Genomic DNA, 288,358 nt, shown 5'->3' on the forward strand with positions numbered 1-288,358 from the left:
AAGGTCCAGGGAAAGGCGAGGCTGAAAATCTTGCTCCTTGAGTTAGGTTTTTATGTATGCATTGAGGAAATATCCAAACCTTATAAATAAATATCTATTATGTTGATTTGAATAATGCTGCGTTTTAATGGGATGGGGTTATTTTATATAGAGCCAAAATTAACTAATATTTAATGGATTTTAGCTTTGATTCATGTGCTCTATTTCTGTTTTTGTTCACCGCCCTGAGTCCTTCGGGGGAGGGTGGTATAGAAATACAACAAATAAATAAATAAAATAGATTAAATAGTGTAAAAATTCTAATTTATTAAAAGTTCACAGAACTCGTCATAATTTATCCTGTTATTAAAAGGAGTTGCTGATTATGTGTGTATAAGAAAAAATATGTATATAATATATGGGGCTGTTATTTTGTACTTTTGCCACCCTCTTAAAAAAAAAAGGAGATATAGCCATGGTTGGACCGTAACCTCCATATTCAACGGCTGCCCATGTTAGAATGCCACTTGCTTGGGGTCCATAGTGTGGGCAGCAGGGCCCCTTAAGTGATGTTTGTGGGTTTCTGAAAACCCCCTGGTTACCATAGTAGAAAATTAGGTGGATGACAGGCTCAAAGTTTTCCTAGGGTGCCAAAAAGCTTTGGGCTAGCTCTGGAAGGGTCACCATATAAGGTAAATTTGAACCTGTGGGTCACCAAACTTTTCGAGTACCGAAAAAGTACTGGGTCTCCTAAATAGTCATCTGATCCTCATAACCATTATAGCACATTGGCTCACACAGGTGCATGAAGTTCGTGTGGAGGTGCATGAAGTTTCCAGCGTGGGGGTGGCTTAGAACCAGGCCTAGAGAGTGTGAAGATCTTCTCTGAGCGAAAGCATGTGGCTGGAGCAGCCAGAGAGGGATGGAAAGGAATGCCTGTCAGATGCATGAACTTTGTACACTGTTATCATTTGACAGTCAGGACTACGTTGCTGTTTGCAGAGTCCAAAGGAGAGGAACACTTGATAGAAATTGGGCCAAATCCGAGGCAACTGGAGTGGAAAGAAGATTAGAAGCACAGCCACAAATGGTACTGATCAGAGTTTCAAGATGGCTCTACAGGACCTTATGCTGAGAGGGGTCTTTGGGAAACGGTCGTGTTTCAGGCAGTCGTGTCTTACCTGGCTGCTTGTGCTAAACCAGGTGACCAGAAAGGGCTCTTCTGTTAAGTAGAATAGAACTGATTCTTTTTTTCTGTTGTTTTGGCAAAAATGATACAGGGCGGAGTCACAAACTTTATCAAGCTGAAGGCCCCCTGTTTTGATTTTAAAAATTGGCTCAGATTCTCCAAAGCCACCCCTCCCCTTCCCTCCTTTGTATCTTCAAAACAGTACTCAATGCCACATTTAAAAGAGAATTACATTTGAGACAAATGTTTGTACTGTTGACACACAGCTTACAAGGTTAGATCTCAAGAGGGTCATTGGCTCTGTGGAGCCACCACCCAGAAGGCCCTGAGTCAAGTTCTAATCAATCTAACTCCTTTGGAAGGAACTTTGCACTAGAGGTAGCAAGATAATTCCTTTTTGGTTAATAAATTCTAGTCCAAGCCTGGCCTGAACAGGGTGGAGAGGGGTCTTGAAATGCTCTTCAAAGCGTTGCTCAAATCATTCATCCATCCAGCTTGCTCCTGCCCATCTGACAGCCAGTCCCTTTCCAGGTCTCAGGTGTGTTTTCCCCATTCTGTGATTCAGGAATAAAATTTGAGACCTCTTCTGTGTGCATGTCAGATAACTGTTATCCATCTCCCTTATCTTGGGACACAGGGAATCTTGGAGGGACTATGAGGGAAAGGAAATGGCATCTCTCACTGCCCTGACACTGATGAAATTCACAACCAAGTGTTTTAACTGAAGAGCCAGTTTCTAAAGAGGAGCACAAAACATACTGCAAACATTCTGAAACGTTTTGAGATTCTGTGGCAGCTCTAGTGAAGTGTGTTCTGTGACTTTTGTCTTTCCTGCTAAAGGACATATCTCTGCTGATTTTGATGCTCTGAGATGGCTAATCCCTTCCTAGACTTCTGTTCCTTATCTGGTACTTCATATGTGTCAAGCAAGCAAGCCTTTATTGGCATAGACAACAGTACAACAATAATAAAAACGGATTAAAAAGCATATACAAACAGGAGATAAATGTTAGGTCGAAGGAAATCTACTGGCGTTTGGTAATTTCCAGGAGAAAGTCTGCCACTATCATACAGAGAGAAGGATCAGGGTTGTCCAACAACCTGTAATCTTATTAAATCGGGGAGATGGGGTAAATGTAAAGGAGTAAGATTCACATATTTGGATCTGATTTCCTTGAATCTGAGACAGTGTAGTAATTGGTGGGCCAGAGATTCAACTGAGCCGTTGTTACATGGGCACAATCTTCTAGCCTTTTCTTGCTTATTAAATCTGCCATGACACAAGGCAGAAGGCATAACATTAAACCTGGCGAGCATTATGGCTCTCCTTTGAACGGGGTTTATTAAGCAATACAGGTAGTGTGCCAAGTGGCCCCGTTCAAATGGGAAAAGAAAAAAATACAGGGGGGAACACGTTTTCTTGGCTGCGGTGATTAGGGTAGAGAACTCTCTATCCAATAGTTGACCTTTTAATTTCCTATAAGCTTCTGAATAGGACAAGGGGTTCATATGTGTCCGTCTTTTGATGTTTCTGAACTGGTTCCCTGACTAATCATGCATGTCAGATATAAAGGTTGACATGGGTGGGTTAAAGATGCCATCTTTTGTGAATGTGGAATTTCCTGATTTCAGGTTTTCAGTGGCTTTGGGGGCATTAGGCTCTGTTGAGGCATAGCTTTTGGAAATTCCAAATCCTTACCGATCTGTTGATTTCTGGAGGGGTCGGTTGTCAGGCATTGCCCGTTTTCTTTTCCTTCCCTGGAAGTGTGAAATTGCTGACTTGTGCTTTACTGTGTCAGCCTGTGATCATGGGGCCAACCAGACAAGATGTCCTTGCTTCGCATGCTTGCTTAATGATTGTACATTATAGTCTAACTTTTGGCCAAACATTAATTATACTGGCTGTTTTTCAACTTGTCCAGGTCACAGGCAAATTACACTGTTTTCCCCGTGCATTAAATGTTGCCTGATTCGGCAGTCCTTTTTCCACCCACTGTGGCCGTCTGCCAGATGGAAGCATAGTCTTTACATCGTTTGCCCCCTACAACTGAGAAATTGTCCATGTTTGTTTTCGCTCTGCAAAGAGGATATCCCCCCCTTCCTCCAGCTTTTGGGATTTCTTACTAGCTGAATTTCATTAAGTATTTACCACATTTTTATTTATTTTACATAATAGTCATGTTTGAAGATAATTTTTATGACAAAATACGAAACACCGGTACTGGGACACATAGTGGGACTAGAAGTGTGTCTCTGCTTCCTCTTAGCAGCATGCTGAAACAGGCAACAAATCTAGTCCCGACTTGCTTTCTCTTTGTGGCTCATTGAAAGAGGGGGCGCATCAGGGCAAGATTTCTTGTCCCAACAGGTTTCCTCTTGCCCTGTGTGTGTTTCTTGCTTTCCTTAGGAAAATGAGAGCACTCACCCTCAACAAAAAAAATTATAAATTAATAATGATTACAGTGTTGCAAGTACAAAATTTAAAGCTTGATATAACAATTACTTAACTAACGTTCAGTCTTGACTATTTACTTACCTGTCTTTCCATAATCCTACCGTGTTTCCCCGAAAATAAGACAGTGTCTTATATTAATTTTTGCTCCCAAAGATGCGCTATGTCTTATTTTCAGGGGATGTCTTATTTTTCTGTGTTCTGTTCGTCGGGCATGCTTCCAAACAAAAACTTTTTTACGTCTTACTTTCGGGGGATGCCTTATATTTCACACTTCAGCAAAACCTCTACTACGTCTTATTTTCCGGGGATGTCCTATATTCAGGGAAACAGGGTATTTAGTGTAAAACAAAAAAAGATGTTCAGCTTTTTTATGTGACTGAACAGGTTCTGGGACAATTTTGATAGTTTTGCAGTACCCAGTGCTTTTTGGTTCTAAGATATGACAGTGAGATGTTTACTCGTTTTAAGGAAGGTGGGATTTTCTACTTGCTATTTAGCTGCTGCAATCATATCAAGAATTGTACTAACTTTGGGACTCTGTACCCTCATCAAGGATCTGCAACCTTTTTGAGACTGCAGGCACATTTGGGATTCTGGCTCAGCACGGTGGGCACGGCTACAAAATGCCACAGAAGGCAAAGCTCACCACCAAATCAGAAGCCTGGCTGGACAAAAGCTCTACATGGCATCACTCACATCCTGAAAATACTTATTGGCCACCAGAAAGGGTGAGTGAGTGCCGTGGCGCCCACGGGCACTATTTTGAGGATCCAGTGATTCTAGTCCCCCCCCCCCCTTTGTTGTCTGTGAACCGTTTTGATCACAATGAAAAAGCAGGATGCGGTTTTCCTGGCCTGGCCCCCATATCCTCCTCCTGCCGCCCCCATCGTTAGTGCCCAGGTATATCTGCCCCAATTCGCTCACTAGAGCTCCAAACTTGAAAGTAGCTCAGATATCCATTGAACTCAACCAGCAATATTGCCCCTCCTTGTGGGGAGAAAAATGTGGGGTATTAATGAAATAGATGAATTTATTTGTCCACACTGTGTGTTTACTTTGAAGGAGGAGCCGCATTTTGCAAAAGCATTGTATATGCGGCCTGTTAAGCACTGTAGTTCAAAAAAGGTACTTAATTGTTGCTTTTTTGAAAAACAACTAGAGCTGTCACATTTCTGAACATTCTGAAACTTAGGGTGCAAACATTTTGAGAAACAAGCCCTCAAAACAGTACCCAGGAAACCTGCAACTTGGTTCCGATTTGTGGATGACACTTTTACAATCTGGAGCTATGGTGAGGAGGAACTGCTGAATTTTCTAAACCACCTTAACAGCATCCACCCAAACATACAATTTACCATGGAAACTGAAAAAGAAGGGAAACTGCAACTCCAATCATCATCCACAACAGAAAAGGGGCATAATCAAAACTCTGACAGATCGTGCAAAACGAATTTGTGAACCTCATCTCCTCCCTGATGAAATCAACCATCTAGACTGGACTCTGCAGGCTAATGGCTACTCCACTACAGAAATCGGAAGAGCTTTGAGACCAAGAAAAACCCAGAGGACTGAGGAGAAACAGCCCACCACCGAAGAAGAAATATTTCTACCAAAATATTTCATCCAGGGAATCTCACCAGACTCAAATAGGGAAACTGATGAAAAAGCATTACCTACAGACCATCTTCAACCCCACCAGGAAAATACAGCAAATGCTACACTCAGCAAAGGACAAAAGAGACCCCCTCACTTCTGCAGGAATATATCGCATACCCCGTAGCTGTGGAAAGGTCTACATAGGAACCTCAAAACGCAGCATTCAGACCCGTATTAAGGAACAGCTTGAAAGAACACTTGTCGTAGCCTAACCATCTCTGGAAAAAATCTGCAGTTTACCCAGAACATGTGTTAAACAAAACTTCGGACATAATAATATTTTGTTTGAGAACACTTTGAAATTCTGTGACAATTCAGAAGCTTACTATGTCAGACTGCACACAGGGGAGGCCATTGGAAATTCAGCTGAAACACCAGGACAACAACTTTAATAAGAAAGAAGATGCGTTAAAAATTAGCAAAGCCTGGCTCCCAGTACTTAAAAAATGGACTGATAACCCCACCCGCAATACAATCCACTCAGCCACACCTTTGCATAGCAAGTTCCACCCAAACACTTAATGATTGGTTCCCCACCCTGGGACATGGACAATATACCCCACTAAACTTTCCCTTCTCACTTAGACACAGTGTGAAACAGACTTTTCTCTGTGATACACCTCTGAAGATGCCAGTCACAGTTGCAGGCAAAACGTTAGGAACAAAATCCACCAGACCACGGCCACACAGCCTGGAAAACCCACCAGAACATTAATTTTGTGTTTGCAGCTCAGCAGTGCAGAATCAGAAGAAGGGAGTGCAGGAAGGGAGATTCGTGTTAAGCCCAATTGAGAAACCTTGTGTTTTGAATGTGGAACGCCATCCTTTTGATTCTTGCAGGATTGGGAAATTCATTCATTTCCCAATCCTGTTTGCTCAAAACCAGGTCATGTTGATTTCATTGACGCTTGCTTCTAGGAAAGACCGCTTCCCCTAATAAGAGCACCCTATGCTTCGCCAGCTGCACTGGTTACTAGTTGAATTCTGGATCATGTTCAAGGTTTGGGTGTTAACCTTTCAGTGGTCTGGGACTGTCATATCTATGGGACTGTATCTCCCCATATCACCCTCAGAGGGCATAACATTCCAACAGAAGTGACCTCTGGGTGGTTCCAGGTCCCAGGAACATCCAGCTAGCCTTGACCAGGGACAGAGGGTTGAGACCAGGGCCCTGCAGGACCTAGTTCAGTTCCGCAGGGCCTCTAAGATAGAGATGTTCCACATGGTACTACACTCTGTACCATATGCTGTACTATGCTTAGAAACTGGTCAGAACCTACTTGAAACAAGAGCATGGCTGAATACATTCAAGTATTGGATCAAACTGTGTTTTAACTCTGATGAGCGCAGTTTAACATATATTGTGCGCCCAGACCTATTTGCCTCCGAATGGTATCAACTTCTTAAATCAAAAATCCACTCTCTAGGTTTAATACTTGGAAGATCTCTGTATGCTGTCACCCAGAGAGATTCTGCAAACCTAATAAAAGCAGACTTCTAGAACAGTGAATACTCATATCTTGTTGGGCCAAGCTAAATAAAGCATGCTCACCCCTTTCTTGGTCGGAATAGTACCAGAACAGGGCACATGTGCCAAAATATCTTGAACTATTAACTGAACCTTCCAACAGAGATGGATTATTGAGCAAGGGCCAGATGCAATACTTTCTTCCCAATCGGCCATTAAGCTTAAAGGGTCGCTTCACCTTCCATCTATCCCTCTCCAGGATCGGGTCTGTCCAATACATTGTAATTAAATCCAAGTGGGGAGACTCTTGCTCACATTATACTTGACTGTCCGAGATATGTGGGTATTAGGAATTTCTCTCCTGGGCGGGTCTTAGACAAATCTGAAAAAGACTCTGACAACTCTGTTGTGTAGCTTTTGTTAAATAAGTAGCAACATTTCTTTTACAAGTGACTGAATTTTCTAAGTAATGTCCAATGCTAGATACAGTTTATCTGTCTGTGTTTTGAATGTACTTTTGATTTGTACTTCAGAAATGTCTGTAATGCTCTGGAGCCTATTTTAATATGCCTAATAAAGGTTGTGGTATTGAGATGTTCCACCAGGCCTCTGGTTGAGGCAGCTCTAGCCAGCCTCCTAAATCCACCCATCCCTCACTCTCCCTTCCTCCTGATATACTTTAAAAATGAATTTGGGATGGGATGCCTTGACGGATAATGGATGTAATTTTAGTCTTCCTGAACTGGCCATATTAGTTTAATTTAGCAAATATTTGGCGCCACACGAATTGTATATGGATTTTTGTTTTCTATTGAATTGTATTCTCATTTGTATTGTAAACTATGTTATTTGAATGTTCTTGGCCGCCTTGAGCCAAGAGGGGTGGGATATTAAGTTGAAAAATAAATAAAAATAAAACGTAAATAATGTTACCCACTTGCACTGTCTTGGGATTCAGTCACTTTGAAAGTGACCCCTCTGTACCAGCATAGGTAGTTCTGGTTGTTCATCTTCAGTCGGTGCAGTGTGATTCCGAACATTTGTATTTAAAGCCTCACACGATTCAGTGGGCCTTATTTCAGTAAGTATTCTCAGGATTGCAGCCAAAGTAGTGTATTTGGTAAAACTTATCTTCAGAGCAGACATGTTTAATTTGTTAGAGCTCCTTCATGTGGCAACTGGGTATTTTGCAATCCCACCAAGACTTACTAAGGCCCCTTCCGCACACGCAAAATAATGCATTTTCAAACCACTTTCACAACTGTTTGCAAGTGGATTTTGCTATTCCGCACAGCTTCAAAGAGCACTGAAAGCAGTTTGAAAGTGCATTATTCTGCATGTGCGGAATGAGCTTAAGCAAACCCATGCAGGGTCCACAAACCCCTTGGCAGAAATATTTCTGTTGCATCAGTTTCACGACTCTGATGCCAGCACCTTAACACAACCATTTGGATACCAAATGCTGACATCGAGCCTAGGATTACCGCTTTAGCATGGGGGGAGAAATGGATTCCCCTCTGAAGGATTCATACCTTCATGAAAACAAGAGGTATTTATAATTATCCTGTGGTAGTTTGCTTCAGTGCTGTAGCCTCCATTTGACCATATTAGGGGATTAAAATTGCCCCCCCCCCCAATAATTCAGTTGCAGAAAACAGCTGTGGGAGGAGGTGGGTTAATTCTTCAGATCAAACAGGTCCCCTTCTGGGGTACTTTTATTCTCAGTAGGGAAAAAGCAGAGGTTCCCGTGTGATGCCTGCCTTCTTTCCCTACCTAGGAGTTAAAGGAGTTTGATAATAGGAGAAGAGCTAAGCCCTAATCCAGGGGTCTGCAACCTGTGGCTCTCCAGATGTTCATGGACTACAATTCCCATCAGCCTGTAGTCCAGGGGTGGGCAATTATTTTTTCCATGGGGCCGCATAAGAAACAGAAAATATTGTGGAGGGCTGGGCCGTGGGGTTGGCGCGAAGTCTTTACAGAAGCCGGCATGCAACCGGCTTTGCAGGGCTTTCTTAAAGACGCTTCAGCCCCTAAAGCGCAGGGCGAGGCGCTTTGAGTTCCCACAGTAGCCGCAGCCAAGGCAACCGGCTTCTGCAGGGCTTTCAAAGACGCCTCGCTCCCCAGCGCGGCAGGGGGGCCAGTCAGGGTCATCCGGCTGGCCGAATGTGGCCCGCGGGCCATATAATGCCCAGGTCTGCTGTAGTCCATGAACATCTGGAGTGCCATAGGTTCGCCACCATGGCCCTTGTCTATACACCTTGCTTGCAGCTGTGTTTCATGACTAAATAAAACATTTGGGATAAGTGATTGCAGATCCCTCACATCATATATTGACAAACTCTCATTCTAGAGATAGCTGCTGTTTTCCTACATCAGATCAGTGTCAAAATCGGCCGCAGAGGAAGCACACAATTCGCCCTCTTTTAGCTGGGACTGAATAGCCCGCTGAGACATTCCAAACGGCTGTTGGGAGTGACCGTCCTCTCCTGGGGTGGTAAAACCGGATGTGGTTTGGGAAGCACGCTCTGCCCCAGGATCATTTGCAATGTCACAGAGCATCGTGGAAGATGTCCTTGAATCCAGTTCCTCTTGGATCAGGCTGTGCGTGTGAGCCAGCTGTGACTTTAGGATCTTTTGGAAGTTGCTTCGTGGAAGGAAGCGGGCGCTGCCAATTGTTACCTGTACATTTCTGCTAGTTGTGGAAACTGCAAAGTTAACAGCGTATCAAACCGCAAACGCTGTTCTTTTTGAATGTCTTTTCCCCCCTTGTTGGCTGTGTCTCTGCCAGGGCTTTCCGTCACCCTCCTGTTGGAATGCAGTCGCTAAACTGAAGCCAGATTCTTTCCTTCAGTTCACTTCCCATGGTGATGAGGAGTAAATATCATCTGATGGCAGCGGCAGCAGCGTAGGCTGCATGTCTGCCAGATCCTCATACTGCATGAGGCAGACCAGGATATGAGGTTGCTTTTTTTTTTGTCTTCACGCGGCACTGGCAGGAGTGCAGAGAATAAGAAACGTGGCAAACCTACAGCGTGTCCCCTTCTGTTCCTTGGACTCTAATGGAATAGAGAAGGGCAACGAGGATGATCGAAGGATTGGAGCAACTTCCTTATCTGGAGCCCTTTGGGGATTGGGCGGTATAGAAATCCAATAAATAAATAAATAAATAAATAAATAAATAAATAAATAAGGAGAGGCTGCAGCGTTTGCAGGACTCTTCAGCTTTGGAGAGGAGACGCCTTTGAGGGGATATGATTGAAGTCTATAAAATTATGCATGGGGTAGAAAATGTTGACAGAGAGAAATTTTTCTCTCTTTCTCACAATACTAAAACTAGGGGGCATCCATTGAAAATGCTGGTGGGAAGAATTAGGACTAATAAAAGGAAACACTTCTTCACGCAACGTGTGATTGGTGTTTGGAATATGCTGCCACAGGAGGTAGTGATGGCCAATAACCTGGATAGCTTTAAAAGGGGCTTCTGGACAGATTTGATGGAGGAGAAAGTCGATCTATGGCGAGCTGCCAATCTTGATCCTCCTTGGATCCTCAGATTGCAAAATGCCTTTAGCAGCATCCTCAGGGTTAACTCGTAGGGGAGCAACAACCGCGCCCGAGAAAGGCCATTGCTTTCACATCCTGCACGTGAGCTCCCAAAGGCACCTGGTGGGCCACTGCGAGTAGCAGAGAGCTGGACTAGATGGACTCTGGTCTGATCCAGCAGGCTAGTTCTTATGTTCTTATGTTAAGCAACATTTCTGGAGGAAAAAAAAGAGGCAGTGGCCGTCCCCTTAGCAAGCGTGGGTCATTACTGACCCATGGGGTGAGGTCACATCATGATGTTTGCTAGGCAGGCTAGGTTCATGGGGTGGTTTGCCATGGTCTTCCCTGGTCGTCTACATTTTACCCCCAGCAAGCTGGGTGCTCATTTTATTGACCGTGGAAGGATGAAAGGCTGAGCCAACCTTCAGCCAAGGTTACCTGAAACCAGGGGTGGAGTGAGGGGAAACTGCACCAAGGGGGGCGCTCTGTGCCCCTGCTGCAGCAGCACCCGCCCTGGAATGCCCCCACCCTCCACGCCCAGGCCACGCCTCCGCACCGGGCACGACTGGGGCGTCAACCCCCCCACGTGGGCGTTGTGCCACTGCATGAAACCGACTTCCTTCGGGATCAAACTCAGGTTTTTGACAGCAGTACTGCAGCTTACCACTCTGCACTGCGGAGCCCCTAGCACAGTGGTGGCGAACCTATGGCACGGGTGCCAGAGGTGGCACTCAGAGCCCTCTCTGTGGGCACACGCAAACAGAGTCCCCCCCCCCCACTATCACCTTTAGAGGGCTGGCTTTGGGCCGCACTGGGCTTGGATTTCATTAGCATTATTATTAAGCATTAGCTAATTGATTTATTAGCATTATACCTAAAGGCGACGAAGTTTTGGGGAAGCAGTGTAGGTAACAACCCTGTTGAAAGCTGTTAAACCCCACTGATTTTTTCATGTGGCGAAAAAAAACTAAATCGCGATCCTTTACCTGGGAGTAGGCTCAGTTGCTGGGCAATGAGAAGTCTGCTTGTTTCTGGAAGTAAACCCTCCTAGAATTGTCGTGATTCACCATGAGATTTAAGCTTCCAAAGCAAAGCCACCGACTACCACCAAGCTTACTCCCGAGTAACGCGCGCCTCGGAGCCAACCGTTTTTTCTAAACTAAAACCTCAGTATTCAGGTTAAATTGTCGTGTTGGCACTTTGTGATAAATAAGTGGGTTTTGGGTTGCAATTCGGGCACTCGGCCTCGAAAAGGTTCGCCATCGCTGCCCTAGCATTTCTGACACACTGGTAATATTAGCATTTCAACCAGAGGTATAAACTCTATGTAAGGCAGCCTTTCTGGAGAGGCGATGCCCAAACTGAGCAGAGTAAAATTCCTGGGCACGAGGAGATGCTATACCCAGGTGCGTTTTATCCCAGCAGCTGATGTTCAGTGCTGAAGTCACGCAAATTACTCTGCTTAACTGTGTGTGTGGTGTTGTTTTTTTAAGTCTGGGAACGTAAGGGAGTATTTGCCGCCCGTGCCAGCCCCAGCCCATTCCTCCCTCATTTTATGGCAGGCTGGATTTAACAGAGAGTTTTGCAGAGCAAATCTCTGCAGAATTAGTTCAGTCTTAACCCGCCGCAGTGAACTGGTGTGGGGGTGGAAAGTGCTGTCATGTCACAGCTGATTTGTGGTGACCCCAGAGCAGTGGTGGCGAACCTATGGCACGGGTGCCGGAGGTGGCACTCAGAGCCCTCTCTGTGGGCACGTGTAAACAGAGTTGCCCCTCCACACACACACATCTAGGCTGGCCTGGGCCTCTGGACTCAATTATTAGCATTAAACCTAAGACCTAGTTTTGGGGAAGCAGTGTAGGTGACCCTGATAAGCCCTGTTAAACCCCACTGATTTTCATGCGAAGAACTAAAGCGCGATCCTTTACCTGGGAGCAAGCTCGGTTGCTGGCAATGGGGCTTGCTTCTGAGTAAACCCTCCTAGGGTCGTGATTCACCCGTTGGAAGAGTTGCACGGTTGCTTCAAAGCAGAGCCACCGACTTCCACGAAGCTTACTCCCGAGTAACGCACGCCTCGGACCCAACTCTTTTTTTTTTTTCCTAAGCTAAAAGGCACTCAGTGATTCCAAGGTTAAATTCGCTAACGTCCAGCCGGCACTTTGCGATAAATAAGTGGGTTTTGGGTTGTAATTTGGGCATTCGGTCTCAAAAAGGTTCACCATCACTGCCCCAGAGGATTTTGAAGGCAAGAGACATTCCGCACCATGACCCGGGACTTCCTTGATAGACTCCCATCCAAGTATTCATCAGGGCTCCAGTTGCCAGCTCCAGCTTGGGAATGCCCTGGAGATTTTGGGGAAAGGAGCCTGAGGAGGGTGGAGTCTGGGGAAGGGAGGGACTTCCACAGAGGTCACTTTCCAAAGCAGACATTTTCTCCAGGCGAACTAATGTCTGTTTCAGTAGACAAGATGAGCCAGAAACAGTATGGATAATGCAAAAAGAATACCTCTGTCTGGCTCAAGGAACAGCGTTAAAACTATACCTTTAATAGAAATAATTTAAAAGTCTGTATCAAATAACCCAAATACCAACAAGAAAGAAAAATACAAACAAGTTGGGGCTTGAATCAGGATTTCGATCTGAGGTGTTGTTTGTGATGCATTTCACTTTGTACTTCTGTCCCTTTAACTCTCAGATCTTGTTAGGTCTCCTTAAGTTCTGCCTATCTTGGATTGTAACAACTGCAAACAATGTGAGATAGCAGGCCTGGCTATTTCTTGCTTTCTCTGCTCATTATTGGCAATGCTTCATCCATTATGCTTAGATGTGGGTGGTCTGTTACTCTTTTTGAAGTCATATTTTTGGGCTAGATGCCTTGTCACTTTCTGTATAGATAAGTAAGAATTATGTGCATGTGTTTGATTATTTAAGTTGCCTTATGCATTGTGATTTTTTATTGTCGTAATAATGTGGACTCTGCAGAATTGTGGTGGCTGAAGAAGACCAAGGTTGAAAGTGTTGAACTCACCCGGGTCCACTAACAAATGTTTGCATGTGGCCTATCTCCTGAAGCGGAATCCAGCCGAATGACTGGCAGTTGAGATGAACTGATGTCTGTTGCCAGGAGATCGGTTGTAATTCCAGAAGATCTCCAGGCTCTACCTGGAGGTAGGCAGCCATAACCAAGGCCGATCCTGTTTAGTGCCCGAGATCTGACTACCCCGGGTCATCCATGTGGCAGCGGTTTAGATTGGAGCAAGTTTGCATGAAGGAGGCCCTATTTTAAGGCAAGGATTGGGTTTGTGTCCCAGTCTGTAAATTCTTATACCCACAGCTCTATGCTGCTCTCGGGCAAGGACTACCCAAAAAAATAAACTGAGTTGTGGACTTGGAAGGTGGAGAAAGTTTAGAAGGGTTAAAGTTAAAGAGTTAAAGAACTCTGAGAAAGATTGCTTTAAATGTCATCTGGCGTTGCGCATGCAATCCTGACTTTATCCATTATGGTTTGTTCAGTTTCTATTTGTCAGAGATAACGTTATGGTTACAACACAGTTTGTTTCCGGGCCCTGGATACATTTGTGCTAAAAGCAGTGGTTCAAAAACCTTTCATCTTGCACCAAGTTTCAGTGTAACAAAACCACTGACTCTTTTTGTAATGCAGCCACTACAGGCAACTTGGCAGTGATCCACTCTTTTGGCACCCTGTTGCATAACTGCTCCCAAACCTCTGTCCTGTGGATGCCTGCTTAAAAGCAGCCCTGCTGCATTCATTGTTTCATTCTTCTGAGTAACAGAAGAAGAAGAGGAGGAGTTTGGATTTATATCCCCCCTTTCCCTCCTGTAAGGAGACTCAGAGGAGGCTACAATCTCCTTTCCTTTTCTCATCCCTCACAACAAACACCTCGTGAGGTGGGTGGGGCTGAGATAGCTCCGAAGAACTGTGACTACTAGCTTAAGGTCACCCAGTTGGTGTGTGTTGGAGTGCACAGGCTAATCTGGTTCCCCAGATAAGCCTCCACAGCTCAAGTGGTAGAGCGGGGAATCATAGCTGGTTCTCCAGATTAGAGTGCACCTGCTCTTAACCACTACACCACGCTGGAGGAGAAATTCAGTGGCACCTTCAAGACAAACCAAACCTATTCCCACACCAGCTTTTGGGACTCAGAGCTGACTTCCTCAGTTCCCTGTGCTAATCCTAGAATCCGTTCTGGTGGTATATGGTCAAAGGCTTTCATGGCCAGAATCAACTGGCTGCTATGGATTATTTGGGCTGTGTGGCCATGGTCTGGTAGTCTTCACTCTTAATGTTTCACCTGCATCTATGGCTGGTATCTTCAAATGCCTGTCACAGTGATATGTATTTTGTCACAGATTTAGGTGAAATTTAAGGAGCTAAAGTCCTGCAAATACTTTTGGGTGGGTGTTAACACCAACCCAAATAACACCATATGCAAGTGACTGTTGCGGGTTTCCCAGGCCACGTAGTCATGGTCTGGTAGCTTTTGCTCCTAATATTTTTTTCCCTAACATTTTGCAATCTGTGGATAGCATCTTCAGAGGCACATCACGGTAAGGTGTGTTTCTCTCTGTGGCACACACATTTCACTGTGACATGCCTCTGAAGATGCCAGCCATAGATACAGGTGAAATGTGAGGAGCAAAAACTGCCAGACCACGGCCACACAGCCCGGAAAACCGAGAACATCCCATTTTAGTGGTTTTTAAAATGTCACTGGACTCTTATTTTATTTTGTTGCTACTGTCTAACCAGCAGGTCTCTCTGAGAATTTGCTCTGGTCTTTGAACATAAGAACATAAGAAGAAGCCAGCTGGATCAGACCAGAGTCCATCTAGTCCAGCTCTCTGCTACTCGCAGTGGCCCACCAGGTGCCTTTGGGAGCTCACCTGCAGGAGGTGAAAGCAATGGCCTTCTGCTGCTGCTGCTGCTCCCGAGCACCTGGTCTGCTAAGGCATTTGCAATCTCAGATCAAGGAGGATCAAGATTGGTAGCCATAGATCGACTTCTCCTCCATCAATCTGTCCAAGCCCCTTTTAAAGCTATCCAGGTGAGTGGCCATCACCACCTCCTGTGACAGCATTTTCCAAACACCAATCACATGTTGCGTGAAGAAGTGTTTCCTTTGATTAGTCCTAATTCTTCCCCCCAGCATTTTCAATGGATGCCCCCTGGTTCTAGTATTGTGAGAAAGAGAGACTTGAAGAGAGATCGAGCATCCTACAATTAGTGCTATGGGGCTGTGTGTGTGGTTTTGGTTTATCGAAGGTGGCTTTTAATGCATTTGAGCCAGCATGGTGTAGAGCACAGGTGTCAAACTCGCGGCCCTCCAGATGTTATGGACTACAGTTCCCATCATCCCCTGCCAGCATGATGCTGGCAGGGGATGATGGAAACTCTAGTCCATAACATCTGGAGGGCCGCGAGTTTGACACCTGTGGTGTAGAGGCTAGGAGCAGGCAGACTTTAGTCTGGAGAACCGGTTTTTTGTCCCCGCTCCTGCACATGAAGCCTGCTTGGGCCAGTCGCGGTTCTCTCAGAACTCTCTCGGCCCCACCAACCTCACAAGGCGCCTTGCGGGCGGCTTAGAACAGCAGGCTATAAAAACCAACTCCTCCGCTTCTTCTTGAACGTGGCTTTTAATATATTTGATCTGGGTGACACGTTGACTTCTTGGACGTGGCTTTTCTCGCTCTCGAGCTGGGCGCAGCTGGAGCTTGTCGGACGCGGCGGCTTTTGATGCATCTGCCCGGTGCTGCTCTCGCCATGCCGTTCCCAACCGGGCGGGAGAAAGGCGGCCGCCGAGCGCGGTGAAGAAGCCGCCGCCGCCGCCGCCGCCGCCGCCGCGTTTCTCCCGGAGGCTTCCTGGGCTCCGAGCTGGGCCGTCGCGCTGCCGCTCCGCGGGTGGTCAGCCGCCCTCCGACCCCGGAGGCCGAGAGGGAAGCCGGCCGCGGCCCGGTCAGCCATCTTGCCCGCGGGCGCTGACAGGACCCGCCAGGCGGCGACGAGGAGGCCTCCCGGCGTGGGCGAGAGGGAGCGAGGCCGGCGCTGGCCTCACGGTGGCGGGAGACCGGGCCACGCCAGGCCGCGGCTTCGCGTTCGGACTGCCCGCCCGGCGGAGACCCGCAGGCCGCGCCCTCTTCTCCGGCGTCCGCCCTCGGCTCCCCGGCCGGGGCCAATGGCGGCGGCGGTGGGCGGGGGCTGGCATGGCGGCGGCGCGGCGCTTCACCTCAGGCGGCGGAGTTGGCGCGCGGGGGCCGGAGAGCCAGGCGCTGCTCGCCCCGATCGCCTCGCCCGCCCGCCCGCCTCCGAGGGCCGCCGCCGCCGCCGCCGCCGCCATGCCCGCGCTGAGGTAAAAGCAGGGGGGCTGCTGAGCTGAGATCCTCTCGTCGGGTGGGGCGGGGGCCGTGGGGGCGGGGGGCGCGCGCTTCCCCCTCCGCTCTCCACGCTGCTGCCCTGCAGGGAAAGAGCGCTGTTCACAGTGTGGGTCTCCCCACCGCTCTCCTTCTCCCCCTCTTCGCCTCAGGGGGAATCTGGCGCCCCTCTGACAGGAGGGCCGGGCTGGGATTCGAACGCGGCTCCCAGCTGTCAGTCCAGCTGCTCTCTATTTAATTGATTTCTGGGCTGCTTTGCTTTTCAACTCGCTAGTTGAGCCTTTCCCCCCCCCCCCCTTTCCGTATTCCAGAATACGGTTTGACTCCAATCTGAACGCTTTGGTTTCAAGTAGGGTTAGGCTGCAGGCTTAGATTTAAGGTGAGGGTAGCAATTTTAAGGCTCATTCCGCACATGCAGAATAAGGCGCTTTCCAACTGCGTCCCGTGCTCTTTGGAGCGGTGCCGGAATGGCAAAATCCACTTGGCAAACAGTTGTGGAAGTGGTTTGAAAACGCATTATTTTGCGTGTGCGGAAGGGGCCTGAAAGACTTTCTGCCCCAGACCCTGGGGATAAGTCCCCTTAAGCTACAATGGGTGCATTGCTCCCATGTGAGGGTTTCGGCATTGCTTTCCCAACCTTCGCAGCATTGGTTAATTTGCAACCACACACACACAACAGTCGATTCATTTGGCGTCCCTAGTACTAGTAAACCGGGGGGGGGGGGGGGTTTGGCGTCCCTAGCACCAGTAAACCTGGGGGGGGGGGGGAAATCAGAATATATGGCAGGCTGCCAGGATGTCTTAAAAGGCTTCTCTAGGCAGTAACATGTGCAAACTTGTGTGTTGTGGAGAACCAGTTCCTAGAAAAATTTGTGTGTTGTGGAGAACCAGTCCCTAGAAAAATTTGGCGTCCCTAGCACCAGTAAACCTGGGGGGGTGGGGGGATCAGAATATATGGCAGGCTGCCAGGATGTCTTAAAAGGCTTCTCTAGGCAGTAACATGTGCAAATTTGTGTGTTGTGGAGAACCAGTTCGGTGTAACTCTAAAGATGGCATCGGCTGCGCAGCCAGATGCTGTTGAGCTCTGCCTTGGGAGCTCCTCGTGCCAGAAAAAGTGAGTGCGTGCTCTTGATACGAAGTTGGGTGTCTGCTGAGTACGCTGAAGATCAATTTTATATGAGGCAGAAAGAAGCCAAAACTAAGATTTAAAATAAGACAAGATTTTAAAAGAGGAGGTTTAGCAGTACCTTGCTAAAGAAGAATGCAGTTTGTTGACCGTGGAAATTCTTGCTACAGAAATTAGACAAGACGTAAGGATCTCTGGAGTAAAAAAATACAGAAGAGTATAACGTGAGAAGTTATGCAAATGATTTGTATCAGTAATGAAACCACATATACAATGGAATGAATTAATAGATTTGTAACTTGTTCTGGATATAAGCTAAATAAAACGAAGACAAAAATAATGATATTGATGGCAACTAAAGAAGAAGAAGAAGAGGTAGGAAAAGATAACACAGTGTGCTGTTATGAAAGCCTAATAGGATATTTAGGAATTTATGTAACAGTTCAAAATGACAGTCTTAAAAAGACAGTTATCAAAACATTTGGACAAATATCAAGGAAGATCTTCAAAGATGGGAAAAGTTAAAAGCTGCTCATCTAGGAAGAATTTCTGAATTTAAAATGAATTTTTTACCAAAGTTACTTTTTAAAAATTCCAAACGTTGCCAATTTGTTTATCTGAAAAGACTTTAAAAATGGCAGAGAACAGTAAACAATTTTATATGGGGCAGAAAGAAGCCAAGAGTAAGATTTAAAATATGATAAGATTAAACAAAAAAGGAAGTTTAGCAGGACCAAACAATAATGATGCAATCCAAAGCAGATGGTGGGTACAGGCGCATTTGGAAGTTATGGAAGGGTTGCATCAGCATTTGGGCTATCTGTGCTGGCAAATAGGCATGGATGCAAGCACCAAAACACTTACCTTGGTGGTCGGCTGCTGGAGCTCCCAAACCCAGAGGCTGGGCCCTGCAGCAGCTGAACACTACCACGAATGCCCACACTAGTGTTCCGGGAGGCCCAAAAGACTTTCGGCCTGGGAATTACCCCCCCCCCTTCAATGGTGCAGACTTACACCACCCAAAAAGGTGGCATAAGTCATTTCTGACTATGAGCTTTATCTTTATTAACCTTTAATAGGCATAAATAGATCAAGATTTACACAGACACATTCTTCAGTCTCAAGTATAGTTTAGCAGCAAGGGAACAGACCACATAACCTGACGGTTGACCCCAAGGGGCTCAAATCACTTCAGATTCCTTTTTTTAAAAAAGAAACAGCCAGAGCAAACGACAACAAATACCCCTACACATCAATGCAAAAATACAATCCAATATAAAATTGCAATAAAAATAGATCTGTTTAGCAAATTAAAAGCAAAATGATACAGCAATAGGTATCCTACCATGCAGATTAGACAGATTGGAGACGATACCTATCTTTTCATGCAGGAAGTTCTCACGCTTATTGTTTTATGTATCATATTTTATATTTAAAAATTTGATTCTGTGCCAAATAATAAAAAACCAATTTGGTTTAGTGTACGGGTATAGTATATATATATATATTTAAAAAATACAGTTAAAAGTAATAAAATGGGAATAAATTAGCACTTTAAAATGGTTGTCAGGTATAGAGCTACCATACGTGTTGTATGAGCATTGTAATCTCCAAGAAGAAAACGTATGGCAACAGTAGGGTTAGAAATTTTCCTCGCCACTAGTAAAGGGTGAATTAATCTGAGACGCGCCCCTGCTGCTGATTGCTGTCCCCACTCTGCCACTCTGCTGCCCCCCCCCCCCCCCATCTAGCTGCCACAATAGTCTGGGTGTCAGACTGGATAATTCAAATCAAAGAAATATAAAACTAGATAAAATTGTCTCTGAAAAAAGAACACATAACTATCTATGATTAAGAAGTAATAAAGAACAGTTGAAACTCAAGATGGAAGGCATGTTTTGAAAGATGGCTTGTTAAGAATATGGTTCAATGCAGAAGTAGAATAAGCCTACTTAAGAAACTTCACCACTGACATCTCCAGTTGGCGTTTATTGTGATAACAACCCACAGAAGAAAATTGATTATATCACTTATGAGAATATGATGGACGATCTAGGAAAAATAAAACATCTCTTATATATAATAGATCCATTTCAGAATTTCAAGAAAAATCAATTGTCTTTTTCATTACATGGTTGAAAATTAACCATAAAGTTAAATCTACTTAAACCGAAACAGAAGAAGAAAGCTTTCTACAATATGTATTTTTGTAGAATAATACATATTCCACAATAAATACTTTATTAAATTGGAAGACATAGTGAAAAGATCGAGTAATGTAATTTTACAAAAGTGAATTTAGATAGTAAGCATCATACAAATTGTAAGAATATGAATGTCTATGTTTTGTGTCTCGGTTTGTTTTGCATATTCAAATAAAAACTTTTAAAAAAAGAATGCTGTGTGTACCTGTGAAGGGCAGGAGTGCCAGCAGACAGCATCTATGGGGAAGGTTGCGCTTGGTGAGATGTGCTTGGAGCATGCCGATCCCTGGTGGCACTGGCAGCCTCTTACGGATTCGCCCCAGATTTGCACATTCCCCCACAGAGTCTTGGTTACTTGGAAGATGTTCTGGTAGAGAACCCTGGGTACCGAGCAGAAGAATCGGGTAAGCCAGTGTCGGCCTACAGACGGGTTGCCATCCCTTCCTGAAGAGAAAAGAGACCTCTTAACTAGCTATCAACTGTCCCCTTGCATATATCTTCTTCAGCAATGACTTTCTGAGGAGTCCACTAGAATCTGGTGTATGGTAGGGGAATTCTGGGATGGACATGCAGTGTACATTGATCGCATGTGCCTAAGATTCTCTCTAGAAGTTTCCCTCAGACTTCCCAACACAGTGCAGTTATGGCAGTCGTGGGCCAAAATTCTTTAAAATACCGTAACGTTCTTCAGGGCAAGCCAACAAAATGTAGTGACATCTCTCAGACACGATACCATATTTTAGTTTCTCATCACCAGCCGTTCGAAAGTGAAGTTCTGTAGAACACAGTTCGTAAACCACTGCGGCCCCATTCACAGGTTCCAGTGAGTGTATGTTTATCCTGTATGTGCATATATTGGTTTGTATGACACAACCGGCGCACATTCACTTTGCAAATGAAACTGGGTTTAAATCCTACCTTCCTCTGTTCTTGCTTTGAACGTTAATCGTGACGATTACCCAAGACATGCATAAAGTGCGTGCTTGTACAGGTGTTTGCTGTAAATAGTGAGCAGGGTTTACATTAACACAGAATGACCTCACTGGTCAGTTCAAGTTCTACTCAGTCACCTCTCAAATGTCTTAAGAGGAGTCGCTGATTATCCAGGATCCATCCATTTCCTCATGAAGCTGCTTTATACAGTTCTAGTTTTTTGAAGTATTGTCTTCACAGACCAGTAGAGGCTCTCTAAGGCATTTATGGCGAACCTTTTCGAGACCGAGTGCCCAAATTGCAACCCCCAACCCACTTATTTATCGCAAAGTGTCAACATGGCAATTTAACCTGAATACTGAGGTTTTAGTTTAGAAAAAAAGGTATGCTCCGAGGCATGCGTTACTCGGGAGTAAGCTTGGTGAAAGCTTCAAATGGGTGAATCACGACCCTAGGAGGGTTTACTCAGAAGCAAGGCCAGCCTAGATATGGGTGTGGGGGTGTGTGTGATGTTCCACTTCCCCCTACATGACGAACTCTGTGCGTGCGTGCCCATAGACAGGGCTCTGAGTGCCACCTCTGGCACCCGTGCCATAGGTTTGCCACCACTGCTCTAAGGTCTTGGGCAGAGACCTTTCCCGTCCCCTGTGACCTGATGTTTGAGTGACTGAGGATTGAAGCTGGGGCCTTCTGCATGCCCCTCAGCCCCTGCACCTCATCCAGCATCCTGTTTCTGATGCTGCCAACCAGATAATCTCTAAGAAGCCTGCAAGTAGGACGCAAAGACTTTATCTTGCACCCAATCCCACCCACCCACCCCGCCCCAAGCATCAAGTATTCAGAAATAGACTGCCTCCAAACTCAGAGGTTCTCTTTAAGTATCTGATAGCCATTGATAAGACTTATCCCCTTTGTCTGGGTCTGATTCATACTCGTAAGGGACTTTGTTGGTAAAGGCTCAGCATCGTAGAACAGGCCGCGCCACATAAGCCTGTAGGTGAAAGATCCCATTTTGGAATGCTTCCCAATCTTAAAACTCTGGTGGCTGTTGTGGGTTTTCTGGGCTGCGTGGCCATGTTCTGGTAGATTTTGAATATGCGGGCAAAACGTTAGGAGCAAATGCTGCCAGACCACAGCTACCAACACCCACAATGGCCAGTTGATTCTAGCTGTGGTAGCTGACAGTACAATACATTTCTTTGCTTATTTTAAAAAAAACCAGTATAAGGAGCAAACAGGGATTAAAAATCCCTTTCTGCCAGGCTAGTTTTCCATTTGTATGGATTTTTGGTAGGAATTTACAGCTAGAATCTGCCACCCGTAGTTGGAAGGTGATTGGTGCATATTCTGCCACCTCCGGGCTTTTCTGTTTCATCCCGTTCTCCTGCCAGGGCCAATTCTCTTGTAAATATATCCAAGTTGGGGACCGTCATTTGCAACTTTTAGGTGCTGCAGCTTGTGATGCTTACTGTGCAGGTTTGTGGTACTAAATCTAATGACTTTGCTGAGAATGGCCTGTGGGGGGTGGGGGGAATTGCTGTTGAAATGGTTTGGCTGCTGTGTTCTACTTGAGCTTGTGTCAACTGAGGTTATGGGAGCAGAGGCAGAGAGGCTGCTGCATCTGGAGAGACATGATAAGCATTTTAGGTAACGCAGCTCGACACTCTTTTCATAAGGCTGCTTACCTTTTCCCATTTTACCGTGAATGTACAGCTTTTTAAAATGAATTTCTTCGCCTTTCAAATGGTATTTTGCGCTTTCGTTACAGTTGTGACAGGTAACTTTGATCCTCTCTGCAAAATATACTCCATAAAGCAGTACTTAGGGACTCCCAGTGATTGGTGGTAGATGTAACCATCTAAAAGTTAGGGGTTCTCCATAGATAAATCATGCTGTGGCTAAACTTCCTCAAAATACGACTACTTTTTTTATTCAGTTGTGACGAATATTCTAATAGGTGGTGGGATCCTTCTGTATATATTCTGACTTTATACTGTACTTCCTGAAGAGCTATCTAAAGTTACCAGCGTCTTGGTATCAATATCTCCTAAGGATGGCTCTCTGATCTTTTCCCTTCCACCCCCAGGATATACCGTATCAGGTATCCTCATGACCTGAGTGAAACAGCGTAAACTTCATGCATCTCCCATTCCATTTGATTACCAGATTATCCCAAGTCACTGGGGGCTGCCTTGAGATGTCTCTAGGAATAGAACTGCTTTCATTCTGATTGACTTAATGGCTGCAGCCCTTGCTTTAAAGCAGGGGTCCCCAAACTTTTTAAACAGGGGGCCAGTTCACTGTCCCTCAGACTGTTGGAGGGCCGGACTAAAAAAAACTATGAACAAATTCCTATGGACAAATGATTGTAAAATGTTTGATTTCACCTTTCAGCCTTTCTGTCATGGTCTCTTTTTAGAACAGTGACCAAAGTATGTCAAGTACAGGGTGGGCTCCAAATATTGTTGGGGAGGCTGTGGAATACCTTCCCCTGTAAAAAAAAAGCCAGAACTTTCCCCAATGAAGCATTCCACTCCTAACTCCAGTGATCAGGTATATTCCCTGGGTTCTTTCCTCCCTGATAGCAGCCAGCGAAGCTACTTCACCAGCCTGGCTTTCGATGGCCAATGGGAGTGAGGCGGAACAGAAAAGCCTGGAGAGCAACACATGGAGTAGTTTCCGAGGGAAGGAGCGGAGCAGGAGTTGCCACGCTGCAAGGTTTCCAACTCTGGGTCAGAAAATTCATGGAGAGTTGGGGGTGCCATCATGTAACTGCAATCAACAGCCGTTGGGGCCGGTTCCTCCTCTCCCTCGAGCCCCCACTGCACATGAATGGAGCCATCGCCGCCATGCCTGGCGGGCCGGATAAATGCCTTCAGGGGGCCACATTTGGCCCCCGGGCCGTAGTTTGGGGACCCCTGCTTTAAAGAAACAGGCAGCCGAGGAACTGTCCTTGGCTCTTTTTCACAAGATTGAACTCTGCAAGTCAAATGCAAACGCTGTCCTGTGAGGTGAAACTCTTGTTTTGCAAACGCAGCTCCCCGTTGAATGCACACAGCTGTGCTCTTGGGCAGAAATTTGCAAGGGAGCCATTTGAATCAGCCCTCTGTTGCCTGGGGAAATGTGATAGCAATTTTTCTATGTGTAAAATGGGGATAATAAATCTTCTGTCGTGTAGGGTCATAGTGAAAGCAGTAGCTGGCAGGGGATGATGGGAATTGTAGTCCATGAACATCTGGAGCACCATAGATTGGCCACCCCTACCTTAAGGGATTTGGTTGGGAAATCAGATGTTTTGGTAGGCAAATTCTAGTCAAACAACTCTCTCCTTGTCTGCTGTTTTAAATGTCATAACTTTTATTTTAAACTTCATGGACATGCCGTAGTGGTTGACTTTGGTCAGTCTTTTGACCCAAACAAAACATGGCGCTTCTGACCATACATTTTGCCTGAATTCTGTTTGGATTGATTAGTGAATTGCAATTTGAGAGAAACAACCTCTCCTTTGTGCATTAATAACTAATTTAAAGCTTTTTTGGTGAAAAGTGTGCGTAATAAGCTTCCGCGAGCGGACTTTAGGGGAACCCTCTTAGGGCGCAGTGGTGGCTTAACCTTTGGCACTTGAGGTTCATGGACTGGCTGACCTACCTTCGTATTCCACTCAGCCCCTGCCAGCATGGCCAATTGACCATGTTGGCAGGGGCTGATGGGAACTGTAGTGCATAACATCTGGAGTGCCAAAGGTTCGCCACCACGGCCATAGGGTTTTTAAGGCAAGAGATATTCCAGAGTGCTTTGCCGCTGCCTACCTTTCCATAACAGCCCTGGACTTCTTTGGTGGTCTCCCATCCAAACACTTGTCTGTCTGACTATCTTGCTGGCTCAGGGGTCTGCAACCTGCAGCTCTCCAGATGTTCATGGACTACAATTCCCATCAGCCCCTGCCAGCATGGCCAATGGGATTTGTAGTCCATGAATATCTGCAGACCCCTGGTTTGGCTGGCTGGCTGGCTGGTTGGTTGGTTGGTTGATTTATGCCGCACCCCTCTCAACTTAGGGCTGATCCAGCTTAGCTTCTGAGAACTGACCAGATCTGGCTCGCCAGAATTTGTGAAAAACAGCCTTTGGAGCTAAAGTGCACATAGCAGGAGAAAGCCACCTGGCTTCCTGCACCACAAGATGAAAGCAACATTGTTCCCATGGGACAAGAGGGCGAGGGGAATCCTAGTTATCTATGAGCGTGTGAAGCCATAGTGTGAAGCCATAAAGCAAAGATCAAGGAAAGAATGCACAGATGGCAGAGGTTACATATAGCAGGCTGTTTACGTATATCTTAATAGCATCAGCAACGTGTTATTTTAAGCAGGTACATGGTTCCGGGAATGCCTCTCAATCAACTAGATAGCATCCTCCTGATATTAGGGCAAGTATAGGTGAGTATGAGTGTTTCAAAGAGAGAGAGAGCCATAAATCTTGAACAGAGGAAAGTGACTGTCCTTCTCTGTTTTCATGTAAATTGTTAGCCCTTACCAAGAAGACATCTTTAAGAATGCCTGCTGCTTGTTAGCATTCTGTGTCCAGCACGTCACTTTCAGTTAGCTGCAAGGCTGTCCAGCATTCAATGGAAGGGAATGGAAATTTTATTTATATACCGCCCTCCCCCGAAAGGAGGAATAATCAGAATAATAGCAACAACATATCAATAATCATAACATAATCATAACATAGCAGCATAATATCATAACATAACATAATAACAATATAGCAGCATCATAGCATAACACATTATAACATCATAATAAACATAATAATATAACATCAAACAACAAAAATAACAGTCAATAGTGATCTAGGGTTAACAATTCAGCAATTCAATAGCAGCAAAACAATAGCAGCAGCAGCAACTTACGCTAACCTAGCTAATAACATTACAATCCAATACTCAGTTAACTAAGCTAGCGCTAACTACAACTAACCTAATAAATACAATGGTTAATACTAGCTAGTGTCTACCTAAAAACTGCTAGTCACAGTTTATAATTGAAACATTTTATCCAAGCATCTATGAATGGATCATAATTAAAATTGGCCACATACACATGACCCAACTTGCACAATTTAATTTTTTCTTTACTACCTTCTTTCCATTAACACTCTAGTCATCATAGGAAGAAATTTTTCCAGGCGAATAAACCCGATTGATTCTTCTTCATCCACCTAGAAAATAAAGAATGCATTCTGTTGGCAGCAACTTCCATCAGATATTTCATGTACCTCTACCGGTAGTCTAGCAAAGCCGGTGCGGGAACAATCGATAAAACATTGATGAACTCTTTTTCCAGCACTGGCAGCATTACTCCCCTACTGCTCAGTGATTTGAAAAATACAGCGTGGTTTAAAAACACAGCTCCTACACCTAAGGAAGTATTTACGGAGAGGCAAGGCACCATGAGGTGAGCCCTGTAGAGGCAGATGGGCAAAGATGATGTAAGGGGAAAGAGGGAGAAAAGCACTTCATTCCTGAGTAGGAGGATGTTTGGAAAGAGCCAGGGAGAATGGGGAAAAAAGGGGATCTGTGGAGTCCCTGGTTAGATTACGAGAATCTCTGGAAATGTGGAAGCTTGCTGTGTGTGTGTGGGAGGGGGAAATGGAAAGTATTCTTGTTTTTCTGGAAAAATTGGAAGTGTCATATGAGAATGGAAATGTATTCTGTTGTCTGAACTTGCTTTAAGATAAGATGATCAAACGTGTCATGCTTCACAGTGCTATCCTAAAGAGAATGACGCCTTCTAAGACCATTCAGTGGAAAGAGAGGCATAACTCTGTTTAGGGTGGCCGTTTCTGTGATTCTTGCATTTCTGAGTGCTTTAGTTTCATTCAGTCAATAATTAAACATCTGGGTAGCAAAATGTTGTATATCTGTTTACCAGAGGAGACAGAATGATGGGTGTGTCACAAGCAGTTCTCCATTTCTGCTTCCAGCTCTCTGGAAAGCAACAAATTATTCCAGCCTAAGGGATCAAAATATTAAAGACTATCAGAAAATCTAAATATTGTGTTAAAGGTAATATCAAACTGTTCAGTAACGTGTTGTCACATTACTGTGTAAATGCCATAGTAATTGGGGACAAAATTAGCCATCTAGAAAACCATGTGACTTATAGATGATTTTTTCAAAAATACTGCTGTCTTAAAGGTGTTTTTTTAATGGAATCTCTCAAAGGTGAATAGGTTTTCTGAACTTCCATTTTTATTTCCATGGGTTCCTGACAAGTGAAGGTTTGCATGGAATAAAACAAGCTTCTTTACTCTTTCACTTATTAGCTTGTCTCTTGAGGTTGAGGTGTACATATCCCAAAATAAGCCAGCCATTTTCACAAGCTGGACGATCCTGAAATAGGTGAGAAGGTTTGAGAGTGGCGTTGCCTCATGTGACTGCTGAATGCAGGATATGAAAACTTTGAAAATATTTCAGTGTTCCAAAAGGGGATATGTTTCACAAACATTTTAGTTCCCTGCCCTATTTTCAGTTTTTCATTTAGAAAAGGGGGGGCGGGGGGGTTGGGGTAGGGATGAAGTGGAACATAAGAGGCATTTATTTACCCCTAATATTTCAAGTCTTTTCCCCTCGGGGGCCTTCAGATCTTTATTCTCTGATTGTGGTGCTCCAGCAGTGCATGTTTTCTTGCGTAAGATCACTATATTCTCCTGCTTTCCCTCCCAACTGTATGTGGAATGTGTTTCTTCCTCAATCATGGTCTTAAGTTTATCCACTTGGAATTGATTGCTGCTTGCCCGTTAGTGTGTTTGCTGCTCTTCCGGACCCCGAATAATTTGGACAATTTTTGTTTTCCAGTGAAAATATGCTTTTTGGAATGGGAAATCCTCTCCTTGATATTTGTGCAGTTGTGGACAAGGACTTCCTTGACAAGTAAGTGCTATTTTTTTCTCATGTTAAATTTATTTACAAAGTCTCCGGCTGGGCTATCTGAGCCCTGTGTGTTAAAACCTGCATCGATCTTACTGTGGATAACACCATTTTCAAAGGGGCATTGAATGTGTATTAGAGATATATATATATGTGTATTATATATGTGTATTAGAGAGAGATATATATATTGTTCTAGTATTTTGTTTTCTTAAAAGCTCCTGTTCTGGTTTTCTCATTATTTTATTGCTTTGGGTTGTTACAAGCTATGATTTGTGCTTCTGTGTTGTTAGTTTATTTTAATTCTGTTTTACTGATAACCAGTTGTTTTTATTTGAATGCCGTGGGAAATGGCCTCAGAAATCTCTTTGCAGGTCACAAAGGTTTCCCATCTTTTTGTTCAAACTGCACTACTGATATACCAGTGTTTGTGTGAGAATCTTACATAAGAACTGTGAGATAGTGTGATGTTTTGCTAGTGTAATCCAATGAGCTATCTGGTGAAAGGGAGAAATGGTCCAAATTCGCAACCGGCCCCTTACTTATGAATTTTCACCACAGGATCTTGGGAGTGGGACTTCTGTACAGGTAGAATGGTGGCCAGAAAAGAGCAGCAACAGAAGGTATCTCTAGAACAGGGATCATTTTTGATGGTTGGGTGGTGGGTGCAACCACAAATGGCTGTTTCAGGAGGTGGAGCCAATCATAAAATGTCAGTTAGTGAGGTGTTGCATAACTCTAATTGTAACTCTTCGACATTTCAGGAAGAAGCTCTGCTTGACAAGGTGCCTTTTAAAATAAAAGTATCGTTTAAAATATTTCTCAGCTTGCTTTTAGTCATTCAGTGTTGTGGTGGCAGCTGTTGCCAAAACAATGTTGTTAAAACCAATGTATTGTTGAAGGCTTTCACAGCTGGATTGTTGTGGGTTCTCCAGGTTGTATGGCTTACCACGTCATTCCTCTAAAGATGCCAGCTACAGGTGCAGGCAAAACCTTAGGAGCAAATGCTTCCAGACCATGGCCACACAACCTGGAAAACCCACAACTAATTAGGAACAATCTTCAAAAGCAATCAGATGTCCAATGGCCAATCAGGAGCCCTGCTGGGCAGAAGCCCCATCAGGTATACTGACTTTCTAAAAACACCTGGCAGGTGTTTGGAAGAGTGGTGGGCATCATAGGCACCATGCTGAGGACCCCTGATCTAGATCAATTTAGAAAAGATTAAAAGTTTTATATCAGTTTCCTTGGAAGTTTAACACTGAACAAGAACAATAGAAAACTGATAACTGGATGACATGAGCAACGGCTACTAGCAAACGACATAGGAAACCACATATCTGAATGGGCCGTCAAAACATGAAACAATAGGAAAGCATATTAATTCTGGTTGCAACGAAGAGTTTAGCTCATGGCTTTTAGGACCTTTTGCAAGTTGGCCCCAAAAAGTGAATTACAAATACAATCATGAAACGCTTTAGGAAAATGGCTCTGAATAGGGCTACAATGGAAATAATCCTACCTGCTTTCTGCATCAGTTCTAGGTGATGTTGGTAATGCCAGCCCGTGTGAGGAGCAGCCGCCTGCCAGTCTCTCTTGCCCTCCCATCTGTTTTGGAGCCATGTTCCTGCAGGTGCATGGAATAGCTTGCCTTCTGGATGCTATCATCACTAATATTTGTGGGAGTAGAGGGGCAGGGCCCAGGTGGGTCTGTGGCAGTGATGGTGAACCTATGGCACGGGTGCCAGAGGTGGCACTCGGAGCCCTTTCTGTGGGCACGCACACACAGAGTTCGTCATGTGGGGGCGGAAAATCCCCCCACACACACACATCTAGGTTGGCCTTGGCCACTGAGCACGACGTGCATGCACCGTGGTGAGCAGGGAGGACTCACCTGGCGGGCCTGGTGCCTGTGCTCTGGGTGTCTGGTTGCCCGTTAGGGGCGCAGAGGAGGCAGAGATGCTAGAGAGGCACAGAACAGTGCGCGCAGGACTTGCTGGAGGCTAGAGCAGGCTGGCCCCTGCTCAAACGGGTGGGGCGGAGGAAGAGGGAGCCAACCAATTTTTTTCTAAACTAAAACTTCAGCATTCAGGTTAAATTGCCGGATTGGCACTTTGCGATAAATAAGTGGGGTTTGGGTTGCAGTTTGGGCACTCGGTCTCAAAAAGTTTTGCCATCACTGGTCTGTGGTATCAGATAAGGAGCTTTGAGTGTGACTTTTGGACGGGGAAGTGGTGCGGGGGAGGAGATCAACTTCTGTTTTTCTCTACCCTTTTCTGTTTCTGAGATGGGTTTGCTAGCCTTTCTTGTTACCACATTCTCTTCTCTTTTTAATACTAGACAAAGCTTTTTTTTTTTTTTGGAGGGAGGATTAAGAGCTAGAACAGCCCGCAGGAACCAAGGATGGTCCACACACAGGTCTTAACAGGTTCAGACATTTAATGTGCACAGAGCAAGGAATCCTGTCAAGACTAGTAACCTGCGATCTTAACCACAAGGTTGTTGCCACAAGCTAGCTCAGCTGCAGCCTCTCTTTTATTGCCAGCCTCCCATTCCCTTGTGCAGTAACCTCTTGCAGCTGGGTTACTCTAGTCTGGCCTCTGAAAAGACTCTGCATCTACTCTAGCTCGCCCCATAGCTGCAAACCTGCTGCTGCATTTCCTCTGCTGTAAGGTACGCTTAGTCTCCTCTTGCGTTGCTCCTGGAGCTCTGGAGACCGGGGTGGGTGGGTGAGGGAGCTGCCAGGGTCCCCTCTGGCTCTGTGTCAAGGGGCTGAAGAGTCCCAGAGCTAAGCTCTTACTGGGGAATCTCAGAGCTTGGACCTGGCTGTGGATCCCAGCCTGAATGCTCTGTCTGAGCCTGTGGACTTGGTCCTGCAGGAACTTCTGGCTGCTCAGTCTCTGCATCTACAGGTAGTGCCTGAGAATCTGGAATCCACACTGTCCCCTCTACTCCATCTGAGTCTTCCTCCCAGGGGTTCCCATTCAGACCAGACTGAGCCCTAACATAAATGCCATAACTAATTTTGCTAAATCTGAAGTGTCACACATTCAAAAATACATTTTAAACGGGCACATTTTTGTTGCCACTAACAGCTTATTCCTTCAGAGTTCAGGCAGTGGGTCTTTGTGTGAGAGTCAGTTGACACCAGTTGGCTTTGCAATGTGAAAGGGAGCTTTATTGTTCACTGCTGACTGAGGAGCTCGGAGTTGGGAGTCAGGAGGTTGGGTGGCATCGATGTGAATTGTCCTTCTGTATCCTTCCAACAATCCTGTGAAGCCTGATATAAATGTGATGTTGACAGGCATTGAATGCGTCCTTGCGTCTCTTTTAGAGTGAATCATCAGCCTGGGATTTCCCCTGCCCCCCTGCAGTAGGTAAAGTTTTTTTTTCCAATGAAAAAGGAACTGAGAGCATGACAATCTAAAGTCCGTAGGTGTAAACTGCCCACACACAGTCAGTGGATGGTGGGTTCATTATGGTGCCCGGGCAATACCCGAAATTCTCCTTCATGAATGGAAGAAGCTCAACCTTAATATCATGTCACTGCTAGCAAGTTTCCCTGACACATCGCTCTGCCACACAACAGAACCAGGGAAAATAGAACAGAACAGCTGCACTTCCCTGTGAATGTCCAGCAGGGAACAGCTTCCCTCTGCCATTGTACCAGTCTGTAGTGATTTTTCTCAGTCCTTTTCCATGTATTCGTCTGTCTGATGTATTTTTGTGTTCCTTGCCACTGCTGTTCATTTCCCCCTGGCCACACAGCCTGGCAAACAGTAGAAAACAGCTTCTTTGTGTAAAGGTGCATTTGGTTGAACTGGCAGTTTATTTTCTTGTCTGGAAAGCAGGCTATCCTGTCTCGTAGGAGAAACTGAGTAGATAACCACAAACTCTAGTAAACAGGGAGGGTGGGACTGTAGAGAAACTATTGACTAATTTCACAGTTCTTCCTGTTCATTTTGGGAATTCAGAAGAAAAATATTGTGTGGGTTTTCTATTAGCATTGGCTTTCACAGCCGGAATCACTGGGGTGTTGTGAGTTTTCCAGGCTGCAGGCTGTGTTCCAGTAGCATTTTCTTCTGATGTTTTACCTGCATCTGTGGCTGGCATCTTCAGAGGATCATTTCTATTAGCAGTTATAAAACTCTGATTTATGAATATTTAGCCCCATTATATGATATAAGAACAGTCTAAAGGTCTGGATCCAAACATTTCTACAACAGCTCATGACACAAAACAACTGAAGAGCTGCATGGCAGTCAGAATGGAAGTGAATCACTCCTTTTCTGTATGTGTATTACAGTGTAGTTCTTCATTGTGGAATGGATGCAATAACTAGAATGTCCAGCTGTACATGATGTACAACAGTGATTGGAATAACCCACGCAAGGCAGTGTGCTGCTCCTCTGTCCAGGTCCTTCCCTTCAGTTTAAATTTTCAGCAATCATTTGAACCAACAAGTGGATTTGACTTGTCTCTGTAGTCATTTTCTGCAGATGGGGAGCAGTTGCTTGTCTTTGTGTCTCTGTCTCACCTGAACCGGTTGGGAGCTCATCCCTGGAGGCATCTGGATCGCCACGTTTAAATGTGGTGGCTTGTCCTTCTGGCGCCTGCTGGCGAAGGCTATGTTTGGGGGTGAGCAGAGCTGGTGGCAAGAAAAGAAAAGGGAAGGGACGGGAGGTATTTGAAGACCATTTTGTCCCATGTAAACCTACCTGTTCACACTGGTCATCTTCAGATGTCCTGCTTTGGTTCCCCTTGCCCTCTGAGGCTGCACTGGTGGCCACCCAAAAAACAGGCCTTCTTGGTGAAGGTACCAAAACTTTGGAACTCTCTCCTCAGGGAAATTTGTTTGTCTTCCGCTGTCATTATCTTCTGCCAGCTGGTGAAGACTTTCACCCTACTCTCAACAACTATTATTGGACCTGTGTGCTATACGGGTTGTGTGTTTATATGTTTTTATTGAATTGTTTATTTGAAATACTCTCTCCTCCTTGGAAGAACTCTATAATTCCTGAAGCCTAAAGAAAGCCCAAAATGTTCTGAGAGTCCCGTCTCATCCAGCACACTCTCTTTTTGAACTGTTACCATCCGGCAGACGAGACAGGTCTATCAAAACTAGGACAAAGAGGCTTAGAGACAGCTTCTACTCTAGAGCTGTGGCTATGCTGAACTCCTCGGCTTCGTGTTGATGTGTTTGGGGCTGTGTAGGGATGGGTGGAGGAAGGGGAAAGTGAGGATGGGGTATGAGTCTGAAATTGTGTGCATCAAGGAAGGCTGCTGTAAATTTCGTTGTGCATGCACAATGACAATAAAATGCTTGTGCTTAGTTTTGATATTAGGTGCCTTAAGGACCCTGTTTGGATGGAAAGCTAGTGTAGAAGTGTTTTAAATAGAATAAAATGCATGGGACGTTGCCCCTGTGGCTCTTCTTCCAGCCAGGGTGATTCTGGTAACCGTGTCAACATCCCAGTGGGCTAGAATACTTTGCCTAGGTCTGTTACAGGCAAAACAGGACTTAATTCTGAAGGACTGACCTGTCATTTAAGTGAGGGGGAGAAATTATCCTTTCTTATTTGTTTGGATCCATTCCAGTCCAGTTTCAGGCCTGGTCACAGGACTAAAACCACCTAAGAAGAAGAAGAAGAAGAGTTTGGATTTATATCCCCCCTTTCTCTCCTGTAGGAGACTCAAAGGGGCTGACAATCTCCTTGCCCTTCCCCCCTCACAACAAACACCCTGTGAGGTAGGTGGGGCTGAGAGAGCTCCGAGAAGCTGTGACTAGCCCAAGGTCACCCAGGTGGTGACAGAGCTGGGAATCAAACCTGGTTCCTCCAGATTAGATACACAAGCTCTTAACCTCCTACGCCACTGCTGCTCCCACGCTAGGAGATGGATGGGGGAGTGTGACCCTGTTAATTCCTCTGGACCTCTCAGCCACTTTTGACACCCATCAGCCTGGCTATCCTTCCAGACCACCTTTTGGGTTGGGACCAGGCGACCCTTTTCTGCAGTGGTTCAGTCCAACCTTGAGGATAAGTTTCAGGATGTGCTGCTGGGGGATTGCTGCTTTGGCCTTTGGCCTGCAGCATCCCTCAGTGTTTGTTCCGATGCTTATCAACATCTACCTGAAGCTGCTGGAAGAGGTCATATGGACATTTGGGCTGAGTTACCACCAATATGCGGATTACACTAAGCTCTGTCTAATGCTTCAGCAGATCCCCAGGATCTGCTGCTGAGGAAATGCCTATGTTGCTGGAATAATTTAAAAGCTGAACCCCAGTAGAGGAGCAGCAGTGGCGTAGGAGGTTAAGAGCTTGTGTATCTAATCGGGAGGAACCGGGTCACTGGTTTATCAATATTTATCTGTAGTAAAGGTCACTGAATTTGATATAGTTCTTAAATGGTTCTGTTAGAAAAATATCTCTATGCCTATTAAAGGTTAATAATTTTTTTAAAAAAATTGATAAATATCAATGTAACAAGGAGAGAGTATTGCCTGTGGTGTTCATTTCTCTTAGTGTCATGGCCTGGAACAAATATTGGGCTGTTTTCCCTAAGATTACAGGATCATTCCCATTCAGTAATTTGACAATGCAGACTTTGGGAGGGACTTTGCTCATAATCGGTGTTAATAGGGCTTTCCTCAGTATTTTATATTTAGGACAGTGGCATATGATATGTTCCAACATTTCTACCAGAGGAGGGCAATATGGGCATACTCTATCTGATAGAGGGGGCTTCTGGAAGCGGCCATGTATAAGGGCAGTAGTAGTAGTAAAGGAGGAGGAGGAGGAGGAAGACGAGGAGGAGGAGGAGGAAGACGAGAAGGAGGGGTTTTGGATTTATATCCTCCCTTTCTCTCCTGTAGGAGACTCAAAGAGGCTTACAATCTCCTTTCCCTTCCCCCTCACAACAAACACCCTGTGAGGTGGGTGGGACTGAGAGAGCGCCAAAGAACTGTGACTAGCCCAAGGTCACCCAGCTGGCATGTGTTGGGAGTTCATAGGCTAATCTAGTTTCCCAGATAAGCCTCCACAGAGCAGGGGATCAAACCTGGTTCTCCAGATTAGAGTGCACATGCTCTTAACCTCTATGCCACTGCTGCTCTCAGCAGATCCTCTAATATACCAGAACTGAATGGTCTCCAAATTGTTACAAGTCCATTTCCATTCTGTCTTCTTGGCAACAGTGTCTTTAAGAGATGACTTTGTGGAAATCCGGGTCTCTTCTCTCCACCCCCCAGATTCCCTTGTGGTAACTGTGGTAGCAATTCTGGGCTTAGTCTAGGGTTGGTGTTTGCAGACCACTCCCCCAGAGGTTGCATTTGAGTGTTTCTTTTAACTTAAAAAACAAACAAAACAAAACAAAACACCTCTTTGCTTAAATTAGGTGGTAAGGCAAGAAGTTGGTCCTTCCTGATATGTAATTCTTTCCTGCTTTTTGGTCCTTATGTGCTTGGTTATGTTGTTTTTCATTTGAGATGAATGGACATCTTTTGTTGGTCAATCTACTGTTAGTTCTTCTGATGTGCTTACTCGTGTCAGAGCTAAGTGAACGTACAAACGGAGTCAGCGTGGCATAGTGGCTAAGAGGTGCAGACTCCAATCTGGAGAACTAAGTTGGATTTTCCACTCGTCCACGTGAGCAGTGGACTCTAATCTGGAGAGCCGTGTCCACTGTTGTGGGGAGGGGAGAGGAAAGTGATAGCAAACTGCCTTGAAACTCCTTGTGGTAGAGAAAAGCAGGATATAAAAAACAACTCTTGGCACTTGGGCACCAAAGCTCTCTTTTCCATGGACTGTGGATTTGCACTGTTGTAATTTCCCCCTCTGTGAACAAGGTGTTGACATCTTCCCCGGTTTTCCTTCTTGGTTACCTGCATGCAATTCTGATCCAGGCAGCGGCTACAGATATGACCCAGAGATGTTTTTCATGCTGGCCTGAAATGAATGAGCAGAACATCAGAGGAGGATTGGTGTGGTATGATGGCTAATGCATGTTTTGTACCGGAGCACAGTACTTTAATTTGGGGGGTACCTTCCACATACTCCCAAAGCCTTTTTTTTCCCCAGAAAAAGGAGTGATACCGACTCTTAAGCCCGGAGAAAAAAGATCAGTCCCAGAGTGAAGATGCTTTCTTGTGCCTTGTCACGAATTTCCAACTTTCTGGTTCTGTTTGCGAATATTTTTAGACAAAGCTTCACTTTCTTTTGCTCCCTGGCTCAGAGTCATGCTAGTCTGTATTTAAAATATGCACCATAGTTCACCATAGTGCAGTAATTAACAAGCTTTGGGATTTTCCTGCTTTCTCAACCCATTTTTAATCGTTTAAACCTATTATATTGATGTTAAGTTCAAAAGCCCTTTAAATCTCTCAGTGTTAAATGCAGCTTAATATCTTGCTGTCCAAGGGCACCATTCAGGGTGAGTCTGTTAAATGGCACAGACTGTGTCAGAAGTCCAACTATACATGTATTTGGAAAGAAAAAACAATCAGAAATATGTTATGTTGGAAGAAGAAGAAGAAGAAGAAGAAGAAGAAGAGGAGGAGGAGGAGGAGGAGGAGGAGGAGTTTGGATTTATATCCCCCCTTTCTCTCCTGCAGGAGACTCAAAGGGGCTTACAACTTCCTTGCCCTTCCCCCCTCACAACAAACACCCTGTGAGGTAGGTGGGGCTGAGAGAGCTCCGAGGAGCTGTGACTAGCCCAAGGTCACCCAGCTGGCGTGTGTGGGAGTGTACAGGCTAATCTGAATTCCCCAGAGAAGCCTCCACAGCTCAGGCGGCAGAGCGGGGAATCAAACCCGGTTCCTCCAGATTAGATACATGAGCTCTTAACCTCCTACGCCACTGCTGCTCCTGGAAGTATTATAAGATATTTACAGATGATGGTATGAAAAATATATGTACTTTGAATGAATTATAATGTTGACTGATAGGAAAGCGCACATGTGGAAGCCCACCACTACATGTTTTTGTCACATGTTGTTTTGTATATGATTTTTGTTTGTCAGTAAAGCATGAAACTCTTTTAAAAAAGGAGTCCAACTATAGGTGGAGGGTGGTGGGTCAGAATGTGGGACTGTGAATCAGTACCGGTGTCTTAGGCCCACTGGACAAAAAATGCAAGGACAGGAGTTGTCAGGACTACAATTCCCAGCAATCACCAGCTCCTGCCTTTTTGCGTTAGAGCGGGAAACCAAGCTGGGGAGCTACGGCAAAACGAAACTATGTCGCTCCATCAGAACCAATGAGAGACCAGGAACTGGGGGGAGGAGAAAAGCTGATTGGTTGCTGTCTGTTTTTGTAAATAGAATAAATACTGAACTGAGGACAAGAATCCCCAGTTCCAGCACCCTGTAGCTAGGGCGACATAGTTCAATAAAGTTCTTTTTATGTTGACTTTGTCTGAGTGGTGTTCAGCCTTACAGGAGTTTCCCGTTCTGTCTTGATATAAGGAGATTCTTATATATACTCTATTTAGTATAAAGATCTAAGGAGATGTGTGAATTAAAACCTCCACAGCATCCTGGAATTTCTTTATGTTGAATGCTCTGCTGTCCCCCAACCTCTTCTGATTATCTTTTAATGTCAGAGAATCGTGTTTAAGTGCCATTTTTGTCAAAAACACAGTGAAATGTTGAACTTGAATAAAAGAGCATCTATATTGCCCTGGACAGCTATTGGCAAGACTTGCCTTTTTGTGAAGTTGCACCCGCCATTTTCTTTCCTGTGGCAGGTACAGGAAAGAAAATGTTGGGCGCAACATCACTAAAAGGTAAGTCTTGCTAATAGCTGTCCAGGGCCGTATGGATGGTCTTTTATTCAAATTCAATGTTTCACAGTGCTGGGCATAATGTTTTTTACAAAAGTGGTGCTTAAACACGATTCTCTGACCCTAAAAGAACACGATTCTCTGACCCTCCCCAAACAAATTCATGGTCCTTCAAACTCAGTATCGTCTACTCAGATTCCTCATTGTGCTATTGCTTGGTACTGTTTACAATAGACAATTACTCTGGTTCTGGTGGGTTTTCCGGGCTGCGTGGCCGTGGTCTGCTGGATCTTGTTCCTAACATTTCACCTGCCTCTGTGGCTGGCATCTTCAGAGGTGTATCACAGAGGGAAGTTTGTTACACTTCTGTGATACATTTCTGTGATACACCTCTGAAGATGTCAGCCACAGAGGCAGGTGAAATGTTAGGAATAAGATCCACCAGACCACGGCCACACAGCCTGGAAAACCCACCAGAACCAGTTGAATCCGGCCGTGAAAGCCTTCGACAATAGACAGTTACTTGTTCGAGCACATTTGTGACAAATTAATGTTGATGCCTTTCTCCTCTTTTGCTCGCTGGGGGAATTGGTGGTTTCTTCCAGGCGCAAATTACTTGTGCTTTGTGCCAGCTGAAGTTTGGAAAAGCTTTCCAGGAAAGTCTAGTCCATGAATCAAATCTGACTTCACCATTGCCCCTAATGGTACTTCGCAGTCTAAGCCATTTTCTCCATTAAAAGCCTTATCTTTGAATGCTAACTTCAGTCAAGGTTCATTAGTTTCCAAAGTGTCTCTTAAGTGCCTGGAAATGAAAACTGAAGAGCCTTAATTTTCCATTTGAGCAGATACTAGCTAAGTAGCCGTGGCAACTGTCCAGCTTGGAATCTGGATCATTTATTTTATTTTATTTTATTTTATTTATTGTTCCACTTATATACCACCCTCCCCTGGAGGGCTCAGGGCGGTTTATAACAATAGCGAGACAAGTGGAAAACAAAATACATAAAAGTTAAAAATTAAAATGCAGCGCTCAATTATCATAAACCAATTAAAATGTAGATGGCACCCGGCTATTAAAAGCTCCTCTTAAGAGGGGAACAGTGGGCCTTAGATCATGCATGATGTGAGACGAGGAAACACACACGAGAGGGGCGTCAATCTGTGGGCTGAGTGGGAGCACCTGGTATAGCCATGGGGAGGTAGATGTGGGCCCCAAAGGGGCATCGCATCACTGGAAAAATGGTTTATGTCAAGTGGCTACGGGGGGAGCAGGTCTAGAGTTTTAACATGTCAGTCAGGTTGGCTTGGAGTCCCGTTATGCCACCAATACATTCCGAAAGGCCTCAATAGTTTTCAGAGAGTTCAATAAGAAACTAAAATGATATTTCATAAAATGGTCGTAGAGGATGACTTGGATAAGTGGCGACATTAGCAGCCGCCATCATAAAGTTCCTTAGAGCCCCGTCCACAGTCTGAGATGCCATGATGTGGTGCTGCTACCGCACTTCCCCGCCGCCTCCAGTGGGCTTTCAGGCAGCGTTGGGAGGCAGGAGAAACAAAAAAACCCTCCCTGGCCAGCCAAAAGCCCTCCATGCCACGTTGAATGGACTTACGCCATCCTTTTGGTGGCTTAGATCTGGGGCACGAAAACTCAGCCCCCCCCCCTCCCCCGGCAATGGCATCTGATTGGTTACCAACACAGCCTGGAATGGCCAGTCTCTCTTCTGAGTTGGGCGCCACGCTGAGGTCAGCAGTGCCTGCCTGCCTCCCAGTTTGCCCATTCTACTGGCACATTTGCCAAATGCCCTGGTGGGATGGGGAAACGCACTGGGGCGAGCTCACGCCAGTTCCATTGAACCATTCGTCCCCCCTCCTCTGCCCCATTTGGATGGGCCTGTAAGTCAGCCAAGAGGATTTATCCACCTCTTGTTTTCAGGTTCTCATAAAGCAGCTTTGCTTTTCAGTAATTAAGAAGCACTCTCACGCGTGTGTCTGGGGAGAGAGAGAATTATGTTGGGGCCTAAGAGCTTGTCTGACCCGGGCACGGGACCTGCAGCCCGTCTGTTTTTATCCTTGCAAGTTCTTCACACGTTGACCATTTGTTCTTCCCCCTTGGATGGTACGCTGATGCCACAGCGTTCCAGGTCAAATACAGCAGATGCTTAATAGCAGAAAATGGGTCATTTACTTTAACATACTTTCTACTGCATTCGCGTGTGTTTTTAAAATTTTGTGTTTATAAAAAGATTTTTTAAAGCTGTTTGCTATATTTTGATAAGAAAAAGGCTTGGTTTAAAAAAAAACAATTCTCAAATATTCAAACTGTTCCGCTCTCAAAGGCTTGAATGGTACAAAATATCCTGTAATTTGTCTTAACAAAATGTCAAGGTTTTATTTGCCAAAAGGCAATTCTGTTCGCATTGTAATGTTTTGTCTTCAGTTTTCAGCATGGGCTCTTAGCTGTTGGTTCAAGGCAGACCTGGGCATTATACGGCCCGCGGGCCACATCCGGCCCGCCGGATGACCCTGACTGGCCCCCTCACAGAAGTTGGGAGCGAGGCGTCTTTGAAAGCCCCGCAGAAGCTGGTTGCCTTGGCTGCCAGCTTCATGGGCTTTCAAAAGCGCCTACCCCCCCTGCCGTGCTGGGGAGCTGGTGGCGCCTTTGAAAGCTCCCGCAAAAGCCGACACCTTGGCTGCCAGCTTCTGCGGGGCTTTCAAAAGCGCCTCGTCCCCCTGCCGTGCTGGGGAGCGAGGCGCCTTTGAAAGCCCCGCAAAAGCCGATTGCCTTGGCTGCCAGCTTCTGCGGGGCTTTCAAAAGCGCCTCGTCCCCCTGCCGTGCTGGGGAGCGAGGCGCCTTTGAAAGCCCCGCAAAAGCCGATTGCCTTGGCTGCCGGCTTCTGCGGGACTTTCAAAAGCACCTCGTCCCCCTCCCTTTTGGCCCGGCCCTCCACAATATTTTCTGTTTCTTATGCGGCCCCATGGAAAAAATAATTGCCCACCCCTGGTTCAAGGTATGGAATTTAGGGCATTGGCTAACACTTGGTAGGTCTGGGGTCATGGGAGCATTGTCAGAAGGGTGCCCTTTGAATACTAACAGCAGGGCTAAATCTGGGTCCTGCTTGGGCTGGATTGGGTCCCCTTGGGAGCTGCTGTAGTAATTTAAATGTTCACCTTCCCTAAAGGAGTTTATACAGGTGAAAATGCCAGTTGGTGCTGCTGCCTCTGAAGTGAGTGATTTGCAGGCCAATTTTGTTGTTGTTCGCCACCCTGAGCCCTGTTGGGGAGGGCGGGGTATAAATTGAAATAAATAAAATAAATTCACAGTTCGGAGGGCTTTTCAACGGTGGGGGAGGCTGAAAAATACAACCTCCCTGCCACTGGAAAGCCCTCCTCAGAGCTAAATGGACTTATACTACCTGAAAGGGTGGCACAAGTCCAAGCCCCAGGCTGCGGTGTATCTTCCTGCAAAATTGGGCTGCAGTACATTTTTTTGGAAAGCCGGACCACTAGGTATCTTCCTGCAAAGCTGACCAATGTCAGCTCCCTCCCCGGGAAAGTGTTGCCCTCCCCCACCCAGGTGTACAATTGGACACCAGTGCAACTCCCTGGCAACCCTGATTTCCATGGTTTGCTGTTGCATAACTGAGGAGTAGCTGGCTGCTACCATCTTTACCCCCTCTGCTCCTTGGGTGCAAGGGGTGCTCCTTCCAGCGGTAGAGGGGCAAACATGTTGGGGTGGTCCTGCACCAGCTCCAGGGGCCTATGGGGACATGGGGTAACCTATGTCCCCGGGTGCACATAGACCTAGGCGCCAGCTCCAGCTCCAGGTGGTAGACTTGGACGCTGGTGGCGGCTCCAAGCGGTAGACTTGGACTCCAGCACGAGCTCCAGGCAGTAGACCTGGACACTGGCGGAAGCTCCATGCAGTAGACCTGGGACCTGGGCACTCTGGGCGTCTGCGGGGGAAGGGGCTCCATTTTTCCTAGAAATGCCTCTGACCAGCTCTGCAGCACGATGCCACTACACCCCCCCACCCCCGGTAGGATTGGGCTGTTAATGAGGCATTGTGGTATGGTTGAGAGTATCTCATGCTGCAACTAGTATGTTAAGGGTAGGGGTTGCTCATATAATCTCATCCTCAGGCTCTAAACGGGGTTGTGTGAATTCTTCATGTTAACTGATTTCCCCCTTCTTTATTTTTAGATATGGCCTGAAGCCGAATGACCAAATCTTGGCAGAAGAGAAACATAAAGAGTTGTAAGTTTGTAAATACGCTGTGATCTGTAATTTGCAAGAATGTGGTTTTGACTTGTCTGGGTGTGGATCATTTTAAACTTCTGTTGTAAACAGATTTTGCTGTGAAGGGCCGCTTTGCTGCACATTTTTATGGGTGCTGCAGATTTGAACTTGTCTGTCTGGTAGCATTTTTTCTTGCTGGTTTTTTTTAAGGGGGGAAATTTTAAATTGTTTTTAGAAAAAAAAATCAACAGCTGAAATGTCCTTACAGAAAAGTGGTACAGTACTTAAACAATGGCCCCTTCCGCACACGCAAAATAATGCATTTTCAAACCACTTTCACAACTGTTTGCAAGTGGATTTTGCTATTCTGCACAGCTTCAAAGAGCACTGAAAGCAGTTTGAAAGTGCATTATTCTGCATGTGCGGAATGAGCCAATGTTTTATATCCACAAGTTGATGACTTCTGTGGAAGAGTTCTTCGCAGAGGCAGCTGTTTTAGTTATTCTAGCATGGGGTGGCGAACCTATGGCACTCCAGATGTTCATGGACTACAATTCTCATCAACCCCTGCCAGCATGGGCTGATGGGAATTGTAGTCCATGAACATCTGGAGCACCATAGGTTGGCCACCCTTGTAAAATAAACACATTTGGGGCCATCTTTGGAATAGTGTTTTGGGATACTACTGCTAACATATTCTGTCAGTAAATGTTGCTCCTTGTATACAGTGTAATTTCCTGAGTAGTGAGTATATTTTAAAGCAGGGATTTCAAACATGCGGCCTGGGGCTGAGTGCAGCCTCTTGAGCGGGTTTTGTGAGGGAGGGGGAGAGGTTTCCTAAGCTCTCAAGATCCCCACCAACTGCAGGCTCAGTAGTCCAAGTGGTGTTCTGGGGCCAGCGGAGGCAGCCACCCCACAGGGCCTAGTCACATTTATGTCATATCTGACCCTGATAACATATGGGTTTGGCACCCCTGTTTTAAAGCATACATTGCTGCTTTTCCCTTTAATTCCCTAACTCTTGCAAAACTCTCAGCTGGTCTTGTGAATATAAATTGAAGTAGAACATCAAACATTTATAAATATTTAAAACATCAAATTTTTATAAGCGAAACTGGGTCATGTTTAATCTTTTTTGTGAAGTTTGTTCATAATTATAGCATAGAGACTTTGTTCCCATATTTGCCAGGATAACTGCCGAATTGAAACCCTGCATGTTTGAAAAACTACTGTAGTTCGCAGTGAACAGAATTCTGAACTATGGTTTGGTGCTGGATCAATGAACACAAGTTTGCTTGTAAGTCTCTTTTTGTCAGTTGGCCTGTTGGCCAGCATGTAATTGGGAAACAGAAAAAGGAGATGAGATTGCAAACATGAAGCATCTATTTTGTGTACTTTTTAAGGAAAGATAAAAGGACACTTAATGGCCCGCTTACATGACTTGCACTCTTTTGAGCCCAGCAGGGGTTGCTCTTTGAGGAGAATGCTGGTCAGATCCTTGATAAAATGGGAGAAAAACCCCAATAGAGAACAACTGTAGTCTTATTCTGTAGAACGCGTGTAAATAAAAAAAGTTCTCACTTTGGAGGGCCTGTGTGGTCCACAGGATAGAGAACAGGATTGGCTCTTGGAGACCTGGATTTGTCTACCTTGGATTTATGTAGGAGATCTCTGCGCACGTCCCTTCTTTCTTCTTCAGATTCCCATGGGTAGCCCAGAGAAAATGGTGATCTCCAGTAAGAACATAAGAACAAGCCAGCTGGATCAGACCAGAGTCCATCTAGTCCAGCTCTCTGCTACTCGCAGTGGCCCACATAGTGCCTTTGGGATCTCACATGCATGATGTGAAAGCAATGGCCTTCTGCTGCTGCTGCTCCTGAGCACCTGGTCTGCTAAGGCATTTGCAATCTCAGATCAAGGAGGATCAAGATTGGTAGCTATAGATCGACTTCATAAATCTGTCCAAGCCCCTTTTCAAGCTATCCAGGTTAGTGGCCATCACCACCTCCTGTGGCAGCATATTCCAAACACCAATTACACGTTGCGTGAAGAAGTGTTTCCTTTTATTAGTCCTAATTCTTCCCCCCAGCATTTTCAGTGTATGCCCCCTGGTTCTAGTATTGTGAGAAAGAGAGAAGTAACTGATAGATGACAGAATTCACATAGGAGACCTCTGGGCACACCCCATTTCCAATAACTGATGGACAGGGGGAATCAATAAAAGGATATTAAGATTGAAGGTGTTACCAGTTACAACTTGTGGAAAGGATTTGGACTGGCTTAAATTAACTGGTAGATTGGTGGATCTTGACCAAATATGTTATTTTATTTATTTATCCCAGGGGTCTGCAACCTGCGGCTCTCCAGATGTTCATGGACTACAATTCCCATCAGCCCCTGCCAGCATGGCCAATTGTAGTCCATGAACATCTGGAGAGCCGCAGGTTGCAGACCCCTGATTTATCCAATTTGGAATCTGCCTTTTTTTCATTAGATGGCTCAGGAGGCCCCTTTCCATACTCCTCTGCAGTCTTCTGGTGTCTCATTGTAGTTAATACTCTGGGAGATTTGCCTGCTAATCTCTAAGGCTAAGCGAACGACCTGGCTTAGCTGTTTATTCCACAGAGTCCCAACAGATGCTCACTCGTGTTTGGTGGTGAGACGGAGCTTCTCCTGCTTCCACTTCTCTGGTTCCGCTGGGTTTTGGTTTTTTTAATTTTATGAGTCTTCAGCAGGAATCTTCCAGCTTTATATAGCTGCCAGAAGCAAATGAAAACTTGTTTTTGTAAATTTCTGAATAACTGACTTAGACGTGGAAAGTACACAGACATGAAGTCAGGATGGAAACCGACACAGGGGTGGCTCTGGGATTGATCCATCGGACGGAGGTAGCTAAAAAAGGAGCAACAATGTTGTGTACAGTGTGGGGAGAAAACAGGCAAAAGGAGGGAAGTGATGTTCTAGCTTTTATTTATTTTGGCTTATAGAAAATGGCCTGTGACTATTTGGTGGCTTTAGGGGGTGGAAAAGCCACAAAATCATATTTATTTCCACTGGTGATTCAGACTTCTCCTCTTGTGGGAGGAGCAGTCTTTGGCTTTTTGTTCCCTGTAATAATCTACCATTTCTGCTGCAAGAATCCCTTTTAAGGACAGCTGTTAATGCTTCAGCTGCCCTTTTTTGTAACTTTCTTTTTGGGGCACAGCATGCACGGACGTGTTTGCTTGCAGTGATACTTCCCTTGAGCCCACAAACCAGTGTTGTGAGAGCGCTCTGTACCATCCAAAAACCTGATTTGAAATGTTGCCTTTCTATGGAAGAATGTTGGATTTGCAGCATCTATTATATTGGAAGGATATGCAAAAGAAATGGAAAGGAGCAACCTTTTCCTCTCCCTCTGCCAGTGCTCACTTGGGCCCCAATGCAAAGTTCTCTCTGCAGTACAGGAGCTTTAGTGAGCTGAAAGATTTCAGTGTTTTCTTTATGCAAACTTGTCCTCCTGTTTCTGTATGTAGGGCCGTTTTTTCATGGCGAAATTACACCTGGGTGAACCCAGGATCTCATGTACCAGGTCAATTTTGCCCTGGTCTGTGATTCTTCATGGATCCCCGCTTCTGCTCCTGTGCTGCTCCAGCTGCTTCTGCATAGGCACAGGGCTTTTTTCATTTGCCCCAGACATCCTCTGTTTCCCACATTCTGATTGGCTGCTGGTTGTGTCACTCAAATGGCGTCATTCTCCCCCATTCTCTTTCACAGAGGGAGAAAAGTGGATTTAAAAAGAGAAGGGGGTGGGAGGGGGGATGAAGAGCAGCTTGCCTTTCTCAGGCAGGACCGGAGGAAAGCGGGGGTGGGGGTGGGGGTGGGCAGCCCTTCTGCAACGGCTGCAGTGAAAGACTCCATTTAGCAGAGGACGAGGGAGCTCTTTTCCGCAGATGGCTGGGAAGCCACAGTTTCTTTTATGCTCGCCTCTTCTCCTCTCTGCCCCCCCTGCCCGTAAATCTCCCCCCTCCTCCAGCAGATGGATTTTTGCCACTGGGGCTCCCTCCTCTTTGGGCTGCACACAAGCCTCTGCTTAACGTGATCAAAGCGCGCGCGCACACACACACACACACACACACACACACACACACACACACACACACACAATCTTTGCCATTTGCATTTCCAGCTCACACTTTCGGCGCAGAAAGCGTTGGGCGGCCCAGAACGGCAAAGTGGGAAAAATACAAAAGTTCTTGCCCGGATCTGCTCCTGTGGTTTTTTCACGGCACCAGGGTCACACAGGGGTGTTTAAAAAGTACCACCTTGCTAGCGATTTCTGAAATTCGCAGAGCAAAGGAAATACCGTGGGGCGGCGCCAGGCCAACCCGGGCCAGACACGCTGCAGCTCCGGGAGCCGTGAGGAATCCTCGAATGCACAGGTATATACCGGTGCAATTTCGTGACAAACCAGCCTAAGTAAACATTGGTGTTAGTTCACAGAACTTGCATTAGCCATAATGTGCAGGTTTTGCGGCAACAGAGATACCCCATTCATTCTCTGCATGCTATAGGGCAGAGGTCTCCAGCCTTTTTGAGCCTGTGGGTGCATTTGGAATTCTGACCCAGCGTGGGTGGGAGTCCGTCAGCAGATGATGAAGAAGAAGAAGAGTTTGGATTTATATCCCCCCTTTCTCTCCTGCAGGAGACTCAAATGGGCTTACAATCTCCTTGCCCTTCCCCCCTCACAACAAACACCCTGTGAGGTAGGTGGGGCTGTGAGGTAGGTGGGGCCGAGAAGCTGTGACTAGCCCAAGGTCACCCAGCTGGCGTGTGTGGGAGTGTACAGGCTAGTCTGAATTCCCCAGATAAGCCTCCACAGCTCAGGCAGCAGAGCTGGGAATCAAACTTGGTTCCTCCAGATTAGATACACGAGCTCTTAACCTCCTACGCCAGATGCTGCCCCCTAACCTGGTCCAAAAGGGCCTTTGCAGTTTTTAAAAAATCTTCACCAGAATATCGCTGTATCAATATAACCCTATCCCAACACATGTCACACGTTGTGAACTTCCATTAACAACTTTCATTACAGCAACAAAAATCTCTAGCTCCTTCCATTGAGGAGTATGACTTTCCCTTTCTACCTCCACAAGAGAAGGCGCTAGAGGCTCAATGTTTTAATGAAAACAGGGAATTCAGAGAATGGTTACCAATATTTATTGAACATTGTACTGATATGGTGATATTCTAGTGCCTATTAAACAATAAAGAGCCCCAGTGGGATGTGTTCGTGTGTGTGTGTGTGTATTGGGAGGGGGGAGGGGGGGATGGAATGGCTGCCATGAAGAGGGTCATGGAATATCTGCGCAGGAAAATCCAAATTTTCCTACCCACATAGTTCCTATCCAGGCCTTATTCGGATGTTTCCCAAAACCTCAGAGCCAAGCAAGTGTTGAGAAGGATCAGAGAAAAAGGACACAGGTGCGCTGCCACTGCAGCAAAGCAGGTGAAAAAATGACTGCCCAGCAGATGGAATGGCTTGCTGTGCATCATGCTTGTGTTGGAGCCCCATCACCCTTTTTCTTTTAGCTAAATTTGAGAGTGTGTGTGTGGGGGGGGAGGGGTGAGTCTTTGCAGTGGCGTAATGTCCATTGGACAATGTGGGCATCTGCCCAGGGCTCGGGAATTTTGCAGGGCAAACTGTTACCTAACATAATAGGACATAAAAATTAAATCTGTACAGTCCAGAAAGCACCCTGCTTTCGGAAATGGCAGTATTTTGCATTGTGCATGTAGACATGCTTATACAGGCTCCAGCATTGCAGTGTCTTCCAGCTGATTTTTACTACTGTGGGAAAGAGCGCCTCTGGATGGGAAGGCCGACATCCGCTCCCTTCCATGCAGTCACTGCTGACAGGGCATCAGACTGTATCTTTCCTTTTTCTTCAGAAAAACCACAAGGATTTCACGTTCTTAAACGTAGTTAAAGTTTTGTGAAGTCTCAGGCCGAGCAAGTCGTCGCTCCTGCCATCCCAACTAGAAAGCTTTTCTGTGTGCGGTAGAAACAGTCTGTTAGTAGCTTGTGATGGATCTTGTTGCAGTTTCTCTGACAGTTTTCAGATGCTAGAAGGGCCTAGAATTTAGCAGGCTCGCAGGCATTTGCTGTGGAGCGAAGGTGTGGGGAGAATTCTTTTATACTCAGGGGCCAGCTGCTAGTGGCTTTGCGGGTCAAGATGCCTGGTAAGTGAATTGCCTGTTGCATTTCACTGGCAGTCTGTGAGGATAATTCTGAATCTCGTATGTATGTCTATCTGCACCTGCCACCCTCTCTTTCTGTGTGTGCCTTGTCTTTTTAGGCTCAGTTGTCATTTTACGGAGGAGAGAGGCTACTTCCCCCTTTACAAATTTGCTCTAGAAGCCCTAAAGAATAAACAGAACTTGGGTTGCCCTTCCTCATGGTAGACAAAGCTGCCTGAAGGACTTTTCTGATGATGTGAACGAAGAGATTTGAAGGACACTTATGGTGGAATTGTGAGAAATCCCAAAAATATTGGTATAAGATTTACTGTCTAATTAGAAAGATTCTATGTATAGAAATACCTTTCAGTCCAGAGCTGTTTCTCTTAAACATTATAGAAAGAAAAATGGAAAAAAAGACTGAAACACTATTCTTATATATGTCAGTTGCTGGGAGAATCCAATTTGCAAAAAAATGGAAGAGTTCTTCAACACCAACAATAGAAGATTGGATGAACCAACTCCTGGAGTTTGCCTCATATGATAAATAATCTAAAGTGTTGAGTACGAGTACAATTGACGAATTTGTATTAAATTGGGAACCAGTGATTAATTTTTTAAGGAAAAATGAGGACTATAAACCATTTTTGTTATGCCTGCAATGTTGATGAAATTGTTGGACTGAAATAGAATTATACAACAGATGGATACTAGAGGATAAATTGATTCTAAGCGGAAGTCAAATGCACTAAAGGTGGGGTGATGGTTTTATGTAATGTGAATGTAGTAATTGTAAGGAAATATATAATGTATAGTGGGGTAGGGGTACTATGTATGTTTGTATGAATTTATTATAATAAAATTTATTTTTTAAAAAAGATTTGAAGGACACTGAGAAGAGACAACAGCTTTTGTCATTCATGAGGCTGATCAATTGCCTGAGAGAGCATGTAAAGTGTCCTGGTTGTGGCTCTTTGGCTTCCTTTCCTCTTGTACAAATAACAGATCAATAGACTTGATTGCCCTGGATGTTATTTCCCAGAATGCTTAGCGTATATCTTAGGGCAGGCCTTCAGGGTTTCCTTTTATAGGTCAATTTTTGCAAGCATGTGATGAGCACCGACGCCACACAGCCCCGGGTGTTCTTCGTTCTTCAGCATTGCCTGAATGTTGCTGTGCTTGTGGGAAGGGTGCAGCCGGAAAGGGCAGAAGAGGGTATGAATTTCAAAATATCAGATAAAAAACTTCTGTTCCGCTCTAGAGAGAACTGCAAGGATGGTGAAGAGGGAAAGCTGGAGCTGCCGGCACAGCGGAGGTTCTTTCCCTGCCTCCATGTGGTGGAAGGTCTGGTGAGAATGAGGCCGAGGGCTGTTTTAAAAAACGCCACTTTGCCTTTCAGCAGCTGCCAGAGGAGGAGAGGGTTTCTTCAGTTGCTGCATCTGCAAGTGTATCCCTGGGTAGCTATTTCAAGGCCCGCGTGGCCGCCCTCATATTGCCTTCCTGTCCGTTATCAGCTCCTCATTTGGAAACTTCTGTTGGCACACCACTGTAATCATACATGTGATGTTAATTCCCCATGTTGGACTGTTCTGACCCTGCTTTAACAAATAGCAGGAATTCTTGAGCACCTCCTGTGACTCTTCTGCTTGTAAGACGTGACTGGGTCACTGGGTCAGGATGCCATGGGGCAGTACCAAGAAATGAGATACCCTGCATCTGACCAGCTGAATTCCAAAGAGCAAATAGTGGATGCTAAATGATTAAAATAGCTCCAGTGCTTTTATGTATTGTCGAAGGCTTTCACGGCCGTATTCAACTGGGCGTGGTGGGGTTTCCAGGCTGCGTGGCCGTGGTCTGGCGGATCTTATTCCTAATGTTTCGCCTGCATCTGTGGCTGGCATCTTCAGAGGTGTATCATAGAGAAGTCTGTTACACACTGTGTCCAGTGAGAAGGGAATGTTTAGTGGGGTATATATTGTCCATGTCCCAGGACAATGTTTGGGTGGAACTTGTTATGCAAAGATGTGCTTGATAGTATTGTATTGCGGGTGGGGTTTATCAGTCCAGGGAGTGATTCACATTTTCATGCCCTGCAGCAGCAGCAGCAGCAGCAGTGTTGGTGAATTCAAATCCTGTGTTTGGGTGGAGTCCATTCTGGACAATTCAGAAGGTTACTATGTCAGACTGCACAGGGAGGCCATTGAAATTCACAAACACCAAGACAGCTTCAACAGGAAAGAAGAGACTCTGAGAATTAACAAAGCTTGGCTACTAGTACTTAAAAACACCAAAAGCAAACCCGAAGGGCATGCTAAGTTCATGAACAATATAGTTCCCAGCAGGCCATTTGCAGCCTGGAAGGGAACATAGGCAGGCCCCTTCTCAAGCCTGCTCCATTTGTTAAAGTAAGTGTGTGTGTGGGGGGGGGGGGGGGTAGCGTCACGGTGGGGCTGGAATCACTCTCACGTATAAGTTGAGGGGGGCATTTTTAGCCTTAAAAAAGGGCTGAAAACTCGACTTATATGTGAGTATATATGCCTTCACTGGCTTCCGCTAGAATTCCGAATCATCTTCAAGGTGTTGGTTTTAACCTTTAAGGCACTCCGCGGCCTGGGGCCCTTCATATCTTAAGGACCGTCTGTCCCCATATCTCCCTGTTAGACCTCTGCGTTCGGCGGAGGTCAATTTGCTGGTGGTCCTGGGCCCCTCCATGATACGACTGGCCTCTACCTGGGCCAGGGTCTTTAGTGCCCTGGCCCCAACCTGGTGGAACAGTCTCCCCCCAGCCATCTGGGTCCCTCAGGACCTAGAACAGTTCCGCAGGGCCTGCAAGATGGAGTTGTTCCGCCAGGCCTTTGGGGAAGTCAGCCATTGAAAGTGCCATCCCTTGTGCCCCATATTCCGCCTTGGGGGCTTGTCCATATTATGCTGACCGCCTGATGAGTTTGTCATTGTTTATGTTACCATCTGATTTTATGATGGAGTTTGATGGTTTTATTGGTTGTACGCCGCCCAGAGCCCTTTGGGGATTGGGCGGTATATTAAATCTGATATAGAAATAAATAAATAAGAGACGTTCAGGGCCGGTTTGCTGTCGCCTTCCTCCGCATGGCGACTCTGAACTTCCTTGGTGGTCTCCCAACCAAGTACTAACCAGGGCTGACCCTGCTTAGTTTCTGGGATTTGACAAGTCAGGCTAATAATTTCAGGCCAACTAAATTATAAATTTATATAATTTATTCTTTTAAAACACTGGCATGGCTTTAGCTTTGAAAAGCTTTTCAAAAAGTGTCAGTTTTTTCCTGACCTTTCAGAGTTCCAAAAACTTTAGACGTAATTCACATTTTACTTAATCTGGCTTTAACTGCAGAAATACCTGCACAGGCAGATAAGTTTACATAAGTGCAATTTATTTTCAAACCGGTAAACTGCAATGCATTTATTGTGCCACTAGAGGTTGCTGCATACATTCAAAGTGCTGTCTGGTGGCTAGCAAATACTTTATCTGGGAATTGGGGTTGTGTTTTGCCCTCCACAGTACTTCACTCTTCTATTAGAAGAGTACTTTATTAGAACTTCTATTAGAAGAGTACTTCTATTAGAAGAGTACTTTACTCTTCTATTAGAAGGAGCAGCAGTGGCGTAGGAGGTTAAGAGCTCGTGTATCTAATCTGGAGGAACCGGGTTTGATTCCCAGCTCTGCCGCCTGAGCTGTGGAGGCTTATCTGGGGAATTCAGATTAGCCTGTACACTCCCACACACGCCAGCTGGGTGACCTTGGGCTAGTCACAGCTTCTCGGAGCTCTCTCAGCCCCACCTACCTCACAGGGTGTTTGTTGTGAGGGGGGAAGGGCAAGGAGATTGTAAGCCCATTTGAGTCTCCTGCAGGAGAGAAAGGGGGGATATAAATCCAAACTCCTCCTCCTCCTCCTCCTCCTCTTCTTCTTCTTCTCCTCCTCCTCCTCTTCCTCCTCCTCCTCCTCCTCTTCTTCTTCTTGTTCTTCTTCTTCTTCTTCTTCTTCTTCTTCTTCTTCTTCTTCTTCTTCTGACGGCTTTCCCTCAATACACATCAAACAAAGCAGCTGTTTCCAGGCTTTTGCCCCTACTGGATGAAATAAACTGCTTCTTGTTTGTATATTGTAAAACATGCCATTTTAATGTATTGTCGAAGGCTTTCACGGCCAGAATCACTGGGATGTTGTGTGGTTTCCGGTCTGTATGACTGTGTTCCAGAGGCGTACCTAGGCAAACTGGAGCCCTGGGCAAAACCTGAGTTTGATGCCCCCCCCCATTGGCGGCCACCCTCCCCCACCGTAACCAAACAATGATTTTTTCCACCTGGTCATTTCAAAGTCACCATCACATTAGAGAACATCCCCCAACTCACAAATCTGAACACAGCAATGGGCCATGCCACACGGCCGAAATAATTTTTGGAAAACATTTTCAAAATTCTTTCAAAATGTTTTATTACTGCTATGAAAACATTTTATGGTGTTGTATCCAGTCCCCCCAATTGGGGGAAACAGCATCACTGTCAATGTTATTTAAACTGGGAACCCCAGATTCTCCCTTTCAGGTGGATTTAAAAGGAGAATCTGGGCTCCCTAGTTTAAACAAGTAATTCTGGAATTCACCCCCAAACGGCATAATTTTCAGTGGTGCTTAAACAAGGGAGCCCAGATTCTCCTTTTAAATCCACCTTAAAGGGAGAATCTGGGGTCCCCAGTTTAAACAATATTGAAAGTGATGCTATTTTGGGGTGGATTCTCCCCCACCCTGAAACAGCATCCCTTTCAATGTTAAAACTGGGGACCTCAGATTCTCCCTTTAAATCCATGCCGAAGGGAGTGGATTTAATAACAACAACAACAACAACCTTTATTAGGCATTGAGAGAATAAAAAAGAAAGAAAACAAGTATTGGCAGGGAGTGGATTTAAAAAGAGAATCTGGGGAGTTCACCACACTTTTGCATAGCAAGTTCCACCCAAAACACTTACTGATTGGTTCCCCACCCTGGGACATGGACAATATATACCCCACTAAACAGTCCCTTCTTACTGGACACAGACTGTAACACACTTCTCTCTGTGATACACCTCTGAAGATGGCGGCCACAGATGCAGGCAAAACATTAGGAGCAAGATCTACCAGAGCATGGCCACACAGCTCGGAAAGCCCACAACAACCAGTTGAATCCGGCCGTAAAAACTTCGACAATACATTTCTGGCCACTCTTTCATGGTATTGCCATGTAACTTGCATAGACTCATCTAACAAATTACCCAACTAAGCCCTTGCTGAGCCCTTTACCACTTTACCCAATTTAGATGAAAAGAGGAGAAAGAACTGAATGTTGTCTGCATCTATGGATGGCCAGTGGAAAGGGAAATTAGCTGGCCGCTATGGGGGGGGGGGGGTGTTCTCCTTTTCGTGGGACTTTTGCAGGCAGTTGTAGTAGTGTGGTGCTTTGGCCTTCTGTAATAATCCACCACAAAGGTGGACACCTGTACCTTCTTCTGTTCTGGGAAAATTGAAATGCCACTGGAACGAAAGCAAACCAGCTCAGCCAAGGCTAAACACCGCTCCAAAAAACGGGGAGGGGAGATACACTATAATCACTGGGAACATACGCAAGAAAAACCACTAGATGGCAGTGGTGGTATTAACCATGTATTTCATTGAAGTATTTCATTCAGTATTTCATTCAAGTATTTCATTCAATCATAGTACATAAGTACAACAGCATTTTCCCACATAACTCGCAAATTGGGAATTTAAGTCTTCTGATTATGTGGGAAAATGCTGTTGTACTTATGTACTATGATTGAATGAAATACTTGAATGAAATACTGAATGAAATACATGGTTAATACCACCACTGCCATCTAGTGGTTTTTCTTGCGTATGTTCCCAGTGATTATAGTGCAGTGATAGCGAACCTTTTTGAGATCGAGTGCCCAAATTTCAACCCAAAACCCACTTATTTATAGCAAAGTGCCAACATGGCAATTTAACCTGAATACTGAGGTTTTAGTTTAGAAAAAACGGTTGGCTCCGAGGCGTGCATTACTCGGGAGTAAGCTTGGTGGTAGTTGGTGGCTTTGCTTTGAAGCAACCGTGCAACTCTTCCAACGGGTGAATCACAACCCTAGGAGGGTTTACTCAGAAGCAAGCCCCATTGCCAGCAACCAAGCTTACTCCCAGGTAAAGGATCACGCTTTAGTTTTTTGCATGAAAATCAGTGGGGTTTAACAGCACTTAACAGGGTTACCTAAACTGCTTCCCCTCTATGGGGTTCCCCTGTGGATTAAAGCTTGGCATATATCTCTGGAGCGAATACAATCCAAATTTCTATATAAGCTTTTTGGGGTCCCCCACTGTGTACCCTATGCGGCCCTCTGCCTAGAGGCAGGACAACACCTCTTGGAAACAAGGGCATGGTGGATCACCCTTAAATTCTGGATCCGGCTTTGTTTTTTCAGTGACCCTAACAGCCTCATTCACTGCTCCCTCCCCGAACTTCAGTCATCTGCCTGGTAGGCCCACATCAAGCTTAAGATCTCCTCCCTGGGTTTCTCTTGGGACCAGCTCCTTATGCTTTCCCCCAGTGATCTGCACCACTGTATTAAGGAACGGCTATTTGACCAGGAACATCAACTCCTAGTTAGCAAAGCAAGGAGCCTGTTTCCCCCCCTTCACTTTGAAATCATGCCTGGGAACTGCAGGACAGCTGCTTACCTAAATATCTTGTTCGACCCTAAGTATAGGTGGTTATTCACCAAAGCAAGAACAAACACGTTCCCTCTCACCTTCTCCCCGGAGAGATCTATGGCACACCTCACAGAAAAAAGCTGCATATGTCCATATTGCTCAACCTCTGAGGAATCTTTGGAGCATGTTCTATTAGTCTGCCTGGAATTCATAGATCTCAGACCTAGCTTGTTTTTTTCAACACCGACTTACTTGTGCCCTCCATATTCCAAATTGAACCGCCTCTTGAACAATGAGGATCCCAGGCAGTTGAAAATGGTGGCCAAGTTCCTTCTCGATATTGTAAAATAAGTTTCTGGCTCTCTTTTTATTTACTTATTTTCTTGAAGTTTGTACTGTATGAACTATGAGCAGTTGTTTTACCCTGTCAAACTCAGGATCATATTACTGCACAGTTTTATCTATATTTTCTCTTGATGCCTAATAAAGGTCTTTGAATTTGAATTTGAACTGCTTCCCCAAAACTAGGTCTTAGGTTTAATGCTAATAATCGAGCTCAGAGGCCCAAGCCAGCCTAGATGTGTGTGTGTGGGGAACTCTATTTGCGCATGCCCACAGAGAGGGCTCTGTGCCACCTCTGGCACCCGTGCCATAGGTTCGCCACCACTGTTATAGTGTATCTCCCCTCCCCGTTTTTTGGAGCGGTGTTTAGCCTTGGCCGGGCTGGCTTGCTTTCGTTCCAGTTCACGTATCTCCACCGTTGTTTGTGCTTGCTTAAAATTGAAATGCGTGCAATGCTTACTTTCCTATCAAATGGGAACCTGTTTTGCTGCTTTTACAATATAAAATGCATTTTTTATAGCCAATGCAATTGTATGAAAGCTCTATTAACTGGTGTCTGGTTAACCAGAGCACTTGGTAAATGAGCATGCAGGTGACTTAGCCAGGGCTCCCCAGTTCACCTGCCCATATCCCAGCTAGCTGACATACACTGCCCAGGTTGTTTGGGCAGGACAGGTAAAAGCAGTGTTAATTGGGATGCTTGATTAACTGGCAACCCTCATTTCTTATGGATGCTGATTCACAAAGCTTTTTTTTCTTTTCTTACTGTGATGAACACAGCCGCTGAAATATTATGTATGAGCAATTACCATATACACTCGCATATAAGTCGAATTTTTCAGCACATTTTTTGTGCTGAAAAAGCCCCCCTCGACTTATACATGAGTCAGGTGTATTTTAAAAAAATATTTTAGGGTTTTTACTTTGTTGGCCACCAGGGGGCGCATTGTTTAGGCTAGCAGCACCAAAATTTCAGGGATTTTTCAAGACACTCTCCTGATGGCACCAGCCAAGTTTGGTAAAGTTTGGTTCAGGGGTTCCAAAGTTATGGACCCACAAAGAGGGTGCCCCATCCCCCATTGTTTCCAATGGGAGCTAGTAGTGTATGGGGCTACATTTTGAGGGTCCATGACTTTGGACCCCTTGAACCAAACTTCACCAAAACTGGGTGGTATCATCAGGAGGGTCTCCTAAAGATACTCTGAAATGTTGGTACTGCTAACATAAACATTCCTCCCCTGACCAAAAGTCCAGTTTTGAAGGATTTTAACTCTTGTGTTTTAGCTTGGTTGCTGATTGAGCTAAGGTTTTTGTACTTTTAAAGTTATTGTTGAGACCATATTGTTTTTGCTGACCCTCTTTTCCACTTAAAGAGCTAGTTTACTGTTTTTCTTTGAAACAAATATTCAAAAACATTTAACCTACTTATGCCTCAATGTAATTTTATTGGTATCTATTTTTATTTTTGGAATTTAGCAGTTGAGCTGCTGCATTTTCATCCTCAACTTATACGCGAGTCAATAAGTTTTCCCAGTTTTTTGTGGTAAAATTAGGTGCCTCGACTTATATGCGGGTCGACTTATACACGAGTATATACAGTAATAGAAATCACCTGCATTGCAAAAGGTTTTTCATTTACCATTGAGTGTTCTCGTATTTCTACAATGTGAGGCAAAGATCTAGCAACCCAACAAAGCTTTTAGTGTAACTGGCATTGAATGTGTTTGTAAATTTCCTTCAAGTCATAGCTGGCTTCTGGTGACCTTGTAGGATTGCAGAACAAGAGACATTTGGAGGTGGTTTGCCTGCCTCTGCGTGGGCTGAGAACGTTCTGAGAGAACTGTGATTGACCCAAGCTCGCCCAGCCAACTTCATGTGGAGCAGTGGGGAATTGAACCTGGTTCTAGTTTTTCTGCTTAACAGTACACAGTACTCATAATCATGTAAGGGTAGACCAACTCCTCTGTTTTAAAGCATGATAAATTAGTAGCTGTGCCCTGTGGAATAAACCAGGACCAGATTTCAGGGCTCATGCTCATTTCATAAGACTCTAACCATTTAAGAACTAAACATCATCAGAATATTAGGACAGAGCACTGGGGGCGGAATTGGTCTATAGCGGTGTAACAACAACAATGGCGGCCTTTATTGGCATACAAAAACAAAAAAGTACAAAACAGATATGCTATAGGGGTGTACATTTTTAATTCAGAACATGACCCCAGAATACAGATTTAACCAGGGGGCATTCATTGAAAATGCTGGGGGAAGAATTAGGACTAATAAAAGGAAACACTTCTTCACGCAACGTGTGATTGGTGTTTGGAATATGCTGCCACAGGAGGTGGTGATGCCCACTAACCTGGATAGCTTTAAAAGGGGCTTGGACAGATTTATGGAGGAGAAGTCGATCTATGGCTACCAATCTTGATCCTCTTTGATCTGAGATTGCAAATGCCTTAACAGACGAGGTGCTCGGGAGCAGCAGCAGCAGCAGCAGGCCATTGCTTTCACCTCCTGCACGTGAGTTCCCAAAGGCACCTGGTGGGCCACTGTGAGTAGCAGAGAGCTGGACTAGATGGACTCTGGTCGGATCCAGCAGGCTTGTTCTTATGTTTCTTATGTAAAAACATGCACAATGGGGCCATGTACAAACAGGGAAGATATTTTACAGACCTTGGCAGAACCTGCTGGCTGCTTAGTTCCTTGTGTTCAGAACTTATGAGTAGAATAAATTATTTTGTAATGCTTATCACCTGATTCATTTACATGATAAAAGGGAATTCTTTTCTGGTTTACTAATCCCTGTTATTTTGGAAGGATCAGTGTTAATAAACTGCCATATTAAAAAATGGGATGCAGTCGCTTTGATGAAGTATGAATACACAGCCACTGGGTGGAGCTGCTGCTATGCTGTTTGATTTCTGTTGTCTTCTAACGGACGCCACAATGCTGAAGGAAAAGTTGAACCCTGTGAATATGCTAGAAGGAAACCAAGTATATTATTTGATCCTTATACCAAAGGAACAATCACCTTTGGTTAATCTTGGCACGAAGACTGCCATTGTGGAGTACAATTACAGGGGACAGTCAAACACAAGCCCAGTTTGCTCTGTACAATCGAACATGTTCTCATGAAGTCTTAACTATCCATAAAGATCCGTTGTTCTTGAAATGTCACTTTAAATGGCTTTCTTAAGAGAAGTGCTGTCTTTTAGAGCTGCAGGGATTATATTTTTATCTCGCTATTATTTTCTCTGGGTAAAGCGTTGACTCTTTTATGCAAATACATGCCTGGCACTGCACAATTGAGAAGGTACATAAGCTTTGAAAGCTCTTCATTTTTGTAAGGGGCAAAGATATGCCTGTTAATGCATATTTGCATTTCAAGATGTAAGCAAAGCAATTTGATGAAAGGGGTGGCTTGTGTCTGATATTTAATAATAGGATAGAGAGTGAGAATTCAAATACCTGTGGAATTCAGTATTTAAAACACAAAGATGTGCTACACCAGTGATGGCGAACCTTTTCGAGACCGAGTGCCCAAACTGCAACCCAAAACCCACTTATTTATCGCAAAGTGCCAACACGGCAATTTAACCTGAATACTGAGGTTTTAGTTTAGAAAAAACAGTTGGCTCTGAGGTGTGTGTTACTCAGGAGTAAGCTTAGGTTTACTCAGAAGCAAGCCCCATTGCCAGCAACTGAGTTTACTCCCAGGTAAAGGATCACACTTTCGTTTTTTGCATGAAAATCAGTGGGGTTTAACAGAGCTTAACAGGGTTACCTACACTGCTTCCCCAAAACTAGGTCTTAGGTTTAATGCTAATAATTGAGCCCAGCGGCCCAAGCCAGCCTAGAGGTGTGGGGGGGGGCACTCTGTTTGCGCGTGCCCACAGAGAGGGCTCTGAGTGCCACCTCTGGCACCCATGCCATAGGTTCGCCACCACTGTGCTACACTTTTGACAGGAGCTGATGCTTTCTTCACAATAGTGCAGTTGAAGACTCCAGAAATGATGCCCGTGCAGAAAGGGTATAAACATTTGACAAATAATGTTTCTTTGACCAGGGAAACACAGGGTGCTTTGATAGACCATCTGCATGTATATGTCACCCCTGACATATCTTTGAGTCCTGGGCAAATCCCAGTCACTGTGTTGCACATAGAAACATCACTGTTATGCCTAATACTTTTAGGAGCGGTTTTTATTGTAGTGTCCCTTGGCAGTCCTCAGTAGGAAATGCAAAGCTCATTCGTCAATTCACATCGGCATAACGCTTTGTCATGTGACGTGAAAATACATGCTCATGAAATTCTTCTCGTTCTTTTGATTTTATTTATTTATTTATTGTTTAGTTTTATATCCCACCCTATCCCCGAAGGGCTCTGGGCGGCATACAACAAAGTTAAATCATAATTCAGCTAAATACAGTCAAACTAAACAGTTAGATTCCAATATAAATAAATTACTAGATCCCCATTTAAAACAGCGGTTAATACAAAGTTTAAAATCGAATCGGGCGCCCAGCAAACCCATGTTTAAAACCCTCCCTAAATGGGAAGACTGCTGGCTCCATCAATAAAAGATGTAAACAAAACAAGGATGGGGGAGGGGCATGATGGCTGATGAGTTTATTTCTTGACCAGTTGCCTTCTACACTGACTCCAGTATTTTAAAGGTTTTACTTCAACAGACCTTTATTAGGCAGATCAGTAAAAATAAAACAAAATACAGGACAGAGCGGGTGTTAAAACAAGACACAAAACTGGACCAAGCACGTAAGGTTGGTAAGGAAGAGGTGATCAAGCTCCCATTAAGTCTTCCATTAAGGTTTTTAAGCAATAAAAGAATGATTGGAAAATAGGGGCAAAGCTTTTTGTCGTGGTGCTGATCATGATGATCCCAATATTAATTTATATACAATAGTTTCATTATAGCTTTAATAACATTATTGATTGAAGCAGTCCACAACAGCCATCTCTTGATGCCTACTTCTGTTTCCAAATGCTTCAACAAGATGGCATTGTCCACTATATCAAAGGCTGCAGATACGTCTAGTAGAAGCAACAAAGACGCAACAGCTGTTGTCTGCATTCAGACTGAAGTCATCAGCCAGTTGCCGGGGTTGTCTCCATCCCATAACCTGGCCTAAAGGATCCAGAGCAGATTTGTCCAAAAAGACCTGGAGTGGGTCAATGGCTGCTTCCTTGTTCACTTGGCTCAGAAAAGATAGATTAAATACTGGGTGATAACTGACCACATCAGTTTTCTATAGGGATGGTTTTAAGTGGGTTTGTTTGACGTAGTGATTTATTTATTTTATTTATGATTACTTTTATATACCACCCCTCCCCCAAAGGGCTGTGGGCGGTGCACAACATGGAATACAACAAGAAAACAAGTGGAGCACATAAATGTAAAGAACCAGTAAAGTCCAGGCAAAAGCAACCGTTATAAGTTCTTTATTGAGCTGGCATTCTTAGTCAGATACAGGCGATACGAGATCTGGAGCCCCAGATCTTGGTCAACAGCTTTTACAGAGTGTCAAACAGGCTCCCGCCAGGACAGTGTAAACAAGGCAGAGTTTCACACAGACTAGCAAGCAAGTAAGAGATAACCTAAAGCAACAAAATTCCCCTTCCCAGGCAGAACGGCAAAAACCTCCAGCGGGAACTTCTCAAGATCGGAGCGCACACACTCACACACAACCTTACAATAAACAAAATACAGATTATAAATAATATAGGCTCCATTAACCATAGAATATTAAACCCCATTAAAATACCGCGTTCAGTACAAAATTGGCGGCGTCCAACATTAAAACCCTCATAAAAACTCTCCCAAGAGGGGGAACGATGGCCCCATAGGTGTTAAAAGGACCCAAGATGGACAAGGAGGGGCGCGCATCAGCGGCCGCCCCCTCCAAAGGCCCAATGGAACAACTCAGTCTTACAGGCACTGCGGAACTCACCAAGATCCTGCAGGGCCCAGACAGCTGGAGGAAGAGTGCTTCACCAGGCAGGGGCCAGGGCTGTAAAGGCCCTGCCCCAAGTGGAGGCCAGCTGCATCATCGAGGGGCCGGGGACCACCAGCAAATTGGCCTCTGCCAAATGCAGAGGTCGTGCAGGGACATATGGGGTAAGGCGGTCCTGAAGGTACGAAGGTCCCAGACCATGTAAGGCCTTAAAGGTTAGCATCCATATCTTGTGGATGATTCGGAACTTGACTGGGACACGGAAGGCTTTGTTGAGCTGGCTCTTACATGATTTTGGGGGCCAGAATGGGCAAAGGTGCAGGACACCAACAGAGGTCTCCACAGGTCCCAGAATCCTGTCTGCCTCCATCACTCATTCTCAGAAATGCTTTGTAAACTTCAGCTGGTAACATACTTGAGAAACTGTCCTTGTCTGTGGTTTCAAGAACTCAGAATGGCTCCAGTGGCATCATCTTCGCTTTAGTTATGTTCAGTACAGGTGCTACAAGACAGTAGTGATTGACCTGACCTGCAGTATCCTGTAAGTGTACATTGGAGAGCTACAATACATGGTAGTGCCTGCTTCCACCATGTGTTGAAGAAACACAGACAGTTGAACGTGGTGGAAATGAAATCCAAGAAATGGTTCAGGCAGTGTTTCCCAACCTTTTCGACATCGTGGTACCCTTGACCTCGCTCTTCATATCTCAGGGTACCCCTGAGGTTCATTTGATTTTTTTTTGCATTTTTTAGTTTTTTTTCCGTTTTTTGCCTGTAGGTGGGGGGAGTGGCAAGCAGGGGGAGGGGAGGGAAAGCAGCATTGACAGCCGCATTGTTTGTTTGCCTAAATTCGACATGGATTGGGGGGATTTAAAGGGAGAGCTCCGTTTAAATCTACCCCCCCAATCCACACCGAATTTAGGCAAATAAAACAATGCTGTTTTTCAGTGTTGTTTAAAGGGAGCCCATGAAGCTTCCAACCTCCCCCCCTTCAAAATCCATTTGGGGGGGCAGGCGGTAGCATTGTCATGGTACCCCTGGGACGTGCTCATGGTACCCCAGAGTACCACGGAACCCTGGTTGAGAATCACTGGGTTAAGGTCTTGTAACTTTCCAGAAAGGTACCATCAAAAGCTGACTGCTCTGCTGGGTTTGCTTATCTAGTCAGGGGTATCTAGTCAAGGTTGTTATTGTGTTTGCTGAGAAGATTCTCCGCAGCTGTGGAATGTTCTGGACGAGCTGGAGTCTTTTGCTCCTTCTGGTTGGGAAGGGTACCTGCTCCTGTTCTGGACTGTTCTATCGGGACTGCCTGTGGATTGGTTAATAGGGGTTACCGGATCACGGCCTGCCTTTTCCATAAATCCTCTGTAACATATCAGTGGTTATTCCTTTCCACTTACTTTTTTCCTTCCCCCTCCTTGCACTGCCAGAGGAACTCTGGACATGCCTATTAAACCTTGTAATTCTCCACATCTAAACTTGTGGGAACAAAATAAGTATGTAATTAGCTAGCTTTTTTGTTTTTATGCATCCCTGTTGTACCTTGCCGCAATTCTGTTGTTTGAATAGCCTTTTTATATTTCTTTCAATAAAGCTTTATTATTTACTGTCTGAGTTACTGGGCAGACCTACTGTTTGGAAATGTTACTAAAGCATGGCAATGATTTTCTGTCGTCCTGAGAGGTTTCACAAATGCAAAAGAACTTATCCATGCTTTCCTGCAGTGGAAGCTTTCCTGCTTCTAGTTGTACAGGACTGCATGCATCATTTTTGGATTTCTCTTGGGTTTCTTCTTACAACAGTATCTAGCATAAGAGATAAATTGGGGTTTCAGGAGGTATCTTTGCATCAAATAGATTCTGAGTGCAATGACTCCAGGCTTCCCTGAATTCCCCCCTCCCCCCATTTAACAACCTCAAAATTTATTACTTGTTATACAAAGAGGGTTGGTTAAACTGTTTAAATGCGTAAGCCATGGCAAATATATAAACTGAACTTCATTTTAAATACAAATTCGTATAACATCTAAATCTTCTGCATTTGTGGTGAGCTCTACAATGTTTATCTTCATTAAATCTCAATAAGCAGCCAGTTAAAATATTTAAAGTTGAGGAAATACATCTTCATATATCAAGATGTCAGACAATGAAAGAGTTTAAAACTGACCTACTTTTGTGTAATTTGAGAGTGTCAAATTATATAGTTCTTCTGGGGGATGTGTAGGAATGTTGCCTTCCCTCTCTGCTCCTAGGTGGGCTTTCCTTAAGGTTCTTTTGGCAGGGGTTGAACTCCTGTAATACTGGTGGTGAGGTCATTGATAAACTAATTTGGTTAACTTTGCAGTCGTGAGACATGTGCGTTCAGTAAATTGCATGCATCAGATTGATTTGAAAGTGGTCCATTGCTGGCATTGATTTAAAGTGCCAGCAAATTTATCTAAATTTAATTTAAGAATAGAAATTGGTTTCTCATACTTATAAATGATTTATTTACCTCAAGTAGGCTATATGAATACTTGGACATTAAAGTAGATTATGGAGTTAAAGCTGTTGCTGGAAGAAGAATCAGTCAGTCGCAATGAAATCATGTAATACCTTGAAGAAGCATAATGTGTATATGTTTCTATCTTGTATGAGGCAGTCCATTAATTGATCTAGACCAGAATTTTTTTTTTACTATATTAGATCTCTGAGATTTTAGGCAGAGTTGAGTTCCAGCACGGTTAAGAGCAGATGAACACTAATCTGGATAACCAGGTCTGATTCCCAACTCTTCCACATGAAGGCTGCTGGGTGACCTTGGACCGTCACAGTTCTCTCAGCCTCTTGTACCTTACAAGGTGTCTGTTGTGGGGAAGGGAAGAAAAGGAATTTGTAAACTGCTTTGAGACTCCTTATGGTTGAGAAAAGCGGGGTATAAATACAAACTCTTGTTCTAATTCTTCCTGTAATGAACTAGTAAAGTCCAGGCAAAAGCAACCGTTAAAAGTTCTTTATTGAGCTGGCATTCTTAGTCTGAAACAGGCAATGCGAGATCTGAAGCCCAGATCTCAGTCAACAGCTTTTACAGGGTATCAAACAGGCTCCCGCCAAAAGAGTATAAACAAGACAGGATTTCACACAGACTAGCAAGCAAGTGAAAGATAACCAAAACAGCAAAATTCCCCTTCCCAGGCATTAAGCCAAGAACCTCGGGCGGGAACCTCCCAAGGTCGGAAAACACACACTCACCACAACCTTACACTTCCTTTTTCTACAGAGATATTGACAGCTGAACATGGACCTTACTGGTTTGTCATTTTGTGATGGACCTGGACCTGCCTTGCACATTTTTTATCAAACTTGTGTGTTTCTTTGAAACCACTTTTAGAATGTGATGCTCTTTCTTACTATGTTTTTTTGGAATCACTTCTATTTAGCATAAAATAATAATAAGAGTTTGGATTTGTACCCCTCCCCTTCTTTCATGTAAGACTCAAAGAGTCTTACAAACTCCTTTCCCTTCCTCTCTCCATAACCGGCACCTTGTGAGGTCAGTGGGGGCTGAGAGAGTTCTGAAGAACTGTGATTAGCCCAGGCTCACCTAGCAGGCTTTGCGTCAGGTAGCGGGGAAACAAATCCAGTTCACCAGATAAGAGTCTGCCACTCAGGTTGAAGAGTGGGGAATCAAGCTCGGTTCTCCAGATTAGAGTCCATTTGCTCTTACAACTGCACAACATTGAATTTCATGAAATACCTGTTTTTTGTTCCAAGGTGTTAAGTGGAGAAAACCTTGGAATTATTTCTAAAACTTGTCTTAGAATTTGTGCAACCTAGCAAGATATGGGAAAGAGTTAAATATATTTCATACAGTAAAAATAATAATGGAAATACACTGAGACCACCCAGTTATATCTGTTGATGGGGGACTGACTGGAAGCCGCCCCACAAAATCTGGCTGGGTTTTTGGAGGCTTTTGTGAGATGGTTACTTCAGAGCAGGCTGAAATTACATCCTTAGAAAATGGAGGTCCTATGGCTGGTCCGGGGACGACTGGTGGGAAAAGATTGGCTGCCAAGATCAGACAGGGTAACATTGGCACCTTCACCTGCAGTCTGGAATCTGGATATGACCTCGAGTGCCTCATTATCTATGGAAGCCCAGGTTACATGTAACCTCAGCTTGTGGGTTCTGTGGGGCAGAACTTGGAATGAGTTTGCAACAACAAATTTTAAAAACAAAATGGTTTACTTTCTTAACATATAACATCAACATTTAACATCACACTTCAAGGTCCTGTTCAGGTTGCATTTTCAAGTCCTTCTAGTTACAGTCTTGTAATGCCAAGTCCATTTCTTCTTGCAAGCGGGTTGGCTCCTGAAGACTCCAAGGGCTTGGTGAACAGGATTTAACATGGTGAAGGTTTCCAGGAGAACTCTCACCCATTACAACCACAAAAAAACCCCTGAAACAATAAACTCCAACATTTACAACATAGCAAAAACAAACAACTACCTTCCCAGTAGTTCCCAACAATATTGCAGTTTACCTTAACAAGGTGTTAAGGGCTTATACAACCAAGGTCCGAGTCTGTTAGCCTTGTCTCTTCCAACTACATGAGGTCTGCTGCAGCCTCTTGCTGCTTTGAGTCTCCACCCCTTACTGGGTCAACCCATTCTGAGCATGGGGGTTACATACACAGTCAGCCAAACTGACTTTTTGCCATCTTTACCAGGTGAGGCAATTATCTCCCTACTTGTCGTGGCCAACCCAGTGATGCGTGCAACGGGGACTCCAGACTAGATGATTGTAACTGGCTTTTGCTGGGCTTCCCTTGAAATTGCTCCAGAAATTACAGCTGGTCCAGAATGCAGCAGCAAGGGTCCTTACAGAGACCCCAGTAAGATTGCACCTATCCCCAGGGCTTCACCAGCTGCACTGATTGCCAGTTGAGTTCTGGGTCACGTTCAAGTTGTTGGTGCTGACCATTAAAGTCCTGAGTGGTCTGGGCCCCACTCATCTGTGGGACTGCATCTCCCAATACCACCCCTGGAGAACCTTACATTCCCCCAGAAGTAAATTCCCCCAGAAGTAAATTCTCAGCCCGAAGCATATTTAACTCGCCTCAACTATACCTTTTTCAGGATAAAGATGACACCAGTCTGAGAATTTATCTGCCATTTCCTGGACCATCTTTGAATGCTCTGTTTGGGTGCCTGGTGCTTACCTAGTTCTGTTCCCAAGGCACTTTGACCCAAGCATCCTGGACCAAAGGCGGTTCAGGAAACGGTTGATGAATTGTCAAATCCGGTGTCTTGGCCCTGGCCCTGGCATCATGCTGGCAGGGGATGATGGGAACTGTAGTCCATAACATCTGGAGGGCCGCGAGTTTGACACCTATGCTCTAGGCAGAGGAGGGCTGGTATCCAAAAACCTCGAATCCCAAGTCCCCGTTCAGGATGTACCTGCTGTAGAGGCATGGTTCTTTGGATTATAGCGATAGGGTTTGTTTACAGAACAAAAGACAAAAATGAGGAGGGTAATAGTGTGCCGTATGCTAAATATTCACGAGCACTTAGGCAGTTACGTATAGCTGTATGTCCCTGAATGTATGGGAAAACGTCTGTGTTATATCTCAATTGTGTGTAGGTTAAAATAGAAGCCAAACTTAATGAGTTGGGCATTTCCTTGGAGGACCTGCTAATGTTAACAGAACAGGAGGTCTATGGGGCTATCAAGAAGAGACTTTTTGATAGAGAGTTTCAACAGATGCTAGAGGAAGCTAATAAAACCTGTTCCCCGATCTCTCTGGGAATACCCGTGGATAGATTAATTGTAGCCCTTTACCTTTATCTCCTGGTTGAGGCCCGGTGGCGTAGAGCAATCACCTTAGCTAGGTGTAATGCCCTGCCTTCATCCTTTAGCCTTGGACGCCACCTTGGAATTCCACATAAAGAAAGGAAATGCCCGTGTGGCATGGGTTCTGTGGAAACAGTATCTCATGTGCTGTTGAATTGTCCTTTTTATGAGATAGAGAGGAAGAAGCACATAATCCCCTTCCTGCATGGAAGTGAAGGCATTACAGATAAACAGAAGGTTATATATCTTTTAAACAGCCACAACTACGAGCTGTTGGAAGCGGTGGCTAAATTTTTAAATGGTGTTATTTTAACTCGTCAGAAGTTGTAAAGGCTGTTATTATCTTGCAATGTTAATGTTAAACTACTTATATGCCATTAAAGGTATTCGAAATCGATCGATATCTCAATTGTGAGAATGCTCGCAGCTTCACCCAAAATGTAGCTAGTGTGGCAACACAGACCTAGCTGGCATGGCATGACTGGTGGACGTAGAAAATGGCACATCTGGATGACCAAGCGATGGGCAAATGGTTAATCTATAAGACTGTGCCTGCCTGGACTGTGCTTTAGTGTAGCTGATGGGTAGAACCGAGAGAGAACTCAGAAGTCAGTTCCTCGGCGTCCCGTGCCACAGGGTCTTTCCAACACTCTGAAAACCTGCCTCATTAGCACTGAATAGGGTAGAGTTTAGGCCAGTGGTGGTGAACCTATGGCACGGGTGCCAGAGGTGGCACTCAGAGCCCTCTCTGTGGGCATGCGCAAACAGAGTTCATCATGTGTGGGGGGGATTCCCCTCACACACATCCAGGCTGGCCTGGGCCACTGGGCTCGATTTATTAGCATTAAACCTAAGACCTAGTTTTGGGGAAGCAGTGTAGGTAACCCTGTTAAGCGCTGCTAAACCCCACTGATTTTCATGCAAAGAACTAAAGCGCGATCCTTTACCTGGGAGTAAGCTCGGTTGCTGGCAATGGGGCTTGCTTCTGAGTAAACTCTCCTAGGGTCATGAGTCACCCGTTGGAAGAGTTGCATGGTTGCTTCAAAGCAAAGCCAATGACTACCACTAGGCTTACTCCCGAGTAACGCACATCTCAGAGCCAACCATTTTTTCTAAACTAAAACCTCAATATTCAGGTTAAATTGCCGAGTTGGCACTTTGCAATAAATAAGTGGGTTTTGGGTTGCAATTTGGGCACTCGGTCTCGAAAAGGTTCACCATCACCATCAGGCAGATGCTGGCTTATGTTTTAAAGCATAGGTGTCAAACTCGCGGCCCTCCAGATGTTATGGACTACAGTTCCCATCATCCCTTGCCAGCATCATGCTGGCAGGGGATGATGGGAACTGTAGTCCATAACATCTGGAGGGCCGCGAGTTTGACACCTGTGTTTTAAAGCCTCTGGATGTCCCATTGTTACTGTAGACCGGCAGCCATGCTGAAAAGCTGGATAATGGAGTCAGCTTTTAACTCTTTCCAGTTAATCTACTGGCTGGAAGAAAAAGTTGTATTTTGTGATAACGATTCCTTGTTCCTGGTAACCGAACCTCCTTGGGAACTGAATTAACTAGTGGAATAATGAGGGGAGTTTTCCTCTGGTTTCTGCCAAATGAACTTTCTGAGGCTTTATGTGGGCAATCGCTTTTCAAACCTGGAACTAATTGTGTCATTTGGATTCTGGCCCAGGACTATGGCAAACGTTTATGGATTCAGGAGCATGTGATTAAAAATGTTTGATAACAAAAGCTATGGTTTGGAGCCAATTTGCTTGACAGATCTTACCAGCAAGATAAAGAAATGTAATCCAGTAAGCATAGTGTATAATATTGTGGCGTTCTTCTTTCACCGTGATGCGTTTTACATAACCCCGCCACACGCTGGCTTAGCATTTGAAAGGCTGAAAAGCTTGTATTTGCTCACTTCTACAGATGGCGCATATAGCTAACCTCTTGAATTGGAACGGGTTTTTCCAGAGGGCAAACATTTTAGTGATGTCGTACAAAGAGAGCATTCTGTAACTTTGTGTGAGGTTGAAATTGAGCATTGTGTGTTGACATGAAGAGCAGAGTAATATGTGTAGGTTGCAAGACAAATTACGGCAGTTTTTGCTTCAGGAAACAATTTTAAATGGGTTAAATGGCAGTCATTTCAAATTTGCCAACCTCCATGCAGTAAGTGTAACAAAAGACAATTATGGAAGTGGGTGAAGATTGAAGCCAAGAACATTGATTGACGTGCCTTTCTTCCTCAGTATTCAGCAATATCTTACTCTTGTATTTTTATGCTGTTGTTGTTGTTTCCTGCCAAACTAGAAAAGCAATGCTGTCGTACTTGTGCTGAGTATTTCCTCGTATATACAAAAGATGAAACAATAGCTCTCTTGCTAACGCTTGTGAATTTTGTCCTTGGCCTACTAATTCACTAGTGCCGTGGTGGCGAACCTTTGGCACTCCAGATGTTATGGACTACAATTCCCATCAGCCCCTGCCAGCATGGCCAATTGGTTCAGGAAACAATTTTAAATGGGTTAAATGACAGTCATTTCAAATTTGCCAACCTCAGTGCAGTAAGTTGTAGTCCATAACATCTGGAGTGCCAAAGGTTCGCCACCACGGCACTAGTGCTCCCCTGCAGTGACCCAGGGGTCCCTAACCTCCTTGAGCCTGTGAGCGCTGTGGTGGGTGGGGACACAAAATGGCTGCCACAGAAATGGTTCCAGACTCAAATTGACTCCTGCTGTCGCCTTGTGGTGTGATGGCAGCTGCTGCCGAAGCAACGTTTTAACAAATTCACACAGCCAATCCAATCTCCAGTGGCCAGTTAGAATCGAGCCTGCGCGAAGGCCCCTCCTTGTCACTGCCCACTTCTAAAAACATTTAGCAGTCCCTAGGAGAGATGTCAAGGGCACAATGTTATGGGGCACCTGAGTTAATCAAACACAACACTGGTCACCTGTGACTCTGCATGCAACCACTGAGCTAGTTTCTCATACTGAAGTGATGGTGTGCTTCTTCAGGTCACTACTCAGGTAAGCTGCATACTTACTCGAGCGATACAACAACAGAGGAGAGAATTTACGTGAGGCTGAAGGTGGTGGATTCTGTGGTGGATTCTGCACAGGTTAAATAATAATAATAAGCCTTTATTTGGCATAACAATAATCATAATAAAAAACCTGAGATAAAAGGTACACAAATACAAAGGTTTAAGATAGAATATAAATTATTGATTGTGCATCACCTCCAGTAAAAATCATGCTACCAATTCACAAGTTTCATTGTCAGAATTGTCCAGAAGGAAAGGAAGTCTACCTGATTCTCCCATTTCACTAGGTATCCTAGAAAGAACATTGGAATATTTTGATCTGATATTAGCAAATTTAGGGCAGCAAAGCAGTTGATGTGCCAATGTTTCAATTTGTTGTTCACCACAAGAGCATACCCTTTTGCTCATTTCCAAGTTGTTAAATCTACCACGCAATAAAGCGGAGGGGAAAACATTGAAGCGAGCAAGTGTGAGGGCTCTTCTCTGCATAGGATTAGTCAAAAAATACAAATAGGGAGCCATCCTGTTTTGATATAGGGGTATTGAAAGGTGTAAGGGTGAACAAGTTTTCATAGCAGCCCTAAATAAATTAATCCATTCGCTTTCCAACAATGTTTGTTTTAACAAGTTGTAGGATTCTGAACTAGATAGCGGGAAAAGCAAGTCGAGAGATATACCAAGTGATTCAATCTTTCTTTCGATCAGAGAGAACCATGGATTAGCCTGAGTTAAATACAACAGGTGTAGAACATCATATATACCGTTTCGGGGGGATGACTTCTCACAGGTACCATTCCCATTTCATTCCCCTTAACCCGGGATTTTTGAAAATTGCCAAACCAGCGATCCTTTTACACAATCCTGGGTTGGAGGTGCTCCCGCGTGAACACAGCAAGCAGGAGACGCTTTACTTCCCTCCCTGCCACCCATTCACTTTCGGTTCCCCTGCCATTCGCCATTTCAGAAAGAATCCGCCCACCTCCGATTCTGTGCAGGTCGCCCAACAGGTTGTGGGCAAATTCTCTGAGCACCCGACAGGGTACAAAGTTCCCCAAGGATGTTTTCTTTCCATGACAGCGAGTCTGACCGGTCTGCAGCAACACGTTCATTGTTGCCCGATGGTTGCAGGGAAATTCCTTTCCCTCTTTGTTTCTTTTGTGTGTTGAACATGCACAACTATGCAGGTGCAGCCGATTGGATTGTGGGACAATTGGCATGGCTGTGGGGGTTCCTTTCTGTATGCTTGTGCAGCTATGTGTGTGTTGCAGGAAATTTTAAAAAAGAACCGACTTTGTGCGAAGGTGCGAAAGCAACCCAAATTGTTCTCCTGGATGGTGTAGGCCATCTTGTTTGGGGTTGTTCTCTACCGTCAATCAAGGAGGCAGGAAAAATACGTTGGTCACTTCCTGTAGGCGGGTCGTAGCCGTCTTGCCCCAGTATCTTCCTGCCTCGTCAGGGAGTGCAGCAAATTCAGCAGGCTCTTTGCTTATTGATAGGCTTCGTGCCCTTTGGATCCCAAAAACTCCTTTCTGTGTCTGTGAGAGTTTGTAGTCTTTTTTCCTTGTAACTCTGTGTCTGTGGTCCCTGCCCTCCTTGTGTTTCCCTTTTTCCTCCAAAAAAGCCTTCCCTTCAGCGGCTATGTTTCCATGGGCCCCAATCCCTGCGGGTGAAGGGCACACATGTGAATGGGAAAAACAACTGCAACTCGTTATACGTATGCTGTGCAAAATCCACCTATACGCTGGGAAATTGTGATGCATTTCTAGTTCACAGAGTAGGAGGTTCATTCTTTCATTGGCTGGTAATTCCAACGTTACACTACTTACAGTGCAATGCAGTTTGTGTGTGTGTGTGGGAGGGGAGTGCTGCGCTGCCTCCAAAGGGGTTTCAGGCGGCGCAGAAGAGAAGGAAAACAAAAAACTCTCCCGCTGTCTGAATTGCCCCATTGGCTACACGGGCTTGGACTCTCACATTCAATCTGTTTGTGGATTAGGGACTTCTTGTCTGGACGTTCCCAGAGGGTTAGACTGGGAAATCGGGTTTCCTCAGTTCTTACTCTAAATATGGGAACGCCACAGGGCTGTGTGTTGAGCCCTTTACTGTTCACCCTTTATACATATGATTGTACTCCTGTCTATCATAGTAACACCATTATCAAATTTGCTGATGACACAACGGTGGTGGGGCTCATCTCTGGAGGGGATGAGTCTGCCTATCGGAATGAAGTGGACCGACTGCTCTCATGGTGCAGGGAAAATAACCTGGTTCTTAACACTAACAAGACAAAGGAGCTCATAGTGGACTATAGAAGGATAGCTCAGAAATTCAGCCCTTGACTATAAATGGAGATCAAGTGGAGCGGGTCCCCCCCCCCCCCCCCCCCCCCCCCCCCCCCTCCCCCCCCACCCCCACCCCCCCCACCCCCCCCCCCCCCCCCCCCCCCCCCACCCCCCCCCCCCCCCCCCCCCCCCCCCCCCCCCCCCCCCCACTCCCCCCCCTCCCCACCCCCCCCCACCCCCACCCCCCCCCCCCCCCACCCCCCCCCCCCCCCACCCCCCCCCCCCCCCACCCCCCCCCCCCCCCACCCCCCCCCCCCCCCACCCCCCCCCCCCCCCACCCCCCCCCCCCCCCACCCCCCCCCCCCCCCACCCCCCCCCCCCCCCACCCCCCCCCCCCCCCACCCCCCCCCCCCCCCACCCCCCCCCCCCCCCACCCCCCCCCCCCCCCACCCCCCCCCCCCCCCACCCCCCCCCCCCCCCACCCCCCCCCCCCCCCACCCCCCCCCCCCCCCACCCCCCCCCCCCCCCACCCCCCCCCCCCCCCACCCCCCCCCCCCCCCACCCCCCCCCCCCCCCACCCCCCCCCCCCCCCACCCCCCCCCCCCCCCACCCCCCCCCCCCCCCACCCCCCCCCCCCCCCACCCCCCCCCCCCCCCACCCCCCCCCCCCCCCACCCCCCCCCCCCCCCACCCCCCCCCCCCCCCACCCCCCCCCCCCCCCACCCCCCCCCCCCCCCACCCCCCCCCCCCCCCACCCCCCCCCCCCCCCACCCCCCCCCCCCCCCACCCCCCCCCCCCCCCACCCCCCCCCCCCCCCACCCCCCCCCCCCCCCACCCCCCCCCCCCCCCACCCCCCCCCCCCCCCACCCCCCCCCCCCCCCACCCCCCCCCCCCCCCACCCCCCCCCCCCCCCACCCCCCCCCCCCCCCACCCCCCCCCCCCCCCACCCCCCCCCCCCCCCACCCCCCCCCCCCCCCACCCCCCCCCCCCCCCACCCCCCCCCCCCCCCACCCCCCCCCCCCCCCACCCCCCCCCCCCCCCACCCCCCCCCCCCCCCACCCCCCCCCCCCCCCACCCCCCCCCCCCCCCACCCCCCCCCCCCCCCACCCCCCCCCCCCCCCACCCCCCCCCCCCCCCACCCCCCCCCCCCCCCACCCCCCCCCCCCCCCACCCCCCCCCCCCCCCACCCCCCCCCCCCCCCACCCCCCCCCCCCCCCACCCCCCCCCCCCCCCACCCCCCCCCCCCCCCACCCCCCCCCCCCCCCACCCCCCCCCCCCCCCACCCCCCCCCCCCCCCACCCCCCCCCCCCCCCACCCCCCCCCCCCCCCACCCCCCCCCCCCCCCACCCCCCCCCCCCCCCACCCCCCCCCCCCCCCACCCCCCCCCCCCCCCACCCCCCCCCCCCCCCACCCCCCCCCCCCCCCACCCCCCCCCCCCCCCACCCCCCCCCCCCCCCACCCCCCCCCCCCCCCACCCCCCCCCCCCCCCACCCCCCCCCCCCCCCACCCCCCCCCCCCCCCACCCCCCCCCCCCCCCACCCCCCCCCCCCCCCACCCCCCCCCCCCCCCACCCCCCCCCCCCCCCACCCCCCCCCCCCCCCACCCCCCCCCCCCCCCACCCCCCCCCCCCCCCACCCCCCCCCCCCCCCACCCCCCCCCCCCCCCACCCCCCCCCCCCCCCACCCCCCCCCCCCCCCACCCCCCCCCCCCCCCACCCCCCCCCCCCCCCACCCCCCCCCCCCCCCACCCCCCCCCCCCCCCACCCCCCCCCCCCCCCACCCCCCCCCCCCCCCACCCCCCCCCCCCCCCACCCCCCCCCCCCCCCACCCCCCCCCCCCCCCACCCCCCCCCCCCCCCACCCCCCCCCCCCCCCACCCCCCCCCCCCCCCACCCCCCCCCCCCCCCACCCCCCCCCCCCCCCACCCCCCCCCCCCCCCACCCCCCCCCCCCCCCACCCCCCCCCCCCCCCACCCCCCCCCCCCCCCACCCCCCCCCCCCCCCACCCCCCCCCCCCCCCACCCCCCCCCCCCCCCACCCCCCCCCCCCCCCACCCCCCCCCCCCCCCACCCCCCCCCCCCCCCACCCCCCCCCCCCCCCACCCCCCCCCCCCCCCACCCCCCCCCCCCCCCACCCCCCCCCCCCCCCACCCCCCCCCCCCCCCACCCCCCCCCCCCCCCACCCCCCCCCCCCCCCACCCCCCCCCCCCCCCACCCCCCCCCCCCCCCACCCCCCCCCCCCCCCACCCCCCCCCCCCCCCACCCCCCCCCCCCCCCACCCCCCCCCCCCCCCACCCCCCCCCCCCCCCACCCCCCCCCCCCCCCACCCCCCCCCCCCCCCACCCCCCCCCCCCCCCACCCCCCCCCCCCCCCACCCCCCCCCCCCCCCACCCCCCCCCCCCCCCACCCCCCCCCCCCCCCACCCCCCCCCCCCCCCACCCCCCCCCCCCCCCACCCCCCCCCCCCCCCACCCCCCCCCCCCCCCACCCCCCCCCCCCCCCACCCCCCCCCCCCCCCACCCCCCCCCCCCCCCACCCCCCCCCCCCCCCACCCCCCCCCCCCCCCACCCCCCCCCCCCCCCACCCCCCCCCCCCCCCACCCCCCCCCCCCCCCACCCCCCCCCCCCCCCACCCCCCCCCCCCCCCACCCCCCCCCCCCCCCACCCCCCCCCCCCCCCACCCCCCCCCCCCCCCACCCCCCCCCCCCCCCACCCCCCCCCCCCCCCACCCCCCCCCCCCCCCACCCCCCCCCCCCCCCACCCCCCCCCCCCCCCACCCCCCCCCCCCCCCACCCCCCCCCCCCCCCACCCCCCCCCCCCCCCACCCCCCCCCCCCCCCACCCCCCCCCCCCCCCACCCCCCCCCCCCCCCACCCCCCCCCCCCCCCACCCCCCCCCCCCCCCACCCCCCCCCCCCCCCACCCCCCCCCCCCCCCACCCCCCCCCCCCCCCACCCCCCCCCCCCCCCACCCCCCCCCCCCCCCACCCCCCCCCCCCCCCACCCCCCCCCCCCCCCACCCCCCCCCCCCCCCACCCCCCCCCCCCCCCACCCCCCCCCCCCCCCACCCCCCCCCCCCCCCACCCCCCCCCCCCCCCACCCCCCCCCCCCCCCACCCCCCCCCCCCCCCACCCCCCCCCCCCCCCACCCCCCCCCCCCCCCACCCCCCCCCCCCCCCACCCCCCCCCCCCCCCACCCCCCCCCCCCCCCACCCCCCCCCCCCCCCACCCCCCCCCCCCCCCACCCCCCCCCCCCCCCACCCCCCCCCCCCCCCACCCCCCCCCCCCCCCACCCCCCCCCCCCCCCACCCCCCCCCCCCCCCACCCCCCCCCCCCCCCACCCCCCCCCCCCCCCACCCCCCCCCCCCCCCACCCCCCCCCCCCCCCACCCCCCCCCCCCCCCACCCCCCCCCCCCCCCACCCCCCCCCCCCCCCACCCCCCCCCCCCCCCACCCCCCCCCCCCCCCACCCCCCCCCCCCCCCACCCCCCCCCCCCCCCACCCCCCCCCCCCCCCACCCCCCCCCCCCCCCACCCCCCCCCCCCCCCACCCCCCCCCCCCCCCACCCCCCCCCCCCCCCACCCCCCCCCCCCCCCACCCCCCCCCCCCCCCACCCCCCCCCCCCCCCACCCCCCCCCCCCCCCACCCCCCCCCCCCCCCACCCCCCCCCCCCCCCACCCCCCCCCCCCCCCACCCCCCCCCCCCCCCACCCCCCCCCCCCCCCACCCCCCCCCCCCCCCACCCCCCCCCCCCCCCACCCCCCCCCCCCCCCACCCCCCCCCCCCCCCACCCCCCCCCCCCCCCACCCCCCCCCCCCCCCACCCCCCCCCCCCCCCACCCCCCCCCCCCCCCACCCCCCCCCCCCCCCACCCCCCCCCCCCCCCACCCCCCCCCCCCCCCACCCCCCCCCCCCCCCACCCCCCCCCCCCCCCACCCCCCCCCCCCCCCACCCCCCCCCCCCCCCACCCCCCCCCCCCCCCACCCCCCCCCCCCCCCACCCCCCCCCCCCCCCACCCCCCCCCCCCCCCACCCCCCCCCCCCCCCACCCCCCCCCCCCCCCACCCCCCCCCCCCCCCACCCCCCCCCCCCCCCACCCCCCCCCCCCCCCACCCCCCCCCCCCCCCACCCCCCCCCCCCCCCACCCCCCCCCCCCCCCACCCCCCCCCCCCCCCACCCCCCCCCCCCCCCACCCCCCCCCCCCCCCACCCCCCCCCCCCCCCACCCCCCCCCCCCCCCACCCCCCCCCCCCCCCACCCCCCCCCCCCCCCACCCCCCCCCCCCCCCACCCCCCCCCCCCCCCACCCCCCCCCCCCCCCACCCCCCCCCCCCCCCACCCCCCCCCCCCCCCACCCCCCCCCCCCCCCACCCCCCCCCCCCCCCACCCCCCCCCCCCCCCACCCCCCCCCCCCCCCACCCCCCCCCCCCCCCACCCCCCCCCCCCCCCACCCCCCCCCCCCCCCACCCCCCCCCCCCCCCACCCCCCCCCCCCCCCACCCCCCCCCCCCCCCACCCCCCCCCCCCCCCACCCCCCCCCCCCCCCACCCCCCCCCCCCCCCACCCCCCCCCCCCCCCACCCCCCCCCCCCCCCACCCCCCCCCCCCCCCACCCCCCCCCCCCCCCACCCCCCCCCCCCCCCACCCCCCCCCCCCCCCACCCCCCCCCCCCCCCACCCCCCCCCCCCCCCACCCCCCCCCCCCCCCACCCCCCCCCCCCCCCACCCCCCCCCCCCCCCACCCCCCCCCCCCCCCACCCCCCCCCCCCCCCACCCCCCCCCCCCCCCACCCCCCCCCCCCCCCACCCCCCCCCCCCCCCACCCCCCCCCCCCCCCACCCCCCCCCCCCCCCACCCCCCCCCCCCCCCACCCCCCCCCCCCCCCACCCCCCCCCCCCCCCACCCCCCCCCCCCCCCACCCCCCCCCCCCCCCACCCCCCCCCCCCCCCACCCCCCCCCCCCCCCACCCCCCCCCCCCCCCACCCCCCCCCCCCCCCACCCCCCCCCCCCCCCACCCCCCCCCCCCCCCACCCCCCCCCCCCCCCACCCCCCCCCCCCCCCACCCCCCCCCCCCCCCACCCCCCCCCCCCCCCACCCCCCCCCCCCCCCACCCCCCCCCCCCCCCACCCCCCCCCCCCCCCACCCCCCCCCCCCCCCACCCCCCCCCCCCCCCACCCCCCCCCCCCCCCACCCCCCCCCCCCCCCACCCCCCCCCCCCCCCACCCCCCCCCCCCCCCACCCCCCCCCCCCCCCACCCCCCCCCCCCCCCACCCCCCCCCCCCCCCACCCCCCCCCCCCCCCACCCCCCCCCCCCCCCACCCCCCCCCCCCCCCACCCCCCCCCCCCCCCACCCCCCCCCCCCCCCACCCCCCCCCCCCCCCACCCCCCCCCCCCCCCACCCCCCCCCCCCCCCACCCCCCCCCCCCCCCACCCCCCCCCCCCCCCACCCCCCCCCCCCCCCACCCCCCCCCCCCCCCACCCCCCCCCCCCCCCACCCCCCCCCCCCCCCACCCCCCCCCCCCCCCACCCCCCCCCCCCCCCACCCCCCCCCCCCCCCACCCCCCCCCCCCCCCACCCCCCCCCCCCCCCACCCCCCCCCCCCCCCACCCCCCCCCCCCCCCACCCCCCCCCCCCCCCACCCCCCCCCCCCCCCACCCCCCCCCCCCCCCACCCCCCCCCCCCCCCACCCCCCCCCCCCCCCACCCCCCCCCCCCCCCACCCCCCCCCCCCCCCACCCCCCCCCCCCCCCACCCCCCCCCCCCCCCACCCCCCCCCCCCCCCACCCCCCCCCCCCCCCACCCCCCCCCCCCCCCACCCCCCCCCCCCCCCACCCCCCCCCCCCCCCACCCCCCCCCCCCCCCACCCCCCCCCCCCCCCACCCCCCCCCCCCCCCACCCCCCCCCCCCCCCACCCCCCCCCCCCCCCACCCCCCCCCCCCCCCACCCCCCCCCCCCCCCACCCCCCCCCCCCCCCACCCCCCCCCCCCCCCACCCCCCCCCCCCCCCACCCCCCCCCCCCCCCACCCCCCCCCCCCCCCACCCCCCCCCCCCCCCACCCCCCCCCCCCCCCACCCCCCCCCCCCCCCACCCCCCCCCCCCCCCACCCCCCCCCCCCCCCACCCCCCCCCCCCCCCACCCCCCCCCCCCCCCACCCCCCCCCCCCCCCACCCCCCCCCCCCCCCACCCCCCCCCCCCCCCACCCCCCCCCCCCCCCACCCCCCCCCCCCCCCACCCCCCCCCCCCCCCACCCCCCCCCCCCCCCACCCCCCCCCCCCCCCACCCCCCCCCCCCCCCACCCCCCCCCCCCCCCACCCCCCCCCCCCCCCACCCCCCCCCCCCCCCACCCCCCCCCCCCCCCACCCCCCCCCCCCCCCACCCCCCCCCCCCCCCACCCCCCCCCCCCCCCACCCCCCCCCCCCCCCACCCCCCCCCCCCCCCACCCCCCCCCCCCCCCACCCCCCCCCCCCCCCACCCCCCCCCCCCCCCACCCCCCCCCCCCCCCACCCCCCCCCCCCCCCACCCCCCCCCCCCCCCACCCCCCCCCCCCCCCACCCCCCCCCCCCCCCACCCCCCCCCCCCCCCACCCCCCCCCCCCCCCACCCCCCCCCCCCCCCACCCCCCCCCCCCCCCACCCCCCCCCCCCCCCACCCCCCCCCCCCCCCACCCCCCCCCCCCCCCACCCCCCCCCCCCCCCACCCCCCCCCCCCCCCACCCCCCCCCCCCCCCACCCCCCCCCCCCCCCACCCCCCCCCCCCCCCACCCCCCCCCCCCCCCACCCCCCCCCCCCCCCACCCCCCCCCCCCCCCACCCCCCCCCCCCCCCACCCCCCCCCCCCCCCACCCCCCCCCCCCCCCACCCCCCCCCCCCCCCACCCCCCCCCCCCCCCACCCCCCCCCCCCCCCACCCCCCCCCCCCCCCACCCCCCCCCCCCCCCACCCCCCCCCCCCCCCACCCCCCCCCCCCCCCACCCCCCCCCCCCCCCACCCCCCCCCCCCCCCACCCCCCCCCCCCCCCACCCCCCCCCCCCCCCACCCCCCCCCCCCCCCACCCCCCCCCCCCCCCACCCCCCCCCCCCCCCACCCCCCCCCCCCCCCACCCCCCCCCCCCCCCACCCCCCCCCCCCCCCACCCCCCCCCCCCCCCACCCCCCCCCCCCCCCACCCCCCCCCCCCCCCACCCCCCCCCCCCCCCACCCCCCCCCCCCCCCACCCCCCCCCCCCCCCACCCCCCCCCCCCCCCACCCCCCCCCCCCCCCACCCCCCCCCCCCCCCACCCCCCCCCCCCCCCACCCCCCCCCCCCCCCACCCCCCCCCCCCCCCACCCCCCCCCCCCCCCACCCCCCCCCCCCCCCACCCCCCCCCCCCCCCACCCCCCCCCCCCCCCACCCCCCCCCCCCCCCACCCCCCCCCCCCCCCACCCCCCCCCCCCCCCACCCCCCCCCCCCCCCACCCCCCCCCCCCCCCACCCCCCCCCCCCCCCACCCCCCCCCCCCCCCACCCCCCCCCCCCCCCACCCCCCCCCCCCCCCACCCCCCCCCCCCCCCACCCCCCCCCCCCCCCACCCCCCCCCCCCCCCACCCCCCCCCCCCCCCACCCCCCCCCCCCCCCACCCCCCCCCCCCCCCACCCCCCCCCCCCCCCACCCCCCCCCCCCCCCACCCCCCCCCCCCCCCACCCCCCCCCCCCCCCACCCCCCCCCCCCCCCACCCCCCCCCCCCCCCACCCCCCCCCCCCCCCACCCCCCCCCCCCCCCACCCCCCCCCCCCCCCACCCCCCCCCCCCCCCACCCCCCCCCCCCCCCACCCCCCCCCCCCCCCACCCCCCCCCCCCCCCACCCCCCCCCCCCCCCACCCCCCCCCCCCCCCACCCCCCCCCCCCCCCACCCCCCCCCCCCCCCACCCCCCCCCCCCCCCACCCCCCCCCCCCCCCACCCCCCCCCCCCCCCACCCCCCCCCCCCCCCACCCCCCCCCCCCCCCACCCCCCCCCCCCCCCACCCCCCCCCCCCCCCACCCCCCCCCCCCCCCACCCCCCCCCCCCCCCACCCCCCCCCCCCCCCACCCCCCCCCCCCCCCACCCCCCCCCCCCCCCACCCCCCCCCCCCCCCACCCCCCCCCCCCCCCACCCCCCCCCCCCCCCACCCCCCCCCCCCCCCACCCCCCCCCCCCCCCACCCCCCCCCCCCCCCACCCCCCCCCCCCCCCACCCCCCCCCCCCCCCACCCCCCCCCCCCCCCACCCCCCCCCCCCCCCACCCCCCCCCCCCCCCACCCCCCCCCCCCCCCACCCCCCCCCCCCCCCACCCCCCCCCCCCCCCACCCCCCCCCCCCCCCACCCCCCCCCCCCCCCACCCCCCCCCCCCCCCACCCCCCCCCCCCCCCACCCCCCCCCCCCCCCACCCCCCCCCCCCCCCACCCCCCCCCCCCCCCACCCCCCCCCCCCCCCACCCCCCCCCCCCCCCACCCCCCCCCCCCCCCACCCCCCCCCCCCCCCACCCCCCCCCCCCCCCACCCCCCCCCCCCCCCACCCCCCCCCCCCCCCACCCCCCCCCCCCCCCACCCCCCCCCCCCCCCACCCCCCCCCCCCCCCACCCCCCCCCCCCCCCACCCCCCCCCCCCCCCACCCCCCCCCCCCCCCACCCCCCCCCCCCCCCACCCCCCCCCCCCCCCACCCCCCCCCCCCCCCACCCCCCCCCCCCCCCACCCCCCCCCCCCCCCACCCCCCCCCCCCCCCACCCCCCCCCCCCCCCACCCCCCCCCCCCCCCACCCCCCCCCCCCCCCACCCCCCCCCCCCCCCACCCCCCCCCCCCCCCACCCCCCCCCCCCCCCACCCCCCCCCCCCCCCACCCCCCCCCCCCCCCACCCCCCCCCCCCCCCACCCCCCCCCCCCCCCACCCCCCCCCCCCCCCACCCCCCCCCCCCCCCACCCCCCCCCCCCCCCACCCCCCCCCCCCCCCACCCCCCCCCCCCCCCACCCCCCCCCCCCCCCACCCCCCCCCCCCCCCACCCCCCCCCCCCCCCACCCCCCCCCCCCCCCACCCCCCCCCCCCCCCACCCCCCCCCCCCCCCACCCCCCCCCCCCCCCACCCCCCCCCCCCCCCACCCCCCCCCCCCCCCACCCCCCCCCCCCCCCACCCCCCCCCCCCCCCACCCCCCCCCCCCCCCACCCCCCCCCCCCCCCACCCCCCCCCCCCCCCACCCCCCCCCCCCCCCACCCCCCCCCCCCCCCACCCCCCCCCCCCCCCACCCCCCCCCCCCCCCACCCCCCCCCCCCCCCACCCCCCCCCCCCCCCACCCCCCCCCCCCCCCACCCCCCCCCCCCCCCACCCCCCCCCCCCCCCACCCCCCCCCCCCCCCACCCCCCCCCCCCCCCACCCCCCCCCCCCCCCACCCCCCCCCCCCCCCACCCCCCCCCCCCCCCACCCCCCCCCCCCCCCACCCCCCCCCCCCCCCACCCCCCCCCCCCCCCACCCCCCCCCCCCCCCACCCCCCCCCCCCCCCACCCCCCCCCCCCCCCACCCCCCCCCCCCCCCACCCCCCCCCCCCCCCACCCCCCCCCCCCCCCACCCCCCCCCCCCCCCACCCCCCCCCCCCCCCACCCCCCCCCCCCCCCACCCCCCCCCCCCCCCACCCCCCCCCCCCCCCACCCCCCCCCCCCCCCACCCCCCCCCCCCCCCACCCCCCCCCCCCCCCACCCCCCCCCCCCCCCACCCCCCCCCCCCCCCACCCCCCCCCCCCCCCACCCCCCCCCCCCCCCACCCCCCCCCCCCCCCACCCCCCCCCCCCCCCACCCCCCCCCCCCCCCACCCCCCCCCCCCCCCACCCCCCCCCCCCCCCACCCCCCCCCCCCCCCACCCCCCCCCCCCCCCACCCCCCCCCCCCCCCACCCCCCCCCCCCCCCACCCCCCCCCCCCCCCACCCCCCCCCCCCCCCACCCCCCCCCCCCCCCACCCCCCCCCCCCCCCACCCCCCCCCCCCCCCACCCCCCCCCCCCCCCACCCCCCCCCCCCCCCACCCCCCCCCCCCCCCACCCCCCCCCCCCCCCACCCCCCCCCCCCCCCACCCCCCCCCCCCCCCACCCCCCCCCCCCCCCACCCCCCCCCCCCCCCACCCCCCCCCCCCCCCACCCCCCCCCCCCCCCACCCCCCCCCCCCCCCACCCCCCCCCCCCCCCACCCCCCCCCCCCCCCACCCCCCCCCCCCCCCACCCCCCCCCCCCCCCACCCCCCCCCCCCCCCACCCCCCCCCCCCCCCACCCCCCCCCCCCCCCACCCCCCCCCCCCCCCACCCCCCCCCCCCCCCACCCCCCCCCCCCCCCACCCCCCCCCCCCCCCACCCCCCCCCCCCCCCACCCCCCCCCCCCCCCACCCCCCCCCCCCCCCACCCCCCCCCCCCCCCACCCCCCCCCCCCCCCACCCCCCCCCCCCCCCACCCCCCCCCCCCCCCACCCCCCCCCCCCCCCACCCCCCCCCCCCCCCACCCCCCCCCCCCCCCACCCCCCCCCCCCCCCACCCCCCCCCCCCCCCACCCCCCCCCCCCCCCACCCCCCCCCCCCCCCACCCCCCCCCCCCCCCACCCCCCCCCCCCCCCACCCCCCCCCCCCCCCACCCCCCCCCCCCCCCACCCCCCCCCCCCCCCACCCCCCCCCCCCCCCACCCCCCCCCCCCCCCACCCCCCCCCCCCCCCACCCCCCCCCCCCCCCACCCCCCCCCCCCCCCACCCCCCCCCCCCCCCACCCCCCCCCCCCCCCACCCCCCCCCCCCCCCACCCCCCCCCCCCCCCACCCCCCCCCCCCCCCACCCCCCCCCCCCCCCACCCCCCCCCCCCCCCACCCCCCCCCCCCCCCACCCCCCCCCCCCCCCACCCCCCCCCCCCCCCACCCCCCCCCCCCCCCACCCCCCCCCCCCCCCACCCCCCCCCCCCCCCACCCCCCCCCCCCCCCACCCCCCCCCCCCCCCACCCCCCCCCCCCCCCACCCCCCCCCCCCCCCACCCCCCCCCCCCCCCACCCCCCCCCCCCCCCACCCCCCCCCCCCCCCACCCCCCCCCCCCCCCACCCCCCCCCCCCCCCACCCCCCCCCCCCCCCACCCCCCCCCCCCCCCACCCCCCCCCCCCCCCACCCCCCCCCCCCCCCACCCCCCCCCCCCCCCACCCCCCCCCCCCCCCACCCCCCCCCCCCCCCACCCCCCCCCCCCCCCACCCCCCCCCCCCCCCACCCCCCCCCCCCCCCACCCCCCCCCCCCCCCACCCCCCCCCCCCCCCACCCCCCCCCCCCCCCACCCCCCCCCCCCCCCACCCCCCCCCCCCCCCACCCCCCCCCCCCCCCACCCCCCCCCCCCCCCACCCCCCCCCCCCCCCACCCCCCCCCCCCCCCACCCCCCCCCCCCCCCACCCCCCCCCCCCCCCACCCCCCCCCCCCCCCACCCCCCCCCCCCCCCACCCCCCCCCCCCCCCACCCCCCCCCCCCCCCACCCCCCCCCCCCCCCACCCCCCCCCCCCCCCACCCCCCCCCCCCCCCACCCCCCCCCCCCCCCACCCCCCCCCCCCCCCACCCCCCCCCCCCCCCACCCCCCCCCCCCCCCACCCCCCCCCCCCCCCACCCCCCCCCCCCCCCACCCCCCCCCCCCCCCACCCCCCCCCCCCCCCACCCCCCCCCCCCCCCACCCCCCCCCCCCCCCACCCCCCCCCCCCCCCACCCCCCCCCCCCCCCACCCCCCCCCCCCCCCACCCCCCCCCCCCCCCACCCCCCCCCCCCCCCACCCCCCCCCCCCCCCACCCCCCCCCCCCCCCACCCCCCCCCCCCCCCACCCCCCCCCCCCCCCACCCCCCCCCCCCCCCACCCCCCCCCCCCCCCACCCCCCCCCCCCCCCACCCCCCCCCCCCCCCACCCCCCCCCCCCCCCACCCCCCCCCCCCCCCACCCCCCCCCCCCCCCACCCCCCCCCCCCCCCACCCCCCCCCCCCCCCACCCCCCCCCCCCCCCACCCCCCCCCCCCCCCACCCCCCCCCCCCCCCACCCCCCCCCCCCCCCACCCCCCCCCCCCCCCACCCCCCCCCCCCCCCACCCCCCCCCCCCCCCACCCCCCCCCCCCCCCACCCCCCCCCCCCCCCACCCCCCCCCCCCCCCACCCCCCCCCCCCCCCACCCCCCCCCCCCCCCACCCCCCCCCCCCCCCACCCCCCCCCCCCCCCACCCCCCCCCCCCCCCACCCCCCCCCCCCCCCACCCCCCCCCCCCCCCACCCCCCCCCCCCCCCACCCCCCCCCCCCCCCACCCCCCCCCCCCCCCACCCCCCCCCCCCCCCACCCCCCCCCCCCCCCACCCCCCCCCCCCCCCACCCCCCCCCCCCCCCACCCCCCCCCCCCCCCACCCCCCCCCCCCCCCACCCCCCCCCCCCCCCACCCCCCCCCCCCCCCACCCCCCCCCCCCCCCACCCCCCCCCCCCCCCACCCCCCCCCCCCCCCACCCCCCCCCCCCCCCACCCCCCCCCCCCCCCACCCCCCCCCCCCCCCACCCCCCCCCCCCCCCACCCCCCCCCCCCCCCACCCCCCCCCCCCCCCACCCCCCCCCCCCCCCACCCCCCCCCCCCCCCACCCCCCCCCCCCCCCACCCCCCCCCCCCCCCACCCCCCCCCCCCCCCACCCCCCCCCCCCCCCACCCCCCCCCCCCCCCACCCCCCCCCCCCCCCACCCCCCCCCCCCCCCACCCCCCCCCCCCCCCACCCCCCCCCCCCCCCACCCCCCCCCCCCCCCACCCCCCCCCCCCCCCACCCCCCCCCCCCCCCACCCCCCCCCCCCCCCACCCCCCCCCCCCCCCACCCCCCCCCCCCCCCACCCCCCCCCCCCCCCACCCCCCCCCCCCCCCACCCCCCCCCCCCCCCACCCCCCCCCCCCCCCACCCCCCCCCCCCCCCACCCCCCCCCCCCCCCACCCCCCCCCCCCCCCACCCCCCCCCCCCCCCACCCCCCCCCCCCCCCACCCCCCCCCCCCCCCACCCCCCCCCCCCCCCACCCCCCCCCCCCCCCACCCCCCCCCCCCCCCACCCCCCCCCCCCCCCACCCCCCCCCCCCCCCACCCCCCCCCCCCCCCACCCCCCCCCCCCCCCACCCCCCCCCCCCCCCACCCCCCCCCCCCCCCACCCCCCCCCCCCCCCACCCCCCCCCCCCCCCACCCCCCCCCCCCCCCACCCCCCCCCCCCCCCACCCCCCCCCCCCCCCACCCCCCCCCCCCCCCACCCCCCCCCCCCCCCACCCCCCCCCCCCCCCACCCCCCCCCCCCCCCACCCCCCCCCCCCCCCACCCCCCCCCCCCCCCACCCCCCCCCCCCCCCACCCCCCCCCCCCCCCACCCCCCCCCCCCCCCACCCCCCCCCCCCCCCACCCCCCCCCCCCCCCACCCCCCCCCCCCCCCACCCCCCCCCCCCCCCACCCCCCCCCCCCCCCACCCCCCCCCCCCCCCACCCCCCCCCCCCCCCACCCCCCCCCCCCCCCACCCCCCCCCCCCCCCACCCCCCCCCCCCCCCACCCCCCCCCCCCCCCACCCCCCCCCCCCCCCACCCCCCCCCCCCCCCACCCCCCCCCCCCCCCACCCCCCCCCCCCCCCACCCCCCCCCCCCCCCACCCCCCCCCCCCCCCACCCCCCCCCCCCCCCACCCCCCCCCCCCCCCACCCCCCCCCCCCCCCACCCCCCCCCCCCCCCACCCCCCCCCCCCCCCACCCCCCCCCCCCCCCACCCCCCCCCCCCCCCACCCCCCCCCCCCCCCACCCCCCCCCCCCCCCACCCCCCCCCCCCCCCACCCCCCCCCCCCCCCACCCCCCCCCCCCCCCACCCCCCCCCCCCCCCACCCCCCCCCCCCCCCACCCCCCCCCCCCCCCACCCCCCCCCCCCCCCACCCCCCCCCCCCCCCACCCCCCCCCCCCCCCACCCCCCCCCCCCCCCACCCCCCCCCCCCCCCACCCCCCCCCCCCCCCACCCCCCCCCCCCCCCACCCCCCCCCCCCCCCACCCCCCCCCCCCCCCACCCCCCCCCCCCCCCACCCCCCCCCCCCCCCACCCCCCCCCCCCCCCACCCCCCCCCCCCCCCACCCCCCCCCCCCCCCACCCCCCCCCCCCCCCACCCCCCCCCCCCCCCACCCCCCCCCCCCCCCACCCCCCCCCCCCCCCACCCCCCCCCCCCCCCACCCCCCCCCCCCCCCACCCCCCCCCCCCCCCACCCCCCCCCCCCCCCACCCCCCCCCCCCCCCACCCCCCCCCCCCCCCACCCCCCCCCCCCCCCACCCCCCCCCCCCCCCACCCCCCCCCCCCCCCACCCCCCCCCCCCCCCACCCCCCCCCCCCCCCACCCCCCCCCCCCCCCACCCCCCCCCCCCCCCACCCCCCCCCCCCCCCACCCCCCCCCCCCCCCACCCCCCCCCCCCCCCACCCCCCCCCCCCCCCACCCCCCCCCCCCCCCACCCCCCCCCCCCCCCACCCCCCCCCCCCCCCACCCCCCCCCCCCCCCACCCCCCCCCCCCCCCACCCCCCCCCCCCCCCACCCCCCCCCCCCCCCACCCCCCCCCCCCCCCACCCCCCCCCCCCCCCACCCCCCCCCCCCCCCACCCCCCCCCCCCCCCACCCCCCCCCCCCCCCACCCCCCCCCCCCCCCACCCCCCCCCCCCCCCACCCCCCCCCCCCCCCACCCCCCCCCCCCCCCACCCCCCCCCCCCCCCACCCCCCCCCCCCCCCACCCCCCCCCCCCCCCACCCCCCCCCCCCCCCACCCCCCCCCCCCCCCACCCCCCCCCCCCCCCACCCCCCCCCCCCCCCACCCCCCCCCCCCCCCACCCCCCCCCCCCCCCACCCCCCCCCCCCCCCACCCCCCCCCCCCCCCACCCCCCCCCCCCCCCACCCCCCCCCCCCCCCACCCCCCCCCCCCCCCACCCCCCCCCCCCCCCACCCCCCCCCCCCCCCACCCCCCCCCCCCCCCACCCCCCCCCCCCCCCACCCCCCCCCCCCCCCACCCCCCCCCCCCCCCACCCCCCCCCCCCCCCACCCCCCCCCCCCCCCACCCCCCCCCCCCCCCACCCCCCCCCCCCCCCACCCCCCCCCCCCCCCACCCCCCCCCCCCCCCACCCCCCCCCCCCCCCACCCCCCCCCCCCCCCACCCCCCCCCCCCCCCACCCCCCCCCCCCCCCACCCCCCCCCCCCCCCACCCCCCCCCCCCCCCACCCCCCCCCCCCCCCACCCCCCCCCCCCCCCACCCCCCCCCCCCCCCACCCCCCCCCCCCCCCACCCCCCCCCCCCCCCACCCCCCCCCCCCCCCACCCCCCCCCCCCCCCACCCCCCCCCCCCCCCACCCCCCCCCCCCCCCACCCCCCCCCCCCCCCACCCCCCCCCCCCCCCACCCCCCCCCCCCCCCACCCCCCCCCCCCCCCACCCCCCCCCCCCCCCACCCCCCCCCCCCCCCACCCCCCCCCCCCCCCACCCCCCCCCCCCCCCACCCCCCCCCCCCCCCACCCCCCCCCCCCCCCACCCCCCCCCCCCCCCACCCCCCCCCCCCCCCACCCCCCCCCCCCCCCACCCCCCCCCCCCCCCACCCCCCCCCCCCCCCACCCCCCCCCCCCCCCACCCCCCCCCCCCCCCACCCCCCCCCCCCCCCACCCCCCCCCCCCCCCACCCCCCCCCCCCCCCACCCCCCCCCCCCCCCACCCCCCCCCCCCCCCACCCCCCCCCCCCCCCACCCCCCCCCCCCCCCACCCCCCCCCCCCCCCACCCCCCCCCCCCCCCACCCCCCCCCCCCCCCACCCCCCCCCCCCCCCACCCCCCCCCCCCCCCACCCCCCCCCCCCCCCACCCCCCCCCCCCCCCACCCCCCCCCCCCCCCACCCCCCCCCCCCCCCACCCCCCCCCCCCCCCACCCCCCCCCCCCCCCACCCCCCCCCCCCCCCACCCCCCCCCCCCCCCACCCCCCCCCCCCCCCACCCCCCCCCCCCCCCACCCCCCCCCCCCCCCACCCCCCCCCCCCCCCACCCCCCCCCCCCCCCACCCCCCCCCCCCCCCACCCCCCCCCCCCCCCACCCCCCCCCCCCCCCACCCCCCCCCCCCCCCACCCCCCCCCCCCCCCACCCCCCCCCCCCCCCACCCCCCCCCCCCCCCACCCCCCCCCCCCCCCACCCCCCCCCCCCCCCACCCCCCCCCCCCCCCACCCCCCCCCCCCCCCACCCCCCCCCCCCCCCACCCCCCCCCCCCCCCACCCCCCCCCCCCCCCACCCCCCCCCCCCCCCACCCCCCCCCCCCCCCACCCCCCCCCCCCCCCACCCCCCCCCCCCCCCACCCCCCCCCCCCCCCACCCCCCCCCCCCCCCACCCCCCCCCCCCCCCACCCCCCCCCCCCCCCACCCCCCCCCCCCCCCACCCCCCCCCCCCCCCACCCCCCCCCCCCCCCACCCCCCCCCCCCCCCACCCCCCCCCCCCCCCACCCCCCCCCCCCCCCACCCCCCCCCCCCCCCACCCCCCCCCCCCCCCACCCCCCCCCCCCCCCACCCCCCCCCCCCCCCACCCCCCCCCCCCCCCACCCCCCCCCCCCCCCACCCCCCCCCCCCCCCACCCCCCCCCCCCCCCACCCCCCCCCCCCCCCACCCCCCCCCCCCCCCACCCCCCCCCCCCCCCACCCCCCCCCCCCCCCACCCCCCCCCCCCCCCACCCCCCCCCCCCCCCACCCCCCCCCCCCCCCACCCCCCCCCCCCCCCACCCCCCCCCCCCCCCACCCCCCCCCCCCCCCACCCCCCCCCCCCCCCACCCCCCCCCCCCCCCACCCCCCCCCCCCCCCACCCCCCCCCCCCCCCACCCCCCCCCCCCCCCACCCCCCCCCCCCCCCACCCCCCCCCCCCCCCACCCCCCCCCCCCCCCACCCCCCCCCCCCCCCACCCCCCCCCCCCCCCACCCCCCCCCCCCCCCACCCCCCCCCCCCCCCACCCCCCCCCCCCCCCACCCCCCCCCCCCCCCACCCCCCCCCCCCCCCACCCCCCCCCCCCCCCACCCCCCCCCCCCCCCACCCCCCCCCCCCCCCACCCCCCCCCCCCCCCACCCCCCCCCCCCCCCACCCCCCCCCCCCCCCACCCCCCCCCCCCCCCACCCCCCCCCCCCCCCACCCCCCCCCCCCCCCACCCCCCCCCCCCCCCACCCCCCCCCCCCCCCACCCCCCCCCCCCCCCACCCCCCCCCCCCCCCACCCCCCCCCCCCCCCACCCCCCCCCCCCCCCACCCCCCCCCCCCCCCACCCCCCCCCCCCCCCACCCCCCCCCCCCCCCACCCCCCCCCCCCCCCACCCCCCCCCCCCCCCACCCCCCCCCCCCCCCACCCCCCCCCCCCCCCACCCCCCCCCCCCCCCACCCCCCCCCCCCCCCACCCCCCCCCCCCCCCACCCCCCCCCCCCCCCACCCCCCCCCCCCCCCACCCCCCCCCCCCCCCACCCCCCCCCCCCCCCACCCCCCCCCCCCCCCACCCCCCCCCCCCCCCACCCCCCCCCCCCCCCACCCCCCCCCCCCCCCACCCCCCCCCCCCCCCACCCCCCCCCCCCCCCACCCCCCCCCCCCCCCACCCCCCCCCCCCCCCACCCCCCCCCCCCCCCACCCCCCCCCCCCCCCACCCCCCCCCCCCCCCACCCCCCCCCCCCCCCACCCCCCCCCCCCCCCACCCCCCCCCCCCCCCACCCCCCCCCCCCCCCACCCCCCCCCCCCCCCACCCCCCCCCCCCCCCACCCCCCCCCCCCCCCACCCCCCCCCCCCCCCACCCCCCCCCCCCCCCACCCCCCCCCCCCCCCACCCCCCCCCCCCCCCACCCCCCCCCCCCCCCACCCCCCCCCCCCCCCACCCCCCCCCCCCCCCACCCCCCCCCCCCCCCACCCCCCCCCCCCCCCACCCCCCCCCCCCCCCACCCCCCCCCCCCCCCACCCCCCCCCCCCCCCACCCCCCCCCCCCCCCACCCCCCCCCCCCCCCACCCCCCCCCCCCCCCACCCCCCCCCCCCCCCACCCCCCCCCCCCCCCACCCCCCCCCCCCCCCACCCCCCCCCCCCCCCACCCCCCCCCCCCCCCACCCCCCCCCCCCCCCACCCCCCCCCCCCCCCACCCCCCCCCCCCCCCACCCCCCCCCCCCCCCACCCCCCCCCCCCCCCACCCCCCCCCCCCCCCACCCCCCCCCCCCCCCACCCCCCCCCCCCCCCACCCCCCCCCCCCCCCACCCCCCCCCCCCCCCACCCCCCCCCCCCCCCACCCCCCCCCCCCCCCACCCCCCCCCCCCCCCACCCCCCCCCCCCCCCACCCCCCCCCCCCCCCACCCCCCCCCCCCCCCACCCCCCCCCCCCCCCACCCCCCCCCCCCCCCACCCCCCCCCCCCCCCACCCCCCCCCCCCCCCACCCCCCCCCCCCCCCACCCCCCCCCCCCCCCACCCCCCCCCCCCCCCACCCCCCCCCCCCCCCACCCCCCCCCCCCCCCACCCCCCCCCCCCCCCACCCCCCCCCCCCCCCACCCCCCCCCCCCCCCACCCCCCCCCCCCCCCACCCCCCCCCCCCCCCACCCCCCCCCCCCCCCACCCCCCCCCCCCCCCACCCCCCCCCCCCCCCACCCCCCCCCCCCCCCACCCCCCCCCCCCCCCACCCCCCCCCCCCCCCACCCCCCCCCCCCCCCACCCCCCCCCCCCCCCACCCCCCCCCCCCCCCACCCCCCCCCCCCCCCACCCCCCCCCCCCCCCACCCCCCCCCCCCCCCACCCCCCCCCCCCCCCACCCCCCCCCCCCCCCACCCCCCCCCCCCCCCACCCCCCCCCCCCCCCACCCCCCCCCCCCCCCACCCCCCCCCCCCCCCACCCCCCCCCCCCCCCACCCCCCCCCCCCCCCACCCCCCCCCCCCCCCACCCCCCCCCCCCCCCACCCCCCCCCCCCCCCACCCCCCCCCCCCCCCACCCCCCCCCCCCCCCACCCCCCCCCCCCCCCACCCCCCCCCCCCCCCACCCCCCCCCCCCCCCACCCCCCCCCCCCCCCACCCCCCCCCCCCCCCACCCCCCCCCCCCCCCACCCCCCCCCCCCCCCACCCCCCCCCCCCCCCACCCCCCCCCCCCCCCACCCCCCCCCCCCCCCACCCCCCCCCCCCCCCACCCCCCCCCCCCCCCACCCCCCCCCCCCCCCACCCCCCCCCCCCCCCACCCCCCCCCCCCCCCACCCCCCCCCCCCCCCACCCCCCCCCCCCCCCACCCCCCCCCCCCCCCACCCCCCCCCCCCCCCACCCCCCCCCCCCCCCACCCCCCCCCCCCCCCACCCCCCCCCCCCCCCACCCCCCCCCCCCCCCACCCCCCCCCCCCCCCACCCCCCCCCCCCCCCACCCCCCCCCCCCCCCACCCCCCCCCCCCCCCACCCCCCCCCCCCCCCACCCCCCCCCCCCCCCACCCCCCCCCCCCCCCACCCCCCCCCCCCCCCACCCCCCCCCCCCCCCACCCCCCCCCCCCCCCACCCCCCCCCCCCCCCACCCCCCCCCCCCCCCACCCCCCCCCCCCCCCACCCCCCCCCCCCCCCACCCCCCCCCCCCCCCACCCCCCCCCCCCCCCACCCCCCCCCCCCCCCACCCCCCCCCCCCCCCACCCCCCCCCCCCCCCACCCCCCCCCCCCCCCACCCCCCCCCCCCCCCACCCCCCCCCCCCCCCACCCCCCCCCCCCCCCACCCCCCCCCCCCCCCACCCCCCCCCCCCCCCACCCCCCCCCCCCCCCACCCCCCCCCCCCCCCACCCCCCCCCCCCCCCACCCCCCCCCCCCCCCACCCCCCCCCCCCCCCACCCCCCCCCCCCCCCACCCCCCCCCCCCCCCACCCCCCCCCCCCCCCACCCCCCCCCCCCCCCACCCCCCCCCCCCCCCACCCCCCCCCCCCCCCACCCCCCCCCCCCCCCACCCCCCCCCCCCCCCACCCCCCCCCCCCCCCACCCCCCCCCCCCCCCACCCCCCCCCCCCCCCACCCCCCCCCCCCCCCACCCCCCCCCCCCCCCACCCCCCCCCCCCCCCACCCCCCCCCCCCCCCACCCCCCCCCCCCCCCACCCCCCCCCCCCCCCACCCCCCCCCCCCCCCACCCCCCCCCCCCCCCACCCCCCCCCCCCCCCACACAGGGGCTGATGGGAATTGTAGTCCTTAACATCTGGAGTGCCAAAGGTTCGCCACCACTGGCATAGAGGCATGGAAAGCAACAGCAGGAAAGATAAATCTTTTAAAATATGCCTGCACAACAAGGGAAGACGTCTTGAAAACATTTTGGACAGAAGAATCCTTTTAAAAGGGGGTTCAGGTAAAATGTTTCCAGGCAGGAAATATAACGTTTTCGGAACCAAAGGGAGAAAAAAATAATGCTTCACTCCATGGAGGAGTTTTATTTCCTGCCTGAAAAGGTTTTTTAAAGATTTGCGCAGAAAGAGCCATTGTTGTCAAAACAAAATATCTTTTTTTTCATAATGCCAGAACCCTAAAGGATCATGTTCTGAGAATTTGTGTGATAATATCTGCACGATTTACTCTTAGAATTATTTTACATGAAAAGCAGGTATGTCTTGGCGCTCAGCTCTCTTGAAAACAGGTGTTGCGGGGGAGGGTCAAGCATGGCTTTGAATGTGCGTCATCCTAAATCAATATTTACCAACCTTTTCGATGTCACGGTACCCTTGACCTCACTCTTCATATCTCACGGTACCCCACCTTCCCCTCCCAGTGCCCCTGCTTGCACCACCCCCCACCTTCCCCTCCCAGGGTAAAGGGAAGAACTGGGCAGGGGGGGGGCAGGAAGTGGCTGCTGGCCTTGTGGTAGGCCCTGCCCTCCATGTCCTTGCTGGCGCCGGCAGGAGACACCACAAAAGTGAGGGGGGGGGGTTAGCATTTCCACGGTACCCCTGGGACATGCTCACGCCACCCCAGGGTACCACGGAACCCTGGTTGAAAATCACTGTCCTAAATGAACGTTCATTCCAATGGAGCTGGATGCTGCGAGATGAAAAATTGAGATGAGAAATGTAAGGGAATAAGTGAAGTTGTGGGGTTGGGTTGGGGTGAGGGTGAAGAAGGGCTTGTAAGAAAGATAAAAACTGTTATAAAAATATTGTCTCAGGCTGTTCTTTATCAGTTCTGACCTTTATTTGCTGAAAAAGCACGCTGCTTCGCAGCTTCTCTTTTGTGAAACGTGTAAAAATCAACTGGTATTCCTGAATTTCCTGTTAAACTAGTATTGCATCTGCTTCTAAGCCAAATGCTCACATCTGTGTAGTGTGAAAAATTACAAAATATAATTCTTTTTTTTTCTCTTCTCCCTTCCTCTTGCTTTCCCCTGCGACTCTTTACAGATTTGAAGAACTTGTGAAAAAATTCAAAGTAGAATATCATGCTGGTGGATCGACTCAGAATTCTGTTAAAGTGGCTCAGGTTTGTTTGTTTGTTTGTTAAAATACATGCAGAAGATACTGTTAATGGTTTTGTGACCTTTTGTCAGAAAATTGCTTATCTTGTGACCCAGGAGCATTGGTCAGCAGAGGGTGCAGTGTGTGAAGTTAGTACCATTAGTGCAAAGGACTGAACACTCATGAAACTGCTTGCTGTATCTGGACCAACAGTGGGCATGGAAGAAGGGAGAGCCCACTCATGGAAGGCTGAGGGGCAGTAGCGTCTTTAAAGATGGATACTACTTGCAACCTGGCAACTTGAGACTCTAACGGTGTAGTAGTTTGTGGCTGATTTGCTTGGAGAGTAACATCAAGCCATCACTGGGCCTGGTAACCTCATAGATGTTTGATAAACTTGTATATGCTAATTAGCAGCTGTTGGTGGAACATTAAGGCAGGACTGGGTCAGGTATCAAGAGGCCAATCAAGTAGCTCAGATCTAATCAAAATAGATCCACAAATCAGGAAATTCAGTTCAGGAAGTGAGGACAAACCACAGGATAGGCATTAACCTCTTATAAATCAGGGAGCACCGTGCAGCCCTTGATGTTGGTTAGATATTTCCCGTGACTTTGGCATTCTCATATTATCCCTGGGATGTAGAGACATTTGCCACTTTCAGCTCTTAAAGGCAACTGAAAAGTATTCAAGGCAGATTCTATAAGAGAAATGTGACACTCATGTGTCATTTATCCCATTGGAAATTCTTGAATATGGTTGTAATAGTACAGAGAAGAAATCCCAATTTGTGTGAAAGGGTGGGGGGGGGGGTGTGTGTGCGTACTTTTTGGTGACATATATCCATGCTGACAGTAAACATACGGCTGGCAGTAAGCATATAGGAACACGTGGATTTCTTTCACACTGAATCAGAACCCTGGTCAAGGATAGTATTGTGTACTCAGATTGGCACCGACTGTCCAGCATCTCGGTCAGAGTATTTTCACATCATCTATTGCTTGCTCCTTTTAGTTGCATATTCAGGGAATTGAACATGGGGCTTTCTGCATGCTAAGCAGATGTTCTGCCACAAAGCCATTGTCCCTCCCTGAAAGTTTTAAATTCCGGAAGAGTTGCACTATCAGGTAACAGTTGCCAACGACTCTGATGCTCTTCACTTGTGGTATTTTCAATAGTGAAAGATATTACAGTTTGACTCTCTCAAGAAACATTTCTATCAAGTAGTAGCATTTGGAGCGCCAAGGGATTGTTTCCCCCCCCCCAAATAATCTAATTAATTAAACCTATATAAATTGATAATGGGGTAAAAATACTGGCAATAAAATGGTAAACAGCAGCATTGAAAAAGTAACAGAAGCAAAGTTATGTATTAAAACCAGTATAAGAGGCCTAGATCAGTGATGGCGAACCTTTGGCACTCCAGATGTTATGGACTACAATTCCCATCAGCCCTTGCCAGCATGGCCAATTAGCCGTGCTGGCAGGGGCTGATAAGGAAACCAATTCATAACTATCTAGAGTATAAAAGGTTCCTCCCTAACTAAACCTAGGTGAATTCCATGACGCCGTTGTGGGGGAGGACTTCACACAGCTGCCGCCGCTGGACCAAAGCCACGACGATGTTATTCCCCCCACAACTGTGTTTTTCCAACTCACTAAATGAGCGAGTCTTTTGAAAAACAGCGGCGTCTGCCCAGTGCCGAGTGAGTGGCACCACGTGGAGAACACTGTTTATCGGCACATGGCTGTTTTTTTTTAAAAAAACTTACCTCTTCCTGCGTGGGGACAAGGGGACACGGCTCCTGCCCCCGACCCCCGTGGCATTGCCAGGGCATAGGGGTGTGTCTCCTCCTCCTGATGGAGCTACGCAGGGAAGGAGATGTAAGTTCAAAAAAAACAGCAGCACGCCTATCAGCAGAGTTTAAAGCGGAGTCACTCTGGTAAGATGAGAAGGTCTATAGTCTTCTTGCACTCACTGCAACCTCCTAGCACACTTGGAAAAGAATACTCTCCGTGCAAGATGTTCTTTCCATAGGAAGGTTTTACTTTAACAGTTGCAAGGTTACACAAGTCTATGCTATCCAAGAGCTTTGTACCTCCGGGACTGCATTACCCCATATGTCCCTACTCGGCCTCTGCGCTCAGCAGAGGCCAATTTGCTGGTGGTCCCCAGCCCCTCGATGATACGGCTGACCTCCACGTGGACCAGGGCTTTTACAGCCCTGGCCCCGGCCTGGTGGAACACTCTTCCTCCAGCTGTCTGGGCCCTGCGGGACCTTGGTGAATTCTGCAGGGCCTGTAAGACTGAGTTGTTCCACCGGGCCTTTGGAGTAACCAGCCGTTGAATGGTGCCCCCTTCTGTTCTCGTCTCTGCCTATATTTATATCTTATTGACGGAGCTAGCAGTCTTCCCGTTGGGGAGGGTTTTTAACAATGGGTTTGCGGGGTGCCTTTGAATTTTTGAAATTTGACATTTGAATCTGATTTTAATCTGTACTAACCGCTGTTTTTAAAAAGGGATTGGTAATTTATTTGTATGGAAGTTTAATTGTTTAATCTTGTTTGTGTTTAGTTATATTATGATTTGATTTTGTTGTGCACCGCCCAGAGCCCTTCAGGGATGGGGCAGTATATAAGATTAAAAAATAAATAAATAAATAAATATAAGGCAATACAGAACTCTTCAGCAAGAACACAGTGAACACACATACTGAAAGACTCAGAACTTAGCATATACAATGCATTGGTTCTTATACATGCAACCGGATACTTTTCCCCCGTCCTGGCAACAGCCTCTCATTGGTCTAGACTAGAGTCACAGTTGAACTCACCAATCATGTTAAAGGTTAACTGTAGTCACTTGTCCCTAGACTGACTGTCTCTGGCCTCTGTGTTGGGCAAACTTCTGCCGACTAGAAGATGAACCTTTTGTGAGCCTTTATTTTTTATATCATGACAGCACCTCCATGCAGATGCATGGCTGCGGGCCGCGGCAGCTCCCAGGCCACCCGCACACAACGGCCCGATTCCTGCGCCGTGTCCATGTGGAACCCGCCCTATTGAGGCAAGAAGAAGAAAAAACACCTCAGTAAAAGGGCCAGGTCAAAAGGGCCAGGCCTTCTTTTCCTTCCAGAAGCTTGATGATCTTGGGGCCTGACAGAGATGGAAATGGCAGTAATGTGAGGATGTTTTGGAGGTCATTCATTCATAGGGCCGTCATAAGTCAGAAGCTACTTGACAGCGCTTCACACACCTAGAATCCTTGGAAATGACCCCTTTAAATTTTGCCCAGAAGGGAACTGGCAGACCATGTAGTTGCATCCCAAGTAGCAGGAGCGGTTTCCTGTAATGTGTGCCCAGTATTAATATCATTGGCATTGCATTTTGCACCAACTGAAGCAGAAGGTTCCTATCTGGTTTGCAATTGTATGTGTCATGTGTCCTGGTACAGATAAGTAAAGGTGAAGGTAGTCTGTTCAAACACTAGATCATTACTGATCCTGGGCTGATGTGACATCAGAACATTTTTGGGTCAGATTGCCGTTGGCTTCGCACTTTATACCCACTTTAAAATGGATTAAGCTGAGTACTCGTTTTACTCACCTCAAAGGATGGAAAGCAATTTTGAGCCGGTAATCTGAAACCAGCTTCTGTCAGGTCGTGAGTAGAGCTTTGACTGAGGTACTGCAGCCTGCCACTGTGCACCGGGGGGCTCCTAAAAGTCAGCACCAGCTCAAAAATCATAGAATCATAGAGTTGGAAGAGACCCCAAGGGCCATCAAGTCCAGCCCATGGCCAGGCAGGAAGACACAATCAAAGAACTCCCTGACAGATGGCCATCCAGCCTCTGTTTAAAACCCTCCAAAGAAGGAGACTCCACCACCCTCCGAGGCAGCACATTTCACTGTCGAAATGACCTTGTTAGTTGGGTAGAGCAAGTGTTTTTCATCCTCTATTCATTGCATATACCTGTTCTCCCCACCTGCTGCCAGCAGAGCTAAACTACAGGGTAGCCTTCTGAGATGGGATGGCCAGTGCCACTGAGTGTCAGGGTCGAGGCCCTGCTAGTAGGGTTCTATTTCCCAGTAAGTTTCTGTTTCCCCAGTTGTTCCTGTTCCCCCCACTGGGAGGGACCGCCCCCAACAATCCCTATATATACTGGAACTGAGGGCAAGAACCCTCAGTTCCAGCACCCTGTATCTTAGGGCAACACACATCAATAAAGTTCGTTTCTTTGTTCAAAGTCGACTTTGTCCGAGTGTGTCCAGCCTTACATTGTGCTGGAACTCACTTTTCACACTCTACGGCATCCAGATCGTCACGAAATGGCTGGACACACTCGGACAAAGTCAACTTTGAACAAAGAAACGAACTTTATTGATGTGTGTTGCCCTATGCTACAGGGTGCTGGAACTGAGGGTTCTTGCCCTCAGTTCCAGTATATATAGGGATTGTTGGGGGTGGTCCCTCCCAGTGGCGGGAACAGGAACAACTGGGGAAACAGAAACTTACTGGAAAATAGAACCCTACTGGCAGGGCCTCGACCCTGACACTGAGAAGAGGAAGAGAAGAGGTTGGATTTATTCCCTGCCTTTCTCTCCTTCAAGGAGGCTTAAGGCGGCTTACAAACTTGAGACAATACTCGAGGCTGTAAATTCCACTTGCACAGGCGTAAGGGGCAGTACAACAGGATCAGGGCATTTATGTTAGTTCAGGGGAGCAGGGTGGCAGTTCCATGCACAGGCTCCAGCGCAACCACAGTGGCGGAGCGCGCTCGAGTTCATTCTGGCACCAAAGGGGACATGCCTGAGGACAGGCATTAATCAGCTCCCTGAGCCCTTTCAGCACAGGAACGCCCAGTTTGCCCAGGTGAGTCTCACACTGGCAAAAACGTCGGAGCAACCCATGGAGCGGCTGCAGTGGCTCCGTTGTGGGGATGGGGGAGCACCCCTGTTGGGTTGCTGGCCGCAGCATGCTGGCAGGGGTTGATAGGAATTGTAGTCCATGAACATCTGGAGAGCCACAGGTTGCAGACCCCTGTTCTAGGGCAGTGATGGCGAACCTTTTTGAGACCGAGTGCCCAAATGGAAACCCAAAACCCACTTATTTATCGCAAAGTGCCAACACAGCAATTTAACCTGAATACTGAGGTTTTAGTTTAGAAAAAATGGTTGGCTCTGAGGCATGCGTTACTCAGGAGTAAGCTTGGTGGTAGTCGGTGGCTTTGCTTTGAAGCAACTGTGTAACTCTTCCAATGGGTGAATCACGACCCTAGGAGGGTTTACTCAGAAGCAAGCCCCATTGCCAGCAACTGAGCTTACACCCAGGTAAAGGATCACACTTTAGTTCTTCCCATGAAAATCAGTGGGGTTTAACAGTGCTTAACAGGGTTACCTACACTGCTTCCCCAAAACTAGGTCTTAGATTTAATGCTAATAGAGCCCAGCGCCCAGCCTAGATGTGTGGGCCGGGGGGAGGTTATGAAACTCTGTTTGAACTCTGTTTGTGCGTGCCCACAGAGAGGGCTCTGAGTGCCACCTCTGACACCTGTGCCATAGGTTTGCCATCACTGTTCTAGGGCATAAAAGGCTTTCCACAGTCAGAGCCGCAACATGGTGATGTGGAAGTGTGTCTGCCTCAAGCACGCAGGAAAATACAATTCTTCTTCTTGCTCCACCATTCAGCCTTCACCAGGAAAAGCGTTCATGAGAAATTTTGTAATGACTTCGAAGAAGCGTTTTCATTACATTAAAATACAGTGTGTGTTTGTGTCACACACTCCTGTTCATTTCCCAGCACACCTCAAGGAAAGATCCAGGGTTGCAGCGTAAACATCTCGAGACAAGAAATAATATTTCAGGATTCCCATCCGTGTGCCTTGATCTGGGTGGTCCTGGCTTGCCCAGTCTCAGCACATCTCGGAAGCTAAGCGGGGCTCGCCCTCATCAGTCCTTGGGTGGGAGACCTCCAAGGGATACCACGGATGTGATGTGGAGGAAGGCAACTGGAAACTACTTCTGGGGGTCTGTGGCCTTGAAAATCCCACCAAGGATCTCCATAAGTCTGTTCTAACTTGACAGTCGGAAAAAAAAATACCCCCACACCCATGTTTTGTGTTCTGATGGGACAGAGTGTTTTTAAGGGCTGCCTGTTAGCAACACTATTGTTACTCTAAGGTGGAATGTCCAATAACCTGTTCGTGCTTTACGAGCTTGACTAAGTAGTCTGTGGATTTCAAAGCTTTGGATCACATGGGAAACCAACCAAAACTGAGTTGAAAGCAGTATAGTAGTACACCAAGCTTAACTGTTAAACGATGGGGACATTTTCATTATTGGTCACTGTGTCATTAGAGTATAAACTGCAAGATATGGAAGGCATCTCCCATAGTGGCAATACTTAGATAGTAAAAATTAAGATAGAAGGGAATTGCGGCTGCAAAGGCTCATGTAGAAGAGGGTGTGAGGGAAGGTGAAGGAAACCGTACAGAGAAAACGGAAGTAAACCAATTAGAGGCAAATAAGCAGAATAATTTCCTGATAGACAGGTGTGCAGAAATGGCGTGAAAAGAGAATTAGTTTTCTGAGGCGTACTCTGAAAAAGAGTTGGTAAGGCTGGTCTAGGAGTATCGCTTGCAAGAAAAAAAAAAATAATTGGTAGTCAGTTGCCAACCCCTTGGTGTGCAAGGAGGTAAAGAAAAACCTTGGATATTTTGCTAAGCGTTCCACACAGCTACCAAGTTCAAAGCCAACGACATAGTGCAACATGTTCATTGCAGAGATGTCAAATGCATTTGTTACGAGGGTCGGATATAATGCAGCTGGGGGTGGGGTGCCTGGACTGGCCAACCCACGGTGGAGTTGGGTGGCTGCCTTGAGGGACTGCCTTGAGGAGGCTTATCTGGCCCACAAGCCAGCTGAGGCAACCCCCTCCCCTCGCCCCTGATCTGTTTAGCCCACCAGACCAGATTTGGGGGGCCAGCCGGCTCGCAGATCTAAGAAGAAGAAGGAGGAGGAGGAGGAGGAGGAGTTTGGATTTATATCCCCCTTTTCTCTCCTGCAGGAGACTCAAAGGGGCTGACAATCTCCTTGCCCTTCCCCCCTCACAACAAACACCCTGTGAGGTGGGTGGGGCTGAGAGAGCTCCGAGAAGCTGTGACTAGCCCAAGGTCACCCAGCTGGCATGTGTGGGAGTGTACAGGCTAATCTGAATTCCCCAGATAAGCCTCCACAGCTCAGGCGGCAGAGCTGGGAATCAAACCCGGTTCCTCCAGATTAGATACACGAGCTCTTAACCTCCTACGCCACTGCTGCTCCCTCAATGGGGAGATCTGGTTCCTGGGCTGTATGTTTGACACCCCTGGTTTATTGGGTCAGGCAGATGGCGCTAATGATCAGCAAAAGAGACTGTTTGCAAATTTGTAGGAAGATGGCCAGGTTTTTTTCAGGGGGGGGGGGCACGGGACAGAGTCAGAATACGAGAGTATCCAAAGTAAATGACCCCAAAGCATTCAAATGAAATAATGTGATAGCAGTCACTCATCATCCCAGAAGCGGAGCAGCAGCCACCACCTATTTCAGATGGCGAGGAGGCCCAAAAGTCAGCACCGAATTTCTCGCCAGATCCCTATATCTTGTACTCAACTCATAATTTTCTCATCTTAAACTTTCCTCCACCACGTGACTCTTCATCTTAGCTGCCTGTGACTGAGACAGGGTTAACTAGGAGTATACTTTGGGGTTCACCTCAAACTTAAAAGGAGCAGCAGTGGCTTAGGAAGTTAAGAGCTCTTCTTCTTCTTCTTCTTCTTCTTCTTCTTCTTCTTCTTCTTCTTCTTCTTCTTCTTCTTCTTCTTCTTCTTCTTCTTCTTCTTCTTCTTCTTCTTCACTGGTTTGTGTTTTCAGATAAGCTGTTTTCAGTTGGTTCCCATTGTTTTTCTGTCTCCATGACACTGTTAAATCCATCTTTTCCTATTAATGCCTGCTGTCAAGCCCTTGGCTTACTGGATGGGAGCGGGGTCATGCACTTTACGGTGCTGGTGTTAAACACCGTTCTCAGTTCATCCAGCCTGCCCTAAGCCCCGAGCCGGAAAGAAGAGGCGCAGCATATTAAGTCCAGTTAAATAAAATTTATGCCCAATTGACATTTCCCATGTTTTTCATGTGAATCCTTCTGTATATAACACAAAGAATCCTTTCTTAATTCTTCTGCACAAAAAGTTCAAACTGCTGCATGCCACTTCGTGTGTTCAGAAAAATGACATGGTACAATTCTCCAGGATGTATTAGAAGGCAAATGAGAATTTTAAAAACATTTTTGATCTGTGTAAGCTGTCTAAAGTATGGGGGGGGGGGGGTATGCATTTTTATTAAGTAAATTAATTGCATGTATAAGTGCTTATCCATCTTTGTACAATTAAAAAGAGAGAAAAGGGGTATTCCGTAGCTTTTATATTAAGATGTGTGGACTGTTTTGCACAATGTAGATTCTACAACTCCTATGTCAGTACAGATTTTATTAGATAAATTTGGGCAGTCAGAAAAATGATGTCTCTATATTATTTGTTCATAGAAGAAATGAAATTCATGTGTAGTGCTTCATCGAGCTATATTCAGTCGCTATGTTTATTCTACATGCTTTGTAGGCACACAGATATATCTGGCTTTTAACTGTCACATGCCTTAAAAGTTATATATTTCATACTTTTAGTAATTCATACTGGTAAGTATTTGATACTTCAAGCATTAAACAAACATTGACTAAATATCCTGGAAGAGAAAGGAAAACCCTCATCTCAATTTTGGTTAATAGAACAGACAAAGAAATAACAGCAAATGTAGCCAAATTTCCTTGGGGGTGAGGTAAAAATAAAGAAAAAAGAGACAAAAATTATTATTGGATCTGAATTTTAAAGATATTATGGATTTTACAGATTTTAAAAAATTGTATTTTAGCTTTACTGATTTTACTTGTAATTCTATCTATCTATCTATCTATCTATCTATCTATCTATCTATCTATCTATCTATCTATCTATCTATCTATCTATCTATCTATCTATCTATCTATCTATCTATCTATTTATACATACATACATACATACATACATACATACATACATACATACATACTTCATATTTGTTATACTGCCCACCCCGGAAGGGCTCAGGGCAGTTTACAACTTAAAAACCATAGATAAAACACATCAAAGATGATAAAACCATGCATCAAGACACAAACCACAGGGACATAAAAACACTCATAAGATGAGCATAGAATTTTAACATAGTTCTAATTTTAGCATAGAAATAGAAATGTAATCAAGAATTTAAGGGTTATTTTACCTTGTATTGGTTTTAATAACACTTATAATATGTTAATAATACTATGGCCCAGAGCCCTTCGGGGACTGGGTGGGATATACATCAAATAAATAAATAATACCAACTAGTTGGCTTTGTGTATGCTGTAAATCTAACTGTAATTTTAAATAAATTTAAACTGTACTTAGAGCAAACTGTTTTGCATTGTAGCTGTTTTTCAGCTCAACTCTGCTTTTATGATTATCTCTAGTGGATATTTGTATTAGAGATAACCCTGCTTATCTTTCTTAACTGGAACAGTTTATAAACATAAGTTATATGCTGTATTTATGAAGTTGTGACCTTTTCTGGATGTCATCTGACCTTGGCATCTGAGCAGGGTTGGCCCTGGTCAGTGCACGGGTGGGAGACCACTAAGGAAGAAATTCAGGAATCCTATGCAGAGGCAGGCAATGGCTGACTCAGGATACATGGGCCACGTGGAAAACTTCATAATTCCAGGTGGTAAGGGAGGGGAAGGAGGGGGCCTGGCATCTGGACATGGCCCACCCACCCTAGCAGAGGGGAGGGAGGGGTGGCATGCAAGGGAAGGGAGTGGGGAAGGGGAGAGAGTAAGGGGTGGCATGACTTGGATGACCCAGGCTAGCCTGATCTCATTCAATCTCAGAAGCTAAGCAGGGTCTGCCCAGGTTAGTATTTGAATATAAGAACAGGAGCAAAGTTCAGGGCTTCTGTGAACAGTCAGGCAGGCAATGGCAAACCACCTCTGAACGTCATTTGCCTTGAAAACCTTATAGGGTCGCCATAAGTCACTTGCAACTTGACAGCACTTTATACTCTCTCTCTCTCTCTCGCACGCGCACAGTGTAATCCTGATGGCATGATAATTATTACCATAACCTATGATTGTACTAATTATTTTAGTGTAAAACATCACAGAGCCACTTATTTACTCATGATGTTTACGTTTCTTCCTGATGTACTGAAATCTGTACAGGATTTCCTACCATCTTGTCATGTTTCATAGGTCAGGCTACCCTTTTTCCTTTCCAAATAATGTCTGAGAGCCATTCCTACAGAGAAGAGCCTGTCTTTATCTGCCTTAAAGTTCTCGCATGCTATGATAACTGGCTTATCATCAAACAATTTCAGACCTTTATGTCGTGCAGATATGGGAAAGAGCTCTTATCATTCTGCTGTTGCTGCTAGTGAATCATGTCAAGTAAAATGTTGTCTGCGTAAGTTAAACATTTTTTCCTAGCCCAGAAACAGTGATCTGCAACTGTGTTAACTCACTCAGAATGTTAATCTAGAGGATTTCCCACCAGATCTGCTTTTCCCAGAAGGTTTTGACATTTTCCTTCTCCTGGACATCTGATGGCTGCCCTTGCATTGAGTCAGACCATGAGGCTTCCTAGCCCACTATGGTTTGCATCTGATTTCCCCAGCTTTCCATGGTCTCTGCGTCTGCATGGAGCCCCTTGTGTCTTACCCGAACGAGTCTGGTCTGTACCGTTTTTGGTTGGGGAATTAGCTGAAAACAGATCTGCAGAGCAATAAACTGGGTAATGAAAACTGCACCTATGTATCACTTCCCTTAGGAATCCACATGAAAACCAGACATAAGAAGGATCTTTAAAATTTTATTAAGGACTAGCGGTCTCGGCCACGGGTTGCTGTGGCTGAGTCTGGTGAAGTGGAAAAGAAAGAAAAGGGGAAGCAAACGGTTCGAACATGTGTCATTGCACAATGATTGGAAGGGAGGGGAGGGGCAAGGGGCCCCTCGCTCCCCTCCCTCTCTCCCGTTCCCTTGCATAGCAACCCGGCCGGTCCCTCCCTAACATTCCCCTTCCTCTGCTAGGGTGGGTGTGCCATGTGCAGGTGGCTGGTCCTGTCCCTTTCACTCCCTTCCCTTGCAGGCGAATTACCTAGCTTAAAACACACTGGGAGGCATGAGCTATGTTGTGTTCAAATTTCAGAGTGTTTGGTCCAGCAAACCCCTGGACCCTCCCTCACCTTCCTCTTCCTCCGCTAGGGTGGGTGGGCCATGTGCAGATGCCCCCCCCCCATCCCTTTCACTCCATAAGGCAGTGGTTTTCAAGGAAGGCATGGTTGTTTCCCTTGTATCAGAGGTGTGTTGCTTTGATGGCCAGCAGATGGCGCTGTTGCGGAACAGAACTGTGGTTCCAACTGTCACAGGTGTGGCATGTACACAATAACTGGCACAGTTGTGACATGTACACAACAGGAGGTGTGGAAACACTATGGTAACCTGGCCGCACGCAAATGCGACGTTGTGTGGAAATTTCAAAGCAATCGGTCCAGTAGTTTGGGAGATTACCTGTCAGCAGAAAAACGCACTGATAGATTTTTATATATATAAGATTTGTAAGAATACAAACTCAAGCTGCCAACACGCACACAAAGTTTTCATAAGTCTAGGATGTGGAGAGAGGTGACTGATAGAGTAGGGCATTGAGGAAAGGTCGATGGAGGGACAGAGTAGGGCATTAGGAAACGTTGACCCTCAGGATATGGTAAAAGAAGCAATTTTTCTGAAACAAAACAAAGTTCCGTTCCCAGCACAGATAATTCTATGGGGAAAGACTTGATTGGATTAAGACCTGGGAGCGCCCAACTCTTGATGAGATTTGGGCTGTGCTGATGAAATTGAGACCAGGACCATTCTCAATCTGGATGACCGTGGAATGTTGAAACAAAGGAACTTCAGCAGAAGTGGGATGTTGTGGGTTTTCTGGGTTGTATAGCCATGTTCCAGTAGTATTTCTTCCTGACATTTAGCTGGCATCTGTGGCTGGCATCAGGAGAAAATACTACTGAAACACGGCCATACAACCCAGAAAACCCACAACATCCTAGTGATTACAGCTGTGAAAGCCTTCGACAATACCTGGACATTCAGAAGGTTGATGGCTCCTTGATGGATTGCCAAGAGGTTTAAGATTAAATTAACGTTTAGAAGAAAGGGGTCCGGTGATCTAGTCGCTCTGCTGATAGAATCAGGGAGTGAGCATTTGCAAGCTCTTTGTGAGACTGACGTGCCTTCTCAAGTCTGTGCTGCTGTTATCCAGATTCGAGTGACTGAGCCTGCAGAGGCGGCGTTGTTTGCTGCTGTGAATACTTGGGTTTGTGAGGGGGAAAGCATGTCTCAGGCAAACCCTCTTGATATCAAAGCCCTTGAGTTAAAATTGACCATTTGACCCTTGCGCTGCTCCATCAGTCTGAGCTGTCTCTGACATCAAGAAATGACTGATAAGGCCTTAGAAATGACCCTCTGTCTGGCTATAGGCTTGCATGCCAACATGTGGACTGTGCTTATTGCAGTAAGGAGACACATAAGAACCACCGTTGTGTTTGGGTGAGATGTTGATGGTGTCCCCTGATGTGGCCACAATGGCCCACTGAATTCAGTGGGTTTAATGCGGCGCAAGCAACGCAGCGACATTATTTTGTTTCCTCCCCAGTTTCAGAGTCGGCATAAAACTAGAATGTGTTTGGGACACAAAACTGCTGAAAATTGTAAACCCCTCTCTTAATGAAAACAATAGGTTGGCACGGAATTCCCTCCGAGGATTGGAAATTCTCTGTTAAGTCTGCCACAGATCTGGCATTATAATAGATTTCATTAGGGATAAATGAAGAAATCATCTGTTCCAGAAGCTTTGGCTTAGAGAATGATGCCTAATATGGTTTTCCGGGCCAGCTTTATTTCTATGCCCTGCATTTTGATCTGCTGGGGGCAGAGTGTCGACGCAGTTTGGCATTTTTGGCGTAAGTATGAATAGTTAGTGCACCTCCATGAGACAATGTGCGTTGGCTGTTTTTCTCTGGAGGAGAATGTGTCCGCGTGCCTAGGAGGCAGGACTAAAGCTCGGATTTTTATTGTATCCTTCCCTCTGATTTTTGTCTGGCAGTCACTTGGTGGTTAGGGGTTGTCCCATTTGTAATCCATGTGTTTCCTCTTTGAAATTGACATGGAACAATGCCAAGTCATTAACTGCAGCTGAGAGCAACTGAGAATTAATACACGTTTGGTGCAGCCTGGCTTTATAAATTATCATCGATGAGTAATTATTGCTAAAAAAAATTCCTTTGTGCATCTGGTTGGCATAATGTTATAGCAGAGAAAATGCAGTGGCTGTTTTTTTTTCCTTTGAATCAGCAAGAAGGATTTATATTTCTAAATCACAGCGAGTCTTACTCTGCATTCCTTCTTTGTGCTAGCCTCGTTGGTTGTGCCTCTGGGAAGTAATCAAAACATTTTACAACTCTCATTTCCTATGAATGGCAAGGAAAAAATGTAAACAGTAAAATAAAATGACGTTATGAACCAGTGTAACATTAAATTACTTCAAAATTCTGTTTATAATACTTGCTTGTATTGCCAATAACTCAACATGGAACTCAATTTGCTTTGCTTTATGCTGTGTATCTTTTTGCACAGTGGTAGCACAACTGTTTGTTTATTGCTAATTCATTAATTTCCTTTTAAGGAATATTTTGGGGAGGTTCCATTTCATCATTGAAGGCTGGAAGGGGAAATAATATTAAAAACTTGACCTGATTTGGATTTCTTTTAAGGATTAAGAGGAGCGTTTGCATGCCTAAAACTGTAGCTAAAAAGGGAATGATAGTCCCCAGTGCAAGCAGTCAGTCGTTAGTGACCTTTGGGGTAATGTCACATCTCAACGTTTACTTGGCAGACTTTGTTTACAGAGTGGTTTGCCATCACTTTCCCTTGCTGTCTACCCCTAGACTTTGGTACTCATTTTACCAACCTCCAAAGGATGGAAGGATGGAGCAACCTTGAGCCAGCTACCCAAAACCAACTTCCAGCATGGTGTAGTGGTTAAGAGCAGGTGCACTCTAATCTGGAGAACCAGGTTTGATTCCGTGCTCTGCCCCTTGACCTGTGGAGGCTTATCTGGCGAACCAGATTAGCTTGTGCACTCCAACATACGCCAGCTGGGTGACCTTGGGCTAGTCACGGTTCTTCGGAGCTCTGTCAGCCCCACCCACCTCACAGGGCTTCTGTTGTGGGGAGAGGAAGGGAAAGGAGATTGTCAGCCCTTTTGAGTTTCCTACAGAAGAAAAAAGGGGGATATAAATCCAAACTCCTCCTCCTCCTCCTCTCCCATGATTCGTGGGTCCAGTTCCCCGTTGCAGCTCTCTCGCACTTCCCTGTCCTCCCCGCCAGAGACTCCGCTGATCCCTCAGCCTGCTTTGCAACACCCAGCTGTGTGCAGCTCCTGAAGCTGCTTGCTGGTCCCCAGTGACAGGAAGGCAGGGAAATGACCCCGAGGATCTCGAGACGGGCCTTTGGGATGTGTGTTGGAGATCCCAGGTGTGGCTTCTCTCACTAATGTATGCAGGAGACATGCAGAGATGGGGGTCAGCCTGGCCCCCTGGATCGCTCACAAGCTGCCCACAGTCGCACCTCACAGAGCATCACAGACTAATGGAGGGGACTGAGCATTCCATGGGCAGCCCCTGCAGGGGCTGATGGGAATTGTAGTCCATGGACATCTGGAGAGCCACAGGTTGCAGACCCCTGGGCTATCCTCAAGACTTCTTGTCACTCGGAACGGTGGGGCATTATAGAAACAAAAATTAACAAATTAGGCTATTCTTTGGATTATCTGGCCATGCTACCATCTAAAGAGACTTTCCAACTTCTGAAGAGAAGGCTGTTTGACCAGGAACATCAGATCCTACTGCAAAAGGCTTCCAGGACTTGTTCTCCTTTAGCTCTAGGTATCACCTACATTGGTAATAAGGGGACTCAATACCTGCACCAGGTAACCGTGCCCAGGCTCCATAGAGCAATGATGTTGGCCCGTTGCAATGCCCTTCCATCAGCCGTGAGACGTCAACAGGAGAGCATTCACTAAAACCCCTTACGCCAAAGGCTATCCATTATGCAATCGGGAATTGTGTTGACTCTGTAGACCAGTATTTTACTTCTTATTGGTCCACCTTCTACACAGTACCCAGTGAGCTTCAAAATAGCTTGTAATCACCTCTGCTACTCAAAAAAGAGTATGCAATCCTGACTTGCAAAAGATTACCCTTTCTGTTAAGGACCCTGACCCCAATGAGTAGTGATGCAAACGATGCAGTCGCCAAATTTTTGGATTTGTATATAAAACAGCGGTTTAGGAGCAAATCCTGAACATCAGCCTTCTCTACCTGTACATTTATTTTAGTTTCCCTCTACTTGGTTAAGTGGATCTGTGTATATAATGTCGTTATGCCCTGGGCTATGCCATGCCACCTTCTCTCCCCCCTGGATGTGTAACAAGAAGATAAACACTACCATCGCCAGGCATTTGCGATCTGCCTTCCCACTGCGGCTTCAGTCTTGCTTACCCTGACTTTTTGTTCCAGCACACGGAGTTGTCAGTTTTGTTTGCTTGGGAGATTATTTTTTAAGTGTACGTTCCTCTTGAGGAAACAACAGACGCTTTTACCTTTCCAGTGCCCTCTGATGGCAAGCCATTGTTCAACTCTCTTTCTGCAAATAAGGGCAAGAATTGTTGATCTTTACAAGGAAAAGGTCTTCCGTCCATAAGACACACAAGTGTTTCTGTTGTCTAGAAGAAGGATGGTGCTGCTTCAAAGAACCGAGAGAGCCTTGCTGTTCTCACAGTCCCAAGGACAAGCGCGTACATGTGAATCATCAGAATCATCAGAATCCATTTGGCTTAGTTATGAAAATGAAGCAAGACCTTGTGCTTGGCTCCTGCAGCATGGCAAAGCTGTGACTGAAGTGGGATAACCATTGTGTCATTGGAGATTAGAACAACCCCAGGCCCCGGTGCGCTGTCTTGCAGCCAGTACACGGTCCTGACGTGAAGCCATTTGTTTGATTAATATGTTTTAAGCAATGTTTTCTTTTCTTCCGAGCTCTGTGTCAGGTAGAGGGCTTGGTAGGTCAGAAACAAAGGATAGATTTATCTGTGCAACCTTGCTTCAACCTGTTTTGGGAATGAATTATGTAAATCCAGTCTGAAAAGGAACAGAAATTCTTCTTTTTCATTCAGATCAAGGATTTGTTTTACAAGTGAGTTAATGATCTACGGAGAAATTATCTTTAAAAGGTTCTGCCAGAGTGACATATGTTTTATGAACCAATAAATGCAGTGGTTCTTTTTAATTGGGATTCCAAATAACTACAAATTTAGAATCAATTCAATTCTAATTTCAGAACAGTATTTTTTTAAAATTTTTATTTATTTATTATGAGATTTATAAGCCACCTCTCACCCCCGAAGGGCTCGAGGCGGCTCACAAAATGGCTGCACTTTAAAACAACAACAACAAATCAACAGAACATTTCAAATACAAAAATGCAGCTTAATTCATTAAAAACTTAAAATTTAAAAAGAAGCTTAAATAGCGATTACAAATTTACATACAAGTTAAAAACAACAAAGCGCCTGATCTAAAGGTCAGCAGAGGGAGGGGATAGGTAGGACCCAAGATGGGGATCAGGGCCCGACCAGATGGAAGGCAGAAGCCTCAATGGGGGGTGATAGAGACATGTGGCCGAGCCCAGTGGAATAGCTCAGTCTTACAGGCCCTGCGGAACTCACCAAGGTCCCGCTGGGCCCAGACAGCTGGAGGTAGAGCATTCCACCAGAGCATTCCACCAGTATTGATGAATATGAAGGTGGTCCTGTAATGAAGATGTGCTTTTGATCATTTTGAATGGCTTCAGGAGGAGCAGAAACAGGCTTGTTACCCTCCACCCACTTGTAAAATGGCTCCTGTGAATGAAGTTGAACATGTCATTGTATTTCTGTTAGAAACACCGGGTGTATCAAGCAAGGTAGATTGCTTTAGGTTCCAGTTTTGTAAATGACTTCTGGACCACCATGTAAATGCCAGGATTCCAGCACAGCTGGTGAACAGGAAATAAGTTGCACAAAGACTAAAAAAATATGCTTCCACCCTTCTCTTTCTTACTTTCTTTCAAGTTCACGTTACATAGGAATACCTTGTGCATCTGTGTTGATGTATTCTTTAGAGGAGCAGCATCGTTCTTCATTAGAAATTATAAAAAGGCTACTTGTGTTCAGTGAAAATAAATTCAGAGGACAGTGATTTGGCTTAGACAAGAGAATTGGCTTGAGCATGAACATTTTCTTAGTTTGAATCCGATATTTAATCAGAGATAAGTATGGGGCTGCAGGAGGAACTTTGGTTTTTAATCTGCAGAAAAAGCAAGCATTGTGAAGTGTATGACCCAGGCTCGCCTTATCTCGGAAGCTCAGCAGGGTAGTGATCAGATGGGAATCCACCAGGATCACTATGCAGGGGAAGCCATGGCAGACCATCTCTGCTCACCTCTCGCCTTGAAACCCTTGGGTGGGGTGGCTTCAGGCTCTGTTACTCCACTCAGTCATTGAGACTCAAGAATTGGTTCAGGAGTTTTATTGAACTGTGTCAGGATCCTTGCTGCAGGAAGCCAAAGCTGAAGGCCCCCGACTGCTGCAGTGACATTTTATTTATTTATTTTATTTCTTAGGCTTTTATACCGCCCTATCCCCAAGGGGCTCCGGGCGGTGTACAGCGTATAAATATAATACAATATAGAATAGCTAAAACATTTGAAAGCAGCGATAAAAACAATGAAAACTAACTCTAATGAATATGTAATAAATACTAATAAAAATATGTGTGGCGTTCAGCATTCTATTTTCAAAATCAGAATCCTCTCCCCAAAAGGGAGGGATGGCGAGTCCCGTTGGATGACAGACAGCCCAGGTTCTCTCAACGTTCCCGCTTCTTCACATCCCGCCCCCCCCCCCCTCCGTTCCCACAATGAAGTGAATAGCGAAAAATTGAGGTGAAGTCAGCACTGTTATGTGTCCCAAGTTTCAAGGACGAGCGATAGACTCAATTCCCCCGCCCCCTGGGGGGGAGGCAGGAACAAGGGAGGCCTGCTTCACTATGTTGCAAAGCGCAGCGATTAAAACAGAAAGGTCTCTTAACAGACCCAGATAACAGCAAGTGCAGTTGTGACCTTGGCGCCAGCTGGTCGATGCCTGGTGAGGCAGGGAGGGGTGTTTGGTGGCACTTTCCACCACTATTTTATGTATAATAATAATAATAATAATAATAATAATAATAATAATAATAATAATAATAATAATAATAATCCCACTAGTAGTCGGTGCTCTAGGAGGAATCCCAAGAAACCTTGAAAAGCATCTGGAAAGCCTGAACGTGGACAGAACATCAATCCACCTGCTGCAGAAAGCAGCACTTCTAGGAACTGCACACGTTCTACGCAAATACCTCTAATAACCTAGGTCCTTGGGAAGGACTCGATATTCAGAGACGAATTCCAGACACTTGTGCTGTGTTGGTATGTGTATTATAACAACAACAACAACAACAACCTTTAATGGCATAATTAAAACAACAGCAGCAATATACCAGCAACAATGGCGACCTCAGTGTAATGATACAATCTCCAGTACAGTTATAACCGTTTGCTGACGACAGAGCACAAAAAGTTAGCCAGCGCTTCCAAAACACTTGCAGAACCACAATCCAGCATCGTTACCACAATTGATAGATCAGTGTTATCAATGGGGGGTTTTAGCCATGGGTTTAGATATTTGTTCCTGGCTAAACTGTGTAATGGGCAGTGCAATATCACGTGTTGGATTGATTCTTCGTAAGCTGAACTGCAGGAACAAAATCTTTCATTAAAAGGCACTTTCTGTATTCTACCCTGAGTGGTAGCTGAAGGGAGAATGTTGCACCGGGCAAGGGTCAGGGCTCGTCGCAATTTGGGTTCTAGAACCAAATGGAAATATTTGGCCATGGTATATGGTTTATGGTATATGGTTTTATGTAATAGCATAATTGTTTTCAAATAATTTTCATTTCAAAGAAAAATATAATTAGGCAGCGCTTAGCATTTTGTAACAGAATCTTTTGAAAAATGCAAATATTGACAGTGTGGTTGTAAAATGATGGGGCAACACAAATGCATGTTTATTAGCAAAATATATCCAGAGTGCTGGAAGGGAAGAATGCTTGCCTTGTTATAGTTGTGTCAGGCCTAATAGGTAGCATCTGATTCAGATTTGGGGAATAGTTTGGTTTGCGAACCCTGAGCAAGTTTCTGAAATGAACTGGGTGGGCTGAATGTGACAAGAAAATCATGCTGAACCCAAGCAAATAGTGTGGGAAGAGAGAACAATTTACACTTCATGCAAGCCTTTTCATACACGGTGGCGTAGGAGGTTAAGAGCTCGTGTATCTAATCTGGAGGAACTGGGTTTGATTCTCTGCTCTGCCGCCTGAGCTGTGGAGGCTTATCTGGGGAATTCAGATTAGCCTGTGCACTCCCACACACGCCAGCTGGGTGACCTTGGGCTAGTCACAGCTTCTCAGAGCTCTCTCAGCCCCACCTACCTCACAGGGTGTTTGTTGTGAGGGGGGAAGGGCAAGGAGATTGTAAGCCCCTTTGAGTCTCCTGCAGGAGAGAAAGGGGGATATAAATCCAAAACTCTTCATTGCTTTTGCTACCCTCCACTGCTTCTGCCACCACCACCGCCCCCATTATATGTAATGTGATCTTTCTGTCTTAGTTTAAAGTATTTCAGGATTAATAACTTCCATATGGGTACCTGCCTTAAATGGGCATTGTAAGAAGAAGGTGGTTGGAGGTGGTGGTGGTATTTCAGAAAGAGATTACTACTGACATGTTTCTGTTTCTGCAAAGCTCTTAGTACCACTATTGCTTATTAAATCCTAGGCATTATTATAACGGATAATGGATTAAAAAGGAAATTAAATACATTTCTTGGATTAATGATTGCTACTTTTGGCTTTCAGCAAAAGAAAACATCCAAACGCTGAAGTTATCATGTTGCAGGTCTTATGTAATCATTGCAGAACCACATTGTTTATCGGGATGTGTCAGTAGAACCTAAAATGTAGAATGTTGCTTCAGAACAGGAATGCTGACAAATATACTTTGGGAGGCAAGGCTCTTTCTTTGGCCCTGGGACAAGGAGAACTTGAGCCTCTTGTTGGCTTTGCTGAGCAGTCGTAACCCAGAATGGGTACTGGCCAGGGGGCAAAATTGTACCGGTGCACACTCTGAGAAATCGACTGTCTGAGGGCTGACTTGCCAAGTCTCTGAATTGGTGGAGCTTACTGATTTATTTCATTACACTCTGTCTTTCTGACCCAGTGGCTTACATCATTCTCCTCTCTTTTGTTTTATCCTCACAACAATCCTCTGGGGTAGGTCAGGCTGAGTGGGTGTGGCTGGACCAAAGCCACTCAGCAAGCTTCTGTGGTAGAGTTTTCTGTGAGTGTTCTCCCTCTGAGCTGGACAACCTCAATTCCTACCATTTATCAGGGAGTCATGAACAAGATCTTTCTGCTTCCTGTGTTCTGTGCAGTTTGCCCAGCGGTCCTCCGTTCTCTTCCTGCATTAGGGCAGAGCAGTAGCTAGCTGCTAGCTGCACTTCCTATTTATTTTATTTCAACTATTCTCTGATTCTTTCTAATTCTTCCTAACTCTTACCTATTTCTGACTCATTTTTATCCCTCCCTCCCTCCCTCCCTCCCTCCCTCCATCCCTCCCTCCATCCATCCATCCATCCATCCATCCATCCATCCATCCATCCATCCATCCATCCATCCATCCATCCATCCATCCATCCATCCATCCATCCATCCATCCATCCATCCATCCCTCTGTCTCTTCTCCTGGCTGCTGATTTTTGGGCAGCAAAACAAGGGGAGAGGGAACGCCTCATCAGCCTTTGTGGTCCTTAGGGCCGCTTTAACAACCAACTGAGAATGGTGGCAACATGTCAAAGGACAACTTGGACAACAGTTTCCCATCTGAAGGAGACATGGAGGCTCCAATAGCAGAAGTAGCCCCACAGGAGAAAACTATGACAGGCACGACCCAGAAATGGTAGTAGCGAAACCATAGTAGCGAAACAGTAGGTAAAATATGTATTGTCGAAGGTTTTCACGGCCGGGATCACTGGGGTGTTGTGTGGTTTCTGGGCTGTCTGGCCGTGTTCTAGCAGCATTCTCTCCTGCCGTTTCGCCTGCATCTGTGGCTGCCAGCCACAGATGCAGGCGAAACGTCAGGAGAGAATGCTGCTAGAACACGGCCAGACAGCCCGGAAACCACACAACACCCCAGTAGGTAAAATACATTGATTGGAACAGGGATTAAAAATTTAAAATTCCCAGACTTATAAAGTGCCTATGCAGTCTTTCTAAAAAGTGCCTATGGGGACTTACTAAAAACCCAAACTTCCGGCCGGGTCATCTAAAGATTGAAACTAATTTACTCTTCCCATCCCTTTACCATTCGGCCGCCAAGTGTCTCTTTTTGTATTTACAAATAAATGAACAGAAACGGGCCGCTTCCCGTTTCTGCTCCAGGAATATTTGGTTGAGAGCAGGGCAGAGGAAAGGAAAAGCGGTCAAATTGTCCCACCTAACAAGTTGTGTCATCTCCCTCCCGGTGCAGGGTTTCAGGAGAGCCAGTGTGGTCTGGGGGTTACAGTGTTGAACCGCCACTTTGCCATAGATGCCGGCTGGGTGATCTTGGGTCCATCACACACTCTCAGCCTAACTTGCCCCACGGATTTGTTGTGGGGATAACAGGTAGGAGAGGAGAGCAGCATAAGCCACTTTGAGTCCCCCTGGGGAGAAAGGCCGGGTAGAAAAGAAGTACCGTATATATTCATGTATCAGCCGACTTTTTCATCACATTTTTAAATGCTTAAAAAGCCCCCCTTGGCTTATACTCGAGTGAGGGTCCCACTTACCTGTTCTCCGGTGCAGTGCAGGTATTCTCCGGTCTCTCCCGCTCATCTATGGGTGCCTGCAGCCTCTGTGGGTGGTCCGATGACTGCTGATATCACTGCTCTTCTTTTCTCCTGCACACCGGCAGCCTCTGTGCTGTCCGTGCCGTACTGGGCAAGAACCTGCTGCATTTCCTACCCTAGGCTGCATTTCCCACCCTAGGCTTATACTCGAGTCAATAAGTTTTCCCAGGTTTTTGTGGTAAAATGAGGTGCCTCAGCTTATATTTGGGTCGGCTTATACTCGAGTATATACGGTAATTGAATAAAGAGAGAGAGAGCTTGGCCTCAAGCAGCTATTTTGCAAATGGTTTCAGTTGCAAAGGGTCGGGCAGAAAATGTCCCCAGAATCAACTCGAAAGACCGAGTGCAAAGCTGCCAACCCACAGACTAGGTTTGGAAGCGCGCATGAACTTGAATCTCTGTCCTCGTAACTGGCCAGCTCAGGCGGCGATGCCCCATCATGCTCCAAGGTTCTGGATTTTCCCACAAGCCTTTATACATTTGCCATGATTGATCCTCCGTCTATCCTTTTCCGCGCTCTTCAAATGAAGCCCTCTGTTTCTCCTCCCTTAACTATGCTCCCGACACTCTAATTTGTTAACACTTTTTATCCATTCATGCAGTGCCTGAAGCACACCTTGAGCGCCTGAAGCTACTTTGTTTTAACTGGCATTTGCATTCCTTCCATGCAGTATTGCAAAAATAAATTTGCATTAGCTGTCACTTTATCATCTTGACAGCCTCTTAATCTGTACCTTCTCTCTGCCTCTATGGAGAATAAATAAATGAAATTACATGTTGTTGTACTTGTGAAATCATGTAATGATATCATTAACATATTAGTGGAGTAGTTAGCAAAAAAAATTACATAATGCAGTGTTTCTGCCTTTGGTTGTTCTTTTTTAAAAGCCTCTTAGTGAACAATGTAATTTATAAAGCTTGGTGGTGTTTTCTGATTTGGGGCTTCAACATTAGACATATTGACATTTTGTATGCCCCTGCATTTCTTTTCTCAGACTGGTTAGCATCAACTTTTACTGCTGATTGATCATTCATTCATTCCTGTTACAGGCTGCCTCTTCTCACAGGGGTTCAGGTAGTGGTGGGATCCCAAAATTTTAGTAACAGGTTCCCATGGTGGTGGGATTCAAACTGTGGCGTAGCGCCAATGGGGCTGGGCTGGGCACAATGGGGGCTTGGCTGGGCATTCCTGGGTGGGGCTGTGGCAAGGATGCAGCTGCTGCGCCGGTCCTTGGGCGGGAAACGAATGCATGCAGGCACAAGCTGCCACACACGCTGGTGCACCTCCTGCTAGACTGCTTCAAGTTCTGTGCGCTACTGCTGAGAGGAGGGGCGTAACTAAGGCAAAAATCACATGGCAAAATCACCAATTAGTAACCCCCTCTCGGCACACACAAATCATTAGTAACTTACTCTCGGGAACCTGTGAGAGCCTGCTGGATCCCACCTCTGGGTTCAGGGCAACTTAACAAAAGGTACCAATGCAATAAAACCAATAGTATTCCTATCAACATATCTTGGCACTATTCTAAAATCTGAGGTATAACAGCACAATACAATGCTGAAACGCAAGAAGCTCTGGTATATGTTGTAATTTCTTTTCTCTCTTTTTTTAAAATTGAGCTGACATAGCCCTTTCTTGAATTGATATAGTCCCCTGTCCCTCTGTCAGAATCCAAGGCACCTTTCTAAATGATTCCGGATTGTATCATAACCTTCAGTTAGTCAAAAGAATTAAGCCTTGGAGTTTAAGCACACATAGTGGAAACTTTGATGTGACAAGTGTTAGGTCTCAGACCTTGCATCAATAAATGAACTCTGTATTACTGATCAGCAGCGTTTATTGGAAGGCAGCAAAGCACCCAGCTTGTAAAAAGCCAGTTCTGGCGAACCTGGCTTTTGCTATCCCCTTTATTCAGAAATAAACCCCCTCCCGTTTCCCCAAAGAATGTGAGAAACAGTTACTTTGGAGCCGAGGTGTCCCAAGGTCGGCGACAGATAGAGATAAAGCCACCTGGCCTCCTGCCCCCACAGAGCAACAGAAACATCCCGTTTCCCATGACACCAAAAGTGTCAGGGGTAAGCCTAGTTATCTACAAAGTGTATGAAACCATAAAGATTAGATTAAGGGAAGAATGTCCCATTACAACCGTGGTAACATATAGCAGGCTGGTTACATATATCTTGCAGTGATTACATTGAGCTAGGAATGCACCTCCATCAACTAGGTGCAGTCCCTGGCAACACGTTGAGCTATTTACTGTTCGTCAAGGTGTGGTGACTCCTTAGCAGTGACTGAAGATCTGCCAATTTAAAGAGTCCTTTCCCTTATAGCTTTCTGCCTTCAGGAGTAGAACGCCATTAAGCTTTAAGTGCGCTGTCATATTTCCAGGCTTTCATAGTGGAAGCAGGTAACAGATTGCCGCCCTGGCAGAATGCATTGACAGGTAGACTTAAAACACCATAAAACACAGAGAGCCGTTGTATACGCCGCCACACACTGGACGCTTTCTGGATGAAACGATCAGCCATATGCGCCACCCTTATGGAACCGGGAAGGGAGCGGAAGCGGACCCTACTGCTAACGCTGCATGAAATTGCAGCGTTAGGGGAGATTGGCCAGATGTTTCAGTTTCAACAAACAGCTTGTTTTTGTGACTGTGTGAAAATCACTCTGTTGCTTTGATCATGGCACACTTTGAAGGAAGCGGTAATTGAATAGTGGCTGCCAAAGTTAATCGTGGTCAATAAACTTCCAGTTGACTTTTTGCCACCTGTTTTAGATACTGTTGGAGACAGAAGCTGATAAGCAGAGGCTTACCGCTCGAGGAGGCTTCTTTTTAGAAAAAAAAAATTACCCAACAGATAAGACCAATCCCCACTCAAGAGTCTTCTGTTGCCGTTGATATGTCAGCAAACGTGAAGCTGGAAATAACAGTTCATAGCTGAGCTGGAAAAGTGGCCGTCATCATCATCATCATCATCATCATCATCATCATCATCATCATCAATGTCACTGCCAGCCAGGGGTGGGTAGGAGCTGCCACTGTCAAGGTGCTGAGATACTCCGGAAGTCATAACATTCCAAAATGCTAATAAAAACAAGCTTTTGTCTGTAATTTGTCTCAGCCGTGTGATGTTTAAGCACTGTGCTTGTGTACATATTGGCAAATGAAGAGTGCTGTGAGAGTTGTGTGTATTCCAAATGTCAGGCATTGTTTATCGAATCAACAGTTAACCAGCAGGGGCAGCCGTTTTGTTATTATTTCCTGAAACACAAGAGTCCCTGTATCATCTCTGTGGACAATAGTACCACCATGCAGGCATCTTTGGAGCTGAAAGTGTCAGACTTTTACAGACCGCACATAAGAGGTGCCTGACAGCAATTATCCAGCTATGCAAACCAGGGAGCTTTTCCACAATTGTGCTGCTTCAAGCATGAAAGTTTTTCACATTATCAAACCAAGATATGTGCATGTAAAGGACAGGTTTTGTTAGTGTTGTATCTGTGAAAGGGCAGTCACGTTGATCAAGCCCTCTGTTTCCTATTTGTAAACTATAGAAATGTTTGCTACTGTCTGAATTCTGTCTCTGTCTCATCCACAGTATGTCTTTGTCTGAGTGCCCTGCTGATATGTTCACATAGTTACCTGTGAGGACGCCTCTATCCCAACAGTGTCATCAGCCATTTGTTTGCCTGCTTTGGTTTGTCCTGATTTGGGCACATCAAAACAACAGATGGCCTTGCACACCAAACGACTGAATCATTTGATAAAGTACCAAGATAATAAACATAGGGGTAAAGTGCTAATAATAAAATGACATCTATCTCACATAGTTGATGAGCAGATTACTGGAACCGTGTAGATGAAGTGCTCTTAAAACCTCAGTTCACAATTTAAGTTTAGCCTCAATTAAAATTAAATCTGCCCTTTGCCAGAGGACACATGTCATTCTGTTAATTTCCTTTGGAAAAACTATGGGCATCAAGAAGCCTTCTTTTTAAGAGGAGAATTTACACATTTAGATACTGCCACACTTCCCCTTCGTCTTTCAGCCCCGACCCTTTTTTCTCTGCTGGCAGAGGTCATCGTTGGAAGGAAGGGTCAGTGAAATGTCATACTTTAATAAGATATATGCTTTTAAATTATAAACCTCTAATTCTAACCATCAACCTTTTTTGCAAAGGTTATTTTGTAGAGGGCAATCATGTGCATATTTAACCAGAAAGAAAGTCAGCAAACTAACTATTTATGCAGCGTGTTCCAAAGGCCACTTTTATGGAGGTCACTCATAAATGTGAGCATTATCTCTTCCTTTCTTTTGTTGACTTCTGTTTCATAATACCCAGAGGCATGTGCGCATTCTGGCCCCCCCCCCCCCCCCCGCGGCGCCACCACCACCACCCACCACCACTTACTTTAGAAAACCAAGTAGGCTGGAGGCCTGTTCTGGTGGGAACTACATTTCCCAGGGTGTCCTGGGAAATGTAGTTCCCACACAGGCAGGCCTGTTCTCCAGCCTGCTCGGTTTCCTAAAGTAAGTGTGGGGGGGGGGGCGCCGCAGGGGGGGGCACTGTGGGGGGGGAATCATGCCCGCCAGCCCCCCGCGGCGCCCTTCCCACACTTACTTTAGGAAACTGAGCCAGGAGACCCTGGGAAATGTAGTTCCCACCAGAACAGGAAGGCCTGTTCTCCAGCCGACTCAGTTTCCTAAAGTAAGTGGGGAGAGGGTGCCGCGGGAAGGGGTGCGGGGGAAGTGGGAGGGGCCGGGGGGAATTTTGCACCCCCCACGTGACCGAAATCCGTGCGCCTGGTGTGTGGCGCACCCCCCTTCCCCTGGTAGCTTCGCCACTGATAATACCCCTAGTCCTGTATGAGTACCAACAGTATGCTGATCTAGTGCAGTTTTATTCCTCCAGAATGCTTAGGGTAGTGTGTGCAGTTTTCTCTTTCTGATTTCATACTCACAGCAACCCTGTGAAATGGGCCAAGTGAGACAGTACGGGTGTCCCAAGGTCACACTTTGAACCCAGGCCTCTGAGACCTTGGTCTGGTACTCTAAATACTGTGTTGCCACTTGGAGGAAAGGGGGGGGGGCATTTGCAGTCCCCATAATATCCTGAGCTTTAGCTAGTTTGCTTGCAGTATTTCTAAATCTCGTTTAAACCCAAACACATGATGTCCCTTAACTATGAAGGAACAAGGTGGAAAACTGAAGCATGGTGTGGATGCCTGAAGACAGGGTTGAAAGTAAGACTGTTCTGTGTGCTCATGGCGCATAGAGCATGAGTGAGACATGGCCCAGCATCAGTGACCTAGCTTTCCATTTCCATGCTTTCCGGTGCCCTTAACTCTTCTCCTAAGCTGAAGTCTTTTTGATCCCAGAATGGCACTCTTCTTTATGTCCACACGCATTTCAGTAGATTGTCAGAGGAAGAAAGAAAGAGTGAGGTTGTAACTGGAGAGCCAGCGTGATGTAGTAGTAAAGAACAGGTGGACTCTGATCTTCCCTGAGTGTCCTGCTGGATGTGTTTTGGTATCTCTGATATGTTCATAAGGTTATCTGTGATGACTCCGGGTTTGATTCCTCACTCCGCCACATGATCGGTGGACTCTTATCTGGGAGCCAGATTTGTTCCCTCCCTGCTGAGTGACCTTGGGCTCCAGTCACAGTTCTTCAGAACTCTCTCACCCCATCTACCTCACAAGATGTCTGTTGTGGGGGGAGGGAGGGAAAGGAGTTTGTAAGTCCCTTTGAGTCTCCTTACAGGAGAGAAGGGGAGGGGTGTCAATCCAGACTCTTCTTCTTCTTCCCTTAGCTGGAAACTGAAGCAACTTGAATTCTCATTTCTCAGAATCTTTCTTCTTGGAGTCTAAGGTGCAGACCATGGAGAATCTCATTTCTTTCTTTCACATTTGCTACTTGGGATTGGTAGACAGACAAAGGAACAGGATATCACTTTCTAGAGCTTGATCTTAGTAACAGGCTCCTGAGAAACATTTTTTTAGATTCTTTAAGGTAGAGGATCTGACTTTTCTCATTGCTAAAACTATTTCAGCCCTCAACCTTCAGGACCCAGCGGACACTGTGGATCCAGCAGGCTCTTCTTCCAGTTCTGTGCCCATTAAGGGTCGCCCAAAAGGCAACACTGACTTCTTTCCTCCGTCTGAAGCTAATCAATTGTTTTTCCTATTCCTGAGAGCTTCGAAAAAAGGATTAGAAAAAAATGGACTGCCCCCTCTACTAGCAAAGGGTTGTCTTTACGTGGTTCCACCCTATTATGAGCAGATGCTTCAAATACCTCTGGTCGATGGTCTTGTAGCACCACTCCAGTCGGGAGGCCTGGTCAACAAGGATGGAGAAGGCAACATCACAGATACCATGGACAAGCGTGCCGTGGTGGCTCTTTGCAGAGCTTATGAGTGGATCGCCATGGTGATGAAAGTCTTAGCACCTTCTTCAACCATAGCTAGAGCAATGATCGTCTGGCTGCACCATGTTCTTGAGCTGCTTCTGCCAGAGGATCTCACCATTCGTGATGGAATTGAACGATTTATGGCAGGAGCTTCATTCCTCGCCGATGCCACCTATGATGCCCTGGTTCTGGCTTCTCGCTCTATGGCTTCCTTGGTGGTTGCATGACGCAGCCTTTGACTTCATACCTGGCAGGCTGATCTTCATTCCAAATTGGTTGTCACCGACTACAGTTTTCAAGGCGGGATCCTCTTCGGTTCTGAACTGGACCAAGTCCTGGTCGAATCTAAAGATAACAAGAAGACGATGTCCAAATTGGTTCGTCCAGACAGACCACAGGTTGCTCAGAGGCCTACTTTTAGGAATCAACGAAGTTTTCCGAAAAGTAACAGGGGCAGTTGCTGCCCCTGGAACCAACAGGATTCCTTTCGTAGGAGAGGAAATTTTCGTCCCTCTGGGCTCTCAGACAAATTTGCCAGAGGAGCCAAGGGTTCCAAGCAATGACAATCTCCAGTTGCCGGTCGGAGGTGGACTCCGGGCCTTCGCTCACAACTGGACGGGAGATCATGTGGACTTATGGACAAGGGAAGTTGTGACAACCGGGTATGTCATCGAATTTGCCAAGCTCCCAAGACGTCGGTTCTTCCCTTCCCCTCTCAGCAACCGACCAGACAAGGCGGCACGGACCATCTCAGCTATATGGCACCTCCTCGAGATCCAGGCAATAGAGACCGTACCCGACACCAAGAAGTTTTCTAGTGTTTACTCACACTTCTTTACTCACACTTCTTTACTGGGCCAAAGAAAAACGGGGACTGGAGAGCGATACTCAACCTGCAGTTTGTGAACAAACATATTCGATTGAAACACTTTTGGATGGAGGCCCTGCGCAATATCTCTGAAGCACTTTGCCCAGGAGACTTCCTTGCCTCACTGGACCTGACAGAGGCCTATCTTCATATTCCCATCCACCCTGCCCATCACAGGTACCTGCGTTTCGAAGTAAACCATCATCACTTCCAGTTTCGAGCTCTACCATTCGGTCTGGCTACAGCCCCTGAAAGTGTTCTCCAAAGTCCTACTCGCACCCATCCTCCTCCTATGAGAACAGGGGATACATGTGTTTCCTTATTTGGACGATATCCTAGTTCGTTCCAACTCCAGGAGACAGGCCACCAATGACATAGCCCAGGTTCTATCAGTTCTATCTCATCATGGGTTCCTAGTGTACAGAGAAAAAAGCTCACTGACCCCCTCTCAACAGATGGAGCACCTGGGAGCCCTCGTACACACTACCGAAAAGCACCCTTTTCCTCCCTCCAAAGAAAATTCAAAAGATCCAGAGCCTCGTGTCCCAAGTCCCAGAGCCCCTTGGGGATAGGGTGGTATAAAAATCCAAATAATAAATAAAATAAAATAAAGTCATTTCAGCACACAGAGTCCCTCTCCTCCAGCTGGCACGTCACATGGGTCTACTAATCGCCTTCATAGACATGGTCTAATGGGGTCGCCTGCATTCCGGGGTCCTCCAACAGTTCCTTCGACATCATGTTCAAGCGGGACCGTCTGCTTACCATCACAGCCTCGCTACGGACCAGTCTTTGCTAGTGGACCCTGAAGAGGAATCTCAACCAAGGGACAGTCTTCCTTCTCCCTCAGCAGATACACATCTTCACAGACGTGAGCCTGCAGGGTTGGGGAGCTACCCTGGGGACCCAGATCACCCAAAGCACCTGGTCCAATGAACAGGCAGGTCTCCAACATCCTGGGCTCTTGGCTCTACAACACTTCCTACCTCTGGTCAGACATCATCAGGTGTTGGTCCGGACTGACAACGTGGCTGCAAAGTATTACATAAACAATCAAGGGGGATCTCGGTCAACACAACTTCATTGGCAAGCGTTCCTAATCCTCTCTTGGACGGAACACCATCTTCTGTCCCTGCAAGCAGAACATATCCGGGGATGCCTCAACACCCAAGCCCACTGGTTCAGCCGACAACAGATCCTGGAAGCAGAATGGTCCCTCATCCGAATGGTCCCTCAATCCATCTTCCTGGAGTTAACCAACAAATTCGGCACTCCACAACTGGTTTGCTACCACAACCAACTCTCAGACCCTGGAATTCATGTCTCGTTTTCGCCATCCGAGAGCCACGACAGGCGATGCCCTCTCAGCACCCTGGCCAGAGGGTCTTCTCTATGCCTTCCCTCTGACACTTGTAATACCCAGGCTGCTCAGAAGGATCTCCAAGGAGACAGCGACGGTCATCATGGTTGCCCCCTATTGGCCGAGGCGTCCATGGTTTTCGGCCCTGAGGAAACTAGCGGTAGCTCCACCAATCCTTCTTCCCCTGGTTCCAGACCTCCTGATGCAAGGCCCCGTTTAGTGGCTGCAACTGACCGCGTGGCTATTGAGAGGCGGCTCTTGTTGAGGAAAGGCTACTCAAACAAGGTGACAGAGACCCTGCTGTCCTTCAGATGACCGGCTACAAAGCCTCCTGGAAGACCTTTCTCTGTTGGTGTCGTCCCAGAGGTATCAACCCAGAAAACCCTTCCATTCCTGAGGTTCTGGAATTCCTCCAGAGTGGGTTCAATAATGGTCTACGCAGTGCCACACTCCATCGCCAAATTGCCACTCTCTCCACGATGTGGCCCCTACTACACAATGTTCCGGCTATCCAACATCCGGATGTTGTCCATTTCCTGCGGGGGGTCGCTCAGTCTCAAACCCCCACTCAGCAGGTTTCCATCCAGATTTCCATTCAGGTCTTTCAGCACTCACTAGTTCACCATTCAAACCCATCCATTCCGTCCACCTCAAATGGCTCAAGATGAAGGTTTCATTCCTGGTGGCCGTCACATCAGCTGGATGGGTTTTTGAACTACATGCCTTGTCAATCAACTCGAACCTTTGCCTCTTTCGTAAGGACAGAGTGGTTTTGCGGACAGATCCCACTTTCAGACCAAAAGCCAGTTCCTCCTTCCATGTCAATCAACCTTGAGTCCTACTGACTTTTTGCCCCCAGCCTTCCACAGATAGCGAAAGTCTATGGCATAACCTAGACATAAGATGTTCCCTTAAATCCTTTATTCTCTGGATGGAGAATATTAGACAGAAAGTCTCTTCATCAATGTCTCCCCCCCAGCCTTGGGGGCTCAAATGTCAACTGCTGCAATTAGCTCAGCCCCCAAATCTTGCATAGTCGAGGCTTACAAAGCAGGGAACTTGCCCGTGCCACCAGGCATCACAGCAGGCTCTATTCAGAGTGCGGCAACCAATGCGGCCCTGCGCAACCAGGCTTCTGTGGAGGAGATCTGTAGGGCTGCTATTTGGTCTTATTCTTCCACGTTTGTCAGACATTAGAAGATCCAATCCTGGTCTGCAGCTCAGATGGCCTTTGGCCGTAGGGTACTGGATCATGTTTCTTCCAACTAACAATGTCCCGCCCATTAGGGACTCTGCTCTAGGAGGTCCCACAGCAGACGTCCTCCACCTCCAGGAGAATGGTCCATTGGACTCTTACCTGAAGGGTCTTTCTCCTGGGGGCAGGAGGACCTCTGGGCCCTCTCTGTCTCGTTAGTTCTGTGTATATACTTGTTCTTATGTTTTCATGTTCTGTGTTGAGCTGTTACTCATGTTTAAGTGTTCTTAGTTACTACTAGGCCAAAAGTGTACTGGCCAAAATGGCACCCAGCTCAGCACAGGAAGTTGTTTCAAGTTCTTGCCTCCCAGTGAAGGGGTGGAGAATCACCCTCAGCAGATGTCCTCCTGCCCCCAGGAGAAGGACCCTTTAGGTAAGAATCCAGTGGACCAGTTTCTGCTGCTCCAGAGTCTAGGACCAGGAGTAATGGATTCAAGGTGCAGAAGAGATTCCACCTGAACATCAGGAAAAACTTCCTGACCATCAGGGCTGTTCACAACAGTGGAATTCACTGCCTCGGAGAGTGGTGGAGTCTCCTTCTTTGAAGGTTTTTCAGGAGAGGCTGGATGGCTATCTGTCAGGAGTGCTTTGATTGTATGTTCCTGCATTGCAGGGGTTTGGACTTCATGGCCCTTGGGGTCTCTTCCACCTCTATGATTCTGTGACTTCCTGAGTATGTCAAGCAAGCATCCATTATGTGCCGAATTATTTAGGAAAGCATCCCTATTGATGGCTGAGTGATTGTGATACATAGACAGCAGTTTGCTTGATTGGTCATGGGATTTACTGGGCCTGCCAGTGGTTTGATGGACATTTTTAATCATCATCATAACTTGCCTTGGGTCCATCAAGGTGGTCTGAAAGTTCCTCAAATAGATAGATGTCTTTGAGAGATGATCAAGCTAATGAACAAGGTACATTTTTGGTCTTCTTTCCTGCTGACATCAGATCCACATTATGCTCCTGTGCATAATGTGGATCTTGGGGCAACGGAACAGCCGGGCAAGCGCTAGAATACAACTGGAGGCAGGAGCAGGAAATGAGTCTGATCAAACATGCAAATATCCATTTTAGAACCAGTGATAATAGTTGAGAGAGAGAGAGTACTTTTCTGCAAACAGTGTTGTTCACTTGGGTTCCTTTGTAGGACAATAATTTATTTTATCCCACCTTTCTTCCAAGGAGCAGTGTCCTTGGTCTCACCTTGGTCTCACCCCACTTCATCGGGGCCTGGGGGACCAACTGCCCAGTGGTCTGGGAGGGGACCGAGATCAAGTGGGAGGTTTTTTCTCTTTTCTCTGGCAAACCTCACTGGGCAGCCCTGGGGGTGCATAGGGCATCATAGCAGCTTGGAGCACCTGGGACAGACATATGTGGGTGGCCAGCTCCCACAGCGTGGCCATGCAAAGTTCTTAAAGTGATTGGACACCCCAGTCAAGACCAGGTGTTACATTGAGTAGGAACTAGTGTAGGTAACCCTGTTAAGCGCTGTGAAACCCCACTGATTCTCATGCAAAGAACTAAAGCATGATCCTTTACCTGGGAGTAAGCTCAGTTGCTGGCAACGGGGCTTGCTTCTGAGTAAACCCTCCTAGGGTCGTGACTCACCCGTTGGAAGAGTTGCACGGTTGCTTCAAAGCAAAGCCATCGACTACCACCAAGCTTACTCCTGAGTAATGCACCTCTTGGAGCCAACCATTTTTTCTAAACTAAAACCTCAGTATTCAGGTTAAATTACCGTGTTGGCACTTTGTGATAAATCAGTGGGTTTTGGGTTACAATTTGGGCACTCGGTCTCGAAAAGGTTCGCCATCGCTGCCTTAGGGCGACTCTCCGAAGGAGACTGAGAGGACCCAAGCCACGCGGAGCTGCAATACAAGGACAAAAGAGCCGCATGGGGGTCCGGAGCCACAGGTTGCAGACCCCTGCCTTAGAGGTAGGGAAAAGCAGGATGTAAAAACTAATTCTTCTCCTTGTAGCAAGGAATGTAAAGAGCAGCCAGTAGGTGTGTGGTGGGGAGTCGGTTGGGCCTGCTTCTCTGCAGCGCAGCACAAATGCCTGAAAGCATCAATGGGCAGGGCACACGATTGAAGCTCGCAGGAAGAAGGCAGAGCCCTGCGTGAGCTTTCAGTGCATAGAGATGCAGAGAATAATTACACTATTCTAACATGTATCAGAGGGAAGCCCTCCCCACTCATCCTGAAAGAGGACGTGTGGCTTAGAATCTTATCAAGCTGAAGAGTTCTCGAGTCAAAGGAAATCAAGCGACCCATCTCGTCAGCTCGGCTGCATTAGGCGCAGAATGAAAGCATCTTTCGCTTCTAAAAATAAGGGAGCGCTGACGAAGCATGCGCCGAAGCCCGTCCGCTTCACCTTTGGGCAACCCACAAATGCCACTAATGCTGATTTGAAATGGAGACATTATCACTTATTTAAATCTCTGTTAGGGAGCCGTTGTCGCGGGGTTTTTAGCATACCGGTAAATTGATCTCGCCCTTAATTCGTCGTCGAGATTGAGTGGATAAACTGAGTGACTGCAATCAGGAGAGGTCAGGAAGATGCTGGCTGCTGCCTGACTCATTGCTGGCAGCTTTGTCTGGCTGGTGCTGTCCCTCCGCTGCCTGTGCTGCCTTTTCTGCTTCACCCGTCCGTCCTGCTTTCCTGTTTTAACTCTTAATCTTTTAGCACAGGGAAGCAACTGACTTTGACTGGTGCTATCCAGATGTTTTTAGGGGTGCTCCATGATAACTCATTCATTTAGAGCAGGGGCCTGCATGTTCATGGACCATGGCCAATTGGCCATGCTGGCAGGGGCTGATGGGAATTGTAGTCCATGAACACCTGGAGAGCCGCAGGTTGCAGACCCCTGATTTAGAAGCATCGTTCATTTTTGAAAGTCATTTCTTTTAGTAACGTTGCAACATAAGAGGCTTTGTGTGCGCGTCAGTGGAGCACCACGTTTAAGAAGCTATCCATCGCTCCAGATTCGGTGTTAGGGTTTCTCTCTCTTTCTGAGGACTGGTAGGAGAGTTGAGCAGATGCTTGGATTTTAAATGGGGAATCACGTGGCAAGCATGCAAATCACACAGTTCTTTTAAAATGTTTAATCCCAAGGATCCAGTGTGGCACTCGTAATTATTTTAAAAACAAGAATGAGTGAATGAATAAATAAAGCACATACAACAAGAATCAGTTCGGTGGGCGAGTCTTCAGTCAGCAAAATCCCTTCCCAGACTAGGACAAGTTCTTAAACACAACTCTGTTTTGCACCCTTTTGGAATATCGCGAGAGTTGGTGCCTCTCTGACAGTCTTCAAGCAGCTGCTGGACAAACGCCTGTCAGGGATGCTCTAGGGCAGCGATGGCGAACCTTTTTGAGACCGAGGGCCCAAATGGCAACCCAAAACCCACTTATTTATCGCAAAGCGCCAACACGGTAATTTAACCTGAATACTGAGGTTTTAGTTTAGAAAAAAAGGTTGGCTCCAAAGCGTGCGTTACTCAGGAGTAAGCTTGGTGGTAGTCGGTGGCTTTGCTTTGAAGCAACCGTGCAACTCTTCCAACGGGTGAATCACAACCTTAGGAGGGTTTACTCAGAAGCAAGCCCCATTGCCAGCAGCTGAGCTTACTCCCAGGTAAAGGATCATGCTTTAGTTCTTCACATGAAAATCAGTGGGGTTTAACAGCAGTTAACAGGGTTACTTACACAACTTCCCCAAAACTAGGTCTTGGGTTTAATGCTAATAATTGAGCCCAGCGGCCCAGGCCAGCCTAGATGTGTGTGGGGGTGGGGCACTCTGTTTGCGTGTGCCCACAGAGAGGGCTCTGTGTGCCACCTCTGGCTCCCGTGCCATAGGTTCGCCATCACTGCTCTAGGGCTAATCCTACATTGAGCAGGGAATTGGCTAGATGGCCTCTATGGCCCCTTTCATAACATGGGACAGCCGCAGTAAAAAACCCAGCTCAGCCATATCCAGTTTTTATCATTTTACATCTTACTTGTGAGGACAGATAATAGATCTTGCTGAGATGAGGAAGTGCTGTCAAAGTTAAAGCCACCACATTAAAATTGATCCTGGAAACAATCAGGTGGAAGAGGATGGTTTCTTCCATGCACCTAAACCCATAAACATAGGCAGAGCTACCGGGGGTGGGGGGGTTGCTCTCCCACACTCCTCCCCCTCGGGCCGCCCTGCAGCCCAGAGCAGCTTGGCAGAGGCTGGGTGCTCGGCGGTGGCCCAGCCACGCTTCTCTTTTAACTTTTAAACTTCTTTTTAAACCGCTTTAAAGGCTTTTAAGTACAGTAAGTAGTGCAGGGGGCGGGCGCCATTTTGCCCCAGGTGCCAGTTCCCCCCCCCCAATGGCTCTGCCCATAAAGGGTGGGTGCCTGGCAAATCTCTGAGGGGAGAGTGTTCCAAACCCTGGGGCAATCATGGAGGAAGCCCCCCCACATGCCTGCGCCCTGCATCAGGAGTGCCTCCCCCTGTGACCTCAGTGTCCAGGAAGGTACATAAGGGCACAGGTGCTCCTTCAGGTAATTAAGGCCCAAAACATTTAAGGCTTTGCACATCAATGTCACCAGTTTGAATTGGATCCGGGAGCTAATTGGGAGCCAGTCAAAATCCTTAAGGACCAGCATCACATGATGTGAGTACAGCCAGATGCCTCAGCTAACAGCCCCGCTGCCACGCACTGCACCAGCTTCTGGACCGACTTCAAAGGCAGCCCCATGTAGAGTGCATTACAGTATTCCAGTTGAGAGGTCACCAGAGCATGAAACACTGGCCAAATCCCCTTTGTCCAACAATGGGCCCAGCTGGCAAGCCAGGCAGAGCTGCTGGAAGGCCCTCGTGTCTGCCACCATTACCTGAGCCTCAAAGGAAAGGGATGAATCCAGGACAGGGGTCTTCAAACTATGGACTACAATTCCCATCAGCCCCTGCCAGCATGGCTAAGTGGCAGGGCTGATGGGAATTGTAGTTCCTGAACATCTGGGGGGCCATAGTTTGAAGATCCCTGATCCGGGAGCACCCCCAGATCTCACACCCAGTCATTCTGAAGCAGCACAACCCCTGTCCTGTGAGCTGACGGACTCAGGAGCCTGGAACACAGAGAGCCGCCATCTTGTCTGGATTCTGCCTCAGCCATTCTGATAGCTCAGAGCTTAGGTGGGATGAGGGGTTCTGATGTTCCTTAACCTTTCCTGCCTTTTGAAAATAAGTGAAAAGGCTAGCACATGATATGTAGAACTGTATCCTGAGTGTGTGTACCCAATTACATCAAAGTTCAAGGGAGACAGTGGCATGCCCCTGGACTGTTCAATAACAAGACTTCCTGTTCAAATGATGTTCTTTATTGAAAACAGCATTGAGTTTTGTTTTGTAGGAGTGTAGTATTTAGAGTGTTGTGGGTTTTCCGGGTTGTAGGGCCATGTTCCAGTAGCATTTTCTCCTGACGTTTTGCCTGCCTCTGTGGCAAAACATCAGGAAAACCCACAAACCCTAGTGATTCTGGCCACAAAAGCCTTTGACAATAGTATCTATTTGCTAGAGATGCATTGGTGTCATATAAAATTGGTGGCATTCTGTACCGGCCTTTCCTAAACAACATCAGAGTGTCGTTATCATCAGCATCAGCAGTGGTGTAGGAGTGGCGTTATCAACATCAGCAGTGGTGTTATCATCAACATCAGCAGTGGCGTAGGAGGTTAAGAACTTGTGTATCTAATCTGGAGGAACCGGGTTTGATTCCCAGCTCTGCCACCTGAGCTGTGGAGGCTTATCTGGGGAATTCAGATTAGCCTGTACACTCCCACACATGCCAGCTGGGTGACCTTGGGCTAGTCACAGCTTCTCGGAGCTCTCTCACCCCCACCTACCTCACAGGGTGTTTGTTGTGAGGGGGGAAGGGCAAGGAGGTTGTAAGCCCCTTTGAGTCTCCTGCAGGAGAGAAAGGGGGGATATAAATCCAAACTCTTCTTCTCTTCTTCTTCTTCTAAGTGTTGGTTAACATCAGCTCCATCCTTGTAGAAAGGAAAGAAAGGAAATCAGACTCACTGATGTTATTGATTTTGTTGTTTAATTTCTGTGTTTAATTAAAAATATGGTTCCAGCTCTTCTAATCAAATGTCTCTCTCCTCTGACCCCCTGTTTTCCCCTCCAGTGGATGATCCAGAGCCCTTATAAAGTGGCAACATTTTTCGGGTGCATCGGAACAGACAAATTTGGTGAGATCCTAAAGAAGAAAACTGAAGAAGCCCACGTGGACGCTCATTACTACGAACAGAGTGAAGAGCCAACGGGGACCTGTGCCGCCTGCATCACAAGTGACAACAGGTCAGAAGCCTTTTTCACCAGGAGTCCTGTGGATGTGGAGGGGGTCGGGAGTTAGTCTGTTGGCTCGTGGGTTAGGGTTGCCTCGAAAAATCGAGAAATTAGAAATCAAGACCTTTGAAGCCCCATTAGTCTTGTTGGAACCTCCTCCCAGTGTCTGCTGGTCCCCACTTTACACTTTTGCTTCCACCCAACTGATCAATCCGGGCATACAGCCACTTGCACCCAGTTCTTCTGTGTATTCCTCTCTGTGTCTAGAAAGCTGTCTGGGGTCTAAATCTTTCATCTGGTTTCATTTATAGGAGGTCTTTGAGGCCTGTTTCTGAGCTCGTATTCAGGGAGCTTCTATACTGAATTTTCCTCTGACACAAGCTTGCCACGTGGCTGTACGCATGCTCCTTTCTGAAACTAAAGCGGTATGAGGACGATAAATATGCGACCGTGACTCACTGCGGCCGCCATTGCAGCCCTGGGGAAAGGGGAGTGTCTTTCTCCCCCTTCCTGGTCTCGTAGCCGGGTGCCAGGCTTGCGGGACCAGGCGGTCTCTGCGCGCATGCGTAGAGGGACAAGTGGGGCTGACGTCAGGGGATCCCCTGACGTCAGCAAAGAGTGCTTATAAGAGGCTTGGCCTGGGCTATTGCTCTTCCTGTTTGCGGCGGCTTGGGACGGTTTTCACTTGAAAGCCCCAAGTCAGTTGTGAACATTGTGGTTAGTTTGCGGAATGCAAACAGAAGAGGCTGCGGCCCCCTGCCAGGGTTATGGGGGCAGGAGATGGCAGAGTCAGGGAAGGTGATAAGCAAGGCAGAAGGCTGGCAAAAATGAAGGATTCGTTCAGTCATGGCCTATCTGCTCTGTCTCCAGTGGCCTACCAGAGAGTAGCTTTTGGTCCTGGAGCCACACCAGATTTTTCTAGAGCAGGGTTCTGCAACCTGCAGCTCTCCAGATATTCAAGGACTACAAATCCCATCCGCCCCTGCCAGCATGGCCAATTGGCAGGAGCTGATGGGAATTGTAGTCCATGAACATCTGGAGAGCCGCAGGTTGCAGAACCCTGTTCTAGAGTAAGAAAAGGCAAAAGTTTCCGAACGAACCTTCCCTCAAAAGGCAGCATTAATGAAACGTATGCGCCTGATTTGGCAAGTTTGTTTGTCTAACAAGTATTTAGTTGCCTCCTGCTCTCAAAAATAGCACTCTGCAGTGCGGGATCATGGAGAGACTTTTAAGGATCAGAGTCACAGACAGTCGGCTGCCCGTGGCCCGTGGGCAGAGACCCTCCCACTGCTCGCAAATGCCGGGATGACTTTGAAAAAAATGAAAGGGTTGACTACAAAGGCCACTGAATAAAAGCGATAGTTTTGTGAAGGCAAGGTGGAGTGGGAGAAGGAACTCTTTTATCTGCCAGCAACAGCAGAGAGCCCCTTGCAGTCTGAAGCCGGCATCCTTTGAGAGGAGAAGAAAAACTAACGGTTAAACTCTGTTACGCAGAGAGTTGCCTGAAGAGGAGCGCTTTCAACATAAAGGAAGTATCATATGCAGGGAAGTCGTTTATGATGTTATTCTCTTGTTCCCATTAATGAAAGCTGTGTATCGATTTGGTGTTGCGCTGTGTTTTTCAAGGAAGGCAGCAATCTGTGCGACTTGTTTGGTGCTGCGCTGAGTTAACCAGAAAGATGGAGTTCCCAGGCTGGTTTTCCAGAACGCCATCTGTTAGCTACCCTGTCAGTCTAGGTTTCTGTTAACGAAATAAATGAACTGGAGTCGATAGGCTGGATATGGGACTTGGACTGAGAACCATAACTGCTTTTTAACACAAGGAAATGTGATACAGGCCAGCTGTAGGTTTCCTCCAGAGTAGAGCTCATTGATTTCCATAGGAAATACTTCCAACTTTGGCCCCTTCTGCACAGCAAATGTATAACGGGTTGCAATTGGGATAAAGAAATCTGTTTTCCTGTTTTAGCGTTCGCATGCGTTCCGTGCAGGCAGCAATTGGAGCTCTTGGAAACAATCTGGGTTGCTGTTGCACCTTCGCACAACTTCCCACACATAATTACTTCCCACACATAATTTTATTTATTTATTTATTTATTTATTTCTTAAATTTATATACCGCCCGATCCCCGAAGGGCTCCGGGCGGTGAACAACACTGTCTAAACATCAATGGGAGCAATCATAAAAATATACACAGGCTCCATCCCATAAAATAACTTAAAACTCATAAAAACAGCGAAACCACAATACATAGTAACATAATAACAGAATAATAACAATAATAATAATAATAAGAACTAGCCAGCTGGATCAGACCAGAGTCCATCTAGTCCAGCACTCTGCTACTCGCAGTGGCCCACCAGGTGCCTTTGGGAGCTCACGTGCAGGATGTGAAAGCAATGGCCTTCTGCTGCTGCTCCTGAGCACCTGGTCTGCTAAGGCATTTGCAATCTCAGAATCAAGGAGGATCAAGATTGGTAGCCATAGATCGACTTCTCCTCCATAAATCTGTCCAAGGCCTTTTTAAAGCTATCCAGGTTAGTGCCCATCACCACCTCATGTGGCAGCATATTCCAAACACCAATCACACATTGTGTGAAGAAGTATTTCCTTTTATTAGTCCTAATTCTTCCCCCCAGCATTTTCAATGGATGCCCCCTGGTTCTAGTATTGTGAGAAAGAGAGAAAAATGTCTCTCTGTCAACATTTTCTACCCCATGCATAATTCTATAGACTTCAATCATATCCCCCCTCAGCCGTCTCCTCTCCAAACGAAAGAGTCCCAAAAGCTTCAGCCTCTCCTCATAAGGAAGGTGCTCCAATCCCTCAATCATCCTCGTTGCCTTTCTCTGCACTTTTTCTATCTCTTCGATATCCTTTTTGAGATGTGGCGACCAGAACTGAACACATGCATAGCTACGCAGGCATTCATGAATGGACCCCCACAGCCTCAACATCCCACAGCTTGTCCCACAGCGTCCCACAAATTCAGTGTCCCATAGCAATATCCCACAAATTCACGACTTGCTTCTGCGTAGCTACACAGAAGCAAGCCATGAATTTTTTTAAAAAAGGAAAACGGTCGGCCATTCGCTTGTGAGCAGCTGCAACCTGGGATTTTTGAAAAGGATCGCTAGTTTAGCTATTTTCAAAAACACTGGTTGGGGGAAATAGCATGGGGCAGACTCGATTTGGGGGAGATCTGTGTGAAGCCCCCACACAAAAATTGGTTTTTTAGTGTCCTACATCCATGTTTATTGGCCAGTTCATGCAGCCGCTTTCTTCTGCTGCAGTCCGATTGCTCCTGTAGGCACACTCAGTGTGACCGCTCTTCAGCTTCATGGCCTCTGCATGAGAATGGGTGGCCACAGCCTTTTCACACTTCACTGTTTTTTGAAATTAAAATATATTTCTGTTCCACCTTTTTATTCCAACAGAGCTGTGAAGAAGTTTAAAGTAACAATTAAATCAGACAAAAATATCAAACAATAGTAATGAACCACCACCCAACACAGTAGATATCGGGTAGTACACAAATGCTATAGGGTGGCAAGTTTTCAAATTGTTCATGCTGCTTTCAGCAGTGGCGTAGGAGGTTAAGAGCTCGCGTATCTAATCTGGAGGAACCGGGTTTGATTCCCAGCTCTGCCGCCTGAGCTGTGGAGGCTTATCTGGGGAATTCAGTACACTCCCACACACGCCAGCTGGGTGACCTTGAGCTAGTCACAGCTTCTCAGAGCTCTCCCAGCCCCACCCACCTCACAGGGTGTTTGTTGTGAGGAAAGAAGGGCAAGGAGATTGTCAGCCCCTTTGAGTCTCCTGCAGGAGAGAAAGGGGGGATATAAATCCAACCTCCTCTTCCTCCTCCTCCTCTTCTTCTTCTTCTTCTTTCGCTTGATTTTAAAAGCTGAGAAGAGGGAAACTGAATGGGCTTTCCTAGGGAAAGAGTTTCACAGCTGAAAAGCCCAGTCCCATCTAATCATCCCCCGTGCCTCTGGTGGGGGAAACACAGCTCAAACCTTTTTTGGCATACGAATAGCCCAGACTAGCCCAAATTTGACAGTGCTGAGAAGCTAAGCAGGGTTGGCTCAAGTTAGTACTTTTCTGGGCACAATTTGACATTTGCAAGGAGCGCTTGGTTCATGCTCCATGTCACCTACCTGGTGGTAGAGGAAATGAAGGGTAGATCTGCTCCTCTACTGTGCGAACCGTGATATCCCTCCCCCAACAGGAGTGAAGACCCAACTGGTTAATGGGGCTTAGTATGAAATTTAATAGCACATGAGAAAGTCTTTTAGCTTTCCAAAAGCTATGAATATATGGATGAAAGCCATTTTGTTCATTATGTCTCCACCAAAGCGCTGATTCTTTGTTTGGCAGCCAATAATGGATTGAATTTATATATTCGTATAGGGACTGAAATAAAAAATTGGAAGAAAATGCTCTTTTTGCCTAAGTTCCTTGTTCTTTACACTTGTAAATTATGCATTTATTGCCTTGGATCTTGGCAGAGCGAATCCGTCTCTATTCATCTTTTTATTGCCTTTCAACTTTGCTGGGTCATTACATGTTAAATTAACTTGAATAGACAGAAATGGCTGCTAAGTTGGTGAAAAGATCCATAATGTGTGTGTGTGTGTTAAAAAGCTCAGTGCCCTCATGGGTTTATTCCATTATATTCCATACCCTTGTAGCAATATATGGGTTTTTAAAAATGTGGCCTTTTCTTTCTGTTTTCTGCTTAACAGTTTTTAATCTGCTGGGACTCAGTGGAGCACCAATGTCCATCTGGTAGCTTTTCCCATTTCCACATGTGTGGGATTTCAGGTGGGATTCCACACCTGAGGTTGAACTCAAGTAGTTTTATTTGCTTGCAAAAATTTCTATGCCACCTTTGCAGAAAAGCCACTTTTTAGTTTCTAGTTAAAAAACAACACCACCGCCAAGTTTCTAGTCCTTACAGCCTGAAACCGTTCAAGCAGTATCCTGTTCATTCTTTGCTGCCTTTGCAGTCAGTTTTCCCAAACTGCCTTCTGCATCAAATTCAGCTCTCCAAAAATGCTTACAGAAGGCTGCAGTGAAAGCTTGCGCATCGACAACATTTATGTGGAACCACTGCGTTTCCATGTGTTGATTTGTAGAACTTGGGTCTCATCATCTGAGATTTTTAGGGGCATTTGTTTTGTTCCCACTCAGAACAGCAGCGTGCAGGCCTTCCACGGAGCCTGCCTGTGTCTTTGCCAGCGGAGCAGTCTGTGAAGGGCCAAGAGACACGCTGCTAGTTCTGCATAGCCTCAGGGAGTTTGGGCTGGTGTTGCGAGAGGCCTGGTTATAGCTGCCCCCTCATTTTTAAAAAAGAGAATATACTCCATCGGCTTGCATTTGTTTCTGTGATCATCAGCCCTAACTTAAGCTACTGTTGGAAGTCCCATTCGCGTAGCACAGGAAGTGAAGTCCTCTTGGCTACACGGAACCAACCGTGTATTCCTTTGGATCCCAGCAGGTGTTTTCTTGGGAAGAACAACGTTGCCGAGGTGCTCTTCACTGTTCTTAAACTGATGTACACTTGTTCATGGCACCAGATGTGAGTTTCCTTGACTTGAGTGCTGTCAGACTTGCTGACAGTTAGGTTTAAATTGTCCCCTTTGATTTAGTATCATGTTCATCTTCTACACCACCCTGTGATAGAATAAGATACTGCTCCACTGCTCCACTGGCAGGTGCCCAGGGTCTGCAGCTGTGAGGGGAAGGCCACGGTGACCTCTGCCACCACCCAGTGGTCTAAGGGCTGCTGAGTTGTTCTGTAGGTTTGAGTTAATAAGAACATAAGAACAAGCCAGCTGGATCAGACCAGAGTCCATCTAGTCCAGCACTCTGCTACTCGCAGTGGCCCACCAGGTGCCTTTGGGAGCTCACATTCAGGAGGTGAAAGCAATGGCCTGCTGCTGCTGCTGCTGCTGCTCCTGAGCACCTGGTCTGCTAAGGCCTTTGCAATCTCAGATCAAGGAGGATCAAGATTGGTAGCCATAGATCGACTTCTCCTCCATAAATCTGTCCAAGGCCTTTTTAAAGCTATCCAGGTTAGTGGCCATCACCACCTCCTGTGGCAGCATATTCCAAACACCAATCACATGTTGTGTGAAGAAGTGTTTCCTTTGATTAGTCCTAATTCTTCCCCCCAGCATTTTCAGTGTATGCCCCCTGGTTCTAGTATTGTGAGAAAGAGAGAAAAATTTCTCTCTGTCAACATTTTCTACCCCATGCATAATTTTATAGACTTCAATCATATCCCCCCTCAGACGTCTCCTCTCCAAACGAAAGAGTCCCAAACGCTGCAGCCTCTCCTCATAAGGAAGGTGCTCCAATCCTTCAATCATCCTCGTTGCCCTTCTCTGCATTTTTTTATCTTTTCAATATCCTTTTTGAGATGTGGCGACCAGAACTAAACACAGTACTCCAAGTGCGGTCGCACCACTGCTTTATATAAGAGCATGACAATCCTTGCGGTTTTATTATCAATTCCTTTCCTAATGATCCCCAGCATAGAGTTTGCCTTTTTCACAGCTGCCATGCATTGAGTTGACATTCCCATGGAACTATCAACTAAGACGCCCAAATCCCTTTCCTGGTCTGTGACTGATAGCACTGACCCTTGTAGAGTTATACCAGATCTGTTGTTTGTATGGTGCCTTGAGGATATTTGATCTTGGGCAGAAGGGAGGGGTGAACCTTCAATATAAACAAAGTTTGACCTCGGTACTCATGCTTTTCTAACCCAGTTTTCTCTGTGTCTCAATTGTAACTGTGATAAAAAGACCCTTTCTGGGGTTGCCGCTTGCCTAGCTGAGCGAGGATGGTGGTTCTTTTCTTCACTGATGTGAAGCCGTATGGATCCTGACCCAAATGGTCCAGGCTAACCCCATCTTTTCAGATCATGGAAGTTAAGCATGGTCAGCCTCAGTTAGCAGTTGGATGGGAGACAGCAAAGGAAGTCCAGGGTCGCTGGTAAACCACCTCTGTTAGTCTCTTACCCTGAAAATCCTACTCATAAGTCACCTGCGACTTGATAGCACTTTCCATCACCACCAAAAGAGCAGGGATAGATAAAGAGGTAGTTTCATTGGCCCTGTTGGAAGATCCACTTTGGCCCTTCACAAAAGTTTCACAACAGTGTACAACTCACCACCGCACAATAGATTGAGAGCTGCCTTTGTAAACCCGCCTGGGAGGTCAAGTCAGCACAGCTGGAATCGTGCTGCTGTTCCATTCCCAGCCACCGCCTGCAGATGCATCGTTGCATTGCTGCAGAGACCTGCTATGGGACACGTGAATGGATGGAAACAGATCATGGGAAGAAAGGGAGCAAAATCCCCCAGTGCTCGTTCCAGAGGCATCTGTACTGGTTCAGTTGATGCACCGGACATCTCATTGAGAAGAGCAAGAAAGGGAGTAGTGTTGATGATGAGAGAGAGATAGATTCGTCTTCTCTGTCATAAGATACCACCCTGGTAGACGCATCTCTCAAAGCAGAGTGGTTGCAGTGCAGAGCATTACGGTGCGGTTAGTGGCCGGCCACTGCCATCTACCAGTCACATATAGCAGCTGTCTGCCATAACTGGTGCGCATGCGGCGTGGCCAGAATGTGTTGCCCTGCATAGTCTATTGTTCAAGAGACCTCTGAGCATTTTCACTGAGGATCGTTGGGAAAACCAGGTTTGTAACGAGTGGCAGTGCTGATTGTTGTTGTTTTGTTTTTGTTATTGTAGGTCTCTTGTTGCTAACCTGGCTGCTGCTAATTGTTATAAGAAAGAAAAGCACCTTGACCTGGAAAAGAACTGGAAGTTGGTGGAAAAGGCTAAAGTTTATTACATTGCGGTAAGTAACTTAGCCAAAATTTTGGGCGCATTCGGACTTTGAACTGTGAGTGTCCAAGTTGCATTAAACGTATGACAGATGTGGTGAATGATGAAAGGGGGGGGGGATGGACACTCCCGGTGTACCACACCTACAAATCTTTTCCCCAGTTCTGGTGCAACTTGGGTTTTCTCAGGGGAGGAGGGAACAACACAAGAAGTTTTATGGAAGAAAATTCATACTGTGTCACATTTACATTTCATGTTTTCAATTAAATTGTTTGAAAGGGTGCCTGGATTATATAAAGTGGGCTGTTAGCATGATTATTCATTGTAAACAATTCCATGAGTGTTTCTTAATTGCTATTTGTTCCATAGCGTGTTTTAGAAACAACAATCTTGAGTAGTTTCTCAAAGGCAGAAAATATTGTGGTAGGTGACAATAACCGCCGATCCTTCCTTTGTGTAATCCTACTGAGGAGGGAAGATGTTTAGAATTAATTCTGAGGATATTTTGCCCTAATTCAAGAAATACAGAAACCCGTCCACTTCTCAATGTGGATGCCATTCTGGCCAGCACTCGTGAATGGTGCAGGTCTTCTGGCGTGTGTTTGCGTGGCGCACTCCAACTGTTTGGTCAAAGTGATGATAAGGCTGGTGTCAATTAGCAAATATAGAAAGCGTCTATGACAGATTAAAACATGTAATGTGCGTATAATGTATGGATCCTCTGTGACAGCTGCTGCCAATCCTGTTATCTGAGCTATGTGGAAACAGCTGGCGAGAAGTGTGAAAAATCAATTTGCTGGGAGGAACACGTTCATTAAAAAAAGTTATTTCCTTCCGCAAGTGAGACTGTTTTTCGCAGCCTGGCTTGTGTGCTCTGCTGTGGATTGTACGTGGTTGGCACCGATCCCTCCGTGGGCCCAAAGCTGGCCATTTATGACTGCAGAACAAATACCCTGCAAGGGCTCTCAGCACCCCTGCACTCTGTTGGACAGCCCTTTCCAATTCAATAAGCCTTTATTGGCATATACACGATAGTTCCAGTTAAAATATAGTTCCAGTTAAAATATAGTTCCAGTTAAAAAATACAGTTCCAGTTAAAAAGTGAATAGTAAAAAACTTCGCGTTTGTCATACATTCAGTTTACAAACTTCTGACAAAAAAAACTTCTTGCCAACTATAAGGCAAACAATCCTGGACAATTTAAAAGCGTAACTACTTTATCTGATTCAGTATAATCAATCATAGGGACTATAGCTTGGGATAACAGGCTGGATCGGAGTTCTTGGTATAATAAGCAGTTCAGGAGAATGTGTGGGATGGAATCCAGCTGTCCTATGCTATAGGTACAGAACCTCTTATCGCTTGGAAGACCTTTAAGTCTTCCTCTATGTAGCGGAGATGGCATGATGTTAAATCTAGCCAGCATATAGGCTCTCCTGTGTATGGGATTTGTGAGCACTGTAATATAATAGGCTGGGTATCCCTGCGTGAAAGGAATTGACATATTCGTTGCTGAAAAAGATTTATTTGCCAAGCTCTGCAGTTGTTGACAGTCCATTGCTAACAGCCTCTCTTTAATGAGGGCAAAAGTTTCAGTAAAGGTTAGCATATTGAAGGAGTCACTGTCATCACCCAGTCCCCCGATCTTTGCTGTAACTATTGTGCACCATTTTGAATGGTGGAGTTCGCTCAAGGTAAGTTGAGTCAATGAGTTTCTGGAGCTTCGGTAGTGAATATTTAACCAGAATTTTATAATGATTGAAGCCAAATGAGTGGCCTCTATAGAATATTGGCCAGATTCTAAACATAAGACTGCGTATGGGACGCAGTTTGGCACGCCAAATAATTTGTGCAAGAATTTGGAGTGGAATGATTTGATAATGCTGTTATTCGGAATTAGCCAAATAGGAGCTCCATAGAGTAGCTGTGCTCTCACTTTCGCTTGGAAGACTTGTAGAGCTGGGGGAATGACAGCCCTTTCCTAGAATGAGTATTTTTCCAGTAGCCTGCTCCTTTGTAATTTATGCTCCCCACTCCATAGACCCAAAATAATGATACCTTCCTCTGTTCTCAGTGGCTCACTTGGGGATCAATGTGGTGAGCTAAACATTGCAGGGAGCGGTAATAGTATTATTATATAACGAAGGGTGGAAAATGAGCTGGGCTGCATAAACGTGTGTTAGAAATCTTGATCTTGCCATGTCTGGTCTGAACTCATATTTCCTTCGGACATCGTGTACCTGGCTGTGTGAGTCTGTCCCTCCTTTATGTCTCCAAATCATCATAGTGGTTCTGGATTTCCGGCCTTGTCTTATTTTCAATCTGTAGCGCCACCCACCCCACATTGTGAAAAATAAGACACGTATCAGCCCGGACGTGGTGTCCTGTGCCAAGCCTGTGGCCCCTCCTATAAATTAAGCTTTCTGTTGTCCTGTTTCTTATAGTGCCGAAGTAGTTTTTCTGCCCTGACCCAGATATCCCAGGCAAACCTGATCTCATCAGATGTCAGAAACTGAGCACAGTCAGCTCTGGTTCGTACTTGGATGGGAGACCACCAGAGAATACTAGGGTCGCAGTGCAGAAGCAGGCAATGGCAAACTTCCTCAGTCTCTCACAGAGGCATATCGGGAGGAAATAGTGCCTGGAGATTACTCCTCCTCCGGGCGTGCCCCCCCCACATTCAAAGATGGGGCTCAGGGCGGGGCCCCACCTCCCCTGCCCTCCGTGCAGGCTGGCTTTCAAAAGCCAGCCCGCACGGACGCTGGGGGTGGGCTCAGGGGGGCGGGGCCATGCCAGAGGGCGGGGCTCAGGGGCAGTCCATCTTTTGCCCAGGCCCGCTTTTTTTCCCTCCTGAGCTAGTCTGCGGGGGGAGGGGGGCTTGGTGGTGTGTGGCTGGGGCGCACACTGTTTGGTCATGTGGGGGGCACTGGGCGCCAAAAGGCGTGCGCCCGGGGACATGGGTGACCCCATGTCCTTATAGGCCTCTGGTCTCTGACCTTGAATTGAACATCTACTGGGCTGCCATGAGTTAGCTGCAACGTTACAACACATTGCACACATCCGTGTCCACACACCCACACACCCAAATAGTTTTGCTAAGTAGAAATGCCGTGGTCGTATATTAGTCTAACGACAGAATGATAGAGCTGTCCAGATACGAATTAGAGATCTGGGATAAGTCACATACCATAACATTCCATTCCTTCTTTTTTTTTAAAAAAAATAAATGTTTTATTGTTTAAAATGCAAAAAGAGACATAGACAAACAATAAAAATAAACACACTAAGAACATAATAGGGTATGAACAAGCATGCCCTTGTCGTACATTAAATTGGCAAGCAAATCTAGTGCTATAATACTGTATATCTCATTCCTACATAGTACATATAGTATATTCGAACCCCGAAGGGTCATCCTTTAGTTTATTGTACATTTCTTAACTTCTTATAAAGAAGAAGAAAAAAGGGAGAGGAAAAGAAAAAGAGAAAGAAAAAATATATAGAAAGATAATGAATGAATTAAAATATGTAGGAGACTTCTCCTCCTTGCCGTAGAATTTTCAATGCATTAACAGAGGAATTACCTAACTGCTAGTTACCTTACAGTGAAAATAGAGCATTGTTACATAATTAAACTTATTATTGTTAGTTACATGTATTCTCTAAGTTGTTCTAATTTTGCTTGTCTGTAATATTATCTTAGTATTCAATTGGGTAAAATTTGACATCTAATTCTTTCTCTAGGTAAATAGTCCCATTCCTTCTTTTTTTAACCTGGGTGGAAGAAGCCACTCTGCTGTAGGAGTGTAAATAACATTTCTTTCATACGATCTCCTTTCTCAAATATGCTCCACAAATGACTATGACCACTGAGGGTGGTGGGATATTATGCTTGAGATGTGGTGGGGTGCTCCTCATCCCACCGGACATTCCCTGATGTTCACAGTGTTGCTCCTGTGTCCTTGGTCTTGGGGACTTTGCCCGCGTTTGCTTTGTCGCCACACTCGTGGAGAGCCAGCGTGGTGTAGTGGTTAAGAGCAGTGGACTGTAATCTGGAGAACCGGATTTGATTCCCTGCTCTGCCCCTTGAGTTGTGGAAGCTTATCTGGTGAACTAGATCAGCTTGTGCACTCCAGCACCAGAGACCTTGGGCTAGGCACAGTTCTCTGTGAACTCTCTCAGTTCCACCTGCCTCACAAGGGGTCTGATATGGGAAGAGGAAGGGAAAAGAATTTGGGAGCCGCTTTGAGTCTCCTTACAGAAGAGAAAAGTGGAGTATAAATCCAAACTCTTCTTCTTTGAAATAATTTGGTTTTCCTTTTTCTGAAACCATCGCCCTGTCTTACGTTTTATAAAACATCAAAGCCACACGAGAATGGACTTTTGGCTGAAATGCAGAGCTCTGAAGAATAATTTCTGGATTTTTCAGTGAGGGCTACAAGCAGCCGCAGATGCAGGTAAAACGTCAGGAGAAAATACGACTGGAGCACGGCCATACAACTTGGAAATCTACAACATAGTGATTCTGACATTGAAGTGACAGGAGTTGCTCACATCCACTTACTTTGCTGGTTTGATTGAGTTTTTAACTCCGCCTGTACTGTGGGCTTTGCAGCAGATTTTCCCAACTTGTACATTTCTATTCCCACTGTGGTCAAATTCTCAACAATTAAAGCATCTGGGGAATAAAGGAAGGCCAAATTTTGGGTAAAATTATAAAGTGATTAATCAGCTCTGTAAATTGAAGACATCAAAGATAATGAAGAAAGTGCAGCTTATAAATTGCTGTACAGTTTGTTGGGTAGGGCAATTAACACTCCTGGAGTGTTAATTTGCAGCGGTTGCTTCGTGCAGGACTGGAACCCATCAGTGGCTCCTAGACATTTCTTCGCAGCATTTAATATTTTCATCGGTCGCTTATTGTAAGGCTTCTTGGGGATTCTCAGTAGAACTCCAAAGCTTATTTAGAAGGAGGATAGAGGTGAGCTTTCTGGTGTGTTGGCAGCTGGGGTTACCATTTAGGATCATGGTGGCGAACCTTTGGCACTCCAGATGTTATGGACTACAATTCTCATCAGCCCCTGCCAGCATGGCCAATTGGCCATGCTGGCAGGGGCTGACGGGAATTGTAGTCCATAACATCTGGAGTACCAAAGGTTCGCCACCACTGATTTAGGACAATGCAACAGACACCCTGTGAGGTAGGTGGGGCTGAGAGAGCTCCGAGAAGCTGTGACTAGCCCAAGGTCACCCAGCTGGCGTGTGTGGGAGTGTACAGGCTAATCTGAATTCCCCAGATAAAGAATGCTTTTAAGAATGATAAGAACCTGGGAGGAGTTTAGGCTTTGTGGTGGCAGTAACTAGAAAGGATGGTTGTTAAAATATGAAACTCTGAAGGACAAAATAGAAGTTTGGCCACTCTAACTTGAACCAGAGGAAAATGAAGTGCAAAAGTCCAAAGGGGAAGCATGGTATAGTGGTTAAGAGCAGGTGCGCTCTAATTGGGGAGCCGGGTTTCATTCCCTGCTCTGCCACTTGAGCTGTGGAGGCTTATCTGGTGAACCAGATTAGCTTGTGCACTTCAGCACATGCCAGCTGGGTGACCTTGGGCTAGTCACAGTTCTTTGGAGCTCACTCAGCCCCACCTCACAGGTTGTTTGTTGTGGGAGGGAAGAGAAAGGAGTTTGTCAGCCCCTTTGAGTCTCCTTACAGGAAAGAAAGGGGGGAATATAAATCCAACTCTTCATCTTCTTCATCATTATTGTTTTTCTGGAACTGTTCTAAATATCTTGTTCAGAAAGGGCCTAGGACTCGTGCCTGGTGTGGGTACAGAGAAGGTACTCTTAATACAAACATTTGAGTATCCATTCATACAGCAATATTATTGGTTCAGGAGGCAACCTGGCGCCATGGAAGAAGAAGAGGAGGAGGAGGAGTTTGGATTTCTCTCCTGCAGGAGACTCAAAGGGGCTGACAATCTCCTTGCCCTTCCCCCCTCACAACAGACACCCTGTGAGGTAGGTGGGGCTGAGAGAGCTCCGAGAAGCTGTGACTAGCCCAAGGTCACCCAGCTGGTGTGTGTGGGAGTGTACAGGCTAATCTGAATTCCCCAGATAAGCCTCCACAGCTCAGGCGGCAGAGCTGGGAATCAGACCCGGTTCCTCCAGATTAGATACACGAGCTCTTAACCTCCTACGCCTTTGATTTCCACCGCCCTTTTTGCTCATGTGTGTGTGAGCGACTGCCGAGTCATAGCTGACATGGCCACCCCATGGGATTTTCAAAGCAAGAAACGTTTGGAGGAAAATGTCCATTGTCTGCCTCTGTGCCAGGCCCCTGGGTATTCCTTGGAGGTCTCCCGTCCAAATACTTGCCAGGGTCGAGGCTGAGAGGGTGTGACCGGCCCGTGGCCACCCAACAAGTTTCCATGGCAGAGCTGGGATATGAACCTGAGTTTCCCAGCTCCTCATTCAACACTTTAAACACGACACCGCCCTGGATCTCTCCACCTTCCATACAATCTCTATAATATTGCTAAAAACAGGGATAGCAGTCAACCTCCCCGCCCCCCGCCACAGTCCCACAGCTGTAACCACTAGGTTGTCCATGATGCGGGACATTTGAAAGGTGTTAGCAGGTGGACAGGGGTCTGCCCTTCCTCTCTTGGCTTTGCTATCCAACCTACCACAGCTTTTTAAAATCCCTGTTTTACATATTGCAAACATTTCCAGCCCAATGGATGCATTTGTGTCGTATGCACACCACAACACGATTTAGTTTCATTTCAGTTTTAAGATATTGCTCAAGATATTTAATTGCAGAACTCCTTAATAGTTCACGTTTGGGGGTTCTTTTAGCATACTGAGATTTACTCCATATTCTTTCGGCGTTATCAGTTTGGGCGGGGATCTGAAATGTGTCCTTTAGCAAGCGTTGCCCTTCTTTTCCCCAAATGTTTGGCAGATGCCAACCTCTTGCTATTGAAACGTTTGCCTTTAAGTGACCAACAGTAATTATGAGAAACTATCAGACTCTCTTTCTGCTTTTCCGTCAGCTTTGAATTCCGGGCCAGCTTCCTTCCGTTGCCTAATTCGCAAGGTCTGGGCATCGCTGCCGCCCCCCTGCCTGCTCTTCTCAGAGAGGGGGGCATGAGTAGAGCACTCCCAGAGCCCGCCTGGCTTGCGACAGCCCAGCAACGAGAGTGGTGCCATTTTTTTTCACAAAGAGCACGTTGAACAAGAGCCAAATGTTTGGTGGCAGAGTCTGTTGCTAGGAAATCAAGGTCCTGAGGCGATTAATGACAAAGCAAGCAATAACAAGAAGGCAGAGTTACAGATTTAAAAGGGAGAGGGCAGTGGTGGGTGTTATTAAATAGGCTGTTTTTATGATTGACTTTAATTGGAGGTTAGTGCAGATATTTAGCTCCTTTCCCACCCCCTTAAATACATGCATGCACAGGCAGGCTTGTTTTTCTAAGCATCGCAAGGAGCTTGCCCTGTAATTTGATCCCCACTGACAGATGCATTTTCTATGCTGCCATTTTGAATTAACCTCTTGTGCAACAATTTTCCTCAGTTCTGTCGAATAAAACTCCAAGTATTATTGCCTCGGATGGATTTGATAGAGTAAAAGAATGTACTTCTGGCTGGAAGAGACTGAGACTGCGGAGAGTTCCGTGCTTTGAACTCTGCTGAGGAGCCCCAATAATTTGCAATGTGTACTTTAAAGGGGGGCGGGGGAATGGAGGATGTCTGGAGGGGCGTGAGGGAGGGGGCAAAAGGGCTGGGATGTTTTTGTCGGCATGTCCCTTAGAGTCATAAAATGTAGCTTCTGAGGGTTGGCATTTATGAATGCAGAAGACGACATAAATTTCGGATCCGTGTTGTTAGTGCTACTTTATGTTAGTACTGATGATTAAATGATGAATCCATTCCTGCGGCATGTATTTGTCATTTCACATTTCCGTTCTGATCATTTAAAATCAGGAATGCTTTATTCATTCCCCAATGCTGAATACGAGCTCCTCCTGCTTCCTTTCCTTTTCCCACTTCTTTGTTTTTCAAAAAGCTTCCTTTGCGGTGCTTCGTCACGCATTTTTATTCCCATTCGGCGGGGCGGCCCCGCACCTTGCTAGTAGAATCAGGCAGACCTGAGAACAACCCATGCAAAATTCCTGTAGGTGGACGTATGGGGGAGGGGGACGTGTCACATCGAAATCATCCAGATGTCTCACCAAGTACCACAACAATGGAGCCTTTGCATGTTTTGTCCGGCCATCCCGGCACGCCACTAATCAGATGCCAAAGCCAAGCTATTGTCTTTGTTAAACGCCCAGATTCCCCGCGGCAAGGAGGCAGCTGCTAGAACTACAGTGAACCTTGGTGGCTCTGTCTATTTTTGCTACCCTTGAGCTATCAACGTTCAGTTAATTTAGACCACCCAACTCAGACCCTTTAGGGAATCGTGTCCCCCACCCCACCCCACCCCCGCCTCCCATGCATTTGCAATTAAAAAGATAAAACATCATTATTACCCTGGAAATTATGTTGCACATTTTTGCAACTGACGGATCTGCAGAGGCGAACAGCAGGATGTATTGGTGTAACGGCTCCAACTCCATCCTGTCTGCTCACACACACACACCCACAGGCGCATGAATGTATTCCTCGCCTACCTTGGGAAAGCGAAAGACTCCATATAATCTCTTTGGGAAGATTTGGAAACTCGGCTTGTCTGCGAATAAGCTGCTTTAAGGACATGACCAGGTTTTACACAAAACGCTGACCTTTAACAGGTCATTAAGCAGGAGAAACCTCTGCAGATGAAGTCCTCTGGATGCAGATTGTGTCTACAGGTTGTGGAGAAGAACGCCGAAGGGATATGTGGGTCATGTTTTTCAGGGACAGGAGCCGGCCACTTTCTGCAGGGAGCAGAAAGTTTGGGACTCTTTAGTTTGGAGAGGAGACGTCTGAGGGGGGATATGATTGAAGTCTATAAAATTATGCATGGGGTAGAAAATGTTGACAGAGAGAAATTTTTCTCTCTTTCTCACAATACTAGAACCAGGGGGCATCCATTGAAAATGCTGGGGGGAAGAATTAGGACTAATAAAAGGAAACACTTCTTCACGCAACGTGTGATTGGTGTTTGGAATATGCTGCCACAGGAGGAGGTGGTGAGGGCCACTAACCTGGATAGCTTTAAAAGGGGCTTGGACAGATTTATGGAGGAGAAGTCGATTTATGGCTACCAATCTTGATCTTCTTTGATCTGAGATTGCAAATGCCTTAACAGTCCAGGTGATCGGGAGCAAAAGCCGCAGAAGGCCCTTGCTTTCACCTCCTGCACGTGAGCTCCCAAAGGCACCTGGTGGGCCAGTGCGAGTAGCAGAGAGCTGGACTAGATGGACTCTGGTCTGATCCAGCTGGCTTGTTCTTATGTTCTTATGTTCTTAAGGTCTAAAATAATGCAAAAATGCGGGTCTGGCTTGGTTTGAGTGCAGATGAAAGACAAGTCTGTGTGTTCTAGAAAGGCAGAGGGGGTAAGAGAGTCGGCTTTGAAGGGAGGCATCTGTTGGTTGAGAGCTAGCGTGGTATAGTGGTTGAAGCAGAGGCTAAAGGGACATGGGGTTACCCATGTCCCCAGGCACACAACTTTTGGTCACATTATGAAATGGCATGCGTCCCAGCCACCAGGCCCCTCCCTCTGCAGGGGGTGGGGCTTGGCAACAGGTGGCCACGGCACCCACCTGGGCCACTGAGCCCCCCCCCGGCCTCTGTGCAGGCCAGCTTTTGCCCTTCCTAGACGCTGGGGGCAGCAGGAGCCAGCCTGCAGAGAGATGGGGGCAGGGATCTGTCTGAGCCCTGCCCCCCGCCCTGTGCCCCATCCCGGAGGTGTTACCCCCAGGCACCATTTCCCCTCGATATGCTTCTTGGTTGAAGTGGCCAATTAATACCTTGGAAACCTGGGTTCGAATCCCTCCTCTGCTAAGGTAGCTTGCTGGGTGACCTTGGCCCCAATTATGCAATCTCAGCCTAACCTACCTTACAGGGTTGTTATGAAGATAGAACAGAGGAGGGAAGACCGATTTGAGCTACTATTTCCTTTCAAGTGGCATTAAACAGAACGATGTCCACAGCTGGCCATGCATTTTGATGGTTAGGGCTGGCTCACCAGTCTTTTTCTCTATTCTAGGTCACTGCGATGGGTGTTTTAAATCTTACTTGACCACTTGTATGATTTTAGGGGAAGTCTGCAATAATTTTTGAGTCTAAAATAGTTATTTCATATGTTTGGCAGTGTTTTGCTGGACAAGTTTGAAACAGTAAGAAAAAGCAACCCTTAATTATAAAGCAACCAAGTCATAACAGTTTAAAAAGAACTAACAGATCACAAGTAGTATCAGTAGCCAAAAGCATATGACAACCTCTGTCTACCACTTATTAAAGCTTGTTTGAACATTAAGGTCCTTTATGAAGCACTCAAGGGTGACCTTTGGTTTCTTCAGTCAGGGAAATCCTTTGCTATGTAATTGGTGCAAAGAGCATTAAACTGAGTTGATGGGCCAGTGAAACTGTTGAGGAACCAGCTGCCTTTGTAAGGATAGTATCTGCATCCTGCTAGGAGATGCAGCTCCTCCTTTTACAGTCTGCCCCCATCTGTTACCTTCCGGTGCTTTTATAGTTAGGCAATTAGCCTTAATGATATTGTACTTACCAAGTCCATAGAGTAACCTTGGAAGTCTGTTGCTGGAAGATCGCTGATGCTGTTATGGCTCCATACATCTGAGGTGATCTATTTGTCATGAGGTTGAACGGGAGCAGCAGTTTGCTCTGTTATTTACTTATTTCTGTACTGTATTTCTAGAGGGCCTGTCATCCCGAACCACTCCCAAGGCAGCTGACGATAAAAGCAAATTAAACCAATTCTCAATTAGAACCCTCACACTCATTAAATCAGCGGCAATGATGAAAAAGGGCACTGGTGGTATGTTGGTTGCTGCATGTTTCCTTTTCATGACACACCTGAACAAGGCTGAGAGGGGAAAAAACACTCTGTGTGCTGCCAGCAGACAGGGTGTGGTCAGGTCCAGCCTTGCAGGGCAATGCAGGCAGCGAGCACAAGCATGGTCAGGTCACAGTTGAATGGGTCAAGGCAAGCAGCAGGCAAGGCGTAGTCAGGTCACAGTCCAATAGGTCAAGGCAGGTGGCAGGCAAGGCATAGTCAGGTCCGGGCAGGCGTGGGCAGACAGCCCCAGGTCCAGAGCACAGGAATCCAAGCAGGCAGGCAGATTGGGAGCTATAGCAAGCACAGGAAGGTCCAGCAGGAAGTACACTCATTGCACCCAGGCAGAGCTAAGTGCAAGGGAAGGTTTATATTGGAAACTCTGATTACGGAGGCTGTGATCCTGCAAGAGCTCAGTCCTCCTCAGATGCAGGTGCTTCCATCTCACAGAGCCTTTTGCCTTACCTAGCAGAGGAACAGGCACTCTTCCTTTGGCTCTGTAGCTGCTGCTGCTGCTGCTGCTGTTGCCGCCTCCTTTGCACAGCTGGCTCATCACAGGGCTTGGTGGAGGACTGTGCAGGTTTGCTCAGCCGCATGGCATCAGGTGAGGAAGGGCTGGTAGCTGACTCTGCTGCCTGAATTCCCTCCTGAGGAGGCTGCTCTGGCTGAACAGTGGGGTCAGCTTCTGCTTCCTCACGAGGAGCCGCTTTTGAGGGCCCAGCGTTGGCAGGTTCTGCATCTGAGTCCTCTGAGTCCAGGTAACTGCCCACAGGCTGGCCCATGACACCCTGTAGGGCAGGCAGTGCACTTGTGACCCTCATCCACATGAACATGCACATCTGCTGCCATAATGAGTCAGACCCTTGGCCTGTTAAAGTCAGTGCTGTCTACTTTGATGGCATCTGCTGCCCAGGATCTCATCTACAGGTCTTTGACATATAAGGTGGGCAACACCTGGCTTGACAGCAGCACATGTGAAAGGGATAAGAAGGTCTTAGTAGACCATAAGCTAAACACGAGTCAACAGTGTGGTCTGGCAGCTAAGAAAGTCAATTTGATTCTGGGCTGCATCAGTAGGAGTATACTGTCTAGATTTAGGGAAGTAATAGTACCACTCTATTCTGCATTGGTTAGACCTCACCTGGAATACTGTGTCCAGTTCTGGGCACTGCAATTCAAGAAGGATATTGAGAAGCTGTAAAATGGTAAAAGGTCTGGAGCCCATGCCCTACGAGGAGAGAGTTATGGAGATCAGTATGTGCAGGAGAGAGGGTTAAGGGGTGACATGACAGCCATGTTTAAATATCTGAAGGCACGTCATGTTGAAGAGGGAGCAAGCTTGTTTTCTGCTGCTCCAGAGACTAAGACAAGGAGTAATGGCTTCAACGTGCAAGACAAGAGATTCCACCTAAACATTAGGAAGAATTTCCTGACAGCCGGGACTGTTCGGCAGCAGAGGTTGGTGGCCCTTGAAGTATATTCCAACTCTATGAATCTATTATTTTATTCTACATCAGATATTTCAGCTGGAGATGCTGGGACTTCAGCCTGGGACCTCTTTCATACCAAGTTGATGCTCTATCAATCAGCCAGGCTTAGGGCTGTTATATGTCAGAAATTTTGTGACTGCTGACATTCCCCAGTACTTCTTTAGATCTGGAGGCCCAGAGAGAAATATCAGGAAATTCTGAGATAGGCCAGTAAATCTCAAAGCCAACTGAGTGCTTTCAGGAAATGCATTTAGTTAAATATATTCGCAAACTGGTAACATTCCTCAAGGCAGCTGACAATAATAAATGCTAAAATATCAGTGCAAAGAAGATCAGAATACCAAGATCATAATGTGTAATACGGGTCAAAAGCTGGAATCACAGTGTCTTGACGTGGCATCTGGAAGGAAGCCATGAGGTAGTCAAGTGTGCCGGAGACTGAACACCCCCAGTGAAAAAGGACCCCTTAAACTTCGCAACGCCCTGTAATTCAGATGATGGTGGTGGTAAACCTTCAGTGCCTTTAGTGGCAATTGAATGTGCGAGTAGGTTCATATGGGTGTAAATATCATTTGGTATTTTCCACCCTCGTTAAAGAGAGGCTGTTAGCAATGGACTATCAACAACTGCAGAGCTTGGCAAATAAATCTTGTTCACCAACAAATATGTCAGTTCCTTTCACGCAGGGATACCCAGCCTATTATATTACAGCGCTCACAAATCCCATACACAGGAGAGCCTATATGCTGGCTAGATTTAACATCATGCCATCTCCGCTACATAGAGGAAGACTTAAAGGTCTTCCAAGCGATAAGAGGTTCTGTACCTGTAGCATAGGACAGCTGGATTCCATCCCACACATTCTCCTGAACTGCTTATTATACCAAGAACTCCGATCCAGCCTGTTATCCCAAGCTATAGACTCTATGATTGATTATACTGAATCAGATAAAGTAGTTACGCTTTTAAATTGTCAGGATTTTCATTGTTGCCTTATAGTGGCAAAGTTTTTGTCAGAAGTTTGTAAACTGAATGTATGTCAAACGTGAAGTTTTTTACTATTCACTTTTTAACTGGAACTGTATTTTTATACTATCATGTATATGCCAATAAAGGCTTATTGAATTGAATTGGTATTTTCCCAGTGTACCAATAAAGGAAACTTAAGATTATGTGCACGGGATGTTGAATCCTCATGAAGCAGACACCATTGACACGTCCCAGGAGGCCTGATGACATCATGAGAATGACTAGAAACTGTTGCGTTCCGGACATTTACACATTTATGGCATTTGGTTGTGTAAATGAACCCGTGGGGGAATGTTTTCACTTGGAAGAGAGAATTGCAGACTTCAAAGTATTGGAAACAGTCAGTGATACTGTGAATATTTTTAGTCTTTCTAGTAAAGTTATTTGTGAGCACAAAAAATGATTATGTACCCAAGTTGAAGAAGTAAAGATATTTGTAAATGTTTTGGAAAACCACTGAAAATGGGGTGAAAGATGCCGATGGGGCTGTGGGTTTGTCTCTGGCCGCTTCCGCACGGCCACGCTGGGGGTTGGGTCAGCGTACATGACGTCGACCCAACCCCCCCGGGACCATTCGCACGAATGGTCCCGGTACCAACACAGAAGACAGCGCCGCAGAGTGCCGTTGCCCGATCGACCTACTTTCCCTGCGACCGTCCGGCGCGTCGCCGAAGCCAGGGGACACGCCCCCCTGCCCTGCATGACTGCTCCGGAGTTGCAGGGCAGGGGGTGTGTGTCCCCAGGCCTCAGCGACGCGCCGGACGGTCGCAGGGAAGGTAAGTCGATTAGGAAAGGGGAGAGGGATGGTGGCTGGAAGCTGCCGTTTTCCAAAAACCTCGCTCGGGGAGCGAGGTGGGAAAATGGTGGCTTCGCGCCACTGGGGAGGAGCGAGGGTGGCGCAGCTGCAAATTTGTTGCAAAGCAGCTGCGCCCCCCATGCGAACAGCTCCCTAGGGACGGCGTTTTTGCCGTCCCTAGGGCGCTGTAATTGGCCCGTGCGGAAAGGGCCTCTGTCTCAGTGTTGCCATCGAGTGTTGATATAAGCGAAAACCACGTGACGGGACCTGCACGCACTTCTTACTCGAAGTGGAAGCCTACAGAATGCAGTACCTTGCCGGTGATTGCAAAATTTTCCCCCGACAGCCCAGAATAGGGCAAAGCTTAGCAGTGTAAATCAAGCAGGGATAAATGTATTGCATGAAGAAAGCATTAGTGCACACTGCTCTTTTATGGTAGTGTTGGCCTTAATGCAATTCTTAAGCAATTGCCATTCCCAAGTCCCCAAATTAGATCACAGTGTGAAGTTAATTTATATATTATTGCGTTTAAGTGCTACTAATTAACAGCTAATATTAGTAGAATTGAACAGCGATGACCTTCCTCTTTCAGCAAGCAAAACTGTCCTCCTACCAATGCTGTGGGATGCAGGGAGCTGTTAGTATCCACTTCTCTCTCTCTGTCTCTCTCTCTCTCTCTCTCTCTCTCACACACACACACACACACACACACACAGTCAGTACAAGTTGGGTGCAACAGAAACCTTTAGTATTCAAGATGAGAGACTTCAGTTTTGGGGGGATGTTGCAAAGAAAGTTTCAAAGTGCCCGTAAGTTTCAGGTGGTCTTTAGCTGCTCTTTTTCGTTGAGAAATTGCTATCACTTCTGAGGAAATTCCATTGTCAGCTAAATTTCCAAAACGGTTTATAGTTACAGAGCAAAGATTTGTAGTATTCCCGTTTTTCCCAGTGGGAGGATACACTTTGGACAGGAGGAATATAAATGCTGAAATGTGTTTTGGTACATTCTAAGATTGCAGTATCCTTCAGTGTGAACAAATGTTAAAATCTTTGGTCAAGTGTGTTTGATATGACTGAAAGGGAGCAGCCTGAAATTCTTCAGATGGGATTATTCTGAGAGAGTGTCTCATTTTTGTTCGTAAGCAGGTCTCCAGAGTCCTGTTTTGTCCTTGCATGTAAGGTAATAGACCTGGATAGCCCAATCTAATTGGATCTTGGCTGCCAAGCAGGGTCGTCATCCCTCTTCTTAAACCACAACAACAACAATAATAATAATAAGCCTTTATTTGGCATAACAATCATCATAACACAATAAAAAGCCTGAGATAAATGGTACACAAATACAAATGTTTAAGATAGAATATTAATTATTGATTGTGCACCACCTCCAGTAAAAATCGTGCTACCAATTCACAAGTTTCTTTGTCAGAAATGTCCAGAAGGAAAGGGAGTCTACCTGATTCTCCCATTTCACTAGGTATCCTAGAAAGAATATTGGAATATTTTGATCTGATATTAGCAAATTTAGGGCAGCAAAGCAGTTGATGTGCCAATGTTTCAATTTGTTGTTCACCGCAAGAGCATACCCTTTCGCTCATTTCCAAGTTGGGACGCCCCATACGTCCCAAATCAGCCTCTGCGTTTAGCAGAGGCCAATTTACTGGTGATCCCCGGCCCCTCAATGATGCGGCTGGCCTCCACCCGGGCCAGAGCCTTTACAGCTTTGGCCCCTGCCTGGTGGAACGCTCTACCTCCAGCTACGCGGGCCCTGCAGGATCTTAATGATTTCTGCAGGGCCTGCAAGACAGAGCTGTTCCTCCGGGCCTTTGGGGAGGCTGGCCGCTGATGGTTCCCCCCCCCCCTTTTTCTATGTCATCTATGGACCATGCCGTCCTTTTCCCCTCCTTCTTCCTCCAAGGGGATCTAGTAGATGGACGCCATTGATATATTTGCTGTTAGAACGCTGCATTTTAATGGGGTTGGTTTTAATAATATAGAGCCATCATTTAATGTTTATCTAAATTTGGTATTATCGATTTTATTGTGTTCTATCTATTTATCTGTACACCGCCCTGAGCCCTCCGGGGAGGGCGGTTTATAAATATAACAATCAATCAATCAATCAATCAATCAATCAATCAATCAATAAGTTGTTAAATCTACCACGCAATAAAGCGGAGGGGAAAACATTGAAGCGAGCAAGTGTGAGGGCTCTTCTCTGCATAGGATTAGTCAAAAAATACAAATAGGGAGCCATCCTGTTTTGATATAGGGGTATTGAAAGATGTAAGGGTGAACAAGTTTTCATAGCAGCCCTAATTAAATGAATCCATTCGCTTTCCAACAATTTTTGTTTTAACAAGTTGTAGGATTCTGAGCTAGATAGCGGGAAAAGCGAGTCGAGAGATAAAACCACAATAATGGAACTTGCAGCAAAGATCACAGCTTCTTCGCCTGGTGCCTGAAGGATGGGAAGTTTGGTATCAGATGAGCTTCTGTAGGGAAAGAGTTGCCAGTTCCGGCAACACAACAGAAAATGCCCGGTCTCTGCTGCACACGCATCTTGCCTCACTCATTGGGGGTACGCCAAGAAGAACCTTCCAGGATGACTTTAACTGGCAGGCACTCGTCCAGGTACGACGTTCTTACCCTGCAGTGGGCTTTATATCCAGCACTTTGGAACGTACCTTGTAGTGAACCAGCTTCTCAGGCAGTAGCACCTTGGACTTCTCTGGGTAGAGCTTCAATTTATCAAGCACGTGGCCACCTTCACGCATCAGTTCCTGATAACTACGCTCCCAGCTGAAAAGGAGAAATATTGGCTGGCAGGATGAACATATTAGTGACCCCTCAGTCTGAGTTGTACTGGTCAGTGCTCAACCTGCGGGCCCTAGGAAATCCACCAGAAGCATCATTTCTTCTAGGCAGTGCCTCAGAGGGCGATATAGCCAGGGGGTGGCGTCTTTCTTTTGCTTGTATCCCAGTTCATGTTATATTTCCATAGATATTTCAGCTCTCTTCCACAGTCCTCTTGTCACAGGCTGCACGTCCATACTGATCCAAAATGTCATTGCACGTATTTCAACAGTATTTTCCAAAATGAAATGAGCGGGTCTCCCGGGTCATTTCAGCTTGCCCTGTTTCCTGCTTGCATTCAAGGAGCAGCAGTGGCGTAGGAGGTTAAGAGCTCATGTATCTAATCTGGAGGAACCGGGTTTGATTCCCTGCTCTGCCGCTTGAGTTGTGTAGGCTTATCTGGGGAATTCAGATTAGCCTGTGCACTCCCACACACGCCAGCTGGGTGACCTTGGGCTAGTCGCAGCTTTTCAGAGCTCTCTCAGCCCCACCTACCTCACAGGGTGTTTGTTGTGAGGGGGGAAGGGCAAGGAGATTGTAAGCCCCTTTGAGTCTCCTGCAGGAGAGAAAGGGGGGATATAAATCCAAACTCTTCTTCTGCTGCTTCTCTTTACTGAACTGGGACATTTCCCATGAAAGACGTGTCGAGGTTAAAGCAGACGTTTAGAGACAAATTATGGCAGAAAGGGTAAGCCACATAATCAGGATCGTTTTGGCTAATAAACAGCAGGGGCGCTGGTCCCAGAATCTATGGCTGGGGGTGGGGTGGGGGGGCTCACAACCCTGCCCCTTCAAAGGAGTGGGAAAATGAAGAAGACAGGCTGTCGATGCCACCTGCCCCGCACCACCAGGCAGCTGGCTTCTGGCAGCAATGATGGTTGAACCTACCCTGCATGGGACAAGGGCAATTTCTTGCTCAACCCCAGGGGTGGGGGGTGTCGGTGGCAGTGATTCTAGGGCCCCATCCTGGACTTGTTCCCAGGGCTCAAGAGTGACTGAGACTCTCCGCTCCCTTCTCCATGATAGATTACATTAAACAAAACTCTCGTCTGCAGAATAGTCGGTTTCCATTTTTCATGAAGTCTCATTTTCCTTCTCCGGTGCTCCAGAATTTGCTCATTGAAAAAAAAAATCTTTTTAAAAGAATTCTCCCTTTTAAGAAGAAGGTTGTTGGGAATTTGAATTTTCCCTTCTGTTAGTCAAAGCACTTTCTTTTGCCAGTTTGTCATTTGTGCCAGGAATCCATTTGTTTAGTATAGTTGAATATATATATATATATATATTTTAAAAATGAGCCGTAATTTATGTTGACACAACTTTTTAATAGACTGGCTCCTATCTTCTAGACAGCCAGCATTAGCCTGCGGCTTAGTTTAATAAATTGAAATATCACAGTAACGCACTAAATGTGCAACTTATCTGTGTTAGTGATGCTGAATTACAGTTCATTTCAGCAGTAGTCTGTGAAAATGCTTCCATTGACGCTAGGAAAATTCTGAGGAAGCCTGTCGTCAGAAGAAGAGTTGGTTTTTATGCCCTGCCTTTAAGGAGACCCAGCGGGGCTTGCAAACTCCTTCCCTTCCTCTCCCCACAACAGACACCTTGTGAGGCAGGAGGGGCTGAGAGTTCCGAGAGAGAAACGTGACTGGGCCAGGGTCATCCGGCAGACTTTATGTTGCCGACTGGGAGGATCAAATCCAGTCCTCCAGATTAGAGTCTGTCTGTCTTAACCACTGGGCCATGATGGATGCAATGGATCCCTTTTGCTATCCAAGGAAGGTTTTCATGGAACTGAAGAGCCGTCCTTCGTGCACTTTCAAATGATAGACTTGAACACACCTGGGAATGCACATGAAGCTTCCTTATACTGAATTAGACATTACAGCTAGTATTTTCTACTCAGACTGGTAGCAGCTTCCCAGAACCTCAGGACCTTTCACATCACCTACGACAGTGGTGGCGAACCTTTGGCACTCCAGATGTTATGGACTACAATTCCCATCAGCCCCTGCCTTCATTTTTGAAACACATTTTTGAAACACAAGATTCCGGCCATTGAACCAGGGACCTTCTACATGCCAAGAAGAAGTTCTACCATTGAATAAAGGCCTCTTCTCACTGTATCAATGAACTGGTTTTGAAACTTCTTCTGTTTCTAATAAGATTGCCACAGATCATGAGGGGCTGCTGTTCTACATATATCTAAGGCTCCCATGGGGATTTGTACAATTCTTTGGATCTGGGACAGTGTTTTCAGTTTCATTTCTAAAAAGCCACCTGTGCAAGGAAAAGTGTCATTTTAAACTGCAGTTCTGTCTACGGAAAGAATTGTTGACCTTCAGAATTGTTGACCTTCAGAGTGTGGCCTAGGAACAGGAGGGGCTCCCTGATTGGCTGTGGCCTCCTGTGCTCGGATGGGGCAAGTAGCAGTAGGATGCAGAGGGGGAAGAAGGTTAGGTCCCTTGTGAGGACAATCTGAAAGGCTTTTGGTCAGAGTCATTCCTGCTGTCAAGAACTGTCTGTCTTAACTGAGTAAAAACTAAACATCTCTGGGGGGATTGTTCTGTCACAGTGTGTGACAGAAACTATTGTTAACAGCCTGGGTGCTGGGAGAAAGCAATTATACACTGACCAAGTATACTGGTAGGCTAGGTTTATAGGTGAAGGTCATATAAACCAGAACAGGAATATTTTCTAGGTACCGTTTTCTTTGGCAGCAAATTCCACATTTGAATCTACTGACCATCAGCTTCATTGGAAGCCCTCGTGTTCTACTATTTTGGGAGAGAGAGAAAAGGCTCACTTCGTCAACTCTCTGTACCCCATGCATAATTTAGAAACTTATCCCACCCCCCACCCCACAAGTCATCTCTTTCCTAGACCATTCAGCCTTTCCTCATAGGGAAAGTGCTCCAACCCCCTAAGCATCTTAGTTGTCCTTTGTGACAGACTGCACAAAAAATAGAGGTTTTAAAAGTAAAAATCAGTCCACGGAACAAGGTGCTATCATAATCAAATGGGGGGAAACGTTCGAGGAACGGGAAAGTGCCCTGATTGGGTAAGCTGACCTACTCTCTGATTGGTGGAGCAACCAGCTGACTCAGAGAGGAAGGGGGTTTCTCTCTGAGAGGGAAAGGTGTTGTGTGTTTTTGGATCTGGATTCCTGTGAGTTAACATCAAGTCTGTAGTCGACCCACGCGGTCAGCGTAAGAACGAGACGAGACGCGGAGATAACATCTGGTGGAGATCGCCAGCAGCGGGAGACCGGAGGTCCGTGTTCCTAGCGAGTCTCTCGTCTGCCGGTTCCTGGCACCTTTTATTGTTACTCTATCGGGGGCGTGTAGGAGGGAGGACTGGGGGGAGTTCCGGGAGAGCGGGAGGTCGGGAGATCATCAGGTGATGCATGATCTCATCTGGCTAATGGTCTTGGAGAAGATGCGCATTGCCTGAAGGCCTAATCCTCACCTGGGGGCAAGACTTCATTGTCCCTGGCGCCCGGTGATTGGAATAGCCAGACAAGCAGTTCACGCACTGCACTTCGTTGACTTCATGGGGATGTGATGAGTAAGAGTGCGCATGATGCGACCGGGTATACCGCAAAGCGCGCATGGAGTCCGTTAGCAGTCTAGCGTTCTACTACGGCACTGCTGGAGTGCGGCAGTGCACTACTACATCTCCTCCTTTTACATTTTAGAAAAACGGGGGGCTAAGCGCTAAAGAGCTGCGATTTAAAGGGGCAGCTTTGTCTCCTCACCTCGGCGTTTTGGTCAAGTTGGCCAAGCTGCTTGTGCAACATTAGAACTTGGTTGCGGGGTAAGTGGAGAAATGTGCGAGGGTTTCTATTACACACGCTACAGGCAATTACATTAGACACGCATTGAACGCAAACAAGCATCCGATAACAAGGCACACTTTGAAATTAAACCAATGCAGAGCTGTACAATAGCACTTCAACCATCACTCGACGCAGCCAGCTCCAGAGGGCTGGAAATACACCAATGGAGACAAAACATCATACTTCAGATTAGATACAACTTCTTTGCGAAGCTCGCTAACGCGCTTTCATGTGGATCAACTGGGGAATTATCAGAAAAGATTAAAAAACAACACATATTATGTACATTCTCCTCACAACCTTGGTGATGTAACAACAACAAATAATCACAATAGCGCACGATTGTCTCAGGGCGGCTTAGCGAAGGATCCCTGCTGCTCGGAGGCCGGGGCATCCAGAGGCGGTGGAGGTAGAGGGATGGACTCGGACTTCAAGAAGGGCACAGGCCAGCCGCCAATAGTCTTGAAGCATTGTAGGAAGCGAAGTCCGGGACCCCACTCAGGGAGGTTTCGCTATGAGGGAGACGAACTCCGCCGGAGAGGGCGACAGCTGCCGTCTCCGGCTGGTGAGGTAATGAAGTCCGAAAAGGCAGGCATGAGGCCGAGGCGGCGGCCCGGCGTCCGGGCTCCCGGGGGTGGAGCCTGGGGTAGGACAATGGTGAGGCGGCTGAGGCAGCAAAGAGTTCCGGCAGGGAGTCGGGCCCGAGGGATGTAGATTCGCGCCCTCTCCCGCGAGGTCCAGAACCAGCCCCTGGGGGAGCAGGATGTTTCGAACCGCGGGGGGAATGTCCTCCATGTGTGTGCAGTTCCAACTGGCCGAGCCGGCCGAATGGGCCCGGCTAGTCGGTTCCTCGTTGACTCTCGCTGCGCCGATGATGCGGCGCAGGTGTTGGACTTCGTGCGGTTAGCGCACCATCGCCTTGGTGACAAAGGGAAAGAGCGCGCCCAGCCGTGGGAGGGTTTGGGCGGCGGGTCCCCAGTCGGGCTTCATAGGAATATCTGATGGATGAGGCATTCATGAAGGGAGGCTCAGCCCAGACTCCTCGGGCCCAGGAAGTCTCGAGTGCTTTGCGGAGGCGAGGGGTGAGCAGGAGACTCACAGCAGGCTCCCGACTCTAAGAGTACCTCGGCCCAGGCAGAAGGGATGAGAGACGTTAACTGCGCGGCAACAAGCTTCTCCCAGATGTTGGTCTGGTGAAAGCTTGCCAGAAGGCCGATGACCGCCATCGGCAGGAGGGGCAGCAGAGCAGGCAAAAGGATGGTGGTAGCTGAGTTGGTGGTGCAGATGATGCGCAAAGAGAGCGGCACAGAGGTTCTCGGAAGTCTCGTGGGTGGTCTTGCTGCATGCGCAGCAGCTTGGGAACCTCGGCTGGTGATTAGCCTTTGACGTCTCCCCAGGTCATTCGGTCTTTGGGCGTTGGCGGCGAAGCGTTCCTGCAGGATAAGCTGGGCTGGATCCCTTCTAGAGAGATGCGCTCCATCTCCTCGATGGGGTTGGTTTCCTCCTGGCGCCATTCCTATGGGCTGGCCTGTCATGGCGAGTCGGAGTCCGCAGGGGAACCTGTAGGAAGAGAGTGAACTGAAATCACTACACCCTTTCCCAGGTTACGGGGGGGGGCGGGTCCCCGCCCAAGCTCCGAAGTTCCCTTAGCGGATGATGGCGCGGAGATTGGGATCGAGAAGTTAGTGTTTAGATTTAATATGGGAAGGAAAGCAAAGAAGGCTTGTTTTGCAGCCTGTGAAGGTTGCTTTTAATGCAACCCTCCGCAGGGCCGCCCTACTACACCTCTTTCTTTGTAGTTGTTTGGACAGGGAGTAGGCAGGAGGTGGTGGCGACCCTGGTGGGAATTCGGCTTCAGAAGCGTCATCAGGGTGCGTCAAGGCTTGGAACCGGGTCCGAGCCTCCGAGGGGAGGGAACAGGCCCGTAGTCCTGGGGGATTGTGGGTATGCATACTTAATCAAAGCAACACAAAAGGGGCTTTGGAAGCACCTTTTGGGGATGGGTGCATCCGGGAATGCAAGCACCAGGCAATAGAAGGCAAATTCCCTTTGTACACAACACAAGGGGAGAGAAAGGAAGGGGGGGTTTCTTTGCAAGGGAGTTGTAATTTCTACCGGTGGACCTTGGTGGGCTAATGCAGGAAGCTGGATGGTGCTAAATTTTGCGTGATCGAATTATCTTGGGGAATTGCAGCTCACTGCCCGAGACGGCTCGCCTTCTTTAAGGGCGAAGTTTCGCCAAATGAGCCGCCTGACGCCTTTAATGTGGTATTTACTGATAAAGTTGCTATGGGTGCTGCCAGGCAAGCCATAACCCAAACGGGTTTTGGGTATTAGCGACATAATGGCGGCAGCCCTTTTTTTTAAACTGGGGCCTGTCCTGACAGTGCTCGCGGTATCCAGGGCGGGCCAAGATTTTAATCCAGGGAGGGCCAGTCAGCCAATTGGCCCTCCCGCCTTTTACTGGTCGAAAAAACAGAAGGAAAAGGGGAGGGGAGAGGGAAACAGATTTCCTGTGGAAATTAGGAGGCAACTTCGGAAGGCACGATTGGAATCAATGATCCGCGGACGCAGCTTTTACCCTATCCCAGACCACAGGAGTCAAAGCGTTTTAACCTGACTCACATGAGGTCTCTTTCCCCAGAGATTGACATTACGGATGTCTAGAACGATGGGTATGGACTTCGTGAGCTGCGCGCCAAGTCCTGGGCTGTTGGACCGCGTGAGCGGGCGGATGCTCCGGCGCCTCGCTGGGTTTTAATGTCTCCCCACCCCCCAGATATGCGGGCAAGCGCAGGTCGGCCACTGGTCGGGCTAATTTTCACTGGCTGCTCTTGATGACGCGTACAACATCAGCGCCGGTGTCCACAGGCCCTCTTTGAACTTACATCCTTTCCCAATGGCGAGGTTCTCCAGATATGGACGGGAGCTCCCCGGATAAGCGTCTCCACCGCTGCGGCGGTGGTGTAGGTTAGCGCCATGTTATTGGCTGCTGGAATTTCGTAGCCTTTATTGGGTTGGCAGCGGGCGTTTATGCGCATGGGGCAAGAAGAATCAGCTGAGCGCAGCTGGCTCGCGGCGAGGGCAACTCCTGTGGGATGCTTTGTCCAGACTCTGCGAATGTGGATGTGGGTCCCTTGAGTGCGTGCGAATTCGATCACTCCGGGGCGATGAACGATTAACCTCGTTCAGCGGCCCAGGAGGAGCCTTTGGCAACACCAGCCCAATTGTCCCGGTAGGGATGGGCCTGTCTATAACTGGGTTGGGGCTGACAAGAAGAGGGGAACCTCGTCAGGGGAACTTAAAGGAGGATGGGCTGGGTGCATGCGAGCCGCTTGAGATGCCACGAGAGGTGGGGGGTGGTTTTGGCAGGGGCCTTGGGCGTTTGGAGTCTGCTCTCTAGTACTCTCCTCTCCTTGGTCCTGGGCTGGGGGGAGGCGCCCGAGTGAGGGAGTTTCCAGCGACGGGCAGTCGCTTCTTCCAGTGGAAGCTCCTTCTGGCAACGTGGGCACCGAGGGTTTTTGGTGGCCTTCTCCTCCTGGGGAGGACCCTTCCTCCATCGGGGTTGTAGGCTTTTAGCGGTCACTGCCTGCACTCCCGCCGGAAGTGTCTGGCCGGTCTGCCGCGAAAGTTAAAGCAGTCATCCTGCCAGAGACTGTCTCCCCGCCGTGGAGAGTGCCTGCCGGCGCGAGGGAGAGCTAGCTTGGTGGCCGAGGAGGATCCAATGTCCTAGCAAGCCTTTAAGCTATGTCGGCCAGTTCAGGATTTTTGCTGAGCCAGTCTTCGCGGATTGCCTCTGCGGCACTCCACATGGAAGCTGCTCTCCCTTTACAGGGGCGAGCGTATGAGGAGCCTTTCGTTTGGGCCCTCTAAGCTATCTACCTGCCTCTTGAGCGCCTTCCACCAGAGCCTTCGTTCACAAATTCAGCATATGGGGCTCTTTTGGGGTTTCTGGCCGGATGGAGTGAGAAACTCTGGGTTGGCTGGCCGGCATTGGGGACTTTGACAAAATGCCTTATAAGAGCTTAACTCCAGAAGGCGCACCGTGAAGGGTGGCCCTCAGGCAGTACAATCTGATCTGTTAGGATTTGGCAAAAGCGTCAAGCCGCAGTGAAGTGCTGAGCTGGGCGGTGTAGCAGCGCTCCGCCAGAGGTGGCTGCTCTGTTGAAGCATTGTTGGTGAACTCACTTACCCAGACCACAATTGTGCAGGAGCTCAGGAGCATGCACGAAGGTGGTTTTCCAGTCATCTGGAACCATTAGGTGGTTCCCGCTGCGATGGCTTCCAGCATGCCTCTCGCGTAGGGGCTGAAGTGGACCTTCCTAATGGGCCCCGCATTGTTTCTGGCGGAGCTTTCGGTAAGGATATTATAGCTCAGGGGGGGCGGTGCTTTCGACAGCCAGCGAATCTATGCCATCCCTCCTCGGGTATCTTCGTGGAAGTGGATGGGGGCACAATGCGAAGAATCACCGCATCGCCGTCTTCCGTCAGGGTTTCTTTCTTCTGCAGATCGCGGTGGCTATCACTGCTTTAAGCCGTCGGCGAGAGTTTCAGAAACCAGCTGCCATTCACGCATAAGCGCTTCGACGGAGGTGCTGATAACTTCGGAAACGAAGGCGGAGCAGAAGGGGAGGCTGACTGAGCCGAGAAGTTTGAATTGGGTGAAGGAGCCGAGGGGGGCAGAAGGAGTGACAGGCGTCCAATTTAGTGGATAGAGAAAAAATTCGAGGGGGTTGAAATTGAAGGTGAAAAGATCGAGAAAGGAGGGCGCCTACAGCAAGGGAGCCGTGAGAGTCTGCAGGCTGGATGGCGACAAAACATTGTCTCCATCAGCCAGTAGCAGCTTGACATCGGGCGCCATGCGAGGCTCTGTCTTAAAAGCGTAAGAGTGCTACCTCGCCTCGATGTTTTCCCAGCCCTTAAGATTCAATGTCCCCCCCTCTGGGTACCATGGACACTGAGCTTCAATCTCCTCAACCAATTTGCGCAGCTCTCCCTTCTCTTCTGAGGGACCCTTCGCCGCGATTTCGCTAACGCTTTCAGTTCGGCAAGCACGTGCTTGGTTCATAAGCCCTGCTTTTGCAAGCTCCCATACTCACCGGGTGTTCCGCCGGACGAGAGAGTGTCCTGTAGGGACGCTGCGGTGTCTCTGGATCGCGCCGATCCAGAGGACGAGGCGATGCGAAGCGGTGGTCCCCTGGATCGCCCGATCCAGCCGGACCGGTATCGGGCTGAAGTTCCTTCCCCAGGCGACGGTGAGCAGGGTGGAGGACGTTCGGGAGGGATTCCCGGGTTTTAAGCACCAGCTTGTAGCTCGCACTCCACGCCGGGTCGAAGCGTATTAAAACGAATCGAGACGAGCAGCGGAGATAACATCTGGTGGAGATAAGCAGCGGGGAGACGAGGAGGTCCGCGGTTCCTAGCGAAGTCTCGCCTCTCTGCCGGTTCCCGGTAGCACCTTTTATTGTTACTCTATCGGGGCGGTAGGAGGGAGGACTGGGGGGGAGTTCGGTGAGCGGGGAGGTCGAGGAGATCATCAGGTGATGCATGATCTCATCTGGTCTACGTCGCGAGAAAGAGCGTCTGGCTGTCTGGAGCGCCTAATCCCCTCACCTGCTGGGGAGCGAATATTGTCCTCTGGCGCTCGGGTGATTGAGCCAGAGCAGTTCACGACGACCGTGACTCATGCTTGAGAGGATGAGGTAGTAGTCACCGATGCGACCCGGCACAGGCCGCAGGTCCCGGCTAGCGTCCCTAACGTTTCCTACTACGGCACTGCTGGGTCGGCAGTGCACTACTACACAAGTCTCTTAGCTTCAAGTGTTAAATATCTACTCTGAGGGAATTTCTGTAAGGGAATGGATCTGACTTGAAATATACCGTATATACTCGTGTATAAGTCGACCCACACATAAGTCGAGGCACCTAATTTTACCACAAAAAACTGGGAAAACTTATTTGCTCCCGACATATAAGCTCGAGGGTGGGGAAATGTAGCAGCTGCTGGTAAAATTTCAAAAAATAAAAAAATAGATACCAATAAAAATTACATTGATTGAGGCATCAGGTAGGTTAAAATGTTTTTTGAATATTTATTTCAAAGAAAAACAGTAAACTAGCCTCTTGTAAGTGAAAAAAAAGGCGATTAACAAGAACAATAATATGGTCCTCAACAATAATCTCTGTTTGATATTAGCGAGTACTAACCATTTCAGAGTATCTTTAGAGAACCCTCCTAATCTTCTTAGCTGATACCAGCCAGGTTTGGTGCAGGATGTTTAGTTCAAGTTGTCCAAAGTTATGGACCCCTCAAAAAGGGTAGCCCCATCTACTATTAGCTTTCCCATTGCAAACAATGGGGATGGGAGCACCCATTTTGAGGGATCCATAACTTTGGACCCCCCTTGAACCAAACTTCTCCACTAAACCTGGCTGGTATCAGCTTTAGAGATTATCTCTGATGATTACCACCCAGGTTTGGCAGGAAACTTATTCAAGGGGTCCCAAAGTTAAGTGGATTTTCAAAATGTAGCCCCATCTACTATTAGCTCCCATTGGAAACAATGGGGGATGGGGCACCCCCTTGGGGGTCCATAACCTTGGACCCCCTGAACCAAACTTTACCAAACTTGGCTGGTATCATCAGGAATGTCACCTGATGAAACCCTGAAATTTTGGTGCCGCTAGCCTAAAAACTGCGCCTCCTGGTGGCCGACACAAATTAAAAAACCTAAAAATATTTTTGTTTTTTAAAATACACCTGACTCGTGTATAAGTCGAGGGGGGCTTTTTCAGCACAAAAAATGTGCTGAAAAACTCAACTTATACACCAGTATATACGGTATATGGAGTTTAATGTGTGCTGAAAGCAGACAGGAGAGAACTGGGAGTTTTATTTAGTTGTCAGAGCTGAAGGTGGAATAGTAGTGAGACTTTCCACAGGAGACCATAAATAAAGGGAAGGGGATTTATCTTCTGCATGAAGAATTCCTAAACCAGGTAGAATGGGAATTGTGCACACAGGTAGATTCCCAGTCTGGTGTACTGGTGTTCTGCTAAAGTTACCTCAGGAGGGAGATTTATGTGAAGTGGGTAGCTAACAGTATCAAGGCTGTGTGTGTACTGTGTGAAAGGGTACCAGTCGGTTAGAACCCAAAGACAGCGTGAATCCATCAGCCAGTAACATCTGAAACATCTTAAAGTAATAACTGAGCCATCTTTAAGTAAAGAGTCTCTCGTAAACATCTGAGCAACTCAAGAAACATATAAAGCTGAATTAAGAATTTGGCCTGTTTCCAAGCTGATATTTGTACATACTCTTGACTGATTCCCATCCTTTTGAAATCTCTCCTGATCCTATCTGTTTAATAAATGTTTAATAAATGTTACTTCAGTTTGATGAACTTGCCTGAGTTCTCTGGTTCCCTGAAAAGGGGGATTTGCCTTTCTCGAGTCCTTAAGGCCGAGCACCTCATATGACACCATCAAACAGCTCAGCCATAGAAAAGACAGGAAAAACTGCCTGGCATAATTAAGAGGATTCCTGAATGTGCCATAAATAGTCAGGGGTTTTCCATGTCCTCTCTATACCGGTTCTGCAGTGTAATTTTCGAGATATGGTAAACCTTGTCTCACCGAAAGATAGAAGCTCAATTGTGACCAAATATCCCTCTTCTTCCTGTGAAATGTTCCGTTGTGGGCATGGCTCTCCAGGAGCAAACCTACAAGTAGAGCATTCCACATGCAGAAGAGCGATATTTGGTCACAATTGAGTTTCTATTTTTTGGTGAGACAAGTTATAACCCACTGCACGTAGTTTTCTAAATGAGGTAGCACTGTGGATCCAAGAGGGGCATTATAATATCAGCCATTCTATTTTCAATCTCTTTCCTAATAATCCCCAGCATATGATTTGCTTCTTCACCACTGAAGTGCTGGGTTGACACTTTCACTGACCCATCTGCTGCAATTTTAAGATCCAGCGTGGTGTAGTGGTTAAAGAGCAGGTGCACTCTAATCTGGAGAACCGGGTTTGATTCCCCGCTCTACCCCTTGAGCTGTGGAGACTTATCTGAGGAACCAGATTAGCCTGTGCACTCCAACACACACCAGCTGGGTGACCTTGGGCTAGTCACAGTTCTTTGGAGCTCTCTCAGCCCCACACACCTCACAGGGTGATTATTGTGTGTTTGTGTGTGAGGGGGGAGGAGACTGTAAGCCCCTTTAGCCTCTGCAAGTTCAGACCCCTTTAGCCTCTGCTTGTGCCCATCTTATTGCAGTGAGGCTTGGTGGGATGGATGGAAATACCAGTATGGTTATAGTACAGTGATGGTGAACCTTTTCGAGACCGAGTGCCCAAATTGCAACCCAAAACCCACTTATTTATCGCAAAGTGCCAACGCGGCAATTTAACCTAAATAACCCCCCTCAAGCGGAGACGAAGCCTGCTGTAGCCTCCAGCAAGTCCCATTACATGCTGCTCTGCACCTCTCCTGGCATCTCTGCCACCTCTGCCCCTCCCCTCTCGGCAGCAACCACCTGGAGCGACTTGGACCAGGTCCGGGCCAGGCTTGATCCCTCCCACCTGCTGGCTGAGGTGCCGCACGACATCAAGTCCCAGCAGCCCAGGCCAGCCTAGATAATATTGTGCGGGGTTACCCCCCCACTCCATTGACAAGCTCTGTGTACTAAGTAAGCCCACAGAGAGGGCTCTGAGTGCCACCTCTGGCACCTGTGCCATAGGTTCGCCACCACTGCTATAGTATAACCCTGACATAAGAAGGCAGTTTATTATAGTGGGAACTCTGATGTGCAGATGTGTGGAGTGGAGCTGTGTTCAGGGCTTGTGTCACTTTGCCATGCAACATTTTGCTGCGGTGCCCTGGAGCAGCCTAGCTTGATGCTGTTTCCTTCATTTAGCCTGGCCCTTACTGCTCAGCATAGGAAGCAACAGATAAAACTGAATATGTGCCCCAATTCAGCGACAACATCATGCTTACCCTTTTATAAATAATTAGAATGAGATTGAAAAATTCCATTCGAATCTCTTTCCTTATCACCCTCTCGGCTGAGAGTGGAATTTGTGGCCTCCTGTGGGGAATGACAGTCTTCGGGAAAAGAATAATAACTTTAGAAGGAAATTCAGTGGAGAATTGTAGTGTTCAGTGCTATTAGCAATCCAGATGTTAAAAAACAAACACTGTTTCAGCTTTAGTTTCTGTCGGTATGGATTCAGACGCATGAAATTCTAATTCCTGCTGAGTGGTAATGTAGTAAGGACGCAGGAAGGAGACGGTCTTGTTGTGAACTGCACACTGTGAACAGTGCCTTATTACTACTCTTGTATTTGAAACCCACAGGCGTTGTGGTGCTGTAATTATTTGAGATAATAGACTGTCTGCTGGCAGATAAGCCAAAGATGTTCTGGCAGTGTCAGAACAAGAATACTCCGTGAAAGCGGGAGCCACTTCGAATTCAGCACTGATCTTGGCTCTTCTCGAGGCCCTCTAAAGCAGGGGTCTGCAACCTACGGCTCTTCAGATGTTCATGGACTACAATTCCCATCAGCTCCTGCCAGAATGGCCAAGTGGCAGGGCTGATGGGAATTGTGCTCAATCCAACATCTGAGATCGTGGAAACTTTCATGGGTTGCTGAACCCTACTCTAAAAGACATCCAAGAGTCACTAAAGCCAGTGAATCGGATCCGGAGATTATTGTCTACTAGTGGAAAACGACGTTTGGATTCCCCTGAGTGAATATTTGAGTACAGGTTGACTGGCAGCATATGATTGCTCTTGTTGGAGGTGGTGATGTGTTTAATTCTGGCTTTCCCAGGGCCTACTTAGGGGATCGCTGGAAATTTCATTTTCTTCATATTTTTCATGAGAAGAAGGTAATTAATATTGGGCAGTGCTGCGCGTTAAATCTAATTGAAATGAGCTGTGTTTCTTTGCCATTCATTACATTTGCTCTTGTCCTTTGCCGAGGCTATCGATAAATATAACAACTGGTGAAAAGCTGGGTGGTTAAGCTTGGTGTCAGGGAGAATTATTGGGATGGAAGGTGGCACAGAATACCAAAGTTTAGACTTCAGCACGTAACCTGACCAAGCCGGGAATCTAGGACTTAGTATGCAGACAGTATGTGAACTAATGTGTATCCTCAAATATAGTCCCTCTAAATTGTCCCTAGTGCTGCACGGAAGTTTCTACAGTCTGTGTGGCACTGGAGAGCTCCCCATGCTGGGAGGCCCCTTATTATTATTATTATTATTATTATTATTATTATTATTATTATTATTATTATTATTATCATCATTATTATTATTATTATTATTGATACAAAGCAGTTATACACAGCAAACAAGATCAATATGCTGGATTTTGTATTACATCACACGTCGGACACTTCCCAGGCATCTAGGACTGTGTGATGTGCTGACCACGTAATAATCGCTGTCTGGAAGCTGAGTAGAATTGGCCTTTTGCAGCTGACATATGGTTATTTTGTCAAGCCAATTGTTTTTAAGTGCCGTTCAAGATCTTTAGGCACTGCACCCAGTGTGCCGATCACCACTGGGACCACCTTTACTGGTTTGTGCCAGAGTCTTTGTAGTTCAATCCTTAAATCCTCGTATCGTGTAAGTTTTTCCAGTTGCTGCTGCTTCTTCTTCTTCTTCTTCTTCTTCTTCTTCTTCTTCTTCTTCTTATTATTATTATTATTATTATTATTATTATTATTATTTATTGGGTTTATAGACTGCCCTCCCCCGGAGGGCTCAGGGCTCATCTACACAGCACCCACACAACTTACAGGGGATGTTGCTGAGTGATCAAAGCATTTTTCCCCCCAATAAGCAGCAGCATTAAGAATTTGGATAATGGCAGTTACACATTGTAACATTTTTTGAGATTCTTGTATGTAACTCCAGTACAGGGACCTTTCTGTAGTGCTATGAGGAGGGGCTTTAAATTTAGGCATTAAACCTACAGGTAATGATTTTTTACCTTTGTATTTCCATACATTAACAGTCCTTAAATTGAGACGAGCATATATGATTGCACGCTGTAATGCACTCCCATCAGCTACGATGAAGGGCCATTATTCATAAATTCCTTCAAATGAAAGATTCTGTGACTGTCAAATGAGCATACTCAACTCATCTGTGTATGTGTTTTTGACTGTCCTCAATATGAAGCAGAAAGGAAAAAGTTTCTGACTAAATGGGTAGCTAATTTTATTTGGCCACCACGGTGGTAAGTGAAATTGAATTCTTAATGGTCAGAATCAAAACTGTAGTGGAGGAGGCAAAATTCTGTTTTGCAGTTGGCTGACAAAGTTTTCTAAATGGGTGTATGGCAGGGGTCCCCAAACTACGGCCCGGGGGCCAAATGTGGCCCCCTGAAGGCATTTATCCGGCCCGCCAGGCATGGCGGCGATGAGCGGCTCCATTCATGTGCAGTGGGGGCCGAGTGGAGAGGAGGAACCGGCCCCCAACTGGGCCGTTGATTGCAGTGCTACATGATGGCACCCCCAAATCTCCATATGAATTTTCTGACCCAGAGAGTTGGAAACCTTACATGTGGGCAACTCCTGCTCCGCCCTTCCCTCTCAGCTACTCCATGTGTAGTGTTGCTCTCAGGCTTTCTGTTCTCGCCTCACTCCCATTGGCATCAGCCAGGCTGGCGAATCGCTTCGCTGGCTGCTAGAGCGAGAGAGAAAAAAAGAGGCAAGATACCTGCAGTCCTGGGTTAGATGGAATGCTTCATTGGGGCAAGTTCTGCTTTTTTTTTTTTTTTTTTTTTACAGGGGAAGTGATTCGCCAGCCTCCCCAACCATTTTTTGGGCCCACCCTGTACTTAAGACATACTTTTGGTCACTGTCTCTAAAAAATAGACCATGACAGAAAGGCTGAAAGGTGAAATCAAACATTTTACAATCATTTTTGTGCATAGGAATTTGTTCATAGTTTTTTTTTTAGTCCGGCCCTCCAACAGTCTGAGGGACAGTGAACTGGCCCCCTGTTTAAAAAGTTAGGGGACCCCTGGTGTATGGCCTCTATGGGACCTCTATATGAACTTGGACTATGAACCAAGCTATGGGATGATCTTTCTTGTTTCTGTCATCCTCCCTTTTGTTTTTGATCATCTACATACTTTGCCAGCGCTTGGCTCACTCCCAATTCTACATCAGTGGGCAAATCCCCACTCAGAAATTAAAGGTGGATCCATCCAGGTTTCAAAAGAAACAGGACCTTTTCATCAGACATTCCCCCCCCCACCCACACACACACACACACACACACTCCACTGAAGACCTTGACATCTATCACGGATTCAAGCAATGTAAAACTCCCCACGAACACGGGATCTGCTTGGTGGGTGTGTTCTTCCTTGTCGTGATTGGCTGTCGCGTTGTGTTGGGGCAGGACCTTTTGGGGGGGGGGTTGCGTGCAGCTACGTAACTACGTCACTATGTAGCTGTGTTGGTGGAATTTGATTGGCTATTGGGTCGGAGCAGGAACATTACTCCGCCCCTGATTGAAAATTCATATTCTTATTTTCGTTGGGGTGAGCCCGCGAACCCAGCAGAGGCGCAGAAAGAGCACAGGAATGCCTGAGCCATCTGTCCCCTTCTGGGCTTAACACCTGCAGCACACTCCATCATGAGATCCCCCCCTGACTCACTGGTCACCAGATGCTGGAGTCCTCGGTCACAAGCCCCCCAGATGTGGAATTGACCCAGGCGAGGATCGTTTTCTTCCTTGCATGTGTACACTGCCCCGCACTTAGTCTACTTGAATTGCACAAGCTTCTCCCACTTCTCCCGCCTTTCCCCAAACCCTAATAAAAGGTGCCAGGGGACCGCGATGCGGCACATTAGCCAGATTCCCGCGGATCGCGCTTAGCCTACGCTGGCTTCTCTCCACCCGGATGATATCGCCATTTCATTTTCGTCTCTTCATTTGCGTCGTATGTGCATCGAGCTTCGAGCAGTTTTACGTTGCTATGTAGGCACATATGGAACAATTTTTTTTGCAAACCATTGTCATCGTAGCAATTTTTATTGCATGTTGCTCACGTAGCCACACCCTAGCGTGGCACAAAAACAAAGAGCTGCTGCACACTTTCGGCACACTTTCGCTCACTGTTCTCACGGTTCACTGGAAGGCTCAAAGGGCAGGAACCATAAAGACCGCGTATGTCCTGTTTCTCCCCACCAAAACCAGCAGTGACGATTGGCTAAAAGGTGCACTTCAATGCAGAAGAAGTTCTGAAACTAGCTGTTAAAGAGTCGCGCACCTAGAACCTTGATGAAGCCATGTTTGGGTACTTGAGCAGTGGGGAGTTCTGATTAAAAGCGTGATTTATCACGTGAGTATCACGCAGTTAATCACCCATGAGGAATCGCCCAATGAGGTGCGAATTAAATCGCCCCAGTAATGCTGATCCTTGTGGGAGATTACAGGTTACTGCCCTCCCCATGGCAATAACTGTCAATTGACTCTTGTTCTCTGCTTCCTGTTTCTTCCATAAGTGGGTCTGTCCTCTTATTCAGCTAGTGTGAAGTGTACTCAGGAGACATGAGTGAGGGGTTTTGTCGAAAGCTTTTTGGAAGTCCTAAGTAGATAATGTCTTCGGGAACACGCTTATCCGCATGCTTGTTAATCCTCTCGAAGTCCAAAAGGTCAGTGAAGTAGGACTTCCCTTTGCAGGAGCCAGGGTGACTTTTGCTTGGTCGGGTTTGTTCCTCTGTGTGCATGTACATCTGTCTTTAATAATAGTTTCTGCTAATTTACCCACAACAGACATTATGCTAACTGGCCTGTAATTTCCTGAATCTCCTCTGGACTCTTTTTGAAATAATCAGTGTTACGTTGGCTAATTTCCATTCTTTTGATAAGGAGACATTTTAATGACAGCTTATATGTATACTTGCACTAACAACTGTTTTAATTGAGAATAAAATGGGCTCTAGCAGGGGTGGGAGGGGGAGGGGTGGCGAGCTGCGTGTTGGGAAGCAGGAGGGCTTTGACTGGGGTAGGGTGTTGGGAGGGGGTGGGGAAATTGGGGTTTTCTGTCTGGGCCAGCGGGAGGGGCCTGCCGCCTTGGCCTGGCACAGGCAGCCTGCTCCTGGAGTCCAGGAGTGTCGAGGCCGGGGAGGGCTTTTATTGTGTTTGGCAGGAGGAGAGGGATTTGCTGCCCCTTTGGCACCCACCAGCCAAGGCTTGGTCTGCTGGGGGGGGGGGCAGGGTGCGAGGGAAGCAGGACCGCTTATGGCGGGCCATTTATTTACCATCTTAATTCTGGCCCCATCTATGCTACCCTCCTAGAGAGGAGTCTGGCCTCTCCTTCTTTTTGGGGGAGATTTTAACGGACTGGGTCATAGGACGCCTCATTGTTATGTTGACCGCTGTTTTAATAGATTTTAATGGATTTTAGCTATTGTATTGGTTGTTGTGTGGTCACTATTGTAGACCCTTATTTATTTGTGTGTGTGTATGTGTGTGTGTATGTGTGTGTGTGTGTGTGTGTGTGTATATATATATATATAATATATATATTATATTTTGATGTTGTGTGCACATGAGAGCCCCTTAGGGGATGGGAAGCGTGATCTATAAATCACAAAAATAAATAAACAAATAAACAAACAAACAAACAAATAAATAAATAAATAAAAGAAAGGGTGGATAGAGGAGAGGGAGGCTGTTGGCGGGCCCAGAAGGACTTTCCAGAATGGGCAGGTGTAGTCGACCCACGCAGCGGTCAAGCATGAAGAACGAGATCTAGAGGCGGAGATAACATCTGGTGGGGATCGTCATGTAGCAGCGGAGAACCCGGAGGTCCGATGTTCTGCCTAAGCGAATCTCCCGATCTGTCGGTTCCTGGCACCTTTATTGTTACTCCTATCAGTGTAGGAGGGAGGACTGGGGAGTCTCGGGAGAGCCCGGGGAGAGTCGAGGGAGATCATCAGGTGATGCATGATCTCATCTGGCTACGTCTTGAGGGAATGGCGTCACAGCTGCTCTGAGCCTAATCTCACCAAATGGGGGCAAGATCATTGTCCCTAGCGCCTCGGGTGATTGAGCCCAGACAGTTCAATGCGACCTGTATTGTTGACTCGTAAGGGGATGAGGTGTGGGGGTCGCGATGCAACCCGGCAAGGTCAAAGCGGACCGCATCCGTTAACGGCATTATAGCGTTCTACTACGGCACTGCCGGGTCGGCAGTGCACTACTACAGGCAGGTGGTCTGTTTTGAGTGCGAGGATGAACCCTCAAACGAAGAGTGCATGGGACAGCTTCCTGCACGCCCACTGGCTGAGGGTTCATTGGTGGGTCAGTTTGCATGTTAGTGAATCATATAAGGTAAGATTGGTTAGATTACAAAATCAGCAGTTTCACATTTGAATTAAGATACCTGAAGCCACGGCGGCTAGAATCATAGGCTCCTTCCGCACATGCAGAATAATGCACTTTCAAACTGCTTCCAGTGCTCAGTGCTCTTTTGAAGCTGTGTCTTGAATGGCGCAAAATCCACCGCAAACAGTTGTGAAAGTGGTTTGAAAACGCATTACTTTGCGTGTGCGGAAGGGGCCATAGAGTTGGAAGAGACCACAAGAGCCATCAAGTCCAACCCCCTGACATGCAAGAAGACACAATAAAGCACTCCCGACAGATGCTCATCCAGCCTCTGTTTAAAAACCTCCAAAGGAGGACATTCCACCACACTACGAGGCAGTGGATTCCACTATCAAACAGCCCTAACTGTCAGGAAGTTCTTCCTCGTATTGGCCAGGTGGGAACTTCTCTTTTCCTGCATCTTGAACCCATTACTCCTTGTCCTAGTTTCTGGAGAGTCAGAAAACAAGTTTGCTCCCTCACCAACATGACATCCCTTCAGATATTTGAACATGGCTATCATGTCACCCATTAACCTTCTCTTCACCAAACTAAACATCCTCAGCTCCCTAAGCCTCTCCTTGCAGGGCATGGATTCCAGACCTCCTCTGGACCCTTTCCAGCTTGTCAATATCCTTCTTGAATTGCAGTGCCCAGAACCTAGAAGCTTCAAGGGTTTTACTTTGTCCCCTCTGTTGCAAGAACTGAGAGAACGAGCATGGGGCAGCGTAGAGTGTCTAATGAGGGTTTGTGAGATGCAGGTCCGAATCCCCTCTCTGCTATGAAAGATTGCAGGTGACCGTGGGCCAGTCTCACACTTGCAGCCTGGCCTACCTTCCAGGGTTCTTGTGAGGGCCAAATGGAGGAGAGGAGCATAATATAAGTCACTGTGGGTCGCTGTTGGGGAGAAAAGTAGGGTATAAATTAAACAAATAAAAAATTGTCCATTAATCCTAGCAGTTCATCTCTTATCAGCACTGTTTGATGAAGAAGCAAAATACTCTCTGCCCAGCCGTGCTGGAAGAGGCAGCTGTGATGCCCGATAGATTTTCCTATTGGGTTCTGGATCATAGTAAAGATATTATCCTCCTCCCGCCCACCCCACTGTTTTGAGGTCTTTCATCTTTTCTTCCAAACACTGATGTTCTAATCCTATGAATCAAATAGCTTTTTTTTTTCATTCTTTCTAAAAGCCGGGGTTATTTATTTTAGCTTTCCCCAAGAAGGATGACTTGAGAAAAAGAAAAAAAAAAGTTTATCAGAATGGGTTTATAACAAGTGCCTGATAAGAGTTCTCATGTTCAAGGAAACCACGTGTACCCTGAGGGCTGCTGCATCTCTTGAGCCCTTCAGTGAGCCGCTTTTGACAGCTTTTCCAGGAAGTAATATTTTCTTCAGAAAGAGGGTCACTTACATCTTTTTTAACCTTTCTCTCCCCCCCCTCCCCCCATCTTATCTTTTAAGCGCAGGAAATACTTTAAATTTACAGCCAGTTTCAAAGGCATGAAGTAAGTTCAGCCCCAGAAGTTTTCCTGTTGAGGCATTAATCTAATTCCATGAAAGGGAAGCTGATTTTTCATCTGTAAAAGAGATAAAGAGGTCTGGAGCCGCAAACCATTACTCTGAGTTACCATGATGAAGAAGGTTAGCTCTGACACCAATGCGTTTACCAGCCTAATCAGTGGAAGATTTTGTACTTTTGGCCAAAAATAATATTAATGGATTACAATATGTCTTCGGTTCGGAAAGAAAACAAAGAGTGTGTCTTGAAAAAATTTTTTTTTAAAGAAGCCAGTTTATCTCATACATTTGTCATGGACCTAAGGGAGCAATATAATGGCTTTAAATTCATATTAAAATAAGTGAGTATTTAATGATAACAAAGTTGTTTTACAATTCTAGCTGTAATTTCTCTTTTCTGGGTTGACTTTAATTGAAGCCCGGGGTTACATTGCACAGAAAATTGGCTTAGTTCAGTACATAGTACTGTAAGCTCTTGTGGCAAATTGTTACAGGCGTCTGTCAGGTGGCTAAGCTGGCATGGCATTATGCTGCTCAAAGCCAATTCTGGTTGCCTGGAAATTTGCTACCTACCCAGTAATTGCACTTACCGTATATACTCGTGTATGTCGACCCGCATATAAGTCAAGGGACCTAATTTTACCACAAAAAACTAGGAAAACTTATTGACTCACTTATAAGTCAAGGGTGGGAAATGCAGCAGCTACTGGTAAATTTCAAAAATAAAAATAGATACCAATAAAATTACACTAAATGAGGCATCAGTAGGTTAAATTTTTTGAATATTTATTTCAAAGAAAAACAGTACACTAGTTCTGTAAGTGGAAAAGAGGGTCAACAAAAACAATATGGTCTCAACAATAACTTTAAAAGTACAAAAACCTTAGCTCAACCAGCAACCAAGCCTTCATGGAACTGGGACAAGAGCTCCTTCGTGTATTCCTGAAGACTTTGCAGCTAAGGAGAAAGGCCATGGCACGCCTCCCTCTGGCAACGTTAAGTGCCAGGCAAGGAGGTGTGAGGACAGTACCCAACTTGTCAGCTCCAGACTCAGAGCCAGGGGGGGCCTCGCCTGGAATGCAGGGATGCGATGACGGGAGAAGCCTGTATCTCATAATTGCTCAAACTAGTTAAGAATGGAGTGAATTTTACTCTTAGAGGCTGCAAATCCTTTGCATTGCTGTAGCAATAAGTAAAGTTGGCTCTTGGTCATATCAGCTGTTGGTGCTGACTTCCCTTATTCCCCATCCGTCTGTAGTTGGGTTTCTGGTTAACTAGAGGTCCCTGGCCTGAAAGACATCCAGCTGGCCTGTACAAGGGCCAGAGTTCCACAGCAACCTGTGGAATAGGTTCCCTAGAGCCGTGGTGGCGAACCTTTGGCACTCCAGATGCCTTGCTGGCAGGGGCCGGTGGGAATTGTAGTCCTTAATATCTGGAGTGCCAAAGGTTCGCCACCACTGCCCTAGAGAGATCAGGACCCTGCGGAATTTGCAGTTTCCACAGGGCCTGCAAAACGGAACTATTCCGCCAGGCGTTTCCATCTGGCCAGCCGGGTTGATCATACTGAACTCCTTGGCCTCTTGTGGGTACGGGTGGTGGTGGTGGTGGTCTGTCGCCATCTGCTATTGTTATTGTTTCCTTATTTATTGCATTTTATGGTTGATTTTACTGTTTTTGTCTTCCTTGCTGTTCACTATCCTGAGCTCTGCGGGGGAGGGCGGGTTACAAATTTAAGTAAATAAATAAAATGTTCAGCCTTGGAGTTTGTTGGGAGTCCAGTAAAATGCAGCGTGTCCTGCAAGTCACGACCCGCAAAGCACGAAGAGATAATGCCGGCCGCTCCCCTTCTCCCTTGGTACATCTTTCCAATACTGACGGTCTGATAGCACTGTGCAATTCCCATGCATTCTGAATTCTGCCAACATAGGCAGTGTGTTCTTGTGCCATGGTTTCTACGGCTCAGCTGCTGATTCTGAAATGAAAGCAGTAAATCAATAATGTCTAATTAGCCAGGGCTGCCTTGACTTTCGGTTCTTACGTGCCTCTCTCTGTGCTAGTGAATCTAGCAGAGGGGTTGTTAGCTTGCCTAATTGAACCGTTGTTCCTGCCGTCACTGTAATATAAGCCGAAAAGGCAGTTCCCTGAGATCACAGTCCCAACTGTTGACAATGAGGAAGACAAGGAAGTAACCTCTCAATCTTGGAGAACAAATGCGTTTCCTAATTACACATTAAAGAGATGGCATGAAGCAAGTTATATTCCCCCTCCCCCAATGAGCATGCAACACCACAACTTGGAGCCTGTGGCATTCTTATAATACTAATAATAATAGAACTACCACTACTGTTGCACTCTGGCTATAACTAATATTTCAAATACGTATATCTATATACATGAGTTTATATCATTGTTCATATTTTTTATATTTCATTAGTTGTAAATACAATCATTTCTTGTCGACTACATCCAACAGGTAAGTCCAACTTATTTTTCACAATTATAACAAATAGATTCAGGGTCATCCGTATTTAGTTCATACTCTCCCATCAGTTCAGCATCCTTAAGGTAAGTATTCAGTCAATGCGAAAACATGTATATACATAAATATATTCAGTCCATCTTGGTTCATCAACATTTTATATGAATCCACTCAGGTAAGTATTCTGTACGTATTCAATGATAAGTCCAAAATTGTGCACAGACATAAGTCCAAATTCTTTTAAACACAAGGAGGAAAACGCATTGCGCCTAATCCGTGTTTTTCGATGGCTTCATCAGCCTCACAGGTTGTAGATATAATTTATATTGGCTTCATATGGGTACTTTTCTCTCAATCTGAGCTGACATTTCCCATCATGCCATGATCTGTTGGATGTAGTCGACAAGAAATGATTGTATTTACAACTAATGAAATATAAAAAATATGAACAATGATATAAACTCATGTATATACGTATTTGAAATATTAGTTATAGCCAGAGTGCAACAGTAGTGGTAGTTCTATTATTATTAATATTGACTGTTGCACCCCCTTTTCTTATGTGATTCTTATAATACTAACATAGAATTGTGATTTATCCTGGTAACAGTCTTATCTCATCATAGCATTTTTAACCAGCCGAGGTAGCCAAGTCCTCTTCCAAAATGGTCTAAAGTGCAGTAATCTAAAGTTGGCTTGTTTTCACATGGCTTGCTATGGCAAGATTCCTTGAATTTCTTTTAAATTCCTCTTCTGAGATACTCGTGCTGTCTGTATCCGTGACCCAGGAATGTGACTGTTTCTGTAACTGCCATGAAACAACTGATCGTGTTGGCGTTCGGTAGAAGGAGGAGTTTGGATTTATATTTCACCTTTCTCTCCTGTGGGAAATCTCGAAGCAACTTACTAACGCCTTTCCTTCCTCTCCCCACAAGAGAAGAAGAAGAAGAGTTTGGATTTATATCCCCCCTTTCTCTCCTGCAGGAGACTCAAAGGGGCTGACAATCTCCTTGCCCTTCCCCCCTCACAACAAACACCCTGTGAGGTGGGTGGGGCTGAGAGAGCTCCGAGAAGCTGTGACTAGCCCGAGGTCACCCAGCTGGCGTGTGTGGGAGTGTACAGGCTAATCTGAATTCTTCCACAGCTCAGGCGGCAGAGTGGGGAATCAAACCCGGTTCCTCCAGATTAGATACATGAGCTCTTAACCTCCTACGCCACTGCAAGGTTGTGAGGTTGGTGAGGCTGAGAGAGTTTGGAGGGAAGTGCAACTGGCCCAAGTTTACACAGCAGGCTTCATATGTAGGAGCAGGGAAACAAATCCTGCTCAACAGGCAAGAGTCCACCTGTGGCGGGTACACCACGCCCCTGGCCACCAAGTATAGCGGATTGGCCAGAGAAAAGGGATTCCTGGTTGTTGTTTTCAGGAACCCTCCTTTATTTTACTTTCGCTGCCACCCTTTACTTAAGGAGATCTGGAAAACCCCACACTGCTTCTAGCCAACAGTATTTTCAAGGATTCCCACCTCTCAGTCACTCTTGCTTGAGGGGAAGTTCCTACAGGATCCCTTAATTAATAATTTTGGAGGGAACTCAGGATGGCTGGGGTTTCTAGTCAGTCACCCATGTTATCAATCACACACTCATAGACACGTCCTGGCACGAGGGAATTTGAACAAAATAAAAGTTTATTTTTGAAGTAAAACAATCTCCTTTAACTGGCTCAGAAATAACCTTCAAATAAACTTTTGATATTTGGTGGTTCTTCAGACTCAACACGCACACAGACACACGCAGGTGTCTTTCAATAAACAAATTGGCTTTAATGTGATTTACTTTTCTCCACAGACACACCCTTGACCTTATTCTTCCACTACCCACTGTTTCACACACACCCAGTCCTGGCCCTGTGAGTTTCAGGCATTACACAGCCTCCCTCACTCACACACACCAAACCCACTCTGCCTAGAGCAGTGGTGGCGAACCTTTGGCACTCCAGATGTTATGGACTACAATTCCCATCAGCCCCTTCCAGCATGGCCAATTGGCCATGCTGTCAGGGGCTGATGGGAATTGTAGTCCATAACATCTGGAGTGCCAAAGGTTCGCCACCACTGGCCTAGAGGTTTGGGGGCTTCCCGGACTGGTATGGAACAGGGGCTGGACAGACTCCTAGGTCCGGTCAGTGTCCACTGACAAGCCTCTGCCTGGTGCTTCGCTCTGCACCAAAAGCCAGGGCCTTCCTTGGCCTCGCACAAGCTTCCTCCGCTTGAAGAGAGTTACCAGAATTCTGTCAGCTCTCTGAGCTGGATCAGAATCCCTCTTCACAAGAATCAGAACTGAGAGACTCCGCTCTGCAGACTCTGCTCTTAAGCTGAACACGAGCGGTTCTCAAACTGATCTGTTCAGATCTGATCTGTACTGAGCAGAACTCCAAGCGGTTCACTTCAGCACACACAAGACTGTTCTGCTGTCTCCTATCTGCTCTGTCTATCTTGACAGCATTATATCTCCCCCTAACAGTGGCCTAGGAGGTTAAGAGCTTGTGTGTCTAATCTAATCTGGAGGAACCAGGTTTGATTCCCAGCTCTGCCGCCTGAGCTGTGGAGGCTTATCTGGGGAATTCAGATTAGCCTGTACACTCCCACACACACCAGCTGGGTGACCTTGGGCTAGTCACAGCTTCTCGGAGCTCTCCCAGCCCCACCTACCTCCCAGGGTGTTTGTTGTGAGGGGGGGAGGGCAAGGAGATTGTAAGCCCCTTTGAGCCTCCTGCAGGAGAGAAAGGGGGGATATAAATCCAAACTCTTTTTCTCTTCTTCTTCTTCTGACATTGGCCATAGGCGACTGTGCCTCCCAACGACCAATCACATTGCTTCTATGTAAATTGGGGCCTGCTGCATTACTTTAAGTGTCACCCAGGCCTCTATAAGCAGGACTGTTTCACACCAACCCTTCAAGGTGGGGCAAGTCCGTTACACCACCCAGCGCTCGTGTGGAGGATTGGCGTATCAAACTCAGTTCTCCAGATGAGAGTGCACTGCTCTTAACCACTGCACCACTCTGGCTTAAAGTAAATCAAACCAAAGTCTTGATAGCAATCTGCATGTTCTAAGAACGTAGTTGGAGTGCAAATAGGTACTATGGGATGTCTGAGTGCTTCACTAACCCAGTGATATTTTAATGGCCTTCTTGTGAACAGCTAAACTCGGCGTCCCTATCACAATCTGATTTCTTAATCTCCCTTCATTCAGTTACTCGTCTTAAGGAATGGGATCATTTCAAGGAAGCACAAAGTTCCAAACCCCCTGGGTTTATGGAGCCGTAACACTGGAAATTGACCGGTATTCCTTGGACTATGAAACTAAGAATTATTTTGACTATCAAACTCATTTCCTTACTGGAAAATTGCCTGTTAGTTTAGAACTGAGTTGGATAATCTGAGCCAGATAATCGCGCTGATGTATCAGTGTCATTTCTTGTTTTTTCTTCTCAGAATTGGGTATTCTAATTTTAACATGATACCGCATTCTCCTTTGGAACAAGCATGGCAGAAAAGGCATCTGCTCTTTTCCATCAAAAACATCTTCTGTGAGCATTCGCTAATTGGAGGTTGCATTTCTTGTATCCTGCGAAGAACATGATCTCAGGGAGAAGATGTTTTCAGACTGATTTCTCTCTCGGGTGGGTAGGATACCAATTATTTCTAAAGGGGGGTGCACAAAGATATTAATGTAATAAACATGATTAGGTGGTGTCGAAGGCTTTCAAGGCCAGACTCAGCTGGCTGTTGTGGGCTTTCTGGGCTGTGTGGCCGTGGTCTGGTAGATCTTGTTCCTAACATTTCTCCTGCATCTGTGGCTGGCATCTTCAGAGGTGTATCACAGAGAGAACACACGTGTGATACACCTCTGAAGATGCCAGCCACAGATGCAGGTGAAATGTTAGGAACAAGATCTACCAGACCACGGCCACACAGCCCAGAAAGCCCACAACAACCAATTATTATGTGGCTTTTGTGTCACACAAGTACTTAATGATAAAATTGACACTGTGCTTTTGCTGTTCTTAGGTGGTGTTGGGACTACACATTCATTTGCAGACTCAATTTGCCAGTTCCCGAATAGCCCCTTTTTCCGGCAGACTTCCACGGTTGTCCCTTTTCTCAGAAATTAGTGACTCATAGACAGAACAGTCTGCTAAAAGACGCATTTGAGTGTTAGTTCATTTGATGCCAGGTTTTGTTTTCTGACTGTACTTGATTTGGGGTATGCAAAATCACTGACACGGGCATAGAGATCTTGTATCCTAGTATGGCGGGAGCTCTGTTTCCTAATGAACACACCCAGGACTGTTTAGGAGAGAACCACGTGGTGCGTGCCGTGACTGTCAACATGCAGGTACAATATATTTAAAAAAAATATTCGATGGGCAAACTTTGCATGCAGCAGACAGGCAATGCCCAAAGCCTGGGGGAAATAACAGTGATGCCATATGGAGGGCAGCATATTCATTCTGCATAAAACAAAGATGCATTTCTGTGGGGCAACAACAGGCTTCTCATCTCCTTGACAACCATCCTAATTACCTCAGCTCGGGTGATCAATATTTGATCTTTTCCCCACCATGCAAACATGTCACTTTCTCTTCTCTTTTTGGTAATTTGCAGCCAAGTGGGGTCCATTCTCGCTGTGCTTTCTGGCCTTGGGCCAAGGTTCTGCCGAGTAGGACAGTGCAGTGTATTGAATTGACATGGGTTTGCTGGGCTCCTAGGGAGGGGTTTCCACCAGTTAAGGCAATTAAAAGCCTCTATCAGCATTTCACTTGTAGTCATTATCATGGGTCAATAATTTTGCTTTTAAAAATTGCCTCCATCATTTTATGATCTCATTTCCAGACTCTCCCATTTGATAAAAACATTTTTTGGGGGGGGGATTAGTGGAGGAAAGACAGCATCACTGATGCTTACATAGATGTTATAAATTTAAAATGTGGCACTCAGCATCACACGAAGGAAAGGACATAACAGGCTTTGATATTTGAAAGAACATAGGAAGAAAGTCAGCATGGTGTAGTGGTTAAGAAAGGCAAATCCTAATCGGGAGAACTGGGTTTGTTTCCCCTGTCCTCCATATGAGCAGCAGACCCTGATCTGGTGAACTGGGTTTGTTTCCTTGCTCCTGCACATGAAGCCTGCTGGGTGACCTTGGACCAGTCTCAGCCCAGCCGGAGTCAGGCAATGGCAAACCACCTCCAAACCTCGCTTGCTTTGAAAACCCTACGGCAGTGATGGAGAACCTTTTAGAGACCGAGTGCCAGGGACGGAGCAAGGGGAAACCGTGCCTGGGGCATGCATGCCCTGCCCTGGAATGCCCCGGAACACTCCCACCACGCCCCCAGAACACAAAATAATTCTTTTAAAACCTCAATGCTTATGCTTGCCCTTAAAAGTCAACCTTCACAGACCTTTCCTGGGAGTCAGGGTCATTGAAGGAAGGGTTTCTGACTCCTGGGTGAGTCTGCCAGAATTGCTTCCAATATCTTGGTGACGAGTTTTTAGCCTGGACCTGAGAAGTGTCCTGCAGCGGACCTCGTGCTTTGACCCATGCAAGCTTCTTAGGTAATTATCCCAATAAGGAAAGCAATTTGCACAGCTTCAGCTAAGCAGTTTCGCCAGTAAAATGAGAATGACAGCAGACTGAGCTGCAAGCTTATTGGAAGAATAAAGGGGAATATTATTACTTGCCTAGGATGGGACACGTAAATGTGCTGTATAATTTACTTCTCATTTTTTTAAAAAAACACGTTGAAAGCACTTTTGGGATTATATCTTTGTTTTGACAAAAGCTGTTCCTTCTCATTCCTGCCGTTAGGGTTTTCATCTTCTAAAATAGAAGACACAGAGCAAACGGTAGATAAAAGAAGTATGTTTATCAAGATAAGCAACCTCTTCGGCAGAGAGGCTGTGGGCAAATTGATATTATAAATTTTATGCACCTCCAGAATAGTTTGCTAATTTAAGTTAAATTGAGCTCTTAAGTGGAAAGTAAAATTATCCCTGTTGACAGAGATACCTTGATGCAGCTTTTATTCCAGGTTGCATATGGTATCTGTTAAGAACTGGAGCTTTGGTTAGTGGTTGAAATATTATGTGGATTAGCTATAGCTTTTGAAGGTTCTCAAGTTTAAAAGCCTGTGTCTGTTTTAAATCTCACAAATTCCTTGCAGTTTTGTAGACCAGTCAGTGACTCTGACGAGGATATTTTAACACTGCTGCTTCAAGCCAGCAGGAAATGGCAAAGCGAACTACTGCTTTGACATGTTGTATGTGCGTGTGAGTTTCTAAATTTGTTTTCTAATTAGATAAACTTACCCATTGGCTTTATGAGTATGTCTTTAACTTGTGACACAAAGCCGGGGAAGTGAGGACAACCTGAATAAAGATTAATGTAATGGGATGTTGAAGTGGCCCATGCAATTCTCACAGGACAGAAAATATCAAAGGCACTTGGGAAACTGTATTCTGAGTGCATGGTTTCAGTTTTGTTTTGGAAACCTTTCCAAGCTCTGCAAAATTATCCCTGTAAGAAGAGGAATAGACTGTGTAGTCACTCAGGTCATTAAGTTTTTCCAAAAAATGTTGTTTTCTGTTGCCCTGTTTCCAATAACTTTTTTAAAAAGTGAAAATGCTGCCAGTATACTTCTGTTGTTGGTCTTCATTTCTGATGTATCGTTTTTTTCCCAATGAGGATGATTTCTCATGTTTTCTGATGCTTGAAATAGCATATTTCAGACTTGGTCCTATTGGTTGTCGCAGGCAGACTTGTCTTGCTGACCGTGGCTGGCAACTCCAACTGTTGAAGCACCCTCCCATCCCTTGAGTACATTCTTTCCTGTTCTCTTCATAAGGGCCTGGCTCTTACTCAGTGTTGGTAGCATTTGCACATGTGTGCTTACCCCAGAAGCAAATGAGTAAATAGAGATGAACCATTGAGGATCCAATGCAGGCTTCGTTGAGCCCAGAGAATGGACCAAAACAAAAACATACAGAAAAATAAAGGGTTTCCTTGCCAATTTCAAGTAGTAGAAGAAGAAGAGTTGGGTTTATATCCCCCCTTTCTCTCCTGTAGGAGACTCAAAGGGGCTCACAATCTCCTTGCCCTTCCCCTCCCCCAACAAACACCCTGTGAGTGAGGCTGAGAGAGCTCCGAAGAACTGTGACTAGCCCAAGGTCACCCAGCTGGCATGTGTTGGAGTGCACAAGCTAATCTGGTTCAAGCAGCAGAGTGGGGAATCAAACCCGGTTCTCCGGATTAGAGTGCACCTGCTCTTAACCACTATGCCACGCTGGTACTGATAATCACTATAAAAAGCTGTGTCCCTCAGTCTAACAACCTAGAAAGGAGACAAGGAAGAAATGCCGTTCTTGTCTGGCGCATACTGAGTGGCACACATTTTTGCATTGATTATCAGTGGCTTCTTTGAGTTTCAGTTTCTAAAACTTGATTATTATGCATTCTATTCTAATGTATCTGCAGTGAAATAGAGTTTGCTCTGACCTTTCTGTTCTCAATTAGACCTCGTTTCCGACTGTCCAGCTTTCCCCAATTCAGTCGGGTTTCTCTGACTGCCAAGGCTGCCTGGTTGCCAAGGTAGAATTGAGGAATATAGTTACAATACAGTCATAACATTATAAAGTTTATGCTTCGAGATTCTTTGATTTAACAACTTCATCAGTAATGTGGCACATAACATAAACCTTCCACTGTTGGTTTGGGAGCCTCCTTTTGCTTCCAGGGTTTTTAGAGTCTCTACTACAAAGAGTGGCTTCGTTTTTATGGCATTTGGTGCTCATGATTCCCTTAATTTACGGCTCAAGCCGTTCTTTTCATTAATGGATGGGAAGACTTTAAATCATTGCGTGCTCCCCATTATGTCACTGGTATAGGGAGGCATGCAGGATATGGAGCATAAATGGAAACAGCTGGCTCTCTCTGTGCTTCAGAGAATGCAGGCACGCAGCTGAGGAGCCACATCCTCTGTGTGCTTTAGAAGCCGTTCCCATCCTCGAAAGCAAAGCTGTGATTTCAATTAGCGCAGATGTGCGCCCACCTTTTTTGGCTCAGAAAAATAATTATTTGGTTTCAGCACTTGAACTTCGAGGTCTGGTTAGTGTTAGTAAAAAAGGGAGTGGGAGAGAAATCACCCCTATGGGTTTAAGTTTATGCTTAACTCTCTCTCTCTCTCTGTCTCTCTGTGTGTGTGCGTGCGTGCGTGCGTGCGTGCGCTTAGTCTTGGCAGCAAAACAGGAGGGGGATATAATCTGACAGGATAACCAAGTTTCACATTCAGGAACTGCAGAATTTCTTCTGTCTTTCACGGGTCCCCTGTCACACCAAAACGTCCTATAAATGCCCAGTGGAAAAAAACAGCTGAAAACAAGATCTCCTTTTTGAGATTATGTTTATGGTGCTGAACTCACTTTTCCGGGCTGGACTTAAAGGAAAGCAGATCACTACATTTGCTAGAGTTTGGCAACTTTGAAAGCCCCCCTTTAAAGTTTTTTTTTTAATTCTATTATTATTTCTACAATTAACGACTGCATTTAAGTACGATCTTGGCAAGGGGGGGGAATTGAAATTTATCGTCTTCATTACAGCATGCTTACACCAAAAATGCCATCATTTTAATTATGAACACACTTCTTGAACATTTTTACTAGAGGCATGTGATTCACGAGGCTTATGCGGGATGTAATTTTCTGCTAAGGAGCGTGGGTACAGATTGTAACCACTGAAATTATGCCATGAGCACACTGGGCCCTGGGATTTTGGATTCTGTGTTTGATGGCTCCCCTGTCCACAACCATACTTTCCTTCTTGGTTCACTTTGGCTACAGACCCAAGGACACTTTTCTTGGAATGAGATGCATTGAACTTCTGAGTAGACCTACTTATGGTGACTCCCGTTGTATTGTGTAATCCAGCTCCGGCATTACGCCCTGAAAATCAGTCTTGAGCAGCATGGCTTAACTAGAAAATAACTGGTTCACTTCCAAAGGATCTTCAAATAAGAAATATTAATATGTTTCATGCTTGATGTAATACATAATAATTTATGGTTGATAACTTTGTGATATCCAGAGCGCACAAAATGGAGATCTAGCACTGCCAATTTTCTTTTCTAAAAAAGCCAGAATTGACTGGCAGGCACATATGAAGATGCCTTTGTGACATATTACAGCATATTTTTAAGCACTGAGTTGAGAACTTTATATTGAAAGGCTTTGTCTCTCAGGTGCAGTGACTGAAATACGGTCTTGCATCTCTTGCTGACAGTCTTTACTCTTTCCAAATATGTTTGTGAGGTTGTAGCAGTAAGAATGCATTATGTGGTAGCCTGTCTGGACTGAAAACCAATGTGTGAGGTCTCGGAGCCTGAAGCCAATAAACAGACTCTGAAGTACTGATCAGCAGCGTTTATTGGTGAGGTATCGAAGCACCATGCTTGGCAAAGCCAGTTCTGATGAAACTGGCATTCACCGTCCCCTTTATTCCCTGCTAGAAGCCCCCCTCCTGTTTTCCCAAGAGGTTGTGAAAAACCCGCCTTTGGAGCCAAAGTGCCCCAAGGTCGGCGTCAGATAGCAAGAGAGAGCCACCTGGCTTCCTGCTCCATGAGATAATGGATGCCATTCTTTTCTCGTGCAACAGAGATACCAGGGGAAGCCTAGTTGTCTACAAAGTGTGTGAAGCCATAAAGTAAAGATCAAGGAAAGATGCACCAAAAAATGGTTACATATAGCAGGTTGGTTACATATATCTTTCTAGCAGCATTGATTTGTTGTGTTAAGTAGTTACATTGAATTGGGAACACATCTCAATCACACAGATAACATCCCCCTGACACCAGTGCCTGTTTTGTTACCAGACTAACCTGTGGTAGGTTGGGGGAACCCTACTTTTAAGACAGCAGTGTCTACTTATCCAGCCAATCTTTGGGGTGCCTGGCCATGCTGTGCCAAAATGGGGAGTCCATTCTCTGCATTGGCTAGTGTACCCACAAGGACACTGAAAGCTTGTCGAGAGTTGCCCTTGCCCACACCTGCCTTGCAAATAGCCACGACACCCTTCTGCAAGGGACTAAGAGAACACAATACCCCTCCCTTAAAGAGTGTTCCCATCTCCAGCCCTGGACTATACACTCCTGCAGAGACAGGTGTGTTTGCTCTGAGTGCTCCTGCCAAGTTTTGGCAGTGGCGTAGGAGGTTAAGAGCTCGTGTATCTAATCTGGAGGAACCGGGTTTGATTCCCAGCTCTGCCGCCTGGGCTGTGGAGGCTTATCTGGGGAATTCAGATTAGCCTGTACACTCCCACACACGCCAGCTGGGTGACCTTGGGCTAGTCACAGCTTCTCGGAGCTCTCTCAGCCCCACCTACCTCACAGGGTGTTTGTTGTGAGGGGGGAAGGGCAAGGAGATTGTCAGCCCCTTTGAGTCTCCTGCAGGAGAGAAAGGGGGGATATAAATCCAAACTCTTCTTCTTCTTCTTCTTCTTCTTCTTCTTCTTCTTCTTCCTCTGACCAGTCTCTCTAACAACCACCTGATTGCATTGTCATTGTCTTATCAGCCACATTCCCCCTTTTCAGGAACTCCTAAACTTGGCCCATCAAGCTAATGCCTCAGCCCATTAGATTAATGGCCCAACACTTAAGGCTGATGACTCTCCTGTCTTTCCCCATTGTTCTCACATTCTCACATGGGAAGACAGGAGGAGGGAATCCAGGGAGGAGGGGAGTCAAGGAGGGATAAATGTTAGTAACAGCGGTTTCTGAAGTTTGCCAACCCAATAAAGACTTCTGATGCTACATCGAGAGTCCGATTATTAATCACTGGTGCAAGACATTACACCATGTTGAATAAAATGGGACTTGCTCCTCAGAAGGTGGTCTTAGGGTTGTTCTCCTGTGGTGGACATACCATGTTTCCTCTGAAATGATCAGATGGACCTGGGCCATTCTTGGAAACGAGCAACCGGGTGGAAAAGACAGTCTGTTTCAGTGAGCCGTATTTCATTCATGAGAGCATAAAGATCCTGATCTTTCTCTAAGGCTTCCCTCCCATCTCCTGTAGCTGATCTTCTGTGCAGGCCGCATCCAGGAGTGTCAGAGGACTGGGCTGCTCTTGTATGCCCCTCCCATTCATTTCAGAAGGGCAGGAACTGCGGGATCTTCCTGTGGGTTTGTGTCCTGTGTAATTTCATAATTCTGTTAAAATGTCAAAAGGGAAAATCAAAGTTGTTTTATCAGGCTTAAAAGAACAGCAACCCCACTTTCACTCCTGTAAGTCTCCTGTAAGGAGCAGCAGTGGCGTAGGAGGTTAAGAACTCGTGTATCTAATCTGGAGGAACCGGGTTTGATTCCCAGCTCTGCCGCCTGAGCTGTGGAGGCTTATCTGGGGAATTCAGATTAGCCTGTGCACTCCCACACATGCCAGCTGGGTGACCTTGGGCTAGTCACAGCTTCTCGGAGCTCTCTCAGCCCCACCCACCTCACAGGGTGTTTGTTGTGAGGGGGCAAGGGCAAGGAGATTGTAAGCCCCTTTGAGTCTCCTGTAGGAGAGAAAGGGGGGATATAAATCCAAACTCCTCCTCCTCCTCTCAAGCGGTAAGATTTGTCTTCACCTGTGATCTTGCCATATGTTAAGGGAAATGGAGGGAGCACCTCAAATTAACATCGGCAAAGCAAACAAAGGCACCTATTGTATTGCCTTTGTATAGATGGAGGTAGATATTAATTTGATAAGGGTAGAGCATATTAAAATAGATATGCTTAAAACTGGGAGCTTCTTTTTTGCTTTATATTGTATTAACGTGTTTAGAGATAACCGTTGTAACAAGTTTCAAAAGCAGACGGCACGCACAAAATCCACTCCTAACAAAAAAATGCGAACAAAACCCCCTGAAAACCGTTGAGCGTGTTGCCTGTAGTGACAGACAAACAAAGTGATAACTGTTCCCATCCGTAAAGATTGCAGAGTGGTGGCATCAGGCTGGTTGAAGATTAGCAGGAAAATCTGACATCTTTGGTGAAAATTTATAATTACGTTTGACACTTTATAAGGGAGACTGGGAGGAGGATGGTATTCTTGTCATTTGTAACCGTTTAGGTGATTAACAATAAACACATTTTGCTTCCTATATAATTATGAGTAGGCGATTGTGAAATTCATAAGCTGAAGCAGAACTGAGTTCTCGGGTGGCCCGAGTACCTAAGAGCAAACAAAGGGGGAAAAGGCTATGGCAGTGATGCAAACCTATGGCACGAGTGCCAGAGGTGGCACTCAGAGCCCTCTCTGTAGGCACGCGTGCACAGAGTTCATCATGGGGAGAGCAGAAAATCACACACACACCCCACACACACATACACACATCTAGGAGCAGCAGTGGCGTAGGAGGTTAAGAGCTCATGTGTCTAATCTGGAGGAACCGGGTTTGATTCCCCGCTCTGCCACCTGAGCTGTGGAGGCTTATCTGGGGAATTCAGATTAGCCTGAACACTCCCACACACGCCAGCTGGGTGACCCTGGGCTAGTCACAGCTTCTCGGAGCTCTCTCAGCCCCACCTACCTCACAGGGTGTTTGTTGTGAGGGGGGAAGGGCAAGGAGATTGTCAGCCCCTTTGAGTCTCCTGCAGGAGAGAAAGGGGGGATATAAATCCAAACTCTTCTTCTAGGCTGGCCTGGGCCACTGGGCACAATGCCCCGCGGCGAGCAGGGAGGGCTGGTGGGCCTGGTGCCTGTGCTCCGGGTAGCTGATGCCTGAGAGTGGGCAGAGGAGGCGGAGATGCTAGAGAGGCGCAGAGTGGTGCGTGTAGGACTTGCTGGAGCCTAGAGCAGGCTGGCCCCTGCTGGAGCAGGTGGGGCAGAGGGGTGGGGTGGAGGCGCTGGAGCAGCGCAGGGCAGAGTGGCAGGTGCACGCAGGACTGAAACCTGAGTATTCATGTTAAATTGTCATGTTGGCACTTTGTGATAAATATGTGCCTCACTGCGTGCCTTACGCCACCCATGCCTCGAAACTGGGCAACATCTCTTAGAGACAAGAGCATGGCTTGCCACGCTCAAATATTGGCTGCGCATCTGTTTCAACCGCGATGCAGCCTCCTTGTCATATAAAGCCCTCAAGACTTCTTGTCACTCAGAATGGTGGGGCATTATAGAAACAAAAATTAACAAATTAGGCTATTCTTTGGATTATCTGCCCATGCTACCATCTAAAGAGACTTTCCAACTTCTGAAGAGAAGGCTGTTTGACCAGGAACATCAGATCCTACTCGAAAAGGCTTCCAGGACTTGTTCTCCTTTAGCTCTAGGTATCACCTACATTGGTAATAAGGGGGCTCAATACCTGCACCACGGATACTTAATCCGTTGCCCCAGACTCCGTGAGAGCTAAATGATGTTGGCCCGTTGCAATGCCCTTCCATCAGCCGTATCAACAGGGAGATTCACTAAAACCCTATACCGCCAAAGGCCTATGCATATGCAACGGGAATTGTGTTGACTCTATAGACCATATTTTAACTTTATTGTCCACTTTACACAGTACCCAGGAGTCAAATGCCATCACTTGTCACCTCTGCTACTCCAAAAAGAGTTTGCATCTGACTTGCAAAAGATTACCTTTTCTGTTGGACAGCCCCAGTAGTGAAGGTACAAACTTGATTGCAAAGCAGTGATCCGCAAATGTTTGGATTTTTGTATCCTAAAACAGCTTCTGTAGGAAGCAAATCCTGAACATCAGCCTTCTCTACCTGTACATTTATTTTAGTTTCCCTCTACTTGGTTAAGTGGATCTGTGTATCTAATGTTGTTATGCCAATAAAGGTTCTTTGTTGTTGTTGTTGATAAATAAGTGGGTTTTGGGTTGCAGTTTGGGCACTCAGTCTCGAAAAGGTTCGCCATCACTGGGCTATGGGAAGGGGACACTTTCTGGAATAGTTGCCACTATAGAAAGAAAATCCCACCCCCCACATTCTGTGCTGGTTCTCCCTCACTTGCAAGCCACTGCCCAGTCTTTGTCATCCTTTCTATAGTGGTAGCCATTCCAAAAAGTGCTCCCTTTCCATAGCCTGGCTAACATGGTATCATCCACCATTAATCCTCTTTGATCTCTGCTGCCTTTGGGTAGATGGTGCGGATACCAGGGTGTGGTTGGAAAGCATGTCACACAGCAGGCTTCGAAACAGAGGAGATTCCATGAACCAGCTGCTGCTTTGGATTCTGTGGTTGTAAGATAGCATATCTGAAGATGCCAGCCACAGATGCAGGTGAAGCGTTAGGAACAAGATCTACCAGGCCATGGCCCCTCACCCTGGAAAACCCACAACTACAGAAGCTGTCCAGCTATACCAGGGGTCTGCAACCTGCGGCTCTCCAGATGTTCATGGACTACAATTCCAATCAGCCCCTGCCAGCATGGCCAGTTGGCTATACCCTTATCTTGGTGCACCTGGAATTAACCTGAGGTGACCGGGCTGCTGAGATCTGGAAGCTCTGTAGAACTCAGTCTGAGACCTGAAGCTGGTACAGTTCCCGATGCAAGAGTAAAAAAACTGGACTCTCATCAGTCCTTTCCTCACAGCTTTCACCAGGCACCCCTCAATGCTCTCCTTCTCCCTTTCTGGTGCACACCAGAGGCAAGGCACGTCTCCCGCATGAGGGCTCCCATCGTCCTGCAGCCTCAAAGCAGCTGTAAGAACAAAACTTTAATTCGTCTTGTCAAAGGCTTTCATGGCCGAAATCACTGGGGTGCTGTGTGGTTTCCGGGCTGCATGGCCGTGTTCTAGCAGCATTCTCTCCTGACGTTTCGCCTGCATCTGTGGCTGGCATCTTCAGAGGATCACATGGGGGGGCACCCGGCATGCGGCCGGAGACATGGGTGACCCCATGTCCCTATAGGCCAGTGTTTCCCAACCTTTTCGAGGTCAGGGTACCCTTGACCTCACTCTTCATATCTCACGGTACCCCTGCCGCCACCTCTCCCACCTTCCCCTCCCATTGCCCCTGCTTGCTATTAATATTATCACTCCCACCTTCCCTCCCAGGGTGAAGGGAAGCGCACACAAGGGGTGGCTCGCTGAGCACTTTGCTGGCGGCAGGCCCTGCCCCATGGGCCAGCTCCCATGTCCTTGCACTAGGCGCCAGTTGGGAGACACCACAAAAATGAGGGGGTGGGGCGGTAGTGTTGCCGCGGTACCCCTGGGACATGCTCACGGCACCCCAGGGTACCAGGGAACCCTGGTTGAGAATGGCTGCTATAGGCCATACACCTCTGAGTGCCAGCATGGGCTCCTGTGGCAGAGGGATATAGAAGCAGTGGCAACTTCCATATTCAGGCATTGTGGAATCGCAATAGAGCTGTGCTGTCGGTGTCAGTGCGTAGGGGGCACTCATGCCGGCACACCTTCAGTGTCTCCACGGCTCTTTCAACTTCCCGCCCCCCGTGGATTGCACTCTTAAATTTTTAACTTTTATTTAGTTTTCAGTCACCGTTGCCGTCTTTCTGCTGAGACGCAATCTTGTGCACTTATGTTTTATTTAAACAGTTATATATGTATTTGCGTGTTTGTGTGCAAACAGCAGAAGTCTAGCGATTGCAGAAATGCTAGGACATTTATTGAGGCAAACCTGTTATTTTTCAGTTGACTCCTCGGATTCAAGGAATTTATCACAGTTCCACATGCCATTATTTGAAAATAGTTCCAATGCAGAACTGTGCCGACTGGCAAATAGGATATAATTATCATAGGAGAGAAACAAAGTTAATAAGCAGTCATCGGTTTCAGTTTAGCAGAGACGTGCACAGAAGTCAGCAGAGCTATTCTGAGCCGTATCTCATACATCGAAGTAAAAAGTGTTCCTTAAAGTGTGAGGTGTTATGTCTTGGAAACCGTGTGTGTGCCTTGGGTGGGAATGGAGGAGAATCAAGAGCTCTAGCAAACAGTTGTGGGGTGGAAATAGACCAGGATTTATATTAAGCTTTCAGACTAATTTGCTTCGTTTACATGCTGCCTTTCTCCTCCCTAAGGGTCCAAAGTAGTTTACATCAGCCTCCTTTTCTTCATCTTATCTTTGCAACCAACTAGGACAGTGGTGGCAAACCTTTGGCACCAATTGGCCGTGCTGGCAGGGGCTGATGGGAATTGTAGTCCATAACATCTGGAGTGCCAAAGGTTCGCCACCACGGAACTAGGACTACCAGTCCAGTGCTGCCAACATGGGGTATTCAAACCTGCATTGTTTCAACAAGTGTTATCACTTGCGGTGTAAACACAGAAGCAATGTCTTCACTTCGGGGTGATTCTCGAGGATCCAATAATAATTCCATGGTAAAACAAAATATTGGTATCTCCCATCCTGTGGGGGCTGGGTAGATAAAGCCAAAACCAGTATGACTTTAATTAATAATAATTCTACAGTTGTATAATAATAGCCACTACCGCTTTATGGGATAATAATACTTACACCAATAGCAATAATTATGTCCTTTCAAAGTTGGATTGACTAATAATGATAGCAAGCGGGGGATGATGAACGTGCAAACTGACCACATGAAAATCTGTTAAAAACAATACTTTTCCGCTTGCAACTGAAATAAACAATCTATATGTATATAAACGCGAAATACCACTGACTGACTGACTGACTGACTCATCAAAAGAACTCAAAAACCACCGAAATTACAAAGTTGAAATTTGGCACACCAGTTCATTATGTGCTTCAGGTGCTCGCTAAGAAAGGATTTTCCAAAATATTCACTTCCACTCGACTTATTAGATATTTACTGTTCAACTCTACTGGCCCATCTGCACGAACATTCTAAGGGTGATAGTTAAACACCACGAGTTCCATGTCCTTCAACATGGTATTTTCGATGATATTTGAGTTCTTTTGATGAGTCAGTCAGTCAGTGGTATTTTGTGTTTATATATATAGCTTCGTTTCACAGGACATTTTAATGAAAGGCACTTTGAAGCTCTAACTCCATTTGTTGCATTGACAAGTTCTGCTAATGCCCACCAAACAACAAGCACGCTTGATCCGATGGTGCGCCAACTGCATTCTAACACCACCCTCCTCAACGCATACGAACCTATTCCTTCTGCTGAAACCGCTAAAGGGAGAAGAGGAAAAACGCAGAAAGCGATTTACACATTGCATTAAAAAAAGACAACTACAGGAAGCTGCTGCAAAATATGCGAAAACCAACCCGTTAGTCCACAGACAGGCTGTGAGGAAATATGCTGCATGTCACCCCAAAGTTCACAAACAGGCTGTAAAGAAGTATGCCGAATGTCACCCCGAAATTCATAGAGAGGCTGTGGGTATCCTGCTAGTTCTACCTAAAAAAGAGATAGCATGATGTAGTGGGAAACGTGGGCCGGGGAGACCCAGTTTCTGATCCCTTTTCAACTGATGACATTCATTATTTCTCGCTAATCTACTCTTCAGAATTGTTCTGAAGAGGGAGCTTCCGGTCTATATGGTGTTCAGACAGCGTCCCTCGACTTCTGTGACTTGCAATTAAAAAGCACTCTCTGCCACGGGCTCTCTGTGGGCTCAGTCAAAAAAAAGTGTTGTGCTTTACTAGTTCAGATCCTTTTCTTTCCTCTGCACTCTAACCTGGGAATAGAACACACACCTGCAGATCATGACTGGTGGTCTCACGGGCCTATACTCTTGTATCAGAAAAAGATATTAGTATGGCCAGTTGATGTGCAGTGGTGAAGAAAATTGTATGCTTCCACATTAGAATATAGTCCTGAATGAATAGGACAGTGATGGCGAACCTTTTCGAGACCGAGTGCCCAAATTGCAACCCAAAACCCACTTATTTATCGCAAAGTGCCAACACGGCAATTTAACCTGAATACTGAGGTTTTAGTTTAGAAAAAATGGTTGGCTCTGAGGCGTGCGTTACTCGGGAGTAAGCTTGGTGATAGTCAGTGGCTTTGCTTTGAAGCAACCGTGCAACTCTTCCAACGGGTGAATCACGACCCTAGGAGGATTTACTCAGAAGCAAGCCCCATTGCCAGCAACCGAGCTTACTCCCAGGTAAAGGATCGCGCTTTAGTTCTTCGCATGAAAATCAGTGGGGTTTAGCAGCGCTTAACAGGGTTACCTACACTGCTTCCCCAAAACTAGGTCTTAGGTTTAATGCTAAATCGAGCTCAGCAGCCCAGGCCAGCCTAGATGGGGGGGGGGGGGAACTCTGTTTGCACATGCCCACAGAGAGGGCTCTGAGTGCCACCTCTGGCACCCGTGCCATAGGTTCGCCACCACTGGAATAGGAGAATTGTCATTCATGTTTACATCCTGCCTTTGTCAAAACCATTATTTTGTGCATCACTGAACATAGTACTTTTATACAAGAGCATTTATAGTTTATATTTATAATTTCAGACAGATGGAGGGGAAAGGAAGGAGGGCTAGGTAGGTGCTAGAACCCAGGTGGAGCGTTCTACAACAAAGAAGTCTGACATGTTCTGTGGCGGAGGAATATATAACCCTACTAACATCTTTTTTGAGACAGACTATAGCACTGCCTTGAATGGAACGCCCAGGGAGATCACTTTTGGTTCCTTTGCTGAGCAGAGACAGTGGGTGCTTTACTCTCGGCTTTGTGTAATACTTGCACTACCCTGGCGTAACAAAAGGAACAGAGAAGTCCAAACAGCCTCATCTGTAGCAGAGGGGAGGGAGGTACCCGTGTCTTTTACTCCAGGAGACGCATTTTAACTGTGTTCACATTGGGAATTTTCAAGGTAAGGTGCCCTGTGGGGTGTCTTTTTTTTTTTTTTTAAGAATAGAGAAGAATGGCTGTAAATAGATCTGAAAGTAAATAGTGAAGTGGATTCAAACACAATTCCTTCTTAGTCAAGACTTCAGTGCTTCTGGTAAAAGCCAGCAGTTCTGTTATTCTCCATCTTTGTGAAGCAAGATGTTACATAAACTTCAACAGCTTCGGCCCTGTGTCCCCCGCGCCTACGGAGCAGCCCCCACCCCGCCCCGCCTGGATGTCGGCCACCCGCCTTGTAGCAGGTACGCCCGCCCACCTTGTTGTCATTGGCGTAGCGGAAGCCCACCACCCAGCCCTCGCCGCCCCACAGGCCCTCCTGGCTCCTGCGGCCGGGTGGTAAGGCGGAGACACAGGGGCGTCCTGCCTAACGCCGCCGCCGGCGCTTGGTGGCCGGGTCAAGCTTCAGCGCTTGGGTGTCTCCTGCGGCCTCCAGTGCAGCAGGCTGGCGGGCCGAGGCGGCATCCGCCTCACTCCTGGCGCTTAGCGCCCGCAGGTAGTGCTCAGGGCAGCCGGGCACTTGCATGCCCCGGGCTTCCAGCCGCGAGCGCCCATCCCCACAGCAGCCAGTGGAACCCGGTGCAGCCGCGATAACCCCACCGCCCGCGGAAGAAGCCCATGTGCCACTTACTCGCCCGGAGCCCCAGCCGATCCCCAGGTCTGCTGGAAAGGGGCGAAGTCGCCCGAGCCGCCTTTCCACCTGTCGCCCGTTGTCCGCTGTTGCCAAGGTCCAGGGGGCGGCAGGATGCCACCCGGGGCGGCCGCTGCTGGAGAAATCCCCAGGTCGGCCTTCTCCTGAAGCTGGGAGGGCTGCGCTGAGTCACTTTCACCTGCCCTGCCCAGCAGTCCCCTCCTGGAAGCGGTTCTCTGCGTCCGCCAAAGAGGCCTCATGAGTGGGGGGGCCGCGGCTGTACTTTAACTGCTGCCCTGCCTCCCTGCCCGTTCCTTTGGCCCTTTTCAGCCAGATGTCTTAGCCGCGTGAGGCATCCCGCGTGCAGAGAGGGACCGGGATGATAACAACTGCAACAAAAAGCAAACATCTGGCCTCCCGTGGGTTCATAAAAGGGGGAATAGAATAGCTGAAGCCATCTTTAGTCTAATATTTTATGTATTTTAATTAATTTATATATATGATGTTTTAACTTTTTATTTTGTTGGAAACCGCCCTGAGCCTTCGGGGAGGGCGGTATACAAATACAATCAATCAATCAATCAATCAATCAATCAATCAATCAATAAATGTATACTTTAAAGCACAGGGGTCAAACTTGCGCCTCTACAGATGTTATGGACTACAGTCCCCATCATCCCCTGCCAGCATGATGCTTTTAAGAGTTTTCAGTCTTCTTCATATAGCAATAATTGTAGCTGTGTGTTGCTGCCTTCTGGTTCTGTGAGGGATACTCCTTCTGAAAACAGAGGTTCCATTTGTTGTGATGTGCTTGTTTCCTTACAGTAAGGTGACCAGATGGTCACCTTTGTGAACCGGGACGGGCGGACGCGTGCGCATGCGCACGCAGCCGCAGGAGCGCACTGCCTTCTGGGGCGCTCCCGTTTCCCGCCCTGTGACAGGGCAGGAAGGGAGCGCCCCAGAAGGCTGTGCGCTCCTGCGGCCGCGCGTGGGAGGCTGCCCCACTGCCTTGCGCCCCAGAAGGCAGTGCGGCAGCCTTCAAAAAACCGGGACACTTGAAAAAACCTGCGGGACGTGGGACAAATTGTTTGAAGGCGGGACTGTCCCGCCAAAAGCGGGACGTCTGGTCAGCCTACCTTACAGTTGATTCAGCACAATGTCATTCTTTCCTAATCCTAGAATAAACAACTCCAGAAGCAAACCCCCTCCATTCCTCCCTGGCATGCAAGTTGGTGGTGTCTGGATTTTCAAGAGCAGGGGCAGTGAGGGGGGTGGGGGCACAATTTCAGTGCTTGCCCTGGGCTCCATTTTCTGCAGATGCCCCCCCCTGCAAATTCAATCCAGTGTTACAGTTCCTCAAAACTGACAATCGCTGCCCTGTAATGTGCAAGCACTAAATATATTGTTTCAGAAATCATTTGTATTTGCTTCCTACCAGTATCAGTCAGCTGATTACTTGCAGTTCTCAGTTCAGACGGTGCTTATGCTAGAAGCAGGAAATGCTGACTCATGAACAGCCAGCCTTTGGATGTTTTGTAAGCATCGTAGAGACTGCGCTAAAGCAGTCACCTAAAGCCTAGATACAGATTCCCAATAAGTTCAGGATCTGAAGACACTTTGTAGTTAGGGCAGCCATTCTCAACCAGGGTTCTGTGGTACCCTGGGGTGCCGTGAGCATGTCCCAAGGGTACCGCGGCAACACTACCGCCCCCCCCCCCTCATTTTTGTGGTGTCTCCCACCAGCGCCAGCAAGGACACGGAGCTGGCCCATGGGGCAGGGCCTGCTGCAAGGTCAGCAGCCACACACCTCCCCCCGCCCCCCGTGCTTCCCTTCACCCTGGGAGGGGAAGGTGGGGGTGGCGGCAGGGGTACCGTGAGATATGAAGAGTGAGGTCAAGGGTATCCTGACCTCAAAAAGGTTGGGAAACACAGGGTAAGGTGGCAGTTAAAGTCTCTTATTCAGCAAATATAGAGGGCTGAATTCCTCCATAGTGCCAGAGTAATCTTTTGCCCAATGGAAAGGAAGGCGCCCTTCTTATTTATCCCATGTGTACCCTTCCCTACTTTCAAGGAAACCGAGATGGCATGTATAAAGCTATCCCGTTATACCTTCAAAATATCACTGTGTGGTTAGGTTGGACTGAGACATTGATTTGGCTCAGATCACCAAACTTCCTAGCACAGACTTGATCCAAGGTCAGCAGTCCAGCCCAGACATGGATTATTCCTGTGCATTCCACCGGAGGGAGTTCTCCAAGAACTCTGCTTGAAATGTTGAGGATCTGGTACGAGTCAGAGGGTTAGATCTGGACTGAATTTTCCAAAAGTGGGGGGCAGTCCACTAATTTCCATGATCTAGGAGCTAGGGGACCCAGAGCAAAGATGTCAGGGGACGCTGGCAGTGGCAAGGGAGAAATAGGTGGGAACTGTCAATTTAATCTGGATCACAAGAACATAAGAACAAGCCCGCTGGATCAGACCAGAGTCCATCTAGTCCAGCACTCTGCTACTCGCAGTGGCCCGCCAGGTGCCTTTGGGAGCTCACATGCAGGAGGTGAAAGCAATGGCCTTCTGCTGCTGCTGCTGCTCCTGAGCACCTGGTCTGCTAAAGCATTTGCAATCTCAGATCAAGGAGGATCAAGATTGGTAGCCATAGATCAACTTCTCCTCCATAAATCTGTCCAAGCCCCTTTTAAAGCTATCCTGGTTAGTGGCCATCACCACCTCCTGTGGCAGCATATTCCAAACACCAATCACACGTTGCGTGAAAAAAAAGTTTCCTTTTATTAGTCCCAATTCTTCCCCCCAGCATTTTCAATGAATGCCCCCTGGTTCTATCTGATCAAACATTTTGATTAGCCTCAAGCTCTGTAGTGGCTATTTTATATTTATTTGTTTGTTAAATTTAATATACCACCCCCGAAGGGTTCTGGGTGGTGTACAACAATAAAATACATTAAATTATATATAAAAATCATAACCATTATTGAAAACATTACAACAACAAAAAACTAACAACAGATGGCAACTCAGAAAAAACCTTCTACACCCCTGGGAGGGAGCTAAATACACAGTAAAATCAACCAAGTATGATGTTATACAGGGGTTGGGGGGGTGGCAAATCAGTGTCCAGCCTCCCCAAAAGCCCAGTGCAACAACTCTGTTTTACAGGTCCTGCAGAACTGTCCCGATCCCGCAGAGCCCTGTTGGTCGGAGGAAGAGTGTCCCACAAGGCAGTAAAAGCCCTGGCCGAAGTGGAGGCTAGCTGCATCACTGAGGGGCCAGGGACCCTTAGTAAATTTGCCTCTGCCAAATGCAGGGGTTGGGTAGGTTGCTGCACCTACCACGCCCCCATTTTGTAAATTAGTTGCTGTCAAGTCTCATGAACAAAATTTAGATACCTCCCCAAACTTTGTCCACTGCATCCTGGTATGAAGTAGTTGTCTGAATTATAGCCACATTGTTAATGAGTGTGGGTTGTTTTACTCACAGCTGACTTACGGCGACCTCATAGGGTTTTTAAAGTAAGAGACGTTTGGAGGTGGTTTGTCATTGACTTCTTCAATGTCACCACCGTAGTATTGGAGGCCTCCTGTCCAAATACTAGCCAGGGTTAGGGATAAAAGTGTATGATGGGCCCCTGGTTTCCCAGGCACTAGTCCGACACCTTAACCACTACACCACACTGATTCTTTAGGCATTTCCAAAATCATTTCATTAGCTGTGCATAAGTTGAACTTTAATGCTTTCACAGTTTATTGCTGGATCTCTAGACACTCTGTGGTTCCCGTCTTCAGAGTGAGTGGATTTAACGAGACTGTGCTCCATTCCAGGGCATTTCACTTTTATTAATTACTTTGGTCTTTTTCTGTTGCCCTTGGTTATCTCTTGCTGTTTGTCTAATTAAGCATCATTCTATCTGGTTTTGTTCTGTTTCTTTGTTTTTCTTTTCCCCATCCTCTTTATTATGGAACTAGAGTAGGCCTAGTGGGCCTCGAAGTTTTTAGGCGCTCTGTCAGCCTCACTCTGATCCAGTTTCTTTTAGCTTTAATTCTAATTTTTAGATTTATTTTTGTTCCAACTCCCTCTTTCCACCATTCCAAGAGCTGGGTTGGGCGTGGGGGAGAATAAAACATTTTTAACTTTTTAATTTTGTGTCTCTTGCTAGATGATGATGATGATGGTGATGATGATGATGATGATGATGATGATGATGATTTATTGCACTTGATATACTGCCCCACCCCTGGAGGGCTCTGGGTGGTGCACAACAAAGTAAAGCAAAACAATCAGCAACAAATAAAACCAACATATGGAATAAAACAAAATTCCAGAATAAATACATTAAAATCCAGTAACTATTGGTAGAACCCCATTTAGCAGCGTCCGAGACCCAAACCCTCCCCTCCCAGCAATATGTCGGTTGGATGGTACAGGGGGGCTTCCACCAGGGGGGGGCCATCAGCGGTCAGCCTCCACAAAAGGTCCGGTGGAACAGCTCAGTTTTACAGGCTCTGTGCAACTCACCAAGGTCCTGCAGGGCCCTAGTAGATGGAGGAAGAGCATTCCACCAGGCAGGTAGAGGCCAGCCACATCATGGAGGGGCCGGGGACCACCAGCAAATTCGCCTATGCAGAATCCTGAGGACGAATAGGGACATGTGGGGTAAAACGGTCTTGCAGGTATGAGGGCCCCAAGCCGCAAAGGGCCTTAAAGGTCAATACCAACACCTTGAAGACGATCTGGAATTCCACTGGGAGCCAGTGCAAGCAGCTCAACATGGGGGAAATGTGGTCCCTGATGGAGCCGCCGCATGCTGGACCATCTTCAGCTTCAGTTTTATTTTATTTTAACTCAGGCTGCCCAATCCAGAGCCCCAGGAAGCCAGAGATGGTGCCTCTGCCATGCCTCCCTGTTGCCTCTCGAGGTCTTTCTGGTGGTGCAGGGAGGCAGAAAAATCAACATCCCTGCCCCCAGCCACCAGAAAACGCCCTCTATAGATCTTAACGGACATACCTTGTCCAAAAAGTGTGTTGTGAGCCCAGACCCCAGGCCATGGCGTAACTGGCCACAACCCTGGGATGGAAGTCAACTAATATCGGTCCCCCCTCCGCCCAGGCACTGCCCTGCTGCGCTGACAGGGCCAGCGGTGGCGCAGGAGTGCTGATACTACGCCCAGCACTTCATCCAGTCATCCCAGAAGGCTGCAGCATTCGCCTACTGGCACGTTTGCTTCTCTGCCAGGATAAGTGCCCAGGGGAGGGCAAATCTGCTGGGGTGAGCTTGCGCTGCCTCCACAAGTGGATTCAGCCCTCCCCCCACCCCCTGCCGGCTTAGGTCATTAGTTGAACGTTGTTAATGGTTTTTATTTTAACTTTTATGTTGTTGTTGTTGTTGTTGGTTGATCTTTCTGGTCCTGTTAGTCTGTGTTTGGTGTCCACAGGTTGAGGTTGCAGCAGCGGGCCTTTCCCCACTTACCTTAAGCCCCGCGCTACTTGAGGAGAGTAGCGCGGGGTCCCCCGGCACTCCCCACGAGAGGGGCAGCGACAGCGCAGCCACCCCGATGCTGCCGCAAAGGGCGCCTTTTGATGACCCCGCGTCGTTGGGATGCCCGGGTGCGCGCCAGGGATGCCGCGCGCTGGGAATTGCGCGCAGCGACGGCGGCCGAGGGAAAAGTGGGGAAAGGCCCAGCATTGGCTCCTTCCCGCTCTTCTCTTTCTCCTCTTGTCCATTGAAGCAAATGAGAGGAATGTTTGATTGGAAAACACTGTCAGTGACCACTTTTCCTTTCCTCTCTTTTGTTCTGCGTTGGAATGGATGAATAACTTTTATTGTTGAGGCCGTAACAACATAATCAATCTGTTTGTTTTTTATGAGAGTCAAAAGGGTCTTTAGCTAGTCTTTTAATTTATTTGAGGAGAATGCTTTGCTTTGTGGTTTAACTTTTTGTATACTATGTATATTATATTGACCAAGGGCCTTATATTTAATTACTCCTTTGGAATAATTATTAGGATTCACAGTTCTCTTTTGTGGGTTGGCACTTTTAGCTTTTGGCATGGGAATGGAAAAGGCCATTTAAGGACACCCTAGCTCTGTCCACAAAACAAAGTTGAATTGTAAAATTTTGGGGAGGTCCTCGTCCTTTGAAGCCCCTTCCCCCATTCAAATTGCTCTGCGTGCCTTGGAGAGGTTGATCCTCTCCCACCTCCCGTTGAAACTCGCCAGCGTTCTTTATTGGTTCCGGGGGAATTCGATAAGCTAAAAAACAATGTCTGACTTCAGGAACCCTCCACCTCTCTCTCTCCTGCACGCCCGGCAAACTCTGCTTGTGGCCCAGACTCTCAATAAAATCTATGGAAGGCTGGAAAATATAACACTGGTCTGTCAAAAGCAGCTTCCTTTGTGTGAATTTTCTCAAAAATGTCCAGAACCTCAAGGCTCTGCTTCTAGTCGTAATAAATCTGGTGAGAGAGACATCCTGTCATTCATGAACGCCCTAGTAAAAGGGAATGCTCAGTTACACCACCTTCGGGGGAAAGAAGCCTAATCTCAGACTGATATTCTGTCACTTTGAATGCTTACCTCTACCTGGGTAAAATTATAAACTGGATCCCTAAATAGAGAGTCAGTGAACACCTTCACTTCCTTTTGAATCTATCCTATGCCAACCTGAAGTGGGTCGATTTATTTATTTAGAGTTTTTTATACCACCCTACCCCCAGAGGGCTCAGGGCGGTGAACAACATATTAAAACAACAAGTAATTAAAACCCATTTAAAATAAAGACAGCGGTTGACATATAAAAACAGCGTCAGCAATAAATCTCTGATAAAACCTTCCCAAAAGAGTGGGGGGGAAGAAGGGGTCCCATAGATGGTAAGGGACCCCAACATAGGAGACTAGAATAGAAAGGGGGGGCACATCAGCAGCCAGACTCTCCAAAAGCCCGGTGGAACAACTCCGTCTTGCAGGCCCTGCGGAAATCACCAAGATCCCTCAGGGCCCAGACAGCTGGAGGAAGAGTGTTCCACCAGGCAGGGGCCAGAGCCGTAAAAGCCCTGGCCCGAGTGGAGACCAGCCGCATCATGGAGGGGCCGGGGACTAGCAGCAGATTGGCCTCTGCTGAACGCAGAGGCCTAGAAGGGACATGTGGGGTAATGCGGTCCCGAAGATATGAGATTGAGTGCCAGATGCTCTTCTTTTGGGCAGGATTTTGCTTTCTTTCCATTCATCTGGACTACGATGGCTGCTTCTGGTAAAAGGGGAAAGACTTAGAACTTTTGTCACAGTGGAAGCAAGGTTTTCCCAGGATCCTGTTGTCAGGCCTCTGATTCTGTATGAGAATTCCACACAGTTATCATCCTTGAATAATAAACCAATGTTTGAAGAAGGGCTAAGAGAAAATTTGTTAATCATCCCAAATGGGGAAGGTGTATCGAACAGAGAGCCCAGGGACGTATCGCAGAGTCCCTGGACAAAGCTCATTTATTCAATTCTGGTGCCCCTGTTCCCATGTTGGACGTCCATTAAGAGTCTGGTCCATGAAGTGGTATTGGATGTGACTGAAGCCAATCTTTTTTCCTCATTTACATTCTCTCTCTCTCTCATTCCTTCTGATTTAAAAATTCCACTGTTGACAGGAAAAACTGGAGAAATTAAGGCAGAAAGCCTGTAGAGGCAACTCAAATATTGCTGCTGAAGTTTTTTTCCATTCCACTTCAGATGCTGGAGCGTTCGCAATCCATGGAAACCAAGAAATGCTAACATGGGATCTCAACCCCCTCCCCCAGAACCTGAGATCAAAATTCAGAAAGGGAACAGCTGTGTTACAGTGGATCCTGGCACCATTGCAGAGATCATCTAGCAATGACGAGAAAACTCTTGTCACATTGGCCTCCTGGAATACTGCGGAGTGGGGGTCTACAAACATCAGGAGCTGAACTTTTTCTACATGAGCATCCTATATTTTGCTCCAGAAATCATGGAGCCTTAAAAGTTTGCTCACTTAGAAGATAGTCATCGTATTGTTTGAAAGCACAAGGAGGGACAAGAGGGGGCCGTCCGACTGCTGGGATTGTCTGTTTGGTTTCTAATAGGTTGCCTCTCATAATTTTTGAACTCTCATCTTTGGCACTTGCAGTATATCTCAAATTCCCAGAATTGCCCCTTGTTGTAGTGTCAATCTGTTCCCCTGAACACCGTCTTTCTCAAATAATGATAGACTGGAAAATTGTTGTACTACTCTGGGGAATTTCGTAAACTCTTTTAAGTCAATTTTTCTCCATGGTTAATTTAGTAATTGCTGGGGACCTTAGTGCACATATTGATATTCGGGATGAGGATCGGTTGCTGAAAGGGGGGATGGAAAACCTCAATCCCTCAAAACCTTGGAGACAGGTTATCCCTTCTTTTATGGTAAAAGGTCTAAGGACTGTAGAATCAACCAGTCGGTATTGAGGATGCTGCATTTAATACTAGAGTCAGAGATTCGGATCTAACAGATACCAGATTCGGACAGAATCTGGGCGTTTTCAGGCATGTTCGGACAAAAATTGTCTGAATGTGTCCTGCCCAAATATGAACAAATCCGAATGCAAGGTATTCGGGTGGTGGTGGTGTTTTTTGCGTTTCGACCTGCAGGGGGTGCATTTTTAAAGCTAAAAATTTTAAAGCACCAAAATTTCAGGGTATCATTCTAAGACTATCCTGATGATACCAACCAAGTTTGGTGAAGTTTGGTTCAGGGGGGCAAAATATGAATCCCCAAAGGGGGTGCCCCCATTCCCCATTGTTCCCAATGGGAGTTAACAGGAGATGGGGCTACCCATTTGAGGGTTTTCTTTTGTATTCCTCCAGCTGCATGGGGGAAATATTACACTAATCTTTTTGGCATGAAGAGCTTCTGTGGGAGCAAGAGGTGCTTCCAGCTTGGCCTACAGTCTCACCGGGGGAGAAAACGACCTTAATTTAAAAAAAACGAAAGCTGGCAAAATCCCCTGGACTTGACTTGGTCGTGGCTGAAGTTCTGATACTGGATGGTGAGCCTGATTTCTGGCACACATTTTTACACCAATCAACAACTAAGTCACAATACTTAGATCCTGGCACCAAGAAATTATTGTACCAATTAATAAAAAAAGAGGACAAATCTAATCCAGCTAATTACTGACTGATTTCCCTTTTGTCTATTCTGGGACAACTGTATGCTTTATACTTAACACTGGAAACTTGAACACACTACTGGGTCTAAAAGGCTGGGTTTATATACTGGTCTATGCTGAATCAGTGTGCAGTTCTGGTAACCTGGTGGAAAAATCTTCAATTTCAAGTTCCTCCTTGTATGTTGCCTTCATTGATCTATGGGCAGCTTTTGACTCTGTACCAAGAAACCACCTGTGGTCCAAGCTCAGAACCAGTCTCATCAATTGTAGACTGTTGTGGAAAGTTGAAAGACTATGTGAGTTTTCCTATGCATATGTCCATTGCAATGAGGCTGGTCTAGGGGTCTGCAACCTGCAACTCTCCAGATGTTCATGAACTACAATTCCCATCAGCCACTGATAGGAATTGTAGTTCATAAACAACTGGAGAGCCGCAGGTTGCAGACCCCTAGATCAGTGGTGGCGAACCTTTGGCACTCCAGATGTTATGGACTACAATTCCCATCAGCCCCTACAATTGGCCATGCTGGCAGGGGCTGATGGGAATTGTAGTCCATAACATCTGGAGTGCCAAAGGTTTGCCACCACGACCCTAGATCCTTCCCCCTGCAGGGCAGGGTCTACCAGGGATGTGTCTTGGCTGCCTCATTGATCAATTTAGATTTGAATGACTAGTTTGCCAAATTGAAATCACTTGACCCTTCCTCCCCTTCTTTAAATAATGTTGACATTTCTGTTCTGCTCTGTACACGTGCTCGCCTCCTTCTCTCTCATACTCCTGTTTGTTAAAATCTTTTTTCTCAGAAATTGTTATGGGGAAAAATTGGAAATTAATTACAAGAAGTCCAAGGTTGTGATTTTTAACCAAGTGACATCAACCTTCAGTTTATAACTGGGAAATCAATGGGTGAAAGATTGACCAAGTGAAACAATTTTTATATCTGGGAGAACTCTCTGTAAGTTTGTTGCAAAGGTAAATACCAATGTGGCATCAATTAAGAGTTTGCTTTGGTAATAATGAAAGTATTCCAGTCTTAAAGCAGTCCTTTCCTTCTGACATGTTGGAATCCATTTAAAAGAAAATGTCATGGTCAATGTAAGCACATATACTGACAGTTCAGGGTTTTTTTTTCTGTAGAAACTGTTTGAAATTATGCTTTCATCAAAAATGGGAACAGTGCCCATTTAGAATGATAAAACAATAGCTTAAACCTCACTCATTTTCCAGTTACGAAGCCATACTCCCATTAAAATAAACAATGCAAACTTAAAGCAAGCCAAAACCATTACTCAGAGGAATTTTTGTTAGCGTGCCATCCGTATTCTGTCCAATTTAAAACAACTGTCTTCTGGATCAAATAAGTGAAAAGCCGAAGACTCAAGCAACAATTTCTTTGGGCTGGTAATTGCAGGATAAAATCTGTCTTAAAAGTGCAATGGAAAATAAGTAAGACCAGCTGGGATTCAGAGTCCTGCTGTCCAAGGGAGCTTCCACAGGCAGGCTGGGGCTTCTCTGCCCACAGCTGCCGCTTCGAACCATTGTTACGTTTCCAAGCATAGTTTCTGGTGCGTTTCCATGTGACCTTCATCTACTTTAAGCATTAAGGTGCTAGGAGATGTTTCGTTTTTTGGTGATGGAGAAATTGTTCTTTTTTGCAGCACATTTGAAAAATGCAGGTGAGGAGGTGGATTCACTGGGTGGCTGTGGAGATGTGAATCGCCCCTTTTATTTAAAAGAGCTGCTTTGAAATTTCAAAAAGTCAATGGAGATAAGCCAGCATGATGGAGTGGTTAAGGGGGGGGGTGTATCCTAATCTGGTGAACCAGGTTTGTTTCCCCACTCTGCCACATGAAGTCTTCTAGGAGACCTTGGGCCAGTCAAAGTTCTCTCAGAACTCTCTCAGCCCCACTTACTTCACAAAGTGTCTATTGTGGGGAGAGGAAGGGAAAGGAGTTTGTAAGCCTCCTTGAGTCTTCTTACAGGGGAGAAAAGCAGGGTATTGAAACCACTCTTCTTCTTTCAAACAGGAAATGGAAGATTTCCAAAGCTTGGCTAAATATATTTTTTAAAAATCTTACTGTGTGAATCCAAAGATACAATAGATTCTGATTATATCAACAAGGACACAAAATAGCAGAGAGGCCTTTCCACCATGATCAGAGGCGTACCAGGAGTAAATGGCGGCCGGAGACAAATTGTCTCCAGGACGCCTCCCAGGCTCTGCTCCCGCCCCGCCCACCCCAGCTTCGCCCCCACTGCCCTCGACCCCACCCACGTCACCATAGACATGGGCAAGGTTTAGGGTGCCCACCTCCCCCCCAAACTCCCCCTGCTGGCTGGGCTCCCAGCCGGCAGCCTTGTCTCTTCTCCCTCCGGGCAGGCCAGAAGACACTGCAATCCTGGACTCGGAGACCTTCTTTTATAAGCACTGAGGCGGGGGGGTGGGGCTTGGGGTGCAGGAAGTCCCACCCCTTCCTGCTCTCCAAGCCCACCCCCCTGCCTCAGCAAGAAGGTCTCTCAGCTTGAACTGAACTCTCTTCAAGGAAACCTGCCAGAAAACAGAAGAGACTGCAGGCTGCCAGCTGAGTATTAACTGGCAAGAGGAAAGGAGGAAGAAGTCCAGAGGCTGAGGTCGAGGAAAGCTTGGAGGCAGCAAGGAGAGTGGAGTGCTGTCTCATCATTTTTGCGTGCCTCGGATGGGGTCGAGGCATGCAAAAACAATGAGACAGCAGGACTTCCTGGTCACGTGGGGGGCTGATTTTGCACCCCCCATGTGACCAGAAGAGTGGTGCCCGGGGACAAGGGGTACCCCTTGTCCCTAGGCAGATACGCCACTGACCATGATTAATAATCTTGCCAATGACAAAGTTTTGCAGAAGGAGAAGCCAAGCAATATCAAAAATACACATTGTACCAGGAGCTTTCAGAAATTTAAAGGATGTCTCAGAAAAACTGGTGCCATTGTTGAGTCAGCCCTAGAAATTATTTTCGGCTTTGCAAGATGGCTTCAAAAACCTGAGGGTACTATGAAATTAAAACTGGAGGATTTGGAAAATAGATCATTATGTAATAATTTTGGATTAACTAGTTTTCCAGAGAAAATGGAAGGGTCTTGTCCTAGGAACTTTTCAATCAGAAGGGTCTTCAGCTAATGAAGCTTGTGACAATTTCCCCTGCAATAAAATAAGCTCATAAAATCCGTCCTTTCTTAGACCATGTCAAAAGGTTTTGCTAAATTATTCCATTAGTACTCTGAAGAGTACTAGAACCGTAGAAAATGTTATTTGTCACAACTTTTTTAATTCAAATGTAACACAATATCTCATCTGATACCCTGTGGAAATGCCAGCAGATGAAGCTAATTGCTGAAGCTTTAATGACACCAAGTATGCATTAATAGTGGGATATACTACTTTACACATATTGTTTCCCATCTGGAATTTACTTAGGAGGATCGTAATAGGTAGCCAGTATTTGTAAGAGATTAAATATAGTAAATTACAGAAATGAAAAGTTATCAAATGTATCTCTATTTAAGGATAACAACAAGGACAGTAAGCTGGAATATCATGTATTTTACTTTTATTATAGTTAATAGTGAAATAACATTTAATCTCACTAATAACTTATGTAAAATGACCAATTTTGGGGAAAGATGCATCATCTGCTCATTGATGCTGACAAGCTAATGTAAACTTGCCTCCTCCAGTAGAACAAAACAGCTATGAAATTAGTTTTTATTAATTGAAATTTGGCTGGAAATCCAGTTGTGGCAGAAAATATTGAAATGTTAATCACTGCCAGAGGGAAGAAAAAGCCCTCAAGAGGGAATGTTGTGGGAGAATAGCTCTGGCTGACAATGTCCATTAGGTAAGGAGCAGAATTTGAATTCACTCTACCGTGTTTCCCCGAATATAAGACAGTGTCTTATATTAATTTTTGCTCCCAAAGATGCGCTACGTCTTATTTTCAGGGGATGTCTTATTTTTCTGTGTTCTGTTCGTCGGGCATGCTTCCAAACAAAAACTTTGCTATGTCTTACTTTCGGGGGATGCCTTATATTTTGCACTTCAGCAAAACCTCTACTATGTCTTATTTTTCAGGGATGTCTTATATTAGGGGAAACAGGGTAAGTAGAAACCTTCCATGAACAATTGACAGAAACCCAGGGGGAAACTTGAATGGGAGAGACCTGGTGGGCCTGGTAAACTTATGGCTATTAACTGATCAGGAACTGAATTCTGATAGCTTTCCTCACCTACATTGTTGTTTCTATCTTTTTTTTTTGGGTGGGGGGGGGGGGGTTTAAGTCAAAGCTTTGTTGAGACTGTGGGCATTTTTGGAACTTAGAGAAAATGAGTTGTCTTGACTAATTGGTTAGCTGGTAGGGAATGACATGAATATTTCCATTCCAGACCCTTTGGGTTTTATTCCCAGGCACCAACAGAAAGGGCATTACTTAGGACCTCATTAAGGATCCGTCTTTGTGCAGGTACTGTCAGCGGCATCTGTTTGTGGACTGAATCCCTCCACACCCCTCCGTCAATTGTTTAAAGCAAGACTACAAATGACAGGGACAGAGAAATAAATATTTTCAGGGAGAAATCTTCTGTCTGCCAACCACACTAATGGCAATAGATCTCTCCACATGAAAAGCAGCGCACCTGTGCCTCTTGGGAGTCATCGTTTATTCTCCTCCAGTCATGGTTTGTTTTTGTCTTTTGAAGTGACTTGTTCAAGTAGCTTCCTTCTACAGAGCCTCATGACTTGTCCGGGGCTCTGGGTTGTACTTCTAACCTCAGAACATGATAGGGAGGTCCAGGACCCTGTTTCTGTGTATTGAATTCCCTGTTCAGTCTTGGCTCTCAGAATTTGGCCCTGTGCTCAGCATAAATTAGGGCACAAATCCTACACATTTTTCCACAAAAAGATCCAAGGGCAATTGTGAATTAATCAGCCACCACTTCCTTCTGGATCTTCTTTGTAAAGTAATGCTCCACGGGGGTCCCAGTGCCCACCCAGTTCCTGATTTCAGCTGTGCTCAGTGTGAGGGGTTTTTAAAAAGTGCTTTAAAAGCATGCCTGGAAAAGAAAGGAAGGAAGGAAGGAAGGAAGGAAGGAAGGAAGGAAGGAAGGAAGGAAGGTGTGGCATCCCCCCCCTCGCCCGAGCCCTTTGGGCGGTGTATCCTTCCCTCCTCCCTAACCTGGGGGTTGGTCTCCCCAGACAATTACCTTCCCAATTGGCCAAGGGCCAAGAAACCACCACGCCCACAAAGCACTGAGTGTACGGGGCAGCCCTCGCCCACGCCACCCTCCTCCTACCGTGTTTCCCCGAATATAAGACAGTGTCTTATATTAAATTTTGCTCCCAAAGATGCGCTATGTCTTATTTTCAGGGGATGTCTTATTTTTCTGTGTTCTGTTCATCGGGCATACTTCCAAACAAAAACTTTGCTATGTCTTATTTTCGGGGGATGCCTTATATTTTGCACTTCAGCAAAACCTCTACTATGTCTTATTTTTGGGGGATGTCTTATATTCGGGGAAATAGGGTAGTAGGTCTCCTTACCTCCCTTCCCCTGTTTGGCTTGAGAGTTCACACCCTCCCTCTCTCTCTCCCTTGTTGCTTGTTTCTAGTGCTTTGTCTCTCCCCTGTGGCCTCACAGGGAGAGGTGTGCACAGCTTGTGTGAACAACTCCCAACCTGTTACTGCACAGGGTGGGGACCAGCTTGAACCGGGGTCTAGGTTCTCAAAGGGGGTCTGGGCTTCAGGGTCCTCTTCCCTCCTTCCCACTTCCCACCATTGAGCTGTCCCTTTCCGTTGTCTCTTCACACCACCACCCACACTTCCTGCTGCTGCGGCAGCTCCAGACTCGCCCTTTCCCACTTCCTTCTATACCTTCTGCCCTCTCATTCCTCTTCCTCGTCCCAGCTGCTTCTCCAGCCCATCTTCTCCAGCCGCCTCAGCTGTGGGCGGGCAGGCCCTGCCTGGTCTGAGCTGCTTCTTCAGCCCAACTTCTATAGCTGCCTCAGCTGTGGGCTTGCTGGGCCTAAGCCTCCTCTCTTCCCTGCACCTTCCCCTTTGAACCAAGAGCTTCACCAGGGCCTCTAAGGCCTTTACCCTCCCTGCAAGAGGCTCCTCTGCACCCTTCCCTTCTCCCGCAGTGCCAGCTGGTGCGGGACTAAGTGGGGTAAGTCCGGGCGCTGCAGCCGAGCCTGGACACGCACACGCCCTGAGTGTATCGTCAGGGGTCGCCTCGTCGTCCCAAAGCCGGGAGAAGTAATCCGCGTTGAAGTGACGACTCCCCGGCCGGTGGAGGATTGGGAATCTAAAGGGGGGGAGAGAGAGATACCAGTGCAAATCACGGGCATTATGTTCTTTCATACGCGTCATCCACTGGAGTGGTGCATGGCTGGTCACCAAAGTGAATTTCCGCCCTTCCAAATAGCAGCGTAGTGCGCCCACCGCCCACTTAATAGCAAGGGCTTCCAACTCTACCGTGGAATACTGGCGTTCCGCTGTCTGCAATTTGCGGCTCAAATAGAGGTGGCGTGTTGGAATGCAGAAGCTAATCTAGTTCACCAGATTAGCCTCCACAGCTCAAGTAACAGAGTGGGGAATCAAACGCAGTTCTCCAGATTAGAGTTCACCTGCTCTAAACCACTACACCATGCCGGCTCTGGTGGTGGCGATGGGGGCGAAGAAGGTGGGGAACAGGTTTTGGAGGAGGAGGTTCTGCTGGCTATGTAAACTGCAGTCTGCGCGCCGAGAAAGGGATTACTTTGAAATGCAGCAACGCCGTGCTTTCATTTCACTCTACCAACCACACTTAGACCTTTTTACTGAAAAGGGTATAAGAATGTCCTGCATTTTTAAAAGAACCAGATATTAGATCTGATGGCTTCCTGGTGCATTTGCCAACTAGTCAGAGCTATCTCCTCTCCCCTCTTGTCTGCACTGTTTCCTCTGGGGCCTTTACACAAGTCGTCCAGAAAAAACATCAAGCAGATTTAAATAAATAATTTACACCAGGAAGTGAACCTCTCTGCAGACGATCCAGTTCTCTTATCTTAATGTGAAACATTTGTCTGTGTTACTCATGAAGCGGTTGGAGAAATATGACCGAACGTTATATAATCTTTTAATGAATTCTCAACATTTCTGGACAAACTGAGGAGTTTATCCAGATCGAATTCCAATACTAAAGGCCTGTTAATATTTGGAAATATTCAGAATATATAGAACACCTAATGAGAATAGTCACTTTAAATGTTCACATATTGTGGTTGGTGCTTCAGACAAACTTTTCTGAAGGATTGTTTGTACATTTTTGCAGTGGTCCTCTCTTCCAGAAGGTTGTGTTTTTTGTTAGAGTTTTTCATCCCTCTCCTCTTCTTTCTGTCATGGGCTGTTCCCATCCCCCCTTCATTTGTAATACCATAAAGTCTCTACAGGCTGTTCGCTTTTCTGATACAGCTTTAGGCAGGTAGACCTGAAGCATCAGCCATTGCTTTTCCTGTTCTTTTTTTACTATCTCCACCTTCACAACAAGTTGTAGTCTGACCACGAAGAACAGCATTAGCATGACTGTCTCTCTTTTGGACTTTTTTGACACCACACATCAACAGATATCATAGGTATGAACGTACCTGCTAGGATTTGGATCCTCGGATTGGATCCTCACACCACCTAACGAAAGTAATTGCACAACTTGTCCAGTTCTGTGGGCCCAAGTGTTGACTAGAATTCTTGCAACTTAGTTCCCATACCCCCTGGAGGGGAAGAGGGAACACTGGTCTGAAGATTCTCCCAGGCTTGTTGCTGGAGAGACAAACCACAGCTTGTTGTTAACGCACGATGGCAAATGAACAGCAAGAGTGTTTTCACACTCTCTATCGCTAAGGTTACAAATGATATGATGGTCTCATTCCTATGGGGGGAGTTGCAGGTGAAAAGCAGTGGACATGAAAATTAAATCTAATTCAGAGTCCACACAACTATAATAAAGGCAAAAACCGTTTGTTTGTTTTCAGCTGTGAGTCACTAAAAATATCTGTGCACATTCCTAGCTTCCTAGGAGCAGCAGTGGCGTAGGAGGTTAAGAGCTCATGTATCTAATCTGGAGGAACCGGGTTTGATTCCCAGCTCTGCCGCCTGAACTGTGGAGGCTTATCTGGGGAATTCAGATTAGCCTGTGCACTCCCACACACGCCAGCTGGGTGACCTTGGGCTAGTCCCAGCTTCTCGGAGCTCTCTCAGCCCCACCTACCTCACAGGGTGTTTGTTGTGAGGGGGGAAGGGCAAGGAGATTGTCAGCCCCTTTGAGAAAGGGGGCATATAAATCCAAACTCCTCCTCCTCCTCCTTCTCCTCCTCCTCCTCCTCTTCTTCTTCTTCTTCTTCTTCTTCTTCTTCTTCCTGTTGGGAGGAAATCTTGATGAATTAAATTGTCCGGAGCCCTTTTTGTGCAGCACATCTGGATTTACTGACTGCATGCAGGGGAGAACAGGGTCACAGGGGCATGTCCCATCACACAGAGAGACTTCCCAGCAGGCTGTGGCAGCCAACCCTCTACACACTCTGAGGCTGGTTCCCACTGCTGGAGACCCTGTGGAGGATATGATCATTGTATAATGCCTTAGCCACAAGTGTCTTGCTAGGAGGAGGGTAACTTGTGCTTGCCTAGCTGTTGAACAAATCCCCACAATGAAGATCAGTTAAATGCATTGGGGAAAATCCATCTGATAATTAGCGCACTGTGGTGTCTTTGTGCTGAATATATTTTCCGGCTCTCGGTTAAAAATGCATGGGAAATGGTCAGTTATTTGTGCACTTGTATAAATAATTTAACATATCATTCTGTTCTCCTTTATCTCTCATTGCCATTGCAATTTCGTGGCTCAGGGGGTTTATAGCACCTTGCGTTCACAGATAGCAGATAGCTGGTTGTGTGTTTCGTCGCATCTTCTGAAAGGTGCAGGAATTTCAGGTTTGCTTGATATGGTCTAGCATTTTATACATTTTCTTAATAAAGTGGTTTTCCCCTCTACCAGTCACACTCTGCATATGGAACACTCTCTCAAAACTGTATGCTCCACAGTCGGCCAGTTATAAATCAAGTCATCTGAGGCTGTGCTATTTTTATAACAAGAAAGCTGAAGCACTTAACTTTTCAATCAGTATTTGTATGCATTATATAAATGTTGTCCATAATTAGGCATGCATCAAAGTTGGTCATAATTATACAAACATCCAGACTCAACACACAGTTTTACAAGTGCAAGTAGAACTCACCAAGTATCATGTGGAAAAGATAATTGTAAATAATACCCAGCAGGTTATAACTATGCCAAAAAGACTTGAAACGTCTTATTCAGAGAGCGTTGAGGCAAAACCTGAAAGAACTAACCAGTCTAAAATTTAAAGCCCATTTGATTTTACCAACACAGGGTTTTAGCTTCAGTTTTTAGGTATAAGACATGTTTTACATAAGATGCCGTTTCCCCTTTTTATTCTTCTTAGCCTCCTTATTTCCTCTTCAATATTTTTATCATGATTATTTTATTAAAATTGTATTTATTTAAAACATCTTATGGGAATTTCCCCCAAAATGCTTAAAGTAAAACTGTTGGGTTAGAATCCTGTTCCTTGCACACTGTTCTCCCAATAGGCCCCTGTGACCTCTACACCTTTTGAGGGATGGGACCACTGGTGGGATTCAAATAATTTAACAACTGGTTGTTTACAAGCACCATTTTAACAACCGGTACTGCCGAAGTGGTGTGAACCTGCTGAATCCCACCACTGCTCCCAGTGGTTAAGAGCAGGTGTACTCTAATCTGGAGGAACCAGGTTTTATTCCCTGCTCTGTTGCTTGAACTTTGGAGAATTCTGGGGAATTCAGATTAGACTCCAACACATGCCAGCTGGGTGACCTTGGGCTAGTCACAGTTCTGAGCTCTCTCAGCCCCACCTGCCTCACAGCTGGCATGTGTTGGAGTCTAATCTGAATTCTAATCTGTTGTGAGGGGGGACTTGCAGAAGAGAAGACCGGGGATGCGGGGTGAGAGACAGGATGGTGTTTTTCAAATCATGGAAGGACAAAGAATGGTTCCTGCCTGCCCCGGGGGACAAGGTTAGGACTAATCTGGAGTGGAAGGGGGTGGGAGGTTGAATTTTACTTGAACACAAGGAGAAACTTTTTACTAGTAAAAGAATTTCTACAATGGACCAGACCGACATTTATCGTAACTGTTTATCATAACTGATATCATCATTTATCATCTAACTGAGGTCTCCGTCTCCCTCATCTCCAGGTATTTCCCAACCTGGGGCTGGCAACCCTAAAATGATTTTATGTGGTTTTTTAATGCAAAAATTTAGTAATTTCTGTAATCAATGATGGACTGATATTCACATTTTTGTTCTTTTTGCTGTGTGCTGTGGAGTGGCTACAGAATAATGTGAATACAAACACTGCAGTTTAAAATAGGTGGTTCCTTGAAGGATGAAAAGCATAGTTTGGATATTGCTGGAAAGATGCTGTATAAGACCCTAGAATATTTTCTAATGCCAGGGTATTTCTGAACAGCCTTCTGAGTCACATTGGTTGAGATCCGTGTAGTGCCGTAATTTGTAACATCTGTAGCTGGGTAGCAGCAATAAAGTTTGTTTAAAATAGCCATTTATTTTTGCAGGGTTTCTTTTTGACTGTGTCACCTGAATCCATTCTAAAAGTGGCCTCTCAGGCTTCGGCAAATAACAAGATCTTCAGTTTGAATCTGTCTGCACCGTTTATCAGCCAGTTCTACAAGGAACCAATGATGAAAGTTATGCCATACGTAGACATCCTCTTTGGGAACGAGATGGTGAGTGTTACTGAACAACTGATCATTTATTTCCAGTCTTATTTGTATGCAACCAAAATAGAATGCCTCCAGTTACCCTAATTTATTAACTAGACTTCACACAATAAATTTAACTAGGGATATCAGTTTAGAAGTAATAATTGCTGCTAGCCAGTTATGGCCATTCCGTAGCAGCAGACTGAAGGACTTGATTATTGTTGGTTTTTTAATTATTACTAAATTTAGTTTTTTAATGACAGCATTTTGTGAATGTTCCTAAGTCATAATCCCTTCCAAACCTATTGTAATCGCTGGGGTAATTAACCTGCCAGGATTTGAGAGTGCTCAATTTTGCCTCGGGATGCTTAATTCTCAAATAAGGTCAATTATCTCATGATGATAACTGCTTTGTCACAAATTGCTGCTTGTTGTGTCTGAAAAAGTGCTCACATTTTAATTTAGATGTCTTACGACCCAAGGTAACTTTCAGAGCTAAGCACAGTGGCTTGGGTTGCCAGAAGCTTTTAAACTTCATAACCAGATGGACGAACTGTGTGAGCTAGTATAACCTGGTGGCAAAAAATGAGCTAAACTCTGGGAGGTTCTCAGTTACAAAAATAAAACACTTTTTGGAATCCCCAGGTAGAGTCAGATTTGAAGCACAGTGAATTCTCAAGAGGGGGGAATCTGTGTGTGACAGAAAATCAAACCTGAAGAGAATGGACACTCGCTGCGAGGGAGATAGTAAATGCATAAGAGGCCAGTGACACCACAGGAACAATCCCTTGACCTCAGGACTTCATCCAGATACTACAAAGGCCTTTAAAGGCCTTTAAAGTTGTATGTAGCACCATTTGATCTTGGCTCAGTTAGAGCTATAACACTTGTTCGATCTGATCTCTTTAGATCTTTCCAGGTTAACCACAAGCTAATCTGATCTCATTGAAGCAAAGTGGGATCAACACTGGTTCATGGGAAACAGCCAAGGAAGTCCAGGGTCATAACATGGAAACATTCAATGGCAAACCACCTCTGAATGTCCCTTGTCTTAAAAGCCTTACAGGGTTGCCCTAAGTCAGCTATGACTTGAAAACTCATTTCACACCATGGTCACGTTTCTTGCCTTTTTGTTTTATTTATTAGTCTTGTATGCCTCCCTTCCTCAGGTAGAGGTAGATGCCAGAGGTGTGGCTGGAGAAGGGAGAACAGGCAGCTGCTGCTCAGGATGTGGCTCACATTTCCATAATACATGGCCAAAATCATTTAAAACATAACCAATATAATATTTTTAAAACAATACAAATATATTTAAAAACATTAAAATATTAAAACCTTCAGACGATAAAAAGGATATTGAAGAGATAGAAAAAGTGCAGAGAAGGGCAACGAGGATGATTGAGGGACTGGAGCACCTTCCTTATGAGGAGAGGCTGCAGCATTTGGGACTCTTTAGTTTGGAGAGGAGACGTCTGAGGGGGGATATGATCGAAGTCTATAAAATTATGCATGGGGTAGAAAATGTTGACAGAGAGAAATTTTTCTCTCTTTCTCACAATACTAGAACCAGGGGGCACACATTGGAAAATGCTGGGGGGAAGAATTAGGACGAATAAAAGGAAACACTTCTTCACGCAACGTGTGATTGGTGTTTGGAATCTGCTGCCACAGGAGGTGGTGATGGCCACTAACCTGGATAGCTTTAAAAGGGGTTTGGACAGATTTATGGGGGAGAAGTCGATCTCTGGCTCCCAATCTTGATCCTCTTTGATCTGAGATTGCAAATGCCTTAGCAGACCAGGTGATCGGGAGCAACAGCCGCAGAAGGCCCTTGCTTTCACCTCCTGCATGTGAGCTCCCAATGGCACCTGGTGGGCCACTGAGAATAGCAGAGAGCTGGACTAGATGGACTCTGGTCTGATCCAGCTGGCTTGTTCTTATGTTCTTATGACGTTCTCTCACCAGGAAAGTAGTGTTTTTTGGGGGGTGGGGGGTGGGGGTGGGTGAGCAGGAAGGCCAGACTAATGGAAAATCTGGTAGAATAGCTCTGTCTTACAGGCCCTGCGGAATTGCATCAAGTCTGACAGATCCCTGGTCTCACTGGACAGAGTGTTCCACCAAGCTGTGGCCAGGGCCGAAAAAGCCCTGGGCCTGGTTGAGGCAGGCCAGACTTCTTTCCGGCCAAGATTTTCATTTGCAGAGTGTAATTCTCTTCATGGGTTGTCCTGGCACCAAAATTTCAAAGGGGTAGCCCCCATCTCCTGTTAGCGCCCATTGGAAACAATGTGGGATGGGGCACCCCTTTTAGGGGTCCATAACTTTGGCCCCTCTGAACCAAAATTCACCAAACTCGGGTGGTATCATCTGGACAGTCTCCGGATGATACCCTAAAATTTTGGTGCTGCTAGCTTTAAGAATGCGCCCCCTGCAGGCCAGAATGTGAAAAAACACCAAAAATACCCCCCTCCCATCCGAATACCTTGCATTCAGATTCATTCATATTCAGGCAGGACATATTCGGCCAATTTTGGCCCGAATATGCCAAATCCGCCCAGATTTGGGCCGAATCTGGTATTTGTTGTACCCAAATCTCCAAGCCTAGTGATGAGTCAAACCACAGTAAGAGTGACTGAGTGAATGTCACTGCCAGGTCAGCGATGGAAACCCAAGTAGGCGATGCAGACTTTCTGTCATGGTCTGGCTTTCAAGTGAGCAGGAAGGGTCATGAGGCACCAACGTCAATCAGCAACAGTTCAAGGTCTTACCATGGTAAAAGCAAGAACAGTCCAAAACCTGAGATATAAATGGTAGTCAGGGCACAGTCCCAGGCCAAAGGCTGACCAGCAAATGATACAACATAGTTGAGAAGAGAGGTCCAGGGCTGGTCTTAGGTCCAAAATCCAGAGAGATGAGTAATGGGAGTTCAGGAGCAGGACACAGATTGGGAGACGTGGCAATGCGTTGCCTTCTGCCTCTAGTCAGCTGACTGCCAGCTCTCCTTTACCAGCCAGGGCAGGTGGATTGCATCATCATGCTTATCCTTTGGTCCTACTTGCCACTGACGATCTGGCTGCCCTTTGGCACTTGGCCAGGTTGCAGTGGAGTCTTTGGCAGCACTGCTTCAACAGGGTAGGTGTGCTGGAGGGAGGGGTTGATCTGGGTGCTGACTGCATGCTCTGGGGGGGGCAGAATTGCTGGGGGGCCAGAAATACCGTCCCGGCAAGGAGTTGTCATCCCCGGATGACACTTCCAGGTCGAGGTGGTGTGCCTGTGTGGCCGGCTGATCTTCCATAGGCAGATCTAGGCGGCCTGATGCTTCCCTGCTGACAACTGTCTCCTCCTCCTGTTCATCTGGGCTGCTGTAGTTGTCAGCCGGCTCCACCTCTGCATCGCTCGCCCTACGGGGATGGGCGGGGTATAAATCTAAGAATGAATGAATGAATGAATGAATGAATGAATGAATGAATGAATGAATGAATGAATGAATGAATGAATGAATGAAACCTGTGGAATGTCACCCTGCTGTTGGGGGAGCGGGCTGGTGGCGGGCATTGCTCTCAGAGTTTTGAAACATCCAATCGCTATTGGACAAAGCGTCAGAGGTAGATTGTGGGGGGCTGGTAGCACTCTCGAAGCTGTGAAACGTTCCCTCATTGTCAGACGAGGCACTGGGGCAGTCACGGAGGGCTGCAAGAAGCACACAGAGAAAGCAAAAAATAGGAGTGAAATATTTCTATATTATATCTCTACTTTTCTAAGAGTCTCACAATGTCACTTATGCCAGTGAAGACAAATCAGAACCTCCTTTGACCAGACAATTGAAACACTTGTTGATGAACAAAGATTTCTTTATTGCAGGCAAGATAAGTCCCGTACAGTGCCAAGAAGTCTCTGCCAGTCCAGCAGAGACTTTGATAATATAAAGCAACCAGCAAAACCCTTTCCCCCGCCCACCGTTCAATTCCACAGCTGCGACTACAGACCGAGGTATGTGGCCTTCATTAGCTAGCAGAGAAGATAAGGCGCCAAGGAGCAGCAGAATAACAATTTCATATAACAGATTCACACAGACCAGAGCTCCCTTCCCCAACATCCAAACCAACCCGACAGCTTCACCCTCAGGATAGTAATCAGCAGATGCCTTCCTCTTCCTTATCCTCTCTCCTTCCTTTCTCCTTTTCTACACCTTCTTGCAACCTTCACACCAACCCTTCTTCCTGTCTGCCTGCCATCACCTGTAGCCATTGCTTTCTTCCTGCCTCCTTTTCTACTTGCTGCTCTTAACAGTGTTGTTAACAGCCCAATAGTCACGGAGAACATGTCCCATGGCATTGCAAGGTCTTGTTGTCTGTGAGGGTCTGCGGGCTGCATTGAGGAGAGGGAAGGAGGCTGAATTCCACTTCCTGTGGAATTCTTTCCATGGAACTCCATTGCCAGAGGTTGGAAAAGGGAGTCATTTAGCTCACTTCCTTCTCTTTCCGTGGAACTCCATTGCCAGAGGTTGGAAAAGGGAGTCATTTAGCTCACTTCCTTCTCTTTCCGTGGAACTCCATTGCCAGAGGTTGGAAAAGGGAGTCATTTAGCTCACTTCCTTCTCTTTCCGTGGAACTCCATTGCCAGAGGTTGGAAAAGGGAGTCATTTAGCTCACTTCCTTCTCTTTCTGTGGAACTCCATTGCCAGAGGTTGGAAAAGGGAGTCATTTAGCTCACTTTCTTCTCCTCGAGGCCACTCAGCAGTCTGCAAGGACATTAATCCATGCAAGTCACTCCCCACATCCCCCAAATTGATGTTCCCACAATCTGAACTGGTTTCTGGGTGAGGCAGGGTAAGGTGGGAAAGATCTGTGATCCATGCTCCATCAGGTTGCTGGATCCAACCCAAAGTCTTGTCTTTGAGCCTCTCTGTTAAAGGTGCTGGAGAGAGAACCACATGAAATCTCGATCACTGTTTTTGCACGGAGAGCATTTGAGGATTTGCTGCACACAGTGGAAGGGGGCGATAAAGCTTTAAGGCAACTGAAAATCAACAAGTCACTGAGGCCAGATAACAGTAATCTAAAACTCTTTGAAGATTCAAATATGAAATAGGTGATCTATTCTCAGAAGTCCTCAGCATCGTTAAAAACGGCCTCCTTAGGCTTGGTAAGTAGTTAGTGTATCATAAAAGGAATCAGGGTTGGTGGGGAGCTGAGCTTAGCGTGACTCAAGCCAATTGGTAAAAGCTTTTATGAAACGTGTAGTTATTAAACACTTTGGGCTGCATCCGGCGATACCTTCCCTGCTACGTGAGGACTCCTTCCTGTACTCAACAGACGTTACAGAGCTAAAAAGAGCAACCCAGCGGATCAAGGGATCGTAGGTTCTTCCCTATGAAAAAGAATGGAAGTATTGGGAGGGTGAACTCTGGCTTAGAAAAAAAGATATCCAAGGTTGACACAGTTTTATAAAGTGACTAGCGGGCCCGGCCACGCATTGCTGTGGCGAAGTCTGGTGAAGTGGAAAAGAAAGAAAAGGGGAAGTGAATGGTTCAAACATGTGTCATTGCAGGGAGGGGGGGGCAAGGCGGCCCTCGCTCCCCTCCCTCTCTCCCGTTCCCTTGCATGGCAACCCGCCCCGTACCTCCCTAAAGTTCCCCATCCTCTGCTAGGGTGCATGGGCCATGTCCAGGTGGCTGGGCCTGTCCCTCCCTCCCTTCCCTTTTCCTCCGCTAGGGTGGGTGGGTCATATCAAGATGCTGGGTCCCCTGCCTCCCCTCCCTTGCATGCCACCCCTCACTCTCTCCCCTCTCTCACTTCTGTTCCCTTGCATGCCTCCCCCTCTGTCCCTTTCCTCTCCCTCCCTCTCTTCCCTTGCATGCCACCCCTCCCTCTCCCTCCCCTCCCTCTCCCTCGTGTGTATGTGTGTGTATGTGTTTCACTTCCACTCAAATTACTGCCTATGTACTATTTCCACTGCTCATATCTGGCCATCTGAGCAAACATTCTAAGGGCACGAACATTCTAAGGGTGACAGTTACACACAGGCAGCTGCATGTCCTTCACCAGGGAGCACCAGGAAAAAGGCATTTTACCTGGGCCAGGTGTGAAATTTCAGGTATGTGAACATCTAAAAACACTGTCGCCTGGCTGACTATAGTGGCTGGGAATTTTCAGAGGAATTGGCCCAGCAGTTACTGAGTTATACTATCATCAACAAAAACACTGTTAGCTTTTTATATATATAGATGAATAGTATAACATCCTGTTGCTGGCTGCATCTGGCTATCAAATGCTGGAAGAGCTGAACACTGAGCTAGGTGGGCCTTGGTGTGGTCATAGTTTGGCCTTCCGTCTAAAGTCAGAGCTGGCAGGCATTCACTTTACCCGGGGGAAGAGGTATTTCTTCTCCATTACCCTCTGAACTCCAGTGTAGTACAAAAGTAAATACAGACCTGCGTTCTCCTTTCACCAGTGACCTGCCAGATGCTTCCAGGCGTCCATAAGTAGACATCAAGGTGAGGGGGCATCTCCCTTCTCACCCCTGGCTTCTAACGTTCAGAGGGATGCTACCGTCAGCACACAGAAGTTCTGTTCAGAGTAATCTTGGGTAACAGATTTTAATAGGCCAACTCTCTGAGACGCCAACCAGTAGTTCCCTGTTTAGAACTATTTAAGCTACTGGTAAAAGAGGGCGAAGTATCTGACAGAAATTGTTCCTGTGTCTGCATTAGAGTTACAGAGCAGTGTTTCTGTGTCTCACGGACAATATAAAGTTCCCTCGTGTATCCCCTTCAAACCAGTGCTGTGAAGTATGCCGCCGTCATTCCCCATATTGTAGAAGTGGCAGGAGGCACTGCTGAGAGCGGTGACCATTTCTGTCAAGGCCATCGACTGATGCCACAACCGGTCTCAGATTTGTGAGCATGTTTTCCTTGCGCAGTGGTTTGTACTCAAAGTACAGACAATATGGTTGCCAAAAATAACACATAAGCAGAATTACCAATTGATGCATTTTTAAAAATATTCAGCTGGAATTCAGATGCAGTGTTCAACCCCTGTGTAAAAAAGAAACAGCTGATCTGTCTGTGTCCATGACGGGCCCCTGACTAGCTGTCACCTTCTGATTGTCCTCCTTCTTAAGGTTGCTCAGTGGCATCTCCTGGAGCACTCCCATCCAACCCCCAACCCCCTGTTTTTTGAGAGATACTGCAAACCTGTTGTCAGCCCCGTGCCTGTCAATTGGGGGTGGGGGGCAGTTGCAAGGGAACTGTAAGGCTTTCTTCTCTGCAGGTGTTCGGTTATCGCTCTCCCACTGTCTGCAGCCTTGGAGCCAGGAAGAGCAGCCACTTATCAAGTGTGAACTGTTCCCAGCTTTCTTGTGCTTTGTCCTAGGGGGTAGAGTAGAGCCGTTTGACGAAGGAGGGCAAGGAACTTTAGGGGATGTAGGCAAAGTGTTTGAGCGGGTTCTTCAGAATCGTCTTTGCTGATGTCTGTGCCCATGACGGGCCTCTGACTAGCTTCAGATGCCGAATAAAGACTGTAGACCACATCTGCAGTTTCTATTATTTTCAGACCCAGGGTCTGACACCTGTTTTAATTTGCTGGGGCTTTTATGGGGTTTGATCTGCAGGCATTTTCTTTGGCGAGGTTAATGGGGACTTTATTGTATTATGCTTTGCTTTCATTTAGAAATGTCAGCTGCCTGGGGGCACCGAGGAAAGGTGAGGTATAAATGCTTTAATAAATATGAAACCATTTTTCTCTCCCAATAAATGTAAAGGCGGCATTGTTGTAAGATACTCTGATTTGATCTGAGATTGCAAATGCCTTAACAGTCCTGGTGCTCGGGAGCAACAGCCACAGAAGGCCATTGCTTTCACATCCTGCATGTGAGCTCCCAATGGCACCTGGTGGGTCACTGCGATTAGCAGAGAGCTGGACTAGATGGACTCTGGTCTGATCCAGCTGGCATGTTCTTATGGGTTCCCACATCACGGTGCATAAAAATCTCTTGAAAACAAATACTTGGAAATATTGGAACTTGCTAAATAGTAAAATGGTGTTCATGTTGAAGATGCTTACTTTCGCACTCTGTGGATTAATTAATTGCATGAGCTACATGAGAGATAATTTTCTAGAATTACTTTCCAGTTAATCCTGCTTAATACTGAGCAAATGATGCCCATTAGTTAAGCATCCATTTGAGTTCTGCGTTCTCTAGTTTTGTTTTTAAGCAAGCCCTGGGCTTGTGGCTGTCGACTCTGCATTCTGATTAATCAGTCGAGTATAGAAATGTTTGTGAGAACATGCCTTGTAATCTGTGTCGCCCCAACAAATGCGGGTGTTCAAGCCAGGCCCCTGGATGCTGATGCCTGCTTTTCCTTTTGATTCACCTTAAGCAAGTAACAATTTGTTGCAATAACCTAGCTCAGTGGTGGCGAACCTATGGCACGGGTGCCAGAAGTGGAACTCAGAGCCCTCTCTGTGGGCACGCGCAAACAGAGTGCCCCCCCCCCTACATCTAGGCTGGCCTGGGCCGTTGGGCTCAATTATTAGCATTAAAGCTAAGACCTAGTTTTGAGGAAGCAGTGTAGGTAACCCTGTGAAGTGTTGTTAAACCCCATGATTTTCATGTGAAGAACTAAAGTGTGATCCTTTACCTGGGAGTAAGCTCGGTTGCTTGCTTCTGAGAAAATCCTCCTAGGGTTGTGATTCACCCATTGGAAGAGTTGCACGGTTGCTTCAAAGCAAAGCCACCGACTACCACCAAGCTTACTCTGAGTAACGCACGCCTTGGAGCCAACCGCTTTTTCTAAACTAAAACCTCAGTATTCAGGTTAAATTGCTGTGTTGGCACTTTGCGATAAATACCGTGTTTCCCCGAAAATAAGACAGTGTCTTATATTAATTTTTTCTCCCAAAGATGCGCTATGTCTTATTTTCAGGGGATGTCTTATTTTTCTGTGTTCTGTTTGTCGGGCCTGCTTCCAAACAAAAACTTTGCTACGTCTTACTTTCGGGGGATGCCTTATATTTCGCACTTCAGCAAAACCTCTACTGCGTCTTATTTTCAGGGAATGTTATATATTCGGGGAAACAGGGTAAGTGGGTTTTGGGTTGCAATTTGGGCACTCGGTCTCGAAAAGGTTTGCCATCACTGACCTAGACTAAAAGAGAGAGAAGAGCAGCACTTAGTGACTGCTGCTTTCAGAAGAGGGGGGGTTGATTTGATTTTGTTTGGAGGCTTTACAGTGTTTTATCAATTATTTTCTGGGGAAAGATATTGAATTTCCAATTATCAAAAGGCTATGCCATCATGATCGTTGCTGCTAAATTAACGGCATTATCTTTCCTACACACCGTCTTCGTATCTGATAAATTGTCCTCGACTGAAAAATGAGCTACTCAGAAACACCAGGGAAGTTCGTCACATCAATAGGGTGTTGTCAAGATGTGCTGCTGGAAGGATCCTGCAACAGCCCAAGGCAATGTCAGCTGCCGAGTGGATCCCCCCCCCCCCCCCCCCGCCTCATTCCTGCTAACTGCGGCAGCTTGGTTGAGATGAAGCACTTTTAAATCATTGTTCAGCCTTGCCGTAGCCATCGATAAAAGCTCTGTTATTGGAGATGATCCGAATCACTTTGGTGTTAATCATACAGTATATAACAACGTGTTTCTGTGTGATTCACTTGTTCCAATTAATCTTTCTATTTAATTCAGCGTTGTCTTAGTTGCCGCGGAATAAATTCACATCTAATGGGTGTTTTAGTGGTTTACCTAGTAAATGAAAAGGAAAAACTGTAGCCCAGGTTTTTAAAAGATGCTTAGTGCTGCTCTCAGCCACTGTCAAGCTTGTATTTTTTTAATAGCAATTTAGGAATTATGTCCCCCTGTCTTAAAAGCTGCTTTCTCCACAATGAAAAATGCACTCACTTCTAGACGGAAGAGTACAGTGCTATAAAGCAGGCTTTGCTTCTTAATAATAAGGAGCTTTTTCCAGCTGCGTCTCTGCAAAATGAGAAGCAATTTAAGGATTTATTCGTCACATTTCAGATGCTTCTCAGTTAGGTGATTTTAAAATTATAAAAAGAATCATTAGGTTGGATGGTGTAATAGAATACAGTTTGTAAACAATACTCTTCTATAACAACACGCATCTCAAAAGCAAGAATTGGCCTTAGCTATTACCTCCCTTGGGAGAGTTGTAACAATATGACACTTCATGCGTTGCTTGAGGAATCCGGAGCAAGCGCTTTATACTCATTTTCCTTTTATTAATTCTGCATGGCAGGTGATTTCCAGTAGGGTTAAAACAGGGGAATCACTTCATGCCTCAAGGTACTTTTCGCAAAAGGAAATAAATATTTGTTGAATTAAAAAGGGTTCTGCGCTGCTTTTTCACCAAATTCAGGGTCCCAAGGCACTGAACGTTTAAACATTGAAAAGCATTTAAAATATAAATATATTTATGTATTTACACAAACACCTGAAAAAACACACACAGGCAGGCAGGCTAATAAGAGTTAGGGCGAGAATGCCAAACAAGACAAAGTTATCAGCCATGGGGGGAATACAGGGAGAAAGGGAGACCGTCAGCGCTCCCTGGAGAGAGAGTTCCAAAGTTTGGATTCCATAATGGAGAAGGCTGTTTCTGACGTCATCACCAATCTAGCCTCAGGTGGACGGGGCATCTGAAGTGATCATACAGATTTGTTTGGAAGAAGGCAGTCCTTAAGATATTTTAGTCCCAGGTCATACAGGGCTTCAAAGGTCAATACCAGCCCCTTGAATGGAGCCCAGGAGCAAATTGGGAGCCAGTGGAGTTATTCTGAAGGGCAGAGCCGTGTAGACTGTATCATAATAGTTTAGCCTACTGTGACATGGATCCACTTGACCAGATTGGCCAGATCAAGGAAGGGAGCCGTCTTCTCAGCTAAATGAAGATAGAAGAAAGCATTTTTGGAGCAGAATTAATTTGCTCGTCCAGCAATAATGCTGGGTCCTAGATTCTTCATGGAATCAGTGAGGGCCAACAAAAACCCACCAATTATGAGAAGCATGACATCCTGTAAGCCTCATCATCTCTGTCTTGTAAGGTTCCAATTTCAGCTTGTTCGTCTCTTAACTATTCAACCACTGCAACCAGCCACTAGCTTGGCGGGTCTATAGCAGAGTTTCTAAAAAACAAAGATTCTAGTGGCAGGACACAGGGACTGGCTTATCTCGGGGAATAAGATTGAACATTGAATATCTAGGGGTAGTTCTGCAGGCCTCCAGTGCAAAACTACAGCACCATAAAGCAATGGCACTCCCTGGTGATAGGACAGCAAGTAGTATTTTGAAATTCTACAGAATCAGAGGTGGATCTTATGCACCGGCAGCCCTTAAGTTATTCAAAGACTTCCGGTTAGGGAAATGGCCGTCTCGAACGCCTCGAACCTTGCGGGGAGAGGCATCTGCTAGAAATCCCCTTAATCCCTGAGTGACACGGGGGAATCCCACTCTTATCGGATAGAGGGGAGCCTAGAGAGCAAGCACGGGCAGGTCTGAGGAGGCTGCAGAGTCACATCAAGCGGCACGAAGACAGTTCGAGTTTCACAACGGGGAAAACGCAGAGGGTAAACGAAGAACCCAGGAAGAGACGGCCACCCCTAACAGCCGTAAAAATACGTGAAAAGATAAGAGACTTATTATTGACCCCAGTGATAAAATAGAAGAAAAAGTAACGACTCATTGAAAGATTAACTAAGTCCACAGTACGGAGAGAGAAAAAGTAAAAAGAGAACGGAGAAACGACGGAGGGAAGGCGTAAGGCGGCGCTTGATCGCCCCGACGACCCCGCGCTCCTGCAAATAACGCGGAAGACCGGATCCGAGGCATCCAGAGGCTTGTATAAAGTAAGTGAGTAAAAAATTTGATTGTAAAACTCACCACTCTACAGATAGTCAATTGGCAGCGAGCCAGATTGACGAGGACTTTAAGAATACACCGCTAGAAAGCGGAACAGGAAATAACGCTGCAGTAAACAACTGAAGGCTTCCGGTGCAAAGAGTAAGGTGACGTGAAACGACCCACAACTCTGACAAACCGGAAGCCTATTAGTGAGTGATAACAGGAAGAGAAAGCGAGGGGAACGAACAGAAACGGGGGCTTAATAGTCTGTTAAGTAAGAGCTACCAGTAGAGACAATACCAGCATACTTGGGAGACTGGGAGAAAACGGACGGCAGGCAAATACCGGCGCTGCTTAAAGACGTTGCCTAAAAGCACTGACGCGGTTCAAAGACGCTGCACGCTGCACAGACGCTGCTTAAAGAGGTAATAACGTTGAAGCCCAGCCCTGAACTATCAACACAGAAATTGAAATGGCGACCAGGAGAGGCCCTTATGTAAATGAAAAAGCAGTAAAAGACCTAGCCACTCCAGAAAGAAATCCAGAATATGGGGCAAGACTGGAGCACTTGATTGAAATAACAACAAACTCCTTAAAAGACACAGCAGTATTCCAGCAGGAGTCTAAGGAAAGAATGGCTAGGCTGGAACTGGAATTACTTAACATCAAAAAGGAGATGAGTCATTTTAAGAAAATTGACGAAACATTGAATATAATTAAAGATGGACTAAAGGACCATGAGACCTGAATTACAGATATTGAGGATACAATGGAAACCTTGAAGGATAATCATCTGAGGCAAGAAGATGCGGTGGCATTACTGGAATATGCCCAGAAGGAAAATACACTGAGAATAAGAGGACTATCAGAGGCTGAGGATGAAATATTATCTAAGCGGCTTATGCCAATGCTGCAAGAGGTTTGGGACCTCGAAGAAGATGATGCCATAAGGGAAATCGATCAGCTGTACCGTGTTAATTCAAGAGCGGCTCATGACAGGAAATTACCAAGGGATATCATCATGCACTGTGTGAGAAAAAGCCTAAAGGACCAAATTCTAAGATACCACTCGAGGCAACCCCTCAAAATAGAAGGGAAAACATTGATTATAATGAAGGAAATCCCACAATCGATCCAGAGGCGGAGAAAAGACTACAAATGTTTGACGGACACACTTAGGAGAAACAACATCGTATACCGCTGGATCATTCCTGAAGGGGTTTCCTTCGTTTGGAATGGAAAGAGACTGAACATTGCCACGGTTCAAAGGGCGCAGGAAATTTCCCATAAGCTGAAAAAAAAAAAGTTTTGCATCCAAGAAAAAAAGGGGAAAGTAAGAACAAAGGGTAAAGGGACTTGGGAGGAGGCGGAGGATGGATAAAAAATAAATTTGTAACTTGTAACATCAATGGGCTAAATAATCCTAGAAAAAGAAGACATGTCTTTTCTCAACTTATTAAGGAGAACTTGGCAGTAACATGTCTACAAGAGACGCATATTAAAAAAGGGGACGAAAAGTATATATATCAATTATATATATATATATCAAATATAATAATGGGTTCTGAATTGGGGTTCTTTTTTTCAACAGGCTGCAAAAGAAAAAAAAAAGAGGGGGCACTATAGGTCAAAGAACAACTGGGCAAACTCCTAAAGAGATATTAGTAGATGTAAAGAAGGGAGAGATACCTGGGGTGGAAGTAACGGGTAAATAAAATCCAAAATATTGATAATAGGGATTTATGGCCCCTAATGAGAAAAAAAAAGCAGCTTTTACAGCCTGTTAAGAGAGAAACTTGGTTGAATTCTCAAACCAGAATTGGATTATAATGGGGACTCTTAACGGGTGACAGAACCAAACTCCAAGATAAACTGGACCTACAAAAAACAGAAAAAAGAATAAGTTGAGAAAAAAGACAATAAACTGCCTAAGGTGTTTTTTTGAGCTTTACAACAGAGTTATGCCTACAAGATGTATGGCTTACTGAAAAGAGGTAATGAAAAAAAGTTTTATTAACACACCATTCACATAGACATAACACCCTTTCAAGGATTGATATGGTTTGGGCCTCAAAAGGCCTCTGTACTGAAATTAGAAAAATAGAAACAAAAAAACCCAGAATTCCTATCCGACCAACCAATCCAATATACATAGATTTAATAACATCACCAAAACAAATCCGCCAAACTGGAAAAAATTAAAGATTGGGTTTTAAATAACAAAAGAGTCAAAGAGAACATTAAAAACGCTTATTGGAATATTGGGAACTGGAATACAGGTTCGGGTGAAGGAAGAGGCAACGCTTATGGGATGCCCATAAGGGCAGTAATCCGTGGACAATTAAAAAATGGCAGAAATAAATCTTTTGAAAAAAAAACAAAAAAGAAAATTCTAATGAGTTAGGAGAAACAGATAAAAAATTTAGGAACGGAAACTGCAAGACAAATGTAATGGTAAACAGGTAAACAAACCAAATTAAGATACTAAAAGAACAAATTAGGAGCACTACAAACAGATGAGATAGCCAGAAACATACTATACATGAACACAAAAAAAATATTATACCTAGATAATAAAACAGGAAAGTGGTTAGGCAAATAAATTCAAGGAAACAACTAAACCTCAAATAAAATCAATAAAATTAGGGATGGGAGCAAAAAATAATTACAGATAAGAACAAAATTAAAAAAAAGCCTTCCAAGAATTTTTTTTACAGCCACCCATAACTAAAAAAAGACTCATTAACAACAAAATATAGCAGGATTATTTTGAATAATCAAAAAATTCCAAAAAATAAGTAAGAAAGAAATAGAAGATCCTGAACAAAACCTGTTGTAGATGTGGAGGAAGTTGATAGAGTAATCAGGGCCTCAGAAAAATAAAAAAAAAAAAAACACCAGGGCGGACTAATATACCCAGCAGCATATTAAGGAAGATTTTTTTTAAGGAAGAGGATAATCAAAACAATTAGTACTATCATTAATAAATAAAATATTTTACAGATGGAAATCCTTACTTCAGAATCTTGGAAGCAGGGCTATAATTTCGCTTAATACCTAAGACCAAAACAGAAACCCCAGAAGTGTTTTAATTCTCGGCCCATCTCCCTACTCTTCTAACGTAGATTACAAAAATACCTTTTCACTCACGATATTAGCACAAAGGTACTTAAGAAAATCTTAATTAGGATATATACAAGAAGAAACAATCTGGTTTCCTCCCGGAAGACAAATTAAACCTTAAATATCAGAATCAAGTCACAAAACATAATTGAATACATCAACGACAAACCCTCGACTCCACCAAGTTACGGCCATTTTTTTTAGATGCAAGATAAGGCCTTTGACAGAGTGGAATTGGGAGTTTATGCTAGCAACATTTTCGCAAAAAAATGGATATAAATGGGAATTTCTATAATTGCAATTAAAAAAACTTATAATGAAACAAAAAATGCAAAAATTAAAATAAATAGTGAACATTCAGAACAATTCACAATAGCTAAAGGTAAATTAGGTATATTGCGCCCTATCTCCGCATCTCATTCTTTCATCTTAGTAATTGAAATACCTTATTAAAAAAATATCATAACAGAAGACCAGATGAATTAGGGGGGTTAAAGCGAAAGGGGATTCAGTATAAGTTTATGGCATATGCCGATCTATGTAGTTATTTTCCTGGATGAACCACAAACAAAATTTGTGCAAATAACAAGAAATAATAGCCAACTTTGGGAAAGTAGCAGGACCAAAAATAAACTATATAATAAATCCAAAATGTTCCTATGGAACATGACACAAAACAAGAAAAAAAGATTAATTATAGAAAGCTCTAACATCAAAACGAGAAAAGAATAAAAAATATCTTGGGCATAATATTGTAGAAGATAATAACAAAAAATTCTAATAAAGAATAACTAATGAAAAAATGGGAGTAAAAAAATTCAGGAGGACTTTAGGAACTGGTCCAATAAAAAATTCTATTCTTTACTTAGGGAAGATTATGCAATAAAAATGATGACAACATCTACCAAAATTCTATGCATCTTTTCCAAACCATCCCAATAGTAACATCTAATAAAAAATATTCAATGATTAAAAAACAATAACTAAGTTTATATATGGGAAGGAAAAAAGCCCAGAGTAAGGTATAAATATTTAATACAGAATAAAAAGAAGAAGAGGGCTGGCACTGACTCGATCTGACTTACAAACTTACTACTCCACTCGAGCCCTAACATGGATAAAAGAATGGGTAACATTAAATGATAAGAAACTGTTGAATATGGAAGGATACAACCTACAAAAAAGGGTGGCATGCCTATATGCGTGGCTCTAATTTCGAGAAAAATGCAATATATAGATAAAAAACCTTCAAAAAATCATTTTATAAGGAATAGCCTATTAAAGATTTGGTTAAAATATAAAAGAATATTTTATACTAAGATCCCCAATATGGATCTCAAGGATGGAAGCACAGCAAAATCACAGATATTAATGAAAAAAAGATTAATTGGCTGAGGCATAAAGACATTCTATTATGGGAATCAAGGGGTACTCACTATTATGAAACAAAGAAATGAAATAAAATTGAAGAAGGGAACTGCCAATGGTTCACATATATGCCCAACTATATAGTAATTTCAAAAGGGATACCAAGACTTGGGGATACAAAAGAACTAAATCAATTAGGACAAAATATTTATTAACCCAGATGCAAAGAATATTAGTGAAATCTATAAACCCTCTGTTGCAACAAAAAACAGAAGATGAGATAGTAAAAAAATAATATGATTAAATGGGCACAGAATTATATGGAAAGACAATAACCCTAGAAAGATGGGAGAAATTTTATAAAGAAACGCATAAATTCAATTCCCATGCGCGACCCATGGGAAAATTCTATAAAGATGTATTATAGAACTTACCTTTACACCATAATCTCTCAGCCGTGTTGGCTTAAAAATGAACATCGCCACCAGTCACCTAGATGCTGGAAATGCAAAAAAAGAAACCGGTAATCTTTTTCCACACCTGGTGGACTCCTGCAAAAAAATTAAAAAAATTTTGGAATGCAATTACATATACAAATAGGAAAAAATTTTGGGCAGATAAAACATTAAAAAAAATGCAATTATTTCTACCTGTTAGGCCCAGCCTTTATGAATGAAAAATTCATTCACTGTTAAGCACAAAACACCTGTTATTCCACTTCTACTCTGCAGCAGCCAGGGATTGTGATAGCACGGCACTGGAAATCAGACCATTTTACCCAAGATCGAGGAGTGGGAGGGAGAAGGTGCAAACCCTATATGCAATGGACAGATCCTTTCATTTCAGATCAGGGAGCTACCAATAAAGAATACCTACAAACCTGATGCCATGGACATTGTATCAGTCAAATAACTACAATATCAAAATCTCTCCCAATAGAATAACACTGACTCATGCTAGAAATCCTCTTTATGTAAAAGGAAAGATTCTAGACTGAAATGAAGAAAGAACTGTGAATTTTCTTCCTTTTGGATTTGTGATTAAGTTTTTGATTCTCTCTATAAATAGATGGAATTTAGGAGTCGCAGCGACAATGAAGTACACTGAAACAACCAAAGCTTCAAGGGTAGAGACAGGGGGGTTAGGGAAGATTGGGAGGGATAAGGGGTGTAGAAGAGCATAGGGATGGACTAAGAAATTAATAAGCTGTATTAACAAGGATAATTGCTCTTTTTGTTTAGTTATACATGACTTTAATGCTTGACAATGTTTGATTGTACCTGATCAACTGATGAACGTAAATGTATAACTGTTTCTTTTAAACTGTTTAATAAAGACCATTAAAAAAAAAAGTTATTCAAAACCAAAATAATCCCACAGCTTATATATGGATCAGTCCAAGACTCCTCCCGTACTTCCTACGGCCTCCTGGAGAAAATTCAAGCCAAATTTCTCGCAACTGCCCAAGTGTGTATCTAATGCCTGGATTAGATTAGAAGCTGGGATGGCCAAAGTAGATGCCATAATTAAAATAACTTCAATAAATAGATGGCTTATAGCTCTCCTTAATCCGCATGGTCTGTTTCCTGCAATACTGCAGGATAATTTCCAATCAAGTTGGCATAGTGCAGTTCTAAGAACTGTCCAGCAAATAGGACTTTCCCCCAATACCCTTTTACATCTGGGGTTAGAGAAAGCTCTGATTGGCTGGAAGGTTCAAAGGGTGGGAAGAATAAACCGCATCTGTCCCCTGTTTATTCATGGTTAACAACCAGCAATACGATAATTCACAACAGGCCAGATTCCAAACCTTAACAAAAGGTAAAAAGTTAAAATATAAAACAGAACTTATTTCAACATTCCTCTAAAAGAACAGATGGTGTCCTATCCACCTGCTTTCCTGTATTTGTTTACTAAAGCACAAAACTGGATAGTATCTCACGGAAGTCCCCGTCTTCATGGATAGTATCTCACGGAAGTCCCCGTCCTCATGGATAGTATCTCACGGAAGTCCCCGTCCTCATGGATCATATCTCACGGAAGTCCCCGTCCTCATGGATCGTATCTCACAGAAGTCCCCGTCCTCATGGATAGTATCTCATGGAAGTCCCCGTCCTCATGGATAGTATCTCATGGAAGTCCCGTCCTCATGGATAGTATCTCAGGGAAGTCCCCATCCTCATGGATAGTATCTCATGGAAGTCCCCGTCCTCATGGATAGTATCTCATGGAAGTCCCCGTCTTCATGGATACTATCTCATGGAAGTCCCCGTCCTCATGGATAGTATCTCATGGAAGTCCCCGTCCTCATGGATAGTATCTCATGGAAGTCCCCGTCCTCATGGATAGTATCTCATGGAAGTCCCCGTCCTCATGGATAGTATCTCAGGGAAGTCCCCGTCCTCATGGATAGTATCTCATGGAAGTCCCCATCCTCCCCAGGCTGCATCTCCAGATTTCTAGGAGTTTCCTAACCTGGATCTGGCAATTCTATCTCTGTCAAACAGAAGGCAGAGATGGGAGCGGGCAACTCTTAACAGAGAGCCAATATACCCATTAGAAGCCTCAAAGAACTGATGGAAGTTGTTTGAACATACTGGCATACTGAGGAAGACGCCCATCAAAACGCTTCTATAATGCCAGTGAGACGCTTCTATGTAGAACCTAAGCAGAATTGATATATGGACTATATGGAACTGAAGTTTTGTTTCTGAACCAAGAATTGCATGGACTAAGTGATTATTTATGTTTAGTTATAAGAGTTGGAAGACTTATGCTGTATCTTTAAGAACTTTGTCAGAGAAATAAGGAAATGTAAATACAAATAGAAGTATTTGTAAATGTAAATACAAATAGAAGTATTTGTATCCACCCTGGACACTCCAACAGATATATACTCCACTTGCTTTCCCAACATCAGATCCTCTGAAGATGCCAGCCACAGATGCAGGCGAAACGTCAGGAGAGAATGCTGCTAGAACACGCCAGACAGCCCGGGAAAACCACATACAGCACTCCAAAACAAATATCAGAAGTGTTAAGTTGTTCACAATCTTATATATATAAAAAAAAATCTATCAGTTCGCTTTTTCTGCCGATAGGTAATCTCCCAAACTACTGAACTCATTGCTTTTGAAATTTTCACACAACGTCAGCACTCCATGTGTAACGCCAGGTTTGCATACTACTTCCATATCTCCTGTTAGGTACACATGTCACAACTGTGCCAGTTATTGTGTACATGCTACACCTGTGACAGTTGGAAACCACAGTCTCTGTCTCCCACAACAGTGCCATCTGCTGGCCATCAAAGCAACACCCCTCTGACATTGGCCAAGGGAACCAACTTCATGCCTTCCTTGAAAACCACCTGCCTTATGGAGGAAAAGAAATGCTGCAGGCTATCTGCACATGGCTCCACCCACCCTAGCTGGAGGAAGGGGAAGGTAGAGGGAGGGTCCAGGGGTTGCTGGACCAAACGCTTCTGGAAATTTGGAACACTAGATATACGCTTAGGATAAATTCAGCCTGGGCAAGGGAAGGGGAGTGAAAGGGGACAGGACCAGCCCACCTGAGACATGTGGCCCACCCAATCCCCAGCAGAGAGGAAGGGGGGGAACGCTAGGGGAGGGACCTGCAGGATTGCTACGGGCAAGGGAACGTGGGAGAGGGAGGGGAGCGGTGGCCCCTTGCCCTCTCTCCTCCCCTTGCAATCATTGTGCACAATGACACACATGTTCCTCGAACTGCTCGGCCCTCGGCTTCCTCTTTCTTCCTTCTTTTCCACTTCAATTACTCAGACTCAGCCACAGCAACGCGTGGCCGGGCATGCTAGTTATATATAAAATTAATATATAAGATTAGACACAGCCAGAGTGCAACGTGTGTATTTTTGAGTTTATTTGGGCTAATGTTGACATTGCACTCTTAAAGATAGTGGTGAATCCTATCTTGCCACCATATTTAGTATGTTTAGCATTAAAATTGTGGGCACTTCAGCTGGACTTCAGCCTTCCCATGGGTTAGACTTTGGACTTGCCCCAGTTACTATGTTATCCTGTGACAACACAAAAATCGCTGTTGAATTCTCTTCCTCAGCTCCTTTGAGCAATGGAGTCCAAACATGTGTTTACTAAAACACTACCTAAGAATTATAGAAAGTTCATTGGTGCATCTAGTTCAGTGGAGCCAAGGGCTAAAGTCAGAAGTTCCTAGATGCAAAATATGTGCTATTTTCCTGTTCCCCGTTTTGGATTCACAGTGAAATGTGGAGTTTGTTCTTCGGCTTATAATTAACCTATCAAATGTGCTATTTTTGTATTACATGAAGCAATATATGAGTAATGTATTTTCAAAGACTTTCACGGCTGGAATCACTAGGGTGTTGTGGGTTTTCTAGGTTGTATGGCCGTGTTCCAGTGGTATTTTCTCCTGATGTTTAGTCTGCATCTGTAATTTATTGGGTAAGTGGGATAACAGCAGATGTTTTTGTGGCTTCCTACTTACCATAAGTGGTACAGTCCTCTTGTTTCTGCACTTTTTAAAGTCTGAGAGATTAATGTAGCTGACTGTCAGGCTTAAAATGCACCATATCTTAATTTGTCTAAAAGCATTAGTGTCTGTAACAAGAATTTCTCAAGATGTTCCATACATTTTGAGAGCCCAGTAAGCGGGTGGGTTTTATTTCCCGTGTTCCACTGTTCATTCTGTTTGTGCGACAGCTGCAGGGTAAGACTTCAGCGTGAAATATGCCGGAGAAACATTTCTGGTACTCTAAGTTCAGTTTGCTCTGTGTGGTGCCACAGAGCCAGTAATGGGGAAGGAAACAAAAACTGCTGATAGTGTAAAAAGCAAAGTGAGTTTTGCTACATCAGCAAACGCTCACTTGTCAGTCTATTCCGTCCTCTGGGCCTGAGTGTTTCCAGGACGGTCAGTGGCTTTTAAAACACCTGTTGCTAAAGGAAGCAGATAGTAGGTTAATACATGTCTTTGTTGTGGGTTGTTGGAACTCTAAAGCCATGGGGAATGCAGTGGTATACCCTTGGTGTAGGACTAATATATATCCTTGGTGTAGGACTATACATATACCCTTGGTGTATACCCTTGGTGTAGGACTAAGAATTAGGACTAATAAAAGGAAACACTTCTTCACGCAACGTGTGATTGGTGTTTGGAATATGCTGCCACAGGAGGTGGTGATGGCCACTCACCTGGATAGCTTTAAGAAGGGTTTGGACAGATTTATGGAGGAGACCATTGATGGTCCAGGTGGCAGGGAATTCTGTTATATCTCCAGATAGCTTTGACTACTACTTCTTCATCAGCCCCTGCCAGCATGGCCAAATGGCCATGCCAGCAGCCAATTGGCTATGCTGGCAGGGGCTGATGGGAATTGTAGTCCAGAACATCTGGAGTGCCAAAGGTTCGCCACCATGGATCTATTGCTACCAATCTTGATCCTTCTTGATCTGAGATTGCAAATGCCTTAGCAGACCAGGTGCTCGGGAGCAGCAGCAGCAGCAGAAGGCCATTGCTTTCACCTCCTGCATGTTAGCTCCCAAAGGCACCTGGTGGGCCACTGCGAGTAGCAGAGTGCTGGACTAGATGGACTCTGGTCTGATCCAGCTGGCTTGTTCTTATGTTCTTATGGTGTAACATCTACATTCATGGAGGGGAGGGGTTACAACTGTACTTGTAAAAGGATTTGGTTACTACTTTAAAAATCTACCTACATGGTCTACTACCTGTGGAAGGGGAGATGTCTACGAATTCTCCAGATGCCCTTTCTAGCTGCAACTCTCTACACCAGATCCCCAGGCATCAGGAGTGGGTTTGTGGGGGACGGGGGGGGCGGGGGGACTGTAGCAGGACGAGAGAGGAAAGCCCCAGACACAAATGGATGCACTTCTAGATTCAGCCCAGTGTCTCAAGTATAGTCTATACCAGTGATGGCGAACCTATGGCACGGGTGCCAGAGGTGGCACTCAGAGCCCTCTCTGTGGGCACTCGTGCACAGAGTTAATCATGTGGGAGGAGGGTGGAAAATCACCCCCACACACACACATCTAGGCTGGTCTGGGCATGATCCTTTACCTGGGAGTAAGCTCGGTTGCTGGCAATGGGGCTTACTTCTGAGTAAACCCTCCTAGGATCGTGATTTAATCATTTGAAGCATTGCATGGTTGCTTCACTAAGCTTACTCCGGAGTAACGTGCGCCTTGGAGCCAACCGCTTTTTTCTAATCTGAAACCTCAGTATTCAAGTTAAATTGCCGGCTTGGCACTTTGCGATAAATAAGTGGGTTTTGGGTTGCAATTTGGGCACTCGGTCTCAAAAAGGTTCACCATCACTGGTCTATACATTTCTGTCATCTGAAACCTCCATGAGAAATATGTGCTTTCAAAGATAACACATGGGCACTTATTTTGGCCATGGAAATACCACCATATCACTCTCATGAAGCAGCCAGTAACATGGAAGCCATCTATTTTATAATTAAAGTATTAATTTTGCTATTCAAAAATGTCCAACCTCCAGTTCATGCAACAAAGAAAAGTCAAGTAAGATCTCAAGGAAACAAAAAGCAAACAAAGTAATTGTTCAACTTACAACTGGTCACAAAGTTGTAGTTCAAGGCATGCATCGCTCAGAGCAACTTAATTTACAACATATTCATTTGCTTGGTTCCTCACGGGCTCAAGGCAGATGGCATAATTAAAAAAGTACACAACAAGAGTAGCGTCCATGCAATCCATAATACAATAAAGTGTATTGAACGAAATTAGAATAGTGCACTCAACAGTACATCATTTGCGGGTAAAAAGTGGAGTACGTACAACAAATAAGGACACAAAATTGGATCCGGAAAATTGTGTAGCATATAGGTGCATATAGGAAACAAGATAATGGAAGCAACCAACATTTGAGGCATCAACTATGACGCTGTTCCCTTTAGAAGTTCCTCCTGAACAGTTAGAGAAACGGTGTATCATATTAACAAAAAGAGTGAGGATTATTTAAAATTTCACAATAACTAATCTGGTGTGTAACAAAAGCACTGCCCAAAATTAATCTTTCTGAGTGTTTTTTTGTTCCTGTCATGGACAAATATTTCAAACAGTGCTGGGAATCCTATAATTTATTGAGCCACTGGCTCATTGAAAAGACCTGAAGGTGCACGAAGGAGGCAGAGGCTGCAGCTGCAGAGTCAAAGGAGAAGTGCTTGAATTGCTGCTAGGCATGGCCCTGGCTCAGGACTGGTTACAACTACACCTTTGGCTGCTGCCTGCCCTGGTTCTGGACTGGTTGACCATGCCTTGCGTGCTGCCTTGATTCTGGCTTTTCCAGCCACACTTAAGCTCCTGCCTGCCTAGAGCACAGATGGGGCAGATGAGGTCTCTTATTTCTCTGCTTAGGGCAGTACTTTTTGACCAGCTGTGATCATGCAAATGGCCATCTGTGGCAGAGTTAGTGGTTCAGCAAGGTGGCTGCTCAGCCTTGGGTGCTCATGATCCACCCCAAACCTTCCAGTGGACCCAGGCTTCCTGATGAGTTCCCCCAGAAGCCACTATCAAGTATGGAAAGCCCAGAGGCACAAATGCAAGCACTGTCCTCAGAGAGGCATTGTGGTGTAGTGGTTAGAGTGTCAGACCAGGATCTGCCAGGTCCAGGCTAGAGTCTCCATTCTGCCACAGAGGTTTGCTGGGAGACCTCAAGTCTTAGCTTAACCTACCTCATAGGGTGCTTGTTGTGAGGATAAAATAGAAGAGCGAGGAGAGAGATGTAAGTCACTTTGGATCCCCATTTGGGAGAAAGGCAGTATACAAATGAAGATTTAAAAAATAGAAACTCCTTATTCCTAGGACTGGTTTGTGGGCACACATCCCTGGACCAGGATATTCCCCACCCCCAAAGGAATGAGCACAAATTCACGTTAACTTTCCTTTCCATGGGACAGAGATATCTCTGACTGGCAGTCAGCTTCAGAGTTTATTCAAAAAGATTTACAAGCTCACCTTTCTGCCACCCAAGTGGGAGATGTGTACCGTACTAGAAAGCTTTGGAGAGGGGATGAAACGTCGCCTTGCTGAAATGAGCCAAAAAGTGATATGTCAGATATTCATTTCTGGATTTCAGTATTTCAAAGGAAGGGTCTAATTGCAGCTCCAAGTCCCTTCCACGGCAGATCGCCTTGTACATGTTTTGTGAGCTTATTTACTTCAGTGTGTGCTAAGGAATTGTAGTTACCATAGCAATGATTACATCACCTCATTCCCATGCTAGCTTGGAGATACAAAACAATTCATGTGTCACCTGAACTGTGATTATTTTCTGTGCCAGGGCTGTGTGTTGAGCTTTTGGTTGTTGTGCAGCTTGCCAAACAAGCAACAATGCCCACTGATTTATTTTTTAAAGTCTGTCTCTCTCTCTCCTCTCTCTCTCCCCCTCTCTCTCTTCTCTCTCTTCTCTCTCTTCTTTCTCTCTCTCTCTCCTCTCTCTCTCTCTCTCTCTGTGGCCCCCAGCACATCTAATACTACAAATCCTTGCCAACAGAACAGTCACAAGATCATGTCTGCAAAGAACACGCTTCGGGCTGCCTGCTGCAGCATTTGGCTCGGGGTGGGGTGGGGAATGGGCCTGATTCCATGGAAACTTGTGAAAAATGCAGAAGTATGTTTTCGACAGCTGTGTGACAAAATTATCCCCACAAAGTTCAAACCTGGATGTTGTTGATCATTTATTAAGTTAAATCAGCACTAGCCCATACCGCAGCATGCTCTCTGGCATCTCGTAAGAACATAAGAACAAGCCTGCTGGATCAGACCAGAGTCCATCTAGTCCAGCTCTCTGCTACTCGCAGTGGCCCACCAAGTGCCTTTGGGAGCTCACAAGCAGGATGTGAAAGCAAGGGCCTTTCATGGGCTGTTGCTGTTCCATCACCTTGGTCTGTTAAGGCTTTTTGCAATCCTCAGATCAAAGAGGATCAAGATTGGTAGCCAGAGATCGACTTCTCCTCCATAAATCTGTCCAAACCCTCAAAGTTTAAAGCTATCCAGGTTAGTGGCCATCACCACCTCCTGTGGCAGCATATTCCAAACACCAATCTCAGAAGTTATTTACAGGTCCGTGTGAACACGCACCCGACAACTGGTCCATCCAGGTCGGCCTTGCCCAGTCAGACTGACAGCGTTTCTGTGGGGCCTCGGCCAGAGGTCTTTCTCAGCCCCTGCTGCCAGACCCTTTTAACCGCAGGTGCCAGGGATTGAACCTGTGGCCTTCCGCCTGCCAAGCAGCATGCAGAAGCTCTACCATTGAGCCACAGCCCCTCCCGTTAGGTCCCATTCTCTCATGAATGAATGACCTGGTAGCTCTGTCTGCCGCTGGCGCATCTTCAGCTTTTCTGCTGCCCGTTCACACAACAACTCACTAGACGGGTACAAGAATTTTATTGATGACATGAGAGTAACAGCGAAAGACAGTTCTGGCGAAAGGGCGCCAAAACTCTTGATAATATGTTGCAGTAGTTCCCCACCAAAACAGTAGACAGAATGGGGTGCTGTGTGGTTTCCGGCCTGTATGGCCGTGTTCTATTATTATTATTATTATTATTATTATTATTATTATTATTATTATTACATATTATTATTACACACATAATAATAATAATAATAATAATAATAATAACAATAATAATAATAATAATAATAATAATAATAATAATAATAATAATAATAATAATAATAATAATAATAATTAGATTTAATATACCGCCCTATCCCAACAGGGCTCAGGGCGGTGAACAGTATAAAACATCATAAAATAACAATGTAAAACAGTTACATTCTAAAACAGTAGCCCACAACCCCACATATAAACCCAAAACGTAACCCCCCCCTCAGAGAAGAACAATGGGTCTCAGTGGTGTTAAAGACCCTTATAAGCAGAGGGGGCACGGGCACAGGCATGGGCACCATCAGCTGCTGGACTCCTCCGGAAGGCCCGGGTGGAACACCATTCGGTTTTACAGGCTCCTGGGTGGAATTTCTCCAAGGTCCCCGCGAGGACCCAGATAGCTGGTGGTGGGAGTGTTCCACCAGGCCGGGTGCCAGAGTCAGAAAGGCGCCTGGCCTGGAGTGGGAGGCTGCCAGTCGCATCATTGAGGGGCCAGGGATCTCCAGTAGTTGGCCTCCTGCTGACCGCGCAGAGAGCTCCAGCCGGGATATAAGGGGTACGCGTCCCGGCGGTAATGAGGGTCCCAGGCCACCGTAAGGCCTTGGAAGGTCAGTACCCACATTCTTGAAAATAAATGATTCGGAATTCAACCGGTAACCAATGCAGGCGGCGCAACACAGGGTGAATATGCTCTCGAAAGGCGCCTCCTGTGAGCAATCGAGCCGCCACATTTTGGACCAGTTGCAGTTTCCGAATCAGACGCGAAGGGAAGGCCTGCCAGAGCCGAAGCTACAATAAGTTCAGCCTGGAGGTGACCGCTGTAACGGATCACAGTGGCTAGATCGGTGTTGGAGAGGAAGGGAGCCAACCGACGGGCCTGTCGAAGGTGGAAAAATGCAACCTGGGTTATATGGGCCACTGTAAGGAATTCCATAGAAGCAGAAATAAAAGGCTCTTTGGTGTAAAAGACCGTTTATTCAGACATCTTAGAAAGCTCAAGTACACGCAGTGGCAGGAATGAAATCTCCCGCCAGAAACACAGGTTATAACTCCGTCCATCCCATCCCCCCTCCCGGATTCTCATGGGAACGGAGGTCTCATCTCCCTCGGCAGAGATAAGGTCTCCGCCGGAGAAGCTGGCCCATCGCCTCGGCTGTGGAATGCACTTCAAGGCATTGTATGGGCTGCGTCTCCTTCTCATCAACACCATTGAATCTCTTTACACTCTGCCTCCTTAAAGCGCCATTAGACCCTCCCCAGGTTTGTGCGGAAAGGCGCCGTGGAAAGCAGAAATAAGGGCGGGGCGCCAATATTTTCGGAATAAACCCATTGATTATACCCAGAGTGAATATCCCACCCAAGAGACTAAATATTGCAAGCTGCTTATGCATTAAAAGCTGGCAGAGTCCAGGATGGCGCCAATTTCGTAATTTTGTGGCCATCAATAATAGTCGGTGGGGGGTCTCTCCGCTGGTCGTACTAGGCATCGGAAACGGGGAGCCTCCTTGAGTAAACTGGAATGGAAGACAGGATGAATGTTACTAAGAGAGTTAGGCAAATCCAAACGGGCAGTGACATCATTAATCACTTTAGTAATCTGAAAAAGGTCCCAATTTGAATCCTTTGCCTAGTTTGGAAAAATTTATGCACGCCTTCTGGAGATTTTTTGGTAGACAAATACACCTGCAAGCCTTACACGCAGAGGGAAACTGAAGAAGCGCAAAGTTTATCCGCTTGCAGCTTTTGGGGAGTCTTTAGCCTGTTGTAAGGCAGAAGTCTGACTGATTTCCACCCTCGGCTAGGGATGAAATCCATTGTTGAAACTCTGAGGATCCAATGCTTCCGCCTGGTAGTTGGCGGCAACGGGTGGGAAGGAGCCACCTCAGACACAATTTCCCTCAAGCGGGTTTTTTTTGTACTGCTATGAACCGCATTGTTATAGGCGCATTTCCGTAAACGAATGAGCTCAGCGACTCAATTGGTCTTGGTGGTGAAGTTGGTGTAACAACGTAAATACTGCCTCTAGGGTTCTTGTTCGCTGCTCTCCGACTCACCGGCCACTTTGAATCGCGGTAGGGCGGTATCACTGGCTGCCCCTAACAACCCTAGAAAAGCTTTCTCAGAACTTTGAAATGAATTGAGGGTCGCTGGTCGGAGACCACCTTAACGGTATGGAGTGTAGGACGGTAAATATGCTGAAATGAACAGACGAAAGCCAACTTAGGAGCCGGAGGGGATGGAAGCTAACATGGAATGAAATGGGCTTGTTTAGGAAAATAAGTCCACCACCACCCACATAAGACCGCGGTTGCCACCGACTTTCTGGCAAATCTGTAATAAAAATCCATGGAGATGACTTCCCCAGGGGCTGGAGGCCACCGAGAGGTTTCAACAGACCATGGGGTTTTCCCTCGAATGTTTTTGGCTTCTCTGCACAAACAGAGCAACCTTTAATATACCGCCCTCAATGTCGTCCTTGCGCATCGCCAGCTACCACCAGAATTGGACGGCAAGGGCCAAATGCAGAGTTTCTTTAGAAAGCCAAAATGTCCAGCCGAAGGGCATCGCGGGCAGGCCTCGGTGAACCTGCTTGGCGGAGGGAGGGGAGGCACATACCAACAATCTTCACGCCAAACGCCCATTCCCTCTCAAACGCTAACTGGGAGTCGCCTTCCTCCGGAGGTTTCCTGCCTCGGGCTACTCAAGTTCCCCGTAGGAAAGGAGAGACCAGGCTGGGAATGGATGGAGAAGGAGGAGTGGATGTCTGAGATCGGGTGACAGCTAGCCCCAATTGGGAGGGGAGAGAACAGTGCGGAATGTCCCGGTGAAGCCGGCTCCTGCACCCTCCTCGGTAGCGCCGAGCCGCGACTGTGCCAGCTTCTATTGGTTTTTTCCGTGGAAAAAAATGGACCGTGGAAAGAGAAACGAGAAAAGAAATCGGCCCAACGGGTTGCTTTATGCGACATCTTGAGGGGGGGGTGTGGAGAGGCTGCCAAGTTCTGTGTGATCCGGACCAAACTTGAAGCAGGTGTTTAGCCCTCCCAGCCAGTGGCTTGTGGTGGAGAGGGCTACTTTAATGGCCGCAGTCTCTTTATCCCCACAGTCCAGTTGGAGTTCAGCAAGCACCAGAGAATTTCTTTGATAAATAAGCAATAACGGAACCAGCTCTATCATCTTTATTTTCTCTGCAATAGGGCTGCTCCAAGCGCTTGTCCGAGGCATCCACGCGGAACCGACAAACGGGAGATCTGGGTCAGGGTGCTTTAGGATAGGTTCGGCGGTAAAAGCAGACTTTAAGAGCTGAAAGGCTGTTTGACACTCTTCAGACCAGGTGTTGGGGCCCCGGCTTGATGGACAGTGGATCTTTTACCCTTAGTGCTAAGAGTAGTCTGTGAGAGGGAGAGTCAGCTCAGCTTAATTGGGGTATAAAGTCAACGTGATAGAAATTAGCAAAACCTAGAAAAAGATTGGAGTTCTTTTTCGCGGGTGGTAATGGCCGCCATTGGAGGACTGCATCAATCTTAGCAGGGATCCATTTGCAGGCCCTCGGCTTGAGATTCGCAACCCAAATAGTCAATAGAGGTTTGGTGTTCGGAAACAGCACTTTGAAAGTTTTGGCAAAGAGGGAGTTGAAGCGTTGAGCAAGCTGCTCAATACTTCCAACCAATGCTTCATGTTCTTCCATGGTTTGTAGAATAAATTAAACGCCATCTAAGCATATACCACTACTCCTCTTGTACAATAAATCATGGAGAACTTCGTTGGATGGAGGCCAAAATGTGCCCCGGGGCCCCACTTAACCCGAATGGCATTATTGGCATTCAAACTGTCCAAACTTTCAGTGTTAAATGCAGTCAAGCGTTCATAGCCTCAGCAATTTGGACCCTGTAGTAAGCTTCTCTCAAGTCCAACTTAGTAAAGATAAGGCCCCGTCTAACAACAAGGCCCTAAAAGGTCCTTGATCAAAGGCAAAGGGTATTTATTGACAGGGGAGATCATTGAGACCTCGGTAATTCAGTGCAAAGTCAGTAAAGACCCATCTTTCTTTTACAAAACAAAACAGGAGCAGCATGTGTGTGTTTGGTAGTTCATTGCATGAACCCGCCGGTATTTAGTGCGTTCTTGTCTAAGAAGGCAACGGCTCCTTCTCCTCATTGGGACTCATACCGGTAGATTCTACCTTTGGTGCAGTTACCTTTGGGGATGTATCAATTGATTTTGCAACAAAAGTCTCTATGGTGGCAACTGATCGCATTCTTTGTTCTGAAATACCCTGGCTAGATCTTTGGCACCGTGGGATGCCGGGTGGACGCAGAATCGGGAGCAATCGCTGATGAAGCCAGGGGTGTACACAGGAGTATTGGAATTTTCCCCCCAATTCATGTGTTCCCCGCGCAGGGAGGGTCAGTGAATTCAAGATCCTTCTTTCCGTGCGAATTTTGGTTCATGTAACACCAACCATGGCATTCCAGAACCATGGAGGTTTTAATACTGGCGCTAGAATAAAACCACTTTTCTCCCAATGGTCGGCGAAATGAGGAGAACCGGGTTATGCGTTTGAACTGGCCGGTCCTTCTCGGCCCTTCAGAGGACTGCCGTCCATTTGGGTGAAGGGTAGCCAGCCAGGGGATTTGGTCTAGACCTAGCTCCCTCCGCCACCCAATCGAGATTAAACAAATGGGAGCAGCTACAGAATCCACAAGGGCTGAGGCTTGCATGGATATCGGTATGCTTTAGCGGGCTGGCCTGAAACGCTCTGATTAGGTAATGGGAGCGCTTGCCTCACTCACCGCCAAGGCCTGAGCTCCAACCCATGTCCATTGGGGCTGAAGAAAGGCAACCATGGTTAAGGCCTCTCCTCCTCCGGTCAGCCTTCGCATGACCGTTTTAGACGAAATTCGGGGTAACTCCAGATTTGCGCGCGTGGCTTTGCAGATGGGTAAAAGGCATGTCAAGTGGTTTGGCTTCTGTTTTTCGGGCAGTTACTGTTGAAGTAATCGGACCTCCGTGAGTAAAGACATTCCCAACCTGGCGACCGGCTACCGAGGTATCTCGACAGGGCTGCTGGGCTTGGCAATGGCGGACGCAGTGGTCGTGTTTTAATGCATGCCTCCTCGCACGAAATGCATCTAAGCCGGTGACGCCACTTACTGGGGATCCCAATGTAATCCAATCAGCAATGGTGCTGGGACCAATTGGAAAAACACTGTTTCACGCAGCTTGCTGTCGACAGCATCTGGAGAAGTATTCGCATTTCGCCATGCGCCAGGCCACTCTGGAGGGGAAAGCTCGAGCAGTCAGCCGCATCTAAATTCACGGGCAAATTCTGCAAACGAAGGGTTGCCTTGCTTGATAGTTTTGACGGCGCGGATAGGTCATTTTCCGCACCTGGATCTTTAAAGCAGTTTTAAGCCCTCAAGGTTTGGAGGAATGCGGGCAATCAGGCGAATCTTCATCTTGCAGGTTCAAAAGAGTCACAAAACCAATCGGGCTGCTGCCCCATCCAGGACTGAGCCGATGTCCCCGTATTTTTTTCGGCCAGACCGGTACAAATCATCATAGTCCTCCGCGTGGGCATCGAAAGTTGCAAGAGATGAAGTAGGGAAGTTTGGAAGCCGGTCCCACCTAAACGGGCAGGTATTGGAGGTCTGTAGTAACCCTCTTTCCATCGCTCCTCTTGGCGATTGCAGAGGGCGTATGCGGTTGGCGCAGGTTGATGTGGGCTTGGTGCAGCGGGTTGGCGCAGGGGGGGGGGCCGGAATCGGTGGAGGTATCAGCGCCGGTGCCGCTTTGGTGTTCGGGTAGCCGAGTCCCAGCAGCTGCCGCCTCGCCAGCCTGTACCCGCGACAGCCGCAAACTCCAACTTGGGCTGCCCCTGGTCTGCTGCTTCCTCAGTTCCTCCAAGGCAGCCAGCTTCCTCTCTCCGCAGTCAATGCATCCTGGCGCGCATGCAAAGCTGCTTTCTCTCGTCTCCACTTAGCCAGTTCGTCTCCTGCTGAACAGTTGCAGTGAGTTCACTTTGAGGCGTTAGCGCCCGGAAACACTCTCAATGCTGACGCTTGTAAGTTCAGTTTGGAGTGTTCCAGGACTTTATCATGGACTGATAGATTCTGGCGATATTGCCGCTTGGGAGCGCATCCTTGGCACGGGTCCACCGGGAAGTTGGATTTCTTTCGCCGCTGCTCCCCGGGCTCCTCTGCAGGTTTACACGCTCTTGCTGCAGCTGTTCCTGCTCCTCTTCCCATAGCTGGCGCTCACGGGCCCATGCTGCTTTGGCATCTCGCAGTCGGCCCACTTCCTCATCCCAGCCTTCTTCGATGGGGAGAGGGAACAGATCCGCTGGGAGGCCAGGCTTTCTCCGACTCTTCGCCATCTGACGCTGCAGGTATCAGCGTCACCGGTGGCGGTTCGCTGGGCATCTCAGTGTGCAGCCGCTTGGTCCGGATCAGGGGGTCCGATCGAAGACGGTATCGATACCCTCCCAATCCCCTGGTATAGTCCCAGTGTCACCGGTGGTCTTCGGATCGGGCTCCCCAGTGCTGTACACGGTGGTTCTTTTGGGAGCATCACCAAAATACGAAGTCCAGGAATCACCAATGGACCTCTGGGTTGCCGCATTTAGGTGGTCAGCCCTCGCCTCTCCGGCGACAGGTTGCATCTGAGGTTTGTAATCCATACTAAAACGGTAGATATCCGGATCCACAGGCGCCGATCCATAGACAGCTTCCCAAACGCACTCACAATGTAAGTCCCCTATGGTCGTTTCACCGCCCCTCGCTCCAGCTGGCAGCGGGAGACTCGTATGATAACGTAGGACGGGAAGAGTCACCAGCTTAGACCCGCTTCTCCGCCGGTTCCTCCAGATCCAGAAGGGACAGGTCGGAGCTTCTCTTGGGGCTACCGCACCTCTCCCCTGCAGAAACATCCAACCTCTCCATGCCGGTGGCACCAGAGGTCCACTGCACTAGGGAATATAGATGATTTTTAAGATTCCTGCCACAATGTAAGGAATTCCATAGAAGCAGAAATAAAAGGCTCTTTTTTGGTGTAAAAAGACCGCTTATCTCAGACATCTTAGAAAGCCTGGCAAGTGTTTTAGTGGCAGTGGAACAGATCTCCCGCCAGAAACACAGGCGTTATAACTCCGGCCTCATCCCATCCCTCCCCGGATTCTCATGGGAACGGAGGTCTCATCTCCCTCGCGAGAGATAAGCAATCCTCCGGAGAAGCTGGGCTCCATTGCCCGGCTGTGGAATGCACTTCATAGCTGTGGCTGCTGCCCTTCTCATCAACAACACCATTGAATTTTACAGCCACCTGGGCCTTCCATTGAAAGAGATCCAATCCAGGTGGACCCCCCAGGGCTGGCGGACGGAGGAGGTCGGTGCCAATGTGACCCCTCCCACACCGGGCGGCTGGAAATTCCAATCTTCCACCCCGACCTTCAAGCTACAAAGGGATCTCCGTCTTCGATGGATTAAGATGCCAGCCACAGATGCAGGCGAAACGTCAGGAGAGAATGCTGCTAGAACACGGCCATACAGCCCGGAAACCACACAGCACCCCAGTGATTCCGGCCGTAAAAGCTTTCAACAATACAGTAGACAGAGTCCCATCTGGGCGCTCGTCCCAGCGGCAGAGCGCTCCAAGGCCAGATGGCAGATCAGCACCTGTCGAAGCAAGAAGCGGCAGCTCTCCCCAACAGCTCCCCCTTCCTCCTGACAGGTTTTTACTCATAGGCTACCTACCAATGCTGGGTGGCAGCACTACAAGCAAGCTCTGGGGCAAAATCTTTCTGAAGAGCCAGACCACAATCACATGCATTTCCGCCTCTTCTGAGTGCGGTTTCTTTGCCTGCATTTGTAGTCTGGGCCCGGTAAAGCCTAAATAACAATCCCAGGTAAAGGGGAAAAAGAGGGAAGAAAACAAAAGGCCGGAAGGAAGACCGGCCACAGGATTCAAGCCGGCACTGGCTTGAACTATAGGCCTAGCGCAGTGATGGCGAACCTTTTTGAGACCGAGTGCCCAAACTGCAACCCAAACCCCACTTATTTATCGCAAAGTGCCAACCCGGCAATTTAACCTGAATGCTGAGGTTTTAGTTTAGAAAAAACTGGTTAGCTCCCCTCTTTCCTCCCCACTCTGCACCCACTCATGCATGGGGCTAGCCTGCTCTAGCTCTCCAGCAAGTCCCGCACACACTGCCTCTGCGCCTCTCTAGCACTCTCTGCCTGCCTCTCACTCGGGCAAGGCAGCAGCCACCTGGAGCATTGCAGGCACCAGGCCCACCTGAGTCCTCCCTACTCACCGCTGTGCACAATTGGCCATATCATGCTTCAGTGGCCCAGGCCAGCCTAGATGTGTGTGTGTTGGGGTGTTTTTCCACCACCCACATGACGAACTCCTGTGTGTGCGTGCTCCACAGAGAGGGCTCTGAGTGCCACCTCTGGCACCTGCGTGCCATGGTTCGGCCATCACTGGCCTAGCGGAACAACTCTGCCCTGCGGAACTGAGGTAAGTTCTGCAGTGGCGTGGCCTCATTGACAGGGTTTTCCGACAAACTGGGTCCTGAGCCGAAAAGACTTTTTAGGCCAGATATCACATCAAGTTGTTATTAGTTGAGCACAGCGTTCCCCGTGCGACATATGGGTAGAGGCGGTCTTGCAAATGCAATGGTCCTGGACCATTAAGAGACCAAACCGGAAGCAGGACATACCAAGCTTGTGATTCACGCCCTTTGCCTGGATATATTTTTTCTTCTGTGACTTCTAAGCATAATCTTATATTCCGGAGGGATCTGGGACAGAAATGGTTCAATGGAAATCATATTTCTTTAACTGTTTTTCTTAGCCGTTTGAGATGTACAAGCTCGCGCAGTAGCCAGAGCGTCTACAGCAGTGGTGGCGAACCTATGGCACGGGTGCCGGAGGTGGCACTCAGAGCCCTCTCTGTGGGCAGCACGCGACAAACAGAAAGTGCCCCCCCCCCCCACATCTAGGCTGGCCTGGGCTACTGGGCTTGATTATTAGCATTAAACCTAAGACCCAGTTTTGGGGAAGCAGTGTAGGTAACTCTGTTAAGCGCTGTTAAACCCCACTGATTTTCATGTGAAGAACTGGAAGTTAACGTATCCTTTACTCTGGAAGTAAGCTCGGCTGCTGGTAATGGGGCTTGCTTCTGAGAAAATCCTAGGGTCGATTCACCCGCTGGAAGAGTTGCATGGTTGCTTCCAAAGCAAAGCCACTGGACTACCACCAAGCCTACTTCCTGAGTAACACACGCCTGGAGCTCCACTACATTTTTTTCTAAACTAAAACCTCAGTATTTAGGTTAAATTACCGTGTAGGCACTTTGTGATAAATAAGTGGGTTTTGGGTTGCAATTTGGGCACTCGGTCTCGAAAAGGTTCGCCATCACTGGTCTACGGGCAAACCCAGTCTTTCAGCAAAATGTATAAGATATATATTAGAGCTTTAAACCAGGGATGATATGAGATTTCTGAAACACTTTCTCAATAGTTGAGATCCCAGTGGAGTTGCTATGAAACTAGTGGGCTTCTTGTATTCGAAGCCCCTTTTGAAACATAAAAGTTGAAAAATGATGTAGAATTCTTCCTGAACTGTGAAAATGCTGACTGTACTCAAAAGTCAGCATTTAGGAAGTGTTGTTGCAAAATAAAATGTAAGAAAAGCAAAAAAAAAAAAAGAGTTTGCCCGTCAAGTGTCTTGTAGGCCTGAGCAGCCCAGGCTGGCCCAATCTTGTCAGATCTCAGAAGCTAAGCAGGGTCGGCCCTGGTTGGTACTTGGATGGGAGACGAGCAAGGAAGTTGAGGGTTGCTGCACACAGGTTGGCCATGGCAAAGCATTTTCCTTGAAATCCCTACAGGGTTGACTGCCATAAATCAGCTGTAACTCGACCGCACTTTCCACTACCAGTAGTAAGACTTTCTCAGGATAGTGATATTGATATTTTCAGTATTGGAGAAATCAGTACTGGTACGGAAATGTTCAGTCACTTCTGAGTTTTGGAGTGGTGGCTTTGTAAGAGTGAAGATGAAGCTATGGAATCCACTACACATTATAGAACTAACAGCAGCTCTGTTGATCTTTAGGGATCAATAGTCCCTTAGAAAGGAAGGAAAAGTATCCATTATGAATATATTACAATTGCAAGTACCGTATGTACTCGTGTATAAGCCAACCCGTGTATAAGCCGAGGCACCTAATTTTACTGCCCAAACCTGGGAAAACTTATTGACTGACATATAAGCCAAGGGTGGCAGGAAGGGATAGGAGTTTCATTTTGGGCAGTGACATCAGGAGTCACTGCCCAAATAAGAAAGCTCCTCATTACCTGCATACTCAAACCCAGCAGGCAGGCAGAGGGAGCTCCTTATTTGGGCAGTGACTCCCCCTGATGTCACTGCCCAAATAAGGAGCTCCCTCTGCCTCCCGGGTTTGAGGAACCTCAGCCAGCCAGGGTGCCTCGGGGTTCCCCCTTCACCCTCCAAGGAGGGCAGCAACAAGCGGCTTGTGCAACCACAGGGAGGTCGTCCCGGCCACACCCCCAGCCTTGGCAGAGGCCTGAAGAGCCGGCTGGTAAGCGGTGACTCGTGTATAAGCCGAGGGGGCATTTTTCAGCCTTAAAACAGGGCTGAAAAGCTCGGCTTATAAGTGAGTATATATGGTAGATGTATATGTACTGTTTTATATGTGAGGGAAAACTGCCAGGTATTTACAAACATGGTCGAGCATGTGGATACATAAGAACAGGCAATGCAGTATTCAGAGTCATCAAGTAAGAGTTTAGGTTGCAGGAGCGACCTATATTCCTCAGGAAAGTTATGGATCGTTCCATCAGCCCCTGCCAGCATGGCCAATTGGCCATGCTGGCAGGGGCTGATGGGAATTGTAGTCCATAACACCTGGAGTGCCAAAGGTTCGCCACCATTCGTTTAGAGAGATGTATAAAAATATACTAAATAAATATATTTGTGTATCCCTTGAATAAAAACCCTTCCTTCATATTTAAGCCCAGATTTCTCTCCATCCTCTTCCCCACTGCAATTTCAGGAGGGGGAGAGCTTAGTACACATTTGTTGAAGAGTGGGGACACATCAAGGGGCTTACCATGTATTTGCATAATGAGGTTTGTATAAGTTTTTAAAATAAGTTTGGAGCGGAAAAGGGGACCCTAGCTAACAGTAGTTGACTATGTTTCAAGGTGTCACCAAAGAGTCTGCTGGCAGGGGAATTGTAGTCCATGAACATCTGGAGATCCATAGGTTGGCCACCCCTACTCTAGATTTTGCCTCATGAAGTAGATTCCCTGTCTTCAAATTGCCCACCCAGGGCTGTGTATACTTGCATTGGTAAATGTCAGATTCTGTACCAGGTGAAGATCCTGTAATTTATAAACGTGATACAAAGCAAGCAAATTAGTTTAATTCCTTGCTTTCTTATCTTTCACAAACACATTTGGGGTCCATTTATTTGTGTTCCAGGATAGATGCGTGCAGCAGTCCTGGAAGATTTAAAAAGGGAGGCTTTCTTCCATAACTATTAGTGAATTTCATTGTGTGCTGGTCCAATTTTCTTCAAGAATAATCATCTTTTTTTAAAAAAAAGGATAAGGATTTGTGAAGCAAATAAAAAAGAGTTACTTTTTCTAGGCCTTATCAAAGTCTCACTCTCCTTTTCATTTTTATTAAGTGTTATTTTATGGGCGTAATTTTGTAGTGATACCAAGTCCTTGAGATCATTTTGAAGCTTTATGGCTTGAAAGAAGCCTGGCTATACAAACATATCCATCAGAAAAGTGATTAAAATAAAACGATAGAAGTGTTTTCTCACACAGCTTGGGCTGGACTGGCTCCGGTTTAACAGCTGAAAGCCCTGGAAATACGCCCCTTTTTGGATTTATTTTTTTTCATTTATTTATTTTTCAAACTTATATACCGCCCAATCCCCGAAGGGCTCTGGGCGGTGAACAACATAAAATTCAAATACAAATAAACATAAAATCAAATACAACAATCTCTCAAAAATATAAATTAAAATGCAGCAATTAATATATAACAATGCCCGTTAAAATCCTTCTTAAACCCTCCCGAGAGGAGAGAAGAAAGGGTGGGTTCTGTAGATGATAATGAACCCAAATTTCCATGAGGATGGAAGGGAGGAGGGGGGGCACTTTCAGCGGCTGGACACTCCAAAAGCCCGGCGGAACAACTGCGTCTTACAGGCCCTGCGGAAATCACCAAGATCCCGCAGGGCCCGGACAGCTGGAGGAAGAGTGTTCCACCAGGCAGGGGCCAGGGCTGTAAAGGTCCTGGCCCAAGTGGAGGCCAGCCGCATCATTGAGGGGCCAGGGACTGTCAGCAAATTGGCCTCTGCTGAGCGCAGAGGTCTAGTGGGGACATATGGGGTAACGCGGATTAAGTTCTGATTTGTTTTGTTTTTTTAAGCCAGGCATCTGACCAGTGTAGCCACAGAAAGTGAAATAGAACTCTTTGATTTTTAGGCGCCAGGTAGGGTTGCCTGCTCTGGGTGGGAAAATACCTGGAGACTTTGGGGGCGGAGCCTGAGGAAGGTGGGGTTTGGGGAGGGGAAGAACCTCAGTGGGGTATAATGCCATAGGATCCACCTTCCAAAGTGGCCATTTTTCTCCAGGTGAACTGATCTCTGGTGTCTGAAGATCTCCAGCCTCCATCTGGATGTTGACAATGGTAGTGCCAAGTGTGAGCTTGGCTGTGTTGTTACAAAGTTTTTCACACTCTCGCTGAGTGACGAGACATTTTTTATGTGTTGTCGAAGGCTTGCACGGCTTGAATCGACTGGCTGTTGTGGGTTTTCCTGGCTGTGTGTCCATGGTCTGGTAATTTTTGCTCCTAACGTTTCGCCCGCACCAGACCACGGCCACACAATCCAGAGAACCCACAACAGCCAGACATGTTTTATCTTTAGATTACGCTGCAGTTTCTTGTTAAGAAAAAAAGAAGATCGTTGTGAATTGTTGCTGGAAACGTCGTCTTTTCTTGCCCTCCCTGGAGAATCCACGGGGTCACTTTAATTCCATTATTCAGCAAAGTCCTGCTGAACCTTGTATTATTATTAGTAGTAGTAGTAGTAGTAGTAGTAGTATTAGTATTAGTATTAGTATTAGTATTTATTTATTTATTATTATTATTAACTAATTGATTGATTGATTAATTAATTAATTAATTAAATTTAGTATACCGCCCTATCCCCGAAGGGCTTGTACCTGCTGAACCTCAGGAAGGCCTTATTGCCGAAATACTTTTGGTTTTAAATCAATTTATTATTTGCTATACTCTAAAGATTTGTTAATTTTAGCCAGCCTTCTTGGTTTCCTGTTTTTCCCAGGTTGAAGATTTTTCTTCCTCTTTCTTTTTTCCCACTGTCCCTGAAGTCAGGGCAGCTGGCAATCCAATGGCAAAGGCTTAGGATTTCTATGCTCTGCATTGCATCGCAGCCCGCAACTTAAGCAAAATAATGAAAGCAACCAAGTAAATCATGCAACACCATACCTTCCTTGGCTGTTAATGATGGTAGGATGTCTGGCTATGCCCTGGATGTCTTCATTCGAAGCGTTCTTACATTTTCCCTGAGAGCTGTTCTGTTGGTTGTGTGTGTATTTTTATTTATTTATTTAATTAATTAATTAATAGGCTGCCTCATCCCCGAAGGGCTTGAGGCGGCTCACAACACTGCTGTTTCCAACAGCAAATTGGTACAACATAAAATTACCCCATTAAAATCAGCAGCAATTAATAACAATAAATAAATTAAAACAGCAAGATTGTGTAAAATACATATACACATATACACACAGGAGCCCGATCTAAAGGCCAAAGGAAAAAAAAGAAGGAAGGAAGGGGAGGAGATAGGCAGGGCCCAAGGTGGAATTAGGGCCCAACCAGGTAGTCCTAACAGGCAGCTTTGATTTCAGTTTCAACGGGGGGCGGTGGAACCATGGCCGGCCCCTCCAAAAGCCCGGTGGAATAGCTCTGTCTTACAGGCCCTGCGGAACTCACCAAGATCCCGCAGGGCCCAGACAGCTGGAGGTAGAGCATTCCACCAGGCAGGGGGCAGAGCCGTAAAGGCCCTGGCCCGGGTTGAGGCCAGCCGCATCCTCGCAGGGCCTGGGATCTCCAGCAATTCAGCCGCCATTGGGACATAAGGGATGATGCGGTCCCATAGGTATGTGGGCCCCATGCCGCGTTAGGCCTTAAAGGTCAATACCAGCACCTTGAAAACGATCCGGAACTCCACTGGAAGCCAGTGCAGGCGGTACAGCACAGGGGTGATAAGATCTGAATAATCACCACCTGTCAAAAGCCGGGCCGCCGCATTCTGGACCAGCTTCAACTTCCAGATCAGTCGCAAGTGTATGGTTGACACACAACCAACAGAAGTACATATTGTTATTCTGGAGGTAATAGAAAGGGCTGCCAAGTTGTACCCAACTTACGGCGAGCTCCTCAAGGAATTTTCAAGGCAAGAGACGGTTAGCCATTGCCTGCCTCTGCATCGCATCCCTGGATGTCTTTCTTGGAGGTCTCCCAGCCAATACTAATGAAGACCAATCCTGCTTAGCTTCCAAGATCTGATGGGGTCAGGCTGGCCAGAGCCATCCGGGTCAGGGCATTATTCTGGCACTGGCTACCTAAAATTACTGTGAGGGCCAGAATGTCAAGGAGCAGCAGTGGCGTAGGAGGTTAAGAGCTCGCGTATCTGATCTGGAGGAACCGGGTTTGATTCCCAGCTCTGCCGCCTGAGCTGTGGAGGCTTATCTGGGGAATTCAGATTAGCCTGTGCACTCCCACACACGCCAGCTGGGTAACCTTGGGCTAGTCACAGCTTCTCGGAGCTCTCTCAGCCCCATCCACCTCACAGGGTGTTTGTTGTGAGGGGGGAAGGGCAAGGAGATTGTAAGTCCCTTTGAGTCTCCTGCAGGAGAGAAAGGGGGGAGATAAATCCAAACTCAAAAAAACTCAAAAATCAACATCTTGTGACTTTTAGTCCCCAAACTACAAGTCCAGTGGCAAGAACTGTAGGGAGGCTAAAACAAGCACAAAATAAACCTGTGCTGTGTTTATGGACCAATGTATCTTACAGGAATCACAGAAAGGAAGCCGACTTGGCCCAGGTGCGTGATGCAGAAGGTGCCGGTCCACCACTGCTGCTGGGGTGGGAGGGGGCTCTATCAGTGGGCCTTCCTGGAAAGGTTCTTCTGTTCTGCTTGAATGTCCACTTTTTTCCCAATCACCAGATCTTCCTACATGCTCAGATTTCTGACGTGTGCCGGGTGACCTGATTCAATTTCCAGGAGAAGTTGTGGAACGGCATGTTCTGTGTCTGTTTTGAAAGACTGTTGGCTGGCTACACTATTTTTAAAGGCCACGGAAGCTACCATGACCTCTGAAGCCTGATTTTTAAAACAAGCGCACGCTGTGTCTCATTGCAAAGCTACCAAAAGAATGGTACAGCGTGACCTGGATGGCACTTTGTTACTCTCCCCCAGATTTTCCTCTTTCCCTGTCCCAAAAGTCCCCATAGCCTTCTGCTGCTTCTTGCTCCCTTCTTCCTTTTTCACCCACCAGCCAATGGGCCAGGCTTAATGGCCCAGTAGGGAACCCAGTAGGAAACTGTATCCTTTTACCCACACTATTTTTTTCCGTCCTCCTGGCATCAGAGTGGTGTAATAGTTAAGGTGTCAAACTGGGAAAAGTCCAGATTCAAATTCCCACTCTCAGCCTTGACTCTAGCTAATGTTTGGATGGGAGCAGAGGTGGGATCCAGCAGGTTCTCACAGGTTCCTGAGAGTAGGTTACTAATTATTTGTGTGTGCCGAGAGGGGGTTACTCATTGGTGATTTTGCCACGTGATTTTTTGCCTTAGTTACGCCCCTCCTCTCAGCAGTAGCGCACAGAACTTGAAGCAGTCTAGCAGGAGGTGCACCGGCGTGTGTGGCAGCCTGCGCCTGCGTGCATTCGTTTCCTGCCCAAGGACCGGCGCAGCGGCTGCGTCCTTGCCACAGCCCCGCCCAGGAATGCCCCGCCCAGGAATGCCCGCCACGCCCCGTCGTGCCCCACCCAGCCCCATTGGCGCTACCCCACAGTTTGAATCCCACCACCATGGGAACCTGTTACTAAAATTTTTGGATCCCACCACTGGATGGGAGACCCCCAAGGAACACCAGGGTTGTGATGAAGAGGTGGGCAATGGCAAATCACCCCCAAGCATCTCTTGCCTTGAAAACCTTTTGGGGTCACCCTATCTCTGCTGGGACTCAAAGGCAAAAAAGAAAAAGTAGGTGTTAAAAAGGCTTACAATGAATAACTGTATAAAATATTTCACTGTTCCCAGTAAGAAATAACAAAAATGTATTCTACTTATGAGATTTTCCATACCAAGTTCAACCAATGAGGATTACTGTTTGTTAAGAGTATTGATTTATTACATGTGCTGGCATTTAAATTTACTGTAAAAAGGTAAAGTTTCCCCTTCAGTCGTATCCGACCCTGGGGAACCACTGCAAGCAGTGATTTTATAGGCAAGCCGCTTTTGTGGGGTAGTTTGCCATTTCTTTCCCCGGCTATTCTTTACCCCCTAGCTATGAGCTAGGTACTCATTTACCGACCAAGGAATGGATGGATGGCTGAGTTGACCATGAGCCAGCTGCCAGGATATCTGACCCACAGGGGGCTCGAACTCCTGACCGTGTGAGTGGCAGCGCAAGCCACCTTTATACAATTTACCATGTAATACAATTTACTGTATTGTATGTTAACTGTGAATCCCATGTTTGATATAGAGTTTAACAGCCTTCTGCTTTAGAAACATAAAATGAGTTAGTTTAGCAAGCATGTTTTTCCTGGACCCGGCAATCCAGAGCTTTGGCCTCAGCCATTTACAGCTTGTTTTTCTTGGAAAGAATGAAGTATTTCAAAATAGTGGGGAAAGGGGGCCTCCAATTTCCTTTTCTGCCGAGCGGGAGCCAAGCCTCACCTTCTCCCATCTACTTGAGCAGATATTTCATTTTTGTCTTTTGAGAGTTTATAAAAACCTGCTGGCAGAATTTACATTATCTTTGTACCTGAGCCAATTTCTTCCAAATGGTCGTAAAATCGAATCTCGTAATTGGCAGGACTATTGAAAAATTAATTGGTAATATGATCCAATGCTGCACAGCATCATTCCCTCTTCTCCAAATGTGGCCAAAGTTAATAGGAACTTTTAAAGGCTTTTGTGGTCTGCTGGCACTGTTGCTTTAAGGCCAGATCCCAGAGGCCTCTAGCCAAAAGAGGCTGAAGTCCCAGGGCTGGGAGGGGGGAGGGGGGGCAGCTCCCTGTTGCCTGGTGGGGGCTTAAACATGACTTGTTTCAGGCTGACAGCATTTTCCTGACCCAGCAGGAAAAATGCCACTTCCTTCGCCCATTTCAGAGCTTATTCTAGAACTACTTTGCATTTTCTTGATTTCAGGCTAGGTAGAGTGGGGGGTTGGGGTTGGGGATAATTACACTTTTCATTATTTTGTTTTGGTTTTTTTGAAACTTCGGATTTGAACAAACCAGATATACATACTTGTTTGTTTAATTTGCAGTGCTGCTTCTGTATTATTACTTTTCTCAAAATACATGAAAGAGAGGGAAAGGGAAAGGGGAAACCCTACCTGACCAACCGGCTAGGGAACCAGGAAGAACATAAATGATATAATCCACATTTATGGTACAGTGCACCGTTGAAAACACTCCATAATTATTAAAAACTGAATAAAAATCATATCGTTGACATAAATGGTTTCCCACGGCACACAACACAGGGACTGACGTGTTTCAGCTGGAGTCTCAGAGGACAAACTACTGCACGCGCAGGCAGCCCAACATCATTGTCAAACGATCCTTATTCCAGCCAGGAAGGTTGTAAATGAATCTAAAATAATTAAAGCTCCCAGTAAATTTCTGAAAGAGTTCTATGTTCCATTCAAGGTGGCTCCACCTGATCCCAGTTTGAAATAAAGCGAAGCTCGCAATAGAGGTCTTAAATATCCATGAAGGAGCCCACTGTTGTTCAAGGTGGTATCCAAAGACCACCGTTCCAAGGTGATCCAAAGTAGTTCAGGTCTTCAGACTGTTCATCCTCCTCCCTTCCTTGGAAATGAACGTATACGCAGGCACTCCACCTTTTTTAATCGTTCTGCTGCTTTGGCTTACCAAATCCAAATCCAAAACCTTTATTAGGCATAAAACCGGTGTGTGTCATGAATTCCAAATACAGTAAAAAGATCATTATTACACAACTTGCAGTACACAGAGTAAAAATGTAGCAACAGCTTCAGAGATTTCAGCATTAGAGTTATTTAGAAGCTTAGCCATTTTTACCTTATCAGAAAGGAGCATAAATCCTGTTGGTAGTACAGTTCTCAAATCAGTTCTGAAGTTGTTATATTTTGAACAGTGAAGCAGAATATGAGAAAGTGAATCAGTTGTATCAGGACAGAATCGACAGCAACGCTCTTTTTGTGGGATATTAGAGAAGCGACCTTGGAGATGTACTGACGGAAAAGAGTTACACCTTGCTCTAGTCATGACCCATCTGCGATTATAATTAACAAGATGTTCCAGGTATATAGCAGGGCTAGATTGTTGAGGGATAATCCCAAAGAATATTGGAGAGCAAGAGCTTTGCGCTTTGCTCAGGAGAAATTGATATTCTTGATCAAATAATCTAGACTTTAAGCGATGGTAAATCTCCGGAGCGGTGAGCATTTGTAGGGCCTCCCAAGAGAAGCCCAAGGAAAAGATCTTTTTTTCAATATGTAGCCACCATTTCGAAAGCTGAAGCTCTCTCATTTCTAACTGGGACAAACTGTTAGGGTCAGTGCAGAAACAAAGACGCAGCCGCTTTGGCTTACATAGAACACACACTGCGATTTCTGTTCCAGTCCGGGATAGAATGATGGTCTTCAGATACTACGTTGAACGTTCGCAAGCTCCTTAGTTTATATGGGACAATTTAAGCCGCCAGTCTAATTTACTGCTCAGAGCCGTAACTTCTAATTGAAAGAAAAAAAAACTAATCTGAAACCACGCTCAGTCCACACACAATTGTGATTAGATTGTAGAAACCCTCAATTGCAGCAGATCTACATTCTGTTCTTTGGGGGATAACTTGAGTGGAAGTAGAACCAATTACCGGCAGATTTGTTGCACTACATCCAAACATTCCAGTGCTGCAGTTCTTCTAAAGATAAATTGTCTTATAAAGATAAATTGTCTTCCAACAAGTTGAATAACCCCGTTATTTAACCAGCCAAATTGGGCCCGATCCACCAATGTGTTTATGGGAGCAGAGGGAAAGATATAAAAAAATGTGAATTACCCTCAGTCAAAAATTGTTCAGGTTAGGGGAAAAAAGCCTAGAAGTCAAATGTAATACAATTCATGGACGCTGTTCTGAAATTAGGTCCCCTGAACCCTGGGAGTTTTAGCCTTGTCTAATTTTATTCCCCTTTCCAGCCTGATGAGCCTTGAACATTTTTCTATTATCTGCCTTGTTTCAAACTTTCCTCACCTGTCTGAATGCTCATTGAGGCCCTCATTATATTTATTTTAATGATTATTCATATTGGTGTAGGTTTCTTTTTGGAAATTCAAGCAGAAACTGTAGACACTTTCCGTTCCAGGACTTTTTAAATTGAGCTCCTTCTGTAAAAAGTGTAAGCCTTTGAGAGGGATAATAAGGTTCCAGGTGTGTGTGTGGTGGTGGTGGTGGTGGTGGTGGTTTGAAACGATCCAAAACAGGCCTGTAAGTAAAGCTGTTTATTCGGTGCAGAATGTCATCGGGGTTTAGACGATTATCGCTGCTGCAGCTGTTCAGCCTCTTGCCCCGGTGTTTAGCTCTGAGTGATTTCTTGTTGGCCGTGGTAATCTGGCAGGTACCTGCAATGCCATTAAGGACAATAAAGGGAGTAACTGTTAATGAGACGGGGATAATAGGACTAGTCTCGGTTGAAGAACGATGTAGAAGTCATTAAACGTGGAGAGCTAGACATCATTGTCTGTACAGTTCAGACACGGTTCAGTTTCTTCTATTTGTGCATAATTCTGCCTGAGTTTAAAACTCCCAATTATTTATACCAAGTGATATGCTCATAACCAGAGTACTGACTGCCAAAGTTGTGATTGTGTCAAACAGCAAAACAGATACCTGTGAACAAAGAAAATGTGGACCTAACGTATCTCAAAGATAGTGGAAAGCTGTACTTTGCAGGTGATAATCTACCAGCTTTTAGCATTTACCTGTGTGTGAGGGAGAATGACATGGACCCTTCCTTCTGAAGTTATAGGTAAGTTTTTGTTAGGGCCAGCTGATTCCCCTGTCTGTAAAGATCAGAACCCTTCTAGAGACCAGGGTCTCTCGGTATTGTCAAGGGTCAAACTTACATTTAAAAGCTTACGAACTGTGAACTTTCCTAACAAAGAAAAGTGGATTATGCCACAACTGAATATTGTTTCCTGGTTGTAGAAACAGGAGTAATATGAACACAATAGCCACATCTGAGACATATCAAGCACAGTGAATGTTATCTAGAATGTGAAACTTGTTGACTTAACATAAAATAAAAGTATTGCTGGGCCCATGTGTTAAATGAACCTGATAACAAACGTTAGCTTTGCCATACTTCACAGAATCCTGCCACAAGACCAGCAGCTCTGGAAATTGGGGGCCTTTGCCTGCCTTTGTGGGCCCCCAGGAGTGCTGGTCAGAGAGAGAAATTGAAGGCTCTTCGTGCCAGAAAGCAGTAGATGTACATTTTATGTATTGGCGGCAGCAGCAGATGGCAGAGGGAGAGAGCAATGGATGGGAAGGAGCCACAAGGAAGTATGATCAGAACAGGCATGCGCAGTCAGCTCCGACACATAAGCTTGAATGCAAATGAGCAGTTTCTCAAACATGCTGGGCAGCTTGGGAGACACACCATGGGAGGGACCCCGCATGTCTGTCTGAGCATCTTCCACTGCTTCTCCTGCTCTGCCAAGACCATGGCATTGAGCACCGGGCCTCCTCTGCTACATACAGTAAGGAGGTTGCTCGTGCAGAGCCATTGGTTTGAGTGCACCGCCTCATCCGGGATTCCTCTGTACATATGAAGCATCCTCTTGCTCTGCCTTCCACGTGTGGAAAACTGAAGTGTATTGAATGCAGATCAGCAGAGTGAAATGTCACATCTGTCTGCAAAGGGAAGTCACTTGCATCTGGAAATGCGCAAGGCAGCGCAGATAGCCAGTCTGTCCCCTCCGCATCTTAATTCTGGAGCAAAGAAAGAATTACGCAAACATGATGATACCTGGCCAGTGTCTGCACTGAAGTCCCAGGCCCGACTCAGATGTCTCTGGATTGTTCCTACATACACTTTTAAAATGTTTGAGCATTTTAAAATGGTTTTTGGCACATGTAAAAATCTTTTAAGACACCTGTAAGACCCTCGTGCTCTGCATTAGTGTGCTGTATTGTGTTGTTGTTGTTTCCTGAAATAGCCAAGTTTCAGAAATATCTTCCTTTCTGAGAAGATTAAAGTATCTGCTTGTTTTTTGTTTTGTTTTTTAGTAGAAATGCTGGTACAGAAAATGTGTTCCTGAGATCTAGGCTTCTCCCTAGATCTCCCTAGGAGCAGCAGTGGCGTAGGAGGTTAAGAGCTCATGTATCTAATCTGAAGGAACCGGGTTTGATTCCCAGCTCTGCCGCCTGAGCTGTGGAGGCTTATCTGGGGAATTCAGATTAGCCTGTGCACTCCCACACACGCCAGCTGGGTGACCTTGGGTAGTCACAGCTTCTCGGAGCTGTCTCAGCCCCACCCACCTCACAGGGTGTTTGTTGTGAGGGGAGAAGGGCAAGGAGATTGTCAGCCCCTTTGAGTCTCCTGCAGGAGAGAAAGGGGGGATATAAATCCAAACTCTTCTCTTTCTTCTCTTTCTTCTTCTTCTTCTTCTTCTTCTTCTTCTTCTTCTTCTTCTTCTTCTTCTTCTTCTTCTTCTTCTTCTTCTTCTTCTTCTTCTTCTTCTTCTTCTTCTTCTTCTTCTTCTTCTTCTTCTTCTTCCCTTTCCTGCAAATTCCGGGTGCTTTTGAGTGTGTCACGAAAGCTGCAGCATCCCGAGAGGCAAACAGTTGCCCATCCAGATTGCCTGGCCTTCCTTCTTCCATCTGTCTCATTTCTTTGCCTGTCTGTTTCTTCTGTCCTGGGAGACGAATTTGTGTTTGCTGGTTGCAGAATTTGGATTGGTTTGTCCAAATGTGACCGGTGTGCTTGTTCCGCACAGCTGTCATTTTTACCCTTGAAGTCTATTGTTGTCTCGGAAGGGTATTTTTTGCTGCTCTTGCCAAAGTTCTGTGTGGTCACCCATCAGTATCTCTCTCTTGACAGTTCCCCTCCCGCCCCGCCCCCCCCAAAATGAGACTACTGAATGAGTCCATTTAGAGGAGGAACTCACAAAGGCAGGTTTTGTGAAGAGAGAGCTCTGTTATGGCACACATTAAGAGATCAATTTCGTGTTAAGAGAGCGTGTCAAGGGTGAGTGATGTATTTCTAGTGGGTTTATGAAAACACAAAACTCAAAAAACCCATTTCTTTCAGACAGATGTCATTTCCAAGTTTTTCATTTAACAGTGTGAACAACGCTAGAAGCCAGAAGTACAGCTCAGCTTGTACAAACCACAGATGAAAACTTGCGCTCCCAGTTAGAGAGGCCCACATGATGACATCTCCTGCCCACAGCATGGAGACACCAGTATCCTGACTTTTCTGACCCGGCACTTCCTTTCATATGCAGGAAGCTCCTGAGGGAGTTCTGCTCATCGGGCACAGATTTCTGTCTGTAGCGTCCCATGGGATTCTATTCGAGGAAGGATCCAGCATATTTAGTGGCCAGAGGGTTGCTCGAGTTCTAGAAAAGTAATAGTCTTCCTGACTAAGCTGAAACTTCTGATGTTCAGAATTACAGAACCTGTATAAATGACAAATATTTTGCACATGCAGTATATGTACAGACAATCTGTGGCAGACCTTGGGACTTGCTGTTCGGAGAGTGAGGGATCTCTTGTGGTTATCTCAAGGTGAATGCCAACTTGACCGGTTCAGGCCCGTGCAGGGTCTGGCCAACCAGAGATACGACTCCTACTTCGTACCATAGTTTTTCTGCCCAGCTAATATAATTAAAGGAAGCAAGTAAATTTCTGTTTCTCATGTAGATTATCATATTTGAGAGAACATAAGGTTTCAGCAGACACATTTTGAATGGAGCTCCGTGTCTAACAAATCTGTGATTTTCTGTGGCAAAGGAGATTGGCATTCTCTGCTTTCCTTTCTTTTGAAAAAATCACTCAGATGATATAGTAAAATGCAGATTGTCATAATATCTTCTTCTCTGTCATGTGTAATAATATCTCATGCCTCTGCAGTTTTGTGTGTGTAGAAAAACCTTTGTTTATGTAAAAATCTTTTAAAAATCTGTGTGTATGTGTGTATGTGTGTGTATGTGTGTGTGTGTGAGAATCTTTTAAGACCTCCTCCTGGGCTGCTTTGCTAGTGTAGGCTGAAGAGGTGGATCAATAAATAACCCCGAAAGGGAGGAGAAGGTAATAAATTGTGGTGGGGAAACACGCAGCTTTTTGCATATGTTCCATGTATGTGCAATCAAAGAGGCTGTCTTGTGTTCCCTCTGAGAATTGCATAAGGGAGACTACTACCATTTGACCCTGTTTTGCAGATGCTTTATTTATTTATTTAAAACATTCTGTGCCACCATTGCCGCCAAATAAGGTTCCCAGGGTAGCAAACACCAGAACGTAAAAGCGGCATTTAAAATGCCGTGTGTACAAAATATATAAACAATTCAATAAAAACAAAGGCATATGAAAACACATCATGGCACAGCTGGGAAGGATGGGCAATCAGGATGATTAGGGGTCCGCCAAACATGTCTGCAGCCTGACATCGTCTAGCAAGCAAGCAAAGTATCTTGACCTAAGGCAGTGGTGGCGAACCTATGGCACGGGTGCCAGAGGTGGCACTCAGAGCCCTCTCTGTGGGCACGCGTGCACAGAGTTCGTCATGTGGGGGGGGGCGGAAAATCGCCCACCACCCCACACACACATCTAGGCTGGCCTGGGCCGCTGGGCTCGATTATTAGCATTAAACCTAAGACCTAGTTTTGGGGAAGCAGTGTAGGTAACCCTGTTAAGTGCTGTTAAACCCCACTGATTTTTATGCAAAGAATTAAAGCGCCATCCTTTACCTGGGAGTAAGCTCAGTTGCTGGCAATGGGGCTTGCTTCTGAGTAAACCCTCCTAGGGTTGTGATTCACCCATTGGAAGAGTTACATGGTTGCTTCAAAGCCAAGCCACTGACTACCACCAAGCTTACTCCCGAGTAATGCAGGCCTCGGAGCAAACTGTTTTTCCTAGACTAAAACCTCAGTATTCAGGTTAAATTGCCATGTTGGCACTTTGTGATAAATAAGCGGGTTTGGGGTTGCAATTTGGGCACTCGGTCTCAAAAAGGTTCGCCGTCACTGACCTAAGGAATGGCCCAAATACTACTGAGCCCAGCCTCCCTGAAGCAAAGACTCTCTCCCGCCAGCTGTGGCTGATCCATGCTAGCTGCCAGTTTCCTTTCATACTGAATTCAAGGTGCTGCTGTTGACCATGAAAGCTTTACATGAATTGGGGCCAGTTTCCATATGCACCTGTGTCTGCTGAAGCCCTCTTCAGGTGTGCCTGTTGGCTGAGGCTAGACAGGTGGCAACCTGAGGAAGGGCCTGCGTTAGTTGTGGCTTTGCAGCTCCCTGCCCAGGGAGATTTGCTTGCCTGGCTCAATCATTGTTTTCCCCAGCAGCTAAGAGGTTGTGTGGTTGTTTGTTTGTTTAGCTTGGCCTATCCGCAGTCACTGTTATTGGCCCTCCTCCATGGTTGTGGTGTGACGTGTGTTGGTACGTGTTCATTGAATTGCTTATTTTGTGCGTGCTTCATTTTAAATGCTATTTCAACAGGGAAACGTTTTGCAGTTGGCTGCCTCGGGGACCCTGTTTGGGTAACAAAGGCGGCACAGAAATGTTTTCAATCAAAACTAATGGTGGGGAGTAATGATCAGCGTGGCTCATTCTGCTGCTTGATGGGCATTCTAGTGGTGCAATTGAGCAGCGTGTTCCTGATGACAAACCAGAAAAGGTGGTGGCTGCTGGGAAGTGTAGTCCTCAGGCATCCACCAGCTCAGTGTTTCCCAACCTTTTCGAGGTCAGGGTACCCTTGACCTCACTCTTCATATCTCACGGTACCCCTGCCGCCACCCTCCACCTTCCCCTCCCATTGCTTGCCACACACCCCACCTTCCCCTCCCAGGGTGAAGGGTAGCAGTGGGGGTGGGGGTGGGGGTGGGGGTGGCTGCTGACCTTGTGGCAGGCCCTGGGAGACACCACAAAAATGAGGGGGGGCTGTAGTGTTGCCGCGGTACCCCTGGGACAGGCTCACGGCACCCCAGGGTACCAGGGAACCCTGGTTGAGAATGGCTGCACCAGCTCCTCCCAGAGGGCAAGGACTACACTTCCCAGCATCCATATTCCCCCATCCCCCACGGTGTCCTTCTCCCTAACCAGGACTAGGTCCCTGCGGTGAACTTCAAAGAACTTCCTGCCTGGGGGGGTAAGACAAACACTGTCAAGCTGTAGCCGAGTCAGAAGACCCAGTTTACAAAGTTAGGGGAGCCTGTGGGGGGAGGGGGGCAGAATTTGAGAACCATTTGCAAAGTATGGGGGGGCCTGTCGGGGGGGGGCAGAAACCTAGAAGTACATTTTTAATTAACTAATTGCGCCAAGTTTTCATTATCTGTGTTAAATTGCTGGGCCAAGTGGGGAAGAAAGGCAGGAGTGGCTGGCCCCCTGGGTGGGTGTGGTTAACCCGCCTGCTGTTTTCTAGAGCCCCTTGTATTTGTTTGTACGATGGGTTTTACTGCTAGCAATGTTATAAATGTCATAGGTGAATCTAGAAACATTGATAAATCCTGTGTGCACAAGGAACGGCACCACATACTGTCCCTAAGGAGCTTTCAGATGAAGAGTTTGGATTTATATCCCCCCTTTCTCTCCTGCAGGAGACTCAAAGGGGCTGACAATCTCCTTGCCCTTCCCCCCTCACAACAAACACCCTGTGAGGTGGGTGGGGCTGAGAGAGCTCCGAGAAGGTGTGACTAGCCCAAGGTCACCCAGCTGGCGTGTGTGGGAGTGTGTACAGGCTAACCTGAATTCCCCAGATAAGCCTCCACAGCTCAGGCGGCAGAGCTGGGAATCAAACCCGGTTCCTTCAGATTAGATACACGAGCTCTTAACCTCCTACGCCACTGCTGCTCCTGGCCCAGGAAGGAGAAAAAAAGAGAAAACAAAACTGGCTGAAAATCACCCATTCAAAAAAAAAAAAAAAGGCCAGGGAAAGGGTTGTTCCCAGGCTAAAGTTGGCTCCACAATTGAGAATGCCCAAGTCTGCCCTCTTCCCCTGCCTATGCCAGTGGGACCCCACAAAGTAGTGGGCTCTTCCAGGTTTTGGCCCTGTGCGTCACCTGCACACTGACATGGGTGCCCTCTCCACCAGTATGTTTTCCCCTTATACCAGTGGGGTGGGCACCCATCTTGACACGAGCTCAGGCCACACCCATGATTCCATCCCCTGTGATTAGCCTGTAAACCTGGAAAAAGCCTCCTATCATGTAGCTTTTTGTGGAAGTAGAATGTTCACCAGGGGGAAGCCATCATCTGGGCTGTTGATGAGATGCCCAGTGACACTCCCCCAAATTGCTGATTGTATTCTTTCTTCTACATTTGTCTGGGAATGTTCCGAAGTGCCCAGAATTTCAGTTCCTCTGCTATTCACCATGTGACTGGCATTAAGAGAGCAATAACTGATGTGTCTGCTGTACATACAACTGAGCTTTGGGCCTACAAAATGTCCAGGATTAAAACGACCTGTAAAGTCCATCTCAGAGGTCAAATCCAAGAGTTTGACTGTCCAGTGGAATTTGGTCTAGAGCAGTGATGGCGAACCTACGGCACGGGTGCCAGAGGTGGCACTCGGACCCCTCTCTGTGGGCACGCTCACACAGAGTTCGTCATGTGGGGTGCGGAAAATCACCACCACCACCCCACACACACATCTAGGCTGGCCTGGGCCACTGAGCACAACATGCGTGCACCACGGTGAGCAGGGAGGACTCGGCTGGAGGACCTGGTGCCTGTGTTCCTGCCCGAGGTGGGGGTGCAGAGGAGGCAGAGATGCTAGAGAGGCACAGAGCAGTGTGCGCGGGACTTGCTGGAGGCTTGAGCAGGCTGGCCCCTTCTCGAGCAGGTGGGGCAGAGGAAGAGGGAGTGAACCGGTTTGTTCTAAACTAAAACCTCAGCATTCAGGTTAAATTGCTGGGTTGGCACTTTGCGATAAACAAGTGCGGCTTGGGTTGCAATTTGGGCACTCGGGCTCAAAAAGGTTCACCATCACTGGTCTAGAGGTCCCCAACAAATTCCAATTCACCATCTTCAGCTGTCGGGCTATATAAGATGTTATTTTCTTGTACACGTGCAAAAGCTCTTGACCATTATAGTATATGAAGGAAGTGCATGAATTTTTCTTTTCAGATTTTCAATTCATGAAAACTTTCCTATTGATGCTTTGCTCATTAATGTTAAACAGAGTCAAAAAGGAGGAGAAAGGAATTTGCCTGCCTTTTGCTTATTCTCCCACGGTCCGTCACGTCTCTTCCTTTAAGTTTTCGACCCTTCTAGATATTTTTCCCAACCAATGTTCCCGGCTAATCAAGCAAGATTCAGGTATTATGATTTACCATGGTTGGTGCAAACCATAGTTTGTTCATCAGATTGTAGTTGATTAATCAGGCTCACAAAACATGGGGTGTGCAGATAAACTGCGCTGTATGTTCCTATCAGCCTTGGAACTTTAGGTTTGGCATTCTCACCCACAACTTTCCAAAATCTCAGAGGAAACTGCTGTTGCCTTGGTATGGCCCGTGGGTAGACCGCTTGCCATTGGTCGGCCATAACCATGGATTCGGAAAGCTAAAAGGTTGCCTGTTCTGAGACCTGCTCTTGACGTGGCCTTTTTAAAACACTGGTTTTAATTTTTGTTTTTTATCTCTTTATATGTGTTTTATTGGGTTTGAGGTCCTATAAGGTAGAAAGGCAGCTAATATATTTTTATTAATAAATAACTAATAAGTGGCTGGATGCCAGCGGTGAGCTTTATCATCTACTCGGTTTTGTAACTTCCATGCTAAGCTGCCTCCCCTTCCTGCTTCTACCCTGGTCTGCTATTGACCTGATTGGCCTCAACAATTTGTGTTTGAGTGTGTCACTTTCCGTACAACTCAAAACCAATTCTTCTCCATTGCTGTCAGCTGGATTTGAGTCCTGTAACACCTAGAGCAACGCTGACGAACCTGTGTGCCAAAAGGGACAGGCCGCAACGTTTAAAGTAGAGGTGGCCAACCAATGGTGCTCCAGATGTTCATGGACTACAATTCCCATTAGCCGCTGCCAGCCTGGCCAATCCAATTGGCCATCCAATTGGCCAGGCTGGCAGGGGCTGATGGGAATTGCAGTCCATGAACATCCGGAGCACCATTGATTGGCCACCCCTGGTTTAAAGTGACATACCAACATTCACCCAATACCCAACAACAGCTACTCTCCCTGTTTAAGCCTGAGTAATTTTGTAATTATTTGATGTTTCTTTATATAATACATCACCACACATGATTGGACTGTATTTTTAAAAAATAAATGAACATGTGAATAATTGTTTTTCTTTTCCTCAGGGGCAGGGCAGGGGGTGACACACCAGCAGAGTCAAGTTAGGTATTTTCCTAATTTTTGACATGCCGAGCTTAAAAGGTTCACCGTCACTGCCTTAGAGACCATGAACATTTCCAGGGTATAAACTTTCACGAGTCAAAACTCCCTTCACCTGATACCAGGGAGCGCTGGCTCAAAAGCTCATCCCCCCAAACAGGGGTGTAACGAGGCAAACTGTAGCCCTGGGCAAAACCTGAGTTGGATGCCCCCCCCCATGGGTGGCCACTCCACCACGACCAAATTTATTTTGCACCAGGACATTGGTGCCTGCAGGGGGTACATTTTTAGACATATCAGCACCAAAATTTCAGCGTATTATCAGGAGACTGTCTTTGTACTACACCCCAGGTTTGGTGAGGTTTGGTTCAAGGAGTCCAAAGTTATGGACCCTCAAAACTGTAGCCCCCATCTCCTATTAGCTCCCATTGGAAACAATGGGGGATGGGGGGCACCCACTTTGGGGGTCCATAACTTTGGACTCCCCTAATCAAACCTCCTGAGACAAGTTGGGGATAACATAAGGACAGTCTCCTGATGATACCTTGAAGTGGTGCTACTAACTAAAAAACTGCGCTCCCTGCAGGCCCAAAATGGAAATCCACTAAAAATACCCAAAACGAACCCTGCATTTTGATGCCCCCCACAAGGTGGTGCCCTGGGCAGCTGCCCACCTTGCCCAATGAGCATTACGCCCCTGCCCCCAAAATTGTGTTGATCTCTAAAGTGCTACTGAACTGGAATCCTGCTGTTCCCCCGGGAATCCTGCCACAGTAAAATTTGTTGGGAAAGTGCAGGTGGCTTTAAGCAAGCAAAGAGAAGGCTGTCACAATGCCAGGTGTTAAAGGAAGCTACCCTTTTATTTCTGTCCCTTTAATTTCTCTTCTTTCCTGGGTCAGTCGTCGTCGTAGTGTTGTTGTGCTGAACTGAGGGGGTGTGAGTGAACGTCAGTGGCAGCGTGTCATTCTGCCTGCGTGCATTCTTCTCCATGCTGTGTGGACTTCTGCATGCTGTCATCGCTCTCTTCCTCCTGACTCTCCACTTCTGCATGCCATCATCGCTCTCTTCCTCCTGACTCTCCAGCCCACGTTCACGTTTGGAACTGCTGGGCTAGTTAGGGCTCTGGGGCTGGGGACGGCAGCGTGAAGGATAATCACATCAGTGGTGAAATCGGACGGCGGCTCATGCAAATGTCTCCCATCTCAAACCAATCTGTAACAGCTGTTGCTTGGAAGCAGGGAATTAAATCTGCACCGCTTGTGTTGCATGGGAAGGAGGACGGCATAAGTGGTATTCAAAGGGGGAACGACTATGAAAATCCAGCAGCCCCAGAAAATTCCGTCCTGTCCCTGTTGTCACTCGCCAGGCACGAATGAAAAGGCTGCGTTCTCCTGGGAGCTGTCAGCCTTCGATGAAGGTTGTTTATTTCTTTAATCCCTCTTCCTTTGTGATTCTTGATGATGGATAGAAACGGAAAGCCTTTAATATAGAGATCATCGTCCTTATTATCACCTGCGCTGGGGAGCGCCCTGCTCGGCGGCTGTTACCCAAGCAGTCGCCATATGTTCCTGCCTCTCGGTTAGACTTTAACCTGCCCACTTTGTTACATATGTGAATCCCAGCGTGGGGTGCCTTTGGGGGTTAGCACAGATGGGAAACTGCCTGTCCCATTCTCCTGGCGTTTATTGCAAGCTGACCCCAAAAGACCCCCTTCTGCTTTGAACTCTCCGGGCTGTTTGAGACCCGCTGAACATCATTATTAGCAACAGTTGTGGCATCATCTGACATGTGTCCATCCTGAATGAGGTGATGTAAAAACCATGAACCAAACATGCTTCCTCAACCATGAGTGTCGTGATAAAACCATTGAGCTCAGCTGCCAGAACAGGAAGCAGCGGGAAAATGGGACGGGGCCCAGCAGCCAGCACCGGGATACACAGTCCTTCATTCTGTGGTGGGCAGGAAAGTCCTTGAGACGTGGAAAGTATCCAGAAGAGTGGGCGAGACTAGGAGCGAGAGCAAAGTATCCAGAAGAGTGGGCTAGACTAGGAGCGAGAGCAAAGTATCCAGAAGAGTGGGCGAGACTGGGAGCGAGGGCAAAGTATCCAGAAGAGTGGGCGAGACTAGGAGCGAGGGCAAAGTATCCAGAAGAGTGGGCGAGACTAGGAGCGAGGGCAAAGTATCCAGAAGAGTGGGCGAGACTAGGAGTGAGGGCAAAGTACCCAGAAGAGTGGGCGAGACTAGGAGCGAGGGCAAAGTATCCAGAAGAGTGGGCGAGACTAGGAGCGAGGGCAAAGTATCCAGAAGTGTGGGTGAGACTAGGAGCGAGGGCAAAGTACCCAGAAGAGTGGGCGAGACTAGGAGCAAAGGCAAAGTATCCAGAAAAGTGGGCGAGACTAGGAGCGAGGGCAAAGTATCCAGAAGAGTGGGCGAGACTAGGAGTGAGGGCAAAGAGGGAACAAACCAGAACGCCACCCACTAGGCACCAGAATTAGTTGAATACTCCTGAAAGAGCAATGGGACAGCGTGGGGGTGGAGGCAGCGTCAGACAATCTGCCTGCTGCCAGATATAGCCAATCACCCCAGCCTGTCCTTTGGGGAGAAATCCGTGGAGTGACAAACCCAGGAACCCACTCGGGCACACACCCCTGCATGGTTCCCTTGTCACCTGGTGGTGAGAGCCATCTGACAGTCCTCAAGTTGGGCAGACTGCTGAGTGGCTCCATCCTTAAGACCCCTTAAGGGAGCTCCTAAAACAGGAGAGGCAGATATACAGGCATGTCTTCCCTCTGCAAAGGGATCTGTCCCAGTGCCCAAGCTACCAGCCAGCTGTGACAGATACGGATACGTAAAAGAGCTAAGAAACCTAACACCACCTGTAAGTGCCAGAATGCAAGGGAGGGCGAATGGGAGGGCTCGCAGCAACCGAGGGTGAGCACCCAGCACAGCCTAACCCAGTGGTGGCGAACCTTTGGCACTCCAGATGTTATGGACTACAGTTCTCATCAGCCCCTGCCAGCATGGCCAATTGGCCATGCTGGCAGGGGCTGATGGAAATTGTAGTCCATAACATCTGGAGTGCCAAAGGTTCGCCACCACGGTCCTATGCCATAAGCTGCCGTACGCAAGGTTGACTCAGCCCTCCATCCTCCCGAAGTCAGTCAAATGAACCCCCAGTTTGCTGGAGGTAAAGTGTAGATGATGAGGCAGGCAATGGCAAATCACCACCTAAAAATAGTCTGCCTAGTCAACGTTGTGATGTGACGTCACCCTGTGGGTCAGTAATGGCCCAGTGGTTGCACCGTGATGGCATGTAGGCACTGGGCAAAGCCGCTGCCTTCCTCCGAGAGAAGAGTCACTTCAGTTGGAGGGAGATGGGGGGGGGGGCTGGAAGAATTTCCTCCAGGCCAGGGTGGGAGACAGGCCAGCTGCTGCCCAGGTGGGTCTGCAGTGACGCCTTTGTCCTTTCACTCCTAGCTGATCCCCCAGGCCAGCCTCCCAGCAGGCACTGTGGCTGGCACAACTGTCCTTTCTCAAGCAGGCAGGGGACACAACTTGGTGAGCGTTTTGTTCTAGGAAGAAGAACTTCTAATGAAGACAGGCCAGAGTCTTGTGGCAAGACCATGCTGGTCTTGAGTCAGGTTTCGAATTGATCCTCCTCCTTTCATCATCTTCTAAAGAGCGTTATCTGAAGGATCAACTGAAGGGCCTGAATGTGAGAGGAGCGTCAGGTAGTATGACAGAAAGAAGTAGGAGAATATTTTTACAGACACTCTGCTGATCCTTTGCGCTACCAGAAGAGAGCCAAGGTTGGCAGAGTCAATCATCTCTTCAGTGTGCCCAGGTTTTCCAAAGCATCGCAGGTGGAAGGGGAAGCAGCCATCTGGAAGTGCTCCTAGAAGTGTGACATGATGGATGGCTCTAACGTTGGCACTCTGCTTTCCCTTCAAGGAGCTTTGCACAATGTTCCCCCCTCCTCTGAGATAGTTTAGACTGAGAGAGTGTCAGGCTCAAAGTCATCCTTGGACCATAGAATCATAGAGCTGGAAGAGACCCCAAGGGCCATCAAGTCCAACCCCTGCCATGCAGAAACACACAATCAAAGCACTCCCGCCATATGTTTAAAAACCCCCAACAAAGGAGACTCCACCACTCTCCGAGGCAGCGAATTCCACTGTCGAACAGCCCTGACGGTCAGGAATTTCTTCCTAATGTTTAGATGGAATCTCTTTTCCTGCAGCTTGAATCCATTACTCCATGTCCTAGTCACTGAGGCAGCAGAAAACAAGCTTGCTCCCTCTTCAACATGGCATCCCTTCAAATATTTAAACACAGCTATCATGTCCCCCCTTAACCTACGCTTCTCCTTATTAAACCTCCCCAGCTCCCTAAGCCTCTCTTCGTAGGGCATGGATTCCAGACCTTTTACCATTTTGGTTGCCCTCCTCTGAACCCATTCCAGCTTGTCAATGTCCTTCTTAAATTGCGGTGCCCAGAACTGAACACAGTACTCTAGGTGAGGTCTGACCAATGCAGAATAGAGAGGTACAATTACTTCCCTCGATCTATACTCTCATTGATGCATCCCAGAATTGCATTGGCTTTCTTGGCTGCCATATCACACTGCTGACTCAGGTTCCATTTGTGGTCTACTAAGACTTCCAGATCCCTTTCACCTGCACTGTTGTCAAGCCAGATGTCACCCATTCTATATCTGTGCATTTATTTATTTTTCTGCCTACGTGCAGAATCTTACATTTATCTCTACTGAAATTCATTTTGTTAGTTTTGACCCAGCTCTCTCACCTGTCCAGGTCATTTTGAATCCTGCCCCTTTCCTCCATCTTCGTTCCCTGGGCCCACTCTTACACTCTAAACCACTACACCAACTGGCTGTGCACACTTCTAAGTTCAAAGTGTCCAGTGGGAAAGGGACACCTCAGTGCATCTGCTTGGGATGCAGAAAGATCAGGTAGCAGGTGATAGGATAGACCTCCACCTGATACCTTGGAGAGTCACTACCAGTCTGAGAAGACAATACTGACTTTGTATTGTCGGAGGCTTTCCCAGCCAGAATCACTGAGGTGTTGTGGGGTTTCTGGGCTGTATAGCCATGTTCCAGTAGCATTTTCTCCTGAGGTTTCACCTGCATCTGTGGCTGGCATCTTCAGAGGATCGAAATTGAGGCTACTGAAATAGTTGTCCTCGATCTTCATTTCAGAAAACTTCCCATGTTCACTTAAGTATTTGAGCATCATCCCAGAAAACCAAACTGGGTTTTAATTTCTCAGGCATGGGATTTCAGAGCTAACATTCAGCCATGATTAAACATATCCTTTTTGGGTGCATGTGTAGAAAGTTTGTTCACAAAGCAATTTATACTAAAATGTATCATATGCAGTTCAACTTGAATTCCTTCCCTTTTTGATAGAACAAAAAACTTTTCAATAATGCAGCCATTTTCTAATAGTCTGCCTTTATTTGGCCTCACCAGATACAATTTGTAGACTGTTCATCCAAATATAAAACTTTCCCCTGAGACCCAAACCTCAACTTCTCACTGGATTCTTTCATCATATTTCTTGAAATTGTCGCTGATGAAATGATGAAAGTTATGTTAGTAAGTCAGAAAAGAAATCCAGGGGCATGTTAAAAGCACTAAGAATGTTTATCTTAGAGAACAAATAAGGGGTGGATTGGTTGATGGTAGCTGACAGATCATAAGAACACAAGGAAAGGTACTCTACCGTTGCCAGCTCGCCAGTCTCAACTCAACCATGAACTCTTCCACTGCACATGGGCTGTTCACTGCTGTCAAGCTGTGGGTCGCTCTTCTGGTCTGGTCTGCTGGTTCTTTTCAGACAATCCCATTTTCTTCCCTGAGAACCACTACGATGGGAAGATGCTCAGAATTTTTCAAAGTCCACTCATCCGCTGCCATTGCCCAGCGGATGCTGACAGTCAGCCAGACTTCTCAGCTGTCAGGCTCTCGAACGTGGAAATAACAGAGACCGTAGGCAAGTCCTCAAGCAGTTTATTTCTACAACGCGTAGAGTAACAGAGAAAGCTGAATCTAAGCTCTCCCGCTTAGATCCAGCGATTATATCCTTCAATCCTCCCCCCCATTTGATTCCCACCAAATGTGTTTCACAAAGTGTATAACATTTGCACCACAGAGCTTCAAGAAACCTGGGAACGTTCGCACCTTCCCGTAGGAGTGCTGGCGCCAGGGAATTACCAGGGAGGGGAGAGGGAAACAGGAAAGCATTTACAGGAAACGTTTGCAATTCCCACACAGCAAGACATCTAAGCACTGACAGGTATGGAGCTGACATCAGTAACAGAACTGGACCATCTTGACCCAGTTGCGAAAAGTTCATTATTGTATAGAATATTGTTACATTTGTTACATTCGTTATGTTTATTCAAACTATACATTTTTTCCTTTTTCTCCCCCCTCCCTCCCTTCTTTTCATTGGTTATTCAAGCAAGCAGCAGAAAGTTTATTCTTTTTATTCTCTTGTTGCATAGTTCTTCGTTAAATCCGGCTTCTTCCATCCATTTCTCATACAATGTCCATAATTTCATAATATCTTCTAATTTCTCTTGCCATAGTGTATTTTTTGCCAGTCTCTCAAAAATTTCTAGCTGTATTTTCTTTATTTACTAAAACATTTGTATCCTGCCTTCCCTTGTGGCTCAAGGCAACTTCTAATAATATTTTGAAAACACTTCCAAATAAAGCCAAAATAGAAGAACAAAGTCCAAATCTTTCCCTCTCCCCCTCCTGAAAAGATACTTACCATTTAAGCCCCTCCCAAAGCCCTTGCAAACAAGCTCCTTGACGAGGCCCAGGAAATGTGTTTGCAGAGTAGCCTTTTGGCTGTTTGTCACTTTTAAAAGAGATAGAGAGGAGAACCTGCAGATGCAACGGCAAATGGACACCTGGACGCCTGCAAATGTGCCTCGCTTCCCCCACCTACCTATCAGGTGGGCAAAATAAATACCCTGCCACACAGTCACTCCACATGGCTCCACATCAAGAAACACGTCTTACGTGAAATGCCTCTGAAGATACCAGCTATAGATGCTGTCAACATTTGGGGAGCAAACGCTACCAGACCTCAGCCATGCAGCCCAGAAAACCTACAACTATAAGTTGATTCCGGCCATGAAAGCCTTCGACAATACAGTGTCGGATTCTTTACAAATTCCATAAATTTTTTCTGACTGGGCATTTGTATGGCCGCAGAGCTCATACAGGAAGTTATCTCCATGATTCCCACCCCCCCAAAAAATAAATTTTATAACTCAGCTATATCATACGCGGTCTGGGACCCTCGTACCTTCGGGACCGCATCACCCCATATGTCCCTACTCAGCCTCTGCATTCAGCAGAGGCCAATTTGCTGGTGGTCCCCGGCCCCTCAATGATGCGGCTGGCCTCCACACGGGCCAGGACTTTCACAGCGCTGGCCCCGGCCTGGTGGAACACCCTCCCACCAACTGTCCGGGCCCTGCGGGACCTTGGTGAGTTCCGCAGGGCCTGTAAGACTGTTGTTCCACGGCGGGCCTTTGGAGTGTCCAGCCCGCTGATATGGTGCCCCCCCCACTGTCTCCTGCTTTGGCACTGGGTGTACAACCAGAGCTCCTCATATTGGGGGGGCCTGCCGTCATCCCCCCGCCCCCCTTCTTGGGGTGGGTTTTTAAAATTGAGCCTGGACGCCTCTTGTTTAATGTTGCTAATTGTTAGCCGCTGTTTTTATGTATTTTAAGATGTTTTATTGACGGAGCCTATGTTTGTATTTTACCGGATTTGCTCCTTTTTATTGTTTATATATTATGTTGTTCACCGCCCGGAGCCCTTTGGGGATCGGGCGGTATAGAAATTGAATAAATAATAATAATAATAATAATAGAGCTGTGATGGCAAACCTATGGCACAGGTGCCAGAAGTGGCACTCAGAGCCCTCTCTATGGGCACATGCAAACAGAGTGCCGCCCCCCATCTAGGCTGGCCTGGGCCGCTGGGCTCGATTATTAGCATTAAACCTAAGACCTAGTTTTGGGGAAGCAGTGTCGGTAACCCTGTTAAGCGCTGTTAAACCCCACTGAAGTTCATTCAAAGAGCTAAAGCACGATCCTTTACCTGGGAGTAAGCTCAGTTGCTGGCAATGGGGCTTGCTTCTGAGTAAACCCTCCTAGGGTCATGACTCACCCATTGGAAGAGTTGCACGGTTGCTTCAAAGCAAAGCCATCGACTACCACCAAGCTTACTCCTGAGTAACGCGTGCCTCGGAGCCAACCGTTTTTTCTAAACTAAAACCTCAGTATCCAGGTTAAATTACCGTGTTGGCACTTTACGATAAATCAGTGGGTTTGGGGTTGCAATTTGGGCCCTCGGTCTCGAAAAGGTTCGCCATCGCTGTCATAGAGACTGAGAACATTATTCCTGTGGAAAGAACTCCGATTAGGTTCTTCTTGTTACCCTCTGGGGACAGGAAAACCTAAACGTGAATTCCGTCATTCTTTGATTCAAATATTCTTAGTAAGAACAGTTAGAAAAGTTAAACATTAAAACAGCATTTCAGGGGTCCCCAACCTTTTTGCTCCTCTGAACGCCGTTGGAATTCTGACACGTTGCGGCTTTCACTTTTATTAATGAGCGTCTCATTTTGTTTCAGACCATTAATGGTTTTCTGATAATGTCACGCAGCCCAAGGTCGAGGCTGCTCTGAACTCAAAAGTCTGGTTACCAGTGATTAAATCTATCGATCTGCCTTTGACCTGTTAGATGTGAGCTTCTGAGCCCAGCTCTCTGCTGTTTAAGCTGAAAAGTTATTTTTTAAAGAAACATGTGGGAAGAGGGCAATTTAATCCGTCTTATTAAAAAGAGCTTTCTTGTACTATCCCAGACTAATACTGAATGGTCTTCCAAGAAGTAATTTGGCTGTTCAGAGGGCGCTTCTGGTAGAGAACGGCTGGGACAATAACGGCCTGAATATGTGATAAACATCTGATTGATGCCCCCCATGTTATTCTGAAGCAGTTTCATCTGTTCCCCGCGTCTCTTTATCTGAATATTTGAATTGTTTGTGAACATATCAATCAGCCTTCGGGTTTGCGGATAGTCTGCGGCTTTATATGCTTGCAAGATGTTCAGTTGACATATCTTGTACGTCTAAATAGAAAATCCATCACATGGCAGAGCCACGCCGTGGCGCCCCGGATGTGAAATATTTATGTAGCTTGAAATTATTGCCCCATTTGGACTGTCCTGCCGGCACTGTCTCCATGCCTTTGGGATTTGATCCATGAAGATCAATAGTTATCCTATTAAGCAAAGTGGCCATTGGTTCAGGGCAGCGTGCGTGAGCATTAAAAAGCCCCCTCAAGTGCTTCATCATTTCGGCCGCCACTAGATTCATTTGTCTCTTGTTTCATTTGCTGCTCTGGCTGACATGAACTGGTGAATGATTACAGATGCCTGAAAACAGCATTCTGTATTTCTGTGTTTTGATGTGTTTGTGCCTTGTGTTAGCTTTAGATATTCCCTTTGTGTGGCGAAATTCTTTTTCACACAGGCAGAATCCACAGCAAAATGCTTGCCTAGGTTTTGAAGAGTGCAGTCTGCTCAAAACTGTCTCGGAGTCTCTGATAGCCTATCCCCTTTAATTTAGTTTTGATTGCAGTCTAGTGTAAATTGCAAGAACTTTTGAATTGAAAGACACAGATCTAAAGGGAACAATTACAGCTACCATTTACAACTTGTCTGTGTGTCCAAAGAAGAAAGAGAGGGAGAGGGAGAGAGAGAGAGAGAGAGAGAGAGAGAGAGAGAGAGAGAGAGAGAGAGAACTAAACTGAAAGAACACTGAATGAAACTATTGGCTTTTGTACAATTATTTTCTATGACTATTGGGGGCATGGATTCTCTTTAAAGGAACATGGTAGGAATAGCAGCCCCATAAACTAGTGTTTATCTGGGTGGTAGCCCAGATGGTGGAAATTTAAAAATTGGCATTTTCAGCAAAGTTACAAAAATGGCAAGAAATTGAATGCACGGTAGGTCGTAGGCATGACTTCATGGTAGCTTTAGCTGGTATTTAAGAAAGCTGGGGTAGTCCTGTGACATTCCTCTAGCGAAGAATGCCCTGTAGGTTAATGTATTTTCTGGCTCCGTACAAATTCATCTGTATGTAACTTGATCATCCTCTTTCGATTTTTGCTGAAATGAGGAAAGGGAAAAATTTTTGCTGGGGAAGGGAAAGAGAGTGCCGTTTGCCTCTGTTTTCAGCTTAACCTGTTCTTGGAAACTGTGAGAGAATCTGGCTATGGAACAGGAATTGGAGGAAGACACAATCATGTTCATTTAGTCCTGGTCTACCTTTGCTAGCTGATAGTTATTGTTGGGAAAGAACCAGCATGCAAGGCTAATGGTTGGGGAGGATCTTTGAAAGTGGAGGCCAGTATTTGTATGATAATTCCTAACAGATCCTGGAAACATGGCTTGTGCTAGCAATTATCGTAAGGAAAAAGCAGCAAATTCAATTTGCTTAATTGATATTAAAATGCAAAAGAAAGATTGTGCTTTTCAATACCACCCACTTACCACCCTTTAACCTGCCCAGGCGCTTCCACGGTTGTATTTGGTACTATATAGGTTGTTGTCAGTGACAACTGAAGAAGGATTTCTGTACGCGGTCAGCGATCAAATAATGGCAAATTTAAAGGCTATGCAAATTGCGCGAGGACAGCCCAGCTTGTTTCAGAGCTCTTTTCTCTATTATCATATCAATTGAGTAAGCTCATAGCAGACAAAACGGGGTTATGGGAACCACCTAGATCATCACGCACCATTAAACATCAATGCCGCATACACGAACATCTGCAACGCCAATCTTATTAACAGAGGGCAGAGCAGAAAGGGAGATAAACAGCTTTCTTAGTCACTTTGCTGTAAAAAAAAATCCAAACGCTGGCCTTATTTATCAACATCAAATTCATTAATAATTGTGTAATTACAGTAAGTGATATTGCAGCGCCTGGTTCATTCCGCTGGTTCCTGCACTGCTGTTGGAACAGCCTATCCGGCAAGCTGTAGATTAAAAATGCATTTTAAAACTGTATATATCTGTCCATATCCACTTTGTATTACTCAGTAGAAACGCTGGTCTGTCTTTTAGTAGTTCTGGCCTGCAGGTGCTTGTTCTGTGTGCCGGGAGCAGCACAAAATTTCAAAACCACAAGAACCTTTAGGTCAGTGATGGCGAACCTTTTCGAGACCGAGTGCCCAAATTGCAACCCAAAACCCACTTATTTATCGCAAAGTGCCAATACGCCAATGTAACCTGAATACTGAGGTTTTGGTTTAGAAAAAACGGCTGGCTCCAAGGTGCACGTTACTCAGGAGTAAGTTTGGTGAAGCAACTGAGCAACTTTTCCAATGGGTGAATCACGACCCTAGGAGGGTTTGCTCAGAAGCAAGCCCCATTGCCAGCAACTGAGCTTACTCCCAGGTAAAGGATCGTGCCCAGGCTAGCCTAGATGTGTGTGTGGGGTGTGTGTGTGTGTGTGATTTTCAATCCCACCCCCACATTATGAACTCTGTGCACGTGTTCCCCCAGAAAGGGCTCTGAGTGCCACCTCTGGCACCCGTGCCATAGGTTCGCCATCACTGCTTTAGGTGATGTTCTAATCTAGGTGACATGAGATGAGCTCCTGAGTTTGAATAGAACAGTGGTGGCGAACCTATGGCACGGGTGCCAGAGGTGGCACTCAGAGCCCTCTCTGTGGGCACGTGCAAACAGAGTGCCCCCTCCCCACACATCTAGGCTAGTCTGGGCCGCTGGGCTTGATTATTAGCATTAAACCTAAGACCTAGTTTTGGGAAAGCAGTGTCGGTAACCCTGTTAAGCACTGTTAAACCTCACTGATTTTCATGCGAAGAACTAAAGCGCGATCCTTTACCTGGGAGTAAGCTCGGTTGCTGGCAACGGGGCTTGCTTCTGAGTAAACCCTCCTAGGGTTGTGATTCACTCGTTGGAAGAGTTGCACGATTGTTTCAAAGCAGAGCCACCAACTACCACTAAGCTTACTCCCAAGTAATGCACGCCTCAGAGCCAACCATTTTTTCTAAACTAAAACCTCAGTATTCAGGTTAAATTGCCGTATTGGCACTTTGCAATGAATAAGTGGGTTTTGGGTTGCAATTTGGGCACTCGGTCTCGAAAAGGTTCGCCATCACTGGAATAGAACCTTGAAAGCCCAGCCGCCTGGCCCCCCAACAGCCTTGTATTCAGATGTGAGCCAAACGCTGGGGATGCTGCTCCCATGTTGTTTTCCGTTGCCCCAGAAGGTCAGACCAGAACCCATGGGTTGAAAGTAAATCAAAAGAGATTTCAGTTAAACTTCAGAAGGAAACTCCTGACAGTCAGGGTGGTTCCTGGTGGAGCCAGGCACTTGCAGGTCTTGGGGGAACAGAGGGGCAGGCGACCCAGGTCACATGGGGGTGCATTTTGGCCCCCTGCCCCCTTTCCCCCACCCTGTGCCCAGTCCTTGGTCAAACTCCCACCCATCACCAAACTCCCATGCCACCACGCAGCAAAATCCCCCCCCCACAAACCTTTTTCCTCCTCCGAGTGGTGCCAGCTGGCAACACACTGGGGGCGAGGCCTTGGCCTTGCCCCCACACCCAGTGGGAAGGCTGATTCTGTGAATTTAGGCAGATCCTGGGGGTGGGGGCAGGAAGGGATGAGTCAGTCCTTGGCTCTCGTGGCCCTTTCTTTACACACCCAGGGAAATGCCAATGGCTGCTTTGGGGTCCGGAGGGATTTTCTTCCAGCCAGATTGGCCAGGGGCCCCGGAGGCTTTCTGCCTTCCTCTGGGCATAGAGCTGGGGTTACTGGAGGCGTGGAGGTTGTTGTGAATTTCCTGCATTATGCAGGGGGTTGGGCTAGATGACCCCGGAACCTATTTTTCTGTGTTTTGATGTTTATTTATTTATTTATAGTTAAACTTATAGACCGCCCTCCCCCGAAGGGCTCAGGGTGGTTTACAACAAAAACAAAACAGGTAATACAGCGGCACATAAGTACTGATACAAATTAAAACATAATATTAAACATAATATAAAATTTCAAAATAGCAAACAGATGGCGTCTAATGGCTAAAACTCCTCTAAGAGGGGGACAGCAGGGTCCCAGCTGTTAAAAGAAGGGGAACAGGGGAGGGGGTATCAGCGGTTGGCCTCCCCGAAAGCCCAGCGGAATAGCTCAGTCTTACAGGCCCTGCGGAACTCCTTAAGGTTAAAGTTGTTTTAAAATACTGTGAGGCCCAATCCTGATCAGGCCTGCAGTCCGGCGGCCTGAGGTATTCTTATCCTGTTGTTTTCCCTCCCCCCACCTTATCAAGTGTTGAAATGCATGCATGCCTGCCTGCCTGCATGCATGCATACACCATGGCTGCTTCAGCACTCCGAAGGACTCTGGGCTACCACACTGCATTTTCAGACGGCAGGGCC

At 49.3% G+C, this 288,358-nt stretch overlaps 1 protein-coding gene across 1 annotated transcript; it reads left to right on the forward strand.

Moving 5' to 3' along the window:
- Positions 1–16,537: 16,537 nt before the first annotated feature.
- Positions 16,538–220,596, forward strand: ADK (adenosine kinase). Its single transcript, XM_048504471.1, has 8 exons — positions 16,538–16,658; positions 27,800–27,874; positions 41,855–41,908; positions 93,606–93,684; positions 131,956–132,128; positions 139,884–139,992; positions 219,733–219,903; positions 220,525–220,596. The coding sequence occupies exons 1-8, from the start codon at positions 16,645–16,647 to the stop codon at positions 220,594–220,596; spliced, it is 747 nt and encodes a 248-aa protein (XP_048360428.1). The 5' UTR covers positions 16,538–16,644.
- Positions 220,597–288,358: the final 67,762 nt, after the last annotated feature.

The sequence above is a fragment of the Sphaerodactylus townsendi genome, linkage group LG07, assembly GCF_021028975.2.
Source record: "Sphaerodactylus townsendi isolate TG3544 linkage group LG07, MPM_Stown_v2.3, whole genome shotgun sequence".
NCBI classification, from domain to species: domain Eukaryota; kingdom Metazoa; phylum Chordata; class Lepidosauria; order Squamata; family Sphaerodactylidae; genus Sphaerodactylus; species Sphaerodactylus townsendi.

Coding starts and splice junctions, on each gene's coding strand:
- ADK (XM_048504471.1), top strand. Junction 41,909..93,605: donor GAAGAGAAACATAAAGAGTT/GTAAGTTTGTAA, acceptor GACTCTTTACAG/ATTTGAAGAACTTGTGAAAA. Junction 139,993..219,732: donor CTAAAGTTTATTACATTGCG/GTAAGTAACTTA, acceptor TTATTTTTGCAG/GGTTTCTTTTTGACTGTGTC.